The 288,358-nt window shown below is 43.0% G+C and overlaps 1 protein-coding gene and 1 long non-coding RNA gene across 2 annotated transcripts; one reads left to right on the top strand and one right to left on the bottom strand.

Moving 5' to 3' along the window:
• Nucleotides 1–89,649: 89,649 nt before the first annotated feature.
• NXN (nucleoredoxin) lies at nucleotides 89,650–264,830 on the top strand. The gene is made up of 8 exons (XM_075850402.1): nucleotides 89,650–90,158; nucleotides 198,516–198,633; nucleotides 207,233–207,366; nucleotides 207,952–208,052; nucleotides 222,862–222,968; nucleotides 229,471–229,650; nucleotides 243,936–244,060; nucleotides 264,022–264,830. Exons 1-8 carry the CDS (start codon nucleotides 89,829–89,831, stop codon nucleotides 264,202–264,204), a joined length of 1,278 nt encoding a protein of 425 aa, XP_075706517.1. The 5' UTR covers nucleotides 89,650–89,828; the 3' UTR covers nucleotides 264,205–264,830.
• A 13,329-nt stretch (nucleotides 264,831–278,159) lies between these two features.
• LOC142740996 (uncharacterized) lies at nucleotides 278,160–280,044 on the bottom strand. Its single transcript, XR_012880960.1, has 3 exons — nucleotides 279,851–280,044; nucleotides 278,336–278,542; nucleotides 278,160–278,229 (listed from the first exon to the last, which is right to left on the bottom strand). It is a non-coding gene; the product is annotated as an uncharacterized LOC142740996 (long non-coding RNA).
• Between the last annotated feature and the right edge of the window lie 8,314 nt (nucleotides 280,045–288,358).

The raw sequence follows: 288,358 nt of genomic DNA, 5'->3' as shown, positions 1-288,358 counted from the left end.
AAAGCTCACCTTTCCTTGTCGTCTCAGTCGCCAAATTAAGAACAAATCGGTGGAAACCCTTATGCAGCCTCCTGCTATTTAAAACCACCTGGGCCAAATAGGTGGAGTGTCTTGTACCAGATTAAAAAAAAAACAGAAAGACTATATATATTCACAAGGGGAGAAAAGAAAACCTGGACCGCACATCCACTTGCTATATTCAATCTATTTCGGCTCAGCAAATTAAAAAAATGTATGAACCTGAGGTTCTAAGTTTACATTTTGATCAAACTGTATAAGCCCACTTGCCACTTCACGGTGACCCCTTTTAAGTGGCACTAGTTGCCAATGCGATACTGCACTTGGTAGAATAGGGACCTATTCTACCAGGTGCCGTTATTATATGGCAACTAGTGCAGCTGCAACACAGTATCTGTAGAGGATTGTAGCTTCACACTGTGAGGGGGGATTTACACGAGCGTGTGCGTTTTGCGCACGCAAAAAACATGGCATTTTGCGTTAAGTAACAGCTCGGTGTGTCATCACATAGGATGTGCGGCTTTGTGATTTTCGCGCAGCCGCCATCATTATGACACTCTGCTTTTCTGTTTGCAAACATACTTTTGACAGCTGTTGCGCGAATAAGGCGCGTCCCACGGAAGTGCTTCCATGTGGTGCGCGTGATTTTCACGCACCCATTGACTTCGATGGGTGCGTGATGCGCGAAAAACGCAGAAATATAGGACATGTCGTGAGTTTTACGCAGCGGACTCACGCTGCGCAAAAATCACTGACAGTCTGCACGGCCCCATAGACTAACATAGGTCCGTGCGAGGCGCGTGAAAACCACGCGCCTTGCACGGACGTATTACATGTTCGTGTAAATCCGCCGTGAGGGTATGTGCACACGCTTACTAAAAAACGTCTCAAAATATGGAGCTGTTTTCAAGGGAAAACAGCTCCTGATTTTCAGTTGTTTTTTTAGCAACTCACGTTTTTCGCTGCTTTTTTTACGGCCGTTTTTGGAGCTGTTTTTCCTATAGAGTCAATGACATGCACTTCTTTTTCGCGGGCATTTTTCTACGCAGACGTTTTTAAAAACGGCCTCGTAAAAAACGCCCAGTCGGAACAGAACGCCGTATTTCCCATTGAAATCAATGGGCAGATGTATGGAGGCGTTCTGCTTACGATTTTACGGCCATTTTTCGGCCGTTTACGACCCAAAAAACGGCCGATAATAAGCTGTGTGCACAAACCCTGACACTGATCGCGCAAATCATTTTTGTCTATTAAGAAAGTTTGTAAATCTCCTAGATATTGACTTACATTTCATATCCATATTGCTTCAAACATCAGATGAAAATAAAATGAAGTGTAGATGAGATAACTCCATGCACTCAGTTATTTTCCTATTTTATGCCCTTAACAACTTGCGGACCGCCCATAGACTATAAAAGTCCGGGTGGTCCGCAATTAAGGGTATGTGCACACGACCAATTCTCGGGAGTAATGGAGGTGTTTTATGCCTCGAATCACGCCTGAAAAGACAGCTCCAATACGTCGGGAAACCTCTGCCCATTGCTTGCAATGGGTCTTACGATGTTCTGTGCAGACGAGCTGTCATTTTACGTATCGCTGTCAAAAGACGACGCGTAAAATTACGGCCGCGTCAAAGAAGTGCAGGACACTTCTTGGGACGTAATTGGAGACGTTTTTCATGGACTACAATGAAAACCAGCTCCAATTACGTCCGTAAAAGACGCCAGTGAAAAACGCGTGCACTTGTAAAAATGTCTGAAATTCAGGTGCTGTTTTCTCCTGAAAACAGCTCTGTAATTTCAGACGTATTTGGCGTTGTCGTGTGCACATACCCTAAGGCTGGGTTCACACACCCTATTTACGGACGTAATTCGGGCGTTTTAACCTCGAATTACGTCCGAAAATACGGCACCAAAGCGTCGGCAAACATCTGGCTATTCATTTGAATGGGCTTTACGATATTCTGTGCCGACGGTCACTTTTTTTACGCGCCGCTGTCAAAAGACGCCCGCGTCAAAGAAGTGCCTGTCACTTCTTGAGACGTAATTGGAGCCGTTTTCCATTGACACCATGGAAAAACAGCTCCAATTACGTCCGTAATGGACGCAGCGAAAAGCGCCTGCACTTGCCATTACGTCTGAAATGCCGGAGCTGTTTTCTTCTGAAAACAGCTCCATAATTTCAGCCGTAACGGAGGCTGCCGTGTGAACATACCCTAAGGGTATGTTCATATGCAGTGTTTTCAGGTGTATTTCGGGGCGTTTACCCCTCAAAAAACGCCAGAAAAAATGGAAGCAACCATCTGCCCATTGAAATCAATGTGAAAAACAGCATTTAGTTCATATGGGGCGTCTTTTTACGCCTCTGTTTTAAAAAACGGAGCGTAAAAAGACGCTCCGTAAAAAGAAGTAGCATGTCACTTCTTGAGGGTATGTTCACACGGCCTATTTATGGACGTAATTCGGGCGTTTTTGCCCCGAATTACGTCTGAAAATAGCACCTCAATAGCGTTGACAAACATCTGCCCATTGAAAGCAATGAAAGACGGCGCGTAAATAGACGCCCGCGTCAAAGAAGTGACCTGTCACTTCTTTGGCCGTAATTAGAGCCGTTATTCATTGACTCCAATGAATAGCAGCGCTAATTACGGCCGTAATGGACGCGGCGTTCAAGCGCCTGCACATGCCGTTACGGCTGAAATTACGGGGATGTTTTCAGGCTGAAACATCCCCGTAATTTCAGCCGTTACGGACGCCCTCGTGTGAACATACCCTGAGGCGTTTTTTTAAGCTGATTTTCCATTGAACACTATGAAAAACGCCTCAAAAAACGCCTAAAAAGAAGCCTCAAAAGAAGCTCCAAATTTCATTATCAGAGGCTGTTTTCTCTGAAATCATCTCCGGATTTTCAGAAGTTTTTTGTTAAGCGTGTGAACATACCCTAAGGGTATGTGCACACGATAGCTGCCTTTTACGTCTGAAATTACAGACTGTTTTCAGGAGAAAACAGCTCCGTCGTTTCAGACGTAATTGCTCCTCCTCGCATTATGCGAGGCGTCTTTGAATTCAATGAAAACGGCTCAAATTACGTCCAAAGAAGTGTCCAGTCAGCTGTCAAACGACGACGCGTAAATTACAGGTCGTCGGCACAGTACGTCGGCAAACCCATTCAAATGAATGGGCAGATGTTTGCCAACGTATTGTAGCCATATTTTCAGGCGTAAATCGAGGCATAATACGCCTCGTTTACGCCTGAAAATAGGTTGTGTGAACCCAGCCTTAGGGTATGTGCACACGATAACGTCAACTACGGTTGATATTACGGAGCTGTTTTCAGGAGAAATCAGCTCCTGAATTTCAGACGTAGTTGCTCGTACTCGCGTTTTGCGAGGCGTCAATTACGACCGTAATTTGGAGCTGTTCTTCATTGTAGTCAATGAAAAACGGCTCAAATTACGTCCCAAGAAGTGTCCTGCACTTCTTTTGACGAGGCTGTCATTTTACGCGCCGTCTTTTGACAGTGACGCGTAAAATGACAGGTCGTCGGCACAGTACATCGTAAAGCCCATTGAAAGTAATGGGCAGATGTTTGCCGACGTATTGGAGCCGTTTTTTCAGACATAATTCGAGGCGTAAGACGCCTCCATTACGTCTGAAAATAGGTCGTGTGAACTCAGCCTAAGGGTATGTTCACACGCTGAGCCAAAAACATCTGAAAATACGGAGCTGTTTTCAAGGGAAAACAGCACCTGATTTTCAGATGTTTTTTGAGCAACTCACGTTTTTCGCGGCGTTTTTCGCACCGTTTTCGCACCGTTTTTTCGGCCGTTTTTGGAGCTGTTTTCAATAGAGTCTATGAGAAAACGGCTCCAAAAACGTCCCAAGAAGTGTCCTGCACTTCTTTTGACGAGGCTGTAATTTTACGCGTCGTCTTTTGACAGCTGTCAAACGACGACGCGTAAATTACAGGTCGTCGGCACAGTATTTCGGCAAACCCATTGAAATGAATGGGCAGATGTTTGCCGACGTATTGTAGCCCTATTTTCAGACGTAAAACGAGGCATAATACGCCTCGTTTACGTCTGAAAATAGGTCGTGTGAACCCAGCGTCACTCTGCAAGGACGTTCCAGAGTTAGCAGATTTGCTACTCCACAGCAGCATTTAGCTGCGTGAGGGTATGTTCACACGACTTATTTACGGACGTAATTAGGGGGTTTTACGCCTCGATTTACGTCCGAAAATGCGCCTCGAAAGCGTTGGCAAACATCTGCCCATTCATTAGAATGGGTCTTACGATGTTCTGTGCACACAGTCATTTTTTTTACGCCCCGCTGTCAAAAGGCGGGGCGTAAAAAAGACGCCCGCGTCAAAGAAGTGCCTGTCACTTCTTCAGACGTAAATGGAGCCGTTTTCCATTGACTACATGGAAAAACAGCTCCATTTACGTCCGTAATGGACGCAGCGAAATAGCGCCTCAACATATCATGACGGCTGAAATTATGGAGCTGTTTTCTCCTGAAAACAGCCCCATAATTTCAGCCGTTACAGACGCTGCCGTGTGAACACACCCTGATACAGCTGCCTCTAGACATGTGCGTGGTCTCCAGTCATGTGATCGTTTTGACAGCCTGTCACAGTGATCAACAATTGTATTTTCTCACTCTCTGGCAGGCTGGCAGAGATGGAGAAGAATAATGTAATGTAAAAAAACAAAAAACACACACACACTTTTTTTTCAATAAAGATTTTTTGAATAAATAAATTTGTCTATCTGTTACACGGCAACTTTGGCCACGCGCGACACATGTCACCCAGCCAAAGATCGCTATGTGCCGTAGCCTACATTGCAAGTAATAAAAGTCAATGCGGTTGTGTCGCAACGCACAAGTTGCCGTGACATGACAGTTGCAAGAAATCCAAACTGTGATGTCGCAGTTACTTGCAGGTCACAAAGCGACCACATTGACTTGCGGTGTAGGCTATGGGATATAGCGATCTTTGGCCCGGCGCCATGGCCAAAGTCACCATGTGGTTCCAGCCTTAGGCTACATTCAAACGACAATGAAAAAAAATGGCCATTAACCCCTTAACGACGGCGTATATTGTTTTTACGTCGGCCGTTCAGCGTAGTTCTTCTGAAGTGTCGGCTTTTCACGTCGGCACTTCAGAAGACCTTTCCCCGCATCGTGCGGGGTGCTGCTGAAGACCGGGCTGCTGGTAACAGCCTCGGGCTCCAGGGCAACGATCAGAGACCTGTAAGGCTGGGTTCACACTACCTATTTTCAGGCGTAAACGAGGCGTATTATGCCTCGATTTATGCCTGAAAATACGGCTACAATACGTCGGCAAACATCTGCCCATTCATTTGAATGGGTTTGCCGACGTACTGTGCTGACGACCTGTCATTTACGCGTCGTCGTTTGACAGCTGTCAAACGACGACGCGCAAAATGACTGCCTCGTCAAAGAAGTGCAGGACACTTCTTTGGACGTAATTTGAGCTGTTTTTCATTGAATTCAATGAAGAACAGCTCAAATTTACGGCCGTCAAAGACGCCTCGCATAGTGCGAGGAGGAGCAATTACGTCTGAAAAGACGGAGCTGTTTTCTCCTGAAAACAGTCTGTAATTTCAGACGTAAAAGCCAGCTATCGTGTGCACATACGCTAAAGGATCTGCCAGACACAGCTTCTGTGTCGACGCCCGTGGTTAATCAGTCTGCACCTGCTCCTAAGTCTGATAGAGTGACTCGATCTGCTACCACTCAGGCTGGTAGGCTCAGGAGTGGGAGAACCTATCACAGCCTGGCCAGACGGTTCTAGCTCCCGCCCTCGGTCTATTTATACCTTCATTTCCTGCTTGTCTTTGCCTGTGATTCTCTCTTGTTTCCTGGCTCTGCTGCTCCTGCTATCATTATTGACCTTGCTTCATTTTGACCGTGGCTTTACTGACTATGCTCCTGCTCTGCGTTTGGTACCTCGTACACTCCTGGTTTGACTCGGCTCGTTCACTACTCTTGTTGCTCACGGTCTTGCCGTGGGCAACTGCCCCATTTCCCTTAGCTGCTATATACCTTGTCTGTTTGTCTGTCGTGCACATATTGAGCATAGGGACCGTCGCCCAGTTGTACGCCGTCGCCTAGGACTAGGCAGGGACTGAGTGGCGGGTAGATTAGGGCTCACCTGTCTGTCTCCCTACCCCGTCATTACAGACCACTAGCAGTGATCTCCGATCGTATTTAACCCCTCAGATGCGGCACTCAATAGCAAGTGCCGCATCTGAGTGGTTTGGGAGGAAGGGGACCGCATCAGAGCGGTTTTCGCGGCGATCTCCTGAAGTCTGGGCTGCTGGTAACAGCCTCGGGCTTCAGGGCAACGATCGGAGACCACTAGCAGTGGTCTCCGATCAGTTTTAACCCCTCAGATGCGGCGCGCAATAGCAAGTGCCACATCTGAGTGGTTTTGGAGGGAGGGGGCCGCATCGGAGTGGTTTTCCCGGTCATCGGGTAATCTGCCTCTGAAGCCAAGGCTGTTAGCAACAGCCTTGGCTTCAGAGTGATGATCGGAGACCAATAACAGTGGTCTCCGTTCATTTGATCCCTGTGGGAACCATTCACAGTGATCACAAAATGAAAAACAAAGTTTTTCTCCTACCTGTCTCTCTGTCTCTCCTCACACTTGTTACTCTGTATGAGGAGAGACAGAGAGAAAATTTTACTGTGACACCAAAGACACAAAATTACTAAAAATCTAATATATGAACTTTATATAAACTTCAATTGTATACCTAGGGTTATCCTTAGGGCACATTCACACGTGGCGGAGTTATTCCGCTGCAAATGTTGGTGCAGATTCGGGGCAATTACGCAACGAATCTGCAGCAACATTTGCACATTTGACAGGTAGTTCAGACGTTGCAGAAAAGACAGCGGACTTGCCACATATTTCAGTTTTTGCATTGTAAAGGCTGAAATACGCAGTGAAATTCCGCTTCTTCTCCGCAACAGACAGTGCATACTGCAGAGGGAAAATTCCGCACCGCAGCCTATGGTCCGCAGAGGAGTTTTCTGCAACGTCTGAACTAACTTCCCTAAAAATGTATAGAAACAAATGTAAAAAACGGCTGCTGCAGAATTCCACTGCGGACTGTCCGGCAGCAGAATTCCACAGCAATTCCGCCACGTGTGAACATGCCCTTAGGGTTAGTCTAGGGTTATTCTAGGTTCTATTCTAGAGTTAGTCTAGAGTTAGTCTAGAGTTAGTCTAGGGTTAGCCTAGGTTTAGTCTAGGGTTAGCCTAGGTTTAGTCTAGGTTTAGTCTAGGGTTTTTGTGTAGCGTACGTGTGTGACGTCTGTGTATTTTTTTTGTGCAAAAAAAAAAAAAAGTGAAAAAAATATATATGTAAAAAAAAGGTTTTATAGTCTACTAGTTTTTTGTGAAGCGTGCCTTTGTGACGTCCGTGTATTTTTGTCTGTAAAAAAAAAAAAGTACAGAAAAAATAATAACATTTGTCTGCGTGTGCGTCTGGTTACAGTCTTTGTTGTACGTGTGTGTAATTACAATGGCCCATAGAAGGTTCACGGTGGAAGAGGCATACGCCATGTTAATGTCTGGCTCTGATGAAAGCGATACAGAAACTGCGTCCGAGGTAGAAATGTTGTCTACCAGTGATAGCGACAACAGTGATACGTTTTCTGCAATTCAAGTGTCGCTGCAGAGTCCACAAGCACAAGGCATGTCGCAGAAGTACCACAAAACACGGCGCACTCTATTCCCCCAGAATATATTGAGTGGGTATCCACAGTCATTTTCCCCTAATATCCCAGAATTTATTGCCACACCAGGGATAAATATTAATGTGGAAAATTTTATAGCCCTCGATTTTTTTTTAAATATTCATTACAGATGAACTATTGGAGCTGGTTGTTAACCAAACCAATCTGTATGCTTGCCAATTCTTTGCTGAAAAGCCAACGTCCTCCTATGCAAAGCAGTGGCACCCCACAAATACTGGCAAACGTAAAAAAAAATTGGGGCTCATCCTCAACATGGGGTTAGTGAAAAAGCCCTCAATCCGGTCATATTGGGCAACAAGCCCTTCACATGCCACACCTGTTTTTCCAGCCATTATGACCAGAAGCAGATATGAAGTGCTAATGCGCTGCCTTCATTTTAACGACAATCACCAGGCCTCCCCCATAGTGATCCAGGCCGTGACCGCCTGTATAAAATAAGGCCCCTGATAAAAACTTTGGAGGAGTCATTTATGCCGGTGTACAACCCCGAAAAAAACCTAGTGGTGGATGAATCGCTGATGAGTTACAAAGGCAGGCTCTCATTCCGCCAGTACATCCCCTCAAAGAAAGCAAAATATGGGGTTAAAATAGACAAGCTCTGTGAGAGCGGTACAGGCTACACATCTGCCTTTAGAATTTATGAAGGCAAAGACTGTGATATTACCCACATTATTAACACATTTACTTTCACACTGTTTTTGTAGGGAGAACCAAAAGGGAGGGTTGCTTATTGGATAACGTTTCACTGTAAAGATGCAGCAATACTGTATTTTCTGGAAAAATCTATTTTTTATTTCTTTCCACCTATTAAAAATACTCACTATACCCCTAGATGAATATTAGCAGGACATTTATACTTATCAAAATGACCTGCAGTACCACGGCAAATATAGCGTGGTTCCCTAAAATCAGCTCTGGCGTAAAAAGGCCTCCAAAAGCCAAAATGGACTCCTTCTATGATATGCCCTATAACGGGTCCATATAATAGATTATACACACATATTTGGTATCACCGTACACGGGAGAAATAGCAGAATGTGGAAAGGTGTCACTTTTACCAGTATGTCATATGGTGTTTAGAAATGGCTTAAGAAAAGTGCCACTTTTGCACAAAAAAAAAATGCAATTTACATTTTTTTGGCCCAAGTTTGGACAAATTCTGTAAAAAGGGTGAAGGGTTAAAACAGAAATTGAACCGCTAGAAATAGACTTTAGAGTGTCTAGTTTGTAGAACACAATGTTTTTTTACAATTATTTATTGGACTTCAAGTCCATTACCCATACATTAATACCATGGTGTAAAAAACTAAATGAAGACATTTTAGTGCGCAATTGAAAAAAGGGGCACTTGTGTTTTATACTATATTTCTGGTAAAAAAAAATAAACTACACCTCCAAGTCAGGTGTCCTTATGATCAGGATAAATGAAAAACTATATTTCAATACATTTGTATGATACGATTACTTTTATTTTCAAACTGTTACATTTTAAATTATGAAAAAAATTTCTTTTTTTTCTGTCTTTCCACGGCTATAAAAAAAAGTAACAAAAATGTTACCTATACATATATACCACAAAAAGGAAGCACTAAATGTCCCAAGAAAACAGTGCAAAATTCACATCGATACATAAAACACATACAGAGTTATACTGCGTTACATCTGTGAATAGCAAAACTGTGAAAATTGCTCTGGTCACTAAGGTTTAAAACACCTTCGATATTAAGGGGTTAAAAACTAATCAACTGTCAGTTTTTCATGTCCATTTTGCATCAGTTTTTCTCCAAATTTTCATACATTTCCAGTCCATCTGGAAATGGCCGTTTGTCATCCATTTTTCATGGCCATTAAAAAAAAATAAAAAAAAAATAATGGATTTCATTTGTCAGGGTTTGTTTTGTCCCAACCCACTGAAAACACCACAGTGCCCATGTAGATAGTGTCGCAATGTCCCTATAGATAGTGCCACAGTGCCCACTGTAGATGTGCCCGCATAGTGCCACAGTGCCTTCATAGTGCACAGTGCCCACTGTAAATAGTGCCACAGTGCCCACACTTAAAGTAACATAGTGCCCACATATAAAGTGCCAGTGCCCTCATAGTGCCACACTGCCCACAGTAGATAATGCCACAGGGCTCACTGTAGATAGTGCCACAGTGCTCACATATAAAGTGGTATAGTTCCCACATAGAAAGTGCCAGAGCCCACATAGATAGTGCCACAGTGCCCATGTACAGTAGATAGCACCACAGAGTCCCCTGTAGATAGTGCCACATCCCCATTTAGTGCAACAGTGCCCATGTAGATAGCGCCACAACCCCATGTACATAGCACCCCCCTGAAGATTGCACCAACTCCCCTTTGTAGATAGCACCCTCCCTTAGATAGCCCCAACCCCCCTGTAGAAAGCATCAACCCACCCTGTAGATAGCACCCCCTTGTAGATAGCACCCCCTGTAGATAGCACCCCCCACTGTAGATAGCACCAACCCCCTGCTGTAGATAGCACCAACCCCCCGCTGTAGATAACATCCCCCCTGTAGATAGACCACCCCTCCTGTAGTAAGCACCTCCCCCGTAGATAGTGCCACTGTAGCTCCCTGTAGGAGCGGAATCCCTCTGGCCAAGAGCGGAATCCCCTGCCAGAGCGTTTTCGACACTCTGGCCAGGGGATTCCGCTGCTGGAGAAGCCCCTGGTTTCACTATCCATATATAGATAGTGATGCCAGGGGCTTCTCCAGTAGTGGAAACCCCTGTCCAGAGATTCCGCTCCTACAGGGAGCCTCATCGGCGCTATCTACGGGGGGGTGCAATCTACGGGGGGATCTATGGGGTGTTACATCTATAGGGGGTGCTGCTATCTACATGTGGGGGTGCTATCTACATGGGGCTGCTATCTACAGGGGGGTGTCAGAGGGAGCCCCTGACATCACTGTCCATATATGGACAGAGACATGAGGGGCTCCCTCTAGGAGTGGAATCCCCGGTCAGTGACATCAAGGGCTTTTCCATGACAGGAGTCCCGGGCCAGAGATCTTGCGATGCTCTGGCAGCGGACTCCATAGTTGAAAGTCCTCCCTGTCCATATATGAACAGTAATGTCAAGTGCTTCCCTGGGTTCAGCGTTCAAAGTAGCGTTATGTGCGGAGATTCCTCCACATAGGAAAAAAAATTTCCGGCCGTTACAAGGATTGATTTCCTGAAAAATGCACGTTAAAACTGATCCATTGACTTCTATGGGAGTCGTGGGGTCGTGAAAACAGCCATAAATGGGACATGTCCTATTTTTTGAGGGCCAGTATTCACGGGCCATTAAAAAAACGGCCGTGTGAATACAACCATAAAACTGCATTGTTATGAAAATGGCCGTGTGATGGTCGTTCAAAAAACGGCCGTCACACGGACGGTTTTCACTGTTGTGTGAATGTAGCATTAGGCCCTCTTCACACGGAGTATTTTTCAGGCAGAAAAAATCTGCCTCAGGAATTTTCAGGAAGATTCTGACCTGTCTGGACTTTTTTGTCACGTTTTTCGCTGCATTTTTCGCCAACAGCCATTGAGGACGGTGGGCGAAAAACACTGCAAAAAATGCTTTTACTGACACCTCTGCCTCTACAAGTGTGTCCACGATTCACAGTATGAGCAGTAATGGAAATGAAGGGGAAGCAGCACAAGTACGAGTGCTGCCCCTAAAACAGCTGATCCTTGGGTGTGCCGGGAGTCTGTTCCCGACCAATCAGATATTGATGGCCTATCTTGAGGATAGGTCATCAATTTTTGTGGACTGGAAACGTCACAACATCTGCAATGGTCAGATGGTGTCAGCAGCAAACCAGCTTTGGAAAATTGCTCTCCAAAAGCCAATTTGCATACCATTCAGGCCTTATTCACACGGACACGTCCGTTTTGCACGCGCAAAAAACGCTGCGTTTTGCGCGCGCAAAAGGTCTGTGTGGCATCAGCGTATGATGCGTGGCTGCGTGATTTTTCTTCAATTCTTTTTCCATTTTTCCTTGCATATTTTACACTGTGGAAAAAAAAAGCAGCAAAAACGTTATTAAATTGACCTGCGGTGCGCAATTTAAATACGCAGCCTGTCAATTTATGCTGCATTTTGATTGCTTTTCTGTTAAGGGTTTTCCCCATTTAATTCAATGGGAATGCAAATCCTGCAATAAATAGTCAAGTGTTGCGATTTTTGCGGCGGAATCGCAGCGAATCCACTGCAAAAAAAAACATTTATACTTACCCAACCGGTAAGTGACTGACAGCCGGGCTACCGCTGCAACGGCTGGGATTAGATAAACCTCCAATCTCAGCCATTTAATCCCTTAACCCCTTAAGGACGCAGCCTTGTTTTGGCCTTAAAGGGAATGTGTTGCCAGCAAAACATGTTTGTTTTTTTTAAATTAAACATTTAGTGTATAGGTGATTAAACATTGTTCAAATTTTTTTTATTTTTTTCACGAGTCAGGAAATATTATAAATTAGATTCTAATTTATAATATTTCCCATTGCTGGTCACTAGATGGAGCTATTCCCAAAATTGCAGCATTGCATGTGGTAAAGCAACCACATTGCTTTTTGCTGCAAAATTGGGAAAAAAGCACTCGCTCTAGTGAGCTCTGAGAATCCCCCCCTCCTTTATCCTGGCTAGTGCCGGGATAAACGAGGGGATTGAACGGTCTAACCTCCTACACTGTGTGTCGCCATTTTTTGAGCTAACACACCGTGTAGTAGGTTTACATACAGTAGTAAACACACACAAACACGAACATACATAGAAATCCCTTACCTGCTCCTGCCGCCGCCGCTCCCTCCGGCCCGTCCGCTCCGTCTGCTGCCGCTGGTCCAAGTGCACAAGTCCGGAAGCCGCGACCGGAAGTAGTAATCTTACTGTCCGGCCGCGACTTCCGGTCCACAGGAAAATGGCGCCGGACGGCGCGCATTTCAAATTGGACTGTGTGGGAGCGGCGCATGCGCAGTTCCCACACAGACGGCGTACACAGAAGTGGATGGGACGGGACCCGTTCCCAGTCCCTATGGGACTGTGGCTGCCGTATTCCATGTCTGTATGTGTCGTTAATCGACACATACAGAAATGGAAAAAAAAATGGCAGCCCCCATAGGGAAGAAAAAGTTAAAAAATAGAAAAAAGTAACACACAAACACACAAATAAATAAAAATGTTTTTAATAAAACACTAACATTAAACTGACATGAAAAAAATTTTGTGGTGACACTGTTCCTTTAAGGCTCAGAGCCCATTTTTCAAATCTGACATATTTCACTTTATGTGGTAATAACGTCGGATTGCTTAAACCTATCCAAGCCATTCTGAGAATGTTTTCTTGTGACACATTGGGCTTCATGTTCGTGGTAAAATTTGGTCGATATATTCAGTGTTTATTGGTGAGAAATTGCAAAATTTAGAGAAAATTTATAAAAAAGAGAATTTTTCTGAATTTAAATGCATCTGCTTGTAAAACAGATGGTTATACCACCCAAAATAGTTACTAGTTCACATTTCCCATATGTCTACTTTAGATTGGCATCGTTTTTTGAACATTCTTTTATTTTTCTTGGACGTTACAAGGCTTAGAACATAAACAGCAATTTCTCATATTTTTAAGAAAATTTCAAAAGCCTTTTTTTTTAAGGTACTTGTTCAGTTCTGAAGTGGCTTTGAGGGGCCTATGTATTAGAAACCCTGATAAAACACCCCATTTTAAAAACTAGACCCCTCAAAGTATTCAAAACAGAATTTAGAAAGTTTTTTAACCCTTCAGGCATTTAACAAGAATTAAAGCAAAGTGGAGGTGACATTTGCAAATTTCATTTTTCTTGCTGAATTTCAATTTTATTTTAAAAAAATTCTGTAACACAGAAGGTTTTACCAGAGAAATACTACTAAATATATATTGTCCAGATTCTGCAGTTTTTATAAATGTCCTACATGTGGCTCTAGTGCGCTTGTGGACTAAAACACAAGCCCCAGAAGCAAAGAAGCACCTAGTGGATTTTGAGGCCTCTTTTTTATTAGAATATATTTTAGGCAGCATGCCAGGTTTGAAGAGGTGTTGAGGTGACAAAAAACAGTAGGAATCCCCCAATAGTGACCCCATTTTGGAAACTGCACCCCTCAAGGAATTCATTTATGGTTGCTGTTGTTACCATTTTGACCGCACAGTTTTTTCACAGCACCTATTTGAATTGGGCTGTGAAATTAAAAAAATGTCATTTTTTCCAATAAGATGTCATTTGTGATCAAAATTTCTTATTTTCACAAGGAACAAAATACCCCATTTTGTTGCCCAATTTGTCCTGAGTGCGGCAATACCCCATTTGTGGTGATAAACTGCCGTTTGGGCCCACGGGAGGGCTCAGAAGAAAAAGAGCGCCATGTGTTTGTTGGTGTCCAGATTTTGCTGGATTGGTTTTCGGGTGCCATGTCGCATTTGCAGAGCCCCAGAGGTATCAAAGCAATGGAAACCCACCAGAAGTGACCCCATTTTGGAAACTACACCCCTCAAGGAATTCAAATATGGTTGTTGTTACAATTTTGACCACACAGTTTTTTCACAGCACCTATTTGAATTGGGCTGTGAAATGAAAAAAATTTCATTTTTTCCAATAAGATATCATTTTTTTATCAAAATTTCTTATTTTCACAGGGAACAAAATACCCCATTTTGTTGCCCAATTTCTCCTGAGTGCAGCAATACCCCATTTGTGGCGATAAACTGCCGTTTGGGCCCATGGGGGGGGGCTCAGAAGGGAAGGAGCGCTGTGTGTTCTTTGGAGTGCAGATTTTGCTGGTTTGGTTTTCGGGTGCCATGTCACATTTGCAGAGCCCCAGAGGTATCAAAGCAATGGAAACCCACCAGAAGTGTCCCCATTTTGGAAACTACACCACTCAAGGAATTCATTTATGGGTAATGTGATCATTTAGACACCATAGTTTCTTCACAGAACTTATTTGAATTGGGCTGGGAATTAAAAAAAATATATTTTTTTCCAATAACATGTAGTTTTAGCTCAAAAATTCTTAGTTTCACAAGAAATAAAATACTACATTTTGTTGCCCAATTTGTCCTGAGTGTGGTAATACCCCATTTGTGGTGATAAACTGCCGTTTGGGCCGATGGGAGGGCTCAGAATGAAAGGAGCGCTATTTGTTCTTTGGAGTCCAGATTTTGCTGGATTGGTTTTCGGGTGCCATGTCACATTTGCAGAGCCCCAGAGGTATCAAAGCAATGGAAACCCACCAGAAGTGACCACATTTTGGAAACCACACCCCTCAAGGAATTCATTTATGGGTGTTGTGACCATTTTGACCCAATAGCTTTTTCACAGAACTTATTTGAATTGGGCTGGGAATTAAAACAAAATTAATTTTTTCCAATAATATGTCGTTTTGGTTGAAAATTTCTTATTTTCACAAGAAATAAAATACCCCATTCTGTTGCGCAATTTGTCCAGAGTGCAGCAATGCCCCATTTGTGGTGATAAACTGCCTTTTGGGCCCATGGGAGGGCTCAGAACGAAAGGACCACCATTTGGCCTACTGAGGATTTTCTGGTGCGAAGTCATGTATGAAGAAGCCCCTGAGGTACCAGTACAGTTGAAACCCGCAAGAAGTGACCCCGTTTTAAGAACTACACCCTTGAGGCATTCATCTAGAGGTGTAGTGAGCATTTTGACCGGAAACATACACCCCATAAACTGTAATGTTGGTTCTCACGGGTACGGCAATACCCTCAATGTGGCTGTTATCAGCTGCCTGGGCACACAGCAGGGCTCAGAAGGGAAAGATGAGGGGGATGTGCGGAGTGCATCAGGGTAAGTAAAATTGGGGTAAATTATAAACCAAGGGATGTATGATCAATTTTAAAACACTCTTTCATACAGAGCTCTGGTTTTTCGGGAAACGCGTCACATTGATATATTGTGTCCTCCCTTATCCCCCTCTTATAGCAGACTTTGCACCTCTTTTGACTTTTTCCCTTCTTACCAGTTTGGGGAACTTCTACTGGAAAGCGTTGCCCTGGTACGATGTGTGTGGCCCCGCTTCCAGAAGTACTGGGTGCCCCCCCCCCCTTCCTGGTCCCTAAAGATTAGGTTCTTGATAACCACCTCTTGAAATTCCAGAAAAGTTCCCCTCTGGCCTGTACATCGACGTAGCACATACACATTGTACAATGCCATCTGTATGATGTGCACGGCCAGCTTCTTATACCACACCGCATGGCGCTGTAGGGCTTCAGGACTTGATCTGACAAGTCCACCCCTCCCATGAACCTATTGTAGTCCAGGATGCAGTCTGGTTTGGGGGACTCTGTACTGGTACCTCCTACTGGTACATGGGTACTGGTGTGGCATCTCTCTTGTCTTGTACTTGACACACAATATGTTGCTGCTAGAATGTGCCCTGCTCTCACCCCTTCTTGTTTGCCCAAGCAGAGTCTTAGGGAGGCCTCTCAGATTTCTTCTAGCAGTGCCGCGTGCCGAAGGACTTCTGGAAGCGAGGCAGTTGAAGAGTGGGACGCTGGTATAAAAATTACCCAGGTAGAGGTGGTAACCCTGGTCCAGCAGTGGGTGCACCAAATCCCACACAATTTTTGCATTAACTCCCAGTAAGGGGGGGGGCATTATGGGGGTTGACTACTGGTGCCCTTCCCTTTATATATCCTAAATTTGTAGGTATACCCTGATGCACTCTCACACAGCTTATACATCTTCACGCCATACCTAGCCTTCTTACCCGGCAGGTACTCGCGGAATTGAACCCTCCCTTTAAAATCTACCAAGGACTCATCAATAGAAATACACTTCTCGGGGGTGTATGCTTGGGAAAACCGCGCACTGAAACGGTCTAATAGGGGTCTCCGTTTATACAAACGGTCAAAACTGGGGTCATCTCGGGGTGGGCACGGCTCATTATCAGTATAACGTAAGAAGCGAAGTATTGCCTAATTTATTTATTTTTTTAGGCTCCAGTTCAGTTCTGAAGTTGCTTTGAGGGACCTATATATTAGAAACACCTATGAAACACCCCATTTTAGAAACTAGACCCCCTCAAAGTATTCACAACAGCATTTAGAAAGTTTATGAACCCTTTAGGTGTTTCACAGGAATTTAGAGCAAAGTAGAGGTGAAATTTACATTTTTTTTTTTGTCAGAAAATCCTCTTTATACCATTTTTTTTATAACACAAAAGGTTTTACCAGAGAAACGCAACTTAATACTTATTGCCCAGATTCTGCCGTTTTGCGAAATATCCCACATGTGGCCCTAGTGCGGTAATGGACTGAAGCACCGGCCTCCGAAGCAAAGGAGCACCTAGTGGATTTTGAGGCCTCCTTTTTATTAGGCACCATGTCCGGTTTGAAGAGGTCTTGTGGTGCCAAAACAGTGGAAACCCCCCAAAAGTGACAGCATTTTGGAAACTAGACCCCTTGAGGAATCCATTTTAGTTTTCCTGGGGTGCATGCGGCTTTTTGATCAGTTTTTATTCTATTTTTAAGTGGCTCGGTGACTAAAAACAGCAATTCTACTATTGTTTTTTTATTCTATTTTTTTTACAGCGTTCACCGTGCGCTATAAATGACATATTCACTTTATTCTGCGGGGCGATACGATTACGGCGATACCATATGTTTATAGTTTTTTTTTATGTCTTATGGCGTTTGCACAATAAAATACTTTTTGTAAAAAATCATTTACTTTTTGTGTTGCCTTATTCTAAGAGCCAGAACTTTTTTATTTTCCATCAAGAAAGCCGTGCGAGGACTTCTTTTTTGCGTAACGAACTGTAGTTTCGATCAGTACCATTTTTCGGTACATGCGACTTTTTGATCTCTTTTTATTCCATTTTTTGGGAGGTGAAGTGACCAAACAATTGTGATTGTTTATTATTATTTTCTTTAACGGCGTTCACTGCGCGGGATAAATAATGAAATAATTTTGTAGTTCAGGCCGTTACGGACGTGGCGATACCAATTATGTATAGTTTATTTGTTTGTTTATATATTTTTATTAATAATAAAGGACTGATAAGGGAAAAGGGGGGATTTTGACTTTTATTACTTATAAAACTTTTATTTTCTTACTTTTACACATCTTTTTTTTTACTTTTTTTTAACTTTATTACTTTCTCCCACTAGGGGACTTGAGGGCAGGAGGCCCTGATCGCTATTCTAATACTACATGCGTAGTGCAGTGTATTAGAGCTGTCAAATACTCACTGACAGCAAGCATATCGTGTAGCAGGCTGGCGATTGTAGCTTAACCCCTAAAAAGCTGTGATCGCTATTGAACACGGCTTTTAAAGGGTTAATAAGCGGGGACACAGCGATCGTTTTTTTTTTTTTTCTTCCAAATGGTGGAAAGTATTAAAAATTAAATAATAATTTGACATGTTTTCCTATGTTGGCCACCAGAGGGAGCACTTCTCAGAATTACAGCAAGGTGAATAAGGCAAAGCAACCTGACTCATAGGTGCCGTAAATGTGGGAGGCAATCTCACCCCATCCCTATTTTTGGCTACAAGCCAGGAAAAGGTGTTTTCAAATTGCTAAGCATTGTCCGGCTGTCATTTTGGGAGTGATTGTACAATGCAGCTGGCAGAAGCTATAGGACACACCAAAAGGCTAAGGGTATGTTCACACACTTACTAAAAAAACGTCTGAAAATACGGCGCTGTTTTCAAGGGAAAATAGCTCCTGATTTTCAGCCGTTTTTTAATCAAACTTGCGTTTTTCACTTTTTTTTTTACGGCCGTTTTTGGAGCTGTTTTTCTATAGAGTGAATGAAAAATGGCTCCAAAAATGTCTTTTTATGTGCCTTTTTTTGAAAATGAGGTGTAAAAAATGGCCCATCGGAATAGAACGCCGTATTTCCCATTGAAATCAATAGGCAGATGTCTGTAGGCATTCTGCTTTAGTTTTTTCAGCCATTTTTCGGGACGTTTACCGCCTGAAATACGGCTGAAAACACTACGTGTGCACATACCCTAAGGATAAGCAGAATGCCTCCAAACATCTGCCCATTGATTAAAATGGGAAATACGGCGTTCTGTTCCGACGTGGAGTTGCTAAAAAAAAAGTCTGAAAATCAGGAGCAGTTTTCCCTTGAAAACAGCTCCGTATTTTCAGATGTTTTTGATTTTGTGTGTGCAAATACCCGAAGAATGATGAAAGTGAAGTGAATGACTTTTCAGTTGACAGGTTCACACGGCGTGTATTTGACACGTTTTTTTTTTGCGTATTTTACGTGCCAAAAAACGCATTAAAAAACGCTTGATTACACTTTTCATTTACATAATTGGTAAAGTGCACTGCTAGTACATACAATGCGCTTTTTTACACACACGTTTTTAAAAAACGCTTTGTGTAAATAAAGACGTGTCGAGTCAATTCCTTTGTACGTAAAAGGCGCCAAATGTTCCCATAGTCAGTGGGAGTCCCAATTATGAGTCAAAAAGCGCACACAAAATGCGTAAAAAAACACGTGAAAATAGTGTCAAATTATTGATTAAGCTTCCCATTTAAATCAATGGGAAAGCGAGCCATTCGTTTTTTAAGCAAGCGTTTTTAAAACAGTGTGGTCGGGTTGTGTGTGGCGCAGTTGCATGTTTGGGGGGATTTGTGTGCGTGTGGGGGGTGTGCTCGCCGCTGATACTTCAAAACAGCTGATAAGCGGCTATGAAGGATCAGCGGCGCCCGTGCATACTCCGCTGCACAAAAAAAGGACACAGCTTTACTGCGCACACTACACACACACAGCTCTGCTGCGCGAGCACACACAGAGCTCTGCTGCGCGAGCACACACACACACAGCTCCACTGCGCCCGCACACACAGCTCCGCTACACGCGCACACACATCGCTGCTACACCTGCACACAGATCGCTGCTACATGCGCACACAGCGCTGCTACACGCGCACACACAGCGCTGATACTCGCGCACACACAGCTCTGCTACACACAGACACACACACAGTTACAGCAGGTGTGCGGGGGGGGGGCGTCACGAGAGGGGGGTCGCGAGGGGCATTGGGGGAGGTAGCAAGGGGGGGCCACGAGAGGGGGGCTGTGAGAGAGAGAGAGGGACAGACAGAGACGCACACCTTACCTGCAGTGCAGCCGGTCTTCATAAAGGCGCCTGCCATCTCTCTACAAACTGCTTCTCTGCTGGGTCGCTCTGAACTGCGTCTGCGCAGTACAGAGCCAGATGGCAGAGGCAATGGACGGGAGCCGTTCATTGTATCCTATGCACTGTGCTGCCGTATTCCATCTGTGTATGTGTCGTTAAGAGACACATACACCGATTAAATAAAACATGCCAGCCCCCAGTACAGTAAGAAAGAGTTAATAAAAAAAACATTGTATGTGAAAAAATAAATTGCAAAATGGAGTGATAGCCTTCCTTATTCAAAATCCCTTTTACCTTGTACAAATCTCCCACTTTACCAGCACCAAAGCAACCCCAGACCATCACATTACCTCCACCATGCTTGACAGATGGCGTCAGGCACTCTTCCATCATCTTTTCAGTTGTTCTGCGTCTCACAAATGTTCTTCTGTGTGATCCAAATACCTCAAACTTCGATTCGTCTGTCCATAACACTTTTTTCCAATCTTCCTCTGTCCAATGTCTGTGTGCTTTTGCCCACATTAATCTTTTCCTTTTATTAGCCAGTCTCAGATATGGCTTTTTCTTTGCCACTCTGCCCTGAAGGCCAGCATCCCGGAGTCGCCTCTTCACTGTAGACGTTGACACTGGCGTTTTGCGGGTACTATTTAACCCCTTCGCGACATCCGCCGTATATATACGGCGCACGCCGGGTGGGGGAATATGGAGCGGGCTCACGGGCTGAGTCCGCTCCATAGAGCAAGTGTGTCGGCTGTGTGTTACAGCCGACACCTCCGGGTTACAAGCGGGATCGCGCTTTAGCGCGATCCCGCTTGTTTAACCCGTCAAATGCCGCGTTCAATAGAGATCGCAGCATTTAAATTACTAAAAACAGGGGGGGCGACCCCCTGTAACGTCTCAACGGCCCCCCCGCGGCGAGATCGGGGAGAGCCGTTGGTTCACACGGCTGTCTGGGGGTCTGACGAAGTCCCCCAGGTCCGCCATCTTGGTACTCCTATGAAGCTCTGCCTCCGGCAGGGCTTCATGAGAGACTGTCAGAATCACGATATACTGCAATACATCTAACGATCGCTGGTTGAAGTCCCCTAGGGGGGACTAATAAAAAATGTAAAAATTAGTTAAATAAAGTTGTTTTTTTTGTGTAAAAAATAAATAAATATTAAAAGTTCAAAAAAAAAAACCTTTTCCCATTTTCCCCCTAGAGCATAGTAAAAAAGTAAATAAATAAACATAATTGGTATCGCCGCGTCCGTAAAAGTCTGTACTATCACAATATATCATTATTTAAACCGCATGGTGAACGCCGTAAAAAAAAAAAAATGTAAACGCCAGAATCTCTATTTTTTGGTCACCTAATCTCCCACAAAAGTGATCAAACCGTCACATTTACACCAAAATGGTATTATTAAAAACTACAGTTTATCCTGCAAAAAATAAGCCCTCGTACCACTTAATCGACGGAAAAATAAAGACGTTACGGCTCTCGGAATTTGGTGAAACAAAATAAATTTTCTTTTTTACACTTAGGTTTTTACTTGTAAAAGTAGTAAAATATAGAAAAACCTACACATATTTGGTATCGGCGAAATCGTATTGACCCATAGAATAAAATGAATATGTTATTTTAATTGTACAGTGAATTCCGTAAAAATGGCACGCAAAAAACCATGGCGGAATCGCAGTTTTTTTCATTTCTACCCCACAAATAATTTTTTTCCCGTTTCCTAGTACATTATACGGCAAAATAAATGGTTCTATGAAAAACTACAACTTGTCCCGCAAAAATCAAGCCCTCATAGGACTATATCGACGGAAAAATAAAGGCGTTATGGCCTTTGGAAGGTGGGGAGGGAAAAACGAAAATGAAAATCTGAAAAAGGGCTGCGGCGTGAAAGGGTTAATGAAGCTACCAGTTGAGGACCTGTGAGGCGTCTATTTCTCAAACTAGAGACTCTAATGTACTTGTCTTGTTGCTCAGTTGTGCAGCGGGGCCTCCCACTTCTCTTTCTACTCTGGTTAGAGCCTGTGTGTGCTGTCCTCTGAAGGGAGTAGTACACACGTGTAATGACAGGGATAGGGAAATAGACAAGTGAGCCCTAATCTACCCGCCACTCAGTCCCTGCCTACTTGCAACGACCCGCCCTAGGCGACGGGGTACAACTGGGCGACGGTCCCTACACTCAGTAAGTGCATGACAGACAACCAGCCAAGGACGGGGAGCAGCGTTTAAGGAGGGAGGCATGAAACACGTCGTGTACTCGAAAAGATGGGGGCAACTCCAGTCGGAAGGAGACAGGATTGAGGACTTCAATGACCTTGTACGGCCCTATAAACCGGGGAGCAAACTTCTTGCACGGGACCTTACGGCGCAAATTCTTTGACGATAGCCACACCAGAACCCCGACCATAAACAAGGGGTTAGCAGAACGTCTTCTATCTGCCTGAGTTTTTTGTATGCTCTGGGACGCCTCTAGGTTCTTCTGAACCTGGGCCCAGACTGTGCACAGTTCCCGATGAACGACCTCTACCTCGGGCTTGTTGGAACTACCAGGTGAAACGGAGGAGAACCATAGATTAAACCCAAAATTACAGAAAAAGGGGGAGACCCCTGACGAGTTACTGACCCGGTTATTAAGGGACAATTCGGCGAGGGGAATGAATGAGACCCAATCATATTGACAGTCAGAGATAAAACACCTTAAATATTGTTCTAGAGACTGATTAGTCCTCTCGGTTTGGCCATTAGTTTCAGGATGCAAGGCAGAGGAGAAGGACAGATCAATCTCCAACTTTTTACAGAAGGCTCTCCAAAACAAAGAAACAAATTGTACCCCTCTGTCAGAAACAATATTGACAGGGACCCCATGGAGACGCAGGATGTGTTTGACAAACAAGGTAGCTAACGTCTTAGCATTGGGTAGTTTTTTGAGGGGCACAAAGTGGCACATCTTACTGAAGCGGTCTACTACAACCCACACCACCGACTTGCCTTGAGATGGAGGCAAATCGGTGATAAAATCCATGGAGATATGGGTCCAAGGTCTCTGCGGAATGGGCAAAGAACGTAGTAAGCCCGCTGGTCGGGACCTGGGAGTCTTGGACCTAGCACAAACCTCACAAGTGGCGACGTAGGCCTTAACGTCTTTAGGCAACCCAGGCCACCAATAGTTCCTGGCAATGAGGTGCTTGGTACCCAGGATGCCTGGATGACCAGATAGTGCGGAGTCATGATTTTCCCTAAGTACCCTTAGCCGGAATTGCAGGGGAACAAACAGCTTGTTCTCAGGAAGGTTCCCGGGAGCTGAACCTTGATCAGCAGCAATTTCAGAGACTAAATCAGAATCAATAGAGGAAATGATTATACCTGGAGGCAAAATACAAGCAGGATCTTCCTCCGAAGGAGGGCTGGCCATGAAGCTACGCGACAGTGCATCAGCCTTAATATTTTTAGACCCAGCCCTATAGGTAACCAAAAAATTGAATCTGGTAAAAAATAACGCCCATCGAGCTTGTCTCGGGTTTAGCCTCCGGGCCGATTCTAGGAAAACCAGATTCTTGTGGTCGGTAAGGACCGTTACCTGGTGCTTAGCCCCCTCCAGGAAGTGGCGCCACTCTTCAAATGCCCATTTAATGGCTAAGAGTTTGCGGTTGCCAATATCATAGTTACTCTCAGTGGGCGAAAACTTCCTGGAGAAGTAGGCACAGGGACGGAGATGAGTGACGGACCTGGTACCCTTGGACAAGACAGCCCCCACTCCCACCTCGGACGCGTCAACCTCCACGATAAATGGCTCCATTTGGTTGGGCTGAACCAACACCGGGGCCGAGATAAAGCACTTCTTAAGGGCCTCAAAAGCCTGGACAGCCTTAGGAGGCCAGTGGAGGAGATCAGCACCCTTGCGAGTGAGGTCCGTAAGAGGCTTAGCGATGACCGAGAAGTTAGCAATAAATCTCCTATAATAATAAGCGAACCCCAAGAAGCACTGTAACGCCTTCAGGGAGGCAGGTTGGACCCATTCCGCCACAGCCTGGACCTTGGCGGGGTCCATGCGGAATTCATGAGGATTGAGGATTTGACCCAAAAATGGTATCTCCTGCACCCCAAACACACATTTTTCGGTCTTCGCAAACAGTTTGTTTTCCCGAAGGACTTGGAGCACCTTCCTGACATGCTCAATGTGGAAGGACCAGTCCTTGGAAAACACAACCCAAAGGGCATGACGAGGTATTCGAAATGACCTTCGGGCGTGTTAAACGCAGTCTTCCACTCATCCCCCTCTTTGATGCGGATAAGGTTATACGCCCCCGTAGATCAAACTTAGAGAACCATTGGGCCCCCTGAACCTGATTAAAGAGATCAGGAATCAAAGGAAGGGGATACTGGTTCCTTACAGTGACCTTATTCAAGTTACGGTAGTCAATGCATGGCCTAAGACCACCATCCTTCTTCCCTACGAAGAAGAAGCCAGCACCTACCGGAGAAGTAGAGGGGTGAATGTAACCCTTGGCCAGGCATTCCTGGATATACTCTCTCATGGCTTCACGTTCGGGACAAGAGAGATTAAATATCCTACCCTTAGGGAGCTTAGCTCCTGGTACCAAACCGATAGCGCAATCGTATTCTCTATGAGGAGGTAACACTTCGGAGGCCTCCTTAGAGAAAACATCAGCGAAGTCCTGAACAAACTCAGGTAGCGTGTTCACCTCCTCAGTGGGAGAAATAGAATTAACAGAAAAACATGACATCAAGCATTCATTACCCCATTTGATAAGATCCCCAGTATTCCAGTCAAACGTGGGATTATGCAACTGCAACCAGGGAAGGCCTAAAACCAAATCGGACGATAATCCCTGCATCAACAGTACAGAGGACTGCTCCAAATGCATGGAGCCAACAAGGAGTTCAATAACAGGGGTATGCTGTGTAAAATAACCATTAGCAAGAGGAGTGGAGTCGATACCCACTACCGGGACAGGTTTAGGCAAATCAATCAAAGGCATAGCTAGAGACATAGCAAATTCCACAGACATGATATTAGCAGACGACCCTGAATCCACGAAGGCACTGCCAGTAGCAGACCTACCACCAAAAGGGACCTGAAAGGGAAGCAAGATTTTATTACGTTTCATATTTACGGGAAATACCTGTGCGCCCAAGTGACCTCCCCGATGATCACTTAGGCGCGGAACTTTTCCGGCTGCTTATTCTTACGCCTAGGACAGGTGTTCACTTGATGCTTGTCATCCCCACAATAGAAGCAGAGACCATTCTTCCTGCGGAACTTTCTACGTTGTTGGGGGGACACGGAGGCCCCGAGTTGCATAGGTACCTCCGAGTCTTCCGTGGAAGAACGAAGCAACGGAACCTCGGGAGGCATCATGGGGGAGTCAGAGGAGAAAACACATAAACGTTCACGTTGTCGTTCCCTGAGACGTCGGTCAAGTCGTACCGCTAAAACCATAACCTGGTCTAGGGAGTCAGAAGAGGGATAGCTAACTAGCAGGTCTTTCAGGGCGTTCGACAGACCCAACCTAAACTGGCAACTTAAGGCAGGGTCATTCCACCGAGAAGCTACGTACCACTTCCTAAAATCAGAGAAATACTCCTCAACAGGTCTCTTACCCTGACGTAAGGTAACCAGCTGAATCTCGGCAAAGGCAGTCATGTCAGTCTCGTCATAAATGAGTCCGAGAGCAGAAAAGAAAAGATCAACGGAGGAAAGTTCATGGGCGTCAGGAGCCAAGGAGAAGGCCCATTCTTGGGGCCCTTCCTGGAGCCGGGACATAATTATACCCACCCGCTGGCTCTCAGAACCTGAGGAGTGGGGCTTTAAACGAAAATAGAGCCTACAACTCTATATCCACGCCCATAGGTGATCAGTCCGCACCTGCTTCTATGTCTGTGAGACTGACTCCATCTTCCACCACTCAGGATGGCAGGCTTAGGAGTGGGAGAGCCTATCACAGCCTAACCAGACGGAGCTAGCTCCCACCCTCTGTCTATTTATACCCGCCTTTCCTGTTCCTCCTTGCTTGTGATTCTTCTCTGTTGGTTTCCTGGCCCTGCTGCAGCTTCTTGAACTACTTGTCCCTGCTTCGTATTGACCCTGGCTTACTGACTACTCTTCTGCTCTGCGTTTGGTACCTCGTACACTCCTGGTTTGACTCGGCTTGTTCACTACTCTCCTGCTCTGCGTTTGGCACCCCGTACTGTCCTGGTTTGACTCGGCTCGTTTACTACTCTTGTTGCTCACGGTGTTGCCGTGGGCAACTGCCCCGCTTCCCTTTGTTCTGTGTTTCCTTGTCTGGTTGTCTGTCGTGCACTTACTGAGTGTAGGGACCGTCGCCCAGTTGTACCCCGTCGCCTAGGGCGGGTCGTTGCAAGTAGGCAGGGACTGAGTGGCGGGTAGATTAGGGCTCACTTGTCTGTTTCCCTATCCCTGTCATTACATAATCACAAGCCCATATACCTACTCTACCCTGGTCCCTCACACCACTATGGACCCCCTTGAGACCCTGGTTCAGCAAATGCAGGGTCTCTCCCTACAGGTCCAGGCCCTGGCTCAGAGGGTCAACCAGTTTTCTCTCCTTTCGGGAGAGTTGTAGGCTCTATTTTCGTTTAAAGCCCCACTCCTCAGGTTCTGAGAGCCAGCGGGTGGGTATAATTATGTCCCGGCTCCAGGAAGGGCCCCAAGAATGGGCCTTCTCCTTGGCTCCTGACGCCCCTGAACTTTCCTCCGTTGATCTTTTCTTTTCTGCTCTCGGACTCATTTATGACAAGACTGACAGGACTGCCTTTGCCGAGAGTCAGCTGGTGACCTTACGTCAGGGTAAGAGACCTGTTGAGGAGTATTGCTCTGACTTTAGGAAGTGGTGCGTAGCTTCTCGGTGGAATGACCCTGCCTTAAGTTGCCAGTTTAGGTTGGGTCTGTCGAATGCCCTGAAAGACCTGCTAGTTAGCTATCCCTCTTCTGACTCCCTAGACCAGGTTATGGCTTTAGCGGTACGACTTGACCGACGTCTCAGGGAACGACAACGTGAACATTTATGTGTTTTCTCCTCTGACTCCCCCATGATGCCTCCCGAGGTTCCGTTGCTTCGTTCTTCCACGGAAGACTCGGAGGTACCTATGCAACTCGGGGCCTCCGTGTCCCCCCAACAACGTAGAGAGTTCCGCAGGAAGAATGGTCTCTGCTTCTATTGTGGGGATGACAAGCATCAAGTGAACACCTGTCCTAGGCGTAAGAATAAGCAGCCGGAAAAGTTCCGCGCCTAAGTGATCATCGGGGAGGTCACTTGGGCGCACAGGTATTTCCCGTAAATATGAATCGTAATAAAATCTTGCTTCCCTTTCAGGTCTCTCTTGGTGGTAGGTCTGCTACCGGCAGTGCCTTCGTGGATTCAGGGTCGTCTGCTAATATCATGTCTGTGGAATTTGCTATGTCTCTAGCTATGCCTTTGATTGATTTGCCTAAACCTGTCCCGGTAGTGGGTATCGACTCCACTCCTCTTGCTAATGGTTATTTTACACAGCATACCCCTGTTTTTGAACTCCTTGTTGGCTCCATGCATTTGGAGCAGTGCTCTGTACTGTTGATGCAGGGATTATCGTCCGATTTGGTTTTAGGCCTTCCCTGGTTGCAGTTGCATAATCCCACGTTTGACTGGAATACTGGGGATCTTACCAAATGGGGTAATGAATGCTTGACGTCATGTTTTTCTGTTAATTCTATTTCTCCCCCTGAGGAGGTGAACACGCTACCTGAGTTTGTTCAGGACTTCGCTGATGTTTTCTCTAAGGAGGCCTCCGAAGTGTTACCTCCTCATAGAGAATACGATTGCGCTATCGATTTGGTACCAGGAGCTAAGCTCCCAAAGGGTAGGATATTTAATCTCTCTTGTCCCGAACATGAAGCCATGAGAGAGTATATCCAGGAATATCTGGCCAAGGGTTACATTCGCCCCTCTACTTCTCCGGTAGGTGCTGGCTTCTTCTTAGTAGGGAAGAAGGATGGTGGTCTTAGGCCATGCATTGACTACCGTAACTTGAATAAGGTCACTGTAAGGAACCAGTATCCCCTTCCTTTGATTCCTGATCTCTTTAATCAGGTTCAGGGGGCCCAATGGTTCTCTAAGTTTGATCTACGGGGGGTGTATAACCTTATCCGCATCAAAGAGGGGGATGAGTGGAAGACTGCGTTTAACACGCCCGAAGGTCATTTCGAATACCTCGTCATGCCCTTTGGGTTGTGTAATGCTCCCGCGGTCTTCCAGAATTTCATAAATGAGGTTTTAAGAGACTACCTGGGGGTATTTCTTGTAGTGTACCTTGATGACATACTTGTGTTTTCTAAGGACTGGTCCTCCCACATTGAGCATGTCAGGAAGGTGCTCCAGGCCCTTCGGGAAAACAAACTGTTTGCGAAGACCGAAAAATGTGTGTTTGGGGTGCAGGAGATACCATTTTTGGGTCAAATCCTCACTCCTCATGAATTCCGCATGGACCCCACCAAGGTCCAGGCTGTGGCGGAATGGGTCCAACCTGCCTCCCTGAAGGCGTTACAGTGCTTCTTGGGGTTCGCTAATTATTACAGGAGATTTATTGCTAACTTCTCGGTCATCACTAAGCCTCTTACGGACCTCACTCGCAAGGGTGCTGATCTCCTCCGCTGGCCTCCTGAGGCTGTCCAGGCTTTTGAGGTCCTTAAGAAGTGCTTTATCTCGGCCCCGGTGTTGGTTCAGCCCAACCAAATGGAGCCATTTATCGTGGAGGTTGACGCGTCCGAGGTGGGAGTGGGGGCTGTCTTGTCCCAGGGTACCAGATCCCTCACCCTTCTCCGTCCCTGTGCCTACTTCTCCAGGAAGTTTTCGCCCACTGAGAGTAACTATGATATTGGCAACCGCTAACTCTTAGCCATTAAATGGGCATTTGAAGAGTGGCGCCACTTCCTGGAGGGGGCTAGGCACCAGGTAACGGTCCTTACCGACCACAAGAATCTGGTTTTCCTAGAATCTGCCCGGAGGCTAAACCCGAGACAAGCTCGATGGGCGTTATTCTTTACCAGATTCAATTTTTTGGTTACCTATAGGTCTGGGTCTAAAAATATTAAGGCTGATGCACTGTCGCGTAGCTTCATGGCCAGCCCTCCTTCGGAGGAAGATCCTGCTTGTATTTTGCCTCCAGGTATAATCATTTCCTCTATTGATTCTGATTTAGTCTCCGAAATTGCGGCTGATCAAGGTTCAGCCCCCGGGAACCTTCCTGAGAACAAGCTGTTTGTTCCCCTGCAATTCCGGCTAAGGGTACTTAGGGAAAATCATGACTCCGCACTATCTGGTCATCCAGGCATCCTGGGTACCAAGCACCTCATTGCCAGAAACTATTGGTGGCCTGGGTTGCCGAAAGACGTTAAGGCCTACGTCGCCGCTTGTGAGGTTTGTGCTAGGTCCAAGACTCCCAGGTCCCGACCAACGGGCTTACTACGTTCTTTGCCCATTCCCCAGAGACCTTGGACCCATATCTCCATGGATTATCACCGATTTGCCTCCATCTCAAGGCAAGTCAGTGGTGTGGGTTGTAGTAGACCGCTTCAGTAAGATGTGCCACTTTGTGCCCCTCAAAAAACTACCCAATGCTAAGACGTTAGCTACCTTGTTTGTCAAATACATCCTGCGTCTCCATGGGGTCCCTGTCAATATTGTTTCTGACAGAGGGGTACAATTTGTTTCTTTGTTTTGGAGAGCCTTCTGTAAAAAGTTGGAGATTGATCTGTCCTTCTCCTCTGCCTTCCATCCTGAAACTAATGGCCAAACTGAGAGGACTAATCAGTCTCTAGAACAATATTTAAGGTGTTTTATCTCTGACTGTCAATATGATTGGGTCTCATTCATTCCCCTCGCCGAATTTTCCCTTAATAACCGGGTCAGTAACTCGTCAGGGGTCTCCCCCTTTTTCTGTAATTTTGGGTTTAATCCACGGTTCTCCTCCGTTTCACCTGGTAGTTCCAACAATCCCGAGGTAGAGGTCGTTCATCGGGAACTGTGCACAGTTTGGGCCCAGGTTCAGAAGAAACTAGAGGCGTCCCAGAGCATACAAAAAACTCAGGCAGATAGAAGACGTTCTGCTAACCCCTTGTTTATGGTCAGGGATCTGGTGTGGCTATCGTCTAAGAACTTGCGCCTTAAAGTCCCGTCCAAGAAGTTTGCTCCCCGGTTTATAGGGCCGTACAAGGTCATTGAAGTCCTCAATCCTGTCTCTTTCCGACTGGAGTTGCCCCCATCTTTTCGAGTACACGACGTGTTTCATGCCTCCCTCCTTAAACGCTGCTCCCCGTCCTTGGCTCCCTCGAGGAAACCTCCTGTCCCCGTTCTCACCCCTGAGGGGGTAGAATTCGAGGTGGCCAAGATTGTGGACAGCAAGATGGTCCAAGGCTCCCTCCAGTACCTGGTCCATTGGAGAGGATACGGGCCTGAGGAGTGGACTTGGGTATCCGCCCGGGATGTTCACGCTGGGGTATCTGTCAGGAGGTTCCACCTTCGTTTCCCCAATAAACCAGGTCCATCTAGAAAGGGTCCGGTGGCCCCTCATAAAAGGGGGGGGGGTACTGTTAAGGATCTGCCAGGCACAGCTTCTGTATCCACGCCCATAGGTAATCAGTCTGCACCTGCTTCTATGTCTGTGAGACTGACTCCATCTTCCACCACTCAGGATGGCAGGCTTAGGAGTGGGAGAGCCTATCGCAGCCTGGCCAGACTCAGCTAGCTCCCGCCCTCTGTCTATTTATATCTACCTTTCCTGTTCCTCCTTGCTTGTGATTCTTCTCTGTTGGTTTCCTGGCCCTGCTGTAGCTTCTTGAACTACTTGTCCCTGCTTCGTATTGACCCTGGCTTACTGACTACTCTTCTGCTCTGCGTTTGGTACCTCGTACACTCCTGGTTTGACTCGGCTTGTTCACTACTCTCCTGCTCTGCGTTTGGCACCTCGTACTCTCCTGGTTTGACTCGGCTCGTTTACTACTCTTGTTGCTCACGGTGTTGCCATGGGCAACTGCCCCGCTTCCCTTTGTTCTGTGTTTCCTTGTCTGGTTGTCTGTCGTGCACTTACTGAGTGTAGGGACCGTCGCCCAGTTGTACCCCGTCGCCTAGGGCGGGTCATTGCAAGCAGGCAGGGACTGAGTGGCGGGTAGATTAGGGCTCACTTGTCTGTTTCCCTATCCCTGTCATTACAGGAGTGATGGTTGCTGGAAATGGGCCTCTATACTCCTATGTAGATATTGCATTAAAAACCAGACGTTTGCAGCTAGAATAGTTTTTTAGCACATTAACAATGTATAGAGTGTATTTCTGATTAATTTAATGTTATCTTCATTGAAAAAACTGTGCTTTTCTTTCAAAAATAAGGAAATTTCTAAGTGACCCTAAACTTTTGAACGGTAGTGTGTATATATATATATATATATATATATATATATATATATATATATATATATATATATATATATATATATATATATAACAGCCTCTCTCTGCCATTCCAACGGCTAAAAAGTGGATTTATCAGCACCAGCACAAATTCCTCCCTCCCCCACCACGCATATATAAAATAATTATGAGAAAATGATGTGGTAGAATTATATTTTATTTCTTTGTATAAGGATGAAGATGCAGAAGAAGATGCTGAGGAAGGGGTAGGAGCCTCACTGTTACTATTACTAGATAGACATGACATATAATCAACCACAGCACAGAATAACATTTAACATCTCAAAGCCCAACATGAGGGTCTATAATTCTGCAGGATATTGTTCAGAAAGAGTTTTCCCATAGATAAATCTACATGCGGGATCATTCAGTACTGACAGCAGAGTGTGAGAAGGAATCGGAAATGGGTAAACATGTAAGGGGGTGATACTGCCCCTTTAACCCCTTCCCTCTTTAGCCACTTTTGACCTTCCTGACCGAGCCTCATTTTTCAAATCTGACATGTGTCACTTTATGTGGTAATAACTCCGGAATGCTTTCACCTATCCAAGCGATTCTGAGATTGTTTTCTCGTGACACATTGGACTTTAAGTTACTGGCAAAATTTGCTCGATATGTTCAGTATTTAATTGTGAAAAACACCAAAATTTAGCGAAAAATTTCAAAAATTAGCATTTTTCTCAATTTAAATGTATCTGCTTGTAAGACAGGCAGTTATACCACACAAAATTGTTGCTAATTAACATCCCCCATATGTCTACTTTAGATTGGCATCGTTTTTTGAACATCCTTTTATTTTTCTAGGACGTCACAAGGCTTAGAACTTTAGCAGCAATTTCTCACATTTTCAAGAAAATTTCAAAAGGCTATTTTTACAGGGGCCAGTTCAGTTGTAAAGTGGCTTTGAGGGCCTTATATATTAGAAACCGCCAAAAAGTCACCCCATTTTAAAAACTTCACCCCTCAAAGTATTCAAAACAGCATTTAGAAAATGTCTTAACCCTTTACACATGTCACAGGAATTAAAGCAAAGTAGAGGTGAAATTTACAAATTTCATATTTTTTTGCAGAAATAAATTTTTAGTACAATTTTTTTTATAACACAGAAGGTTTTACCAGAGAAATGCAACTCAATATTTGTTGCCCAGATTCTGCAGTTTTAGGAAATATCCCACATGTGGCCCTAGGCTGCTACTGGACTGAAGCACCGGCCTCAGAAGCAAAGGAGCACCTAGTGGATTTTGGGGCCTTATTTTTGTTAGAATAAATTTTAGGCACCATGTCAGGTTTGAAGGGCTCTTGCGGTGCCAAAACAGTCAAAATCCCCCAAAAGTGACCCCATCTGGGAAACTACACACCTCAAGGAAATTATCTAGGGGTACAGTGAGCATTTTGACCGCACAGGTTTTTTACAGAAATTATTGGAAGTAGGCCGTGAAAATTAAAATCAACATTTCTTCAAAGAAAATGTAGGTTTAGCTAATTTTTTCTAATTTCCACAAGGACTAAAGGAGAAAAAGCATCGTAAAATTTGTAAAGCAATTTCTCCCGAGTAAAACAATACCCCACATGTGGTAATAAATGGTTGTTTGGAGACACGGCAGGGCTGAGAAGGGAAAGAGCGCTATTTGGCTTTTGGAGCTCAAGTTTAGCAGGAATGGTTTGCGGAGGCCATGTCACATTTACAAAGCCCCTGAGGGGACAAAACAGTGGAAACCCCCACAAGTGACCCCATTTTGGAAACTACACCCATTGAGGAAATTATCTAGGGGTATAGTGAGCGTTTTGACCCAACAGGTTTTTTGCATAAATTATTGGAAATAGGCCCTGAAAATAAAAATCTACATTTTTTCAAAGAAAATGTAGGTTTAGCTTATTTTTTCTCATTTCCACAAGGACTGAAGGAGAAAAAGCACCACAAAATTTGTAAAGCAATTTCTTCCGAGTAAAACAATACCCCACATGTGGTAATAAACGGCTGTTTGGAGACACGGCTTGGCTTAGAAGGGAAAGAGCGCTATTTGGCTTTTGGAGATCACATTGAGCAGGAATGGTTTGCGGCGGCCATGTCAAATTTGCAAAGCCCCTGAGGGGAAAAAACAATGAAAACGCCCAAAAAGTTACACCATTTAGGAAACTACACCTCTTGAGGAATTCATCTAGGGGCGTAGTGAGCATTTTGACCCCACAGATGTTTCATAGAATTTATTAGAATTGGGCAGTGAAAATAAAAACAATCCTTTTTCTTCAATAAGACGTAGCTTTAGCGCAAATTTTTTTCATTTTCGCAACAAATAAAGGAAAAAAAAGAACCCAACATTTGTAAAGCAATTTCTACCGAGTACGGCAATACCCCATATGTGGTCATAAACTGCTGTTTGGGCACACGGCAGGGCTCAGAAGGGAAGGACCGCCATTTGGAGTGCAGATGTTGCTGGATTGGTTTCTGGGCGCCTGTGGGCCCAAAACAGTGGAAACCCCCCAGAAGTGACCCAATTTTGGAAACTACACCCCTCATTGCATTTACCTAGGGGTGTAGTGAGCATTTTAACCCTGCAGGTGTTTTGTAGAAATTAGTGTGAACTCGATGTTGCAGAGTGAAAATGGGATTTTTTCCACAGATATGTGGACAATATGTGGTGCCACCATAACAAGACAGCCCTCTAATTATTATGCTGGGTTTCCTGGTTTTAGAAACCCCCTACATGTGGCCCTAATCTCTTGCCTGGACAGTCGACCAGGCTCAGGAGTGAAAGCGTACCATGTAAAATTGAGGCCTAATTTGGCGATTTACAAAGTATTGGTTCACAACTGCAGAGGCTCAGATGTGAAATAATAAAAATAAACCCCTGGGAAGTGACCCCATTTGGAAACTGCACCCCTCAAGGCATTTATTAAGGGGTGTAGTGAGCATTTTCACCCCACAGGTCTTTTCCATAAATGAATGCGCTGTGGATGGTGCAAATTAAAAATTTATATTTTTCCCTAGATATGCCATTCAGGGGCAAATATGTCGTGCCCAGCTTGTGCCACTGGAGACACACCCCCCAAAAATTGCTAAAAGGGTTCTCCCGGGTATGACGGTGCCATATATGTGGAAGGAAACTGCTGTTTGGGGACGCTGTAGGGTTCAGATGGGAGGAAACGCCATTTGGCTTTTGGAGCGTGGATTTTGCTTGGTAGTAGTTTTGTTTGGAGTCTTACTGGTGTTTCCGTTTATAATGTAGGGCATATGTAAGCCGGGCGGAGTATATAAGGGGCATAGTCAGGTGGTATAATAATGGGGTAAAAAAAAACAATAAAATGATCCATAGATGTGTGTTACGCTGTGAAGCAATCCTTTCCGCACAGGCCGGTGTCGCACTGATAAATGGCGTCCTTTATTATCCCCCTTTTGGTCCACACTCCGCGCCTTTGTAGTTTGGGGAATTTTGCTAGGAAGTGTTGTCCTGGTATAATACGGGCACCGTCGTTTCCAGCGGATATGTTTGGGCCCTCCCTTTCCTGGTTCCCTAATTTTAGGTCCTTGATAAATCGCCTCTTCAAACAGAAGAAATGTTCCCCTCGGGCACAACTGCATATTTTTTTATTTCCTGACTTATTGGAGCCATAACTAATTTTATTTTTCATAGACGTAGCGGTATGAGGGCTGGTTTGTTGCGGGACGAGCTGTAGTTATTATTGGTACCATTTTGGGGTACATGCAACTTTTTGATCACCTTTTATCCTATTTTTTGGGATGCCAGGTAAACAAAAAAACGCAATTCTGGCACAGCTTTTTTCGGGTTTTTTTTATACAGCGTTCACCATGCGTTATAAACTACATGTTCACATTATTCTGCGGGTCAGTACGATTCTGGCGATACCTAATTTATAGCACTTTTTCATATTTTACAACTTTTTGCACAATAAAATTACTTTTGTAAAAATAATGTATTTTTTCTGTCGCCAAGTTGTGAGAACCATAACTTTTAAATTTTTTTGTCGACGGAGGTGTATGAGGGCTTGTTTTTTGCGGGACGAGCTATAGTTTTTATAGGTACCATTTTTGGATACGTGCGACTTTTTGATCACTTTTTATTCTAATATTTGTAGGGCAAAGTGACCAAAAAACAGAAACTCTGGTAAAGTTTTTTACGGTTTTTTTTTTACGCTGTTCACCGCGTGCAATAAATAATATAATATTTTGATACCTCAGGTCGTTACGGTCGCGGCGATACCAAATACATATGGTTTATTATTATTTTTCAATAATAAAGGACTTGATAAGAGTAAAAGGGGGATTGTGTTTTATTTGATTACTTGAAACTTTTACTGTTTTCAAACTTTTATTTTTTGCACTTTTTTTTACACTTTTTATACTTTTTTTACACTTTTTCTCAAGTCCCACTAGGGGACTTGAAGGTCCAACGGTCAGATTTATTTTTTTCTAATACATTGCACTACCTATGTAGTGCAATGTATTAGATCTGTCAGTCATTCACTGACAGCAAGCCGATTAGGCTTCGCCTCCCGGCGGGGCCTAAATCGGCTTCCGTAATGGCAGAGCAGGAGACCATTGTGTCTCCTGTTGCCATAACAGCAGTCGCCAGTCCTGATTGCCTGTCAGGGCTGGCGATCTGCTAGTAACCGCTACGATGCAGCAATCGCTTTCGATTGCTGCATCGAAGGGGTTAATGGCAGGGATCGGAGCTAGCTCCAGTTCCTGCCGTTACAGGTGGATGTCAGCTGTACAGTACAGCTGACTTCCACCGCTGATGACGCCGGATCAGTTCCTGACCCGGCGCCATCTTGCCGGCAGCTACGGAAGCCGATCAGGCTCCGCCGCCGGGCGGATCTTGACCGGCTTCGGTGCTAGGCAGACCGGGAGGCCAGTATTAGGCCTCCGGTTGCCATTGCAGCCACCGGAACCCCGGCAATTTCATTACTGGGGTTCCGATGAGCTGCAAACACCTTAAGTGCAGCAATCGCGTTTGAGCGCTGCACTTAAGGGGTTAATGGCGGGGATCGAAGCTAATTTCGGTCCCCGCCGTTACAGCCGGATGTCAGCTGTAAGATACAGCTGAGATCCGGTGATCATGGCACCGGCTCAGCTTCTGACCCGGTCCCAAACATTTGGCGTACATGTACGGCAAGATGCAGGAAGTCAATGCTTTCCATGACGTACATGTACGGCAAATGTCGGGAAGGGGTTAAGTTGCACTTGTCTTCCCTGTGCATCTTTCATGTTTAGTTGTACATTCATTCTGTGTTCCCTTTTGCCTGGAGTGATGACTGCTTGTTTTATCTGTACCTACTATATTTGTTATCTAGTGTATGCCTGCCATGTTATTAGCAGCCGCTAGGTGTCACTGCAGGACCAGTGACTGAAGAGACAGAGCTGTCTGACAGGAAGTGAAGGTCAGTGTTTGCCATGTGACAGGTGTGGAGAAAGAGAGAGGATGCATAGAGAAGCCAGGACACCAGAGGAGGTGCCAGAGGAAGAAGCTGTACTGGAAGAGAGATAAGTGCCCTGTATAACCTAATGCTCACACTGTTAATGGCGGTCTGTGTGAGATCTTAGGTTATGTTCACACGCAGTGACCAAAAACTTCTGAAATACGGAGCTGTTTTCAGGCGAAAACAGCTCATGATTTTCAGACGTTTTTGTAGCAACGCGTGTTTTTCGCGGCATATTTTACGGCCGTTTTTGGAGCTGTTTTTCATTGGAGTCAATGACAAGCGCCTCCAAAAACATCCCAAGAAGTGACATGCACTTCTTTTTCGCGGGCGTCTTTTTACGCGCCGTATTTTCACAGCGACGCGTAAAATTAAGGCTCGTGGGAACAGAACACTGTAAAATCCATTGAAAGCAATGGGCAGATGTTTGTAGGCGTATTAGGGGCGTTTTTTCAGGCGTAATTCGAGGCGTAAAACACCCGAATTATGTCTGAAAACACTGCATGTGAACATACCCTCATACTGCTGAGAATTACTTAAGAAGTCTGTGTTATCTGATTAATCTGTAAGGGTATGTTCACACGCACTATTTCCGGACGTAATTCAGGCGTTTTACGCCTGGAATTACGGCCGAAAATACTGCTTGAAAGCGCCGGCAAACATCTGCCCATTTATTTGAATGGGTTTTACGATGTACTGTGCAGACGGTCATTTTTTTAACGCGCCGCTGTCAAAAGACGGCGCGTAAAAAAGATGCCTGCGTCAAAGAAGTGCATGTCACTTCTTGGAACGTAATTGGAGCCGTTTTCCATTGACTCCATAGAAAAACAGCTCCAATTACGTCAGTAATGGACGCTGCGAAAAACGCCCGCACTTGCCATTACGTCTGAAATTCAGGAGCTGTTTTCGCCTGAAAACAGCTCCGTAATTTCAGCCGTAACGGACGTGCACGTGTGAACATACCCTTATAGTGCATCATTCTCTCACCGCTGCACCATAGTAGAAAAATTAAGGCAAACTGTAAAGGATCTGCCAGGCACAACTTCTGTGTATACGCCCATATGTAATCGGTCTGCACCTAAGTCTATGTCTCTGAGACTGACTCCATCTTCCACCACTCAGGATGGCAGGCTTAGGAGTGGGAGAGCCTATCGCAGCCTGGCCAGACGGAGCTAGCTCCCGCCCTATGTCTATTTATACCTGCCTTTCCTGTTCCTCCTTTGCTTGTGATTCTTCTCGTGTGGTTTCCTGGCCTTGCTGCAACTCCTAGCTATTTGACCTTGCTTCATACTGACCCCGGCTTACTGACTACTCTCCTTCTCTGCGTTTGGTACCTCGTACATTCCTGGTTTGACTCGGCTCGTTCACCTCTCTTGTTGCTCACGGTGTTGCCGTGGGCAACTGCCCCATTTCCCTTTGCTTGTGTCCCCTTGTCTGTTTGTCTGTCGTGCACCTACTGAGCGTAGGGACCGTCGCCCAGTTGTACCCCGTCGCCTAGGGCGGGTCGTTGCAAATTGGCAGGGACTGAGTGGTGGGTAGATTAGGGCTCACTGTCTGTTTCCCTACCCCCCTGCCATTACACAAACACATACCCTGAGCCATGATGGGGAGCGGAACCAGCAACCTAAGGAGATTGATGAATAAACGTCTCTACGCGCGTTTTGCCCTACAGACCGGCTACGTCAGGAGGCTACATTCAGTAAAACTCGAGTGGTTTAAATAGAGATAAAGAATGGTTACGCTCACCTGTGATGAGCGCAAATCGGCGCTCGGCACCCCCGCTGAGAGAGACATGCATCACAGGAAGCGCCGCACGTCAGGATAACAAGGCGATGCATGATAACCTCAGACATGAATCACCATGATAACGCCAGACGCTAAGCAGCACTCCCGGATGCGGGTCTCACAGCGCATGCGCGATCTAGCGTCTGTGCACACACCACAGTCAAGACAACCAAGATGAAAAAACACACGATGTGAGTATGGGAACTACAATAAATGGGACTGATATGGAATATGGGGGATGAGGAAAAGATGGTGATTGCCTTGAAAAGATATAAGTATGACTAAACATACATGAGCATGTATGTGAATGAGAAATCAAAAAGAAAGGAAACTAGTATATGCTAATGACATACAGCTCATACAATAAAAAAGTGAAATAGCTAAAAATGTTCGAAAGTGAAAAAATAGATAAATAAATAATAAATGAATAAAAAATAAAAAGTAATAAAAAATAATTAAAAAAATATATATATAAAAAATGATGTGAATAATAAAGTGAGTAATTCAAACGTGAATAAAGTGCACATACTAAATAAACAATAAAAATTAAAAAAGTGGCACAAAACCAAAAAACGTGCAAAAATAATATTACTCAAAAAGCATTTAATCGTGATAAAAAGTATATAGTCTAATAGATATGTAGTGATACATCAAAAAGAATATAATAATTTATATATTATATATGTGAAAATATAAATTACAAAATATCAAATTACACAATAATACATAATGAATACATGTAGATGTATAAAAATATATCAAACATACAAATATATCTATATGTAAAAAGCATTATAACAATATAACATATATAGACAAATATATTTTGTAATAAAGTGCATAAGTGAAATAACCGTATGGACCAGTATTAAATAAGTGAATAATAATATGATAAATGTCTCTAGATGACAAAACGTGGCAAATGCCATATTGCCCGACAGGAGATGAGTGTACATAAAATAGAACAACCATGTATATTTAGAAATAGGAGCAATCAGATGAATAATATACTCAATAAACCCTCATAAATAGAAGGAAAACAATGCTATAATGACATGATGTGAAGTATCCCCTACATATATGAGCATATGAAAAACTAAAAACTAAGACTATATGACACTAAACGTCCAAAAATAAAGATAATGGGCAGAAAGGCCTACAAAAATGTATTGCATTATCAAACAGACATCAAAGGAAAGAGTCTCAACTTCAATGCTGTAGTTTTTTTTTATTATTGTAATCGTCTGTTAAGTTTTAAGTTTCCCAAGTCAATGCCACAGTATTGAAGAACAATAGATATAACATAATGTGACACAATATCCCCCAAAAAAGAAAGGAGCAACAATACTCAAAATAAAAATAAAAAGCTAAACCACAATTGAGGGGTTACAGCAAGCAGAAAATGACATAACAATATATGCCAAATGTACAAAAGATACATATACAATATACAATAAATACATTATATACTGATTACAAATAGTCAATTCCAGTCCTTCATTAGTAGACCAGCTTGAATTGCAGCAACTTTCTTATTCTCCAATCAGATAGAATTCACATAAAGAAAGTCCCACTAGCTTGAATAAATAATCTGTAAAATAAAAAATATCAATAAAAAACAAGAAAAGAAACCCTAGAGGAATAAAATTCCACGCAAAGTTGTAAATTACAAAAAGGGCTTGAAACTAGTGGCCTCATTTAAACCAAACGGTGCCACAGTATTAAAGGGATCCTGTCATCACCATCTTACCTTATAAAACGTCCTGACCCTGTAGTGGCCGCAGCTGTCCATAGTTGATTGATGTGTTCTTCTCTCCTCACGTCCTCCTCTTGCCCGAAATATTATCATTTAAAGTTTTACCGCCATTTATGGTAATTCAATTTAGCTTAGTGATGCACGATCTTAACTCCGCCCACGTACGCCGCCTGTACAGCCCTAAATGCCGAAATCGCGTTTCAGATCTCGCGAATGCGTGCCTCACCACACTTCCCTGCTTCATTCATCCTGAAATATTTAACTGCGCATGCGCCACGCGGGTACACACCCCCTTTCGTCGTCGTATGTTATACAGCATAACTGTCTCAATGAGCAAGCGCGGGATTTCATGTGCAGTGCAGTGAGAGGAGCTGTCAATCAAAAACAAGGAGGCGGAGCCAGCTCTGAAGCACCGGAGGAATGAAAACCTGAATTTTCGAGTGAAGATATGACTCTTTTGTGCTCATTTGCATATGGCGCGGGACCACTGAAAACAGGAATACTGAAGGTACAGAGCAGACTTTTAACATATTTATAGGTTAGCTAACAATGATTTTTCACACACTTTTACAAGGTATTGATGGCTTGATACCGAAAACGCTGGTGACAGGTTCCCTTTAAGTAACGTGATCCATTTCATTGTAACATGTACTGTCAGGGGTAAGACAGTAGGCAGAAGGAATAGTGCATGGAGGCAGCCTCTACTGTTAGCAGCAACGGCGCCACCTCTACTGGGGTGGGGAGATGCGATCTGTGCAGCTACACACCCCTAAATCTAACCCTGCATATAGAGATGCACTAGCATCTCTACAGAAATAAACTATATTAGGACAACCAGGCATACATACCGGTTATTACTGTTTAGCTTCTACAATCATTACACATCGGGGGTGCAGTCTACAGACCATACAGACTTTAAAGTTACTCCATTTTGTTCACAGGAACCAGCAATGGAGATTACACCGGAAAGAAGCATTGGACCATCAGAAGAGGAGGAAACACCAAGCTGCGTCTGGCTCTGCATTCCGGGAGCCATCATCCTCAGAAGAGCAAGGGCCAAGATTGCCTCCTTCTTCAATAGAGGAGTAAGGGAATCTTCGGTCAGGGAGGGAGGGCATCTGGGGTCAAAGAGGGAAGGCATCTGGAGTCAGGTAACGGAATCTTGTTACAAGAAGGGAGGGAATCTGGGGTCAGGGAGGGACGGCAGGTATCTAAGGTTAGGGAGGAAGGGTGGACATCTGGGGTCAGGGAAGGGAATCTGGTAAAAAGTAGCTAGGGCATCTTGAGTCAGGGAGGGAGGACATCTGGGGTCAAGGAGAGAGGGCATCTCGGGTCAGAAAGGGAGGGCATCTGGGCTCAGGGATGGAGGAATTCTGGGGTTAGGGAGAGAGGGAGGGAATCTGTGGTCAGGGAGGGAGGGAATCGGGTCAGGAGAGAATCTGGGGTCAGGGAGGGAGCAAGGGAATCTGTGGTTAGAAAGGGCAGGCATCTAGGGTCAAAAAGAAAGGGCCGGTATCTGGGTCCGGGGTAGGAATTTTGGTTCAGGGAGGGCAGGCATCTGGGGTCAGGAAGGAAGGGCTTCTGGGGTCAATGCGGGAGGGAAACCGGGGTCAGATAGGGAGGGAATCTGGGGTCAGTGAGGGGGGAAATCTGGGGTCGGGAAGGGAAGAAATCGGGTCAAAGAGAGAGGGAATCTGGGTCAGGGAGGGAGCTAATCTGGGGTCAAGGAGGGAGGGAATCTGGGGTCAGGGAGGGAATCTAGGGTCTGAAATAGGGGGAATCTGTGGTCAGGGATGCCCTCTATTTCAGGGAGGGAGGGCATCTGGGGTAGGGGAGAGAGGGCATCTGGGGTCAGAAAGGGAGACCATCTGATGTCAGGGAGCGAGGATGGAATAGTGGGTTCAGGTAGGGAGGAAATCTAGGGTCAGGGAGGGAGGGAATCTGAGGTTAAGGAGGTCATCTAGGGTCAGGAAGAGGGCATCTAGGTTCAGGAAGGGAAGGCATATGGGGTTAGGGAGGGAGGGCATCTGAGGTCAGTTAGGCTGGGAATCAGGGTCAGAGAGGAAGGGAAGTAGTACATCTGGAGTCAGGGAGAGAGGGTATCTAGGGTCAGGGAGAAAAGGAATCTGGGGTCAGGGAGGAAGGGCATCTGAGGTCAGGGAGGGCATTTTGGGTCTGGGAGGGAGGGCATCTGATGTCAGGGAGGGAGGAAGAGTATCTGAGGTCAGGGAAAGTGGGCTAAAATCTGGGGTCAGGGAGGGTGGGTGGGAATCTGTGGTCAGGTAGGGTAAGAGTGAATCTGGGGTAAGGGAGAGAGGGCATCTGGGGTCAGGGAAGGAGGGAATCTGGGGTCAGGGAAGGAGGGAATCTGGGGTCAGGGAAGGAGGGAATCTGGGGTCAGGGAAGGAGGGAATCTAGGGTCAGGGAGGGAGGCTATCTGGGATCAGGGCAGAAGGACATCTGGGGTGAGAGAGGAAGGGCATCTAGAGACAGGGAGAGAGGGCATCTAGGGTCAGGGAGAGAGGGCATCTAGTGTCAGGGAGAGAGGGCATCTGGGATCAGGGAGGGAAAGTATCTGGTGTATGGGATGGAGTGAATCTGGGGATTAGAGAGTCAGGGAGGGTGGAATCTGGGGTCTGAGAGCGAGGGAGGAAATCTGGGGTCTGAGAAACGGGGAGACAAAATATAAAATAAATATTAGCAATAGGGCCCCATCCAGTATTATTACTGCAGTGAACCAGGGAATAGCCGATCGCCAGTACTTGGGGTCAGGAAGGAATTTTGTTTCGTCTTCCTCTGATTCACACCCTTTTTTTTTTTTTTGCAGTAAATCCTTTATATATTGTCCTGGATGGTTTAGGTAGGTAGTTATTATAGGTATTAATAAAAACTATTTTAATCAATTTATTGTGCCAGCGTCATCTTTTCTGTGTGATTGGTGTGAAATCCCCTGAACACTGATAGTAAATTTTCAATTCCTGCCTCCTGTTACTTATAAAAAAAAATAACATTAACATAAATATACTAAAATCCCTTCAGTCTGGTACAGAACTGTCCACAGAAGCTGATTATCTGAAATCTGAGAATAGCCAACATGAAGGAAGGGGCATAACAAGAACTTGGACCTGAGCCCCTTCTCACTTGTATCACACATTATGCATCTTACCCCTGGATAATAACCCCTCCTGAAATAAGGACCTGCCAACCCTCCTGATCAGAGGTGTATGTGGTACACTATCTGGTCTTACAGTTAGGTCCAGAATTATTTGGACAGTGACACAATCTTCATGATTCGGGCTCTGCCTGCCACCAAATGAAACAACTGAGATGCCTTTGAAGTGTAGGCTTTCAGGTTTAATTCAATGGGTTGTATAAAAATATCCTGTGAAACGTTTAGGAATTGCAACCATTTTTCTACACAGCCTCCTCATTTCAGGGGCTCAAAAGTAACTGGACAAATCAACATTACCATAAATAAAATGTTTTTTTTTAATACTTTGTAGAGAAATGGCTGCCTGAAGTCTGGAACCCATGGACATCACCAAATGCTGGGTTTCCTCTTTTGTGATGCTTTGCCGGGCCTTTACTGCGGCTGCCTTCAGTTGTTGCTTATTTGTAGGTCTTTCTGCCTTAAGTTTTGTCTTAAGCAAGTGAAATGCATTCTCGATCGGGTTGAGATCTGGTGGTTGACTTGGCCATTGCAGAATATTCCACTTCTTTGCCATAAAAAGCTCCTGGGTTGCTTTCGCAGTATGTTTTGGGTCATTGTCCATCTATACTGTCAAGCGACGTTCAATCAACCTTGCTGCATTTGGTTGAATCTGAGCAGAAAGTACACTACCGTTCAAACGTTTGGGGTCACCCAGACAATTTAGCTTTTTCCATGAAAACTCACACTTATATTTATCAAATGAGTTGCAAAATTACTAGAAAATATAGTCAAGACATTGACAAGGTTAGAAATAATGATTTTTATTTGAAATAATAATTTTCTCCTTCAAACTTTGCTTTCGTCAAAGAATGCTCCATTTGCAGCAATTACAGCATTGCAGACCTTTGGCATTCTAGCTGTTAATTTGCTGAGGTAATCGGGAGAAATTTCACCCCATGCTTCCAGAAGCCCCTCCCACAAGTTGGATTGGCTTGATAGGCACTTCTTTCGTACCATACGGTCAAGCTGCTCCCACAACAGCTCTATGGGGTTGAGATCTGGTGACTGCGCTGGCCACTCCATTACAGATAGAATACCAGCTGCCTGCTTCTTCCCTAAATAGTTCTTGCATAATTTGGAGGTGTGCTTTGGGTCATTGTCCTATTGTAGGATGAAATTGGCTCCAATCAAGCGCTGTCCACAGGGTATGGCATGGCGTTGCAAAATGGAGTGATAGCCTTCCTTATTCAAAATCCCTTTTACCTTGTACAAATCTCCCACTTTACCAGCACCAAAGCAACCCCAGACCATCACATTACCTCCACCATGCTTGACAGATGGCGTCAGGCACTCTTCCAGCATCTTTTCAGTTGTTCTGCGTCTCACAAATGTTCTTCTGTGTGATCCAAACACCTCAAACTTCGATTCGTCTGTCCATAACACTTTTTTCCAATCTTCCTCTGTCCAATGTCTGTGTGCTTTTGCCCATATTAATCTTTTCCTTTTATTAGCCAGTCTCAGATATGGCTTTTTCTTTGCTACTCTGCCCTGAAGGCCAGCATCCCGGAGTCGCCTCTTCACTGTAGACGTTGACACTGGCGTTTTGCGGGTACTATTTAATGAAGCTGCCAGTTGAGGACCTGTGAGGCATCTATTTCTCAAACTAGAGACTCTAATGTACTTGTCTTGATGCTCAGTTGTGCAGCGGGGCCTCCCACTTCTCTTTCTACTCTGGTTAGAGCCTGTTTGTGCTGTCCTCTGAAGGGAGTAGTACACACCGTTGTAGGAAATCTTCAGTTTCTTGGCAATTTCTCGCATGGAATAGCCTTCATTTCAAAGAACAAGAATAGATTGTCGAGTTTCACATGAAAGCTCTCTTTTTCTAGCCATTTTGAGAGTTTAATCGAACCCACAAATGTAATGCTCCAGATTCTCAACTAGCTCAAAGGAAGGTCAGTTTTATAGCTCCTCTAAACAGCAAAACTGTTTACAGCGGTGCTAACATAATTGCACAAGGGTTTTCAAGTGTTTTCTAATCATCCATTAGCCTTCTAACACAGTTAGCAAACACAATGTACCATTAGAACACTGTAGTGATGGTTGCTGGAAATGGGCCTCTATACACCTATGTAGATATTGCATTAAAAACCAGACTAGAATAGTCATTTAGCACATTAACAATGTATAGAGCAGGGGTCTCAAGCACGCGGCTCGCAGGACACAGAGCCGCTAGTATCGGCTCTGCTCCGAGACTCTGGAATTCCCTGACATCGCTGTCCACATATGGACAGCGATGTCTGGGGCTTCCCCAGAGCCGGAGTCCCGTGCTGAGTGCTTGTATCGGCTCTGCTCCGGGACTCTGTGGAATTCCCTGACATCGCTGTTAACATATGGACAGTGTGTCAGGGTCTTCCCTAGAGAGGAGTCCCAGGCAGAGCGCTAGTATCGGCTCTGCTCCGGGATTCTGTGGAATTCCCTGACATCGCTGTCCATATATGGACAGTGTGTCAGGGTCTTCCCCAGAGCGGAGCCCCGGGCAGAGCGCTAGTATCGGCTCTGCTTCGGAACTCTGTCCATATATGGGCAGCGATGTCAGGGAATTCCGCAGAGTCCCGGAGCAGAGCCGATTCTAGCGCTCTGCCCGGGACTCCGCTCTGGGGAAGACCCTGACACACTGTCCATATATGGGCAGCAATGTCAGGTAATTCCACAGTGTGTCAGGGTCTTCTCCAGAGCGGAGTCCCGGGCAGAGCGCTAGTATCGGCTCTGCTCCCGGACTCTGTGGAATTCCCTGACATCGCTGTCCATGTTTGGACACACGATGTCTGGGGCTTCCGCAGAGCCGGAGTCCCGTGCAGAGCGCTAGTATCGGCTTTGCTCCAGAACTCTGTGGAATTCCCTGACATCGCTGTCCATATATGGACAGTCTGTCAGGGTCTTCCCCAGAGCGGAGTCCCAGACAGAGCGCTAGTATAGGCTCTGCTCTGGGACTCTGGGGAAGCCTCTGACATCGCTGTCCATACATCGACAATGATGTCAGGGGCTTCCCCAGAGAAGGAGTCCCAGTGATGTCAGGAGCACAGCTGGAGTCCCAAGAAGAGCCTACTAGCGCTCTGCCCGGGACTCCAGCTCTGGGGTTGCCCCTGACATCCATGTCCATATATGGACAGTGATGTCAGGAGCAGAGCTGGAATTCCAGGCAGAGTGCTAGAAGCGGCTCTGCTCCGGGACTCCAGCTCTGGGCAAGCCCCTGACATCACTGTGGCAGCATCTGCGAAGGGCACTGAGGCAGCATCTGCAAAGGGCATTGTGGCAGCATCCGCGGAGGGCACTGTGGCAGCCTCCGCGGAGGGCACTGTGGCAGCATCCGCGGAGGGCACTGTGGCAGCATCCGCGGAGGGCACTGAGGCAGCATCTACGGAGGGCACAGCGGCAGCATCCACAGAGGGCACTGCAGCAGCATCCACAGAGGGCACTGCGGCAGCATCCACAGAGGGCACTGCGGCAGCTTCTGGATTGTTGAAATAAGCACGTGGAGAAATCTCTCAAATTTTAAACCTAGCGGTATTATTATAGTAATGTAGTATTATTATTATATTAATATAGTGTTATAGTAGTTCAAATAACTAATTGATTAGCAATCATTTTGTATTGTATCAAATTTGAAAGTAATGCGGCCCGTCAACTTCCCATTTTTTCTATATGCGGCCCACTTACCCGGCCGAGTTTGAGACCCCTGGTATAGAGTATATTTCTGATTAATTTAATGTTACCTTCATTGAAAAAAACTGTGCTTTTCTTTCAAAAATAAGGAAATTTCTAAGTGACCCTAAACTTTTGAACGGTAGTGTATATCCCTGAACACTTCAGAATTCATCCGGCTGCTTCTGTCTTCAGTCACATCATCAATAAACACTAGTGACCCAGTGGCATTGGCAGCAATGCATGCCCATGCCATCACACTGCCTCCACCATGTTTTACAGAGGATGTGGTGTGCTTTGGATCATGAGCTATTCCAAGCCTTCTCTATACTTTCTTCCTTCCATCATTCTGGTACAGGTTGATCTTAGTTTTATCTGTCCAAAGAATGCTGTTCCAGAACTGCGCTGGCTTCTTTACATATTTTTTGAATGAAGAAACTTGGGAAGAAAAATGCTCCTTACACCGGGCGCTCTGGTGTGAGTAGTTCACTGATTCCACTGAGTCATTTATATGGATTAAAAGGGTTTATTGAAGAATATGTTATAAAAACAATAAAAAGATTTGCTTCAACGCGTTTCAACCTTGCACCGAGGTCTTCGTCAGGCATCTAAAATTTAAAACAAGCATCATCTTAAATAACCATGTCATGTGGTTCACGCAAAGATCAAACTGTCAAGGTTAGAGTTCGTTGTGGGAGTTTCATTACAAGTACGTATGTATTGGTTTTTTTCTTCCCTTTTTATTGTGTTATGAAGTCTCTATGTTTAATACTTCATTTTATTTCGTTTAGTTTAGTTTTAAACGTTTGTTAATGCCGGTGATGGTGTTCAATTGGCAGTATTTGTTTAGATGAAAAATGCTTTTTTTAATAAAATGTATGTAAATACGGAAATGGCTAGATGTCTGCAAAAATGTGCATCTTTATTCTCGGTTGGTATCTCTCATTTTTATCATATGGTATTATGTGAGTTTATATTGTGTAATATCTGTACTTTGTGTTGCGATAGATTACATCTTTGTGTCGCTGTTGAGATCGCAACTGTCACTAATCTTGCTGGCTCACCTTTATAGGTTTTGGATCGCCAGAAACACAGCTCCAGCATTTGACTGCACGTCGAAAAAGGTATTTTTAATTGGAGATTCTGTATCTGGTTTCATAATTTGTCTCTACAGATTAGTTTAGTTGAATATACCCTCCTTTGAGGATATATTGGATGGATATTATTAAATGGATTTCTTTGAGAGACAGTATTTGTGTCACTGGTAGTTTGTGTATCAGTCTATAATTTTTGTTTTATTTTGAACAATTCGTAGGTTCAGATTGCTTTTGTTCTAATCTTCCATTGTTTGCAAAGCTTGAAGTTAATTTTCTTTATCTTACTATATTAATTTAAACTGAATCTATTTTCTCATTGAGTCCATTTGGACTCAGACATTCAAATTTAAAGATCCAAAAGGATTCACGTTTGTTCAAAGTAGAAATTCTATTATATATTTTTGAATTTATTTGTTCGACTGGAGAAATTTTTATGTTATTGAAATTAGATTTGTGGTTTTGTAGCAAATGTAGGAGTCTACTTCTCAGTGTCTGCGTAGTTCTCCCGATATATTGTAGCCCACATTCACATTCAAGCAATCTGAACCTACGAATTATTCAAAATAAAACAAAAATTATAGACTGATATACAAACTACCAGTGACACAAGTACCGTCTCTCAAAGAAAACCATTTAATAATACCCATCCAATATATCCTCAAAGGAGGGTATATTCAACTAAACTAATCTGTAGAGACAAATTATGAAACCAGATACAGAATCTCCAATTAAAAATACCTTTTTCGACGTGCAGTCAAATGCTGGAGCTGTGTTTCTGGCGATCCAAAACCTATGAAGGTGAACCAGCAAGATTAGTGACAGTTGCGATCTCAACAGCGACACAAAGATGTAATCTATCGAAACACAAAGTACAGATATTACACAATATAAACTCACATAATACCATATGATAAAAATGAGAGCTACCAACTGAGAATAAAGATGTACATTTTTGCAGACATCTAGCCATTTCCGTATTTACATACATTTGATAAAAAAAAGCATTTTTCATCTAAACAAATACTGCCAATTGAACACCATCACCGGCATTAACAGAAGTTTAAAACTAAAGTAAAAAAAATAAAATGAAGTATTAAACATAGAGACTCCATAACACAATAAAAAGGGGAAAAAAAAACAATACATACGTACTTGTAATGAAACTCCCACAACGAACTATAACTTTGACAGTTTGACCTGGGCGTGAACCACATGACATGGTTATTTAAGATGATGTTTGTTTTAAATTTTAGATGCCTGACGAAGACATCGGTGAGAGGTTGAAACGCGTTGCAGCAAATCTTTTTATTGTTTTTAGAACATATTCTCCAATAAACCCTTTTAATCCATACCAATGACTCAGTGGAATCAGGTAACTACTCACACTAGAGCGCCCGGTGTCAGGAGCATTTTTCTTCCCAAGTTTCTTCATCCAAAAAGACCACGAGAAAGTGGCTCCAGTGTCGGAGACACCTATCGTGGCTCAGCTCCAGAGGCCAGCACAGTGTGAACGAGACCAAAGGTGGAAAAGCACCTGACAAGCAACAAAGTTAAGTTGTGCTGATGATCTTGCACAACTTAATCAGGTGAGTCCTACCAAATCACCCCCTGACCAATTTATCCACTATACCTGTACATTAGCACCTTAGAGGAGCGCCGTCTCTCTCTTTTTTGTTTTTTTTATCAAACATTATAATGGCAAAACTTGTGTCACTGTCCAAATAATTCTGGACCTAACTGTAGGTGAGTGGTTGGTATGGTTTGATCATTGAAAAACACATCACCAGTGCTGGGCCATGGTTGACATCTCAAGCGGAGTAAAATACATGTTTCCTCTCTTACCACGGATTTCTTTACGATCGTATGTGTCATTCCTATAATAGATTACAATAGAATGAGTATGAGGGTTATTGCTTTCCAAATTTTTTAGGTGATGTCAAGGCCGGTCTTGAGTTATGCGGTGCCCTGTGGAGTAATACCCCCCCCCCCCCCTGCCACCAACTCAAAATGATGGAGATTGCTGGAAATCTCTGAGCACCATAGAAAGGGTGATATGTGTGAAAGACGGTACTTCAGAAGATAATTTTAGACAGAATTACCAACTCACCAACCACGATACCACAATTAATATGCACATTCAAAGTGCTGTCTGTTTTTTTTACAAGGTAATGAGTCAATCATTCATAGAGTACCTAAACTGCAGTACCATGAATTATTTTATTTTTTTTCAAAATCGAAATTTATTAGTTTCAATACAAATATACAATAAAAATACAATTGCATATAAAACAAATCACAGTTTAACTGAATCACATCAGTATAACACAGGTGAATACAATACAAATAGAGTACATATAATGTCAAAAAACAAAAACTTTACATTGGCAGATGAAGCATAGAATGAAAATGTAAAAGGGGATTGGAAAAGGAAGAGGTGAGCTCCACCAAAAACGCGTTAAAGGCCAAAGACATTCAGGTGTTATCTTCCAGCCAACGAGAAAATGCATCACTCTATGTAAACTGAATCCAACCCTTTCAGGTATTTAGGAATCTGTCATGCTTTCCATTATCCTGTGCCAGGAGACTCTCCATTCTCATGATATGATTCAATTCGGTTACCCATTCACGTAGAGAAGGGCGTTCTGTAGATTTCCAGTGTCTAGGAATCACACATCTGGCTGCTGTAAGAAAATGTCTGAAAATATTTTTTTTCAGAACTGTGACATTGCCTGGTAAAAGGGACAATAGTCCTATAGCTGGTTCAGTAGGCAATTGAGAGTCAAAAAGCTCTGTGTAGCAAGACCAGATAACGATACCATCGTGTAAGAATCTTAAAATTATTTTCCTGTGCATAGCAAGCTGTGGGCAGTTTATGCGTAAGCAAAAGTATTTTATGCCAATCCTCATCCTGTATATGAAACCCTAATTCACGATCCCATGCCTGTAAGTATCGAAGCTGCGAAAGATCAGGGAAAGAACGAAGTAATGCATGTAGAGTTGATAAAAGTTTAGAAGGCATAGAGGGTAGCAATAGAAAAGTTTCCAGTGCAGTTTTGTCTAAGGTGAGAGCCGCGCAATCTGAGAAAGATGAGATGTATGCTCTAAGCTGGAGATATTCCATCCAAGACAATCTTTTGTGAGGACAAGATACACTAAGAGACAAGAGAGCAGGAAGTTTGTGTGTAGTGGATAGGGTGGAAGAGAGTCTAACATTGTCCCGTCTACTCCAGGAAAGAAACACCTCCACTCCCACCGCTGGTGTGAGGTCAGGATTGTCAAATAAAGGAGTAAAATGTCCAGGACAATGTGTCAGGTTTGAAGACACTGTATCCCTATCCCAGGCCACCAAAAATTGTTGTCAACAATGGTAACATGAGTGTATTTCTGTGCTGTTTGTCAATCCACGGAAGAGATGTTAGACGCAAAAGTGAGATTTCAAATTCCAGTCTAACCCATTGTTTGTGAGTAAATGATCTAAACCAATCAGCGACTCTCATTAGAAGAGCCGTAGAATGATACTTTTTGAAATCAGGTAACCCCGCCCCTCTTTCCAACTTAGGCCTACAGAGCACTGTCATGCTTACCCGAGGTTTCTTAGCCAGAATCCGTACAGTTTGAAATATATGTAAAAATCTGGGTAAGATGTCCATTTTGACAACCTAAAAAAAACCTCACACCAAGAGATGGCGTATATTGGGGTCCCTTATTGCAAGTAGACAACCTAAAAACGAACCATGAAGGGACATAGCCCTTTAAAGAGATAGTATACTAAATAATATACAAAAGTACAAAAAATCTTTATTAAATATAATCATCAATAACATATAATGGAAAAAGAGATGGGATACATCATACACGGAGATATATACAGCAGGGTCAGATGGAATAGACCATAGACAAACAGAGTCAACCATCCAAAAATGACCAAACCACGCTCAGATAGTCCATATGACAAAATTATGAACCCATGGGTATAGGGTAATAAGGCCCACACAGAGTATAGTGCTATCAGCTAATTATAACAATATACAGAATCTACCATTGCCTACTATTGCCTACAAAGTATATAGTAATACATGAAAAAGTGAAACTAGAGGCGTCCAAAGAAAACATATAAGTTCAAATGGCCAGAAAGATATAACTGACAATAACTGGACACGATAGTACGATCATGTAGAGGCCAAAAAGCTAGCACATACCCTGGGACATGATGAGGAGCGCAGGAGATCAAAAAAAGCGGATGGATGAATGAACGCCTCGACACGCGTTTCGCCCTGTAGACCGGCTTCGTCAGGAGGCTACATTTAATAAAACTCTAGGGGTTTATATAGAAAATAAATAAAGTTAGACTCACCTGTGATGAATGAAAATCGGCGCTCCACACGCCCGCCGGGCGGCGCACACATCACAGGACGCGCCGCGCGTCAGATGACAGGCGTCACATAATTAAAACCATGACAACGCTAGACGCTAAGCGGCACTCCCGGATTCGGGCCCCACCACGCACGCGCGATCGAGCATCTGTGCAAACAACACAGGAGAGGCAACAAAAATAACTAAAACAAGATTAAAATAATAACAAAAACAGAGGTGGGAATTCCTATAGGGATAAGACCGGCTAAAAATAATTACACGGAGACAAAAAATAAAACAGATATGAAATATAAAAAATGGCAGCGCATATATTAGAAAGTGCAAAAGTGAGACATAAATAAACAACGTGCACTGTGAAAAACAGAGGACATACACCATTCTAGTGGCGATGAAGATAATATATAAAGTAGATATGAAATAAATATATAAAATAAATATATAAATAGTGTGACAAAAATATATAAAAATTAATAAATATAAATACATATATATATATATATATATATATATATATATATATATATATAATAAAGTGAAATAGTGATAAAAATACAATATATATAAGCCATGCAAAATATATAAGTGTACAAAAATACAAAGACATAAAAAAAATATATATAAAAAATATATATATATGAGCAAAACCGTTACATAATAATGAATTTATACAAAATCTCTCAAACGGAAGCCGAGAGTAGATAATATGATGTACAGTATAAAAAGCCAACATTGATCCGAATGTTAGATTTATTACCACCTTTAATCCTCATTGGACTAGAATTCGTGATATCCTACAGAAACATTGGAGTGTCCTTCTTACTGATCGCAATTTGGCAGGGATTTTACCTAGTTACCCCTCCATCACTTGGAGGCGTTCCAAAAATCTGAGGGATCTCCTGACAGCCAGTCATTATATTCCCAGTGCTCCCCCAAATCCGTTCGGTAGTAGGGGCCCTCCCTGAGGTTCATACAATTGTGGCAAATGTGCTGCATGTAAATATATTCCACGAGTCCTCAACTTCTATAGCTCTGATAGAGGCAAAGACTGTAAAATTGTTTATAACATCACATGTAACACAGCAGCGGTGGTATATTTTGCCACCTGCCCTTTTGACCTCATTTATGTTGGCATGACCAGCAGGCATTTGAAGGTACGGGTGTTGGAACATGTCAGTAAAATTAAGTCAGCTTCCAGTGCTATAGATTTGGATAAACTCCAGCCTGTTGCTCGACATTTTCGCGAGTTTCACTCTTGTAATCCAAAGGGTTTTGAGGTACGTGGAATAGATAGAGTTTCTCTGGGATGTAGAGGTGGTGATGTACGTTTGGCATTATTGAGAAAATAAATTAAATGGATTACGTTACTCAATACTGTGTCGCCATTTGGCCTAAATGAGGCCACCAGTTTTAGGCCCTTTCTGTAATTTTCAACTATGCGTGAATTTTATTTTCTCTAGGGTTTTTTTCTTGTTTTTTATATTGACTTTTTATGTTCTAGTGTGTTCCTCTCAGTGAGTGGGTTTACTTTCCTACATATTGGAGAAGACGGTCTTAATTTGAACTTAGGAGTGGAGAAGATAAAGATATCCATCTGTACTGATGTATTATGAGCTTCATATCCCTGCTCGTCATTGTATTAATTATATAATTGCTATTTTTTCTGAGAATTTGTTATCCGGAGTTCTATATAAACATTATAATTATATTGTATCTCAAGTCTATGTATTTGGCTTTTTATACTGTACATCATATTATCTACTCTCGGCTTCCGTTTGAGAGATTTTGTATAAATTCATTATTATATAACGGTTTTGCTCATATATATATATTTTTTATATATATATTTTTTATGTCTTTGTATTTTTGTACACTTATATATTTTGCATGGCTATTTCACTTTATTATATATTTATATATATATATGTATTTATATGTATTAATTTTTATATATTTTTGTCACACTATTTATGTATTTATTTTATATATGTAAAGGATCTGCCAGACACAACTTCTGTGTCGACGCCCATAGGTAATCAGTCTGCACCTGCTTCTATGTCTGTGAGACTAACTCCATCTTCCACCACCCAGGATGGCAGGCTTAGGAGTGGGAGAGCCTATCACAGCCTGGCCAGACGGAGCTAGCTCCTGCCCTCTGTCTATTTATACCTGCCTTTCCTGTTCCTCCTTTGCTTGTGATTCTTCTCTGTTGGTTTCCTGGCCCTGCTGCAGCTTCTTGAACTACTGATCCTCTGCTTGTGATTGACCTTGGCTTTACTGACCATTCTTCTGCTCTGCGTTTTTGTACCTCGCTCATCTCCTGGTTTGACTCGGCTCGTTCACCTCACTTGTTGCTCACAGTGTTCCCGTGGGCAACTTCCCCATTTCCCTGGCTTCTTTGTACCCTTGTCTGTTTGTCTGTCATGCACCTATTGAGTGTAGGGACCGTCGCCCAGTTGTACCCCGTCGCCTAGGGCGGATCGTTGCAAGTAGGCAGGGACGGAGTGGCGGGTAGATTAGGGCTCACTGGTCTGTTTCCCTACCCCGACATTACATAATCACAAGCCCATATACCTAGTCTACCCTGGCCCCTGACACTACTATGGACCCCCTTGAGACCCTGGCTCAGCAAATGCAGGGCCTCTCCCTACAGGTCCAGGCCCTGGCTCAGAGGGACAACCAGCCTGATGCTACCATGGTAGTGCCCCTCTCCTCACCTCTTGAACCCCACCTCAAGTTGCCTGACCGGTTCTCAGGGGACCGGAAGACTTTTTTCTCCTTTCGGGAGAGTTGTAGGCTCTATTTTCGCTTAAAGCCCCACTCCTCTGGTTCTGAGAGCCAGCGGGTGGGTATAATTATGCTCCAGTACGGGCCCCAAGAATGGGCCTTCTCCTTGGCTCCTGACGCCCCTGAACTTTCCTCCGTTGATCTTTTCTTTTCTGCTCTCGGGCTCATTTATGACGAGACTGACAAGACGGCCTTTGCCGAGAGTCAGCTGGTGACCTTACGTCAGGGTAAGAGACCTGTTGAGGAGTATTGTTCTGACTTTAGGAAGTGGTGCGTAGCTTCTCGGTGGAATGACCCTGCCTTAAGATGCCAGTTTAGATTGGGTCTGTCGAACGCCCTGAAAGACCTGCTAGTTAGCTATCCCACTTCTGACTCCCTAGATCAGGTTATGGCTTTAGCGGTACGACTTGACCGACGTCTCAGGGAACGACGACTTGAACGTGTTTGTGTTTTCTCCTCTGACTCCCCCATGATGCCTCCCGAGGTACCGTTGCTTCGTTCTTCCACGGAAGACTCGGAGGTACCTATGCAACTCGGGGCCTCCGTATCCCCCCAACAACGTAGAGAGTTCCGCAGGAAGAATGGTCTCTGCTACTACTGTGGGGATGACAAGCATCAAGTGAACAACTGTCCTAGGCGTAAGAATAAGCAGCCGGAAGAACTTCCGCGCCTAAAGTGACCATCGAGGAGGTCACTTGGGCGCACAGGTATTTCCCGTAAATATGAAACGTAATAAAATCTTGCTTCCCTTTCAGGTCTCTTTTGGTGGTAGGTCTGCTACCGGCAGTGCCTTCGTGGATTCAGGGTCTTCTGCTAATATTATGTCTGTGGAATTTGCTATGTCTCTAGCTATGCCATTGATTGATTTGCCTAAACCTGTCCCGGTAGTGGGTATCGACTCCACTCCTCTTGCTAATGGTTATTTTACACAGCATACCCCTGTTTTTGAACTCCTTGTGGGCTCCATGCATTTGGAGCAGTGCTCTGTACTGGCGATGCAGGGATTATCGTCTGATTTGGCTTTAGGCCTTCCCTGGTTGCGGTTGCATAATCCCACTTTTGACTGGAATACTGGGGATCTTACCAAATGGGGTAATGAATGCATGACGTCATGTTTTCCTGTTAATTCTATTTCTCTCCCTGAGGAGGTGAACACTCTACCTGAGTTTGTTCAGGACTTCGCTGATGTTTTCTCTAAAGAGGCCTCCAAAGTGTTACCACCTCATAGAGAATACGATTGCGCAATTGATTTGGTACCAGGAGCTAAGCTCCCTAAGGGTAGGATATTTAATCTCTCTTGTCCCGAACGTGAAGCCATGAGAGAGTATATCCAGGAATACCTGGCCAAGGGTTACATTCGCCCCTCTACTTCTCCGGTAGGTGCTGGCTTCTTCTTCGTAGGGAAGAAGGATGGTGGTCTTAGGCCATGCATTAACTACCGAAACTTGAACAAGGTCACTGTAAGGAACCAGTATCCCCTTCCTTTGATTCCTGATCTCTTCAATCAGGTTCAGGGGGCCCAATGGTTCTCTAAATTTGATCTACGGGGGGCTTATAACCTTATCCGCATCAAAGAGGGGGATGAGTGGAAGACTGCGTTTAACACGCCCGAAGGTCATTTTGAATACTTCGTCATGCCCTTTGGGTTGTGTAATGCTCCCGCGGTCTTCCAGAATTTCATAAATGAGGTTTTAAGAGACTACCTGGGGGTATTTCTTGTAGTGTACCTTGATGACATACTTGTGTTTTCTAAGGACTGGTCCTCCCACATTGAGCATGTCAGGAAGGTGCTCCAGGTCCTTCGGGAAAACAAACTGTTTGCTAAGACCGAAAAATGTGTGTTTGGGGTGCAGGAGATACCGTTTTTGGGTCAAATCCTCACTCCTCATGAATTCCTCATGGACCCCGCCAAGGTCCAGGCTGTGGCGGAATGGGTCCAACCTGCCTCCCTGAAGGCGTTACAGTGCTTCCTGGGGTTCGCTAATTATTACAGGAGATTTATTGATAACTTCTCGGTCATCGCTAAGCCTCTTACGGATCTCACTCGCAAAGGTGCTGATCTCCTCCACTGGCCTCCTGAGGCTGTCCAGGCTTTTGAGGTCCTTAAGAAGTGCTTTATCTTGGCCCCAGTGCTGGTTCAGCCCAACCAAATGGAGCCATTTATCGTGGAGGTTGACGCATCCGAGGTGGGAGTGGGGGCTGTCTTGTCCCAGGGTACCAGGTCCCTCACCCATCTCCGCCCCTGTGCCTACTTCTCCAGGAAGTTTTCGCCCACTGAGAGTAACTATGATATTGGCAACCGCAAACTCTTAGCCATTAAATGGGCATTTGAAGAGTGGCGCCACTTCCTGGAGGGGGCTAGGCACCAGGTAACGGTCCTTACCGACCACAAGAATCTGGTTTTCCTAGAATCTGCCCGGAGGCTAAACCCGAGACAAGCTCGATGGGCGTTATTTTTTACCAGATTCAACTTTTTGGTCACCTATAGGGCTGGGTCTAAAAATATTAAGGCTGATGCACTGTCGCGTAGCTTTATGGCCAGCCCTCCTTCGGAGGAAGATCCTGCAGGTATTTTGCCTCCAGGTATAATCATTTCCTCTATTGATTCTGATTTAGTCTCTGAAATTGCGGCTGATCAAGGTTCAGCTCCCGGGAACCTTCCTGAGAACAAGCTGTTTGTTCCCCTGCAATTCCGGCTAAGGGTACTTAGGGAAAATCATGACTCTGCACTATCTGGCCATCCAGGCATCCTGGGTACCAAGCACCTCATTGCCAGAAACTATTGGTGGCCTGGGTTGCTCAAAGACGTTAAGGCCTACGTCGCCGCTTGTGAAGTTTGTGCTAGGTCCAAGACTCCCAGGTCCCGACCAGCGGGCTTATTATGTTCTTTGCCCGTTCCCCAGAGACCTTGGACCCATATCTCCATGGATTTCATCACCGATTTGCCTCCATCTCGAGGCAAGTCGGTGGTGTGGGTTGTAGTAGACCGCTTCAGTAAGATGTGCCACTTTGTGCCCCTCAAGAAACTACCCAATGCTAAGACATTAGCTACCTTGTTTGTCAAACACATCCTGCGTCTCCATGGGGTTCCTGTCAATATTGTTTCTGACAGAGGGGTACAATTTGTTTCATTGTTTTGGAGAGCCTTCTGTAAAAAGTTGGAGATTGATCTGTCCTTCTCCTCTGCCTTCCATCCTGAAACTAATGGCCAAACTGAGAGGACTAATCAGTCTTATCTCTGACTGTCCATATGATTGGGTCTCATTCATTCCCCTCGCCGAATTTTCCCTTAATAACCGGGTCAGTAACTCGTCAGGGGTCTCCCCCTTTTTCTGTAATTTTGGGTTTAATCCACGGTTCTCCTCCGTTTCACCTGGTAGTTCCAACAATCCCGAGGTAGATGTCGTTCATCGGGAACTGGGCACAGTCTGGGCCCAGGTTCAGAAGAACCTAGAGGCGTCCCAGAGCATACAAAAGACTCAGGCAGATAGAAGACGTTCTGCTAACCCCTTGTTTGTGGTCGGGGATCTGGTGTGGCTATCGTCAAAAAATTTGCGCCTTAAAGTCCCGTCCAAAAAGTTTGCTACCCGGTTTATAGGGCCATACAAGGTCATTGAAGTCCTTAACCCGGTCTCCTTCCGACTGGAGTTGCCCCCGTCTTTTCGAGTACACGACGTGTTTCATGCCTCCCTCCTTAAACGCTGCTCCCCGTCCTTGGCTCCCTCGAGGAAACCTCCGGTCCCTGTTCTCACCCCTGAGGGGGTAGAATTCGAGGTGGCCAAGATTGTGGACAGCAGGATGGTCCCTCCAGTACCTGGTCCATTGGAGGGGATACGGGCCTGAGGAGAGGACTTGGGTACCCGCCCGGGATGTTCACGCTTGGGTATTGCTCAGGAGGTTCCACCTTCGTTTCCCCAATAAACCAGGTCCACCTAGAAAGGGTCCGGTGGCCCCTCATAAAAGGGGGGGTACTGTAAAGGATCTGCCAGACACAACTTCTGTGTCGACGCCCATAGGTAATCAGTCTGCACCTGCTTCTATGTCTGTGAGACTGACTCCATCTTCCACCACCCAGGATGGCAGGCTTAGGAGTGGGAGAGCCTATCACAGCCTGGCCAGACGAAGCTAGCTCCCGCCCTCTGTCTATTTATACCTGCCTTTCCTGTTCCTCCTTTGCTTCTCTGTTGGTTTCCTGGCCCTGCTGCAGCTTCTTGACCTACTGATCCTCTGCTTGTGATTGACCTTGGCTTTACTGACCATTCTTCTGCTCTGCGTTTTTGTACCTCGCTCATCTCCTGGTTTGACTCGGCTCGTTTACCTCGCTTGTTGCTCACGGTGTTCCCGTGGGCAACTTCCTCATTTCCCTGGCTTCTTTGTACCCATGTCTGTTTGTCTGTCGTGCACCTATTGAGTGTAGGGACCGTCGCCCAGTTGTACCCCGTCGCCTAGGGCGGGTCGTTGCAAGTAGGCAGGGACTGAGTGGCGGGTAGATTAGGGCTCACTTGTCTGTTTCCCTACCCCGACATTACAATATATTTATTTCATATCTACTTTATATAATATCTTCATTGCCACTAGAATGGTGTATGTCCTCTGTTTTTCACAGTGCACGTTGTTTATTTATGTCTCACTTTTGCACTTTCTAATATATGCGCTGCCATTTTTTATATTTCATATCTGTTTTATTTTTTGTCTCTGTGTAATTATTTTTAGTCGGTCTTATCCCTATAGGAATTCCCACCTCTGTTTTTGTTATTATTTTAATCTTGTCTTAGTTATTTTTGTTGCCTCTCCTGTGGTGTTTGCACAGACGCTCGATCGCGCGTGCGTGGTGGGGCTCGCATCCGGAAGTACCGCTTAGCGTCTAGCGTTGTCATTTTTTTCATCATGTGACGCCTGTCATCTGACGCGCGGCGCGTCCTGTGATGTGTGCGCCGCCCGGCAGGCGTGTGGAGCGCCGATTTTCATTCATCACAGGTGAGTGTAACTTTATTTATTTTCTATATAAACCCCTAGAGTTTTATTAAATGTATTCTCCTGACGAAGCCGGTCTACAGGGAGAAATGCGCGTCGAGGCGTTCATTCATCCATCCGCTTTTTTTGATCTCCTGCGCTCCTCATCATGTCCCAGGGTATGTGCTAGCTTTTTGGCCTCTACATGATCGTACTATCGTGTCCAGTTATTGTCAGTTATATCTTTCTGGCCATTTGAACCTATATGTTTTCTTTGGACGCCTCTAGTTTCACTTTTTCATGTATTGCTATATACTTTGTAGGCAATAGTAGGCAATGGTAGATTCTGTATATTGTTATAATTAGCTGATAGCACTATACTCTGTGAGGGCCTTATTACCCTATACCCATGGGTTCATAATTTTGTCATATGGACTATCGGAGCGTGGTTTGGTCATTTTTGGATGGTTGACTCTATGGTCTATCCCATCTGACCCTGTTGTATATATCTCCGTGTATGATGTATCCCATCTCTTTTTCCATTATATGTTATTGATGATTATATTAAATAAAGATTTTTTTGTACTTTTGTATATTATTTAGTATACTATCTCTTTAAAGGGCTATGTCCCTTCATGGTTCGTTTTTAGGTTGTCTAAGATGTCCATTTTGACAGCATTGATCCGGCCAAACCAAGAAAAGGTGAACCGAGGAATACTGCTCTAAATCTCTCAAAGTACGATGCAATAAAGAGATGTAGTTTAAACGGAACAGCGCCGTCAAATCCTGTGGTATATGGATCCCCAAATACTTTAGGGATTCCTGTTGCCATTTAAATGGAAAATTTTGTTTTAAGTGTTCGACTGAGTGAAGGCTGAGAGATACATTTAATACTTCAGTTTTAGAGTAGTTAACTTTAAAATTGCTAAGCTGACTGAAACGTTCAAATTCTTTAAAGAGACTCTGTCACCACATTATGAGTGCCCTATCTCCTACATAATCTGATCTGTGCTGTAATGTAGAGAACAGAAGTGGTTTTTATTTTGAAAAACGATAATTTTTGAGCAAGTTATGAGCAATTTTAGATTTATGCTAATTCGTTTCTTAATAGACAACTGGGCGTGTTTTTAATTTTTACCAACTGGGAGTTGTAAAGATAAGTGTATGACGCTGACCAATCAGTGACCAATCAGCCTCATACACTTCTCATTGTTCCAGCCCATCTTCTTTCACTGCACAATCACACTGTGCTGTGGATCATGCTGGGCTGGAACAATGAGAAGTGTATGACGCTGATTGGTCACTTATTGGTCAGCGTCATACACTCCTCTCTACAACGCCCAGTTGGTAAAAAGTAAAAACGCGCCCAGTTGGTCATTAAGAAACTCTAAAATTGCTCAGTACTTGTTCAAAAATGATAGTTTTTCAAAATAAAAACCACTGCTGTTATCTACATTACAGCACCGATCACATTATGTAGGAGATAGGGCACTTATAATCTGGTGACAGAGTCTCTTTAAGTAGAGATGGTAAAGTCACGATAGGTTCCGTTACATATAACAGGAGGTCATCCGCATATAATGCAAGTTTAGTATGAAGTGATCTCACAATTATTCCCTTTATGGATGGGTTATTAGGTATGGCATTAGCCAAATGTTCCATAGTAAGTACATATAGAATAGGGGATAACGGGCAACCCTGTCAAATACCATTTGAAATATGTAATGAATCCGACAGCAAACCGTTCACACGAACCAGAGCGGTAGGTTTTGTGTAAAGGGACATAATCCTCCAAAGCATATTTTGACCTAAACCAATTTGTGACAATGTCTTCTGGAGGAATTGCCAACTGACCCTGTCAAAAGCCTTCTCAGCGTCTACTGAGAGCAGACAGGCTGGGATACGTTTTCTTTGGGCATAGGACATGAGAAGTATGGTTTTATTCGTATTATCCCTTGCCTTAACAAATCCCACCTGATCATCATGAATGAGAGAGGGTAATATAGGGGAGATGCATGACGCAATGGTCTTTGCAAATAATTTTACATCCACATTGATCAGCGAGATAGGGCGTAAGTTAGGGCAAGACGTGGGGTCTTTCCCAGGTTTCGGCAATAACGTGATATGCGCCTCCAGCGACTGTTGTGTAAAACCACACGCCGAAGTGATGGAATTGAAGACCCGAGTCAAGAATGGAATTAGAAGGTCGTGAAATGTTTTGTAAAATTTATTATTAAAGCCATCAGGCCCGGGACTCTTTCCCAAGGGAAAATCTTTCAGAGCTTGTAGAACTTTATCAACAGTGAAGTCAGTTTCCAAGGTGTCAGATTCCGAATGAGAAAGAGTAGGAAGCGGAGTCTCAGTTAAATACATGTCAATTTTGGACTTCAAAGATTCGACTGGTATATTGTGTAAACTGCCTTTAATATTATACAGAGATGAATAGTATTGTTGGAAGCATGTGGCAATGTCCTTCGGATCAGAAACCACTTGACCCGAAGCAGTATGTAATTTAGGAATATAAGCAGCCTGGGACCTAGGATGCAGTGCCCTTGCAAGAGGTCGTCCACACTTGTCAGCAAATTCATAAAATAATTTACGGTTCCGGTCTCTATACCGAGTGTAAGATTGATTGAGAAGGGCCCTGAGTTGAGTTCTCGCAACATCAAGTTCCGAGAGTGTAGAGGAGAGTTGGGAATGTTTATGCTGAGTTTCAAGAACAGCAATCTTATACAACAGTCTCGTCATCCGTGCACCCTTCTCCCTCTTCAAGCAGGACCCATGATTAATGAGAACTCCTCTCAACACACACTTCAAAGCCTCCCATTGTACTGGTAAGGCTGTTGTATCAGCCATGTGGTTATGAAGGAAGGACTGAATGGAGTCTTTCAATGCTGTCATACAAACAGTGTCATTCAGAAGGTTGTCATTCAACTTCCAGTTCCTAAAATGAGTCGGTCTATCTGGAATGTCTAAAATTAGATACACCGTTGCATGATCTGACCAAATTATATTACCTATCAGTGTTGTGGGTCTCCACGTAAGGAGATGATGACTGAGAAGGAACATGTCAATCCTACTGTAAGATTTATGCAGCGCAGAGAAATAGGTATAGTCCTTTGTGTGCGGATGAAACATGTGCCAAACGTCAACCAACTGCATAGAATGTAGTGTGGAAGATAGAGCAGACATATGAGATCTAGGTACCGAACTTTTGCCTGAGGATGAATCAAGGTTTTTATCAAAAACAAGATTAAAATCAAACCCAATTACCAAGAGACCCTCCGTAAAGTCCTCCAACTTCCGCAACAACGACCTGCAAACCCACGCCTAATCTTGATTAGGTAAGTAAAAATTTGCCAACGTAAGCACCTTGCCATGCAAAGAAATTTTTACAAAAATATATCGGCTCTCCGCATCTGACATTGTCCCCAATACCTCCTGTAAGAGAGATTTATGAATGGCAATACTGACACCTTTACTTTTGGTCTCCGCATTCATGCTATGATACCACGTAGAATAGTAATTGGTATTGAGACGAGAAATATGAGCAGTTTTAAAATGGGTCTCTTGTAAAAACAAAAGTTGAACCCTTTCCTTATGCATATCATATAAGATCTGAGTGCGTTTTTCTGGCGTATTGAAACCCCTAACATCTTCAGCGAAGCCATCTCTCCACACAGAAAAGACGGAAAAAGATAGGTAAAAACAAAAAAGGAAAGGGAGATAAAATAAGAAAGAAATGGAGGAATTACCAACTCTGCTGACTAAATCAGAGAGATAATCACAGACAAAGTTACACTGGCGAACCAGTGATTCCCTAATTGGAAGAGTGACTAGTTAGAAACCAAGCGAACGCTAGACCACCACTCCAGCACAACTTATAAAGAAGAAAAATAATAAGGAAGAAATAAGAAAAATAGAAATAAGTGAGAAGAGAACAGCACAGTACAATAAGGACTGTAGAGAACAGTCCTTATTCCTCGGTTCACCTTTTCTTGGTTTAGGGCACTTATAATGTGGTGACAGAGCCTCTTTAAGCCGTATGAAGCCTTCCAACTAATTATAGAACTATAGAGAGAGGATATCAGTTTTTAACTGTGACTTTATTAAGCGCCCTATAGTCAATGCAGGGATGTTAGGTGTCATTTTTCTTCTCATCAAAGAACAAAAGGTGCTCCAGCAGGAAATGTAGACTGTCAGATAAAGCCTTTCTTTAAATTTTCAACCAAATATTCCTGTAAGGCTTTCAGTTCTGGCACAGAAAGAGAGCAGATACGACCAAAGGATGTTTTAGCTCCGGATTACTGTTATATTAGGCAATCAAATGAACCATGTTGAGGAAGCTTATCTGCATTCTTTTTATCACAGACATCTTGAAATTCTTCGTATTGTGACAGTAATGACACTTTAACAGAAAGTTCAGAAAATAATGTTATCTTAGTAAGTGAAGAAGCAGGTTTTATGAGACAATTTGGCTGACAATATTCAGTTGGAAAACGTATACATGGTGTTTTACCATTTGATTAATGGATTGTGAGTAGAAAGCCAAGGAATCCCCAAAATAATTTAAAGCTGCATAGTCTGACGATAGGGGTGACCAGCCAACTGTATCCATGTCTACTGGTGCTGACTTTCCTAACAATGCAATATTATTCCAATAAATGCAATATTTTGAACCAAAAATATGTTAGGGCAGCTACGTTCTAACTAGCGAATATCATATGGATCTTATTTGGGCAATAAATAGCATAGTGCCCTGAACCCCCGCAATAAAAGCAAAGATTTTATGTACATTGTCTCTATTTTTCAGCTGTATCAAGGAGTTTTTAAATAACATCAATTTGCATTTGTTCAGACATATATTCAGCATTTTGCTGGGTAGTTTAAGTTGGAAAGGGCAGGATTATTGCCAAATGCCCACAGTCTTACCCTTCTTCTTTCAGTAAGTCTCTGATTAATTTGAATGCATAATTAAATTAAGTCCTCCAAGTCATCTAGGGTTTCCACAGTGGAAAGCTCATCCTTCACTTGCTCTGAAAGCCCTCACTGAAATTGTCTCTTCTGGGCTGCTAGATTTCATGTGGTATCAGCTGCTCAGTGGCAAAATTCTTTATTTGCGGCATTGATTAAGGAAACCTCGGTAATGGCAACGATCACTACTGAACCTTCGTGGTAGTGGCACGCATGAATATGGATCTGCGACTCAACCAAAAGGGTTTTTTTTGCATTTCAATAATCTCTATTTGCTGATCTGGCATTAGATCTTGCAGATGAGAATTTTTTCTTGATAAATGCCACCAAAAGCTTGTAGTTCAGCAATTTGTTGCCTCATAACTGTCAAAGGACTTGTTCAAGCGGACTCCATATTGGGCCAAACTATTCTTTCTTGGTCTGTAGCAGATTCAGAGTTAAGTGGCTGAAACGATCAGGCAAGAGGGTGCTAATAGCAAGAGAAGTCATGTAATAGTCCAGGTTCAGTACACAGATAAGCGGCAACAGGTTGTAGTGTGAGGCAGAGGCGCGGTCACTCATATCATTGATTCACAAATTAACAGTGACTAAAAAGACAGCAACGAACTAGAGTACATGCAGGAAGCCCAATAGTTTGGCAAAAAGGATGTGCAAGTTCCAGACTATAGGCGCCAAAACTTTGAGACTAATTAGGCAATCAAGGTAATCCGCAAACAATTTCCGCAGGCAAAAATCAAGAGACCCTAGATTCAGAATTGGAGCTGCCCAGCAGCACCCATACCTCAACAAGTTTCTGGGTCAGAATCCTGACTCATAGATGATTTCCAAATGTGATAGATTTGTCTGCTCTGCTTTATTTTAGGAGTCTACCAGACATTCCTGCAGAATATTCAACTATGCACTAAACACTCGTACATACATTCCACATTATCATGTTGTTTTTTTTATTATCTAGAACAGGGGTCAACAACCTTCGGAACTCCAGCTGTTGTGAAACTACAAATCCCAGCATGCCCCAACAGCCATAGGCTTTAGTATTTCAACCAAAGGCTATTAGGGCATTCTTGGAATTGTAGTTTCACAACAGCTAGAGTGCCGAAGGTTGCTGACCCGTGATCTAGAAGATGTCTGTTGCTTGGTGGCATTTTATAATTAATACATGCTGAGATGAAATCTTGAAATCCTCCTAAACCTGATCATTTAATCCCATATTTTATATTCATGCATATATCTATTTGAGGTTCTGTATGCATTGTACATTTAAAAATCACATATCTAAAAGTACCAGTATATAAATGGTCTTACATCTACAAGTAACATCAAGGATAACAGTTTAACTCAGGCACCAGCTATCTCAGGCCAAATGGTTTATACAGTCTTAATGTCTCAAAAATTAGGCAGATACATAAGGCTATGTTCACACATGGTGGATATGCTGCAAGCACAAAATCTGGAATCTACAGATTTTTTTCTGTCTCATGTGAACGTACCATAACCGAAGATGACAAGTAGTGATCTTTGATGTGAGTGATTTTGTACATAATATGATCCTTGACAAAACTTTGTATTAGTGTTTGTATGTAGTTTGAAAATCATTGTATGTGATAACAAAATCTTCTAAGGGTTAGAGTCACTTATAATATCCCCAGCCAGAAGCTCTGCACAGTCCAATTCTTGCCCAATAGCTGCATTTTGCTATCAGGTTGGATTGGCAAAGAGTTGTGTTTGGTTATCCAGGAATAAGGTTAATACACAAATGAAAGGTAGGCACGGAGCATGGTTCAGTGCATCCTGGAGGCATAGCTTTGGTTGCTATGTATATTTTATTAGCAGTTGTGGCCATGTAAAATAACAACCATGTCTGTGTTTAAAATGAATGACAGTGTTTACGATGTTGTACACCACCAGATGTTGTCTAGCCATTTGGTCTTCTTACTTGTTTTGCAATGGTACAATGCAAATCTGCTATGTGTTAACCTATGACCATCCAACACCACTGTAGCGTGTTAAACATTTTGAGCAAACTGTAAAATAATGCCCTTAGCATTAAACTGTTAACGTTTTCCATATTAAAAAAGGCATAAATATATGTACATGTCAATCTAATTGTAAACTGAAGTTCTTTACTGAATGTAAATATATTTGTTTAACCCTTTAGCCTATTTTGATCCTTAATAACAAATCAATTTTTTCTGGGTTTTTTTCATCATCGCATTCAAAAAGCCCTAACTTTTTTTTTTTCTTTTTATGTCAACATACAGTGAAGGAAATAAGTATTTGATCCCTTGCTGATTTTGTAAGTTTGCCCACTGTCAAAGACATGAACAGTCTAGAATTTTTAGGCTAGGTTAATTTTACCAGTGAGAGATAGATTATATTTAAAAAAAAACAGAAAATCACATTGTCAAAATTATATATATTTATTTGCATTGTGCACAGAGAAATAAGTATTTAATCCCTTTGGCAAACAAAACGTAATACTTGGTGTCAAAACCCTTGTTGGCAAGCACAGCAGTCAGACGTTTTTTGTATTTGATGATGATGTTTGCACACATGTTAAATGGAATTTTGGCCCACTCCTCTTTGCAGATCATCTGTAAATCATTAAGATTTCGAGGCTGTCGCTTGGCAACTCGGATCTTCAGCTCCCTCCATAAGTTTTCGATGGGATTAAGGTCTGGAGACTGGCTAGGCCACTCCATGACCTTAATGTGCTTCTTTTTGAGCCACTCCTTTGTTGCCTTGGCTGTATGTTTCGGGTCATTGTCGTGCTGGAAGACCCAGCCACGAGCCATTTTTAATGTCCTGGTGGAGGGAAGGAGGTTGTCACTCAGGATTTGACGGTACATGGCTCCATCCATTCTCCCATTGATGCGGTGAAGTAGTCCTGTGCCCTTAGCAGAGAAACACCCCCAAAACATAATGTTTCCACCTCCATGCTTGACAGTGGGGACGGTGTTCTTTGGGTCATAGGCAGCATTTCTCTTCCTCCAAACACGGCGAGTTGAGTTAATGCCAAAGAGCTCAATTTTAGTCTCATCTGACCACAGCACCTTCTACCAATCACTCTCAGAATCATCCAGATGTTCATTTGCGAACTTCAGACGGGCGTGTACATGTGCCTTCTTGAGCAGGGGGACCTTGCGGGCACTGCAGGATTTTAATCCATTACGGCGTAATGTGTTACCAATGGTTTTCTTGGTGACTGTGGTCCCAGCTGCCTTGAGATCATTAACAAGTTCCCCCCATGTAGTTTTCGGCTGAGCTCTCACCTTCCTCAGGATAAAGGATACCCCACGAGGTGAGATTTTGCATGGAGCCCCAGATCGATGTCGATTGACAGTCATTTTGTATGTCTTCCATTTTCTTACTATTGCACCAACAGTTGTCTCCTTCTCACCCCGCGTCTTACTTATGGTTTTGTAGCCCATTCCAGCATTGTGCAGGTCTATGATCTTGTCCCTGACATCCTTAGAAAGCTCTTTGGTCTTGCCCATGTTTTAGAGGTTAGAGTCAGACTGATTAATTGAGTCTGTGGACAGGAGTCTTTTATACAGGCGACCAGTTAAGACAGCTGTCTTTAATGCAGGCACGAAGTTGATTTGGAGCGTGTAACTGGTCTGGAGGAGGCTGAACTCTTAATGGTTGGTAGGGGATCAAATACTTATTTCTCTGTGCACAATGCAAATAAATATATATAATTTTGACTATGTGATTTTCTTTTTTTTATATATATATATATATATATATATATATATATATATATATAATCTATCTCTCACTGGTAAAATTAACCTAGCCTAAAAATTCTAGACTGTTCATGACTTTGACAGTGGGCAAACTTACAAAATCAGCAAGGGATCAAATACTTATTTCCTTCACTGTAGTTGTATGAGGGCTTGTCTTTTGCAGGATGAGTTTGATTTTTTTTAATGGCACATTTTGAGGGAATTTAATAAAAATACAGGAATTCCGCCATTATTGTTTTTTGCGTTTTAAATTTCCCCTGTGCGGTGTAATTAACATATTACCTTTTCTCCAGTGGGGCCCTGAGTGTCAAAGCCGATGCCTGGTGCAGAATCGTTCGGCTCAGCCTTAGCTGCCTCGATCATTGGCGGGATTGCCGGGTCATTATGCTGCATTTTTGGACATCTTCAGCAAGAGGGAGATGGAGACATTGCCTCCACACCAGGCGTATGACTGCCTTATCGAGCTGACTCCTGGTGCATCCCTTCCCCTTGTTAGGGTATATTCTCTCTCCTTGCCAGAGACTCTGTCCATGTCCGCCTATGTGAAAGAGAACTTGGGCTTCATACGGAAGTCTTCCTCCCCGGCAGGAGCCGGGTTCTTCTTCGTCAAAAAGAAGGATGGTTCTCTTCTTCCGTGTATCGACTACCGAGGTCTCAACCAGAACACGGTGAAAAATAAATATCCGTTGCCACTGATCTCAGAAATGTTTGATCGTATACGTGGTGCCAAGATTTTTTCCAAACTAGACCTGCGTGGGGCTTACAACCTAGTTCGGATTCGCCAGGGTGATGAATGGAAGACTGCATTTAAATGGAAGGTGTCATGAATTATTTTATTTTTTTATCATATTGCTTTTAGTATGATAATAACATAAATGTTATTTATTTATATTCTTGTGTTCTACTTTTTTCTTATTTTTACTTCTCTATGGGGCTGCCATTTTTTTTTCATCTCTGCATGTGTCGATTAACGACACATACAGAGATGGAATACGGCACATACAACCCCATAGAGAATGCGAACGGGAGCCGTTCCATTCACTGCAGCGTACGCCGTCTGTTCGTTCCTGAACTTTGACCTGTGAGTACTCTGGACTATAATAGGGGTCCAGCCACCTAGTTCTATGCCTGAGCTTTTTTGTTGTATCCCTAGTCTGTCTTGCAAATGGCCCCCTAGTGTTTCCTGTCCCTGTTCCTGTATCCTTATCTAGTGCCGTAGCCATGCTGTGCTGTATTCTACGCCTGACCTGCTTCTCCACACCTGACGTTCCCCTGCTGCCAAGTTCCTGCCTAGCCTGCCTTGCTACTGTCCGAGTTGCCACAGGTACCCTATACGAACTATAGACTTTGACCTGCGTCCTGTTGGCCAGCTGCCATACCGCCAAGGCGGTACGGCCAAGTGGGTCCATGAACCCCTCGTGACATAAACTATAGACTCTGACCTGCACCCTGTTGGCCAGCTGCCATACCGGCAATGCGGTACGGCCCAGTGGGTCCACAAACCCTACGTGACACCCATTTAGTAATTCTGCCTTCTCTTGATCCCCTGTGACCAACTCCCCAATACCATTATGCTACATGTTCAGACCTTGGCTTTTTTGTATTATATATACTTGAAGAATTTTGGGGGATTTGTTTTACTATCCTTGGCCACTTGCCTTTCATTTTGTATTTTTGCTGATTTTATTACCTTTTTACAGATTTTATTAAGCTCTTTATAATTTACAAAGGCTACAGCTGTACCCTCAGATTTGTATTTTTTTGTCATGTATTGCCCTTTTTACAGGAGGTGTAAGCCATGTTGGGTTTAATTTTAGTCGTTTATACTTGTTACCTATAGGAATAAATTTTGCACTATACCCAAAGTAGATTTTAAAATCTCCCATTTACCATTTGTACCATTATTTGACATTAGTTCTTCCCAGTCTATATCCTGAATTGCAGCCCTCATCCTGGGGAAATTGGCCTTCTTAAAATTAAGTGTTTTTGCCCTCCCAGCCTGTGTTTGTTTTTTACAGTATAGGAAAAATATAACTATATTGTGATCACTGTTACCAAGGTTTTCACGAACATTGACATTCCCAACAAGCTCTGCATTATTAGAAACTACCAGATCAAACAGAGCTTCACCTCTAGTCGGCTCTTTCACAAACTGGCCCATAAAATTTTCCTGCAACAGGTTGAGGAAATGTCTCCCCTTTGCAGTTGAAGCCGAACCATGACCCCAATCAAAATCCCGGTAATTAAAATCTCCCATTATCACTACAGTACCAGCCTGTGTAGCCCGCTCCATTTATTTATATATTTGACATTCTATCTCTTCAGTTATATTGAGGGGTCTATAGATTACACCAAAAGTAATTTTTCCAGTGTTTACCTCCCTTTTGTAATTCCACCCACAAGGTTTCAACCTTCGCACAATTTTCACCCACTATTGTGTCTTTCACACTCGCCTTCATATTACTTCTCACATTCAGACATACACCACCGCCTCTCCTATTTGTCCTGTCTTTCCGAAACAGTGTAAAACCCTGTAGATTTACAGCCCAGTCATGTGAAGAATCTAGCCATGTTTCAGCAACACTAACTATATCTATATTTTCCTCCAGCACCAAGGCCTCCAGCTCCCCCATTTTGCTTGCTAGACTTCTGCCATTTGTGAACATACACTTTAACTTGCCTTTCAATTTTTCACTTTCTGTATCAGAAATGTGATTATTTGACATTATTTGGGCATTTTTATTTTCATTGCTGTTTTGTAACGAAAGGATCTCCTTATCTTGTTGCCTAGTCCTCTCCCCACAGTCTGTTTCTCCCCTCACCAATATAGTCTGACCCCTCTCTAACCTAACTACCCCTTTATTTTCTACATTGACCTCCCACCTCAGCCCTAGTTTAAATACTCCACCACTCTAGCTAGAATTCTCTCCCCCAGCACAGCGGACCCCCTTCCATTTAGGTGCAAATCATCTGCAGAATACAGTTTGTACCCCAATGAAAAGTCAGCCCAGTGCTCTAGGAACCCAAAGCCTTCTCCTCTACACCAAGACTTAAGCCATGCATTTAACTCCCTGAGCTCTCGCTCTCTTTCCTGTGATGTGCATGGCACAGGCAATATTCCTGAGAATACTACCTTGGAGGTCCTTCCCTTCAGCTTGTAGCCTAGTTCTTTAAAATTATTCTTAAGGCTCCTCCACCTACCATTTATTCTGTCGTTGGTACCCACATGGACCACAACAGCTGGATCATCACCAGCCCCTCCCAGCAATTTGTCCACCCGTTCCACCACATGCCGAACCCTGGCACCAGGGAGACAGCAAACCATTCGGTTGAGGCGGTCTTGGCGACAAATTATTCTATCCATCTTCCTGATTATAGAATCCCCTACAACTATCAATTGTCTTACCTTACCTGCATTACCATCCCGCCACCTACTAGCTGGGCTATTCTCCCGGCTGTTAGGGAGATCAGTATCCACTAGGTCTGCCATTTCGGAGACCGACACCCTCGCATCATCACCCAATTTGGCAATTTTTCTTGGAATATCAGAAACAGGATTGGCCTTCCTTTTCTTGAACCCCTTTCTACTGCCCCTAACTACATTAACCCAGCTACTTGCCTGATCCTACTGACCCATGTCTTCACCCTCCAGATTTACCCCACTAACCGCTTGTTCCATCAGCAGCATGCTCCGCTCAAGATTGTCTATCGTCCTCAGTGTGGCATTCTGCTCCTCCAGAACTCTAATGCGAGCTTCCCGGTGACCAACATGCTCACATCTGCCACAGAGGCATTCACCCTGGAACTCCGGCTCCAGTCGTGCATACATATGGCAAACTGTGCACTGAAGAATACCTCTAATCTTGCTATCCATTATCCCAGTTACAAAAAAACTGTGAACAATTGAAAAAGTAAAAGAAGAGTGCTTACAGGGGCTTTAACACCAGTTTTATAACTCCACTTATATCACAAGCCACTTATTTCAGCTAGCTCAGAACAGAGCAAGCTCAGAGTGAGTTCTGCAGGCTAATTTATATCACCTGAGAGCAATTAACCCCTCCCCCTAGTCAGCTGCTCAGCAGGAAGGAAGCGGCAAAGAAAAAAAGGTTTTTAAATTGTGTCTGTTTTTGCAAGTTTCTATTTTCAAGCACTCAATTAAGTTATTCAGTTATCTCGCACAGATTCTCACACAGAACACAATCTGGTTTTATAACTCCACTTATATCACAAGCCACTTAATTCAGCTAGTTCAGAACATGGCAGGGCTCAGAAGGGAAGGAGCGCCATTTGGCTTTTGAAGCACAGATTTTGATGGATTGGTGTTCGGGCACCATGTCGCATTTGTAGTGCTCCCTTAGGTACCAGAGTACAGTGGAAAGCCCCGGGAAGTGAACCCATTTATCATTTGCCCGGACATATGAAGGGGTCAGGAGTGAAAGAGCACCATGCGAATTTGCGGTCCATTTTGGTGATTTTTCACAGCATTGACCCACAATTGCAGGGCTCTGAGGTCAAATAGTAAAACAAATACCCAAGAAGTAACCCCTATTTTGGAAACTATACCCCTCAAGGCATTTATTAAGGGGTGCAGTGGGTATTTCGACCCCTATACTACTGAAGACAAATATCACTGAAGACAAATACCTCATAAACTGTTAAGCGGGTTCTCCCGGGTATGGGAATGGCATATATGTGGACATAAACTGATGTTTGGGCACGCTGTCGGACTCAGACTGGAGGGAGCGCCATTTGTCGCGCAGATTTTGCTGGATTGGTGTTCGCGCACCATGTCGCATTTGCAGAACTCGATTAGGTACCAAAGTACAGTTGAAAGCCACGAGAAGTGACCTCATTTTGGAAACTACACTCACAAGGCATTTATCATTTGCCTGGAAATATGACAGGGCTCAAGAGAGAAAGTCCACCATCTGCATTTGAGGTCTATTTTGGTGATTTTTCATAGCATTGGCATACAATTGCAGGGCTCTGAGGTCAACAAACCCCCGGGAAGTATACCCCTCAAGGCATTTATTAAGGGGTGCAATGAGTATTTTGACCCCTATACTACTGAAGACAAATACCTCATAAACCGTTAAGCGGGTTCTCCCAGGTATGGGAATGACATATATGTGGACGTAAACTGCTGTTTGGGCACGCTGTAGGGCTTAGAAGGGAGGGAGCGCCATTTAGCTTTTGAAGCACATATTTTTCTTTGTAATAGTTCTGTTTGGGGAATTACTGGTATTTCAGTTTATAATGTGGGGGCATGCGTAAGCTGTGCGGAGTACATCAAGGCATAATAAGAGGGCAAAATAATGGGGTAAATAAATAATAATCCGCAGATGTGTGGCCAATGTCGCAGTGATAAATGGTGCTCAATCTCATCCCCCTTTCGGAACACACTCTGCACATTTTGTGTCTCCATATTCTGAGAGCCATAATTTTATTTTTTTGCGACGGAGCGGTGTGAGGGTTTATTTTTTTTTTAAGAACAATGTGTATTTTTTATCGGTACTATTTTGGCGTGCATGCGACTTTCTTATCACTTTTTATTCTATTTTTTGAGAAATGTGGTGACCAAAAATTCTGCTTTTTTTATTTTTATTTTTACAGTGGTCCCCGTGCGCTATAAGTGACATATTTACTTCATTCTGTGGGTCTATACGATTACGGCAATAGTAAATGCATATCTTTGTTTATGTTTTACGGCGTTTGCACAATAATTAGAAAAAAAAAAAATCATTTCGTTGTTGTGTTGCCATATTCTAAGAGCCAAAACTTTTTTATTTTTACATAAAGAAAGCTGTGTGAGGGGGTGCGTGGCTAGCGAGCGATGTGAGCAGACGTGTTTGCTGCAGCTATCGCTCTGATCCGTCAAATTTATCCTGCTGTGCCTGCATAATACGCTGAAAACCGGGATATTGTTGCTCTGGACTTATCTGGTTAACCGAGGTATGCTCCGCTATGGTTGTTGTTTGTCGTCTTGCCGACATAATGAAGGGATGAGCGGGGAAAGCCGGTGACAAGGAGGCCCAAGATGGCGCCGGCCTTTTCACTCCTGCTAAATCCGGACATGCTGTGGAACCTCAGAAAGATGTGGTGACCAGGCTGAGCAGGTTTGCTCATAACACTCTTGCAGTAAGCTATATGGACGACCCTGGGCATCAACCAGGGGAGGAAGGAGATGGTGATCAGCCTGAGCCTGCTGAGGAAGGGCATGTGGAGTGTATGGAGAGCCTGGATCTGGGGTGGAACCCACGCTCGCTGACTTTATGTAAGCCATTACCAAATGCCATGTTGGTGGAGTGAAAGAGGACATTTCTATACTTAGACAGGATGTCAAAAAAATATCTAAGCGCACTACTGCTCTGGAGGATGCTGACTGCTAACTTCATGATTCTTGTTTGATCCATGAACTGTGGGTTCAATATGACTGGGTCCTGGGTAGTGTGAGTATGGCTGACATACTCGACTAATGGTTAAAATGCTGTAATTCTTTACCTGTTTCATAGCTATACACGTGTTTAGTTCCTTTTCAATACCTGCCCGGGTGTATTTGAATCACTATCCTTCTGGCACTTGAATGGTGGTACTGTTGTACCACTGGGGGAATGATTTTACTGTGTGTTTATCGTTTGCCTGTCAATATTCTATACTGTTCTTATATTCTGGCTGGCCCCTCAAAGGGAGAATAGCCTGCCCTGTGATATATAAAGATAGGAGGGGTTTTGTAGGACAAATACGTTGTAGCCCTGGTCCCTGATTCCGAGTTTTTGGGGAATCTGTAATGGGGCTTGTTCTACTTGTTCTGGGGGCTGTTGGAGGTTTAGGGAGGGCTGTGGGGGGATGGAGTGGGGTTTTTGGGGGGCTGCTCAAATGCTAGAAATTGGGAGGGTGGAGTTACTTGAAGTTTGGGCCTATTCTTCTGTGTGTAGAAGTGAGCTTGGGTCCCTAGTGATTTTCTATACGGGCCATGGCTGATACGATAAAGGTAATTTCCTGGAATGTGAGGGAATTAGCAGATGCTAACAAATGAAGAGCTATATATGACTTTGTGGAGGCTGCGCATCCAATGATTCTTTGCCTGCAGGAAACGCATATGACCCCTGATAGACTTTCACTCCTGGATAAACCTTGGGTGGGACAGAAATTCCATGCGACATATACTGCGCATTCCAGAGGAGTGAGTGTTATTTTTCATAGAAGTATCCCCTTTGAGTGTCTTGCTTCAGATATTGATTCTGAGGGTCGATATGAGTGTTTGTACGGGAGAGTGTTTACATCCCTTTGTATTTTAATGGCGGTGTATGTCCCTCCGCCATACTCGAGTGAGGTTCTTCAACGTGTAATGCAATTTACTAAGAATGGTCCTCAAGTGCTCTGGTTGTTCATAGGAGACTTTAATAATACTGTTGATAAATCCCTTGATCGGCTGGGGGGAGGATTAGGGTTGGTAGGTGGGGATTTGACCCCATTTGGAAAAGTTTTACGTGAGGTAGGCCTGTTGGATTTGTGGTGCATTAAGTATCCTAGAGTCAGACAATTCTCATGCCACTCCACTACCCACGGGACTCTTTTGCGCATTGATTTGGTTTTGGGTAACTCCCTTATTTTGCCGTTTGTGGAGGAGGTGACACACCTGCCACATGGTCTGTCTGACCATTCCCCGCTTCGAGTCTCTTTGAAATTTGTAGAGCCCTGGGATTATGGCGCTTTAACCCGTACTGGCTCCAGCTAATATCACCTAGAGTATCGATATCAGATCAGCTCCGTGAAATTTTTAACTCTAATGATGGATCGGCCTCGCCTTTGGTAGTATAGGATGCCATGAAAGCATTTCTGAGAGGGGCTCTTATTAGGGAAGTTAACAAAGTAAAGGCTATTTCTAGGGCTAAGGAGGCGGCTCTGAGACTGGATGTGCTGGAGGCAGAGGACGATCTTGTTGCTGATGATGGGGGGGGGGGTAGCGGGGAGAGGCTTTGTAGGGCACAGGATCTTCTTAATCAATATCTACTCACCAAGGCAGGATATAAATGTTTTTTTCAGAAACAGAAATACATTGAGGAGGGGGAAAAAAGATCTCTAGGGCTCAACAGGATAATTCGTATATTAGGGAACGCTACTCAAGTCAGGCCGTTTGCGTACGGGAAGGTGCCCGGGCTATTGAAAAATATAGAACATGTCCTATTTCAGGCCGTAATTACGGCACGGGCAGGCCCATAGAAGTCTATGGGGCTCCCGTAATTACAAGTGACTATGTGTGTGCACCCATAATTACGGGAGTGTTGCTAGGCGACGTCAAGGGATTTCAATTTTTGAATAAAGAGCAGAGAAAATGGCGTCTGAGCGATCATGTGACCCTTTCAAGGGGTTTGGACATGATTTTAACATCATTTCCAGCCCCTTTTTTTACAGGTCCGTAAGTACGGGTGGAATATGGATGACAATGGATCCGTACGGGCATAGGTCCGTAAATACGGGTTAAAAACGTGTGCATGGGGCCTTAGTGACAGAATTCTGGATTTTGAGTCCCTCAATATTGACCCGTTATTAAGTAAGCTCCAGAGTAAGACAAAAACATGGTGCAAACTTCTGCTTAGTGTGGTTGTTTCTAAAATTATATTTATGCCTCAGATATTATACTTATTGCATAACGCCCCGGTATGGCTTCCCCAAAGGATTTTTCATAAAATCATTGGTATATTTCGGGATCAGATATGGAAAAAAAGCATTTCAAGGATTCGTATGGAAACCCTGCAAAGGCCAAAGTTGGATGGGGGGCTAGCGAATGGCTGTATTATATTGCTGCTCAGTTGCAACATATTAGCGGGTGGGGAGCTGAAATACCATGTACTGCAGTGGAGAAGTTAATTAGTGTGGTGACTGGTGAGAAACAGTTATTATTGGTTCTGGAATATGGGCGATTGGGAGAAAGGAGGACGGACTTTCCTACATTAGCTATGATTTATAAGGTCTGGGATAGAGCGAAGGCTCTGGTGGGGATAGTGGAGTACACTCCTTACTCCCCTATTTGGAGAGATACTCTTTATAAAGAATTTGATCAGTAGGGTTTGAGGAGTGGCAGCGTAAAGGTATTAGAACCCTTCAGAGTCTTTTTTCGGATGGTGTGTTTCGTACATTTGAAGACCTTCAGGAGCAATTTGATCTGCCTCGATCTAGTTTTTATAAGTACTTGCAGCTTCGGCATGCTTATGATGTACAGAATAGACTTATCCCGATAGTCCAGTCCTCTCATACTTCTTTTATCATGGTTCTGGCGCAACCTGGAAACACTAAGGGTATAATCTCCTTGTTGTACGGGTTTCTACTAGAATCCACTCTTAAAACTCGGCCTCTTAATATAAAGGAAAGATGGGAAAGATCTCTCGGTCAGATTGTTGATGAGGTTTGGCGGGACATTCTAGAGTCTAGCACATCTGAGTGAAATGTATCGTCTCTCCCGGCTTTTCCTTTTGCATAGGGTATATAGGACCCCTCTTCCTCTTTATAAGATGGGATATAAAGGGGATTCCTGTTGTTATCGCTGTGGGGAACATGGTGCTGATCTTTTGCATGTTATGTGGAGTTGCTCGCGGCTTGGGGAGTTTTGGAGGAGGGTGGTGGGTCTTATAGGTCAGGTGTAGAATTGTACAATTGACTTGGATCCGATTATGTGTGTCCTGGGATACACTTCTGAATTGCCTGTGATGGAGGGGCAGAGACTGTAGGTTCTGAGACTATTGCATCAGGCTCATAAGCTAATAGCTGCACATTGGAAGGATACTGACGCCCCCCCCCCCCCCCCGAGCTTGTAGAGTTTAATTCCAGGGTCAATATTCTGCTGTGGCATGAAAAATTTGTGTATTTAAGGAGGGGCAAGTATAAGAGGTATGAGGACCTATGGGCTCCTTGGTTGGACACACCGGTTCTGGTCTCAGCTGAGTTGCTCCTAAACCGAATGCCTATATGATCAGATCTCTTGATTGGGGATACTGAGGGTATCTGCTAATCTCTGGCCCTCCTCTGATAATGATTTATATGATATGTGCTGACATTGTATATTATATTTGTCAGTCTTTTCCACTAACTAAAACATTGATGTGATGACGATAAGATATTGAATGATTATTATGATGGCTCTCTAGATGTTCCAGTAACAGATACATGTGCTAATTTGTGTTGTACACTTTTCTAAAAGCTGGTTCTAATTTTGAGCAGGGGGTGGGATAGGGTGGAGTGGGAGGGGGGAGGATGTTCAATGTTGTTTTCATGTATGTAAACTGTGAAAATGTTACAAAAAAATTATTTGATTAAAAAAAACAAAGCTGTGTGAGGGTTTGTTTTATGCGGAAAGAACTATAGTTTCTTTTTGTACCATTTTTGGGTACATAGGAAATTTTGGGAGTAGAAATGACCCAAAAAATAGCGATTCTGGTATTGTTTTTTATTTTTTACAGCGTTCACCGTGCCGTATAAATCACATTTTTATAGTTCAGGCCCAGGGGCGTAACTAGGAAAGACTGGGCCCCATAGCAGACTTTTGACTGGGGCCCCCCCTCGCCTGGGTGTCACACAACACCCCCTTGTAGATAGTGCCTTTTTTACAGCCCCCCTGTAGATAACGCCATACAGCCCCCCTGTAGATAACGCCATACAGCCCCCTCTGTAGATAGCGCCATACATCCCCCTGTAGATAATGCCACACAGCCCCATTTGTAGATTTCTACACAGGGGGCTGTATGGCGTTATCTACAGGGGGAACTCTGTATGGTGTTCTCTACAGTGGGGGCTGTATGGCGTTATCTACAGGAGGGCTGTATGGCGTTCTCTACAGGGGGCTGTATGGCGTTCTCTACAGGGGGGGCTGTATGGCGTTATCTACAGAGGGGGCTTTATGGCGTTATCTACAGAGGGGGCTGTATGGCGTTATCTACAGAGGGGGGGCTGTATGGCGTTATCTACAGAGGGGGGGCTGTATGGCGTTATCTACAGAGGGGGCTGTATGGTGTTATCTACAGAGGGGGCTGTATGGCGTTATCTACAGGGGGCTGTATGGCGTTATCTACAGTCGGGGCTGTATGGCGTTATCTACAGTCGGGGCTGTATGGCGTTATCTACAGTCGGGGCTGTATGGCGTTATCTACAGTCGGGGCTGTATGGCGTTCCCTACAGGGGGGCTGTATGGCGTTCCCTACAGGGGGGGCTGTATGGCATTATCTAAAGGGGGGCTGTATGGCGTTATCTACAGGGGGGCTGTATGGCTCTCTACAGGGGGGCTGTATGGCGTTATCTACAGAGGGGGCCATACAGCCCCCCTGTAGAGAACGCCATAGAGCCCCCCCCTGTAGAGAACGCCATACAGCCCCCCCTGTAGGGAACGCCTTACAGCCCCCCCTGTAGGGAACGCCATACAGCCCCCCTGTAGGGAACGCCATACAGCCCCCCCTGTAGGGCACGCCGTACAGCCCCCCCCTGTAGGGAACGCCATACAGCGTCCCCCCTCCCAAAAAAATGCGACCTACAGTGTGTCCTACAAAAGACATGTATCCCCTATCCACAGGATAGGGGATACATGTGTGATCGCTGGCAGCGATAGGGAGAACGGGGGACTGAAGTTCTCCATGACTAACCTCTGACTTCCGGCATCTGCGCAGCTCAATAAAAATGAAAGGAGCGCTGGTCACGCATGCGCACAAGCGCGACCAGCGCTCCATTCATTTCTACGGAGCTGCCGACACAGACCCCGGAAGTCCGAGGTTTGTGATGGAGAACTTCAGGGGACTTTCAATCCCCCGTTCTCCCTATCAATGCCAGCGATCACACATGTATCCCCTGTCCTGTGGATAGGGGATACATGTCTTTTGTTTAATGGCAGAGCGGGGAGATACCTCCCTGCTCTGCCGTAGTGTTCAGTGGCGTGCCGCTGTAGCAGCCATAGCGGCTGCTAGCGGAGCCTCCGGCCATGGTGGGGGCCTGTGCCGGCGGGTGACACGGGCCCCCTCATGCCGCGGGTCCCGTAGCAGGCGCTACGGTGGTAGTTACGCCACTGTTCAGGCCGTTGCGGACGTGGCGATACCAATATTATCCAACCAATGTATAGTTTCTTTTTTTTTTTTTATAATAATAATAAAAAGGAAGAGAAATAAGATAAGTAGGGCGATTTTTTTATTTTATTACTTGAAACTTTTACTTTTTTATTTTTGTACATTTTTTTTTAGTCCCACTAAGGGACTTGAAGGTCCAGCTGTCTGATCATTGTTGTAATGCACTGCAATACTTATGTATTGCAGTGTATTATACCTGTCCGTTTCACACGGACAGGCAGCCTATTCGGTCCTGCCTCTGGCAGGGCCTAGTAGGCTTCTGTAGATGGCAGACACAGAGGCCATTGTTATCCCTTCGGTTGCCATAGCAACCATCGACGCTGATGGTGTTGTTACCCCTTAGATGCGCTATTGACCTCCGCATTTAAGTGATTAATCTGCAGGGACCATGGCGATCGATCTCCGTTAAATGAGCGGTGATAACTGCTGTACGAGACAGCAGTTATCTCAACTCTTAAATGTGTCGGGGAGGGGGGTGGTGCGGGGTTAAACATGTGACGTACTATTACGAGCTCAGCACGACGTAATTGTACTGCGCAGAGTGGGAAGCGGTTAAAGAACAGGGATCTTTCCTTTATTTTCGCTGCTGATTGCCTGCTCCTTAAAAAGATTGTTTTTTGACTGTTTGGGCAAAACCCCACATACAGAGAAGCTCGATGTTTTGAGCTATATCTCTGGATCCCTACCCTCCTGATCTATGCAACTTTTTGGTTTGCTCGGTTAATGGATAGTTGGTCACCTTTATTCTTGCATAGGGATAGCAAACTGTCTTGGGGTGCGATTACTGGGGAGTAAAGCATTGATAGAACTGTCGTTATGTTTTTATTTCTTGTAATTGAATAATGTTTAATAAAAACATGTCACGACTGTGGGGTATGTGGACCCACTGGGTCGCTCCACCGTAGCGGAGTAGCAGCTGGCCAAAGGATAGTCAAAGATAGTCTTTAGGACAAGAGTACCTGGATAGAAGACTTGGCAGACACTTGACTTGACACACTTGACTTGGCAGACTCTTGACACAGAAGTAGCAGAGTCGTCTGGGCCCACAGGCCGGCACGTGCACAGATGGTGAACTCGACTCCGACACTAGACTCCGGACTGGAACTAAACATAATTACTGGATATAGGAAACAGGATACGGAAAAACAGGATACAGAATACAGGCGCACAACAACGCTCAGGCAAGCAGGAAGAGGGCAGTCTTTTTAAAGTCCAGGCTGCGTTGGGATTGAGTAGGGACAATTTTACTGGTGCGTGCACTGGCCCTTTAAGGCTGGGAACGAGCGCGCACACGCACCCTAGTGAAAGCAGTGGAGTGCTGGAGCCGTGTACCGGCGTCTCCGGGGAGGGAGACGCTTGCAAGCTCTGAGTGTCCTGCGGTCGTGGCTACCAGTGAGTAGGACATGCCGGCGGTCAGCGACCGCAGGAATAATATCTTAAGAGTTTGGACTCCACCAATCCCCAGTCAGACAGATTGTATACAAATGGAGGAAATTTAAGACTAGTATTACCCTCTCCAGGAGTGGTCGACAAACTAAGATCATGCCAAGAGCAAGGCGTATAATAATCTGCATGGCCAGAAAGGAACCCAAGGTAACCTGTAAGCAACTAAATGCCTTTCTTACATTAGCTAATGTTAATGTTCATGAGTCCACCATCAGGAGGACACTGAACAACAATGGTGTGCAAGGCAGGATTGCAAGGAGGAAGTCGCTGCTCTCCAGGGTTGCCAACCTCCAGTTCAGTAATTTTTGAGTGAGCTATAAATCACGGACAGACCAAAATTTTTACGGATACATTACAAAATCAAGAGTTAGTGATAATAAAGGGGGGATTCCACTTCAGAAGTTCCTAACGTCAAGGTGCCCATATATGGACACAGTGCAGTCAGGGACTTCTGCTGGAGCGGAATACACAATCCCTGGCCACAGCGTTGCCGAAGCTGTGGCCGGGGATTGGGGATTCTGCTCCTACCCTCCTCCTCCTCACATGCACTTCGCACTGTGAGGATGAGAAGGTGAGAGAGCAAGCGATGGAAGGCATGGCCATCACTTGGAGCACATTCAAGTGATGGCCGTGTATTACCTGGCCCCATAGACTTCTATGGGAGCCGGGCGGCCGGGAGAACGACTGAAAATAGGGCATGTCCCATCTTTTGACAGCCGGGTTTCCCGGGCCGTCAAAAAATCGGTTGTGTGAATAGCCCCATTTGGGGTCTACTGTTCCTACTGCAGTCGTGTGATGGCCGTCACACCGCCAGGAAACCCTGTCGTGTGCATAAGGGCTTAAACTGGGACCTTTCACAAGTGAGGTAAATGTGCTAACCACTTCACTACAGAGACAGTTATACTCAATGCTCCTTGACAGTGTTATATAAACTTTCCAACCAGTACAAGTTGGGCACTCACTCTAGTAGTCTCCCACCAGCTGGAGCCAGAGAGAGACAGTCAGACGCTTGCTCGGATGGTCAGTGACGGTGTTGGTTGGTAGGGGGTATCTCATCATCAATCAATTCAATTACGACGGGCACTGCCACTGTCTCAGACTCAGTCGTCTCTCCCGCCTGGCGAGATCTGTGTGCAGTCTGCTGCATGGTGGTAACTTGTCAGAGTTAGGCTGGCTGTCGCTACATGCAGTATGTACTAGGAGTGAGACTCATCAATCACAGCCCCGCTTGTAGCTTTCCCATGAGTCCGACACTCAATCCAACCCCACCCACCTGCCTGGTTGAGACGTCACGTGACATGAGGTCAGGACCAGGTTACTCACTGGTCCCGGCACTGACCCAATGATGGTCGGTCTCTGACTGAGGTAATCTCAGTCAGTCACAGACCGTCATACAATCCTCCTCTGCTTCAAGTCCACTCCACCTCACTGCAGGCTGCCGCGGACCCGCTTACCTTATTGTTTGCACTGCGTCTGCGAATGTAAATTTTGCCGCACGGGCAGTGCAAATTATCAGAAGGAACGGAAGAAACGCGGGACAATGTTTTTTTCTGCCGGACAGCAGAAAAAAAAGCACTGGGTTTTTGCGGACTGTCCATAAATTTACGGACGGTTGGCAACCCTGCTGCTCTCCAAATAAGAACATTGCTACCCGTCTGCAGTTTGCTATAGATCACCTGGACAAGCCACAAGGCTATTGGAACAATGTTTTGTGGACGGATGAGACCAAAATAGAGCTTTTTGGTTGAAAGGGGTTATTCGAGCACCAAAAATTGATTGGGATTTATTTTTTTATATGAAAAGAAGTCACTTAATAATGTACTTTCAGTTTTAATTCTGTTCTGAATTGTGCAGTTCAAACCCGGTGAAGTGGTGCCGGAAGCCCTGTAGTTTTCCTAATATTGACGACTGAGGGTCTACTTCTTGTGCAAACCCTCAGTTCATATATGGACAGTGACGTCGGCAGCAATTCTGGAGTCCCCGGGCACAGCGCTAGCTAATACCCTGCTCGGGGTCTCCAGCCTCTTGCGGTCATGCGCTTGATAACACGTCGACACGAACGGCACAAGAACCAAGCCCTCAGTCACATGGGGCTGCGTCGGCGCATTATCAACATTATGAAAACTACAGGACTTCCGCACCACTTCACCGGGTTTGAACTGCACAATTCAGTACACAATTAAATATGAAAGTAAGTGACTTCTCTTCACATAAAAATATAAACACCAAGCAATATTTAGTTCCCGAATAATCGTTGATATGAGAAGCGTTATGTTTGGAGAAATGAAAACACTGCATTCCAGCATAAAAACCTCATATCATCTATGAAACACGTGGTGGTTGTTTCATGGTTCGGGCCTGTTTTGCTGAATCTGGGCCAGGACGGCTTGCCATCATTGATGGAACAATGAATTCTGAATTATACCAGCAAATTCTAAAGGAAAATGTCAGGACATCTGTCTGTGAGCAGAATCTCAAGAGAACGTGGGTCATGCAACAAGACAACGACCCTAAGCACACAAGTCGTTCTACCAAAGAATGGTTAAAGAAGCATAAAGTAAAGTTTTGGAATGGCCAAGTCAAAGTCCTGACCTTAATCCAATAGAAGTGTTGTGGAAGGACTTGAAGCAAGCAGGTCATGGGAGGAAACCCGCCAACATAACAGAGTTGAAGCGGTTTTGTACGGAGGAATGGGCTAAAATTCCTCCAAGCCGATGTGCAGGATTAAGAAACAATTACCGGAAACGGTATGATGCAGTTATCTCTGCACAAGGGGGGGGGGGGGTCACACACGAGACTGAAAGCAAAGGTTCACATACTTTTGCCACTCACAGTTATGTGATATTGGATCAATTTCAACAATAAATAAATGACCAAGTCTAATATTTTCGACTTATTTGATTTGGTTCTCTTTATCTACTTTTAGAACATGTGTAGAAATCTGATGTCGTTTTATGACAAATTTATGCAGAAATATATACAAATCTGAAGGGTTCACAAACTTGCAAGCGCCACTGTATTCGGCATGAAAGGAAAGGGGGGTGGCCCCCTTGTTAAGCACAGTGCAACTGCTTTACTAACACTTGCGGACACTATTCTACAGTACAGTACCATACCTCCCAACCGTCCCGGATCCGGCGGGACAGTCCCGCTTTCTCACCGGGGTCCCGCTGTCCCGGTCGGTCTGCAAAATGTCACGCTGGGCGCTGCATCAAAACAGCTGATCGCTGCTAACAGGCGCCCTGCATGCCAGACGACTGCAGCAGCGATCAGAAGAAGCCAGGAGTCTTGCAGCGGCGTTCTCACTGGTGTCGATGCTGGCATGGGAGTGGACCAGTCCAGTCACCTGACCTGTCATCTGACCTCACCGGTCAGGTGACAGGTCAGGTGACTGGACTGGTCCACTCCCGGGCCGGCATCGACACCAGTGAGAACGCCGCTGCAAGACTCCTGCCTTCTTCTGACGGTGAGTGATGTCAAAGCAGAGCGGAGAGTGGCAGCAGTAGGCTACCTCTACCACTTTGGCGGCATTGTGGCACAAAGTATAAGGGGGTTGTATTGCACTACCTACAGGTGGGCTGTGTGTGGAGCTATGTACAGGGGGGGCTGTGTCTGGCGCTATCTACAGGGGGCTGTGTCTGGAACTATCTACAGGGGGGGCTGTGTGTGGACGTATCTACAGGGGGGCTGTGTGTGGACGTATCTACAGGGGGGCTGTGTCTGGAGCTATCTACAGGGGGGCTGTGTCTGGAGCTATCTACAGGGGGGCTGTGTCTGGAGCTATCTACAGGGGGGCTGTGTCTGGAGCTATCTACAGGGGGGCTGTGTCTGGAGCTATCTACAGGGGGGCTGTGTCTGGAGCTATCTACAGGGGGGCTGTGTCTGGAGCTATCTACAGGGGGGCTGTGTCTGGAGCTATCTACAGGGGGGCTGTGTCTGGAGCTATCTACAGGGAGGCTGTGTCTGGAGCTATCTACAGGGAGGCTGTGTCTGGAGCTATCTACAGGGGAGCTGTGTCTGGAGCTATCTACAGGGGAGCTGTGTCTGGAGCTATCTACAGGGGAGCTGTGTCTGGAGCTATCTACAGGGGGGCTGTGTCTGGAGCTATCTACAGGGGGGCTGTGTCTGGAGCTATCTACAGGGGGGCTGTGTCTGGAGCTATCTACAGGGGGGCTGTGTCTGGAGCTATCTACAGGGGGGCTGTGTCTGGAGCTATCTACAGGGGGGCTGTGTCTGGAGCTATCTACAGGGGGGCTGTGTCTGGAGCTATCTACAGGGGGGCTGTGTCTGGAGCTATCTACAGGGGGGCTGTGTCTGGAGCTATCTACAGGGGGGCTGTGTCTGGAGCTATCTACAGGGGGGCTGTGTCTGGAGCTATCTACAGGGGGGCTGTGTCTGGAGCTATCTACAGGGGGGCTGTGTCTGGAGCTATCTACAGGGGGGCTGTGTCTGGGGCTATCTACAGGGGGGCTGTGTCTGGAGCTATCTACAGGGGGGCTGTGTCTGGAGCTATCTACAGGGGGGCTGTGTCTGGAGCTATCTACAGGGGGGCTGTGTCTGGAGCTATCTACAGGGGGGCTGTGTCTGGGGCTATCTACAGGGGGCTGTGTCTGGAGCTATCTACAGGGGGGCTGTGTCTGGAGCTATCTACAGGGGGGCTGTGTCTGGAGCTATCTACAGGGGGGCTGTGTCTGGAGCTATCTACAGGGGGGCTGTGTCTGGAGCTATCTACAGGGGGGCTGTGTCTGGAGCTATCTACAGGGGGGCTGTGTCTGGAGCTATCTACAGGGGGGCTGTGTCTGGAGCTATCTACAGGGGGGCTGTGTCTGGAGCTATCTACAGGGGGGCTGTGTCTGGAGCTATCTACAGGGGGGCTGTGTCTGGAGCTATCTACAGGGGGGCTGTGTCTGGAGCTATCTACAGGGGGGCTGTGTCTGGAGCTATCTACAGGGGGGCTGTGTCTGGAGCTATCTACAGGGGGCCGTGTCTGGAGCTATCTACAGGGGGCCGTGTGTGGAGCTATCTACAGGGGGCCGTGTCTGGAGCTATCTACAGGGGGGCCGTGTCTGGAGCTATCTACAGGGGGGCCGTGTGTGGAGCTATCTACAGGGGGCCGTGTCTGGAGCTATCCACAGGGGGCCGTGTGTGGAGCTATCCACAGGGGGCCGTGTGTGGAGCTATCTACAGGGGGCCGTGTCTGGAGCTATCCACAGGGGGGCTGTGTGTGGAGCTATCCACAGGGGGGCTGTGTGTGGAGCTATCCACAGGGGGGCTGTGTGTGGAGCTATCTACAGGGGGGCTGTGTGTGGAGCTATCTAAAAGGGGGCTGTGTGTGGAGCAATCTAAAAGGGGGCTGTGTGTGGAGCAATCTACAGGGGGCTGTGTGTGGAGCAATCTACAGGGGGCTGTGTGTGGAGCAATCTACAGGGGGCTGTGTGTGGAGCAATCTACAGGGGGGCTGTGTACAGGAGACTGTATCTGGCGCTATGTACAGGGGGGCTGTATCTGGCGCTATGTACAGGGGGGCTGTATCTGGAGCTATCTACAGGGGGGCTGTGTGTGGAGCTATCTACAGGGGGGGCTGTGTGTGGAGCTATCTACAGGGGGGCTCTGGTGGATGATTTTTCCATTGACCGGTAGCAGAGTTACACAACTGGAAAAAAAAATCCCCATCGTGTAAGACTGGGTTCACACGAGCACATTAACGTCCGTAATGGACGGACGTATTTCGGCCGGAATTCCCGGACCGAACTCAGTGCAGGGAGCCGGGCTCCTAGCATCATAGTTATGTACGATGCTAGGAGTCCCTGCCTCTCTGCAGGACAACTGTCCCGTACTGTAATCATGTTTTCAGTACGGGACAGTAGTTCCACGGAGAGGCAGGGACTCCTAGCGTCGTACATAACTATGATGCTAGGAGCCCGGCTCCCTGCACTGAGTTCGGTCCGGGACTTCCGGCTGAAATACGTCCGTCCATTACGGACGTTAATGTGCTCGGGTGAACCCAGCCTAACTCTGCTACCTGTCAATTGAAAAGTCATCCACCACAGGGTCTCCCTCTTGACTTTCATTGTTCTCAGTCTTTTGTTTTGTCCTGCTGCCGCCGTGATGAGCAAATGTTATAATATCTGTGATATCCAGACAGTCTAGAGATCCACAGTGAGAATGTGCGCTTGTTATTTGCAGAAGGATCTGGCCATGATTTGATGTGTTTATGCGGGATATTGGGCGTGGTTAGGGGCGTGGCTTAAAAAATTCCCTCTTTTCTGAATTCAAAAGTTGGGAGGTATGCAGTACAGTGCCCTTTTGGGGGATGCAGTGCATGGCAGAACAGGTTTTTAAACTGGCTTCAGAAATGTGCCGCTTTCTTCATTCTGTATGCCATATTTATCAAGCCCTGCCACATTTTCCGACATTTAAAACATATATGTAATGGTCAGAAAAAAAAAGGAGCAAGGTGTTCAAGTGTGACGCATTTTCGTAGCTGTGCCTTGTTTCGTTTTGGTGACCATGGCTCAAAATACACAGTAATTGTATATTGGTTTGCCTCTCCATGGTACGGCGGGATTACTAAATGGCTCCAATGTTGAATCTAACAAAATTCTATTGCATATTAAAATAGTGGTGAGCAGTCCTGGCAGCAGCAGATCTATGCTGAATTTTACAGAGGTCATGTGGTGGCAAATGAAAAAAAAAAAAATAAGGCGGGAGGTAGGCTGCTTAGGCTAGGAACACATTAGCATTGACAATACCAAATTGTGGGGACAAATATAAAAAAATTGTGACTGGAAATGAACGGTTTCCCTCACACTGAAAACAGGGGAGAATGTCCATACATGGCACCCAGGTGGCACTCTCACACAGCAGCCCGGTCTCCACCCCCTCCCTCTCTCTGCCCCTGTGCAGCCGGCTCCTTTTGCCGCAGCCAATCGGCTCAGTGCAGCCCTGACTCCGGCGCAGCTCGTGTGGCGCACACGGCTCATCCCCTCCCGGCCGCCGGGGAGCGCGTCTCTGAAGCCCGAACCAGCAGAGCATACGACACGGGGCCCCAGGCCGAGCCGCAGCATGTCGAGCCCCGGACAGAAAGGGGAGAAGCGGGGGGAGGACACCGGGCTGCTGCTGGACCTGCTAGGGGAGAAGCTGGTGACGGCGGAGCGGGAGGAGGTAGACGTGCAGTCTCTGGGCTCCCGAGTGTCTCTCATCGGGCTGCTCTTCGGCTGCGGGATGAGCGCTCCCTGCTTGCAGCTGCTGCCCAGCCTCAGCGACTTCTACTGCAAGACCCGAGACCGCCTGGAGGTCGTATTCATCTCTTCGGACCCCGACCAGAAGAAATGGCAGCTCTTCCTCAAGGACATGCCCTGGCTGGCACTGCCGTACCAGGAGAAGCATAAGAAGGTGAGGGGGGAGGGCAATGTTGCCCTGTGTATTGTTACCTACGTAGGAGCGCAGACCCTGCCCGACCGTGTACACTTGTAGGTTGTAGCCATGGCAAACCGCAGTGTGCCACTGTGTGTGTATAGTGTGCGACTGTGTGTGTATAGTGTGCACTGTGCAGCTCTTCTCGGGCTGCCACCCTAATTAAGCCAATGGCCCTGGCATCGCATGCCTGTGAGTTATTGCAGTGACAGATCACTGATGGGTTGGTAAAGCGGTCTTTGCCATGCCTCATTATGTATTTCTATGCAGTGGTTGTGATGTGGACAGTATATACTAGTAGACGCCAGTGTCATGGAGTCCTGGTACCAATCCTTCAAGCATGTCATTCCAATGGTCACTTTTTCATCCATGACTTGATTGCATTGTACTGTTGCATGTGTTGTGCACCAACAATATTCTTATGGTTCAGCTGCTTATGTCACCCAGTGGCATAGCTGAAGGCATCGCAGTTGAGACTGAAGCCTGGGGAGCCCATGGCCCCCCGCATCGTGTCTGTCCACAGTTACTGTGGCCTATGTAGTACACGCCATGGGTCCTTGTTACTACAGCAACCGTATACATACCCTCCTCGCTGAGCCAAGCCATCTTTAGGAGCAGCGCTGAGGCATTGTACATGCGGCGTATACAACATTGTGACGCTGAATGGAGTCAGGATCCAGCGCTGCGCTTGAAGAGGATCCGATTAAGGATACTTCTTGGGCCTTGTATCTAAGCCTATCATGTGGTATACCATCTGCTGGGGCCATGTATCTAATCCTGTCATGTGTGATACGGTCTGCTGAGCCGCTGTATATATATATTATGTTTTTGGAGGCGAAACATATCAAGGGCACAAGCCCCAAGACATAATTTTTAGACCCTTGACTGCTAGTGTTGCTTCGATGGGTCACTTAAGAGACCCAGCAATGCAGCTCAAAGTTACGGGTGTGGGCGTTGGCCATGAAGAGAAATGGGGAGGGAGGTAAGAAGAACTTATTCACCGGGCCCATGAGCTTTTAGCTATACCCCTGATGTCAACACCTGCCCATGGAACAGTAAGTCCCCATGTACACAAACTTATTTTTGCGGCCGCAATTCACCTGCAAGTCTGTGGGTGAATTGCGGTCCCATTCATTTCTACGGTCCGCGCATTGCCCAGGAGCCTGGACTGCAAATAGATTACAGCCGTATTTTGCAGTCCAGGCTCCTAGAAATGAATGCACACGGCCATGTGCACGGCCTGCGATTTGCGGACGGCCCACGGGTGACACCCCGCCGCCATCCGAGCCGCAAATCACGGCCATGCACACCACTACGGTCGTGTGCATGAGGCCTAACGGTATAGAAACTGACTTCGGTGTCACCAGGCTTCTATGCTTGAGGTGCCACAAGAGAATAGTGAAAGTGTAAAGTGAGTGGTGTAGAGGTGTGATGGCATAGCAGACTGTTGTAATCTCTCTAGATGGACCTACTATTTATCACAGTGTCATATCATGATATACAGTGGCAGGTGGCATCACTGCTGATTAGTTGATGGCATCATGGCAATTTTTGGCACAAGGGCTGGTGATAGAGTGGTTGTCATGATTCTTAGAACATAATTATAAATAAACTTTCCACAAAAAAGCTAAATGTAGCTTATGTAGACTTATGTTTACAGTAACATTATGGTTTGTTTTTTTACATAAATATAATATACCATGATCTGTTTTGTTACCTAAAAACAGATCTCATTCACTTATAATGGGTCCGCCAAGTTAATACACACACACACACACACACACACACACTTAGATAATGGTGCGTATTTTGCTGTGTTTTTCACAATGCACGGAGATGTGACATCTCTGAAAAACGCAACAATTCTGTCCAAATTACGTACCGCAGGTCAATTTCTGTACAGAAATTTTATGCAGTGTGTGGATGACGTTTGATAAATCTCATCCACTATGCTGCTACTGTGTTCTGCTGCGTTTTTTCCGTCCACAATTCGGAACGGAAAAAACGCAGCAATTCCGCAGTTTGTGGACGAGCCCTAAGCCTGAGCGAGACACAACTAATGACGTTTTGTGCATAGGTCCGGAATCCATAGCTGGACAGAGAAATACTGCATGCAATGTTCTTCTGTTCGGCAAAGGTAGACATCTGACTTTAAACCGATGCAACTGATGCCACAAATAATTCCATAGGAAAGCGTGGGATCAGTTCTGGCATCAGTTTATGTACCACGCTGGATATATGGGAAAGGAGCCTAACAGAAGATGTGACAATTACCTTGCGTTCTCTGAATAAGGCGGTGTTCACATCACCGTTCGTTTCCGCTGAGGGGTTCAGTCGGAGAATGCCGTTGGGTTAACCCCTCAATGGAAAGGCAAACGGAAACCTTAGCTTCCATTTCCCTCACGATTGAACTCAATGGTGACGGAAACCCAGCTAATGGCTTCCGTTTGTCACCGTTGTGATAGCACAGTCAACTGCATTTTCTTCCTGGGCGGCTTTTAGCTGCTCGCAAGAAAAAAATGGGGCATGTCCTTTCTTACCGGGGTTTCACCTCTGACCTATTGAAATCGATGGGAGGCAGAAAAAACCCGCGGCACTATTTGCCGAGCGTTTTTCGTTGCATTCTTTGCCGGCGGTCCTCAATGGCCATGACACCATGAAAACTGCGGCAAAAAAAGCACAGGCCAAAATCTCTTTTAACCCCTTCCCGACATTTGACGTACATGTACGTCATGGAAAGCATTGACTTCCCGCAAAATGCCGTACATGTACGTCAAACGTTTGGCACCGGCTCAGAAGCTGAGTCGGTGCCATCATCGTCGGATCTCAGCTGTATCTTACAGCTGACATCCGACTGTAACGGCGGGGACCGAAATTAGCTTCGATCCCCGCCATTAACCCCTTAAGTGCAGCGCTCAAACGCGATCGCTGCACTTAAGGTGTTTGCAGCTCATCGGAGCCCCAGCAATGAAATTGCCGGGGTTCCGGTGGCTGCAATGGCAACCGGAGGCCTAATACTGGCCTCCCGGTCTGCCTAGCACCGAAGCCGGTCAGGATCCGCCCGGCGGCGGAGCCTGATCGGCTTCCGTAGCTGCCGGCAAGATGGCGCCGGGTCAGGAGCTGATCCGGCGTCATCAGCGGTGGAGGTCAGCTGTACTGTACAGCTGACATCCACCTGTAACGGCAGGAACCGGAGCTAGCTCCGATCCCTGCCATTAACCCCTTCGATGCAGCAATCGAAAGCGATTGCTGCATCGTAGCGGTTACTAGCAGATCGCCAGCCCTGACAGGCAATCGGGACTGGCGACTGCTGTTATGGCAACAGGAGACACAATGGTCTCCTGCTCTGCCATTACGGAAGCCGATTTAGGCCCCGCCGGGAGGCGAAGCCTAAACGGCTTGCTGTCAGTGAATGACTGACAGATCTAATACATTGCACTACATAGGTAGTGCAATGTATTAGAAAAAAAAAAATCTGACCGTTGGACCTTCAAGTCCCCTAGTGGGACTTGAGAAAAAGTGTAAAAAAAAGTGCAAAAAATAAAAGTTTGAAAACAGTAAAAGTTTCAAGTAATCAAATAAAACACATTCCCCCTTTTACTCTTATCAAGTCCTTTATTATTGAAAAATAATAATAAACCATATGTATTTGGTATCGCCACGACCGTAACGACTGGAGGTATCAAAATATTATATTATTTATTGCACGCGGTGAACAGCGTAAAAAAAACCCGTAAAAAACGTTACCAGAGTTTCTGTTTTTTGGTCACTTTGCCCTACAAATATTACAATAAAAAGTGATCAAAAAGTCGCACGTATCCAAAAATGGTACCTATAAAAACTATTGCTCGTCCCGCAAAAAACAAGCCCTCATACACGTCCGTCGACAAAAAAATTAAAAAGTTATGGTTCTCACAACTTGGCGACAGAAAATATACATTCTTTTTACAAAAGTAATTTTATTGTGCAAAAAGTTGTAAAACATAAAAAAGTCCTATAAATTAGGTATCGCCGGAATCGTACTGACCCGCAGAATAAAGTTAACATGTAGTTTATAATGCGTGGTGAACGCTGTATAAAAAAAACAAAAAAAGCTGTGCCAGAATTGCGTTTTTTTGTTTACCTGGCATCCCAAAAAATAGGATAAAAGGTGATCAAAAAGTACCAATGGTACCAATAATAACTACAGCTCGTCCCGCAACAAACCAGCCCTCATACCGCTACGTCTATGAAAAATAAAATTAGTTATGGCTCCAATAAGTCAGGAAATAAAAAAATATGCAGTTGTGCCCGAGGGGAACATTTCTTCTGTTTCAAGAGGCGATTTATCAAGGACCTAAAATTAGGGAACCACGAAGGGGAGGGCCCAAACATATCCGCTGGAAGCGACGGTGCCCGTATTATACCAGGACAACACTTCCCAGCAAAATTCCCCAAACTACAAAGGAGCGGGGTGCGGACCAAAAGGGGGATAAGAAATGACACCATTTATCAGTGTGACACCGGCCTGTGCAGAAAGGATTGCTTCACAGCTTAACACACATCTATGGATTATTTTTATTTTTTTATACCACCTGACTATGCCCCTTATATACTCCGCCCCGCTTACATGTACCCCCACATTATAAAACACCAGCAATACTCAAACAAATATAGTACCAAGCAAAATCCGCTCTCCAAAAGCCAAATGGTGCTCCCTCGGCCCTGAACCCTACAGCGTCCCCAAACAGCAGTTTCCTTCAACATATATGGCATCGTCATACCCGGGAGAACCCTTTTAACAATTTTTGGGGTGTGTGTCTCCAGCGTCATAAGCTGGGCATGACATATTTGCCACTGAATGGCATATCTAGGGAAAAATATAAATTTTTAATTTGCACCATCCGCAGCGCATTCATTTATGGAAAAGACCTGTGGGGTGAAAATGCTCACTACACCCCTTAATTAATGCCTTGAGGGGTGCAGTTCCATAGTGGGGGTCACTTATCGGGTTTCTTTTTATTATTTCACATCTGAGCCTCTGCAGTTGTGAACCAATACTTTGTAAATCGCCAAATTAGGCCTCCACTCCGCATGGTAATCTTCACTCCTGAGCCCTGTCATATTTCCAGACAAAAGATTAGGGTCACATGTAGGGTGTTTCTAAAACCGGGAAACACCGCATAATAATTAGAGAGCTGTCTTGTTATGGTGGCACAAGCCGGGCACCACATATTGGCATATCTATGGAAAAAAAAACCATTTTCACTCTGCAACATTGAGCGCACACTAATTTCTACAAAACACCTGCAGGGTTAAAATGCTTACTACACCCCTTGGTAAATGCATTGAGGGGTGTAGTTTCCAAAATGGGGTCACTTCTGGGGGGTTTCCACTGTTTTGGGCCCACAGGTGCCCAGAAACCAATCCAGCAACATCTGCACTCCAAATGGCGGTCCTTCCCATCTGAGCCCTGCGGTTTGCCCAAACAGCAGTTTATGACCACATATGGGGTATTGCCGTACTCGGGAGAAATAGCTTTACAAATGTTGGGTTCTTTTTTTCCTTTATTTGTTGAGAAAATGAAAAAATTTGCGCTAAAGCTACGTCTTATTGAAGAAAAAGGACTGTTTTTATTTTCACTGCCTAATTCTAATAAATTCTATGAAACATCTGTGGGGTCAAAATGCTCACTACACCCCTAGATGCATTCCTCAAGAGGTGTAGTTTCCTAAATGGAGTCCCTTTTTGGGCGTTTTCATTGTTTTTTCCCCTCAGGGGCTTTGCAAATGTGACCTGGCCTCCGCAAATCATTCCTGCTAAATGTGATCTCAAAAAGTCAAATAGTGCTCTTTCCCTTCTAAGCCCTGCCGTGTGTCCAAACAGCCGTTTATTACCACATGTGGGGTATTGTTTTACTCGGGAGAAATTGCTTTACAAATTTTGTGGTGCTTTTTCTCCTTCAGTCCTTCTGGAAATGAGAAAAAATTAGCTAAACCTACATTTTCTTTGAAAAAATGTAGATTATTATTTTCAGGGCCTACTTCCAATAATTTCTGCAAAAAAACTGTGGTGTCAAATCGCTCACTATACTCCTAGATAATTTCCTCAATGGGTGTAGTTTCCAAAATGGGGTCACTTGTGGGGGGTTTCCACTGTTTTATCCCCTCAGGGGCTTTGTAAATGTGACATGGCCTCTGCAAACCATTCCTGCTAAATTTGAGTTCCAAAAGCCAAATGGCGCTCTTTCCCTTCTCAGCCTCGCCGTGTGTCCAAACAGCTGTTTATTACCACATGTGGGGTATTGTTTTACTCGGGAGAAATTTCTTTACAAATTTTATGGTGCTTTTTCTCCTTTAGTCCTTGTGGAAATGAAAAAAAATTAGCTAAACCTACATTTTATTTGAAAAAATGTAGATTTTCATTTTCACAGCCTACTTGCAAAAATTTCTGCAAAAAACCTGTGGGGTCAAAATGCTCACTATACCCCTAGATAATTTCCTCAAGGGGTATAGTTTCCAAAATGGGGTCACTTGTTTGGGGTTTCCACTGTTTTGTCACCTCAGGGGCTTTGTAAATGCGACATGTCCTCCGCAAACCATTCCTGCTAAATGTGAACTCCAAAAGCCAAATAGCGCTCTTTCCCTTCTCAGCCACGCCGTGTCTCCAAACAACCGTTTATTACCACATGTGAGGTATTGTTTTACTCGGGAGAAATTGCTTTACAAATTTTGCGGTGCTTTTTCTCCTTTAGTCCTTGTGGAAATGAGAAAAAAAATCGCTAAACCTACATTTTCTTTGAAGAAATGTTGATTTTAATTTTCACGGCCTATAATTTCTGTAAAAAACCTGTGCGGTCAAAATGCTCACTACACCCCTAGATAATTTCCTTGAGGTGTCTAGTTTCCCAGATGGGGTCACTTTTGGGGGATTTTGACTGTTTTGGCACCGCAAGAGCCCTTCAAACCTGACATGGTGCCTAAAATATATTTTAACAAAAATAAGGCCCCAAAATCCACTAGGTGATCCTTTGCTTCTGAGGCCGGTGCTTCAGTCCAGTAGCACGCTACGGCCACATGTGGGATATTTCCTAAAACTGCAGAAACTGGGCAACAAATATTGAGTTGCATTTCTCTGGTAAAACCTTCTGTGTTATAAAAAAAATTGTATTAAAAATGTATTTCTGCAGAAAAATATGAAATTTGTAAATTTCACCTCTACTTTGCTTTAATTCCTGTGAAATGTGTAAAGGGTTAAGACATTTTCTAAATGCTGTTTTGAATACTTTGAGGGGTGAAGTTTTTAAAATGGGGTGACTTTTTTGGGGTTTCTAATATATAAGGCCCTCAAAACCACTTCACAACTGAACTGCCCCCTGTAAAAATGTCCTTTTGAAATTTTCTTGAAAATGTGAGAAATTGCTGCTAAAGTTCTAAGCCTTGTGAGGTCATAGAAAAATAAAAGGATGTTCAAAAAACGATGCCAATCTAAAGTAGACATATGGGTGATGTTAATTAGCAACAATTTTGTGTGGTATAACTGCCTGTCTTACAAGCAGATACATTTAAATTGAGAAAAATGCTAATTTTTGCAATTTTTCGCTAATTTTTGGTGTTTTTCACAATTAAATACTGAACATATCGAGCAAATTTTGCCAGTAACATAAAGTCCAATGTGTCACGAGAAAACAATCTCAGAATCGCTTGGATAGGTGAAAGCATTCCGGAGTTATTACCACATAAAGTGACACATGTCAGATTTGAAAAATGAGGCTCTGTCAGGAAGGTCAAAAGTGGCTAAAGAGGGAAGGGGTTAAAATTCCTAAAGGAATTTTGAGGCAGATTTTTTTTTGCCTGCAAAACACACTAGAACTTACAGAAATAAAAACGGCTAACCCCTTATCTAAAATGGCTAACACCAGCTTAGGCAGAACTCACACTGCGTTTGCAGGGTCCACAAGGCGTATGCGCAGGAAAGCTCCTGGCGCATATGCCAAATGTATCCATTTAGAGACATCCAACAAAAAACACATACCACACGGTAGGTATACTGCTCTCTAACATGTGTAATATAAGTCTGTACAGCTTGGCGGACAGTGGGATGTATGATTTTGCTTACAGAGTTTTTCCTTTCCCTGACAAATGGGAAGTTACTTTTCCTTATGTGTATTTAGCAGATCATCACTCCTCTCGAGACCTCACAACACGACGTATGAGGAATTTTCTTCTACATCCTCTAATAATTATTTTTTTCCCCCTCTGACATGTGAGGAATTGGTGATGTATTTTCTACATCGTTCCCCCCACAATACGGCTACATGATTTAGAATGGTGAGAAATCGGAATAGAATTGCAGTCTGAGGGAATAAAAACAAAACGTAATTTGCAGGGCAGTATAAATTGTGGTAATATTAATTGCCTATTTTGGTGTACTTAGAATTTAAAGTTAGTCCTTGGGGTCCGGCAGTGTTTGGAAGAAGAAGCATATGCATTTCAGGGCACGGTCACCACTGACAGTTACAATACGCAGGATGCTGAATAAGGCCTGTTTCCACATCTCATTTATGTCATCATCTGTATATTTGTCATATAGAACTTGAAAAAAATAGTTCATATCCTCGGGATCGCTAAGATCCCATGTGACGTTGGCTTCAATGTGGTTGAATATTTATACAGTCTGCTTTTTAATGGTGGGAGTTGGTAAATAACCAATTTAGTACTTATTCTGTGACTGAGCAAGGACGATCTAATCTTATTACTTCTAGAATTAGCAAATCAATTTTTAACTGATGTAAGTGAATGGGGGGGGGGGGTATTAAAACACTAGTATCATGCAATTTATTTATAAAGCAAGTCCTAAATTTTAGGTGAACGTATCGCTCCCTTTTCAGTTTTTACATACAGTGCTCTGAAAAAGTATTTGCCCCTCCCCTGATTTCTCCTATTTTTGCCTTTTTTTTTTTTTTTTTTGTGTGTCATATTTAGATGTTTGAGATCACCAAACAAATTTTAATATAAGATAAATACAACACAAGTAAATACAAAATACAGTTTTCACGTGATCATTCCTTTTAACCCCTTAATGACCAGGCCATTTTGCGCGTTAATGACCAAGGATTATTTTTTGTTTTTTCATGGTCGCATTCCAAGAGTCGTAACTTTTTTTTATTCCGTCGACATAGCCGTATAAGGGCTTTTTTTTGCAGGACGGGTTGTATTTTGTAATGGCACCATTTTTAGATGCTTATAATATATCGATTTAACTTTTATTAACTTTATTTTAGGTGAGAATTGAAAATAAGCAGCTATTCCAACATTAATTTTCACGTTCTAAATTTACGCCGTTTACTATGCAGCATAAATCACATGTTAATTTTATTCTATGGGTCGGCACGATTAAGGGGATACCAAATATGTAAAGGTTTTATATGTTTTCCTACGTTTGCACAATAAAAACCCTTTTAGAAAAAAAAAAATCTTGGTTTATGCATCGCAGCATTCCAAGTAGGGATGCACGATGCATCGAAACTTCGATACTGTTTCGATACTCTGCATCCCCAAACGGTTCGATACCGTTATTTCCTGTATTTCGATACTTACCTGCGCAGCCGCACAGCTAAGTATAGTAATACATGAATGTATGAGAGCGGGGCTGTGGCTGTGTAATTCAGCCATTGCCCCGCTCCTGAGTCCTGATAACATGTGCGCACTGTCAGGATGAAGTGATGCGACCGGCGCTGCACTAATGAGCGGCGGCACTGAAGACAGAACATGGCGGGCGCACTACAAAACACCCCCATGTTCTGTCTTCAGTGCCTGAACCGCCGCTCATTAGTGCAGCACCGGCCGAATCACCTCATGCTGACCGCGCACGCACTTCCTGTCAGGAGCGGGGCAATGGCTATATTACACAGCCGCAGCCCCGCTCTATAACGGCGGAGATCAGAGAAACCTCTCATCTCCGCCGCTATTCCCCTGAATGCTGCCATCAAAGCGGACTGCAGCATTCAGGAGAAAATGAGAAGGGGGGATGCCCATGGATCGCATCACAGGGAATTCCTGTGACGCGATCGAGGGCCATACCATATATGGGCGGACAGCTCAGGGTCTATTGACGGACCCCAGGACTGTCTTACCATATTTCCTGTTGTTAGGGCATACTGAGGTATGTCCTAACAACTGCCTTCGTACTATCCGTCCACAGGCTAATGTACTGGCATATATCTGATATATGTCAGTACATTAAAGTTTAAAAACAAAGTAATGTTAAATTAAAAAAAAAAAATACACATGCACCTTTTTACAATAAACATTAACCTCTTCCCGCGCCGCAATAGTACGTCCTGCAGAGGGGTTAGTTCCCGCATCCAGACGTACTATTGCGGAGTAGTTCCCGGCGCACACTGTCCGTCCGGGAACCGGGAGGTCAGCTGTCCCTGACAGCTGGCACTCCAGCCTTGCCGGTCAGCGGACCATCGCCGCTGATTTCGGCAATTAACCCCATAAATGCGGCGACGGATTGCCGTCGCCGCATTTAAGAGGTTTGAAGCACATAGGCAGCCTCCACGAAGTGATCGTGGGGGCTATCGATGCTTGTCGTGGCAATCGGAGGTCAGACAATGACCTCCGGGTTGCCATGTACGGAAGCCTCGGAGGAGCAGCCTCCGGCCGCTCCTCCGAGACTTCCTGTCAGTGTGACTGTCACGTCACAATGACAGTTGGAGTGCATTACACTACGTGTGTAGTGTAATGTATTCCAGCAGCGATCAAAGCTGCAAGACTAAGTGTCCCCTAGTGGGACAAGTGAAAAAAGTAAAAAAAAGAATAAAAATGTTTTAAAAAAAAGTGTAAAAATAAAAGTTATAAGTGATATAAACAAACACTTCATTTTTTTCCTATAATAAGTCTTTCATTATAGGAAAAAAATGAACACGTTAAAAAAAGTACACATATCTGGTATCACCGCGTTCGTAACGACCCCAGCTATAAAACTATGTTATTTTTCCCGCACGGTGAACACCGTGAAAAAAATCAATAAAAAACTACACCAGAATCGCTATTTTTTGGTCACCACCCCTCCCAAAATAGAGAATAAAAAGTGATCAAAAAGTCGCATGTACTCGAAAATAATACCGATAAAAACTACAACCCGTCCCGCAAAAAACAAGCCCTTACACCGCTTTTTTGACTGAAAAAAAAAAAGTTATGGCTCTCAGAATATGGTGACACAGAAAATAAATAATTTTATACAAAAGTGATTTTATTGCGCAAACGGTGCAAAACATAAAAAAAACCTATATACATATGGTATCGCCGTATTTGTACCGACCCGCAGAATAAAATATAATCGTCATTTATAGTGCACGGTGAACGCCGCAAAAAATAAACTAAAAAACATTGTCAGAATTGCTTGTTTTTGGTCACCCGGCTTGCAAAAAAATGTAATAAAAAGTGATCAAAAAAATCACATGTACCCCAAAATGGTACCAATGATATCTACAGATTGTCCCGCAACAAATAAGCCCTCACGCAGCTCCGGTGGTGAAAAAAATAAAGAAGTTCTGGCTCCCAGGAATATGGCGATGCAAAATGTGCAGAGCGTTCTAAAAGCGGATAAGATCGGGCATCATTTATCAGTGCAACACCGGCCACATATCTATGAATTATTATTTATTTACCGCATTTTTATACCCTCTTATTATCCCCTGATGTACTCCGCACAGATTACATATGCCCCCACATTATAAACTGAAATACCACCAAAACCCCAAACAGAACAACTACCAAGCAAAATCTGCGCTCCAAAGTCAAAATGGCGCTCCCTCCCTTCTGAGCCTTGCAGCGTGCCCAAGCAGCAGTTTGCACAAACTGGGCACAACATATTATGCACTAAAATGGCACATCAGTGCAAAATTTTAATATTCACACCATCCGCTGTGCATTAACCCCTTTGAGCACTATGACTTAATAGCACGTCATGGTGCGGGGGTGATGTATGGAGCCGGCTCACGTGCTGAGCCCGCTCCATACGCTGCGGGCATCGGCTGTGTATTAGAGCTGACACCCAGGACTAAGGGACAGGAACAGCGATCGTGCGGTTACAGAAGCCTGTAAAAATAACAATATACTTCAATACATTAGTATCGCAGCATATTGTACCCGCGATCCAATGATAGCTGGTACAAGTCCCCTAAGGGGACTAATAAAATGTGTAGAAGAATTCAAGTTATTAGTAGTGAGAAAGAAAAAAAAGTTACAAAAAAAAACCTTTTCCCATTTTTCTTCAAAAGTAATGTCAAAAAATAAACAGAATTGATATCGCTACGTCCGTAAAAGGCCGAACTATTACAATATGCCATTATGTAACTCGCACGGTGAACACCGTAAAAAACGTAAATAATTTAAACCGTCAAAATCGCTGTAGTTTTCGTTTTTACCGCACGGCGAAAGCTGTAAAAACTAAAACCCCAAAAAATGGAATCAGATTTTTTTCCCTATATTACTATATTTTCCTATTTTTTTTACAGTTTCCCAGTACTTTTTATTTCACTTTAAATGGTATCAATAGAAACTACAATTCCTGCCGCAAGAAATAAGCCGTCACATCACTCTACTGACGGAAAAAGAAAAAAGTTATGGCTCTTGGAAGGCGGGCAGTGAAAAACGAAAATAAGAAAGCAAAAAATAGATCAGTCCTGAAAGGGTTAATTCATTTCTAATGAAAAAAATGTATGACCCCATGTGGGGTATTTCCGAACTCGGGAGAAATTGCTTTATAAAAATTGGTTGGTTGTTTCTCCTTTATCCCTTGTGAAAATGAGAAAATGCAACATTTTAGTGGAAAAAAATTGTGATATTAATTTTCTCCGCCTAATTCTAATAAATTCTGCAAAAGACCCGTGGAGTCTATATTCTCACTATACCCCTAGAAAAATTCCTTGAGGGGTGTTTCCAAAATGGGGTAACTTGGGGGGCTTCCACTGTTTTGGTCCCTCCAGGGCGTTGCAAAGGCGGCACCGAAAAACAATCCAGCAAAATCCGTGCTCCAAAATCCAAATGGCGCTACTTCCCTTCTGAGCGCTGCCATGGGTCCAATCAGCAGTTTATGACCACATATGGGGTATTGCCGTAATCAGGAGAAAATGCTTTACAAATGTTGTGGTTCTTTTTTCCTTTATTCCTTGTAAAAATGTAAAATTTCTATGCTTTTTCAGAAAAAAAGTTGATTTTCATTTTCACTGCCTAATTCCACTAAATTCTGCAAAAAACCTGTGTGGTCAAAATGCTAACTATACCCCTAGATAAATTCCTTGAGAGGTGTCGTTTCCAAAATGGGGTCACTTTTGGAGGGTTTTCCCTGTTTTGGTCTCCCCAGGGCGTTGCAAACGCGACATGGCACCGAAAACCAATCCAGCAAAATCCGTGCTCCAAAATCCAAATGGCACTCCTTCCCTTCTGAGCCCTGCTGTGGGTCCAATTAGCAGTTTATTACCACATATGGGATATTGCTGTAATCAGGAGACATTGCTTTACAAATGTTGGGGTGATTTTCTTCATTATTCCTCGTAAATATTAAAAATTTCTATGTTTTTAGATAAATTCCTTGAGGGGTGTAGTTTCCAAAATGGGGTAACTTTTGGGGTGTTTCCACTGTTTTGGCACCACAAGACCTCTTCAAACCTGACATGGTGCCTAAATATATTCTAAAAAAAAGGAGGCCCAAAATCCACTAGGTGCTCCTTCTCTTCTGAGGCCGGTGTTTCAGTCCATTACCACACTAGAGCCACATGTGGGATATTTCTAAAAACTGCAGAACCTGGGCAATAAATATTGAGTTGCATTTCTCTGGTAAAACCTTCTGTGTTAAAAAAAAAAAAAATGTATTAGAAATTAATTTCTGCAAAAAAAATAAAATTTGTAAATTTCACCTCTACTTTGCTTTAATTCCTGTGAAACGCCTAAAGGGTTAAAACACTTTGTGAATGCTGATTCGAATACCTTGAGGGGTGCAGTTTTCAAAATGGGGTGACTTCTGGGGATCTTCTAATATATAAGGCCCTCAAAGCCGCTTCAGACTGAACTGGTCCCTGAAAAAATAGCCTTTTGAAATTTTCTTTAAAATATGAGAAATTGCTGCTAAAGTTATAAACCTTGTAACGTCCTAGAAAAATAAAAGGATGTTCAAAAAACGATGCAAACATAAAGTAGACATATGGGAAATGTTAACTAGAGACTATTTTGCGTGGTATTACGATCTATTTTACAAGCAGATACGTTTAAATTTAGAAAAATGCTAATTTTTGCTAATTTTTTCTAAATTGTGGTGTTTTTCAGAAATAAATACCAAAATTATCGACAAAATTTTTTCACTAACAAAGTACAACATGTCACGAGAAAACAATCTCAGACTCGCTTGGATAGGTAAAAGCATTCCAACGTTATTACCACATAAAGTAACACATCTCAGATTTGAAAAAATCGGCTGTACCACAAGGCCAAAACAGGCTGGGTCCTGAAGGGGTTAAAATAAGTCTCAATACATAAAACATACACATTCAGTATTGGCGCGGCTGTAATAACCTGCACAACAATTTTTTTGCATCATTTATGATGTGTACGCTGTAAAAAAATAAAATAAACATTGCCTTCTTTCACTTATTAATGTGAGGCGCGAGGTGCGATGAATTTAACCTCCATGTTCTTCACATTATTAGTAATTAACCCCATCATGTACCTCACACATTAACCCATTATGACTGAGAAACATGATGGGATTAATTACTATTAGGCCTGACTTACACGAGCGTGTGCGCTTTGCGCACGCAAAAAACGCAGCATTTTGCGTGCGCAAAAGGCACTTAACAGCTGCGTGTGTCATCAGTGTATGATGCGCGGCTGCGAGATTTTCTCGCAGCCGCCATCATTTTGACACTCCGTTTGGATGTTTGTAAACAGAAAAGCACGTGGTGCTTTTCTGTTTACATTCTGAGAATGACAGCTGTTGCGCGAACCACGCAGTTCGCACGGAAGTGCTTCCGTGCGACCTGCGTGGTTTTCACACACTCATTGACTTCAATGTTACGCTCGTCTAAATGATGCCTTAATGTGAGGCACATTCAAAATTCATCACACCTCGCACCTCACATCAGAAAACGGAAGAACTTTTTTTCTTATTACTGTTGGCAAAGTATCGAAATTGGTATCGTAATCGCAATACTAAACGAAGTATCGGTATCGAAGTCCAAATTTATTTTTTATGGGAGGAATGGGAGAAAAGAGAGCATTTTGCCGTTGTTTTTTGCGCGTTTTTTTGGACGCCGTTCATCCAGCGGTATAATTAATGTGTTCATTTTATTGTTCAAGTCGTTACGATCGCGGGGATACCATATATGTGTATGTGTGATTTGTTTTGACACTTTTACTAAATAAAACCACAGTTTTATTTTATTTTGACTGTAAAAATCAAATTTTATTTAACTGCTTTACTTTTTTTTTTTTTGTCCCACCAGGGGACTTCACTATCCGATCTGCTGATCACATATATAATGCTTTGGTATACTTAGTATACCACAGCATTATTGCCTGTCAGTGTAAAACTGACAGGCAATCTATTAGGCCATGCCTCTGGCCTAACAGGCATTTACTGAAGACAGACCTGGGGGCCTTTGTTAGGCCCCCGGCTGCGATGGAAACCCGACGGCGCCCCGCGTTTTCTTTGCGGGGCGCCAATGTGGTGACAGAGGGAGCTCCCTCCCTCTGTCAAATAAATTAGACACCGCTGTCGCTATTGACAGCGGCATTTAATGGGTTCAGCTGCCAGAATCGGAGAGCACTTCGATTCCGGCAGTTGCGGCAGTGGCCAGGCTGTGTATAACAGCCGTGCTCCTGCCGCTGATCGCGTGTGTACACTGTCAGTACCCGCGCGATCAGAGGACGTATATATCCGTCGTCCTGTGCGAACTTGCAGCTGCAGAGGACGGATATATCCGTCCTCTGGCGTTAAGAGGTTAAAGGACATTTGGGAGTTGTCCTTTCACACTGAAGAATTTTTTGTGACCGTGCTGCTGTTTTCCTGAATATATCCTGTGTCCTTCAATGGAAAACCCCTTTAAAGTGGTGTAGCTAAACGTTTGACAAACTTCTGACATTACTGAAAGCCGATGTATCGGAGTACGGGCTCGTAGACTTTCTATTGAGTCCGTACACCTATACATTTATTTATGGAAAAAGACGAACAGATACGAAGCGGCTGAGTTTTCACACGAGCACTTCAGCTGCCTCGTTCTAGCGATTGGTGGGGGTCTCCGTGCTCGGACCCCCACCAATCCAAACGTTTGTGAAACGTTTAGCTACCCTTTAAGGATGAAGATTTATTCAAAACCCAGATCGCCTATGTTAAAAAGTAATTGCCCCCTTAACAACTTTTGCGATAGCTTGCAATGAGTTTTTTACATTGTTGTGGAGGAATTTTGGCCCACTCGTCTTTGCAGTTGTTTTAGAGGCTATGTAAACCTTAAAAATCTTTTTATTTTATTTATTTATTTTTTTATTTATTTTTTTATCAGTGTGATTGTTACAACTTTCAAATTACTTTTTATGAAAAATAATTTTTACTTTTTCACATACAGCTGCTTTGTATTCTGTACAGCACTGAAGGCTGTATCTGTCAGGTCAGTGGGACTGATGGGTTCAGTGTTAGCAGGTCATGCATGTCTCTGACGCGCAGGATCGAGCTGTTATCGATCACATCTAAGTTCATTACTTAGATGTGATTGATAACAGGTGTGATTTGATTAATAACAGGTGAATCCTGCATGGACCCGTTGTCACTGAACTCGCCAGTGCTTCTGGCCTGACGGATTTAGGTCTCAGCACTAGATCCAGCTCCTCTGTACACTAAAAGAGAGATTCTCCATAGAGAGAGAGATTTTTCTCTTTGAAAGGTGTACATAGCTCTTAAGGAAAGCTTACTCCTATGTTAATAATTCCTACAACGCTTTGCTTTTCTGACCTATCCTTTACTATTATATCACTAAAGTTGGTGTTAACTGCCTACAAATCGCTAAATGTGAAATTGTAGGCAAACTATAGTTATTCTTTATCTTTCAGCAGTGCACAATTCATATTGCTGGGTTCCGCTCAGTCTGTGCATGTATACTGAAAAGTATCCAAACCACAATGTGTCAGCAATTGCCTTATGACTGCCAACACTTTTTCAGGTATATCTGCTTTGTATTCTGTATACAGAGCAGCTGTATTGTGCGCTAAGACCTGAACCTGTCAGCTCCGCAAGACTGACGTATTCAGTGAAAACAGGTCCTGCGTGTAATCTATCATATCTAAGTTATGAACTTAGATGTGATCGATAGTAGCACGATTCACACGGGACTTGCTTACACTGGACCAGTCAGTGGCGCGGACCTGACAGACACAGGATTCAGCGCACAATACAGGTGCTCTGTATACAGAATACAAAGCAGCTGTATCTCAAAAAGTAAAAATTATTTTTAATAAAGAATTTTGAAAGTTGCACAAAACAAACTGATACATTTTTATAAAAAAAAATATATATATATATTTATTTAGATGATTGAGATTACCAAACTAATTTTAATATAAGATAAATACAACACAAGTAAACACAAAATGCAGTTTTCACATGATCATTCCTTTTATAGAGGTTTTTATAGATTTATTTCAAAGGTGTACACGGCCTTTAATTCAGCTACATTGGAGGGTGTTCCAGCATAACCTGCCTGTTTAAAGGCTACGTACACCTTTGAAAATGTTTTTTTTTGTATAAAAATGGCTATTCGTGTGTTAGGTGCAAAGTTCAAACTAGTTTTTATTATGTTTTTTTACTTTTTGCGATACAGCTGCTTTGTATTCTGTATACAGAGCAGCTGTATCTAGCGCTGAAACCTGTATCTGTCAGGTCAGTGGGACTGACGGACGGGTGCAGTGTTAGCGGGTCCTGCGTGTCTCTCACATGCAGGATCGAGCTGTTACCGATCACATCTAAAGCTTCGTTCACATCTGCGCTAGGGCTCCGTTCCGTCTGCGCTTTCCGTCGGAACGGAGCCCTGACTGACAAACGGAAGTCTATTACGCCATTGATTCCGTTCAAACGACGGAACCCTTGTATAACTGAGACAAACGGACACCATAGGGACCGGATCCGTCACCATTGAAATCAATGGTGATGGAAACGAAAACCTTTGGTTTCCGTTTGTGTCAGCCAGGGTCCCGTTCCGATGTAAAATCGGAATGGGACCTTGAAGCAGATGTGAACGAAGTCTAAGTTCATAACTTAGATGTGATTGATAGCAGGTGAATCCTGTGTATAAGAGACACGCAGCAGCCTCTGTCACTGAACCGTCAGTGCCGCTGACCTGACGGATTCAAGTCTCAGCGCACGACACAGCTTCTCTGTATACAGAACACAAAGCAGCTGTATCTCAAAAAGTTAAAATAATTTTTAATAAAAAGCAATTCGAAAGTTGTACCAAACACACTGATAGATATTTTTATTAAAAAACAAAAAACTTTTTCAAAGGTGTACATAGCGTTTATGGTCTTTCAGGACTTTGACTTTGCCACTCCATAACCTTTATTTATTTATTTATTCATTCAGAGGTGGACTTTCATGTGTGCTTTGGAACATAACCCAACTGCTTTAGGTCATGAACTGACGGGCAGACATTTTCCTTCAGGATTTTCTGATAGAGAGCAGAATTCATGGTTCCATCAATTTTGACAAGTCTTCCAGGTCATGCAGAAGCAAAGCAGCCGTAGACCATCACATTATTACCACCATGTTTGACTGTTGGTGTGATGTTCTTAAGGTGCAAAGCGTCGTTATCTTTGCGCCAGATGTAACGAGACAGACGTCTTCCAAAACGTTCCACCTCTGACTACTAGTCCACAGAATATTATCCCAAAAGTCTTGGGTGTCATCTAGATTTTGGCAGATGCAAGACGCGCCCTGTGATCTTTTTTTTGTCAGCAGTGATTTATGCCTTGCAACTCTCCCATGAATGCCATTTTTTGCCCAGTGTCTTTCTTATTGAGTAATCGTGTACATTGACCCTAAGGCCGGGTTCCCACGGGTCAGATACGCTGGGAAAAAGAAAGCGCAAGCGTATCAGACCTCGAACCCGCAACACAGTTTTTTTTAAATAAAACAACTTGTTAGAGGATTTAGAACTTTTTAAGTCTTTGTTTTTATTAAAATATTTTTTCACTTACGAGATACAGCTTCTATGTATCCCAGATACATAGAAGCTGTATCTCACTCTAAAACCCGAATCTGTCAGGACAGCGGGACTGGCAGCTTTGGTGACAGCGGGTCGGATCCATAGCTGTTATCGATCACATCTAAGCTTATAATTTCAGCATGCTTTTTTTTTTTATTTTTTTTATTTTTTTTTTTTCATGCTAAATATCCTGTTAATTTAATTCTTCAGGTTATTATGGTCTTGTAGATACTTAATATGCATAGGATTTCTGATTTTATGTAATTTATGGGCAATAAAGTGTATTTTATGCGAAATCATTTTATTTATTTTTTTAATCCCATGAGGGGATAACTTTTTTATTTTATTTATAACTTTGTTTTACTTGTAATGTATTAGCATACTTCTGTATGCCAATATGTTATACTGTTTCACCATGAGGGTCCTTTCACACGTTGCGTAAATACGGTGGTTTTCGGAACGGAATTCTTTGCGGGAAAATCCGCAGCAAATACATTCGCAGCAAAGTAGATGGGATAAAACAAATTTCATCCACACGCTCAGAAATTGACCTGCGGTGCAGAATTTTATCCCGCAGCATGTCAATAGCATTTGTGTAAATCCTGCTTATTTGTTGCGGGTTTTCCCCCATTGAATTAAATGGGGAGGTAAATCCTTCAACAAATAGCAGTTGTTGCGTTTTTTTGCGGCGGGTTCGCATATCTCATACTTACCCAGAAGTCTGTGTTCCTCCGCCAAGCGCGCCCTCCTGGGATGACGTTTCGTCCCATGTGACCCCTGCAGCCAGTCACAGGCTGTAGCGGCGATCACATATGATGAAACATCATCCCAGGTGGCCGGCCTGGATGACGTCAGAGGGCTGGCCCCCTGGGATGATGATTCATCCCATGTGACTGCTGCTGCAGCCAATCACAGGCTGCAGCGGTCTCCTGGGATGAAATGTCATGCTAGTAGGCCTGCTAAGTGCTGCAGTTTTTCGCAACAGACATTCCAGCCCCAAAAAAATTCACCACTTGGCGAGGTTTTACGCCCGGAATTCCCTGCAGCACACAGGGCAGATAGGGTGCGTGGTTTTATGCATCATATCCGCCCCGTGTTAATTCAGCCTGACACAGGCTGCTGTTAGGGCAGCGCATAGTGTGCCCTATCAGCAGGCTAGAATTACAGACAGCACTAGGGTTTTTTCTAGCTGACTGCAGAGGGTCCGCGTAGTTTGCAATCGCATCACGTTTTCCGGTTACGTGATTGAAGAGGAAAGTACCATTTGATCATGCCGCGGTCACGGACTGAGGCGATCAAAGGGTTAAGCAGCTGGGATCTGGGTTTTTCCTACCTTCACTGTATACAGGAGGCTGCTCTAAGTACAGGAGCTGTTAGTTACAGATCCTTCTTAGAGGATGAGCGCTCAAGAGCCTATTCTACAGTGATTCCAAATGTCCTCGCTGTAGCCTAAGGACCTGCACCGCCCGCCGTGAATACCAATTATGTTTAGCTTTTTTATTTTATTTTCATTGTATCATAAACCATTTTTGTGGGGCCAAAAAAGTGGGTTTTTAGGGGTATTTTTTAACTTGGAATTTTTTATTTATAAGCGTGTACTTTTTTTTTTTTTTTTAGTCCAACTATAGGACTATGCGATTGTTTAAACGCTTTTATCATAGACCGCAAGACTCAGGCGTAATACAGGTCAGTATAAAACTCAGACATTATATTAGAGACTTCACTGATATACTGATGTCTAGGTTCAATGTCCACTATTATTGCATAAATTCGCTGAAGGACATCTGTTAGAAATAGAGGTTAAAACTCACTTATAGGCCTCATGCAGACGACCGTATTTTTTCCCACCCGTAAATACTGGCGTAAATACGGGTCCGGTGTCACACGTATTCCACCCGTTTTGCACCAGTATTTACGAACCCGTGCCCGTAAATATGGGTCCGGTGTCACCCGTATTCCACCCGTATTTACGGGCACGTTTTTGGCGGCAAAATAGCACTGCACTAATCGGCAGCCCCTTCTCTCTATCAGTGCAGGATAGAGAGAAGGGACAGCCTTTTCTGTAATAAAAGTTAAAGAAATTCATACTTACCCGGCCGTTGTCTTGGTGACGCGTCCCTCTCTTCACATCCAGCCCGACATCCCTGGATGACGAGGCAGTCCATGTGACCGCTGCAGCCTGTGATTGGCTGCAGTGGTCACATGGCCTGAAACGTCATCCAGGACGTCGGGCCGGATGTCGAGAGGGACGCGTCACCAAGGCAACGGGCGGGAGACCGGACTGGAGGAAGCAGGAAGTTGTCGGTAAGTATGAAAGTCTTTTATTTTTATTTTTTACAGGTTTATACTGATCGGTAGTCACTGTCCAGGGTGCTGAAAGAGTTACTGCCGATCAGTTAACTCTTTCAGCTCCCTGGACAGTGACTATTTACTGACGTCGCTTAGCAACGCTGCCGTAATGACGGGTGCACACATGTAGCCACCCGTCATTACGAGAGCTCCATAGACTTCTATGGACTGTCCGTGCCGTTATTACGGCCTGAAATAGGACATGTTCTATCTTTTTCAACGGCACGGGCACCTTCCCGTGAGAAAACGGGAAGGCACCCGTCGCCAATAGAAGTCTATGAGCCAGTTATTACGGGTCGTAATTACGACCCGTAATAACGGGAGTTTTTACGGTCGTGTGCATGAGGCCTAAATTGTATTTTTTAAAAGCTATAGTCCCAGCTATGTTATAAATAAGAATTTGCCAACCTGTGAGCCTCTCTAGGGATATCTTTAGTAAAGAATTAGTGCTTCTAGGAGCACTGCTATCAGTCAGCCTGTATAATAGCCCTCACTGTCTTGTGTTCAGAGGCATAAGCCAATGCTAACTGCAGACCCTAATCATTTCCCCTATTGACTCAGCGTTGGCGAATAGACCAGGGTCTTATAGGCATTGGCTGAAGGCAGACCTGGGGGCCTTTGCAAGAGCCCCCGGCTGCCATAAAACCATTAGCACCACGTGATCACATTGCGGGTTTGTTGATGGGGTGACAGAGGGAGCCCCCTCCATCTAAAAACACTAAGATGCCGTGGTCGCTATTGACCGTGGTATCTAAGAGGTTAAATTACGTATATAAAAGCTGGTTGAGAACAAAAAGGCGCTACATAAGGTGAGCACGTCAGTTTAGCAATGGCTTTCTCTGGGGGTTGTGCATGGATAGGCATAACCCTATTGCAGAGCCAGTTGGTTAGGAAGGATGCTGCCGGTGCCGTAATCCATGGAGCGTCAGGTGCCAACCTCGCCAGGGAGTAAATGCAGGTAGGTAAAAGCAATGGTTAACAGGTGGGATCCACTGGTAAAAAGAGACACCATCCAGGCGCGATACTTCCACGAGTCCAACACGTTTTTGAAAAAAGAGAGCGGGTCTCTTGAAGTACCTCAAGAGACCCTCTCTCTTTTTTTTTTTTACATACATTTTATTATGATCTATTGTTTTAGACAATAATTTTATTTTTTTTTCAAAAACGTGTTGGACTCGTGGAAGTATTGCGCCTGGATGGTGTTTTAAGACAGCCCAACACCCGCTCTAGCCGTCACAGGACATCCATTCTGGGCTTTTCTTACAGCGCCGCCTTTTTACGGCACTGTGGCATAAGTACCCATAATGACCGCAGTGGAAAGCCGTATGGCCGGTCATTAAGTGGTTAAAGATGAAAACCAATAGTTAAGGTGAATTTACATAAAAACGATTTAGTTCCAGAAATTTCTGCGACTAAAAATCTGTTTCATTGATCTGAATGGGATGTTTCTGCCACAAGCACTATATGGGGAATGCATGAACCTATGCCATTTTTCTTGCGTAGAAAAGTTGCAAAAGGACCCAAAAGTTTTGGCCTTTTTGCACTGCCTATTTTGTGGAAAAGGTGTGTGGCTACAGTAGCCTGACAAATTTATTATAATTTACGCCGGTGGGGCGTAGCAAGGTAGAGGCACGTGCTAGGCCCCGTATCTTGCCCCCCGATTGGACTACCCTACCCCTCTTTGGACAGTTAAATAATGAAAAAAAAATGAATGCTCACCTTAATGCTCCTATTCTCCCCCCCTGGTCCCCTCCAGGCCCCCTCAGCTTGCAGCGGCTCACACAAAGTTCCTGACGTCAGGCAGCACTGATGACGTTGAGTGCTGGTCATTAATGACCCTGTTCTGCGTCAGGACCTCGTATGAACTGCCGCATGCTAAAGGAGCGGTAAGGGGAGTTTACTTTTTTTTTTATTGGGGAATTGTGGCACACGGCCAGCGGGAAGATGTGACAGATTTATTAAGAATGTGAAGTGTGCTGCTCTCCGCTGTAACCTCTTCCCAACACCACCACTCTGCTCGAGTAACGGCTCATGCCGCTAAGGACCTGTAGAGAGCCGTCACTCAAGAGAAGAGGGGAGATACCGGACACTTCACATTCATTAGAATACGGCACTTGACGTTCAAAAGTTTATTTACCTATTGTGGCTTGCAGCATTGTCGCCGACATAGGTTTGATTGAACATGTCTCCTCTACCCTTATCTAGTGGTGGCAGACTCCCTTTTTAAATTAGTCTAGCTTGTCTATATAAACTAATGACTGTGTCTGAAAAAAAAAATTGCAGTCTGTACGGGCAATATATTTTGTTTAAAAAGAGCGCAAGGTGCAGACTTTCTTTCCTCTCAACTTGCTATATGAAGAAAAATAAACCATACATTAGGATTAACTCCTGTATTAACTTTTCTGCACTAAAATTCCATGTTCACATATTCTGTCGCATATTTGGAATTTCTTTCATGTCTAGTAGGGCCTCCCCAATGTAAACAAAGGCAGAGTACACTAGTCATGTTGAAACCTTTCCCAATGCTATAGCTGCACTGAAATCTATTGTTATCTACACTGTACATCACAGTACTGCAGTTGTTTTTGTTCAATACAGCCGTCACCGTGAGGTCTAAACGACATGTTAGCTTTATTCTGCAGGTTGATACAATTACAGCCTTACCAATTTTCTACAGTTTAAAAAAAAAAATAAAAAAAAATCTACTAATTTACAGAATAACGCTTTTTTTTTCTAAAAATAAATAGTTTTAGGCTCTGTTTGCATTGTGTTTTTAGTTTTTCTGAATGGGAGGTGGAATTTTGCGGCGGATTCCGCCTGCAAAGTTCCGCCATGTGGACATACCCTTGCAGCGTCACTATCACATCTGACAAGTTCAGAATAAATATTTAGGTGGAATATTTTTTCTCTATTTGTCATTGTGTATTCCGATGCTGTTCCCCGCAATCATCTTTTTACACTATTATACATGTTATGGGATGGAGAGGGCTGTAGGTGATCGCATATAGGGACTATTTTCTTGACTGTCAGTGGAGGGAGACTACGTAATATGACGTGCTGCTTCCCACCCGCTGGCAACCAATTGAGAAAAGGGATAAGGGGACCCAAACAGAAGAAAAAAAAGTTAAACAATTGTTATTTAGGCCTCATGCACACTTCCGTTGGCCGTTGTACGGCCGCTATTGACGGATCCGTGAAACGGACCGCACGGATGGCTTGCGTGTGCAGTCTGTTTCAACGGACCAAATGAATGAAAAGGCCGGGACTGTGCCATCAAAAATGGCCAGGATTAGGACCTGTCCTATTTTTGTCGGAACGGCCACACCGTTCTGTTAAAACAACGGCCCCATAGAAATGAATGTGTCAGGGTGCTATCGGTTAAAACAATGGATAACACCCTCAAGAAAATAACTGAGGTGGGCATGAGGCCTTATATGGGGATTCAGACACTATTGACCTTCGTGTGATTGTCTGGTGTTTCAGGGGTACAAGGGTTTGTGTGATAATCGTTTTTAATTATTTATATATTGTTAGAAATTATAACCACATATCGCATATGGGTGATAGATCTGGTAAGATAGGCCTGTTTCTGACAGTCACTACATTTTGTCATGAATAGATGGATTTTGGCGCTGAACTATCGCTTTGTGAGTATGGTAGCTTTGACAAATGCTCAGTCAGAATTTAAGATGCTGGGATTGGTAAGCCAGAGATTGGGTTTCGTCCTGTTGGCAAACTGTGTTTCTGCTAATACCAGCGATAAGGAATAAGGGAGCGCTGATTGATTGAATGATTTATTTACCTCAAGTGGGAACGGTGCTAGAAAGTTGAGAAGTATGAAGAATAATTTAGAAAGCCTTAGGTCCTGTTCACATCTGCGTTTGATTTCCTTCCATCGTTTCCGATCAACCTTTCCGTCGGTAATGCTTCCGTTGCAGTTGGTTTCCGTTACGTAAAGTTTCCGACTCGACTATGCTATTGATTCCGTGAAAAAAAAAATATGGAGACTTTACGGAACGGAAACCAACTGCAATGGAAATATTACCATTTAAATCGTTGGTAATTCTATGGTTTCCGTTCAACCGTTCCTCCGACGAAAGGTTGAACGGAAACCAAACGCTGACGTAAACAGGGCCTTATCCTTCTCCCCTCTGTGTCATCTACTCCTGTATTTTCTATAAAAAAATAAAGGAAGGCAAAGAGTCACTAAAACAGTATATGCAAAAAATAATTTATTTTTAAACTTTAATGTACTGGCATATATCTATATGCCAGTACATTAGCTTGTGCACTGATAGGTATGTCCGAACAGCTGCCTGTATACTAAGTATGCCCTACAACAGGAAGTATGGTAAGACAGCCCTGGGGTCCTTCAATGGACCCTGGGCTGTCTGCCCATATATGGTAAGTCCCTCAAGGGGCATCCCCCCCCTTCTCATTTTCCTCTTGAATTCTGTGGTCAGCTTTGATCGCAGCATTCAGGGGAATAACGGCGGAGATGAGCGGTTTCTCTGATCTCCGCCGTTATAGAGCGGGGCTGCAGCTGTGTAATACAGCCATTGCCCCGCTCCTGACAATAAGTGCGCGTGCAGTTAGCATGAGGTGATGCGGGTGGCACTTCACTATTGAGCAGCAGCGCAAGCACTGAAGACAGAACATGGGGGTGTTTTGCCGCACAGCTTAGTATCGAAATACATGAAATAACGGTATCGAACCGTTTGGGGGTGCACAGTATCGAAGTTTCGATGCATCATGCATCCCTAGTTCATATACTATGGTACCACCTTCTAGCGGTTTAACCATTAAAGGGAATGTGCCGCTAGAAATTTTTTTACATTTTTTTTTTAGTTAAACTTTTATTTGAGTGATTACACATTTGTTTTCATTTTTTTACATTTTTTCACAAGTCAGGAAATATTATAAATTTAGATTCTAATTTATAACATTTCCATGTGCTGGGCACTAGAGGGAGCAGTTCCCAAAATTGCAGCATGGTCAATGTGGTAAAGCAACCTCATTGCTTTATGCTGCAAATTTGGGGTAGACACACTCGCTCTAGTGTCCTCACACAATCCCCCCTCCCTTATTCTGGCTAGTGCCAGGAGATGGAGGGGTTTGACTCTTCAAACCTCCTACACTGTGTGCCGCTATTTTCTGAGCGACTGCACAGTGTAGGAGGATTAGATACAGGGCTCAGCAGACAGTATCACACGAACATAATACACACATCACAAACATAAATTACCTGCTCCTGCCGCCTCCGCTCCTATGCCTTGCGCCTTTTTACTTCCTTGAACATATGGCCGGAAGCCGCGGCCGGAAGTCGTCCTCTTACTGTCCGGCAGTGGCTTTCGGTCCACATGAAAATGGCGCCAGATTTCGCTCTGCGAACGAGCTGTAGTTTTGGTCTGTGTGGGAGCGGCGCATGCGCCGTTCCCACACAGACGGTGTACGCTGCAGAGAATGGAACGGCTCCCGTTCGCATTCTCTATGGGGTTGTATGTGCCGTATTCCATCTCTGTATGTGTCGTTAATCGACACACATACAGAGATGAAAAAAAAAATGGCAGCCCCCATAGAGAAGTAAAAGTAAGTAAAACGTAGAACACAAATAAATAAAATGTATTTTAATATCATACTAAAAGCAATATGATAAAAAAAATTAAAAAATTCATGACACCTTCCCTTTAAAGAAACATTGTCACAGTGCCTCTTAGATGACAAAGTGATTATCAAGGAAATAGCTAACAGACTACTTTATTCTCCTGCTAGATAGCTATACTACTACTCTGTGCAGGATACTTGCTTGCTCTATTGGCCCCCTGCACACGCTACGAAAACTCTGTGGATATTCAGTGCAAAAAAATCTGCAAATTAGTCCAAGCCATGTGAATGGGATTTGAACAAATCTCATCCACATGCTGCAAAACATTTTCCACACGTAAATCGGCGCACACGCTGCTTATTTTGCTGCAGAGAGAGCCACAACAAATCTGCCGTGTGTGGGTACCCTTGGGGTATGTTCACGCGGGTCGGATTTGCTGTGGATAATTCCACCACCAATCCGACACTCGTTCCGCGTGAAACTTTGGCTGAAAGCCTGCACCAAATGTATATTTTATATATTTATATCCTACTCCCCTCCCCTGGTTTCCCATAGCGATGACTTACTGCTCCGCCGGCCGGCCTCCTGATATGATGGTTCGTCCCATGTGACTATTGAAACCTGTGATTGGCTGCAGCAGTCAGATGAGATGTCATACCAGCCGGGAGAGCAGTGAGGCATCGCTACAGTGGACCATGGAATGTGAGTATAATATTTTTTGTTATTTTAAACTGGAAATAGCGTCTCATCTACTTTACAGCTACTGCAATACGCTTCAATTTTTCTATCCACAAATCCAGATGGAAAATCCACAGCAATTCTGCTGTGTGTAAATGTAGCCTTAGTAGTCTGGAAGGTCTCCTGTGATTCCTGGAGTTATCTACTCCAATATAATTTATCTGAGAGAATGGTAAATGTGCATTTTCAAATGATTGCTTTTCCTTTTCAAATGTCTAGGCGCAAATAGAGCTACATCCAACTCATGTCACATTTAGTCATTAACTCCACAGTATAAAGTATGGGGTCGTCCGATGAAAAGTCTTTAAGCAGTAGCATTAAAAAAAAAACAGTCCTTGAAGTCCTAAAAGCGAATCTCCTACAGCAACATTTCAAAATTAATAATTTCATTTAGTTCCAAATATTACTACTTGAAATAATAACATGTTATGCTACTCCACAAGTGGCTTGTATGTTCTTTCTGATGTAAAATGAAGAGTAAATGGCTGCAATTTGTTCTTGTGGTTGAAATAAAAATATATTTATGTGCAAATTTCAGATTCCTGGGAATCTAAAAAGAGCTCGTCTTTTTTTTTTTTTTTTTCATTTTACTTAAAATAACCTCTTGTTTTCTGAGACAAATGACTGAGGTGCATTTTAAAAGCATTACCAGCAATAGGAAAGTATGTAAAAATGTCAGGGGAACACAACCCACTTGTAAGGTAATGGCTGAGAAACTCCTCGTGGCTGGTATAACGTACACATAGATCATTGCTTTTTTCTTTTTTTAAATCTGTTTTTATTAAAATTTTCTATTTTTTCAGGAAGGGAAAAGTGTAGGGGGGGGTGGGGGGATGATACAAATACAGTAATATATTGCAAAATGTCCATTTCCATAGTATAATGTTCAGAGTTATTTTGTATATTTTTCTGTGGCATGCAATCAAATATCTAGTCTGGTGGCACACAACTTTGCCATGGACATTATAGATCAGCATATTATCAATACTGGGGGAGGAGGGAAAAACATTGGTGGGACATCCGGGCCCGTTCATGGTCTAAAGTGTTGGGTCATCGCCCCAAGTATATTGATTCCATCATATCCTAATCGGTGGGGAACCCAAGAGAGTTTGCTCTAAGTACCAAGTAGTAGGACCAAAGCAGGTTTTTAATTTCAGTTTGATCCGATCGGGAAGAAGGGTTATACATTTGTTCCAGATTTGGAAGAAGCGTTTAACTTTTTTTTCCTCTAGACAAGGAGGCTTCTATCCAGTCCATACTAAAGAGGTATGATAACTTCTCAAGGAAGAGTCTAATAGTAGGCGAGGAGGGTGAGATCCAGCAGTGAAGTATAGCTTTACGTGCTGCTGCTGAAATAAATAGTAAGAGCTTTTTCTCATGTTGTATGTTCTGTTTAGGTGGGACAATACCAAATAAGCTCCACACATCTGCATTTGGACAAGTATGTAGCCGGTTATTAGTGACAAAAGAGTGAATTTGTTTCCAGAATATTCGTATTTAGATAATTTATTTTAACTGTAGTTCTATGAGGGGACAAAATTATGCAATAAAACACGTTTACTGTATGTGTAAATTAATTTGGGGAAAAAAAGTAACTTTTTTACTAAAGAATATTAATATGTCAAGTAAGTTGAAAATTAAAAATGCTATTGGAACCCAGGGGGGCAACTTGGTCTGTGAGAAGTGATACATGAATGCCAAAGTGGTCTGATTATTGCCTTCTTTTTTTGTGCGGATGCACTTATGCTGAAGTCTTAACCCCTTCCCGCTCCTGGACGTACTATTAGGTCATGGTAGCTGTATCGTTCGCGCTCCATGACCTAATAGTACGTCACGGGAGTAACGGCCATTTTGTCCGTCTTCCCGACACATGCAGGAGTTGTGACAGCTGCTGTCTCGTACAGTAGTTGCCGCAGTTCCTATAGCGGGGACCGATCGCTGTGTCCCCGCTGATTAACTCCTTAAAAGCCGCGTTGTATCGATCGCGGCTTTTTAGGGGTTAAGCTACCATTGCCGGCCTGCTAAACGATAGCGGCCGGCGATGGTGACTATATGGCAACTGAACACCTAACAATGGCGTCCGGCTATGCCATCGACGGAAGCCTAGTGGGTCCTGACAAAGTCAGTGAGTAGCTGATGGCTCCAATACACTGCACTACGCATGTAGTGCAGTGTATTAGAATTGCGATCAGGGCCTCCTGCCCTCAAGTCCCCTAGTGGGACAAAGTAATAAAATAAAAAAAAGTGTAAAAATAAAAGTTTTAAAAGTGATAAAAGTAAAAATCTCCCTTTTTCCCTTATCAGTCCTTTGTTTATATATTTTTATTAATAATAAACAAACTATACATAATTGGTATCGCCGCGTCCGTAACGGCCTGAACTATAAAATTATTTCGTTATTTATCCCGCGCGGTGAAAGCCGTAAAAGAAAATAATAATAAACCATACCAGAATCACAATTGTTTGGTCACTTCACCTCCCAAAAAATGGAATAAAAAGAGATCAAAGAGTCGCATGTACCTAAAAATGGTACTGATCGAAACTACAGTTCGTTACGCAAAAAACAAGTCCTCGCACGGCTTTCTTGATGGAAAAATAAAAAAGTTCTGGCTCTTAGAATAAGGTAAGGCCTCTTTCACACGACAGTGAAAAACGGCCATGTGATGGCCGTCCTTTTAACGGCTTTCACATGGCCGTTTTCAGAACAATGATGTTCTATGGGTGCATTCACACGGCCGTTTTTTTAACGGCCCGTGAATAATGGCCGTCAAAAAATAGGACATGTCCTATTTTTGGCCGTTTTAACGGCCTGACGGCCCCCATAGAAGTCAATGGATCCGTTTTTAACGGCTGTCAATACATGTAACAACCGTTAAAAACGGATCTGTTACATGGGGACTGGCAAGGGAACTACTAGTTCCCTTGCTGGCTATCGTTGGCATACTCACGTTTGCGGCGCTTCTTCAGGTGTGGTCACTCGTCTGTGGTCACTCGGGTTTGAAGGCGCCTCGATGACGTCACCGCCCCGTCGCACTGCCTTGCCAGATCCCGTGCAGACGAGTGACCACAAGTGAAGAAGAGGAGAGACGGCGCTGCTCTCGTGAGTATGTGGCACGATCTATAGGCAGGCTGGTGTGGCATCTACAGGCAGGCTGGTGTGGCATCTACAGGCAGGCTGGTGTGGCATCTACAGGCAGGCTGGTGTGGCATCATTTACAGGGAGGCTGGTGTGGCATCTACAGGGAGGCTGGTGTGGCATCTACAGGGAGGCTGGTGTGGCATCTACAGGGAGGCTGGTGTGGCATCTACAAGGAGGCTGGTGTGGCATCTACAAGGAGGCTGGTGTGGCATCTACAGGGAGGCTGGTGTGGCATCTACAGGGAGGCTGGTGTAGCATCTACAGGGAGGCTGGTGTGGCACGATCTACAGGGAGGCTGGTGTGGCACGATCTACAGGGAGGCGTGTGGCATCATCTACAGGGAGGCGTGTGGCATCATCTACAGGGAGGCGTGTGGCATCATCTACAGGGAGGCGTGTGGCATCATCTACAGGGAGGCGTGTGGCATCATCTACAGGGAGGCGTGTGGCATCATCTACAGGGGGCGTGTGGCATCTACAGGGAGGCGTGTGGCATCATCTACAGGGAGGCGTGTGGCATCATCTACAGGGAGGCGTGTGGCATCATAAACAGGGAGGCGTGTGGCATCGTATACAGGGAGGCGTGTGGCATCGTATACAGGGAGGCGTGTGGCATCGTATACAGGGAGGCGCGTGACATTATATACAGGGAGGCATGTGGCATCATATACAGGGAGGCGTGTGGCATCATATACAGGGAGGCGTGTGGCATCATATACAGGGAGGCGTGTGGCATCATATACAGGGAGGCGTGTGGCATCATATACAGGGAGGCGTGTGGCATATACAAGAAGGCTGTGTGGCATCATATACAGGGAGGTGTGTGGCATCATATACAGGGAGGTGTGTGGCATCATATACAGGGAGGCGTGTGGCATCATATACAGGGAGGCTGTAAATAGTGTCTAGGTGAACATGTGACCTTCCTTTGGTTGTTTTCAGGGGGTTGGGACAAAAAAAGCCTGACCAATGAAATTCATCAGTTTTTTTAACGGCCATGAAAAACTGATGCAAAATGGATGTCAAACGGCCATTAAAAACGGACAGATGGACTTGAAATGGATGAAAATTTAGAGACAAACTGATGCAAAATGGCCATGAAAAACTGACAGTTGATCAGTTTTAAATGGACATTTTTTTTCACTGTCGTGTGAATAAGGCCTAACACAAAAAGTAAATGATTTTTTACAAAACTTATTTTATTGTGCAAACGCCATAAGACATATATAGCCCTGTATATAGTGTTTCACAGATAGCCCACCCCTTTTATATAGCCCCCCTGTACATATAGTCCACCCCTGTATATAGTGCTCCACAGATAGCCCACCCCTGTATACAGGGGTGGACTATATGTACAGGGGGGCTATATACAGGGGTGGGCTTTCTGTGGAGCACTATAGGGGGAGCTATTTGTGGGATACTATCTACAGGGGTGGGCTATATACTACATAGTCCCCCTGTATATGGTGCTCCATAGATAGCCCACCCCAGTATATAGCCCCCCCCCCCCCGCGTGTATCGAATGTCCCCCCGCGCGTAGATACAGCCACACTGTCATTACAATTTAAAAAAAAAACTATTCAAACTCCCCTTAATCCCGCTCCCACGCCGTCCGGCAGCCATGGAGACCTGCTCTCTTCTTCGCAGGTCTCCTGGTGGTTGAACGCAGCGTCTATGAAAGGCTCTGATTGGCTGGGCAGGATGACTTTCCCTGTCAGCGCCTTTCATCGACGGAAGCGTCACTGGTACAAAAGGTACCAGTTGCTTCACTGGTGGAAAGGCGCTGAATCATTCATTGATTCTAATTGTACCTGTGTCCTATAGACACAGGTACAATTATAGTGCAGGAGGAGGTGGCGCTGGTGCCTCCCTCTAAGCTGCGCCCCGGGCACATGCCCAGCCTGCCCCCCCCCCCTAGCTACGCCCCTGCATTACCGCAGTAGGGCCACATGTGGGATATTTCTCAAAACTGCAGAATCTGGGCAATAAATATTGAGTTGCGTTTCTCTGGTAAAACTTTTTGTGTTATAGAAAAAAATGGTATAAAAAGGATTTTCTGGCAAAAAAAAATAAATATAAATTTCACCTCTACTTTGCTCTAAAATTGTGTGGGATTTGGTGCACCCACTGCTGGACTAGGGTTACCAACTCTACCTGGATAATTTTTATACCAGCGCCCCACTCTTCAAGTGCCTCGCTTCCAGAAGTACTGCGCCATGCGGCACTGCTCGAAGAAATCTGAGAGACCTCCCTAAGACTCTGCTTGGGCAAACACTCAGAAGGGGTGAGAGCAGGGCACAATCTAGCAGCAATATATTGTGTGTCAAGGACAAGAGAGATGTCCTTGTATTGACAACAATACATGGCCACACCAGTACCTATGTACCTGTACGAGGTACCTGTACAGAGACCCCCAAACCAGACTGCATCCTGGACTACAATAGGTAAATTGGAGGGGTGGACTTGTCAGATCAAGTCCTGAAGCTCTACAGCGCCATGCGGTGTGGTATAAGAAGCTGGCCGTGCTCATCGTTATCAAGAACCTAATCTTTAGGGACCAAGAAGGGGACACCCAGTACTTCTGGAAGCGAGGCCACACGCATCATACCAGGGCAACACTTTCCAGAAGAAGTTCCCCGAACTGGCAAGAAGGGAAAAAGTCGAAAGAGGTGCAAAGTCTGCTATAAGAGGGCGATAAGGGAGGACACAATATATCAATGTGACACGTGTCCCGAAAAACCAGGGCTCTGTATGAAAGTGTTTTAAAATTTACCATACATCCCTTTAGATTTTTAATCTACCCTGACGCACTCCGTACAGCTTATCCCCCTCATCTTTCCCTTCTGAGCCCTGCTGTGTGCCCAGGCAGCTGATAACAGCCAGATGTAGGGTTTTGCCGTACCCGGGAGAACCCACATTACAGTTTATGGGGTGTATATCTCCAGTGGCACATGCTGGGCACAATATATCAAACACTGACATGGCATATATATAGAAAAAATTGCAAATCTCACTCTGCACCATCTGCTGTGCATTATCTTTTACACAGTACCTGTGGGGTCAAAATTCTCACTACACCTCTAGATGAATGTCTTAAGGGGTGTAGTTTTTAAAATGGGGTCACTTCTCAGGGGTTTCAACTGTACTGATACCTCAGGGGCTTCTGCATACATGACTTGGCACCAGAAAAGCGCCAGTAGGCCAAATGGTGGTCCTTTCCTTCTGAGCCCTCCCATGGGCCCAAACGGCAGTTTATCACCAAAAATAGGGTATTGCCGCACTTAGGACAAATTGGGCAACAAAATTGGGTATTTTGTTCCTTGTGAAAATAAGAAATTTTGATCAAAAATGACATCTTATTGGAAAAAAAAATCATTTTTTTAAATTTCACAGCCCAATTCAAATACGTGCTGTGAAAAAACTGTGCAGTCAAAATGGTAACAACCACCATACATGAATTCCTTGAGGGGTGTAGTTTCCAAAATGGGGTCACTTTTGGGGGATTCCTACTGTTTTGGCACCTCAACACCTCTTCAAACCTGGCATGCTGCCTAAAATATATTCTAATAAAAAAGAGGCCCCAAAATGCACTAGGTGCTTCTTTGCTTCTGGGGCTTGTGTTTTAGTCCACGAGCACACTAGAGCCACATGTGGGACATTTCTAAAAACTGCAGAATCTGGACAATACATATTTAGTAGTGTTTCTCTGGTAAAATCTTCTCTGGTACAGAAAAAAACTGGAAGAAAATTGAAGATCAGCAAGAAAAATGAAATTTGCAAATTTCACCTCCACGTTGCTTGAATTCCTGTGAAATTCCTAAAGGGTTAAAAAACTTTCTAAATGCTGTTTTGAATACGTTGAGGGATCTAGTTTTTAAAATGGGGTGTTTTATCAGGGTTTCTAATACATAGGCCCCTCAAAGCCACTTCAAAACTGAACAGGTACCTTAAAAAAAAAAGGCTTTTGAAATTTTCTTAAAAATATGAGAAATTGCTGGTTATGTTCTAAGTCTTGTAACGTCCAAGAAAAAATTTTTTTTTTTCAAAAAACGATGCCAATATAAAGTAGACATATGGGAAATGTGAACTAGTAACTATTTTGGGTGGTATAACCATCTGTTTTACAAGCAGATGCATTTAAATTCAGAAAAATTCTATTTTTCAAAATTTTCTCAAAATGTTGCACTTTTTCCACAAATAAACACTGAATATATGGAAAATTTTTTACCACTAACCTAAAGCCCAATGTCTCACGAGAAAACATTCTTAGAATCTCTTGGATAAGTTTAACCCCTTCCCGACATTTGCCGTACATGTACGTCATGGAAAGCATTGACTTCCCGCATCTTGCCGTACATGTACGCCGAATGTTTGGGACCGGCTCAGAAGCTGAGCCGGTGCCATCACCGGATCTCAGCTGTATCTTACAGCTGACATCCGGCTGTAACGGCGGGGACCGAAATTAGCTTCGATCCCCGCCATTAACCCCTTAAGTGCAGCGCTCAAACGCGATCGCTGCACTTAAGGTGTTTGCAGCTCATCGGAACCCCAGTAATGAAATTGCCGGGGTTCCGGTGGCTGCAATGGCAACCGGAGGCCTAATACTGGCCTCCCGGTCTGCCTAGCACCGAAGCCGGTCAAGATCCGCCCGGCGGCGGAGCCTGATCGGCTGCCGGCAAGATGGCGCCGGGTCAGGAGCTGATCCGGCGTCATCAGCGGTGGAAGTCAGCTGTACTGTACAGCTGACATCCACCTGTAACGGCAGGAACCGGAGCTAGCTCCGATCCCTGCCATTAACCCCTTCGATGCAGCAATCGAAAGCGATTGCTAATCGTAGCGGTTACTAGCAGATCGCCAGCCCTGACAGGCAATCAGGACTGGCGACTGCTGTTATGGCAACAGGAGACACAATGGTCTCCTGCTCTGCCATTATGGAAGCCGATTTAGGCCCCGCCGGGAGGCGAAGCCTAATCGGCTTGCTGTCAGTGAATGACTGACAGATCTAATACATTGCACTACATAGGTAGTGCAATGTATTAGAAAAAAAAAAAACTGACCGTTGGACCTTCAAGTCCCCTAGTGGGACTTGAGAAAAAGTGTAAAAAAAAGTGCAAATAATAAAAGTTTGAAAACAATAAAAGTTTCAAGTAATCAAATAAAACACAATCCCCCTTTTACTCTTATCAAGTCCTTTATTATTGAAAAATAATAATAAACCATATGTATTTGGTATCGCCGCGACCGTAACGACCTGAGGTATCAAAATATTATATTATTTATTGCACGCGGTGAACAGCGTAAAAAAAAACGTAAAAAACGTTACCAGAGTTTCTGTTTTTTAGTCACTTTGCCCTACAAATGTTAGAATAAAAAGTGATCAAAAAGTCGCACGTATCCAAAAATGGTACCTATAAAAACTATAGCTCGTCCCGCAAAAAACAAGCCCTCATACACCTCCGTCGACAAAAAAATTAAAAAGTTATGGTTCTCACAACTTGGCGACAGAAAAAAAATACATTCTTTTTACAAAAGTAATTTTATTGTGCAAAAAGTTGTAAAACATAAAGTGCTATAAATTAGGTATCGCCGGAATCGTACTGACCCACAGAATAAAGTTAACATGTAGTTTATAATGCGTGGTGAACGCTGTATAAAAAAAAACCGAAAAAAGCTGTGCCAGAATTGCGTTTTTTTGTTTACCTGGCATCCTAAAAAATAGGATAAAAGGTGATCAAAAAGTCGCATGTACCCCAAAATGGTACCAATAATAACTACAGCTCATCCCGCAACAAACCAGCCCTCATACCGCTACGTCTATGAAAAATAAAATTAGTTATGGCTCCAATAAGTCAGGAAATAAAAAAATATGCAGTTGTGCCGGCCCGAGGGGAACATTTCTTCTGTTTGAAGAGGCGATTTATCAAGGACCTAAAATTAGGGAACCAGGAAAGGGAGGGCCCAAACATATCTGCTGGAAGCGACGGTGCCCGTATTATACCAGGACAACACTTCCTAGCAAAATTCCCCAAACTACAAAGGTGCGGAGTGTGGATCAAAAGGGGGATAATAAAGGACGCCATATATCAGTGCGACACCGGCCTGTGCAGAAATGATTGTGTCACAGCGTAACACACATCTATGGATTATTTTATTGTTTTTTTTTACCCCATTATTATACCACCTGACTATGCCCCCGATGTACTCTGCCCGGCTTACATATGCCCTACATTATAAACGGAAACACCAGTAAGACTCCAAACAAAACTACTACCAAGCAAAATCCACGCTCCAAAAGCCAAATGCCATTTCCTCCCATCTGAACCCTACAGTGTGCCCAAACAGCAGTTTCCTTCCACATATATGGCATCGCCATACCCGGGAGAACCCTTTTAGCAATTTTTGGGGTGTGTGTCTCCAGGGGCATAAGCTGGGCACGACATATTTGCCACTGAATGGCATATCTAGCGAAAAATAGAAATTTTAAATTTGCACCATCCACAGCGCATTCATTTATGGAAAAGACCTGTGGGGTGAAAATGCTCACTACACCCCTTAATAAATGCCTTGAGGGGTGCAGTTTCCATAATGGGGTCACTTCTCAGGGGTTTCTTTTTATTATTTCACATCTGAGCCTCTGCAGTTGTGAACCAATACTTTGTAAATCGCCAAATTAGGCCTCAATTTTACATGGTACGCTTTCACTCCTGAGCCTGGTCGACTGTCCAGGCAAGAGATTAGGGCCACATGTAGGGTGTTTCTAAAACCAGGAAACCCAGCATAATAATTAGAGAGCTGTCTTGTTATGGTGGCACAAGCCGGGCACCACATATTGTCCACATACCTGTGGAAAAAATCCCATTTTCACTCTGCAACATCGAGTTCACACTAATTTCTACAAAACACATGCAGGGTTAACATGCTCACTACACCCCTAGGTAAATGCATTGAGGGGTGTAGTTTCCAAAATTGGGTCACTTCTGGGGGGTTTCCACTGTTTTGGGCCCACAGGCGCCCAGAAACCAATCCAGCAACATCTGCACTCCAAATGGCTGTCCTTCCCTTCTGAGCACTGCCGTGTGCCCAAACAGCAGTTTATGACCACATATGGGGTATTGCCGTACTCGGGAGAAATTGCTTTACAAATGTTGCGTTCTTTTTTTTCCTTTATTTGTTGCGAAAATGAAAAAATTTGCGCTAAAGCTACGTCTTATTGAAGAAAAAGGATTGTTTTTATTTTCACTGCCCAATTCTAATAAATTCTATGAAACATCTGTGGGGTCAAAATGCTCACTACACCCCTAGATGGATTCCTCAAGAGGTGTAGTTTCCTAAATGGAGTCACTTTTTGGGCGTTTTCATTGTTTTTTCCCCTCAGGGGCTTTGCAAATGTGACATGGCCGCCGCAAACCATTCCTGCTCAATGTGATCTCCAAAAGCCAAATAGCGCTCTTTCCCTTCTAAGCCAAGCCGTGTCTCCAAACAGCCGTTTATTACCACATGTGGGGCATTGTTTTACTCGGGAGAAATTGCTTTACAAATTTTGTGGTGCTTTTTCTCCTTCAGTCCTTGTGGAAATGAGAAAAAATTAGCTAAACCTACATTTTCTTTGAAAAAATTTAGATTGTCATTTTCAGGGCCTACTTCCAATAATTTCTGCAAAAAACCTGTGGGGTCAAATCGCTCACTATACCCCTAGATAATTTCCTCAATGGGTGTAGTCTCCAAAATGGGGTCACTTGTGGGGGGTTTCCACTGTTTTGTCTCCTCAGGGACTTCGTAAATGTGACATGGCCTCCGCAAACCATTCCTGCTAAACTTGAGCTCCAAAAGCCAAATAGCGCTCTTTCCCTTCTCAGCCCTGCCGTGTCTCCAAACAACCGTTTATTACCACATGTGGGGTATTGTTTTACTCGGGAGAGATTGCTTTACAAATTTTACGGTGCTTTTTCTAACTAAACCTACATTTTCTTTGAAAAAATGTTGATTTTAATTTTCACGGCCTACTTCCTATAATTTCTGTAAAAAACCTGTGCGGTCAAAATGCTCACTGTACCCCTAGATAATTTCCTTGAGGTGTGTAGTTTCCCAGATGGGGTCACTTATGGGGGATTTTGACTGTTTTGGCACCGCAAGAGCCCTTCAAACCTGACATGGTGCCTAAAATATATTCTAACAAAACTAAGGCCCCAAAATCCACTAGCTGTTCCTTTGCTTCTGAGGCCGGTGCTTCAGTCCAGTAGCACGCTACGGCCACATGTGGGATATTTCCTAAAACTGCAGAAACTGGGCAACCAATATTGAGTTGCATTTCTCTGGTAAAACCTTCTGTATTATAAAAAAAAATTGTACTAAAAATTTATTTCTGCAAAAAAATATGAAATTTGTAAATTTCACCTCTACTTTGCTTTAATTCCTGTGAAATGTGTAAAGGGTTAAGACATTTTCTAGATGCTGTTTTGAATACTTTGAGGGGTGAAGTTTTTAAAATGGGGTGACTTTTTGGGGGTTTCTAATATATAAGGCCCTCAAAGCCACTTCACAACTGAACTGGCCCCTGTAAAAATGGCCTTTTGAAATTTTCTTGAAAATGTGAGAAATTGCTGCTAAAGTTCAAAGCCTTGTGAGGTCATAGAAAATAAAAGGATGTTCAAAAAACGATGCCAATCTAATGTAGACATATGGGGGATGTTAATTAGCAACAATGTTGTGTGTTATAACTGCCTGTCTTACAAGCAGATACATTTAAATTGAGAAAAATGCTAATTTTTGCAATTTTTCGCTAAATTTTGGTGTTTTTCACAATTAAATACTGAACATATCGAGCAAATTTTGGCAGTAACTTAAAGTCCAATGTGTCACGAGAAAACAATCTCAGAATCGCTTGGATAGGTGAAAGCATTCCGGAGTTATTACCACATAAAGTGACACGTCAGATTTGAAAAATGAGGCTCGGTCAGGAAGGTCAAAAGTGGCTAAAGAGGGAAGGGGTTAAGCATTCCGAAGTTATTACCACATAAAGTGAAATATGTCTGATTTCAAAAATGGGCTCTGAGCCTTAAGGCCAAAACAAGGCTACGTCCCTAAGGGGTTAAGAAGCGCGTCGCTTTATTGCCGCAGATGTCCTTCTATTGATTTTTCTCCTTTGTAACAGGTTTTGGTGCCTCCATCATTACCTCATTGTGAACAATGCCTTCATATTTCATGAGCAGGAATGTATTTCTTGTAATGCATTGATCACCAAGAACTCCATGCACTCTTCCTTCCCGTTGACTTGAAGATGACCCATTCCATCATTCTATGACCTCTCTAAAGGCAGCTGCTTGATCTGGAACTTTTGGCTCAGGCAGTTGACTTCATTTTCTTTTCAGTTTAGAGAACAACAGATGGCTTAGTTGCAAAAACCTGGTGCCCAGCAAAAACCAGCCATATGTTTTATAATACATCATGTTGTGTGTAGTCACCAAAAATAGAAATGTAAATGACTTGTAAACCAGAGAAGTTTTTATTCCTAAGCATACTAATAGTGCTCAGCCCAGTAACATAGTTATAATGGTGCACTTGTGGATTTTGTCCTATTAATTTTATGTGAGATAAATGATGGGCGTCTTCAGTGGTTTTCTCCTAACTTCTTCAGACAGACAAAAAGCAGATGCTATCTTTAACATAACCAGCCTGTACTCCTACAAAATCTCTTGTAGAGAATTCAAAGTACTGCCTGCTGCATGTAAGTCCTGTGTTAATACAGACGGATATTCTGTTAATACTTCTGTTACCTTTGTGTTTCTTAATTTGTGCTTGGATTGTTTTTTTTACCAAAACAGCTTCTTTTTTTTTTTTTTTAGCGGATTTGACTGCAGCATCTAAACTGTTAGAAAGAGGAGAGTGGCCCCTTCTGACCGACCCTTGCCTCTCCCGCGATGCGATTACTGGGTGCCGATGATTGTCATGGCAGCCTGAGGCCCTGTTTTAAACTAATATAAGTTTTTTGCAGGCAGAAAATTCTGCCTCAAAATTCCGTCTGGAATTTTGCGGCAGATTTTGATCTACCTACACTCCGCGTTTTTTGGCCGTGGCCATTGAGCGCCGCAGGCAAAACCGCAACGAAACACGCTTTCTCTGCCTCCTATTGAGGTCAATGGGAGATCGGAGACGTAAACGCCCGAAGAGAGGGCATGTCGGTTCCTTTTCGCAGGAAAAAAAACGCCTCCGCCTTCCATTGAAAACATGTTTAAGTCCCCTAAAAAAAGAGAGAAAAAAGTTTTCTATACATTTTCTCTATAATAATAAAAGTAAAAAATAAAGTTAGCATGCAGTTTTTAATGCACGGTGAGTATTGTAAAAACAAAACAATGGAGAAATCAAGTTTTTTTCCATTCCAACCCACAAATAATTTTTTTCTCAGCTGCCCAGTACATTTTATGGTACGATAAATGGTGTCATGAAAAACTACAACTCACCCTACAAAAAAACAAGCTCTCCTATAGCTATATGGATGTAAAAATTAAAAAAGTTCAAACTTTTGGAAGGTGGAGAGGAAAAAACTAAAATAAAAAAAAAACATTTGTGCTTGAGACTAGACCAGTGCTTCCCAAATTCTGAGGCGACCCCAAGTTGTTGAGGTGCAGCTGGGGAGGCAGTTTTCCCAGAAATGCCATAAGGTGCACAGATCTGCAGTAATCTCTGGTCTAGCAACATAATTGTTTTACAGTAATACAGGGGTCCGGAGAAAGATAAATTGAGCAATAATTCTCATTTTGACCAATGGTGACGCCCAGACATTGCTGTGTTCTGGCTGGTGAGCCCCTAGGAGAATACATTTGAGAAGCCCTGGACTAGAGTGCGGCCTCTGTCAGTCTTATATTGGTGCGTTTGTGTAATAATGTGGTCTACTTACAATGATGGTATTTATCTCAGGAGAGAGAGGCTACCGATGTGTCTCTAATTCTCCCATGAAACTGATCATAGTTTTTCTTATGACTAATCGACATACAGTATGTCCACGGATAAATATTAAAAAATGTTTTCCATTAAACTTAACCTGACACCTCTATTTGTTGTGTTATTGTAAACCATGGCCAACAGAATGCCTATTAAGCATGGATACTAAAATAGAAAGAACCCCTTTATCATGCCCTATTCTTCAACTGATCCCATAATTTTGCCCTGAGAGGAGATCTTACTGTGAAAATCCTCTCTAACCACAGCCTTGTTGCAGGGGTCTGGAATTCGAGACCACAGAAAAAATGTCGGACAGTGTTAACAAATGGAATGCATGGTTGTTAACCCCTTAAGGACACAGCCTGTTTTGGCCTTCAGGACACAGCCGATTTTTGCAAATCTGACATGTTTCACTTTATGTGGTAATAACTCCGGAATGCTTTTACCTATCCAAGCGATTCTGAGATTGTTTTCTCGTGACACATTGGACTTTATGTTACTGGCAAAATTTGCTCGATACATTAAGTATTTAATTGTGAAAAACACCAAAATGTAGCGAAAAATTGCAAAAATTTGCATTTTTCTAAATTTATATGTATCAGCTTGTAAGACAGATGGTAATACCACACAAAATTGTTGCTAATTAACATCACCCATATGTCTACTTTAGATTGGCATTGTTTTTTGAACATCCTTTTATTTTTCTATGACATCACAAGGCTTAGAACTTTAGCAGCAATTTCTCACATTTTCAAGAAAATTTCAAAAGGCTATTTTTACAGGGGCCAGTTCAGATGTGAAGTGGATTTTAGGGCCTTATATATTAGAAACCCTCGATAAGTCACCCCATTTTAAAAACGTCACCCCTCAAAGTATTCAAAACAGCATTTAGAAAGTTTCTTAACCCTTTAGATGTTTCACAGGAATTAAGGCAAACTAGATGTGAAATGTTCAAATAAATTTTTTTTTTTTGCAGAAATTCATTTTTCATCTATTTTTTTTGTAACACAGAAAGTTTTACCAGAGAAACGCAACTCAATATCTATTGCCCAGATTCTGCAGTTTTTAGAAATACCCCACATGTGGCCCTAGTGCGGTAATGGACTGAAGCACCGGCCTCAGAAGCAAAGGAGCACCTAGAGGATTTTGGGGCCTCCTTTTTATTAGAAAATATTTTAGGCTCCATGTCGGATCTGAAAGGCTCTTGCGGCACCAAAACAGTGGAAATCCCCCAAAAGTGACCCCATTTTGCAAACTACACCCCTTGAGGAAATTATCTAGGGGTATAGTGAGCATTTTGACCCTGCAGGTTTTTTGCAGAAATTATTGGAAGTAGGCCGTGAAAATGAAAATCTACATTCTTTCAAAGAAAATGTAGGTTTAGCTAATTTTTTCTAATTTCCACAAGGACTAAAAGGAGAAAATGCACCACTACTTTTGTAAAGCAATTTCTCCCGAGTAAAACAATACCCCGCATGTGGTCATAAACGGCTTTTTGGACACACGGCGGAGCTTAGAAGGGAAAGAGCGCCATTTGGCTTTTGGAGCTCAAATTTAGCAGGAATGGTTTGCGGAGACCACGTCGCATTTGCAAAGCCCCTAAGGGACCAAAACAGTGAAAACACCAAAAAAGTGACTCCATTTAGGAAACTACACCCCTTGAAGAATTCATCTAGGGGTGTAGTGAGCATTTTGAACCCACAGGGGTTTCATAGATTTTATTAGAATTGGGCAGTGAAGATAAAAAAAATCCTTTTTTTCCAATAAGACGTAGCTTTAGCTCCAAATTTTTCATTTTCTCAACAAATAAAGGAATAAAAGAACCCCAACATTTGTAAAGCAACTTCTCTGGAGTACGGCAATACCCCATTTGTGGTCATAAACTGCTGTTTGGGCACACGGCAAGGATCAGAAGAGAAGGAGTGCCATTTGGCTTTTGGAGCACAGATTTTGCTGGATTGGTTTCTTGACACCATGTCACTTTTGCAAAGCTCCTAAGGTGTCAGTACAGTGGAAACTCCCCAAAAGTGATTCCATTCACAAAACTACACCCCTTGAGGAGTTCATCTAGGGGTGTAGTGAGCATTTTGACCCCACAGGTGTTTCATAGATTTTATTAGAATTGGGTAGTGAAAATAAAAAAAATCCTTTTTCTTCAATAAGACGTAGTTTTAGCTGAAAATGTTTCATATTCTCAACAAATAAATGTAAAAGAGCACCACAACACTTGTAAAGCAACTTCTCCTGTGTATGACAATACCACATATGTGGTCATAAACTGCTGTTTAGGCACAGAGTAGGGCACAGAAGGGAAGGAGCGCCATTTGGCTTTTGGAGTACAGATTTTGCTGGATTGGTTTCTGGGCGCTATGTCGCATTTGCAAAGTCCCTGTGGGACCAAAACAGTGGATCCCCCCCAGAAGTGACCCCATTTTGGAAACTACACCCCTCAAGGTATTCACCTAGGGGTGTAGTGAGCATATTAACCCCACAGGTGATTGGCAGAAATTGGTGTGCACGTGATGTTGCAGAGTGAAAATGGTTTTTCAATAGATATGCCAATATCCAGCTTGTGCCACTGGAGACACACACCCCAAAAATTATTAAAAGGGTTCTCCCGGGTATGGCGATGCCATATATGTGGAAGTAAACTGCTGTTTGGGCACACTGTAGGGCTCAGAAGGGAGGTAGAGCCATTTGGATTTTGGAGCGTGGATTTTGCTTGTAGTAGTTTTTGTTTGGAGTCTTACTGGTGTTTCCGTTTATAATGTGGGGGTACATGTAAGGCGGGCGGAGTATATAAGAGGCATAGTCAGGTGGTATAGTGGAGTAAAAAAAAACAATAAAATAATCCATAGATGTGTGTTATGCTGTGACACAATCCTTTCTGCACAGGCCGGTGTCGCACTAATAAATGGTCTTTACTTATCCCCCTTTTGGTCCGCACTCGGCACCTTTGAAGTTTGGGGAATTTTGCTGGGAAGTGTTGTCCTGGTATAATACGGGCACCCTCACTTCCAGCAGATATGTTTGGGCCCTCCCCTTCCTGGATCCCTAATTTTAGGGGCCTTGATAATTCGCCACTTGAAACAGAAGAAATGTTCCCCTCGGGCTGCACAACTGCATATTTTTATTTCCTGGCTTATTGGTGCCTTGACTAATTTTATTTTTTCATAGACGTAGTGGTATGAGGGCTGTTTTTTTTTTGCGGGACGAGCTGTAGTTTTTATTGGTACCATTTTGGGGTACACGCGACTTTTTGATCACTTGTTATCCTTTTTTTTTTGGGAGGCAAGGTGACCAAAAAACAGCAATTCTGGCATATTTTTTTAGTTCTTTTTATACAGCGTTCGCCACGTGTTATAAATTACATGTTACTTTTATTCTGCGGGTCAGTCCGATTCCGGTGATACCTAATTTATAGCACTTTTTATGTTTTACAACTTTTTGCACAATAAAATAACTTTTGTAAAGAGAATGGATTTTTTTCTGTCGCCAAGTTGTGAGAGCCATAACGGTTTTAAATTTTTCGTCGGCGGAGCTGTATGAGGGCTTGTTTTTAGCGAGACGAGTTATAGTTTTTATAGGTACCATTTTTAGGTACATGCGACTTTTTGATCACTTTTCATTTCAATTTTTGGAAGACAAAGTGACCAAAAAATAGCAATTAAGTCAGTATTTTTTAGTTATTTTTTTTACGGCGTTCACTGTGCGGAATAAATAAAATAATATTTTTATAGTTCAGGTCGTTACGGTCGCAGCGATACCAAATATGTATGGCTTTATTATTTTTTTCAATAATAAATGACTTGATAAGGGAAAAAGGGCGATTGTGTTTTGTGTTATTATTTGAAACTTTTATTGTATGTTTTCCAACTTTTATTTTTACTTTTTTGACACTTTTTTTGACACTTTTCTTTAGTCCCACTAGGGGACTTGAAGGTCCAACGGTTTGTTTGATGTTCTAATACATTGCACTACCTATGTAGTGCAATGTATTAGAACTGTCAGTTGTTCACTGACAGCAAGCCGATCAGGCTCCGCCTCTGGGCGGGGCCTAATCAGCTTACGTAATGGCAGACAGGAGTCCATTGTTAGGGCTCCTGTTGCCATGGTAGCAGTCGCCAGCCTTGCCATCGCGTGGCAAGGCTGCCGATTTGCTACAAACCTCTAGGATGCAGCGATCACAATGGATCGCTGCATCGAAGGGGTTAATGCCAGGAATCGGAGCTAGCTCCGGTTCCTGGCGATAGATCGGGGTGTCCGCTGTAACATACAGCGGACACCCACTGCTGATGACGCCGGCTCAGCTTCTGAGCCGGCGCCATCTTGCCGATGGTACCGGAAGCCTCCTGGGCCCCGCCGACGACGGGGCATAGGAGGATTCCGTTGCTAGCGGACCGGGAGGTAAGCATTAGCCCTCCGATCGCCTTTGCAGCCACCGGCAACCCAGCGATCATGTTGCTGGGGCGCCGGTGGCTATAAACTCCTCACATGCTGCGATCGCTATTCAACGCAGCATGTGAGGGGTTAATCGGTCGGATCGGAGGCTAGCTCCGGTCCTGGCCGATACCTCAGGGTGCCAGCTGTAACATACAGCTGTCACCCGGCGGTGATGTCGCTGGCTCGGCTCCTGAGCCAGCTTCATCTCCATGACGTACAGTTACGTCAAGATGCGGGAACAGTCCATCTCCCATGACGTAACTGTACGTGATTTTGCGGGAAGGGGTTAATATAGGGTACATTTGCTTAGCTGGTTTTTGTCATCACAGTTAAACGTATCTATAGTTTTGATGTTTATGAAGTATTGATCAAGATTCAAGAGTTAAAAAGTCCTTTTGTGTCCAATGGTCCAGCCATCTTTTATAAAAATAGGTTAGTACACATAAAACTACATGAGCTAGTCACCCAGCCACTGTGTATGACAGACATAAAGGTCCTTAAGGGGCAAGTAGTGTGGGATGTACCGCTGAATGAACGGGTCTGGTTCTGGGAAAGTGTAGCGGGGGGGGGGGGGGAGAGATAAAGCAAATAAGTCCAATTAGGGAATGTAATCGGCCTGTCTAAAAAGATGTGTTGTGGAGCACACAAATGTGAATTTTGGGAAATAATCTGATTGTCTAGGGTAGTGCGTTCCAGAGAACTGGTGAGTATGAGAAAATCTTGGAGATGGGAGTGGGAGGTTCGGATTATGGCGGATGTTAATCTTAGATCGTTGGCGAACGTAGAGCATGAGTATGGTGGTAGACCTGATCTTTCTAGTGTATCTATCTTTTGCTCAGATTTTGTGGTTTATTGTCTGTACTATCATTATAAAATCCTCCTTTTAAATGTGTTTTATATGCTCTGTTTTGTTATGCCAAGGCATTTATATCTAGATAGATGTTTGTGCGTTAGTAAGATGGCTACTGTGCTTAATAGGGTAGCGGTAGTTGCTCTAAGACGGTGTTCAAATATAATTGTCATTATGAAACAGCCCAACATGTGATTTTGTCACAATGCTGCTGCTTTTTTCCCTGCCGGAACAAATCTTCATATTCATTTTGGGCTGAACATTGCAGGTGTACAATAGAATTCAAGCTCCAAAAATTAATAGAACACTATCCATTGAAGACTATTCAATGTCATTCAGGGCCAATGTGCAGACAGTTGTTTTACTTCATTGGAACGTTGTTTTAGGATATCCTAGTCATTCCAAAATCAAGATTTGTATCCCGCGATCTTGGCTTGCTCCTTTGGGCTAACTAGTTTTTTGTGATTTTTCTTTTTGTTGTAGTTTTTGGTTTTTCTATAACTTCCAAATATTTTATAGTTCAATTGTCAGTATATGATGAAGCAAACACATAAGAGCATACTATTTTATTCTAAAGTAATAAAACCTAGACGAACTTAAGCTGTGTGGTAAATTTGCTAAGAAGATTTTATACTGTATAAGGCCTCATGCACACGAACGTGCTTTTGCGCCCGCAATTCCCCCGAAAATCCCCGGGAGAATTGCGGCCTCATTAATTTCAATGGGCCCATGCACACGACCGTGGTTTCCACAGTCCGTGCATGGCCCAGGAGCCAGGCTTATACAAAATAATGCACGCAGCCATGTGCACAGCCTGTGATTTGCGGGTGGCGCGCGGGTGAAACTCCGCGGCCGGCCGACCCGAATATCACGGCCATGCACATGGCTACGGTCGTGTGCATGAGGCCTAAGGGTAAGTTCACACGTAGCATAAATATTGCAGATTTTCCGCAACTAATTTTGTCGCGGAAAATCTGTAGCGTAATACAGTAGGAGCAGAGTGGATGAGAGTTGAACAAATCTCATCCACACGCTGCATAAATGAGTGGAAAAATCGCTCAGAAATTCATCTGCAGCATGTCAATTGTATTTGTCTAATCGCTGCTTTTGTGTAAAACCCGCATCAAATAGCAGATGTTGCATTTTTTGTGATAGAAAAGCTGCGATTCCACTCCATAAAACGCTGCTAAAAAAATCTTATACTTACCCAGAATTGTGTGCTTCTTCGTCTAGGCCAGCCTCCTGAGATGACGTTTCATCCCGTGTGACCCCTTCAGACATTCAGATGCTGCAGCGGTCACATGGGATTAAACATCATCCCTGGAGGCCGGTCTGCAGGACGTTAGAAAGTAAGTATGTGTTTTTGTTTTTTTTAAATGTGCAGTTTTCCGCAGCGGAAATTTGGTGCGGTTTTTAGGCGGGAATTCCCTGCAAGGGCGGATACGCTGTGTACCTTTTATGTATTGTATCCACCTTGTATGAACGTAGCCTAAATTTTGCCCCCTTGTTCCAACGCTTTTCTGTGTCTGTCAAACAAACGAATTTGTCATTTGCGTATCTACTGTGACTATATTTTCACTAACTGAAAACCTAGAGATGCACTTTTTTTATGTACTACTTTGTGGTAGGTAATTTTAGCATACATCACTTAAAGTGTAGCGAAACGTTTGACAAACTTCTGACATGTCATAGTGATCCTTTGGCGGAATCAATAGCGTAGTCGCCTTTGGAACGGAGACACTGTCCATATATGGACACAGTGACGTCAGGGACTTCTGAAGCGGAATCCCCGACCCTGTTTCTGGTGTTCCCGCTCCAGGAGAAGTCCCTGACTTCACTGTCCACATATGGACATGGAAGTCAGGGACTTCTCCTGGAACGGGGGGCGGGGGTGCTATGTAAATGTTTTTTTTGTAGAACTACCTACAGGGGGGCTGTGTGACCTTACCTACAGGGGGGCTGTGTGGCCTTACCTACAGGGGGGGCTGTGTGGCCTTACCTACAGGGGGGCTGTGTGGCCTTACCTACAGGGGGGCTGTGTGGCCTTACCTACAGGGGGGCTGTGTGGCACTACCTACAGGGGGGCTGTGTGGCACTACCTACAGGGGGGCTGTGTGGCACTACCTACAGGGGGGCTGTGTGGCATTGCTTACCGGGGGCATTACCTGACGTCACTGTGTCCATATATGGACAGTGAAGGCAGGGACTTCTCCTGGAGCGGAATCCCCAGCCACATCGCCGGGGATTCCGCTTTAGAAGTCCCTGGCGTCACTGTGTCCATATATGGACACAGTGATGTCAGGGACTTCTGGAGCGGAATCCCCAATACCCTCCTCCTCACATGCACTTCGCACTGTGGGGAGAAGGAGGAAGCGACGGAAGACACGGCCGTCATTTAAAGCACATTCGGGTATCCACGCCGTCAAAAAATCGGTCGTGTGAATAGCCCCATTTGGGGTCTATTGTTCCTACTGTGGCCGTGCGACGAACGTTTTTTGAACGGGAAACCCTGTCGTGTGCATAAGGCCTAAGCTTTAATTTTCACAACTTATATGAAGGCACACAGACTCCCTGCAGCTCTGTACTACAGAGCTGTAGTCACTTAGAGGGCTTTCATACGACAGTGTTACAGAGAAATTCTAGGGAATATCTTTGTAATACGGCATTCGATAAAGCATGCCACAATTTTCTTTTCTGTCTGATTGATACTGGATGAACACGGAGGTATAGTAGGACCCTATACATGTCTATGGATTGGTGTATTATAGTTCCATACAACTCAGAGGTTTAGATAGCTGTAATACGGCCATGTGCTGAGGCTTTAGGCAAATTTTAATAATAGTTTTTTTTATGTTTAAAAAATAGTAGTCCGGATAGGTGATGAGTTTTTTTTTTATTGTGCTTTTAGTCCTTATATGTTTTGATGCTGGCAGACCATCTCAATGAAAAGCTATATCCTTAACACATGCAATACCAGAAACTTGGAGGCAGCAAGTAACAATTATATGATCGAACGGAAATCATTATATTGTATGGAATAGAAAAGGAAGCTGAAATAATGGAAAGTTACAATTTTTGCATGAGGCATTTTCAATTTCCTCAGCCTACGGGGACCTGACTTGGTATTCTGCCTGAAAACATTTCTTAAATTGCTGTGTATTCTACAAGCCAGTGTAACGATAATGAGCCCTATAAAGGGAAATGGACTACTCGAACATCCAGCAGCTCCCTATGAGCACCTGACTAATGGAATGATGCTGACCAATTACTGCATTCTTGGAAGGCCTGACTACATCTGCTGCTTCTGCCTTAGGCATAGTTGAGCGGTATACACAAACACTACAGGTAAATATGTCTAAAGATTTTAGGTCACCATTTTGCAGTATGTGAGAAATAATTATCAAAATATGGAGGGGGGATAAGCATTTCTTGAACTCCTAGACTTGAGCTGAAACAGGTATTGGTTATGGCATTGAATGTAGCTGGCTGGGAGACTTATGTTTGCAGTACGTACTGAAAGGTTGTTACTTTTGGCTACTATTACTATTGTCAATCCTGTACCAGCAGATACATTTCCTTTGTGGATATGGCTGTAGCTGGAGAGCCTCAGTTTTCTGTATTAATATGTATAGCAGTTTATTAAAAAAAAAGGCTGGCTTAAAGGGGTTTTCCGAGTTAAAACGTGTATGTGTTAATGCTTTTAACTTATGAATGTAAATGTATTTGTAATGTACTTACAGTTTCCAAATTGGCCCCGTTTCGAGATGCTACTGTGGGGCACATGACTGGTGACGTCACTCTCTGGCCGCTGTATTTATCATCAATTTTATTCCGGGTATACGACACGCCACTAGTCACGTGCCGTGTATGGGATGTTCTGTTATACAGCCAGTAAAGAGCATGCGCGGTCCCTGCTGTTCTCGAGAGTGCAGGGACCGCACATTCGCTTTACTGGCTGTATAACAGAACAGCCCATGTCACTATTAAAGAGGCTCTGTCACCAGATTATAAGTGCCCTGTCTCCTACATAAGGAGATCGGCGCTATAATGTAGGTGACGGCAGTGCTTTTTATTTAAAAAAAACTGTTTTCACCACTTTATTAGCGATTTTAGAGTTATGCTAATGAATTGCTTAATGCCCAAGTGGGCGTGTTTTTACTTTAGACCAAGTGGGCGTTGCACAGAGGAGTGTATGACGCTGACCAATCAGCGTCATGCACTCCTCTCCATTCATTTAGGCAGCGCATAGGGATCCTTTTAGATCACTATGTGCTGTCTTATACTAACACATTAACGATACTGAAGTGTTTAGACAGTGAATAGACATTCCACGGGATGTCTATTCACAATCTCTGCACTTTGTTACTGTTTCTGTGGTAGTTACAGCAGAGGAAGCATAATCTCGCGAGATTACGCTGTAGACAGGTTACAATGAGATTACACTTCCTCTGCTGTAACTACCAGAGACAGAGTAACGAAGTGCAGAGATTGTGAATAGACATCCCGTGGAATGTCTATTCACTATCTAACCACTTCAGTATTGTTAATGTGTTAGTATAAGACAGCACATAAGGATCTAGCAGGATCCCTATGCGCTGAGTAAATGAATGGAGAGGAGTGCATGATGCTGATTGGTCAGCGTCACACACTCCTCTGTACAATGCCCACTTGGTCTAAAGTAAAAACACGCCCACTTGGGCATTAAGCAATTCATTAGCTTAACTCTAAAATCGCTAATAAAGTGGTGAAAACAGATCGTTTTTTTTAAATAAAAAGCACTGCTGTCACCTATAGCGCCGATCTCCTTATGTAAGAGATAGGGCACTTATAATGTGGTGACAGAGCCTCTTTAAGAAAATTAATGATCACAGCGGCCAGAGAGTGACGTCACCAGTCGTGCCCCACGGCAGCATCTGGAAACTGGGCCAATTTGGAAACTGTAAGTACATTACAAATGTATTTACATCTGTAAGTTAAAAGCATTAATACATTCACGTTTTAACTCGGAAAACCCCTTTAACCCCTTCCCGTCATTTTACGTATCCATATATCATAGCCGGGTAGGGGAAGTATGGAACGGGCTCATGGAGTGAACCCGCTCCATACGATGCGGGTGTCGGCTCTGTTACAGCCGACTCATCACAGTAACTAGCGGGATCGCTCGTTTAACATGTTAAATGCTGCTGTTAATAGCGACCGCGGCATTTAAAACGTTAGAAAGAGGGGGGCGACCACCTCTAGCAGCTCATCGCGCCCCCCGCAATGAAATCGCGGGGTGGCGAGGATTGCTATGGCAGCCTGGGGGCCTAATGAAGGCCCCCAGGTCTGCCATCTCTATGCTCCTATTAAGCCCTGCCTCTGGCTGTCAGAATGATGATATACTAAAATACATTAGTATTGCAGTATATAGTGCAAGCGATCGCTGGTTGAAGTCCCCTTGGTGGACTAGTAAAAATGAGTAAAAGTTTTGGTTTTTTTTAATCTAAAAAAAGTAACAAAAAAAACCCTTTTCCCATTTTCTACCTAGAGCATTGCAAATAAATAAACATAATTGGTATTGCTGCATCCGTAAATGTCTGAACTATTACAATATATCCCTATGTAACCCGCAAGGTGTATACCGTAAAACAATAAATACAATGTAAACGCCAGAATCTCTATTATTTGGTCACCTCCTCTCCCACAAAAAAATGGAATAAAAAGTTATCAAAACGTTGCATGTAGCCCAAAATGGTATAATTAAAAACGTCAGCTTATCTTGCAAAAAATTAGCCCTCATGCACACGACCGTAGCCGTGTGCACGGCCGTGATTTTCGGGTCGGCCGGCTGCGAACTGTCAGCCGCGGGCCGCCCGCAAATCGTAGGACATGCACATGGCCGCCGTCATTGTTTTCAATGAGCCCGGACCGCAGAAGACGGCCGTAATAGGACATGCCCGTTCTTTCTGCGGTGCGGGTTCCCGGGCCGTGAAAAGACCGCAAAAACTACGGTCGTGTGCATGGCCCCATAGAAATGAATGGGGCCGCAATTCTCCCGTGGATTTTCGGGGAAATTGCAGCGGCAAAAACACGTTCGCGTGATTGTGGCCTTAATCGTCAGAAAAATAAAAAAGTTATGGCTCTCAGAATTTGGCGATTCAAAATAAATAATTTTTTTTACACTTCGTTATTTACTTGTAAAAGTAGTAAATGCACAAACCCTGTGGCACTTTAAAAAAAAAAATTCTGCCTCCCTCCGTTATTTAGATATCGGTGCCGTTATATTTGGCGCCAGATATTTAAATAACCCCTGAACTGTCAACTGGGCGTGTACTGGCAAGGGGGCGTGTTACTATGGCTGTGACACTGTCCAATCAGATATGGACAGTTCTGGGGGTTTATTTAAATATCTGGCGCCAAATATAACGGCACCAATATCTAAATAACGGAGGGAGGTATAAAAAAAATGTAAAGTGCCCCAGGGTCTGTTCAGCCCTCCCCATTACATGATGCACTCAGCTGCACATATATGGGGAGTTGAAAGGTTCTCTTTAACATGTTGTTTTAATTGCATAGTGAATTCCGTAAAAACAAAGCGCAAAAAACTACGAGGAATCGCTTTTTTTTTTTTTTCATTTTCTACCCCACAAATATGTTTTTCCCCGTTTCCTAGTACATTATAAACTACAACTCGTCCCGCAAAAATCAAGCCCTCATAGGACTATATCGATGGGAAAATAAAAAAGTTTTTGGAAGGTGGGAAGGTAACAAATGAAATTGAAATTCTGAAAAATGGCTGCGGCGGGAAGGGGTTAAGGTTCATCAGATAAAATGTTTGTGAAAACATTTCGCTGTGTACAGTGTTGTCATACGACGTGTTGTAAAATAATGGCTAATACAGTAAGGCGGGATTCACACGACCGGATCCCGCCCGAACCCGAGTGTCGGCCGGTAAAATCGGCCATTTTGCCCGGCCGGTTTGCATAAAGTTTTGCATCCGGGCCGGGCAGATCTGGACAGTGACATCAGCGGCAACTCCTGAAGGGGAATCCCCATGTGTTCGGGGATTCCGCTTCAGGAGTTTCCCCTGATGTCACTGCCCAGATATGGACAGAGACATCAAGCGCTCTGTCCAGGAGCGGAATCCCCGAAAACACGGGGATTCCGCTCCTTCAAGGAGCTAAAGTTCGGCTAGCACATAGCAGAGCAGGGAGATACCTCCCCGCTCTGCTATTAGTGGCGTCGCTACAGTAGTAGCAGCCGCAGCAGCCTCTGCTAGCGGCGCCATCGAAGGTGTCGCCGGGCCAGGGCGCTTTTAAAACAAGCAGGGGAAGGGAGCCAGCGCAGCGCTCCCTTCCACCTGCTGTACACCCCGGCCCTGCCACACAGTGTACAGCGTACAGCCATTCGTCCGAATGGCATAAACTCCTCCTCCTCCTCACATGCACTCTGCGCTGTGAGGAGGAGGAGATAGAGCTCAAGCGACGGAAAACCCGGCCATCACTTGGGACACATCCCGGTGATGGCCGTGTATTACCCGGCCCCATAGACTTCTATGGGAGCCGGGCGGCCGGGTACCCGGGCGAAGATAGAGCATGTCCTATTTTCCAAAAAAATCGGTCGTGTGAATAGCCCCATTAGGGGTCTATTATTCCTAACACAGAAAAAGGCCATACTTGCAAATGGACACAGCCAGGTCAGAAAATGCTGATGAAGGAGTGAGCAGGTGCTTTAAATAATAATAGCCACTCCCACTGGTCTTGAGGGGAGTGGTGTGTGGTGCATGGGATGTGTAGTAAGAAATAATAAATGAATAGTGTGTGTGTGCAAGTGTAATACTATGAGTGAAATATAGGGGGCAGTAATGAGTAAAGTGCCTCAATAGAAATAAAATGGATAATGGGGTGCAAGTGTGTGAAGCATGGAGGGATAGTGTGTACGTCATGAGGCACAACGTGTATAGCCAGGTAGAAGCCTATTTGTGACGCCTTGATAGTTCATAGAGCGGGCTACCCTGCTTGCTATGCCAAACAACAACACACCATGCTCTCCCAGCATCAAAGACCCAGCTGTGTCCAAGAGAAGCGAATATATGTAGTAATGAAAAATACCTGGGGTATTAGTAATCATTTTGGCCAAAAGGACGCAAGCTCGCAATCCACGACAAGGATCCCCAGACTTGCGAGTCCCTAACTCCTTAAATGGAACAGAACGTTCCTGATGTACAAACAGAACCGATAAAAACAAGGGGACATATATGAAAACACAGAAAAAGGCCATACTTGCAAATGGACACAGCCAGGTCAGAAAATGCTGATGAAGGAGTGAGCAGGTGCTTTAAATAATAATAGCCACTCCCACTGGTCTTGAGGGGAGTGGTGTGTGGTGCATGGGATGTGTAGTAAGAAATAATAAATGAATAGTGTGTGTGTGCAAGTGTAATACTATGAGTGAAATATAGGGGGCAGTAATGAGTAAAGTGCCTCAATAGAAATAAAATGGATAATGGGGTGCAAGTGTGTGAAGCATGGAGGGATAGTGTGTACGTCATGAGGCACAACGTGTATAGCCAGGTAGAAGCCTATTTGTGACGCCTTGATAGTTCATAGAGCGGGCTACCCTGCTTGCTATGCCAAACAACAACACACCATGCTCTCCCAGCATCAAAGACCCAGCTGTGTCCAAGAGAAGCGAATATATGTAGTAATGAAAAATACCTGGGGTATTAGTAATCATTTTGGCCAAAAGGACGCAAGCTCGCAATCCACGACAAGGATCCCCAGACTTGCGAGTCCCTAACTCCTTAAATGGAACAGAACGTTCCTGATGTACAAACAGAACCGATAAAAACAAGGGGACATATATGAAAACACAGAAAAAGGCCATACTTGCAAATGGACACAGCCAGGTCAGAAAATGCTGATGAAGGAGTGAGCAGGTGCTTTAAATAATAATAGCCACTCCCACTGGTCTTGAGGGGAGTGGTGTGTGGTGCATGGGATGTGTAGTAAGAAATAATAAATGAATAGTGTGTGTGTGCAAGTGTAATACTATGAGTGAAATATAGGGGGCAGTAATGAGTAAAGTGCCTCAATAGAAATAAAATGGATAATGGGGTGCAAGTGTGTGAAGCATGGAGGGATAGTGTGTACGTCATGAGGCACAACGTGTATAGCCAGGTAGAAGCCTATTTGTGACGCCTTGATAGTTCATAGAGCGGGCTACCCTGCTTGCTATGCCAAACAACAACACACCATGCTCTCCCAGCATCAAAGACCCAGCTGTGTCCAAGAGAAGCGAATATATGTAGTAATGAAAAATACCTGGGGTATTAGTAATCATTTTGGCCAAAAGGACGCAAGCTCGCAATCCACGACAAGGATCCCCAGACTTGCGAGTCCCTAACTCCTTAAATGGAACAGAACGTTCCTGATGTACAAACAGAACCGATAAAAACAAGGGGACATATATGAAAACACAGAAAAAGGCCATACTTGCAAATGGACACAGCCAGGTCAGAAAATGCTGATGAAGGAGTGAGCAGGTGCTTTAAATAATAATAGCCACTCCCAATGGTCTTGAGGGGAGTGGTGTGTGGTGCATGGGATGTGTAGTAAGAAATAATAAATGAATAGTGTGTGTGTGCAAGTGTAATACTATGAGTGAAATATAGGGGGCAGTAATGAGTAAAGTGCCTCAATAGAAATAAAATGGATAATGGGGTGCAAGTGTGTGAAGCATGGAGGGATAGTGTGTACGTCATGAGGCACAACGTGTATAGCCAGGTAGAAGCCTATTTGTGACGCCTTGATAGTTCATAGAGCGGGCTACCCTGCTTGCTATGCCAAACAACAACACACCATGCTCTCCCAGCATCAAAGACCCAGCTGTGTCCAAGAGAAGCGAATATATGTAGTAATGAAAAATACCTGGGGTATTAGTAATCATTTTGGCCAAAAGGACGCAAGCTCGCAATCCACGACAAGGATCCCCAGACTTGCGAGTCCCTAACTCCTTAAATGGAACAGAACGTTCCTGATGTACAAACAGAACCGATAAAAACAAGGGGACATATATGAAAACACAGAAAAAGGCCATACTTGCAAATGGACACAGCCAGGTCAGAAAATGCTGATGAAGGAGTGAGCAGGTGCTTTAAATAATAATAGCCACTCCCACTGGTCTTGAGGGGAGTGGTGTGTGGTGCATGGGATGTGTAGTAAGAAATAATAAATGAATAGTGTGTGTGTGCAAGTGTAATACTATGAGTGAAATATAGGGGGCAGTAATGAGTAAAGTGCCTCAATAGAAATAAAATGGATAATGGGGTGCAAGTGTGTGAAGCATGGAGGGATAGTGTGTACGTCATGAGGCACAACGTGTATAGCCAGGTAGAAGCCTATTTGTGACGCCTTGATAGTTCATAGAGCGGGCTACCCTGCTTGCTATGCCAAACAACAACACACCATGCTCTCCCAGCATCAAAGACCCAGCTGTGTCCAAGAGAAGCGAATATATGTAGTAATGAAAAATACCTGGGGTATTAGTAATCATTTTGGCCAAAAGGACGCAAGCTCGCAATCCACGACAAGGATCCCCAGACTTGCGAGTCCCTAACTCCTTAAATGGAACAGAACGTTCCTGATGTACAAACAGAACCGATAAAAACAAGGGGACATATATGAAAACACAGAAAAAGGCCATACTTGCAAATGGACACAGCCAGGTCAGAAAATGCTGATGAAGGAGTGAGCAGGTGCTTTAAATAATAATAGCCACTCCCACTGGTCTTGAGGGGAGTGGTGTGTGGTGCATGGGATGTGTAGTAAGAAATAATAAATGAATAGTGTGTGTGTGCAAGTGTAATACTATGAGTGAAATATAGGGGGCAGTAATGAGTAAAGTGCCTCAATAGAAATAAAATGGATAATGGGGTGCAAGTGTGTGAAGCATGGAGGGATAGTGTGTACGTCATGAGGCACAACGTGTATAGCCAGGTAGAAGCCTATTTGTGACGCCTTGATAGTTCATAGAGCGGGCTACCCTGCTTGCTATGCCAAACAACAACACACCATGCTCTCCCAGCATCAAAGACCCAGCTGTGTCCAAGAGAAGCGAATATATGTAGTAATGAAAAATACCTGGGGTATTAGTAATCATTTTGGCCAAAAGGACGCAAGCTCGCAATCCACGACAAGGATCCCCAGACTTGCGAGTCCCTAACTCCTTCTATGAACTATCAAGGCGTCACAAATAGGCTTCTACCTGGCTATACACGTTGTGCCTCATGACTTACACACTATCCCTCCATGCTTCACACACTTGCACCCCATTATCCATTTTATTTCTATTGAGGCACTTTACTCATTACTGCCCCCTATATTTCACTCATAGTATTACACTTGCACACACACACTATTCATTTATTATTTCTTACTACACATCCCATGCACCACACACCACTCCCCTCAAGACCAGTGGGAGTGGCTATTATTATTTAAAGCACCTGCTCACTCCTTCATCAGCATTTTCTGACCTGGCTGTGTCCATTTGCAAGTATGGCCTTTTTCTGTGTTTTCATATATGTCCCCTTGTTTTTATCGGTTCTGTTTGTACATCAGGAACGTTCTGTTCCATTTAAGGAGTTAGGGACTCGCAAGTCTGGGGATCCTTGTCGTGGATTGCGAGCTTGCGTCCTTTTGGCCAAAATGATTACTAATACCCCAGGTATTTTTCATTACTACATATATTCGCTTCTCTTGGACACAGCTGGGTCTTTGATGCTGGGAGAGCATGGTGTGTTGTTGTTTGGCATAGCAAGCAGGGTAGCCCGCTCTATGAACTATCAAGGCGTCACAAATAGGCTTCTACCTGGCTATACACGTTGTGCCTCATGACGTACACACTATCCCTCCATGCTTCACACACTTGCACCCCATTATCCATTTTATTTCTATTGAGGCACTTTACTCATTACTGCCCCCTATATTTCACTCATAGTATTACACTTGCACACACACACTATTCATTTATTATTTCTTACTACACATCCCATGCACCACACACCACTCCCCTCAAGACCAGTGGGAGTGGCTATTATTATTTAAAGCACCTGCTCACTCCTTCATCAGCATTTTCTGACCTGGCTGTGTCCATTTGCAAGTATGGCCTTTTTCTGTGTTTTCATATATGTCCCCTTGTTTTTATCGGTTCTGTTTGTACATCAGGAACGTTCTGTTCCATTTAAGGAGTTAGGGACTCGCAAGTCTGGGGATCCTTGTCGTGGATTGCGAGCTTGCGTCCTTTTGGCCAAAATGATTACTAATACCCCAGGTATTTTTCATTACTACATATATTCGCTTCTCTTGGACACAGCTGGGTCTTTGATGCTGGGAGAGCATGGTGTGTTGTTGTTTGGCATAGCAAGCAGGGTAGCCCGCTCTATGAACTATCAAGGCGTCACAAATAGGCTTCTACCTGGCTATACACGTTGTGCCTCATGACGTACACACTATCCCTCCATGCTTCACACACTTGCACCCCATTATCCATTTTATTTCTATTGAGGCACTTTACTCATTACTGCCCCCTATATTTCACTCATAGTATTACACTTGCACACACACACTATTCATTTATTATTTCTTACTACACATCCCATGCACCACACACCACTCCCCTCAAGACCAGTGGGAGTGGCTATTATTATTTAAAGCACCTGCTCACTCCTTCATCAGCATTTTCTGACCTGGCTGTGTCCATTTGCAAGTATGGCCTTTTTCTGTGTTTTCATATATGTCCCCTTGTTTTTATCGGTTCTGTTTGTACATCAGGAACGTTCTGTTCCATTTAAGGAGTTAGGGACTCGCAAGTCTGGGGATCCTTGTCGTGGATTGCGAGCTTGCGTCCTTTTGGCCAAAATGATTACTAATACCCCAGGTATTTTTCATTACTACATATATTCGCTTCTCTTGGACACAGCTGGGTCTTTGATGCTGGGAGAGCATGGTGTGTTGTTGTTTGGCATAGCAAGCAGGGTAGCCCGCTCTATGAACTATCAAGGCGTCACAAATAGGCTTCTACCTGGCTATACACGTTGTGCCTCATGACGTACACACTATCCCTCCATGCTTCACACACTTGCACCCCATTATCCATTTTATTTCTATTGAGGCACTTTACTCATTACTGCCCCCTATATTTCACTCATAGTATTACACTTGCACACACACACTATTCATTTATTATTTCTTACTACACATCCCATGCACCACACACCACTCCCCTCAAGACCAGTGGGAGTGGCTATTATTATTTAAAGCACCTGCTCACTCCTTCATCAGCATTTTCTGACCTGGCTGTGTCCATTTGCAAGTATGGCCTTTTTCTGTGTTTTCATATATGTCCCCTTGTTTTTATCGGTTCTGTTTGTACATCAGGAACGTTCTGTTCCATTTAAGGAGTTAGGGACTCGCAAGTCTGGGGATCCTTGTCGTGGATTGCGAGCTTGCGTCCTTTTGGCCAAAATGATTACTAATACCCCAGGTATTTTTCATTACTACATATATTCGCTTCTCTTGGACACAGCTGGGTCTTTGATGCTGGGAGAGCATGGTGTGTTGTTGTTTGGCATAGCAAGCAGGGTAGCCCGCTCTATGAACTATCAAGGCGTCACAAATAGGCTTCTACCTGGCTATACACGTTGTGCCTCATGACGTACACACTATCCCTCCATGCTTCACACACTTGCACCCCATTATCCATTTTATTTCTATTGAGGCACTTTACTCATTACTGCCCCCTATATTTCACTCATAGTATTACACTTGCACACACACACTATTCATTTATTATTTCTTACTACACATCCCATGCACCACACACCACTCCCCTCAAGACCAGTGGGAGTGGCTATTATTATTTAAAGCACCTGCTCACTCCTTCATCAGCATTTTCTGACCTGGCTGTGTCCATTTGCAAGTATGGCCTTTTTCTGTGTTTTCATATATGTCCCCTTGTTTTTATCGGTTCTGTTTGTACATCAGGAACGTTCTGTTCCATTTAAGGAGTTAGGGACTCGCAAGTCTGGGGATCCTTGTCGTGGATTGCGAGCTTGCGTCCTTTTGGCCAAAATGATTACTAATACCCCAGGTATTTTTCATTACTACATATATTCGCTTCTCTTGGACACAGCTGGGTCTTTGATGCTGGGAGAGCATGGTGTGTTGTTGTTTGGCATAGCAAGCAGGGTAGCCCGCTCTATGAACTATCAAGGCGTCACAAATAGGCTTCTACCTGGCTATACACGTTGTGCCTCATGACGTACACACTATCCCTCCATGCTTCACACACTTGCACCCCATTATCCATTTTATTTCTATTGAGGCACTTTACTCATTACTGCCCCCTATATTTCACTCATAGTATTACACTTGCACACACACACTATTCATTTATTATTTCTTACTACACATCCCATGCACCACACACCACTCCCCTCAAGACCAGTGGGAGTGGCTATTATTATTTAAAGCACCTGCTCACTCCTTCATCAGCATTTTCTGACCTGGCTGTGTCCATTTGCAAGTATGGCCTTTTTCTGTGTTTTCATATATGTCCCCTTGTTTTTATCGGTTCTGTTTGTACATCAGGAACGTTCTGTTCCATTTAAGGAGTTAGGGACTCGCAAGTCTGGGGATCCTTGTCGTGGATTGCGAGCTTGCGTCCTTTTGGCCAAAATGATTACTAATAATCATTGTTTTTATCGGTTCTGTTGGTCTATTATTCCTAATGCAGCCGGGTGCCGGCCGATTTATGAACGGCCGGCACCCGGCCGGGAAAACCTGTCGTGTGAATGAGGCCTGAGTTTTTATTAGATGAACCACATCCACTTGCAAAGAAAACAATCCAAATATGAAGCAGCACATCTTTGGGAAGAAAAAATTGGTCACATATTTTACTATAATTCCTCCAATGTCCACTTTCATGTACTTGTATATTCAGCCTTTTCTTCTATATTCACCTCTGATTTACTAGTGTTCTGGTGCTTACAAACCTATTATTCTGTACGCTTGCTCACTGACATTACTATAGAGTAGTCCGTTCAGGCTCTGTTCACACTGCCCTTGCAGTGAACACCCGTTGTATACTGAGGGAAAATCACCGAACATATGGCCTGGACCTATGCAACTGTATGCTGTAAAGTTGTATACGTCACCCGTTGACTACGATTGCAATTAAACCTATACGCGGGCTTTTATTTTTGCGGTATCCCCTTATATTGAAAAGCGTAGTCGACTACACTTTTCAGTACAGTTAAAATTTAAGTGTTCATAGAAGTCTATTGAAATGCTGAACGTACGGTACAGTCTTAGTATGCAAACATACCGTCTAACAATTTTGTATTATATCAATTTAAACATTTATGCAGTATATATACTATATATTGGTATAGCATTTTATAAACTGTGCTTATATTCTTTACATTATGAAAAACAGAAAATGCACAGAAAATGGTGTGTTGTGTAGAATAGATTTACTTTGTTTTCTAGTATAGACCGTGCTCATAAGGGACTTGCCTGACAGCAATTCCCCCCAGAGAGCAAATGACAAATGGCTATTGTGTTTTGTCTACCAGCTAACGGTTGGCTGTGGAACAAGCTCCAATATCTTTGAAGATTGCACAGCCAACCAGTTATTTTCCTCAGCACAAATAATTTTAGGACTAAAAATCCTTTTTGAACGAAACGGTTACAATCCTATTGCAGAAAATGCCTATTGTTAATCTCTGGTTTTACAGAGGCTTAGTACAAGATCTTAGCTCTGCCTTTGGCAGCAAAGGAGTTAAGCTCCAGGAAATCTTTCCTCTTCTATATTTTATTTTCTTAAATAAAAATATCTTGTTCTGACATGTAACATTTATGGTTTTAATTAGGTGGCTGCAGCTGTTTGCTTTTAGCCTTGTGGAAGGAAAACCGGGAGATTCTGCCTTTATACATCTATAACTGCATGATCATGAAGGGAGTTTGTAGTAGAAAACAAAGCGAAAACTCCAGGGCTGGTAATGATATAATAAAAAAGAAAGGGAAAGCTTGCAACCGATAAAAAAAGATAGGAATTTGTGAGCTTGAATATAAAGACCTACATTTTGGATACAGGATAAATTGGCTGTATTTCAGAGTTATGCTCAACTGTAAAAATCTTAATTTCTCCTTAATTTAGTGGTTTCTGTACCTTTTTTATATATTTTTTAAATTACCAGGAACAGGTACCTACTATTTCTCTTCCCAGCTATATGAGCAATATATACAATATCCATGCTCTAGACCTCTTACTTTCATGCGCCCGCACCTATCTCTAAAAACGGGGTCCCTAAACCCCGTTCTACCTTTTTCTGCTCCCTCTGCCTCCCTGGCCACTTCCTGGTTATATGGTCAGGAGTTACGAAAACAGCGTAGCTCACTGAGTTGCGCTGTTTCAGTAACTCCCATAGTAGTGAATGGCAGTTAGGGAAGCAGCGTTGCATGCGAGCTACGCTGTTTCCATAACTACCATTCAGTTCTATGGGACGTACGGAAACAGCGTAGCTCAGCGAGTTTCCCAATTCATAGTCGGAATTGACCTGCTTCTGCCGCAGCACAGATCGGCAGAACGGAGTTTAGGAGGCCCCGTTCTAGAGATAGGTGCGGGTCCCAGCGTTGGGACCCGCATCTATCTGACATTTATGGTATGTCCTGTGGGCATTTCATAAATATGTCTCAAGGCAAAACCCCTTTAAGACCCTATAAGACGGAGCGATTATCGTACTATTTTTCTATATAATCGTGTAAAGATGTAAGAGATCATTGCCATGTGTAATGGCATGCAGCAATCGAATGATGGACAAGAAAATCGTTGGGTTTCCGCAGATTGGCCACGTCTACCTGGGTGAAAGGTTCTCGTTCGTCGCTGCCACATCTAATCAGATCTCTTCCAATAGTAAGCAGATCGGTTTTTTACACTCCACCTAAAAGCTCAATAATCTGTGTGTAATTGCTGTTTGGGCCATTGCAGTAACAACTGACCGTCTTTCGAGTGCAAATGACACTCTAAATCATCACTCGTCGCTAGTTCATGAAAGACTCTGCCTGTCTAATAGGAACTTTAAGGCTCATGCACGTATTACATCCTTTCTACAGCTATTTCTATATGTGTAGTCCCCCGAATCTGCTTAAAGGGTAACTAAACGTTCGACAAACTTCTGACATGTCATAGTGACGTGTTAGAAGTTTTGATTGGTGGGGGTCCGAGCACTGAGACCCCCACCAATAGCTAAAACGAAGCAGCAGAAGCACTCGTGTGAGCGCTCAGCCGCTTCGTCTCTGTTCAGCTTTTTCCGGACAGCCGATGTATCAGAGTACAGGCTCATAGACTTTCTATTGAGCCCGTACTCCAATACATTGATTTCCGTTAACCGTAAGGTCTCTGTTCTACCATTCACTTTGTATTGCCATATGCTCGTGGAATGGCGCAGACAGGCGCGAGACAGTGATGTTATTGTGCCTGTCTACACCAATTATGGTTTTTTTCCATGGTTACATGCACCATATATTTTTTTTTCAGGACGCGGCCGGGTCTTCTAATGCTCTCCCACATTGTGTGCTGTTATCTGGTATAGCAAGCAGGACAGCCCGCTCTATGTAGTAACATGGCGTTACACATAGGATGCTATTCGGCTATATATGCTGCGCATCACTTACACCTTATCCACTACTCACAGTCCTGACTCCTATGCACCATACTGCCCCCTATATTTCACACATTTTATTACCACTTGTATATTATGCACTATTTATTTACTACACATCCATACCCATGCACCACACGCCACTTCCCTCAAGACTAGCAGGAGTGGCTATTATTATTTAATGCACCTGATCACTCTCCTTCAGCAGCATTTCTGACCTGTCCGTGTCCTGTTGGGAACGGGTTTTTACCTGCCCATTATGTAAGTATGGCCTTTTCTGTGTGTTTTTGTGTGTCTACACCAATCCACGCAGAGCGGAGGAGCAAATGGATCTCCTCCACTCGTAGTTGGAACGGGGTTAGGAGAGTATGTATTTTATTAGGTACTATTGGGGCTGTGTTGGACTCCTATGGGGGCATTAGACTCTGTAGGGGCAGCTGTGGGGCATTATACAGTGTGGGTGCAGCTATGGGGGACTTTATACTGTGGAGGGCAGCTGTAGTGGCCATTATACTGTGTGGAGGGCAGATATAGGAGCATTATACAGTGTGGAGGGCAGTTATTGGGGCACTATACTGTGTAGAGGCAGCTATGGTGGCATTATACTGTGTGGAGGGACGCTGTAGGGGACATAATACTGTGGAGGGCAGATATAGGAGCATTATACACTGTGGAGGGCAGTTATGGGGGCACTATACTGTGTAGAGGCAGCTATGGGGGCATTATACTTTGTGGAGGGCAGCCGTAGGGGCCATTATACTCTGTAGAAGGCAGCTGTATGGACATTATACTGTGTGGAGGGCAGTTATAGGGGCACTATACTGTGTAGAGGCAGCTATGGGGGCATTATACTGTGTGGAGGGCAGCTATAGGGGCGTTATACTGTGTGGTGGCAGCTATAAGGGCGTTATACAGTGTGACGGCAGCTATGGGGGCATTATACTGTGTGGAGGGCTGCTGTAGGGGCCATTATACTGCGTGGAGGGCAGTTATAGAGGCACTATACTGTGTAGAGGCAGCTTTGGGGGGCATTATACTGTGTGGAGGGCAATATACTGTGGAGGGTAGCTATAGGGGGGTTATATTGTGTGGAGGTAGATATAGGGGCGTTATACTGTGTGGCGACAGCTATAAGGGTGCTATACTGTGTGACGGCAGCTATGGGGGCATTATACTGTGTGGAGCACTATGGGGCAATACTGTGTGGGGGCAGCTCTAGGGTCATTATACTGTGTGGGGGCAGTGTCGGGGTATATTATATACAGTAGTATATAGCCGGCTCAGGGGATAAATGTGAATTCAATGCCTTAGCATGCTAAAAGGGGTGTGGCCTAAATAATCATCCATTAATCGTAATCGGGGTCACATGTTCAATTAATTGTGATTTTGATTTCGGTCATAATTGCCCTGCCCTACTGTAGGCTTTCATCTTATTATGTTTATACATTATTTGAGTGTACAGAACAAGCTCACGTTTTTCTTATTCATATTATAGAAATGTGTTCAACACTCACCCCCCCCCCCCCACACACACACACACACACACACACACACACACACACGCACACGCGCACACACACGGTTTAATCTGAATTCCTTTGTTCTCTGCCTCTGAACAGCGCAGGTCAGCTCCGTGCATTTTAAATTATTTAAAGGGGATGTTCCTTGGGGAGTACAATTCCTCAAGGAAGGAAGAGGGGGCTGTGGGAATTTTAACTTGAGTTTGGGTTCTGGTCCATTTGACCTAATATCCTATGTTTTAACCCTTAAATATATAATTTCATTCAGCTCTAAAAAAAATAATAATAATTGTGTACTCTTAGTATTTACTTTGTGTTTTCAACCACGAATGCTCTAATTTTTATACGGTTACAGCTGGGACTCTAGGGAGTCATTATGTTTGATAAGGTAATTCTCATACTCTCATCATATGTAAGGAGTTATAGATGTTGACCATGTTTTCCTGGAATGGAATCTAGACTGGTCCTATTAACCAGCCCATCCCCCTCCTGCTAAATAATGCTCCAATTGAAGTAGGTATAATGTGCAAACTTCCTGATCTTTGTATATATATATCGCAAATCATTGCCGTCTTTTACAATGAGTGTCTTAGTCCTAAGCGGTTTAGCTGTAAAAATCTGCAATTAAAACCGTATGGTTTCTGTGGGGTCTTCCTGGTGGTACAGTATGTAGCATGGTAATATTATCTTAGCAGCGATAATGCAGCCATGCTGCACTATCCCTGGAGATGACTTTTATTGTCCATAATATAGGTTGACATTTACTTCCTGCGTCCACATTACTTGCTTTGCCTCTGGACACTAATAAATAACTGTCCTGTAAAGATATTTATGTAATGACTAGCAATTTGCACCTAGAAGAGTAGCATTCTTTCCTACTGGCGCTTTTCTTGCTGCTCTTATTAAGGCTAAGTTCACATCTCGTTTTGTGCACACGTTTGCGGTATACGTTTTTAAAGTTACAAAGATGTATGCATTTGTAACATTAAAAAAAACTTTGTATACATTTGTGTCCGTTCTTCTAAAAACGTATACTTTTCTTGTTCTTGAGCTAAATCAAGTACTGGAAAGCGTAGCAGACTATGCTTTTCAGTACATGGGAAAAATAAATGATAGAACGTAAGCACACAAAATGTATGAACAAACTACACCATTAGGGCATCCGTCATGTCCATAGAAATCAATGTACACGCTGTGGTAGACGTTTTGACACTGTTTTTTTTATGTCAATGTGCACGTCCGACGTACATTAAAAACGAGGCGTGAACTTAGCCTAACAAACAATTGCAAGAGGAGCAGCATCTATTCGTTGAGAAGCAGCAGTCCTACCACATTGGTGTCCATTACAAATGAAAACATTTTATGAAAAATGTACTATGTTGGTCCAGAAAGTGACTGTTTGGTTTCTGACTACACTAGCCATCATGTTGTATATTATCATTATTTATATTTGGTTATAAGCTTGTATATTCAGCTAACTTTTTATCGCAGTCAACATGACGATCAACTGATCTCCTCAAGTCTGGCTGTACCTTCTGACAACTGATGACCTATCCACCGGATAGGTCATCATTATATCATCCGTGCGGGTCCGACACCTGGACCCAGCACCGATAAGCCACTCCGGTGGCCTGCGGGCATCGGATGTTCTAGCACGTAATGCTATGTTCGGAGCCTGGAAGCAATTGGCTCCTTACATAGGATAGTGGCTGTGCTGCAGAGCTGCAATACTGCAGCTCGGCCGCTATTCCGTGGCCGGAGCTAAGTGCTTGCGGCATGTACCTCCGGTGCACGGAGGCACCGGTCCAGCTGATCTGTTCGGAGCTCGGGTGTCGGACCCCCTCACATCATGTACTGATGACCTATCCGGTGGATGCCCTATAGATGCCCTTACGAAAGGGTGCTCTGTCTGGTAACCGATGCCATTTAGCTAAACATGTTCTCACTTAGTAATATAGAATAAAAATAAATAATATTGCAGCCGGATAGTGTCTGTCTTGGACTAAATCGGCTGTGCACCCCAGTTAGGAAGTTAACATTTCCTTTATTAGATGGTTTTTGAATAGCTGTATTTTAACCACAGTTAGGAAACCCCTATTTTCTAAAAATGTAGGTTAAATGGCCAGAAAGCTTTCTTACTACTTTTACCCAAGAAGAAATAAAAGGCTTTGGATGTGTTTTATGTAGTCTTGTAACAGTTTGCTTTAGTACTCTCATTTGACATCTGATCAAATGAATTTGTTGAACACGTGTTCTGGCTCTATTGCTGTATTTTAACTACAGCTTAGAGAGTTATTTTAAATACTTGCTTGACCTAGTCATGGCAGGGAAAAAAAATTGTTGAATCATTGCGTTCATACCATTTTTGGACAGAAGTTTTTACATTGTGCTTTTTATGATCTATTTTAGTTATGTGAATTTTTAGAGATTCTCTTTCTTTGTCAAGAATGGTGGCCTTTTCTATTTTTTGGAGCTGCTTCATTTATTAATACGTTCTTAAATGGTTCTTACTTTTCAAACAACTTATGCTAATTTAATAGTATACCGCATATAGATCAAGTGTGTAGTTTACTTACTGTTAAAATTTATCCGTGCAAATTCCATGTGAAGTTGGTGCTACAACTCCTGTTGTCAAGCAAAATCCATTCCTGGTTACAAATCAGAGGAGACTGACTGCATAAAGCGGGGAGGAGGGGGGGTTTCCTCACTGCCTGGCAATAGAAGTCTATGGTGAGGGGAGAGTGGAGCGGGAACTGAGGGGAGACGCAGATGCTGCTGCCCATAGATGTCTATGGAGAGAGGAGGGGGAGATAGAGTGAGACACACACAAAGACGCACTACCCATAGAAGTCTGTGGAGAGGTGAGGGCGAAAGAGGAGACACAGGCTGCTGGTAAGCGTTATGTCACTCCATTACTGGGTTCTCAGCTGCACTGCTCATTACTGCTGCATAATGTCCTCCATGCGGCTGCAGCTTCTGTATATATGAGATAGGAGACCAGGATTTCCTCTTCTATGTGTGCATTATATGGATTATATGATAGCAGTTATGTGTATGTATAAAAGATAGTTACAGTCGACTACGCTATTGCTTCCGGCAAAACTATGGGTCCGGTGGACAACAGACACAAACTGACATCATGAGCACCGGATCTGTCACCATTGAAATCAATGGTGATGGAAATGCAAACCTCCTGGTTTCCGTTCGTGTCAGTTCGTGTCTGTTCAGGGTCCTGTTCTGACTGAAAGCTCCGGCGGAACATCAGAACGGGACCCCACCGCAGATGTGAACGAAGCCTAATATGTTCTTGTTGATCATCTACATTTAATATGAAAATTGTGCCCCCACATTGCCATGCGTTTGTCATATAGTATTTATCACCTTTTAAAACCAAACTGATTTTCTTTCATGTGAATTTGCGATTAGATGACAATTTTGATATAAAACCGACTACTACTTCCTGTCTATATTTCTATATATTAAACAGAAATGGAAAGACCAAAAATATGCAAGTAGGCACATATGTGTTAATTTTAGTTAGGAATGTTAATGCAACCTTTTGTAGGTTGAGAGGCACTTTGATATGATAGATGGTGAAGTTTAAAAGGGAAAAAGCCTATTAAATATTCAACTAATAGATATGACTTTTACCCTGTTAGCTACCAGTGATATGTTATTTACTGCTGCTTTGTTTAATCTGGATTTGTGTATGGTATGTATGTATGTATATGTGTGTTTCTAATATATAACTGACCTCATCCAGCAGTTTTACTACCATATTACCAGTAGTAATGCATGAAGTGTTGTGTTTCTGATACAGAAAAAAAATAATAATATATATATATATATATATATATATATATATATATATATATATATATATAAAAAGAAAATAGTAAGGGGGAGTTCACACAGAGTTTTTTTTACGTGGATCCGCGTCGAAAAACGGCCGAAAATGCCTCCCAATGGGAGGCGGAGGTGGTTTTTTCCCGTGAGCAGAAAAACAGTCTCACGACAAAAAGGGACACGCCCTATCTTCGGGCGTTTACGCCTCTGACCTCCCATTGACATCAATGGGAGGCAGAGAAAGCGTAATTCGCTGCGTATTTTGCCTGCGGCGTTCAATGACCGCAGGCGAAAAATGCCACAAAAATCGGCGTGCAGGCAGAGAAAAATTCCAAACGCAACTTTGAGGCAGATTTTCCTCCTGCAAAAAACTCAGTGTGAACCCAGCCTTAGGCTATGTTCACACGGAGTATTTTGGGGGAGGAATATCTGCCTCAAAGCTCCAAACGGAATTTTGAGGCAGATATTCCTCCCCCAAAATACTCCGTGTGAATAGCAATGATCGCGCCGTTTTTCGCCCGCGGCCATTGAGCGCCGCGGGCAGAAAACACGCTTTCTCCTGCCTCCCATTGAAGTCAATGGGAGGTCGGAGGCGGAAGCGCCCGAAGATAGGGCATGTCGCTTCTTTTTCCCGCGAGGCAGTTTTACTGCTCGCGGGAAAAAGACGCCGACGCCTCCCATTGAAATCAATGGGAGGCGTTCTCGGGCCGTTTCTGCCGAGTTTTGCGACGCGGTTTCCGCGTCAAAAAACTCGGCAAAAGACCCCGTGTGAACATAGCCTAAAGCAGCACAGCTTCAGTGGTGGGTGCAACTCCTCCTAGGCTCAGGCCCTTGGAAATACAGCAGACAAAAAAAAAAAAGAGAATAGATAATTCGTGGTGTAGTGTATCCCCCACCTGGATTATTGTGAATTCACTTCTCCGTAGTATCGAAAATAAAGAAAGAATAGATCCGGAGTACTAAAATATAACTTTTACTGATGTAGGTAAAAAATGAACAAACATGTAAAACAACATGAGGATCCTATCTGCCAATACTGCATGCAAATATATATTTGATTTCCATCAAAATATTGTCAAGATTTCCTGTTGACAGCAATGAACAGCAATAAATCAGTCCACCTTTTGTATGGTTTCCTAGTGTGAATGGTGCTTGATTCTTGGATCACATGTGGAAAGAGTGTAAAAAAACAACAATGGGGCAATTGCCCTCCTACCCCGTGTCTGGTTGGTAGTCTTCCACGTGAATGTGTCCAGAGTAAAATATTAAATCCTCTCTTTGGAAGGTGAAAAACGACAGGTAATTCTCCCAACGCGTTTCCTGCTGACCAGGCAATTCCTCAGGGGAGATAGGTCGCTGAAGCAGTGATGTCCAAAGTCAGGGCTTGCTGCTTAAAATGTAGCTGTCAATCTTGATAGAGAGGAATGCTCAATAACTTAGAGCATGTTAAATCAGAGCAGCAGTTATTTTCAATGTGCTGCTCAGCTGTCATTTCTTGCACAGGGAAAAGCTCGATTAGAGCAAGTTTGCAGTGGCAAAAGGAATCCTTTAGATCAATCTTGCAGTGGCAACGATTATATCCTTCCTGGTAGGAGGTAAACAAAGAACGCCTGTCCCTGGCGTGTGCCGTCAATGTACTGAGGGATTCCCTGCTTTTTATGCTCGATTATTTCCCCTAGCCCATCCCACCTATCACACCCCCTTGTGACGTATCGAGGGAGGTGTGTGTTAGAGGTGACAGATCTCTCCTCCCCGCGGCTGAAACGCACGCCGGGCATGATAATCATGCCACGGCTGTGTGAGCAGTCGCGCCGAGAATGAGTGCCACTTAGAACCCCCGGCAAACTTATCCAGATTAGTATACTGCAGATATAACTGCATATCCTGTCTGCGAATAAGTGCAGACAGGATATGCATTAAGGTGACGTCCCTTATGGTGACGTAGCGGCCAATGATTGGCTGTGACGTATCCAATGTATTTCTCGTGCATCAGGTCCGTGTGCCGATACAGGCATCACGGGTCTGTGTTAGAGAAAGTAACATGGAAGATATCCATGCTTGGTGATAAGGAGCGTGGTCAGGGAATAACTGGTGGGATGATGAATAGGGAAGTGTCAGAACGGAACAAATGCTGTGTGCAAGGGACAGTGATGCCGACATAAAAAAAAAAGAGACCGCACTCCAAAGTAGTAGATCACCGTTTTCATCCATTATGGAGTTCTGTCAATTTTTTGGTCTGATATATATATATATATATATATATATATATATATATATATATATATATATATATATATATATATATTTATTTATCTGCTGCCCTGTATCGAGTAGCCTGTATTTTAATGGTTGATTTGCTGGACATTAACAGGGAATTTGAAATCCTACATCACCATGCAAGCTTGTGAAGGCGGCAAATCCAAAATTGGGTATTGCTGTTTGAGTATTGGTTCACCGAAAGCATATAACAATCCTCTGCATGCCTAAATTTGACTAAGCGTAGCGCTTTTACATTCTCAATTGTTCATTTGTCCGAAATTCTGGAACCATATATTCTTGCTGTGTGATAATTTTCAACATCACTTGTCTGTATTTTTTTAAGGAATGCCCTTACATTTGAGCTGTATATTTTATCTACCGTTTCTCTTTTAGTACAAACATACCCTGGAGGTTGATGAAAGAGAGCTAGACTGTGTATATCTGATTGGCTGTAATGCACTGGATTTTGGGCATTAAAGTCTTAAATTGTTCAACCACAGCCAAGGAAAGAAAACGCAGGGACATTTAGTTAATAGACCAGATCGGTTTATACTAAATTAGACCAATGCTTTTTAAATCGAAGACCGCATTTCTCTTCTATTTCTCTTTTATTTGATATTTTTTTTTTTTATGTCCACATATTTTGAATGTTTATTGAAAATTACAGATAAAGAATAAGAACAGAAGGTATTTTGTATATATTTAAGTATTCCATTTTCCTATGGATGAAAAAAAAAAAATGAGGTTTAAATGTAGGATATGTAACTCTTTACCAGTAAAGACTTATTGTACAAACCGTTTTTTAGGATAAATATATAATTACAATGGAAAGGAATGACTGAGGAAGGGATATTCCAATGGATTAGGCCCTCATGCACATGAACGTATTTTTTTCCTCCCGTAAATACTGGCGTAAATACGGGTCCTTGGTCACACGTATTCGACCCGTATTGCACCAGTATTTACGGGCACGTTTTCGCTGCAAAATTGCACTGCACTAATCGGCAGCCCCTTCTCTCTATCAGTGCAGGATAGAGAGAAGGGGCAGCCCTTTCCATAGTAAAAGTAAAAGAAATTCATACTTACCCGGCCACTGTCTTGGTGACGCGTCCCTCTTTCGACATCCAGCCCGACCTCCCTGGATAACGCGGCAGTCCATGTGACCGCTGCAGCCTGTGATTGGCTGCAGCGGTCACATGGGCTGAAACATCATCCCAGGAGGCCGGACTGGAGGAAGAAGCAGGGAGTTCTGGGTAAGTATGAACTTCTATATTTTTTTACACGTTGATCTATATTGTGATCGGTAGTCACTGTCCAGGGTGCTGAAAGAGTTACTGCCGATTTGTTTAACTCTTTCAGCACCCTGGACAGTGACTATCCCCTGACGTCGCCTAGCAACGCTCCCGTAATTACGGGTACACACACGTAGACACCCGTAATTACCGGAGCCCCATAGACTTCTATGGGCCTGCCCGTGCCGTTATTACGGCCTGAAATAGGACATGTTCTATATTTTTCAACGGCACGGGCACCTTCCCGTAAGCATACTGGGAGGTACCCGTGGCCAATAGAAGTCTATGGGGCCGTAATTACGGGCATTTTTACATTCGTGTTCATGAGGCCTAACTACCAGATTTACCAAATTGCTAATTTAAATGAATACGTTTAAATAAATAATTTAGACTGGTAATATAACATAATTTAGACCTTCCAACGTTGTGAACTGCCTCTCCCAAGTTTTATATGATCCAGAGAGAATGTCCACCTGACCTTGGAATGTCTATTTTAATAGTGACATGGATAGTTGACTACCACTTATCTCATGGAGAAACAAAGGGAATAATCCAATCGGTTTGCCTCTGCCTTTGTGAGCCAATGAGCATTCACCATAGACATAACATTGTTATAATCAATCTCAAAACTTTGGTCACCTTAACTTTAAGTTTGGATCTTGTAAATAATCTAGTGCATATGGGAGCGGCTGACAGTCCTCTGACTTTTGCAGTCAGGGGAAACAAGGATTGGACATTTGGGGTTACAACATGCCCAATCTTTTGATCACTCGGGAGGTAAGCACTGGCAGAGGCTAACCTCCCTCTCACTATGACAGTCAGTCAGCAGCTATTTTGTTAGCATGGCCAGGTTAATCGACAACATTATAAAACACGTCTATGTAGAGCTGGACGATTAATCAAATTAATTTGATTTAATTCACCCTTTCAGTGAAGCATGTTTCTGATTTTTTTCCCCGTGCGTGCGTGCGCGCGTGTGTGTGTGTGTGTGTATATTACAGTCCTTGGCTATTACTATGGGCTTCCCTGCCACATCGGGTACCCAGCATAAAAGATCCTAACACTAACGGCAGGATATTGTGTGCAGCGTCTCCTGTGACGCCTGATCTAACCAATCTCACTGTCCCGAAGCTGATGAGCCGCGTGTGTTTCATTTATTTGTGCTGTCAAGGTGCTTCAGATTAGTATAGTAGCCAGCTTCCAGCTTTCTCTATATTCTGCCTCTATTAAGGGGCTCCCAGAGTAATGATGATCTGACCGTCTTCTGCGATCTTCCATTTGGCATGACAGCTCTTGTGGATCAAGCCTCCTTCCCTCACACTGCAGGTGCTCCAGCTCCAGTAAGGGCCCATGCACACGGCTGTGCCCGTAATCACAGCCCGCAATTTCGAGCATGGCCGGCCATCGGCAGCCGCCTGCATCTATGGGCCGTGCTCCCATAAAAAGTGTGGGAGCACGGCCCGTAAAACACGAAAAATGGACATGCTCCATAATTCCTGGCGCAGCTTTACAGCACCAACACTTATCCGTAGCAATACGGAAAGGTGACCGAGGGCCAATAGAACTGAATGGGTCCGTAATTACGGCCGGATTTACAGTCATGTGCCTAAGACCTTCGTGAGGAGAATCCCCCTAAGTGCAGGAATCTGCTGGTCTCTTCCCCTCAAAAGGGTAAGACCTTTCAGATCCTCTGTTTTATGCTCCATAAGGGTATTTCTTTCTTTCTTTCTTGTATAGCGCCAACATATTCCACAGCACTGTACCTAAGTTATCACTTACTGTCCCCAGATAAGATTTTTCTTGGTCGGATTTGAATCCAGGACCCAGGTGCTGCAAGGCAACAGTTTTAACCACCCAGTAAAGGGGTTTTCCCATGAGAGACATTTATGACACATCCACAGGATACAGCAGAAAAAGAAATGGCGACCGCAAACTGCGAACACGAACGCCACCTAAGCCACTAAATATAAATAAATATGCATTACTGCTAAATCTACTTACAAATAGGGAGGTTCTTAGCGCACATTTTGATCAAAAAGTATTTGCCCACCTGCCACGACAAGGCGCCCTCTATAGGTGGGGACCTACCCTGCACATACACCCAGAACTGGGACTAAGCCTACATATATACCTGGGGATGGTAGGAACCAGCATTAAACTAATTAAAATCACCCAGGGCAGAATGGGAGGAGTGCAAGAACAACAAGTGGAGGCAGTCACTAACCCCACATATATGGATCACATAAACACCACAATAGTTTGAACAGCACATTCCAACAAAATGATACAAAACGTGTATGTAGGTGCAAGAACACCTGTGACTGCAAATATCCACAGGATACGTCATAAATGTCAGATAGATGCGGGTCCCACCTCTGGGACCCGCACCTATATCCAGAACGGGGCCCCCTAAACCCTGTTCAGCCGCTCTGTGTTGCGGCTGAATGAGGTAAATTCCGACCATGAAAAAGGTTATATGGTCGTGAGTTACGTAAACAGCGTAACTCGCGGAGCTACGCTGCTTCTGTAACTCCAATAGTAGTGAATGGCAGTTACACAAACAGCGTAGCTCAGCGAGTTATGCTGTTTACGTAACCCCCGACCATATAACATTTTTCATGGTCGGAATTTACCTCATTCACCTGCAAAACACAGCGGCTGAACAGGGTTTAGGGGGCCCCGTTCTAGAGATAGGTGCAGGTTCCAGAGGTGGGACCCGCATCTGTGACATTTATTACATATCCTGTGGATATTACATACAAAAAGAGTTGGTCCTCCTAAAACATGAAAATAGATATGCAGGTGCTAATCTGCCGTGACTTGTTACTGATATCCTGTGGATATGTCATAAATGTCTCTCATGGCAAAACCCATTTAAGGGTATTTTCAGACATACATTTAGGTCCAGAATTATTTGGACAGTGACACAATCTTCATGATTTGCGCTCTGCATGCCACCACATTGGATTTGAAATGAAACAACTGAGATGCCTTTGAAGTATAGATTTTCAGGTTTAATTCAAGGGGTTGAACAAAAATATCCTGTGAAACGTTTAGGAATTGCAGCCATTTTTCTACACAGCCTCCTCATTTCAGGGGCTCAAAAGTAATTGGACAAATTAACATTACCATAAATAAAATGTTTTCTTTTTTAATACTTTGTAGAGAATCCTTTACAGGCAATGACTGCCTGAACTCTGGAACGCATGGACATCACCAAACGCTGGGTTTCCTCTTTTGTGATGCTTTGCCAGGCCTTTACTGCAGCGGTCTTCAGTTATTGCTTTTTTGTGGGTCTTTCTGGCTTAAGTTTTGTCTTAAGCAAGTGAAATGCAGCTCGATTGGGTTGAGATCTGGTTAATGACTTGGCCATCGCAGAATATTCCACTTCTTTGCCTTAAAAAACTCCTGGGTTGCTTTCGCAGTAAGTTTTGGATCATTGTCCATCTGTACTGTGAAGCGACGTCCAATCAACCTTGCTGCATTTGGTTGAATCTGAGCAGGAAGTATATTCCTGGACTCTTCAGAATTCATCCGGCTGCTTCTGTCTTCAGTCACATCATCAATAAACACTAGTGACCCAGTGCCTTTGGCAGCCATGCATGCCCATGCCATCACACTGTCTCCACCATGTTTTACAGAGGATGTGGTGTGCTTTGGATCATGAGCCGTTCCAAGCCTTCTCTATACTTTCTTCCTCCCATCATTCTGGTACAGGTTGATCTTAGTTTCACCTGTCTAAAGAATGCTGTTCCAGAACTGGGTGGCTTCTTCAGATGTTGTTTGGCAAAGTCTAATCTGGCCTTTCTATTTTTGAGGCTGATTAATGGTTTGCACCTTGTGGTGAACCCTCTGTATTTGCTCTCATGAAGTCTTCTCTTTATGGTAGACTTAGATACTTATACACCTACTTCCAGGAGAGTGTTCTTCACTTGGGTAGATGTTTTGATGGGTATTTCTTCACCATGGAAAGGATTCTGCGATCATCCACCAATCGCTTTAGAGATAATTGTCCAATTACCTTTAGTCCCTTTTAAAAAGAGGCAGCTACATATTAAAGAGCTGTAATTCCTAAACCCTTCCTTAAATTAGGATGTGAATACCCTCAAATTAAAGTCTGCACTTTAAGCCCATATTGGTTATATAATTGTATATGCAATATGTTTTGGTAAACAGCTAAAATGCCAGAAGTTATGTTACTGTCCAAATAATTCTGGACCTAACTGTAGCGGTCATATTGTGGTTTATTGCCATGGCTACCTCCAAACGATATCCCCACAAAACCGCTGCATTTTGCTGTAACTTTTCTGTAGTCACGGGGGAAAAAAAGCAACACGACGTTGCATCTGAATATACCCTAAGGCTGGCCGTTTATCCCATGGTTAAAGTAATTTATAGCATTAAACAAGTAAACCTGCCATACACTCAAAGATAACCTGGATCCCAAAAACAATTCTAGGGCTGCGTCTTATACCAGCCAATCAGATCGGAGCTTTTATTTTTCTAAAGCAGGTTAGAAACTGAAAGAAGCAATCTGAGTGGTTGCTGTGGGCAACTTCTACACATTTTGTGTGCTTTGATTTCTGCAGGAAGTCTCATTTCAAGGCTTGAGCAAGACTAGAGTGGGGGCCCAGCAACTCCTAGTTATGCTTCTGGGCAGGTGCTCTGACTAGGGAGGGACTCATTAGGGCAATAATAGGGCATTTTGATTTTGATTTTTTATTTTTTTTACGATGTGCCTATTTATTAAAAGGCGTTATCCCACCACATCAACTTATCACCTATCCACAGGATAGTTAAGTGTTTCATCGCTGGCGGTCCGATCAAAAAAACGGTGGTGCCGAGTCCCTTGAATGAACGGATTGAGGGTCATGCATGTGCGCTTCCACTGCATTCATTCTATATGGGACTGCTGGAGAGAGCAGAGTACAGCGTTGGTACCCCCAGCAATCAAACCCTTATCACCTATCGTGGTGGGATAACCCCTTTAAGTATTAACATATCTATTTATGGTCAACATTCTGTGACTCCCTTTTATTTAGAAAAAAAAGTGTCTCTGTATTTTTTAAGCTTCTTTAGCAATAAGAAAATGGCAAGAAAATCAAGAATCATCCTAAATGTTAAAAAATATATCTATATTTTAATTTCTGGTCATATTGCCCAGCCCTACTTCAAAGCAAGGCAGCTCATAGACCTTCAATTTATGTCACTGGTATTCAAGAAGATGTAGATTCGACAGATTGTTGAGTGCGAATAGCCCTAGGTCGGCAATCATTCAGCCAACAGCTATTCAATTGCTATTGCTTTTATACACTGCTAAGACAGGTAGTCAATTCTGGAATCTACTGTATAACATGCTGGTACTTTTTAAGGAGACTAGTTTGATGCCATTTCTGACATTGCCTTTGGACCTTCTTTGGTGAATCCATATCATTCAAAAGGAGGGAGCTCTTCTTTCCATAGCTCATAAGGAATGATTAATCTACAAAAACTGTGGACCATTTTAGGCAAATTCTATGTTAGCACTTCAGAGCAAGGACTATTTTATCCTGTGGTCTTAATTGTAGATTTTATATAAACCACATTGATGAACAAAAGGTGGTGACTAAGTGAAAGGTTTCCTTGCGAAGAACAATGTGTTTTTTTGCTAGGGATATCTCTATCAAATTAGACCAGGACTGAGAGTGGATGGAGGCAGAATGCCTAACTTGTTGGCAGTCATAAGGCAATTGCTGACACATTGTGGTTTGGATACTTTTCAGTATACATGCACAGACTGAGCGGAACCCAGCAATATGAATTGTGCACTGCTGAAAGATAAAGAATAACTATAGTTTGCCTACAATTTCACATTTACTGATTTGTATTTTGTAGGCTGTTAACACCAACTTTAGTGATATAACAGTAACTGCAGTATTAACAAACCCTTAAAGGGATCCTGTCATCAAAATCTTACCTCTCAAACTAGCCTGACCCCTCAATGGCCGCAGCTGTCCAGAGTTCGTTCCTGTCGGTCTTCTTTCCTGAAGTCCTCCTCTGTCTGTAAATAGTCGTTTAAACTTTTCCCGCCTTTTATGGTAATTAGTTTTCCCTCTGGGACTCAGCTTGTTTTTTTTTTGTTTTTTTTTAAATTCTTTTATTTGTCATTTTGTGTTTTTTTTTAAAATTACAAATCGTACAGAATATGCATAACACAGTGCGAAGAAAGGCAATGAAAAACAGTCAACTTTTCACAGGTCAGTTATCTGCCCCGCCTATGTACATGGGGTCACCTGATAGTACCATGTCGCTAAATACAGTTAATTAAGGAATCTCCGATATGCACCCTGAAGGGACTCAGCTTCTTAACCCCGCCCACCATCGGCACCTGCCCGGCCCTGACTGGCTAAGGAGCTGTCAATCAAAAAGAAGGAGGTGGAGTCCACTCTGAGATGCTAGAGGAATGAAAATCTGACTCTTTTAAGATGAAGATTTGACTCTCTTCTGCTCATTTGCATACGGCGTGGGATCACTGAAAAACGGAATACTAAAGCTACAGAGCTTACTTAGAACATATTTATAGCTTAGATGACAATGATTTTTCACCCACTTTCACCAGGTATTGCTGGCTTTATAGCTAAAATGCTGGTGACAGGTTCCCTTTAATGACCGGGCCTGAAAAGACCTTAATGACCAGCTCAATTTTTCTGTTTTTGCCTCTCTGCGTTTCAGCAGCCATAACTTTTTTTATTTTTTCACTGACGTGGCGATATGAGGCCTTGTTTTATGCGAGAGAAATAGTATTTTTTTTTTCCCCCATAGTTTGGGGGTAAAAAAAAAATTTTTTTACGCCGTGAATATAGGAAAAAGCGATTCTCGGAATAGTTTTTTTTTGTTTCTTTTTTATCCCGTTCACGTTTCACGCTAAATAACCCATTAGATTAATTCTTCAGGTTATTACGGTCGTGTAGATACCTAATATGCATAGGTTTTTTGTTTTTATTTAGTGTAGGGGCAATAAAGTGTATTTAATGCAAAATAAAGACTCTTTTTGGGACCTTTTTTATTTATTTATTTGTTTTGTTACTTTTTTTTTTAAATCCCATCAAGGGGTAACTTTATTTGTAACTTTATTTTTTACTTGTAATGTATTAGCATACTCCTGTACGCTAATACATTACACTGTGTCACTATGACACAGGCTGCTGATCGGGCAGCACATAGTGTGCCCAGACAGCCCTGGGGTCCTTTGTAGGTCCCCAGGGCTGACTGCAGAGGGATTCCCCAGTGTTTGATCGCATCACTGGAATCCCGGTGATGCAATCAAAGAGGGGAATTCCCTTTGATCATGCCGCGGTCACGGACCGCGGTAATCAAAGGGTTAAACAGCTGGGGTCCGAATGTTTACCGACCCCAACTGTGTTCAGGAGGCTGCTCTAAGATCAGGAGCTGTTAGTTACAGCTCCTGCTTAGAGGACTAGCGCTCACAGGAGCGCTCATCAGCCTCATCTGCAGCGACGCCAAAAGACGTCTCTGTAGACTAAGCACCCGCACCGCCTGACGTCAAAAGACAGTGGGCGGTCGGGAAGGAGTTACAGTCAAGCAAAGCATTGTAGAAATGATTTACATAGAAGTAAGCTTTTCTTAAGGGCTATTTGAAAACTTTTATGTAAAAAAAATTGTATCAGCGTGATTGGTGCAACTTTGTAATTCTATTTTGTTAAAAATTATTTTACCTTTTTGAGATACAGCTGCTTTGCATCCTGTATACAGAGCAGCTGTGTCTTGCGCCGAGACCTGTATCAGTCAGGTCTGCAGCATTGATGGGTTCAGTGACAGCGGGTCCTGCGTGTCTCTGGCACACGAGATTCAGCTGTTATCAATCACAGTTATGAACTTAGATGTGAACGATAACCGCTCGATCCTGCGTGTCGGAGACACACAGGACCCGCTGACACTGAACACGTCAGCCCCGCTGAACTGATGGGTACAGGTTTTAGCGCTAGATACTGCTGCTCTGTATACAGAATACGTTTTTAGGTGCGTTTTTATTCTGCGTATTTTGGTGAATTTTTCTTTAAATCTAGATAGATACAATCCGCAAGTGGAAACACAAGATAATTTGACATGCTGCGGATTTTAAAATACGCACCACATGTCAATTTACATGCAGAAAATAATCTGCACCGTGTAGATGAGATTTGTCGAAATCTCATTTATTTTGCTGGTACTGTATTACTCTGCGGATTTGCCGCATGAAAATACGCGCTGCAAATCCGCACGTAATCCGCAACGTGTACATTCAGCCTAAATATTCAGAGCAGAAATTGACCTTCGGTGCGTATTTTTCGGACTGCAGCATGTCAATTCCTGCTGCGGAAAGTGGACAGAATTGCTGCGTTTTTCATAGGATATGTCCCCATCTTCTAGCATTGTGGGAAACGCAGCAAAATCCGCACCATTTTCTACAGTCAAAAAAGCAGGAAATGGTGCGTTTTTGCTGCAGTGGAAAGTCTGCTATTTGCAACGGAATTGCTGCAGAAATTTTCTGCAGCAATTCCGTTACATGTGGACAAGTACTTAAGGTGACCATTTTTTGTAAAAAATAAAAATCTATAAAGTACTTACTGCAGGTTCACTTGGCAGGAGGTAGTGTTGAAGGAGCAACCATGTAATTAGAACAGATACCTGAGTTCTGCAATATTTAACATGTCTAATCATAGAACCTGCAGCTGTCAGCCTGATCTAGTGAAGGAAATGTTATGGGGTTTGGATTGCTATTAGTATGTTTAGCTATAGCCACATTAAGTTTAGACCACCTTGAAAAGACTATGTATGATCATGTAGATCATTTTAGCTGGTTTACGCTCTGGCACATTTTTTATCTTGTATAGAAAAATTACTACAGTTTCTTGCTACTATAAAGTATTATATATTTTTGATGGTGCGTGAACCAGAATATTATACCAATTATGATTTCTTTTTTTTGTAATAATGTCCAACCTCACAATTTTATTATTATTCTTTTTTATTATTCGAAATGTATTATTATTTTGCCTCATTGTATCTAAAATAAGATGAAGCTACTTTGCTAAATGGGATATTTTTAATTATGACTTCAGTTGATTAATTTGTTTTGTTTCACATGCACTGGAGCATTTAAAAAAATATTGCCTTTAACCCCCTACAGTCCAAGCCATTTTTATTTTTTTTAAAGTTTTTACTCTCCGTTTTCTATGAGCCATAACTTTTTTTTATTTTTTTCCGTCAATGGAGCGGTGTGAAGGCTTATTTTTTGTTGGAGGAGTTGTAGTTTCTGTTGGCACCATTTAAAGTACCATATAATGTACTGGGAAACTAAAAAATAATTCTATGTGGGGAGGAATTGGAAAAGACTGTGATTCCATCATTTTCTTTTGCGTTTTTGTTTTTACGTCTTTCACCGTGCGGTAAAAATGACAAATTTACTTTATTCTGCTGGTCAATGCGATGATGGCGATACCAAATTTATATAGGTTTTTAAATGTTTTACTACTTTTACAAAGAAAAAAACAATTTGTTAGAAAAAAAATTTGTATTTTTTTTCACTTATGGCTTTCAGAATAACTTCTTTATTTTTCCGTCGATTGTGTGGTGCGAGGGGTTATTTTTTGCGGCACGAGCTGTGGTTTTTATTGGTGCCGTGTTTTAGTACATACGACTTTTTGATCACTTTTTATTACATTTTCTTTTTTCAATTCAAAGTAGACCAAAAAACTGCGATTCTAGCGTTTTATCGTTTTTATTTTTACGGTGTTCACCATGCGCATTAAATAATGCTATATTGTAATAGTTTGGACTTTTATGGACGCAGCAATAACAAATTTTCAGAGGAAAAATGGGAAAAGGGGTTTTTTTTTAACTTAATTTTTTTAATGTTTTTTTTCCCACTACTAAAAACTTTATTTAACTTTTTTTTTTTTACACAATCTATTAGTCCCCCTAGGGGACTTGAACCAGCGATCGCTGGTACAATACACTGCAATACTAATGTATTGCCGTGTATAGTCCTTTTTACAGGCTTCTGTTAAAGGGGTTGTCCACCTTCTGACAACTGATGACCTATCCACCGGATAGGTCATCAGTATGTCATCGGCGCGGGTTCGACACACTGACCCCGCACTGATGAGCCGCTCTGGTGGCCTGCGGGCACTGGATGTTGTGGCACATAATGCTATGTACAGAGCTCGGAAGCAGTTGGCTCCATAAATTTCATAGCGGCTGAGCTGCAGGTCTGCTCCTATTCATTTGAATAGGAGCAGAGCTGCAGTACTGAAGCTCGGCCGCTATTCCATTTCCGGAGCTAACTGCTTCCGGCATGTACGTCTGGTGCACGGAGGCACTGGACCAGCTGATCTGTGTGGGGCCCGGGTGTCGGACCCCCACAGATCATGTACCGATGACCTATCCGGTGGATAGGTCATCAGTTGTCAGAAGCTGGAATAGCCCTTTAAAGTGTCTCTGTCACCAATTCATAACTTCCCTATCTCCTACCTAATCGAATAGGCGCTTTGATGTAGATAACTACTGTTTTTGTTTTTCTTTTAAAACGTTTATTATTGACCTAGTTATGAACATTTTTCGATTTATGCGAATTTTTTCTAAATGCCCAACTGGGCGTCTTTTTTTTTTTTTCCATTCACCAAGTGGGCGTTGCATAGGAAAGTGTTTGACACTGACCAATCAGCGTCATACACTTCTCTTCATTCCAGCCCAGCTTGATTCACTTCACAGCGTAATCGCGAGATCACGCTGTGACGTGACTTCCTCCCGTAGGTCCTTTCACCGGAACGATGGAAGACTGAACAGACATTGCCTCCAGCCGCTGCAGATTCGGATAAACGTCCTGGCACATCTTGAGGCGATGTCTGTTCAGCCTTTCGTCACTCCGTGAAGGACCGAAAAATGTTCATAACTTGATCAATAATAAATGTTTCATTTTTTTAAAAAAACAAAACAATCCGTTATCTACATAAAGCGCCTAATAGATTAGGTAGGGGATAGGGAAGTTATAAACTGATGTCAGAGTCTCTTTAAGCCCTGCCACAGACTGGTTCCCACGAGACGGATACGCTCGTAAAAATCATGCAGCCTGTCCGAACTGGAATCCGCAGGACATTCCGTCTGAAAAATCACGATTTTTTCTGACTTAAATTCCGCAGCGGAAGAAAGCTGTTCATACTTGACCCCTCCCTCCTCTGACGTCGGCTCTAGCCTCCCTGGATTACGTTGCAGGTCATGTGACACTTCAGCCAGTGATTGGCTGGCTGTAGCAGTCACATGGGATGCAGCGTCATTTCAGGAAGGAGGTGGGTGTCTTGGGTAAGCATGACTTTTTTTTTTCTTCCGGCGTTGCAATTTTTGCTTGGCTTTTCTTAAAATTAACAAAAACGCAGCATATGCTGCGTAATTAAATTCTGCACCGCAGGTCAAGTTAACGTTTATGCTGCGTTTTTTTTCTGCAGCGTGTGCATGAGATTTATTAATAAGTCTCACCTGCTTTTCTTCACACAATTCCGTTGCGGAAATTCTGCAGCGTTTACACTGTGGGAACTCAGCCTAACAGGCAGAGTAAAAGCAGTCCTGGGGCCTTCATTAGGCCCCTGGGCTGCCATGACAACCATCGGCACCCCACTATCACGTTGTGGGGGTGCCGCGGATGAGCTGTCAGAGGGGGGCCGCCCCCCTCTCTATAAAGTCTCAGATGCTGCTGACCGCAGTATTTGAGGGGTTAAACGGTCAGGAACAGCGCTATCGCTGTTCCTGCCAGTTAGTGCCGGGTGTCAGCTGTAATACACAGCTGACACCCCCAGCATATGGAGCGCGCTGCATACTTCTCCCCCTGCACCGTGACGTGCACTTACGTCATGGTGCGTTAAGGAGTTTAAAGGTACATTAAATCTAGAAATTAATTAATTAGCTTGACCACAGTGTTTGTCAGTCTGCCGGATTTTCTACATGTTCCTGAAACAAATAGTCTTGTACAAATCCTGCAGAGAACATGGGTTCATTTTCTGCTGATCTCTACAAATTTCAGCAGGGCTGTGGAGTAAGGCTGGGCTCACACGACCTATTTTCAGACGTAATGGAGGCGTTTTTACTCCTCGAATTACGTCTGAAAAAATGGCTCCAATACGTCGGCAAACATCTGCCCATTACTTTCAATGGGCTTTACGATGTACTGTGCCGACGACCTGTAATTTTACGCGTCGCTGTCAAAAGACGGCTCGTAAAATTACAGCCTCGTCAAAAGAAGTGCAGGACACTTCTTGGGACGTTTTTGGAGCCGTTTTCTCATAGACTCCAATGAAAACAGCTCCAAAAACGGCCGTAAAAAACGCCGCGAAATACGCGAGTTGCTCAAAAAAACGTCTGAAAATCAGAGGCTGTTTTCCCTTGAAAACAGCTCTGTATTTTCAGACGTTTTTTGTTAAGCGTGTGAATATACCCGAAGAGTTTGTTTTGGGTGTAGTCACAGTCGGTAGAAATGTACCGGCTCCAAATCTGGCTCCAAAATAAAAATATATATTAATATTGTATAATGATTTAATGCATAGCTTTTTTAAAAAAAAATGTATGTTTACTTTTATAGGAATTTTAGAAGTTTAGACATTTGAATCATCTAAATATATGTTATGTTTGATCAATCTAAGGGCAGATTCAGACGAACGTTGCGTTTTTTCGCGCGCAAACAATGCTGCGTTTTGCGCGCGCAAAAAACATTTGACAGCTGCGTGTGTCATCCGTGTATAATGCGCGGCTGCGTAATTTTCGCGCAGCCGCCATCATAGAGATGAGGCTAGTCGACGCCCGTCACTGTCCAAGGTGCTGAAAGAGCTAACTGATCGGCAGTAACTCTTTCAGCACCCTCGACAGTGAAGGCCGATCACAATATACAGCAACCTGTTAAAAAAAAAAAAGAAAAAGTTCGTACTTACCGAGAACTTCTCTCCCGGCCGTTGCCTTGGTGACGCGTCCTTGGTGACGCGCCTCTTGACATCTGGCCCCACCTCCCTGGATGATGCGGCAGTCCATGTGGACCGCTGCAGCCTGTGCTTGTCCTGTGATTGGCTGGAGCTGTCACTTGGACTGAATTGTCATCCCGGGAGGTCAGACTGGAGGAAGAAGCCGGGAGTTATCGGTAAGTCAGAACTTCGTTTTTTTTTACAGGTTCATGTTTATTGGGATCGGTAGTCACTGTCCATAGTGCTGAAACAGTTTAACTCTTTCAGCACCCTGGACAGTGACTATCTCCTGACGTCGCGTACCGGATTTTTTTTTGCCGGGTTCGGCCAAAACTAGTTAGGCCGAACCCGGTGAAGTTCGGTTCGATTGTCCGGGTTCGCTCATCTCAAAGACACTCCATTTGGATGTTTGGAAACAGAAAAGCACGTGGTGCTTTTCTGTTTACATTCATCCTTTTGACAGCTGGTGCGCTGTTTCAGTCGGTTCGCACGCACCCATTGACTTCAATGGGTGCGTGATGCGCGAAATACGCGCAGATATTGAACCTGTCGCGTTTTGTACGCAGCGAACAAACGCTGCGCACAAATCACGCACTGTTTGAACTGCCCCATTGACTTCTATAGGGCTGTGCGTGGCGCGCGAAAAATACGCGGCCTGCACGCACGAAAATCACGCTCGTGTGAATCCCCCCTAAGGCTCCTATTTATAAAAACAAAACAAAAACGGTGATAAAATGTGATGCTCCAGCTACGATAAAAAAATCAGTTCCCCATTTCTTTTGATCTTTCCTCTTGGCTAAGTATCTTCATGCTGCTGTAGACCTTTAGTTAAAATGTCCAAATCTGTGCTGCCCTTGCTCAGCAGTGAAGTTCCTGCTCTGAAGACCAGAGGAGGAAGTTCACTACTGGGTGTACTGCTGTTTTAACATTTTGGTGGGCTCAGTACTCAAGTTTCATGAGTGCTAAGGTTTAGGCCCCGTTCACACTGAGTTTTTTTGTAGGTGGAAATATTTTTTTTCATTGCGTGCCGCTGGCAAAAACTGCTGATGCGATCTCTGCCTCCCATTGATGTTAGGTCAGAGACTGAAACGCCTGAAGAAAGGGCATGCCTCTTCTTTTTCCCACGAGCGGTTTTTACCGCTCATGGAAGAAAAACGCCTCCCAATGAAATCAATGGGAGGCAATTTCGGGCGTTATTTGGCGCGGTTTCTGACGCGGGTTCCACTCTGTGTGGGCTGTGAGTACCAGGGCTATACTGTAGTGTCCTGTTCATATTATGGGCATGCCTGAAGTAATTTCAGAACTGAGCGAGAACAGGTAGACCATATTAAGGCAAGTATTTAATACAGCAGATACTCTTTTTTAATGTTTTTTATTCCCATTCAGACTTGCACCTGATTTCCAGGACACATACAAATATTGCTGCGTAAGTTGAGTGTGCTCGGTTCTCTCTTTTCTTACAATATTACAATTTACACACTGAGCAGACAACCGGGTCTATTATACATGAGCCATTTATAAAGTCTGAGTTGGACAATGAAAAAATAGTCAGTCGGAAATTTGACTTCAGAGCGTGGATTTTTGGCCTCTGAAAGGCTGAGGAGGAGGGCTTAGCAGAGCGGGCAAGGGTTTAACGATCTATCTGTCCTACTGCAGACATGGTAGAGGGGGAGGCTCCTGCTGCAGCCAGTTGTCTTCCAGCCTTACACAAGACGGTGAGAAGGGGAGTTTTCTGGCCAATCAAGCACAGTGATACTATGGTTATTAAACCAGGTATTGGTACTTTTGGCAGTGTGGGCAGGTGCCAAGTCCTGCTGGAAAATAAAATCCGCATCTCCATAAAGCTGGTCAGCAGAGGGAAGCATGAAGTTCTCTAAAAATTTTTGGTAGACGGCTGCGTTGACTCTGGACTTGATAATATACAGCGGACCAACACCAGCAGATGACATGGCTCCCCAAACCCTCACTGACTGGAAACTTCACACTGGACCACAAGCAACTTGGATTAAGTGCCTCTCCACTCTTCCTCCAGACTCTGGGACCTTAATTTCCAAATGAAATGCAAAATTTACTTTCATCTGAAATCGGGACTTTGGACCACGGAGCAACATACCAGTCCTTTTTCTCCTTAGCACAGGTAAGACGCTTCTGACATTGTCTCTGGGTCATGAGTGGCTTGATGCAAGGAATGTGACCGTTGTAGCCCATGTCCTGGATACGTCTGTGTGTGGTGGCTCTTGAAGCACTGACTCCAGTCTCCGTCCACTCCTTGTGTATCTCCCCCAGAGTCTTGAATGGCCTTTTCGTGATCATCCTTTTAAGGCTGCGGTTATCCCTGTTGCTTGTGCACCTTTTTCTACCTCACTTTTTCCTTCCTCTCAACTTTCCATTAATATGCTTTGGATACAGCACTGTGAACAGCCAGCTTCTTTGGCAATGTCCTTTTGTGACTTGCCCTCCTTATGGAGGGTGCTAATGACTGTCTTCTGGACAGCTCTCAAGTTAGCAGTCTTCCCAATGATTGTGTAGTCTACTGAACCAGACTGTTGGACCATTTAACTGCTTCCTGAAATTTGACCTATGGCTACGTCATAGCTGGGTAGGGGGAAGTATGGAGCGGGCTCACAGAGGGAGCCCTCTCCATACAATGCGGGTGTCCGCTGTATGTTACAGCCGACACTTCTTAGTAACGAGCGGGGTTGCGCTAGTTTAACCCGTTAAATGGCGCGCTCCATAGCGACCGCCGCATTTAAATCGTTAGAAAGAGGGGGCGACCCCCCTAGCAGCTCTTTGCGCCTCCCGCAATGCAATCACGGGGTGACGATGGTTGCTATAGCAGCCTGGGGGCCTAAAGAAGGCCCCCAGGTCTGCAATATTTGTGCTACTGTTAAGCCATGCCTCTGCCTGTCAGAAAGACAATATATACTGCAATACATTAGTATTGCAGTATATAGTGCAAGCGATCCAGCTTGGATCGCTGGTTGAAGTCCCGTAGGGGGACTAATAAAAAAAATTTTTTTTAAAAAGTTCAAATTAGTAAAATAAAGTTTTTGTTTTTTTATGTTAAAAAAAAATTAAACATTCAATGAACTCCTTTTCACATTTCCCCCTAAAGCATTGTAAAAAAATAAACATAATTGGTATCGCCGCATTCGTAAAAGTCTTAACTATTAAAATATATCATTATTTAACCCGTACAGAATACACCGTAGAAAACTAAAAATAAAATGTAAACGCCAGAATCGCTTTTTTTTGGTCACCTCATCTCCCAAAAAATGGAATAAAAAGTGATCAAAACGTCGCATGTACCCCAAAATGGTAGCATTAAAAACTACAGCTTATCCCGCAAAAAATAAGCCCTCATACCACTTAATCGACGGAAAAATAAAGTTATGGGTCTCAGAATTTGGCGACACAATACATTTTATTTTTACTTCGTTTTTTCCTTGTAAAAGTACTAAAACATATAAAAAAAAAAAAAAATATATATATATATATATATATATATGTGTATATATATATATATATATATTTATTTGGTATAGCCGTAATCGTATTGCCCACAGAATAAAGTTAACATGTTGTTTTAATTGCACTGTGAATTCCGTAAAAACCAAGCGCAAAAAAACAATGGAGGAAGCGCTGTTTTTTTTTCATTTTCTACCCCGCCAATCATTTTTCTCCTGTTTCTTAGTACATTATATGGCACAATAAATGGTGCTATGAATAACTACAACTCGTCCCGCAAAAATCAAGCCCTCATAGGACTAGATCGACGGAAAAATTTCAATGTTATGGCTTTTGGAAGGTGGGGAGGAAAAAACGAAAATAAAAATCTGAAAATAGTTTACGACAGGAAGGGGTTAAAGGCTTAGGAAACCTTTGCAGGTGTTTTGTGTTGGTTAGCTGATTAGAGTGCGTCACCATGAGTCTACAATCGTCAACTTTTACCCAATATTCTAATTTTCTGAGATACTAAATTGTTGTTTTTCATTAAATGTAAGCCATAATCATCAACATTAAAATAAAAAATGCTGGAAATAGATCACTCTGTGTGTAATGAATCTTTATCATTATGAGTTTCACTTTTTGAATTGAATTACTGAAATTAACTTTTTGATGATATTCTAATTCATTGAGAAGGACCTGTATATTGGCTTTGAAAACAGCACTTGTATGTCGCCAGCACGCTAGGAAAGTGGTCGGGCACGCAGTATATTTTGAAATGTGCAATACAGAAAGTGTTCTGAATCCATGTGTGATCAGGTTTACATGAATCCTCTGTATGGAATAAGGTGACCAAATTACTGTAAAATATAAGGAGTCTCTTAAATAATATGTATATTTTTATACCTTGTAATTGGCAAAGTTCATGGTTTCTTTGACATGTCAAGCGCTTTTGAGGTTAATCTGCCAGGCAGATTGTAGTTTCATGTCTCTGAGGGGAACGTAAAGCCCAGCTTGAGGATCGTCTAATAGATTCTACATCTGTGTTAGCTTTGGCTGATGGGGAAGATTTGAAACAGCTGCTCAGAAGACGTGCGCTTCAGTAAATGAGACAACAGTCGACGAAATCGATCTTATGCATTCTTTTAGCAGCAATGACGTAAAATGTTTCCTTATTACCCTGTGAAGTCAAATGTTCCTTAGGCCATACAATGTGTCTATGCATTAAAGGGTTATTCCCATCTGATGTCAGATAGATGCGGGCCCCAGCTCTTGGACCCGCACCTTTATAGGGGTCGTGTGACCCCTGACCTCTATATAGATGCGGATCCCAGACCCGTATCTATGTGACATTTATGGCATATCCAGGTATGGGAAACCCTTTAACCCCTTAACGCTTTGTGCAGTACTATTCAGTCAAGCTGAGCCCATCGTTTAACCCAGCGCTATTTCGCTAATTTTTAGCAATTCGCAAAATGCAAAGTGAATGAACAGAAGAGAAATCTGAAGCAAATCAATATATTGTATGACCACTCTTTTCGTTCAAAACAGCATCAATTCTTCTAGGTGCACTTGCACACAATTTTTGAAGGAACTCGACAGGGAGCTTGTTCCAAACATCTTGGAGAACTAAGCACAGATCTTCTGTGGATGTAGGCTTCCTCAAATACTTCTGTCTTTTCATGTAATCCCAGACAAACTCAATGATGCTGTGATCAGGGCTCGGTGGGGGCCATGTCATCACTTCTATTGCTCATTGTTCTTCTTTAAGCAGAAGATAGTTCTTAACCCCTTACCGCACCAGGACGCACCGGTACGTCCTGTATTGCAGTGCTTTAAGGCATCGGGACGTACTGGTGCGTCCTGGCTAAAAACTGTCACCCTGTCAAAGGACAGGGTGACAGAGCTGTGCCGTCAACTGTTTATGACAGTTGATCGACACAGTAAGACAGCAGGGGACCAATCACAGCGGTCCCCGGCCGGCGATTGCGGTGATTGGTCAGTCACAGTAGACTGACCAATCACAGCTCCATGAGAAGGTGTATGTGATGGCGCTGGCTCAGAAGCTGAGCCAGCGCCATCACCGCCGGTTATCGGCTGTCCAACACCCCGCTGTAACGGCCAGGACCGGACCTGGGCTCCGATCCGGCCGATTAACTCCTTAGATGCAGCGATCGCTGCATCGAAGTGTCTTCTAGCCTGTCGGCAACCATGATGGATGCCACGGGCGCGAGTGTCACCTGTTTATCACAGCTGACATCGTGCTTTAAAGAGGCTCTGTCACCAGATTTTGCAACCCCTATCTGCTATTGCAGCAGATAGGCGCTGCAATGTAGATTACAGTAACGTTTTTATTTTTAAAAAATGAGCATTTTTGGCCAAGTTATGACCATTTTCGTATTTATGCAAATGAGGCTTGCAAAAGTACAACTGGGCGTGTTGAAAAGTAAAAGTACAACTGGGCATGTATTATGTGCGTACATCGGGGCGTGTTTACTACTTTTACTAGCTGGGCGTTCTGATGAGAAGTATCATCCACTTCTCTTCAGAACGCCCAGCTTCTGGCAGTGCAGATCTGTGACGTCACTCACAGGTCCTGCATCGTGTCGGCACCAGAGGCTACAGTTGATTCTGCAGCAGCATCAGCAGGTAAGTAGCTACATCGACTTACCTGCAAACGCCGATGCTGCTGCAGAATCATCTGTAGCCTCTGGTGCCGATGTGTCCTCGCTCGTCTGACACGATGCAGGACCTGTGAGTGACGTCACAGCGTGATCTCTGGAGAACACGGCTGTGTCTGCACTGCCAGAAGCTGGGCGTTGTGAAGAGAAGTGGATGATACTTCTCGTCAGAAAGCCCAGCTAGTAAGAGTAGTAAACACGCCCCGATGTACGCACATAATACACGCCCAGTTGTACTTTTACTTTTCAACATGCCCAGTTGTACTTTTGCAAGCCTCATTTGCATAAATACGAAAATGGTCATAACTTGGCCAAAAATGCTCGTTTTTAAAAAATAAAAACGTTACTGTAATCTACATTGCAGCGCCTATCTGCTGCAATAGCAGATAGGGGTTGCAAAATCTGGTGACAGAGCCTCTTTAATGGCCAGGACCGGAGCTAGGCTCCGATCCGGCCGATTAACCCCTTAGATGCAGCTATTGCTGCATCTAAGTGATTAGATCGCACCCTATGGTTGCTAATCGCAACCATCGGCACCCGCGGGGGTTCCAATGGTTGCTATGACAACCGTAGACTAACAATAGCTTCCCAGTACGGAACCTATTAGGCCCCGCCGGGAGGCGAAGCCTAATAGGCTTGCTGCCAGTGAATAGCTGACAGCTCTAATACACTCCACTATGTAGGTAGTGCAGTGTATTAGAATAGCGATCAGGGCGTCATGCCTTCAAGTCCCCTAGTGGGACAAAAAAAAAGTTAAAACAAGTTCATAAAAATGTTGTAAAAAAGTAAAAAAAAAATAAGTTTCATGTTAAAAAACACTTAACGGCCTTTTTTCCCATAATAAGTCTTTTATTATAGGGAAAAACGGAAAACATTAAAAAAAAGTACACATCTGTTGTATCGCCGCGTCCGTAACGACCCGAACTATAATAATATCACGCTATTTTACCCACCCGATGAACACCGTAAAAAAATAATATACAAAACTATTCCAGAATCGCTGTTTGTTAGTCACAAAACAGAATAAAAAAAGGGATCTAAAAGTTGCATGTACTCCAAAATTATACCATTAAATTCTGCAGCCCGGCCCGCAAAAACCAAGCCCTCCCACAGCTTTTTTGATGGAAAAATAAAAAAGTTATGGCTCTCAGAATATGGTGACACAAAAAATAAATAATTTGAAACAAAAGTGATTTTATTGTGCAGACGCTGCAAAACATAAGAAAAACGATATACATATGGTATCGCCGTAATCGTACCGACCCGCAGAATAAACATAAGAATTGCTGGTTTTTGGTCACCTTGCTTGCCAAAAACTGAAATAAAAAGTGATCAAAAAATCGCATGTACCCCAAAATGGTACCAATGAAATCTACAGATTGTCCCGCAACAAATAAGCCCTCACACAGCTCAGGTGAAGAAAAAATAAAGAAGTTCTGGCTCTCAGAATATGGCGACGCAAAATGTGCAGTGTCCAAAAGTGGATAACATCTGGCACCATTTATCAGTGCGACACCGGCCACATATCTATGAAATATTATTTATTTACCCCATTATTATACCCTCTTATTATGCCCTGATGTACTCCTGACAGCTTACATACGCCCCCACATCATAAACTGAAACACCAGCAAAACCCTAAACAAAACTACCACTAAGCAAAATCTGCGCTCCAAAAGCCAAATGGCTCTCCCTCCGTTCTGAACCCTGCAGCGTGCCCAAACAGCAGTTTACGTCCACATATATGGCATCGCCATACCCGGGAGAACCCGCTTAACAGTTTGACGTATTTGTCTTCAGTGGCCCGAACTGGGCACAGAATATTGTAAAATGCACATACCTGTGGAAATTTGCAATTTTCACTTTGCACCATCCACTGAGCATTCATTTCTAATAAAAAAAAAAAAAACCTGTGTGGTCAAAATGCCTTCAGGGGTGCAGTTTCCAAAATTGGGGTCACTACTTGGGGTTTGTTTTACTATTTGACCTCAGAACCCTGCCATTGTGGGCTAATGCTGCGAAAATCACCAAAATAGGCCTCACATGCGCCTTTCACTCCTAAGCCCTGTCATCTGTCAGGACAAATGATAAATGCCTTGAGGGGTGTAGTTTACAAAATGGGGTCACTTCTCAGGAGTTTCTACTGTACTGGTACCTCAGGGGCTCTACAAATGTGACATGGCGCCCGTACACCAGTCTAGCAAAATCTGCGCTCTAAAAGCCAAATGGTGCTCCTTCCATTTTGAGCTCTGCCTTGTGCCCAAACAGCAGTTTAGGGCCACACATGGGGTATTGCCGTACTCGGGAGAAATTGGGTAACAAATTGTGTGTTGTTTCTCCTATTACCCCTTGTGGAAAAAAAAATTGGGTGCAAAACTAAATTTTTTTTGGGAAAAAAAAATAATTTTTCCTTTTCACTGCCTCATTCTAACACAATCTATGAAACACCTGAGGGATCAAAATGCTCGCTACACCTCTAGATGATTACCCTGAGGGGTATAGTTTCCAAAATGGAGTCACTTCTCAGGGGTTTCTACTGTACTGGTACCTCAGGGGCACTGCAAATGCGACATGGCGTCCAAAAAACAACCAACCAAAATCTACATGCCAAGTAGTACTCCTGCCATTCTGAGCGCTGCCGTGTGTCCAAGCAGCAGTTTATTACCACATATGGGGTATTGCCGTACTTGGGAGAAATTGCTTTACAATTGTTGGGGCGCCTTTTCTCCTTTTATTCCTTGTGAAAATGAAAAAAATTCAACATTTTAGTGGAAAGAATTTAGATTTTAATTTTCACTGCCTAATTCCAATAAATTCAGAAAAAAAACAGTGGGGTCAAAATGCTCACTATAGCGCTAGATAAATTCCACGAGGGGTGTAGTTTCCCAAATGGGGTCACATTTGCGGGGTTTGCACTATTTTGGCCCCTCAGTGGCTTTGCAAATGTGACATGGCGCCGCAAACCATTCCAGCAAAACTTGAGCTTCAAAAGTCAAATGGCGCTCTGTCCTTTCTAAGCTCCGCAGTGTGTCCAAACAGCAGTTTATTACCACATATGGGGTATTGCTGTGCTCAGAAGAGTTTGCTTTACAACTGTTGCGGTGCTTTTTCTCCCTTTATCTATTGTAAAAATGAAAAAAAATCGGAGTTAAAATGACATTTTATTAGAAAAAAAATTTAGATTTTCAATTTCACTGCATAATTCCCATAAATTCTGCAAAAAACCGTGTGGGGTCAAAATGCTAACTATACCCCTAGAAATATTCTGTGTGTCTGTGAACTGCCAGAAGCTGGGTGGTAACGAAGAGAAGTGGATGATGCTGATTCGTCAGCATCATACACTTCCATTCACAACGCCCAGCTAGTAAAACAAGTAAAAACGACCAGATGTAACGAACACAATACATGCCCAGTTGGACATAACTTTAAACACGCCCAGTTGTACATAAGAAAGGCTCATTTGCATAAATATAAAAATGGTCATAACTTGGCCAAAAATGCTAGTTTTTGAAAAAAAACACGTTACTGTTATCTACATTGCAGCGCCGATCTGCTGCAATAGGAGATAGGGATTTGAAAATCTGGTGACAGAGCCTCTTTAACCCCTTAAGGACGCAGCCTAGTTTTGGCCTTAAGGCTCAGAGCCCATTTTTCAAATCTGACATATTTCACTTTATGTGGTAATAACGTCGGAATGCTTAAACCTACCCAAGCGATTCTGAGATTGTTTTCTCGTGACACATTGGGCTTCATGTTCGTGGTAAAATTTGGTCGATATATTCAGTGTTTATTGGTGAAAAATTGCCAAATTTAGAGACAATTTTGAAAAAATTGCATTTTTCAGAATTTAAATGCATCTGCTTGTAAAACAGACGGTTATACCACCCAAAATAGTTACTAGTTCACATTTCCCATATGTCTACTTTAGATTGGCATCGTTTTTTGAACATTCTTTTATTTTTCTTGGACGTTACAAGGCTTAGAACATAAACCGCAATTTCTCATATTTTTAAGAAAATTTCAAAAGCCTTTTTTTTAAGGTACCTCTTGAGTTCTGAAGTGGCTTTGTGGGGCCTATGTATTAGAAACCCTGATAAAACACCCCATTTTAAAAACTAGACCCCTCAAAGTATTCACAACAGCAGTTATAAAGTTTTTTAACCCTTCAGGCATTTCACAGGAATTAAAGCAAAGTGGAGGTGAAATTTGCAAATTTCATTTTTCTTGCTGAATTTCAATTTTATTCATTTTTTTTTCTGTAACACAGAAGGTTTTACCAGAGAAACACTACTAAATATGTATTGTCCAGATTCTGCAGTTTTTAGAAATGTCCCACATGTGGCCCTACTGCGCTCGTGGACTAAAACACAAGCCCTAGAAGCAAAGAAGCACCTAGTGCATATTGAGTCCTCTTTTTTATTAGAATATATTTTAGGCAGCATGCCAGGTTTGAAGAGGTGTTGAGGTGTCAAAACAGTAGGAATCCCCCAATAGTGACCCCATTTTGGAAACTACACCCCTCAAGGAATTCATTTAGGGTTGTTGTTACCATTTTGACCGCACAGTTTTTTCACAGCACGTATTTGAATTGGGCTCTGAAATGAAAAAAATGTCATTTTTTCCAATAAAATGTCATTTGTGATCAAAATTTATTATTTTCACAGGGAACAAAATACCCCATTTTGTTGCCCAATTTGTCCTTAGTGTGGCAATACGCCATTTGTGGTGATAAACTGCCGTTTGGGCCTATGGGAGGGCTCAGAAGGAAAGGAGCGCTATATGTTTGTTGGAGTCCAGATTTTGTTGGATTGGTTTTCGGGTGCCATGTCGCATTTGCAGAGCCTCAGAGGTATCAAAGCAATGGAAACCCACCAAAAGTTACCTCATTTTGGAAACTACACCCCTCAAGGAATTCATTTATGGTTGTTGTTAGCATTTTGACCACACAGTTTTTTCACAGCACCTATTTCAATTGGGCTATGACATTAAAAAAATGACATTTTTTCCAATAAGATGTAATTTTTTACCAAAATTTCTTATTTTCACAGGGAACAAAATACTCAATTTTGTTGCCCAATTTCTCCTGAGTGCATCAATACCCCATTTGTGGCAATAAACTGCCGTTTGGGCCCATGGGAGGGCTCAGAAGGAAAGGAGCGCTGTGTGTTCTTTGGAGTACAGATTTAGCTGGATTGGTTTTCGGGTGCCATGTCGCATTTGCAGAGCCCCAGAGGTATCAAAGCAATAGAAACCCACCACAAATGACCCCATTTTGGAAACTACACCCCTCAAGGAATTCATTTATGGGTGTTGTGACCATTTTGACCCCATAGTTTTTTCACAGAACTTATTTGAATTGGGCTGGGAATGAAAACAAAATTATTTTTGTCCAATAATATGTAGTTTTGGCTGAAAATTTCTTATTTTCACAAGAAACAAAATACCCCATTCTGTTGCGCAATTTGTTCTGAGTGCCGCAATACCCCATTTGTTGTGATAAACTGCCGTTTGGGCCCATGGGAGGGCTCAGAAGGAAAGGACCACCATTTGGCCTACTCGGGATTTTCTAGTGCGAAGTCATGTATGCAGAAGCCCCTGAGGTACCAGTACAGTTGAAACCCGCAAGAAGTGACCCCGTTTTAAAAACTACACCCTTAAGGCATTCATCTAGAGGTGTAGTGAGCATTTTGACCGGAGACCTACACCCCATAAACTGTAATGTGGGTTCTCCCGGGTATGGCAATACCCTACATGTGGCTGTTATCAGCTGCCTGGACACACAGCAGGGCCCAGAGGGGAAAGACGAGGGGGGATAAGCTGTGCTGAGTGCATCAGGGTAAGTAAAATTGGGGTAAATTATAAACCAAGGGATGTATGATAAATTTTAAAACACTTTCATACAGAGCTCTGGTTATTCGGGACACGTGTCACATTGATATATTGTGTCCTCCCTTATCCCCCTCTTATAGCAGACTTTGCACCTCTTTTGACTTTTTCCCTTCTTGCCAGTTTGGGGAACTTCTCCTGGAAAGTGTTGCCCTGGTACGATGCGTGTGGGCTCGCTTCCAGAAGTACTGGGTGCCCCCCCTTCTTGGTCCCTAAAGATTAGGTTCTTGATAATCACCTCTTGAAATTCCAGGAAAGTTCCCGTCTGGCCTGCACATCGACGTAGCATGTACGCATTGTACAATGCCATCTGTATGATGTGCCCGGCCAGCTTCTTATACCACACCGCATGGCGCTGTAGGGCTTCAGGGCTTGATCTTACAAGTCCATCCCTCCCATGTACCTATTGTAGTCCAGGATGCAGTCTGGTTTGGGGGTGGCCTTTCCTTCATATATCCTAAACCTGTAGGTATACCCTGATGCACTCTCACAGCTTATACATCTTCACGCCATACCTTGCCCTCTTACCCGGCAGGTACTCGCGGAATTGAACCCTCCCTTTAAAATGTACCAGGGACTCATCAATAGAAATACACTTCTCGGGGGTGTATGCTTGGGAAAACCGGGCACTGGAACGGTCTAATAGGGGTCTCAGTTTATACAAACGGTCAAAACTGGGGTCATCTTGGGGTGGGCACTGCTCATTATCAGTATAATGTAAGAAGCGAAGTATTGCCTCATTTATTTATTTTTTTAGGTTCCAGTTCAGTTCTGAAGTTGCTTTGAGGGGCCCATATATTAGAAACCCCTATGAAATACCCCATTTTAGAAACTAGACCCCTCAAAGTATTCACAACAGCATTTAGAAAGTTTATGAACCCTTTAGGTGTTTCACAAAAATTTAGAGCAAAGTAGAGGTGAAATTTACATTTTTTTTTGGTCAGAAAATCCTCTTTATACCATTTTTTTTATAACACAAAAGGATTTATCAGAGAAACGCAACTTAATACGTATTGGCCAGATTCTGCAGTTTTGAGAAATATCCCACATGTGGCCCTAGTGCGGTAATGGACTGAAGCACCGGCCTCCGAAGCAAAGGAGCACCTAGTGGATTTTGAGGCCTCTTTTTATTAGGCACCATGTCCGGTTTGAAGAGGTCTTGTGGTGCCAAAACATTGGGAACCCCCCAAAAGTGACCCCAATTTGGAAACTAGACCCCTTGAGGAATCCATTGTAGTTTTCTTGGGGTGCATGCAGCTTTTTGATCAGTTTTTATTCTATTTTTAGGTGGCGTGGTGACTAAAAAACAGCAATTGTACTACTGTTTTTTTTTTCGTTTTTTATTACAGCGTTCACCATGCGCTATAAATGACATTCACTTTATTCTGCGGGGCGATACCCTATGTTTATAGTTTTTTTTTATGTCTTATAGCGTTTGCACAATAAAATACGTTTTGTAAACAATCATTCACTTTTTGTGTTACCTTATTCTAAGATTCAGAACGTTTTTATTTTTCAATCAATAAAGCCGTGCGAGGACTTATTTTTTGCGTAACGAACTGTAGTTTCGATCCGTACGATTTTTAGGTACATGCGACTTTTTGATCTCTTTTTATTCCATTTTTTGGGAGGTGAAGTGACCAAAGAATTGTGATTGTGGTTCGGTTTATTATTATTTTATTTTACGGCGTTCACCGTGCGGGATAAATAATGAAATAATTTTGTAGTTCAGGCCGTTACGGACGCGGCGATACCAATTATGTATAGTTTATTTGTTTGTTTATATATTTGTATTAATAATAAAGGACTGATAAGGTAAAAGGGGGATTTTTACTTTTATTACTTTTAAATCTTTTATTTTCTTATTTTTACACATCTTTTTTTAACACTTTTTTTACTTTATTACTTTGTCCCACTAGGGGACATGAGGGCAGGAGGCTCTGATCGCTATTCTAATACACTGCACTACATGCGTAGGACCCACTAGGCTTCCGTCTATGGCATAGCCGGACGCCATTGTTTGGTGTCCGGTTGCCATAGTCACCATCGCCGGTCGCTATCGCGTAGCAGGCCGGCGATGGCAGCTTAACCCCTAAAAAGCCGCGATCTCTATAGAACGCGGCTTTTAAGGGGTTAATCAGCGGGACACAGCGATCGGTCCCCGCTGTAGGAGCTGTGACAGCTGCTGAACGAGACAGCAGCTGTCACAGCTCCTGCATGTGTCGGGAGGACGGCCGAAACGGCCGTTACGCCCGAGACGTACTATTACGGCATGGAGCGCGAACGATACAGCTGCCATGACGTAATAGTACGTCAAGGAGCGGGAAGGGGTTAAGGAGTTTGGATCTCTTTCCCTATACAAAATTAATGAGCATAAATCCCAAATCTTGCCTTTTAATATCCAGGCGGAAGCACTGGCTAAGCTAAAATCTAAATTCCCGATGGATTGGCAGTCACAACATGTGAGGTATCTTGGTATAGAAGTCACTACCTCGGTACAGGATTTATATAAATATAATTACATCCCTTTGTTGAAAACTATAGAACAGGATATGCAATTGTATAATAAATCTGAAATCCGTATAGCAGCCTTCAAAATGTTAATTCTGCCCAAAATTTTGTATATCTTCAGAACCGTCCCTATTCGTCTACCAGCCTCCTTCTTTAATAAAATACAGAAACTGTTAAACAACTTCATTTGGAAACCGGGCAAACCTAGAATTGCCTCTTCAATCCTTAACAGAGATAAAAAGTTTGGCGGTTTGAGCTTGCCTAACATTCCAGATTATTATTACGCAACTCAAGTATCGTTATTAAGGAATTGGTGGATTGGGGATGTGTCTCAACACTGGATACATATAGAGACCTTTTTAGCTCCGGGTCAAAACTTGAGGGCTTTACTGATAGCGGCTTTGACTACAATAGCCTAACCGGCCCGTCTTCCCTATTTTTTGTCTACTTCTCTGTTTTACTGGAAAACTTTTTTTTTCACTCTGGTAGCATACCTTCCCAAATTTCCTTACAGCATGTAACGCCTATTGAGATATTTCACATTGCTCTTCTAGACATGAAACTGGATTCTTGGAAAGAAAGAGGCATAGTATACTTAACGGACATATTGGATGGTGGGAAGTTAGCCCCATATTCGGAACTGACCCATAAATACGGTATTACACATAGAGATTTTTATAAATATTTAAGAATTAGACATCTCTTATCCACTATGGATCTGAGCGTATTTTCAGCCAATGCGGACGTGTTTCAATTATGGTCAGCCCCATCAGATACCCCAGTCCGTCTTAAACCACTTTATTCTGTACTAGGCTCTAAATCCTCGTTTGTTAAAACCTCCCCCTTCCTTGTTTGGGAGAGAGACCTAGGCCAGACTTTTGCTGTATCCCAATGGACATACTCCTTGAAATTCCTTGCTTCTGCTTTTAAATGCGTATCTCATTATGAAGCCGCTATCAAAACAGCTCTCATATTATACACCCGATAAATTGAGCCGTATGTACCCGGGTTCCTCTGATCTTTGCTGGAGGGGTTGTGGGCACAGAGGTACTCTCATACATATACTATGGTCTTGCACTTGTCTCGCTCCTCTGTGGTCATCGATTTTTTTTTTCAACTGCTCTCCAGGCTGTGCAACAGGGTCATTCAGCTGTCTCCATCTTTAGCACTTCTTTTTCTCTGAATAAATGAGATGCCTATGGAAAATAGGGTACTTGTGGCACATATCCTCTTGGCTACCAAGTTGGGGATAACTAGGTATTGGAAGAGTGTGAACCTTCCCTCTGTTGGCGAAATATGACATGTTAAATACTACATGTGCCTACGAAAAAATGATGGCATATAAAGATCACAGATACCCGCAGTATGTGAAGACCTGGAAGAATTGGCATCTCTTTCCTCAGAATTGTATATCCCCGTAATGCATGTTTGAAACCGATGTATTTAAACCTGAAACTCTCTATTTTTGGTTTTCTGTATATATGTTTTTTGCCCTATTTTCACGGCTTTTCTGTGTGTGTTGACCACATGCAAAATGTTTTAATGTATTTTCTCTCTCCGCATGGTTAGTACTTTGTATAAAGGTGGGGGTGCTTAGAATGATTCTGAGTTGCCCATTTATGACACTATGCCAGTTCTATGTACTGCGTATATTATGTGCTATACTGCGTTTTTGTACAACCATGTGTCTGTGGTTATTGTGTATTATATTTGTTATCTTGAAAAAATTTTCAATAAAAACATTGATGGTTAAAAGTAACGTGAATTTTATAGGTACACATTAAAAGCCAAATACAAATCGTATAAAAAATACACCATACAAATCAAATAAAAGCCAATGGTATACAAGGCATAAAATAGGGTCGCAAAAAAGAAGGGAAAGAAATTTTCCCAAACCACCAGACAACTTTAATGACAGAAATAACTGAAATCATCAAATCAAGATAAGTGAAGAAGTAAATTTGCATATGGTATTGGATACAGGGTAAATAACCTGGAATTCTTGAATGAATAAAAAGGGATAAACCAAAGTTAGAGGCAATGGGAGTGTCTCGGATGGGAAAACCCCTTTAAAAGCATATTAGCGTATTTCTAGCCGAAATGTAAACTTGCCCCCTAAACCTCGTTCTACCTCTCTGTTACGGTTGAAGTGTGTGATTCCCGACCATGAAGAAGAAAACAGCGTAGCTTGCTCTTCTACACGGTTTCCGTAAGTTTAATAGAACTGAATGGTAGTTAAGGAAACTGCGTAGCTCACATGCAACGCTGCTTCTGTAACGGCCATTCACTACCAATCACACGATTCAGCCGCAATACAGCAGTAGAACAGGGTTTATGGGGCCCCTTTCTAGAGATAGGTGGGACCCGCATCTATCTGACATTTATGACATATCCTGTGGATATGTCATATATGTCCCTGATGGGAAAGCCTCTTTAAGGTCAATGTACACAACTTCACAATAAGAAAGACACTGGGAAAAAAAATATAATCCATGGGAGAGTTGCAAGGTGCAAACCACTACTGACCAGAATAAACACACAGCCTCGTCTCGCGTTTGCCAAAAAAAGAAAGTTTCGATTACCACCAATACTTTTGGGATAATGTTCTGTGGACTTATCAGTCAAAGGTGGAACTTTTTGGAAGACGTCTGTCTCGTTACATCTGGCGTAAAGCTAACGCTGGATTCCATCATAAGAACATCACAGCAACAGTGAAACGTGGTGGTAGAAAATCCTGTAAATGTAGAATGTCCGCCCGTCAGTCCGTGACCTAAAGCTCAAGTGCAGTTGGTTTATGCGGCAGGACAATGTTCAGAAACAGACAAGCAGGTTCACCTCTAAATTGCTCAAAGAAACAGAATGAAGGTTCTGGAGTGGCCGAGTCAAAGTCCATCTCAATCCCATCGGGATGCTGTGGTGAGACATTAAACGGACCGTTCATGCTGGAAAACCCCCAATGCAGCTGAAGTCCAACAATTCTGCAAAGAAGAGTCGGCCAAAATTCCTCCACAGCGATGTAAACCCTCATCTCAAGTTATCGCAGATGTTTCATTGCACGTCTTACTGCCAAGGGTGGCACGACCAGTTATTAGGTGTAGGGGGCTATTACTTTTTCACATGGGTGATATGGGTTTAAAATAAATCTTTATCCTTATTGAATGGAATGATCAAATAAAAGCTGCATTTTGTGTTTACTCGTGTTATCTTTATATCTTTATAAAAGTGGTTGGATGATCTGAAACCTTTAAATGCGACTAATTAGCAAAAGTAGAAGAAATCCGGAAACCCTTTTTTACAGGACTTTCTAAGGTATTTTTGTCTATTTAAAAATTTGTTCAGCTTTGCAAATCTTAATCCCGGAGTATTCCCAGATTTAAAAGGAAATGCATTGAGTTATGGAGGCGCAAGCAACTATTTTCTTTGATTTTCTTGCGGCCACAGAGGTCGTGTGCGCTAGATTTTCCACTACAGCTTGCTCTATCCTTCTTATGTGTGTATAAAATTCCCAGCTGTGTTGCTTTGCTGGAGAACCTGTCAGCCACCTGCTTATGTCTGCTTCAATGCTTTCTTTCCATGGCAGAGATACATTGGTTTGACGGAGACATGCAGTATACATACTTCTCACTTTTACTAGTTCTTTATTGAGGTATTCCTTCCAACAATTACTTGTTTCAATAAGCAGTTCATAGGCATGGTACATTAACATGGACTCGTTACAGAAATGACCTAGTCATTGCATGGAGCAAATACCATAGCACCTGTTTGCCTATGTGTGTGGTCATTTTCTGTGGAATCTTAGGTCCCCTGTACACGTGGCGTAAATGCTGGGAAATTTCCATCTGGAAATAACGTAGCATTTTCGTAAGATAAATTGACATGCTGCAAATCCGCACCTTATGTCAAATCTGCACATGATTTTTGCGCCTTTTCCAATCTTATCCACTTTGCTTCTACTGTAATACGCAGCGGAATTTGCGCACAGAAATTCTGCAGCATTGATGCTACATGTGCAGGGAGCCTAATAAGTCCCATTCACACGGAGATGTGATCATGTGAGGCCAAATAGAACATTATTCTGATGATACTTAAAGGGGTTTTCCCACAAAACACATGTATCCCCTATCCACAGTATTGGGGATACATGTATGATTGCTTGCTTGGGGTCAGACTGCTGGGACCAACAGCGATGAGGAGAACGGGGGACCGAAATTTCCCCGACGTATCCCATGTGAATGGAACGCTGGTGGCATTTCTATGGGATTTCTGCAACCACTGTCTCCGGCTACTCCAAGGAAATGAATGGAGAGCTGGTCGAGCTTGGGCACCAGTGCTCTATTTTCATGGAGCAATTTGAGAGACTTTTGGTCCCCGTTCTCGTCATTGCTGGGGTTCCAGTGGTCGGACCCACAGAGATCACACATGTATCCCCTATCCTGTGTTTTTGACACGTTTTATATGTCGGTTTGTTTTAGCGCCGTGTGAACAAGGCCTAACGAAATTGAATTGTGACGTTTGAGATACATTTGCATAGCCTTTAGCATGGCTTAAAGAGGCTCTGTCACCAGATTTTGCAACCCCTATCTGCTATTGCAGCAGATCGGCGCTGCAATGTAGATTACAGTAACGTTTTTATTTTTAAAAAACGAGCATTTTTGGCCAAGTTATGACCATTTTTGTATTTATGCAAATGAGGCTTGCAAAAGTACAACTGGGCGTGTTGAAAAGTAAAAGTCCAAGTGGGCGTGTATTATGTGCGTACATCGGGGCGTGTTTACTACTTTTACTAGCTGGGCGTTCTGACGAGAAGTATCATCCACTTCTCTTCAGAACGCCCAGCTTCTGGCAGTGCAGATCTGTGACGTCACTCACAGGTCCTGCATCGTGACGGCCACATCGGCACCAGAGGCTACAGCTGATTCTGCAGCAGCATCAGCAGGTAAGTAGCTACATCGATTTACCTGCAAACGCCGATGCTGCTGCAGAATCATCTGTAGCCTCTGGTGCCGATGTGTCCTCGCTCGTCTGACACGATGCAGGACCTGTGAGTGACGACACAGCGAGATCTCTCGAGAACACGGCTGTGTCTGCACTGCCAGAAGCTGGGCGTTCTGAAGAGAAGTGGATGATACTTCTCATCAGAACGCCCAGCTAGTAAAAGTATTAAAAACGCCCCGATGTACGCACATAATACACGCCCAGTTGTACTTTTACTTTTCAACACGCCCAGTTGTACTTTTGCAAGCCTCATTTGCATAAAAACAAAAATGGTCATAACTTGGCCAAAAATGCTCGTTTTTTAAAAATAAAAACGTTACTGTAATCTACATTGCAGCAGATAGGCGCTGCAATGTAGATTACAGTAATAGCAGATAGGGGCTGCAAAATCTGGTGACAGAGCCTCTTTAAATACGTAAACTTCACTGTTTTTTCTGGTAAATGAGAGCATTTTGTAGCAAGAGTTTGGCTGCAGATTGCTGCCACGTGTTATTAAAGCGTTGTTCACGGAATGAAGCAAACATTCAGTACTTACATTCTTGGTATTAAATACTTAAAATGGCTAAGTGTTCGTAACGGGATGGTTTCTTGATAAAATGAGCAGGAAGCATCAAGTAAGGAAATAGGATTAAACACTGATGCTCGAGGTGAAGTCATTGGCAGTTGCAGAGATTGGTATTACAGATGCCAGCGCTGCCCAATATTATTTAAAAGTGTATTGATTAAATACCACTTTTGGCTCATTTAATATGTAAGTTAGTGTTACTTACATATAGAGGGTTGCTACGGGGGTCAGACACGCCGGTCCCCCAGTTTTTACTGCCAGTCACCTGATCACGTCATGGCCTCTTAACATGCCCCCAGTGGTCGGCGAGTCATCCGTATTCACCCCCTGCTTAGAGTCCTCCACTTTTGCCTCTGCACATTTCCTGCATATACGTAGTGAATTGCAGTTGTATTACGCCGCCGCCTCGGAGATTCACAATTTCTTGTTGTTATACTGCTGTGATGCTGTATAAGATGATAATAGTGGACACCGTATTCTCACTTATATTATTGAAGACGGAACATTGTGTCTGCTAATATGTTACAGAGTCATGGCACACTAGAGGAGAGGCGTAGAGGGAGGAGTTTAGGTGGCATAATGGAGTGGAGGAGAGGGAGGGTTTCGAGCTGGGTGTGACTTACATGGCGCCCATTTCATTATCCTCTCAAAGAATAACGGACTTACCAGTGGAACGATTCATCCTGCCTCGGGATCGTCCCTCTATATGTTAGTAATGTTAATTTACATATTAAAAGAGCCTAAAGGTGTAATTGCCTGGAAAACCCGTTCAAATGAATAGTGTAAAAAAAAAATAAATATATATTTTTCCAAAGGAGCACATACATAATATACTGTGGCATGTAATAGATAGATATATAATGTGTAAGGCAAAGCTAGACGGTCATTATTCCTCTGTCTGGTCTAACTATGGTTGCCGTTACACATTTTGATAATGCGTGCGATTCATCAATTTTGATGTGCCATTTTTTGAATTGTTCGACTATCGCCTCTATTTGTAGAGGAATCATACAATGTGTCTCTTTATATGTAGTGATTTTTCAGTATTGTGATGAAGTTAGACCATAGTCACATGGTAAAGAGGCATGGGGAAAAGTACATTTGGTGCCAGCTACTATAAGGTTTTGCATGGCAACACCCTTTTTACTTGCAAGACCATCAAGAGATTTGCTGATCTTGTGATAAAAATCGCATTATTGAAGCATGTTAATCCAGAGGTGTCTAGCAGCAGCTTACTCCCATCTCCCTGTATGTAAGCTCCGCATGTTCGGCCGACAGCTATCTCATTTTCAATCACCTTTTAATTGTATATATATCGAGTTTCTATCTTTTTTTTTTTTTTGTATTTACAGTTGAAACTTTGGAACAAGTACAGAATTTCCAACATTCCCTCACTCATCTTTATTGAAGTGTCCACAGGGAAGATTGTGTGTAGAAATGGCCTCTTATTAATAAGAGATGACCCAGAAGGTCAGTATAACACTTACTTTTATTTATATGTATACACTAGATCTTCTCTCTCCATTAAAAAAAAATTATATGTTTGTGCTCATTTGTGACTACTTAAAATAATCTTGTATGTAACCCCTGCACATTTTTCCGTATAAAGCTGGCCATACACTTAGGCCTTGTTCACACGGCGTGTATTCAACGTGTTTTTGAAGCATTTTACGTCATGAAAATTGACATCAATGGGAAGACGCATTGTAGTGTATACGACAATGGGTTGTTTTTTTACGCTCGCGTGTTTAAAAAAATGCGTCGTGTAAAAAAAAAAAAAATCAGGTAAATTCTTGACATGTAAAATGCGTCGAAAACGCGCCGAATTCGCATAGTTAGTGGAAGTTCTGATTATGTGCCAAAAAAAAGTGACAAAAATTCGTCCAAAAACTCCTGTACTTTAAAAAGCGCTTTGCAAAAACTGTAGCGTTTTTGACGCGTTTAAATGTTGTTGTTTTTTAGCGCCATATGAACAAGGCCTTAAGATAAAACCAGCCAATATTGTTTGTGGGTGCCTGATGACATACCACCAATGGCAGAGGTCAGGGGGAAACTAATTGGGCATGTTGGACTTCAACATGCCCGATCCTTTGTCACCCCGGTAGAGAAACCTCTGACATAGGTGTCTGGCTGTGGCTTATTCTGCTTTCCTGATTTAAATAATCATGCATGCTCGGCCGAGTGCACATTTTTAAGCTGCCGTCAGATGATCGCTATCTTAAAGCGTAACTAAACGTTCGATCAACTTTTTATTTTCTAGCAGCATGTGTAATATAAATATATTTTGTAACATACTTTATTAATGAATTTGGGCTCCTTTTTGTCTTATATGTGTTTTAAATGGCCACTCGAACACTTTTCTACCACATTTTATTTCTTGTATTTCTCCTGTTGCTAGCAGAAATCCGTACACTGTGTGAATGTATCCGTGTACGAATTCTGCTGCCTGTGAGTACGGGTGGGTGGTGGCCCCATCCTGACATCAGATGCGCATGCCCCAATCATGACGTCAGGAAGGTCAGGAAGGTCTCTCTGCCTTTATGTACTATACAGCTCATGGAAGAGACTGTGTGCACTGGTCTCTGAATCTCCCCCTATCTCAGGACACTAATCTGAGCTGCTAATTAGCATCAGATAAGACTAGGACTGCTCTGTCCGTCCCCCCCTCCCCTCCAAGCACCCTGCCGTCCTGTCTTATCTTCCCTGCACTTGCCAGGGAAAGTGAATAACTCTGATTTCTTTCCTCTGGAGTGTGCAGAGATATTCACATCTCTGTATATAATGTGTTCTGCTGTGCATAGCTCAGTGCACACTCACAGTACTGTAGTTATACCTCAGAGTTAACTGCCCATGAAAGATACTGTCTGTTTTACTGTGTGTGATCGTAACATCACATACAGTAAAACACGCCCCTAGACACGCCCCTAGGAACCCTCCAGAATCAGGAAGTGTGAGAAAATAGATGTGGACGCGGTTTCACAAGAAAAAAAGGTACTTTGAAGTGGAAAAAATTGCTAGGGGTAATGTATTCACATAGAGGGACATAATAGCAGTTTAAATATTTATTTTTTTTGCGAAAGTTTAGCTACACTTTAAGTATACGGCTGGCTTAATTCTTTATCTCTAACATGTGACATGATGGTTGGTGATTTTCAGTGTGGAATCCTAAACAAATTACAGTACAATGCATGTGGAAACCTATCACGTTCAATACACAAAAAAAATCTTGTACCACATGAACATTTTGCATCGGATTTCAGCAGTTTATATTTCTGCTGTAGATGAACGTGTCCTATGAAGTAACAGTATTTCTGGTACAGTACATGTGGTGTGTGTGTTTGAGAGGAAATTATTTAGAGGGTTAAAGTTTAACCCCTTCCCGCTCCTTGACGTACTATTACGTCATAGCAGCTGTATCGTTCGCGCTCCATGCCGTAATAGTACGTCTCGGGAGTAACGGCCGCTTCGGCCGTCCTCCCGACACATACAGGAGCTGTGACGCTGCTGTCTTGTTCAGCAGCTGTCACAGCTCCTACAGCGGGGACCGATCGCTGTGTCCCCGCTGATTAACCCCTTAAAAGCCGCGTTCTATAGAGATCGCGGCTTTTTAGGGGTTAAGCTGCCATCGCCGGCCTGCTACGCGATAGCGGCCGGCGATGGTGACTATGGCAACCGGACACCAAACAATGGCGTCCGGCTATGCCATAGACGGAAGCCTAGTGGGTCCTGACAACGTCAGGACCCACTATGCTTGCTGTCACTGAGTAGCTGACAGTTCTAATACTCTGCACTACGCATGTAGTGCAGTGTATTAGAATAGCTATCAGGGCCTCCTGTCCTCAAGTCCCCTAGTGGGACAAAGTAATAAAGTAAAAAAAAAGTTAAAAAAAGATGTGTAAAAATAAGAAAATAAAAGATTTAAAAGTAAAAATCCCCCCTTTTTCCCTCATCAGTCCTTTATTATTAATAAAAATATATAAACAAACAAATAAACTATACATAATTGGTATCGCCGCGTCCGTAACGGCCTGAACTACAAAATTATTTCATTATTTATCCCGCACGGTGAACGCCGTAAAATAAAATAATAATAAACCGTACCACAATCACAATTCTTTGGTCACTTCACCTCCCAAAAAATGGAATAAAAAGAGATCAAAAAGTCGCATGTACCTAAAAATGGTACTGATCGAAACTACAGTTCGTTACGCAAAAAATAAGTCCTCGCACGGCTTTATTGATTGAAAAATAAAAACGTTCTGGCTCTTAGAATAAGGTAACACAAAAAGGGAATGATTTTTTACAAAACGTATTTTATTGTGCAAACGCCATAAGACATAAAAAAAACTATAAACATCTGGTATCGCCGTAATCGTATCGCCCCGCAGAATAAAGTGAATATGTCATTTATAGCGCACGGTGAACGCTGTAAAAAAAAAAAAGAATAGTAGAATTGCTGTTTTTTAGTCACCACTCCACCTAAAAATAGAATAAAAACTGATCAAAAAGCCGCATGCACCCCAAGAAAACTACAATGGATTCCTCAAGGGGTCTAGTTTCCAAATTGGGGTCACTTTTGGGGGGTTCCCAATGTTTTGGCACCACAAGACCTCTTCAAACCGGACATGGTGCCTAATAAAAAGGAGGGCTCAAAATCCACTAGGTGCTTCGGAGGCCGCTCCTTCAGTCCATTACCGCCCGAGGGCCACATGTGGGATATTTCTAAAAACTGCAGAATCTGGGCAATACGTATTAAGTTGCGTTTCACTGATAAATCCTTTTGTGTTATAAAAAAAATGGTATAAAGAGGATTTTCTGACAACAAAAAAAAATGTAAATTTCACCTCTACTTTGCTCTAAATTTCTGTGAAACACCTAAAGGGTTCATAAACTTTCTAAATGATGTTGTGAATACTTTGAGGGGTCTAGTTTCTAAAATGGGGTATTTCATAGGGGTTTCTAATATATGGGCCCCTCAAAGCAACTTCTGAACTGAACTGCAACCTAAAAAAATAAATAAATGAGGCAATACTTCGCTTCTTACATTATATTGATAAGGAGCCGTGCCCACCCCGAGATTACCCCAGTTTTGACCGTTTATATAAATGGAGACCCCTATTAGACCGTTTCAGTGCCCGGTTTTCCCAAGCATACACCCCCGAGAAGTGTATTTCTATTGATGAGTCCCTGGTACATTCTAAAGGGAGGGTTCAATTCCGCGAGTACCTGCCGGGTAAGAGGGCAAGATATGGCGTGAAGATGTCTAAGCTGTGCGAGAGTGCATCAGGGTATACCTACAGGTTTAGGATATATGAAGGAAAGGCCACCCCCAAACCAGACTGCATCCTGGACTACAATAGGTACATGGGAGGGATGGACTTGTCAGATCAAATCCTGAAGCCCTACAGTGCCATGCGGTGTGGTATAAGAAGCTGGCCGGGCACATCATACAGATGGCTTTGTACAATGCGTACGTGCTACGTCGATGTGCAGGCCAGACGGGAACTTTCCTGGAATTTCAAGAGGTGATTATCAAGAACCTAATCTTTAGGGACCAAGAAGGGGGGGCACCCAGTACTTCTAGAAGTGGGGCCACACGCATCGTACCAGGGCGGCAACACTTTCCAGGGGAAGTTCCCCAAACTGGCAAGAAGGGAAAAAGTCAAAAGAGGTGCAAAGTCTGCTATAAGAGGGCGATAAGGGATGACACAATATATCAATGTGACGCGTGTCCCGAATAACCAGAGCTCTGTATGAAAGAGTGTTTTAAAATTTATCATACATCCTTTGGTTTATAATTTTCCCCAATTTTACTTACCCTGATGCCCTTCGCACAGCTTATCCCCCCTCGTCTTTCCCCTCTGAGCCCTGCTGTGTGCCCAGGCAGCTGATAACAGCCACATGTAGGGTATTGCCATACCCGGGAGAACCCACATTACAGTTTATGGGGTGTAGGTCTCCGGTCAAAATGCTCACTACACCTCTAGATGAATGCCTTAAGGGTGTAGTTTTTAAAACGGGGTCACTTGCGGGTTTCAACTGTACTGGTACCTCAGGGGCTTCTGCATACATGACTTCGCACTAGAAAATCCCCAGTAGGCCAAATGGTGGTCCTTTCCTTCTGAGCCCTCCCATGGGCCCAAACGGCAGTTTATCACAACAAATGGGGTATTGCGGCTCTCAGAACAAATTGCGCAACAGAATGGGGTATTTTGTTTCTTGTGAAAATAAGAATTTTTGAGCTAAAATGACATATTATTGGAAAAAATATATATTTATTTAATTCCCAGCCCATTTCAAATAAGTTCTGTGAAGAAACTATGGGGTCTAAATGGTCACATTACCCATAAATGAATTCCTTGAGGGGTGTAGTTTCCAAAATGGGGTCACTTTTGGTGAGTTTCCATTGCTTTGATACCCCTGAGGCTCTGCAAATGCGACATGGCACCCGAAAACCAATCCAGCAAAATCTGGACTCCAACAAACATATAGCGCTCCTTTCCTTCTGAGCCCTCCCATGGGCCCAAACGGCAGTTTATCACCACAAATGGGGTATTGCCACACTAAGGACAAATTGGGCAACCAAATGGGGTATTTTGTTCCCTGTGATCACAAATGACATTTTATTGGAAAAAATGACATTTTTTTCATTTCACATCCCAATTCAAATACGTGCTGTGAAAAAACTGTGCGGTCAAAATGGTAACAACAACCATAAATGAATTCCTTGAGGGGTGTAGTTTCCAAAATGGGGTCACTATTGGGGGATTCCTACTGTTTTGGCACCTCAACACCTCTTCAAACCTGGCATGCTGCCTAAAATATATTCTAATAAAAAAGAGGCCTCAAAATGCACTAGGTGCTTCTTTGCTTCTGGGGCTTGTGTTTTAGTCCACGAGCGCAGTAGGGCCACATGTGGGACATTTCTAAAAACTGCAGAATCTGGACAATACATATTTAGTAGTGTTTCTCTGGTAAAACCTTCTATGTTACAGAAAAAAAAATGAATAAAATTGAAATTCCGCAAGAAAAATGAAATTTGCAAAGTTCACCTCCACTTTGCTTTAATTCCTGTGAAATGCCTGAAGGGTTAAAAAAACTTTCTAAATGCTGTTTTGAATACTTTGAGGGGTCTAGTTTTTAAAATGGGGTGTTTTATCAGGGTTTCTAATACATAGGCCCCTCAAAGCCACTTCAGAACTGAACAGGTACCTTAAATAAAAGGCATTTGACATTTTCTTAAAAATATGAGAAATTGCTGTTTATGTTCTAAGCCTTGTAACGTCCAAGAAAAATAAAATAATGTTCAAAAAACGATGCCAATCTAAAGTAGACATATGGGAAATGTGAACTAGTGACTATTGTGGGTGGTATAACCGTCTGTTTTACAAGCAGATGCATTTAAATTCTGAAAAATGCAATTTTTTCAAAATTTTCTCTAAATTTTGAAATTTTTCACCAATAAACACTGAATATATCGACCAAATTTTACCACGAACATGAAGCCCAATGTGTCACGAGAAAACAATCTCAGAATCGCTTGGGTAGGTTTAAGCATTCCGACGTTATTACCACATAAAGTGAAATATGTCAGATTTGAAAAATGGGTTCTGAGCCTTAAGGCCAAAACTAGGCTGCGTCCTTAAGGGGTTAAAGAAATCTCCGCTGGTTGCTCTGGAGCAACCAATTTCTTGTCTGTGCTTTTCTGTCTCCCTTTGCGGACTATCCTTAAAGTATATCTATGCTTTAAAAAAAACAACTTTTGGCCTGTCATAGTGACTTCAGCGATCGCTAAAACAAAGCGGCGGAAGCGCTGAGGTGAGAGCTGTGACGCTTCGTTTCTTGTCGGCTTTCCTCATAAAGCCGAACGAGCAGTGTATGGGCTCAATAGAAAGTCTGAGTATGTACAGCTGCTTGCTCGGCTTTCCAAGGAAATCCTAGCAGAAACGAAGCGGCACAGACCTCACCTGAGCCCTTCTCACACTTTAGTTTAGCGATCAGTGGGGGTCTCAGTGCTCGCACCCCCACTGATCAAAACTTCACTATGACGTGTAAAGTTTTTTAAGAGTATAGGTACACTCTTTAAGGCCGTTCAAACTGTTTTATTTTTTTTCAAAACCATTAATAAGGGATCCCTGACTACCATAGTCATTAAAGTGGTGATTTCAACAAGATTAAGGTCTTTTTAAAAGGTAGCCAGCATGGGGGAAGGTGGGTATGGCCACTCATCTCCCCTGCAGTGGCCACGGCATGGAAAATGTAGCATTACATGTATGGCTGGGCGATTATGACCTAAATCAAAATCCCGATTAATTGAACATGTAACCTCAATTCTGAATAATGAACGATTTTTTAGACCACATCCCTTTTTGCATGCCACACCCATGAATGCTATGCCATTGAATTCATATTTATCCCTTGAGCCTGCTGTATACTACTGTATATAATATACCCCTGACACGGCCCAACACAGTATATTGCCCCTATAGTTCTCCCCACACAGTATAATGCCCCTATAGCAGCCCCCACACATCGTAATGCCCCAATAGCAGCCCCCACACATCGTAATGCCCCCATAGTTGCCCACACACACACACACACTATAATGCCCCCATAGCTGCCCCCACACACTATAATGCTCCCCATAGCTGCCCCCACACATTATAATGCCCCCATTGCTGCCCTCCACACAGTGTAATACCCCTGTAGCTGCCGTCCACACAGTATAATGCCCCTATAGCTGGCCCCACACAGTATAATGCCCCTATAGCTGGCCCCACACAGTATAATGCCCTGATAGCTGCCCCCACATTGTGTAACGCCCCCATAACTGCCCTCTGCATATTATGCTGCTCCCACACACAGTTTATTCCCCCCATAACTGCCCTCTGCTCAGTATAATGGCCCCCATAGCTGCCCTCACTCAGTATAAAGTTCCCCACAGCAGCCGCCTCACTTTATTATACCCCGGATCTACCATTTGATTCAACGGTCTGCGTCCTAAAAAGGTACATAGAGTTTAAGTCCCTTTGCACATGACCGTAAAATATCTCCGTAATACGGTCCGCAATTACGTAAGCGTTTGCTTCTATTGGGCGCAGACACCTTTCAGTATCACTACGGATAGGTGTCTCCGTGCCGTAGAACCGTGTCGGGAATTATGGCGCATGTCCTACTTTTCGTATTGTACATGTCGCGCTCCCATATTTATGGGCTCCCATGATTACGGGCACGGCCGTGTGAATGAGGCCTAAAACGGGGGGAAAAATATAATTGAAAAAACCTAAATGTGCAAGATGACGTCTATTTAATTGCGCTGAATTTCGGTTTTGTTTTTTCTCTGATTAATTGCTCAGCACTAATTACATGCCACCCACTCAAATTAAAAACCGATCTATGGAATGCATGAATTGGTCAAGTCAGCCAGAGCAGTAATCACTCTTAGGGTATGTTCACACGCTTAGCAAAAAACGTCTGAAAAGGAGCGGTTTTCCCTTGATAATCGCTTTGTATTCTCAGACGTTTTTTAAGCCTCTCGCGATTATCGCTGCGCTTTTTACGGGCGTTTTTGTAGCTGTTTTTCTATAGAGTCTATGAAAAATGGCTCCAAAAACATCCCAAGTAGTGACATGCACTTCTTTTTCGCGGGCGTCTTTTTACGTGCCGTTTTTGGAGAATGAGGCGTAAAAAAACACCCTGTCGGAACAGAACGCCGTATTTCCCATTGAAGTCAATGGGCAGATGTTGTGCTTCTGATTTTTCAGGCGTTTTTTGACTACGTAAACTCCGCTAAATATGCCTGAAAACACTCCTTTGAACATACCCTAACAGAGCAGCTCTCCGTTCTGGCCCATAGTGGGGGAATTCCTCTTTGTGACATCCACATGCCTTAATAGAGCATATGGACAGGGGGTGTCGGACCTATTTTAAATACAAATTTGATCATACAAAAAAAAAATTATAGGGCTCGACCCCCCAAAATAACGATTTTTCTTAAATTAATTACAGAATACTGTTGCTATTTATAAGCATTCATTATGAATAATACAAATGTGATTATTTTACACAGGTCTAGAGTTCCCTTGGGGTCCAAAGCCCTTCAGTGAAGTTATTGCAGGTCCGTTGCTCAGAAACAATGGCCAGTCCCAGGATAGTAGTACTCTAGAAGGCTCTTATGTTGGTGTATATTTCTCTGCACATTGGGTGAGTAAATGCACATGAAATGTATCAAGCGTTTGATAAGAAATTAAAGAAATGCTCATTCCTTTGGAGATGCATTGTATACTGAAAAGAGTACATGGATTTTTAGGCGGTTTTGTGGCACAGGGTCTATATTCTGAATTAACAAATTGATCCATGTAAAGGCCCATTTAAATGTAGACGTTGTTCTAAGTGTTTGGAATGATAGCTGTTCAATGTAAATTAACAAATCCATAAACAATAAAAGTATAATTTATTGTTGGTGAGAATTGATCATCCATAGTCTTGTACTATTGCACAATATTACTAATTCGATTTGAAAATGCATGCAGTTTAGTTTGGTGTAAAGATCCATAACCATTTTGAAGCTGAGCTCTGTAATATATAAGTTTATGGTACATTATTTCTGAGTAGACCTGTCAGTGAGTCCCGCTTACCCCGCCCACACACAGTGATTGACAGCTTTCCCTGTGGGTACAGAGAAGCCCTTCAATCACCTGACAGGTTCTCTTTAAGAAAGTTGCAATTTCGTTGACATCCCTCCCTGTAAGTAAAAGTGATACGTGTATTTATTTGTTTAAAATTCAGTGTCCTCCATGTCGAAGCTTGACAAGAGTGCTGGTGGAAACTTACCGAAAAATTAAAGAGTTGGGGCAAAAGTTTGAAATTGTTCTAGTTAGTGCTGACAGGTAAGGTTCTTGTTTTAAACTTTTTATTTATTTAACTCTGCCATGGGTTGCACTGCCGTGGATGTAAGTAATATGGCATGACTTTAAATCCTTGTCACAACTAGACTATAAGGGCTAAGTCTTGGTATCATATTAAAGGCCAGAAGCTTAGCTTCTAAATACCAGAATCTAAGCTCTAGATGCACTTTTTTTTAAGTCAGGGAGCAGGATGAGAAGTTTTATTTCTTGATTCTGTGTCTCTGTAAGGCCGTGTTTACATGGCATATGCATACCTCCCAACCGTCCCGGATCCGGCGTGACAGTCCCGGTTTCTCACCGCCGTCCCGGGCAGTCTGCAGAATGGGACACTTGGGACAATGGGAAAACAGCTGATCGCTGCTGACAGGCGCCCTGCATGCCAGACGTCTGCAGCAGCGATCAAAAGAAGGCAGGAGTCTTGCGGCGGTGTGCTCACTGGGATCGATGCCGGCACGGGAGTGGACCAGTCCAGTCACCTGACCTGTCATCTGACCTCACCGGTCAGGTGACTGGTCAGGTGACTGAACTGGTCCACTCCCGGGCTTGCATCGACACCAGTGAGAACGCCGCCGCAAGACTCCTGCCTTCTTGTGACGGTGAGTGAAAGCAGAGCGGAGAGTGGCAGCAGTAGGGCCGGCTACCTCTTATAAGGGGGTTATGTTGCGCTACCTACAGGGAGCTATCTACAGGGGGGCTGTGTCTGGCGCTATGTACAGGGGGGCTGTGTGGAGCTATCTACAGGGGGACTGTATCTGGAGCTATCTACAGGGGGGTTATGTGTGGAGCTATCCGCAGGGGGGCTGTATCTGGCGCTATGTACAGGGAGGCTGTATCTGGCGCTATGTACAGGGGGGCTGTGTCTGGAGCTATCTACTGGGGGGCTGTGTGGAGCAATCTACAGTGGGGCTATGTGTGGAGCTATCTACAGGTGGGGCTGTGTGTGGCGCTATGTACAGGGGGGCTGTGTGGAGCTATGTACAGGGGGGCTGTGTGTGGAGCTATGTACAGGGGGGCTGTGTGTGGAGCTATGTACAGGGGGCTGTGTGTGGCGCTATCTACAGGGGGCTGTGTGTGGCGCAATCTACAGGGGGGACTGTGTGGCGCGATCTACAGGGGGCTGTGTGTGGCGCTATCTACAGGGGGGGCTGTGTGTGGCGCTATCTACAGGGGGGGCTATATGTGGCGCTATCTACAGGGGGGCTGTGTGTGGCGCTATCTACAGGGGGGCTGTGTGTGGCGCTATCTACAGGGGGGCTGTGTGTGGCGCTATCTACAGGGGGGCTGTGTGTGGCGCTATCTACAGGGGGGCTTTGTGTGGCGCTATCTACAGGGGGGGCTATGTGTGGCGCTATCTACAGGGGGGCTGTGTGTGGCGCTATGTACAGGGGGGGCTGTGTGTGGCGCTATGTACAGGGGGGGCTGTGTGTGGCGCTATGTACAGGGGGGCTGTGTGTGGAGCTATGTACAGGGGGGGCTGTGTGTGGCGCTATCTACAGGGGGCTGTGTGTGGCGCTATCTACAGGGGGGCTGTGTGTGCCGCTATCTACAGGGGGGGCTGTGTGTGCCGCTATCTACAGGGGGGGCTGTGTGTGGCGCTATCTACAGGGGGGCTCTGCTACCTGTCATTTGAAAAGTCATCAACCACAGGGTCTCCCTCTTGACTTTCATTGTTCTCAGTCTTTTGTTTTGTCCTGCTGCTGCTGCCGCCGTGATGAGCAAATGTTATACCCATGATAGGAAAAGTAACATAAAGACGACATAACCGGATCCATAATATCTGTGATATCCAGACAGTCTAGAGATCCGCAGTGAGAATGTGTGCTTATTATTTGAAGAAGGATCTGGCCGTGATTTGATGTGTTTATGTGGGATATTGGGCGTGGTTAGGGGCGTGGCTTAAAATGACCCTCTTTTCCGAATTCAAAAGTTGGGAGGTATGACTATGCTCTGGTGGAAGAATTGTAGGCTGAATTCAAGAGAAAACAGTCTGATGTTCAGGCTCTTTTGGAGCAGATTTTAACGGTGTTTTTTGCGTATTTTGAGGCTTTTTCTTTTAAGCGTATGGGAAATTCAGCTTGTAAACTTTTCTTCAAAGCATATGTTGTGCTTGGGTCAGACTTTTAGCCACATACATAAACGTGTTCGCATTTTATTTATGTATTTTTTTTACACAATGTCACACTTTGATGCAAATTAGCATGAACAGATTGTAAAGTGCTAGGTGGCACTTTTACAATGTGCCAAGTGTCTACTTTCATAAAATCTATTGGTATTAGATATGGCCCCATGCACACGAACGTGCTTTTGCGCCCGAAATTCCGCCGAGAATCCACGGGAGAATTGCAGTCCCATTAATTCCTAAGGGGCCATGCACACGACCGTGGTTTTCACGGTCCGTGCATGGCCGGGGAGCCTTGACCGCAGGAAGAACGGGCATGTCTTATTACGGCCGTGTTCTGCGGTCCAGGCTCATTGAAAATAATGGCCACGGCCATGTGCAAGGCCTGTGATTTGCTCACGGCTGACAGTCCGGTTCCGGCCGACCCGAAAATCACGGCCGTGCACATGGCTACGGTCGTGTGCATGAGGCTTAAACATGATTTTTTTTTATTCTGGGTATGTCCTGGCAGTGAAAAGGTTAACCTATTCACTGCTGTGAGAATTTTCAGTTTCACCTAATCTTGTCTGTCAGATTTACGTTGCATCGTGATGGTCAGAATAGCGTACCATGCGGTATACTATCCAGTTAAAAAAAAAAAAAAAAACAAATACCAGCCTATTATAAGTGAATCTGCCATGGATTCTGTAAATATGGGAGCCATAATGTCAGTGTAAACAGAGCCTTCTAAAACTTAGTGAAGCACCTCTTGCAGGCAGCTCTGCCATTGAATAGGCAAAGGCATACAGAAAGGCAAAACGGTCAGCACGAGCCAATGCTACTGTTGGCTCCTTCCGTCAGTAAATCCTGGTTAGAGCTGGCAGAAGAGACGGAAGCAATCATTGGCTGCTTGCTCCATGTCTAGTACCTTTTATTTACATAAAAAACATTTACTTAATGCTTACTTGATGCCCATCTCTTGGTAAGATAAAGCAGCAGCAACAATTAACACTTAGGCCTCGTGCACACTTCCGACACATTTTTCACGGCCGTTTGTGACGGATCCGTGTGGCCGTTTTAGCGGCCGTGTGCACTCCGTGTTTTCGTGTCTGTGTGCCGAGCATGGTACTGTCCAGGGTGCTGAAAGAGTTAATGGGCTGCACTGATCGGCGGTAACTCTTTCAGCACCCTGGACAGTACCATGCTCGGCGCTCGGAAAATACAATTTTAATGTAATAAAAAAAAAAAATCATACTTACTTTCCTCCTGTCCGGCCTCCAGCGATGACGTTGCCGCTGCAGCCAATCACAGGCTGTAGTGGCGGTCACGCACGCCAGGATGACGTCAGAAGGCCGGCCTCCAGGGATGACGCTTCATCCCACGTGACCGCCTCTGCAGCCAATCACAGGCTGCAGCGGCCTCTGCAGCCAATCACAGGCTGCAGCGGCCTCTGTAGCCAATCACAGGCTGCAGTGGCCTCTGCAGCCAATCACAGGCTGCCGCGTCATTCTGGAAGGTCGGACTGGAGGAAGAAGAGGGACTCGTCACCAAGACAACGACCGGGTACGTATGAACTGATTTTTATTTTATTTTGAATCAGCAGCCTCTTTTCTCTATCAGTGATTGATAGAGACAAGTGGCTACCGATTAGTGTAATATCTCTGTTATGTTTTTCTGCCCGCCCGGCCGTTTCTAGGCAACGGCTCCGTCACACACGGACGGCACACGGCTTCCGTGTGCCTTCAGTTTTTTTGACGGCCCCATTGACTTGCATGGGCCTCACGGTCATGGAATCTCGGACCAAAGTAGGACATGCTCTACTTTGGACCGGAACGGAGCAACGGGACCATCAAAAAAACTAAAGTGTGCATGGCCCCATTGAAATGAATGGGTCAGGGCTGAAACGGCTAGCACCCTGAAGAAAAAGACTGAAGTGGGCATGGGGCCTTAATAGAGTCTCATTTACATGTACAAATCATTCCATTAATGGTTACGTCTTGCAGCGATCATAATGTAAATGCAGAAAAATTATTGTAGAATTTATCATTTGTCATGTAAATGGTGTTTTTATTTTAACTTTTCCAATAAGATTTGCATTTACAAATGTCCTCCTACGTATGATAGTTGTAATGATGTTTAACTACGTGCAGGCGTTTCTTTGTCAGGAGTTTAATAAAATTATATGTAAGCTGCCTCTATTTGTGTAACCCTTTAGATCCTACAGTCGAACATGCATATGGTACCGACACGTCTGACATTGTAGACTAATTATAGTAACTACCTAGTGTGCCATCATTTACCATCTAGCTAGCATGCTGTATGTGTAGTCAAAGTATATTTGTACAAAAAATATGTGGGATATATTATTTTATTTTTGTTGCAAGTTTCTTTATTACTGGAACATTAGCAGATGGCCCATGGGAGTTGTATTACACAATAATTCAAGTCTCCCTGGTTTGGCACTGCAGGATTGTAATGGTGACATCACTGGTCTTGTATGTTTTGGCTCTGTTCTCAGCTGTTTTCTTAGAGTTCAGAAAATTCTTTATTACATTGTAAAATGCTGTAATTGTGCAGTGATGCAAGTATCAACTCAATCGGAAAGTAGGTTTTTAATCCGTGGAAGCTAGGATTGTCACAATACCAGAATTTTGACTTCAATACCGATATTTAGTATAGTATCACGATTCTCAATACTAAAACGATACTTTGCCAACAATAAAAAAAAGTCCTTCCTTTTTCTGATGTAAGGCACATGGTGTTATCAATTTTGAACCTCCATGTGACTCACTTTAAAGGCTATGTACACCTCTGAAATCGATTTTATTTATTAAAAAAAAAAAAGTCAATCAGTGTAAATTCACTTTTATTAAAAATAATTTCTAATTTTTGATATACAGCTGCTCTGTTTTCTGTATACAGAGCAGCTGTATTTAGCGCTAAGACGTGAATCCCTCAGGTCTGCAGTACGGACAGGTTCAGTGTCAGTGGGTCGACACCCAGGATCCACTTCATGTGCTCGACTACAGGTGGATGGACCTACTGACGCTGAACCCATCAGTCCCGCGGCCAGACGGATTCAGGTCTTAGCGCACGATACAGCTGCTCTGTATACAGGACACAAAGCGGCTGTATCTCAAAAAGTTAAAAGAAGTTTTAATAAAAAATAATTCTAAAGTTGCACAAAACTGATGGACCTTTTTCATAAAAATAAATAAACTGCTTTCGAAGATGTACATAGCCTTTAATAGTTTTTAACCCGATCATGTACCTCACACATTAACCCAATGTTGCCATTATGACTGTGAGGTACTTGTGGTCACCTACCATAATCATTATAGTTCAATTACAGTTGTAATATGCAACATGGTGTTAATGTGTGAGGTGCAAGATGGTTAATTACTATTAATGAGAGGTTCAAAATAGATAACACCATGTGTCCTGTATATAGTCCCACACACAGTGCCCCCTGTTGATAGTGCCACTTACAGTGCCCCTTGGAGATGGTGTTCCTGTGAGATAGTGCCAACTAAATAAAATAAAAGTTACATACTCACCTCCCACCGTTCCCACGCTGTCTTCCAGCGATGCAGGCCTGGTCTCTTCTAACCAGGCCTTCTCAAGCAGAATGACGTAGGAGGCGCGATGTAATCACGCCGCCTTCATCTCTGGTAAAGCGCCGAAAGGCAGGAATCGGAGACTAGCCAGAGCAAGTCCTTTCTCAATTGTATCCGCAGATCCCCAGTTCCGACCCGGCTGTTGTTATCCCAGCCCTGCCTGCTGCTAAGCTGAACGGTTGCACACCTTCGTATTGAAACACGTAAATTTATGGTATAGACCCGTTTGCCCCTGCCCATTATCGAAAATGCAATTCATCGTGCAACTGCTTGTAAAGGTTTTTACTAATCTGTACATATAAGTTAATTTTTTTCCCCATCCAACTGATGTGTCCTATCTATCAGATTGTAGATTATGCAAATCACACATGCAGAACGGGCATGATGTGCCCTGCAACACATACATAAGGCTTCTGAAGTATTAACAGACAAAACAGAATAGACACCATTGTACATTATATGTGCACATGCCAGGGAGTTATACTGTATTTAGAAGTATAGAAAAATCAGGCTGTCTGTCTCAGAATGAATGTACGTGGAGATTTCCATATTATTCAATGGACAGTCACTGAGCATGTGAGGTCACCTTTCCACTAAGAATGGGGATTGGGAGCCCCTCTTTCCAGGATTAGTAGGCACATCACACTACTACATTTTTATCTGATTGTAATTCTCATTAGCTTGTTTGTTTATTGTTCTGATGTGAATGATTGAATCTGAAGTTTGTATGTGGTGGGTGAGCCTATGAATATTATGAGAGGAGTAACGGGACAAGTTAATAAGCAGGCTCGCGGGCTGAAAAGGTGTCAGAAGCCAATGGCAACAGTTCCAATAAAATTGATGTCTCTTACCTTTTTGAGTTACTATTGATAAATATCTTCTCCCATGGCTCTTTTATTAATCCTTATCTAGGTTTTGCTCTCTAATATTGTTTTCTGCATTACTGCCACTAGCACTTGGCAGGTCTGCACAACAGCAGTGAATCTGATAAGTGAAAAGGAGAATTGTTGATCGTTTTAGGCGATGTTCACACGGGGGAAACACTGCGTAAAAGTACACCGTGTACCCGTCATGTAACCTGCAGGGAATTCCAGCCAAAAAACGGCACCAAATTGTGGTACAGTTTTTCGGGCAGAATTTCAACTGCGGAAAACAGTGGTTGAGGAAGAAAAAATAAAAGGTTCAAACTAACCCCGGTCTCTGTTGTCTTAGCGAAGCTTTCGTCTGTTTTTGTCCAAGCCGGCCTCCTGGAATGCCGCTGTAGCCCATGTGACCTCTGCAGAAGTCACATGGGCTTCAGCGTGATCCCTGGAGGCCGGCCTGAACGAAAACAGACGAAAGCGTCGCTATGACACCGGCTGGGTTGTAAGTATTAGGCCCTGTTCACGCTGAGTTTTTTGCAGGCAGAAAATTCTGCCTCAAAATTTGGATCTGCCTTCACGTCGTTTGCCGCGTTTTTCACCCACGGCCATTGAGCGCCGCTGGCAAAAACGCCAAGAAAAACGCTTTCTCTGCTTTCCACTGATGTCAATGGGAGGTCAGAGATGCAAACGCCTGAAGATAGGGCATGTTGCTTCTTTTTCCCGCAAGCCAGTTTTACCGCTCGCAGGAATAAAACGCCTCCACCTCCCATTGTAATCAATTCATTTCTGGTAGTTCAGCCTCTCCTCCATAAAATATCTGCACCGCTATCTTCCTCTTGCTAATTGACGTCCTCAGAGCTAGGATAATAACCCTCCATATGTTCTACTTGTTGCTCCTTTTTGATAATTGGCCAACAATCCTGTTTATAGATTTTTGTATAATAATTTTATGTGTTCCCTTGATTGTAATGTGTAGATTGCTTGTTTATTGTTTCATGGTCTATACTGCATCTGTACTCTTGTTTGTACCTCCGTAATAAAAGGAGTTTGAAAAAAAAATCAAATAAAAATGAGCGCTTCTGCTGGCTAAATACTCGATGATCCAGTGAGAAGCACGGAATAGAACCTTTCACAATTTATTTCGTATATCAGGGGACGGTAAACTTAATCGTGGTAGGCAATGTTTCTTGGCAATAGCTGAATAGTGTTGGAATGAATAGGCGGTGAGCTGGCTGGCTGGAAACTTTTCTTCTAAGCGAGATGCATTTCAGTAAAAAGTATTATGGTTGTTGTCCATGGAAATAAACCATCAATACATGTAACAATTTCTTATATTATAACTGTTCATCATTGTCGAGGCTGCATTTTGGTGACTCATATAACAGAATAAGATCTCATCCACAGATTAGCAGAACTACGTAGCAGGGTAACCAGGCTCTCTTGGATTGGTTTACCATTAAAGGAGCATTCACAACGCTCACATTTATGATATACACAGGATATGCCATAAATGTGTAAACGGTGTGGGTCCCACCTGAGAATAAATGGGGAGATGGCCACTCATGTGCCGATCTTGCTTACCCATCTATGTCTGAAACACCCATAAAACTGAATGGAGAGCGCTGCGCACACGCGCAACCACCTCTACATTCATTCACCACGTAGATGTGTTGGTCAGTCGCTGGCGAGTTGGAAATACCCCTGAAAGGTTTGATGTGCCACTTCTTAATAAACTGCATCTTTGTAAATGACGAGGTAATCATTGCCCATTGTGACCAGCTCTTATATATTGGTCTGAGAAAGTGATGTCAAATATGTTACATGTAATGGTGTATTCACATGTGCAGGTTTTGATCAGCTTCTTTTTATGCAGTTTTTGAAGCCAAGACCCGTAGTGGATCAAATAGGAGGAGGAGTATCTGTCCTTTATACTTTCTGTCCTTTTATGATGCATCTCTGGTTTTGGCTTCAAAAACTGCATTAAATAAAACCTGCACATGTGAATACACCATTAAATATGTGTACAGCTTTGGAAGAGTGTTGTGATTATTAAAATGACTAAATCCAATTAATAATACCTAGTTCACACAGCGTTATTTGACGCTGTTTTTGATGCAGACACCGTGCCAAAAAAAATCTGAAAACGCCTCCCATCAATTTCAGTGGGATGCGGAGGCGTTTTCCAGTGAGCGTTTTTTTAGCGCAAAGCTTTTTAGGTGTTTCCATCTTTGACGAAAAACGCTCTGAGCGTTTTTTGCTGCATTCAAAAACTTGGCAAAGAAATTGCAGGCAGGTCAAAATCTGCCAAAAAACACAGCAAAGAGAGTGCATGTAGGTCAAAATCTGCCTCAAAATTGAATTTTGACGCAGATTTTCATCTGCCTGCACTCTTTGCCGTGTTTTTTGGCCGCGGACATTGAATGCCGTGGGCGAAAAACCCAGCGAAAACCGCTTTCTCTGCCTCCCATTGATGTCAATAGGAGGTCAGAGACGGAAACGCTTGAAGAAAGAGCATGTCACTTTTTTTCCCTGCGAGCCTTTTTTTTTTTCCTTCGCACCTCCGCCTCCCATTGATTTCGGCTGATTTCCGTCGCGGTTTCCGCGTCAAAAACCGTGCCAAAAAACTCTGTGAAGGGAGCACCACAGGAAAAACTGATGCACTGTGGGAAGATTTACTAATACTGTGTTAAATTCAGATAGCTTAGAATTAGATGAGAGACGCCCAGTTTATCAAAGTTGCTTATGCTAGATGATAAATTTGGCGCATCTTTAGACACTTCTGTTTTAACTTTCATACCACCTCTTACTTTGCTTATTTTAGTCCACATTTTTTGCACCTAAAATTTGGCGTATCTTGAGCTATGCCCCCTTTCACTGTAAAACACACCCCCTTGTCGACTGCACCACAAATCTCATTTCTTTTGCTTCATACCATTAATAATATTGTCTAAAAGGATTTGCGCCAAAAGAAAGTGCAACTTAGGCCACAATGCTGGTGCAACACTAAGGGCTTGTCCACGTGTAGCGGACTTACTGCGTATTTTCCGTCCGGAAATGCGGACGGAAAATACGCAGCAGAATGTACTAGCAGCAAAGTGGATGAGATTTAACAAATCTCATCCACACGCTGTGTTAAGTTTCTGACCAGAAATTTACATGCGGTGCGTATCTTTCGTACCGCAGCATGTCAATTCCTGCTGCGGAATGTGGACTGAATTGCTGCGTTTTTCAGAGGATGTGTCACCATCTCCTAACATTGAGAGAAACGCAGCAAAAGCACGACACGTCTTTTCTGCAGTAAAAAACTCAGGAAATTGAGTGGTTTTTCCGCAGCGGAACTCCTGCTAGTTTCTGCGGAATTGCTGCAGAAATTTTATGCAGCAATTCTGTTACGTGTGGACAAGCCCTAATAGTAAGTTTGATGTTGATTGAATGGCCCTGCACTGTCAGTTCTTTTCCATATCAATGTGTCCATACTACCCAGAATTACAGTGCTACCACTTAGGGCCTGTCCACACGTAGCAGAATAGCTGCCTTTTTTCCATCCGGAATTATGGACAGAAAAAACGCAGCATAATACAGTAGCAGCAAAGTGGATGAGATCGAATAAATACTGAGCGGGAAAAACGAATTCCAGATGTTGCAATTTTTGCTGTTGAAAAGCTGCGCATGTTCAGCAAAAATCAAGGGAAAAAATAACATTTCTGTTTTACAGTAAAAAAATAAAACATTCTAACCGAAAATTCGCACCAAATCATGTTTAATTTGGTGTCGATTTTCGTCCGGATTTGCCACTGTGGAAACAGAATTATCGGCAGCAAATACAACCTGTGTGAACATGATGAGACCAGGCGACATGAAGTGTTTTACCCCAGCAGCAGTCTGGTGTACTGTAACAGAGGCCCGCATTTTACTAAATTCTATTTAGACTAAGGCTGGGTTCACACGACCTATTTTCAGGCGTAAATGAGGCGTATTATGCCTCGATTTACGTCTGAAAATAGGGCTACAATACGTCGGCAAACATCTGCCCATTCATTTGAATGGGTTTGCCGACGGATTGTGCAGACGACCTGTCATTTACGCGTCGTCGTTTGACAGCTGTCAAACGACGACGCGTAAATTGACTGCCTCGCCAAAGAAGTGCAGGACACTTCTTTGCAACGTAATTTGAGCCGTTCTTCATTGAAGTCAATGAAGAGCAGCTCAAGATTACAGGCGTCAAAGACGCCTCGCATAATGCGAGGAGGAGCTTTTACGTCTGAAACGAGGCAGCTGTTTTATCCTGAAAACAGTCTGTCATTTCAGCCGTAAAAGCCTGCTAGCGTGTGAACATACCCTAAGTAAGAAAACCACACCAGACCCTAAAATGTATGTGGTTCTGTGCCAAACGACAGCACACCCCATTTCTGGTATTTTTGTATTTTTTTCATGTGGGAATAAAGATGGCAGTAAACTGCGTGTAGAAATACACTACGGGATATTTTATAAGTGGTAATGTGATTTCCCATAGAAGCAGTAAAGAGTGTCGCTGATCGCAGCACCATAAGGGTTAAGAATAAAGCTCTGTATATCTATAAGACTTCAAGCTGATAATAGAATATGATATACAAAATGACAGAACTTCCAACTTTTCGATTTCGATGATAACTGACATAGAATACGAAGTTCGAAGAATGGTAAACTTTAGTTTACTTTAATGTGGATATGTCACATTTTACGCTACTCTGTTCAAGGGCAGCATAAAGAAGTAAGACCCGCTGATTTATGCGTCACTTATTAGTTAATGTGCCATAGTTTCGGAGTATTTTCGTAGTTTTACTTGCGGCGTGCCTCCAGTGCTGCAACAAGCTGGAGTCCAAGTAGATTCATATATTCACACTCTCAAGCTGATTGCCATTTTTCTTGATATTGGGGTGTAGTCACAGGCAGCAGACTAAAATTCAGCTCCATTCATCTGGATGGAACTTGCAAAAATCTATGCTGCTGCAGAAACAAACCCATTCAGATAAATGGAATGGATTTTCAGTCGCATAAAATTTCTGCCAAAAAATCTGCCACTTGTGACTGCACCCTTACTGTGAATAAAAGAATAGTCAGTAAGCGCCTGGAGGACCGGGTGGAGGAGGGGGCAGCGTGAATATATAAATATAGTTCGGACTCAAACTTGCAGTGCCGGATACTCCCCGCAAGTATAACTACTAAATACTCAGAAACTACGACGTATTAACTAATAAGTAACAGAATGCTGAAATCAAACTTCCCGTATGAGGGTAGCAGAAATACACGAGATCCGCTTTAATTTCAATTTTATTTTTCATATTGTTTCAGTTGTGTGAGTGAGTCGCCAATAGAATAGAAGGGAGAGAAGAATTTGTTTAATAAGCAAAGATATGACTAGTATATAAGCATAAACCACCACATTAAGGCCGTGTTCACACAGGGCGGATACGCAGCCCAAAATCACGCAGTATATCTGCCCTGTGCACTGCAGGGAATTCCGGGCGAAAAAACGCACTAAACTGGTGGTTTTTCACCCTCTGAATGTCCGCTGCGGAAAACTGCTGCATTACCCAGTCTGCTAGCAGGCCAGCCTCCTGAGATGACGTTTCATCCATGTGACTGCCACTACAGCATGTGATTAGCTGCAGCGGCGGGCACACGGAATGAAGCGACATCCCTGGAGGCCGGCTTGGAGGAAGAAACCGATTCCTAGGTAAGTATAATGGGGTTTTTTTTATTCAGAGTTGCATTTTTTGCGGCAGAATCTCTACGAACCCGCCGCAAAAAAACGCAACAACTTCTTCTATTTGTTGCAGGTTTTACCTCCCCATTGAATTCAATGGGGAAAACACACAGCAAATACAATTGACATGCTGTGGAATAAAATTCTACACCGCAGAATAAAGATAAAGATCATGCATGTATCTGCCCAATGAGCAACATTACATAGTTACATAGTTACATAGTTAGTACGGCTGAAAAAAGACACATGTCCATCAAGTTCAACCAAGGGAAGGGAAAAGGGAAGGAAAAATTTCTACACATAGGAGCTAATATTTTTTTGTTCTAGGAAATTATCTAACCCTTTTTTAAAGCCATCTACTGTCCCTGCTGTGACCAGCTCCTGCGGTAGGCTATTCCATAAATTCACAGTTCTCACTGTAAAGAAGCCTTGTCGCCTCTGCAGCTTGAACCTTTTTTTCTCCAGACGGAGGGAGTGCCCCCTTGTTTTTTGAGGGGGTTTTACAAGGAACAGGATTTCACCATATTTTTTGTATGTGCCATTAATATATTTATATAAGTTAATCATGTCCCCCCTTAGTCGTCTTTTTTCAAGGCTAAATAGGTTTAATTCTTTCAATCTTTCCTCATAACTTAAATTCTCCATGCCCCTTATTAGCTTCGTTGCTCTTCTTTGTATTTTTTCCAACTCCAGGGCATCCTTTCTATGAACTGGAGCCCAGAACTGAACTGCATATTCTAGATGAGGCCTCACTAATGCTTTGTAAAGTGGCATTATTACATCCCTGTCCCGCGAGTCCATGCCTCTTTTAATACACGACAATATCCTGCTGGCCTTTGAAGCAGCTGATTGACACTGCATGCTGTTATTGAGTTTATGATTTACAAGTACACCCAGATCCTTCTCAACAAGTGAATCCGCCAGTGTAGCGCCCCCTAGGACATATGATGCATGCAGGTTGTTGGTACCAAGATGCATAACTTTACATTTATCTACATTAAACTTCATTTGCCAAGTGGACGCCCAAACACTTAGTTTGTTTAAATCTGCCTGTAATTCATGAACATCTTCCATAGTCTGAACTATATTACATAGCTTGGTGTCATCTGCAAAAATAGAAATAGTGCTATTAATCCCTTCCTCTATATCATTAATAAATAAGTTGAATAATAGTGGTCCCAGCACTGAACCCTGGGGTACACCACTTATAACCGGGGACCATTCAGAGAAGGAATCATTGACCACAACCCTCTGGATACGGTCCTTGAGCCAATTCTCAATCCAATTACAAACTATATTTTCTAAACCTATAGTCCTTAATTTACCCATTAGGCGTCTATGGGGGACAGTGTCAAATGCCTTTGCAAAGTCCAAAAACACTAAATCCACAGCGGCCCCTCTGTCTAGGGGGTTCTTTCACTGCAATTGACTGCCAAGGAGAGCATGGGGGTATGCTTTGGTTTACCACGTGACGTAAAAAGTAAATCCATGTCTGACAATCTCCACTGTCCGGGTATGTCCACACGGATTAGCAAAATACGTCTGAAAATACGGAGCTGTTTTCAGGCGAAGACCGATCCTGATTTTCAGACTTTTTTGTGGCGTATTTTACGGACGTTATAGGAGCTGTTTTTCAATGGAGTCAATGAAAAACGTACCAAGAAGTGACATGCACTTTCGCGGGCGTCTTTTTACGCGCCGTATTTTGACCGACGCGTAAAATAACATCTCGTGGGAACAGAACCCCGTAAAACCCATTGAAAGCAATGGGCAGATGTTTGTAGGTGTAATGGAGCAGTTTTTTTCACGTGTAATTCGAGGCGTTAAACGCTCAGTTTACGTCTGAAAACAGTGCGTGTGAACATACCCTCAGACAGCTACTTCCCAGGCCGAGATTAAAGGAGAAAGACTTCACATAAGGATTCAGGAGCATCAGAAGCTTTTATTTCTGACCTAGAGGTACACATTTTGCCAGAATAAAGTGGCATTTTTAGTGGGAACGTCTAATGATTTGATGTATAAGGCCTTGTTAACACAGTGCAGTTTTGCATGTATTTTTTCAGCCAGAACTGGGGAAAAAAGCACTATAAGTATTTCCTTTATACTTCTGTTTAGGATCCGATCCTGGTTTTGGCACTGTGTGAACAAGGCCTATAGGGGGCTGGCAGACACCCTTGAAACATCCAGTCTCAAGAGAGGTTGTGAACAATTAATGACAGGTTTGGTTTTCCTTTCTTTTATTGTGCTCCGAGTTCAGCAACTTTCGAGGCACCTGGCGGTCACTTCCTACTTTTTCATCCACCGTGAATTCTATACATATTTAGCCTCATTTTCTGCCATAGTATAAAACATCCATCTGCAGGATCCAGAACTTCTGCTACTGATTTTACGGTTGGCATTATTCAAAGGTTTGTAGAATTTTCTTACAACAAATGTATTAACACAATAGTGTGTTTCTCTTCCCCAGATCTGAAGAATCCTTTAAACAGTATTTCAGTGAAATGCCTTGGCTGGCTGTTCCATATAGTGATGAGGCAAGAAGGTCAAGGCTGAACCGCTTATATGGAATACAAGGTGAGCGCACTGCTTATTGTGTACCTGGTGGGGATCAAGATGACCCCTGTTCAGAATGTTACATTCACTTCTGTACAATTTCAATGTATTCAAGAGGAAAAAAACGTAGTTTGTGCTCTCTGAACAACACCTTTCCATATACCCTATTTAATCATTTGGACATCGTAGTGGGCAGGTCCCCTGCTTGGACAACCTCTAACACCTTGGTGCCACAGTAGTTTTTGTTTTCCACTCTCTCCCCCCCCCCCCCCCCATTCCAAGATCAATGATTTTTATTATTTTTCAGTCAATAGAATAGTGTGAAGGCTTATCTTTTGCGTGAGGAGTTGTAGTTTCTATTGCTACTATTTAATGTACCATATAATGTACTGGGAAACGTAAAATTTAGTTGTTTTTTTAAGTTTTACTACTTTTATAAAGGAAAAGCTATTTGTTAAAAACAATATTTGTTTTGTTTCACCATATTCTGAGAGCCATAACTTTTTTACATTTTCCGTCGTTTGAGTGGTGTGAGGGCTTATTTTTTGTAGACGAGCTGTAGTTTTTATTTGTTGCATTTAAATAATGTTGTAATAGTTTGGACTTTTATAGATGCAGCGATTTCAATTCTATTTATTTTAAAGAAAAACATTACATATACACAACTATGGAGGAAAAATCAAAAAAAATGTTTACCTTTTTTTGTACACTAATAAATACTTTTTTTTTACATTTTTTTATTAGTCCCCCTAGGGGGTTTTAACTAGCGATTGTCAGATCGCTGGTACAATACACTGAAATACTAATGTATTGCTGTGCGTTGTCATTTTTATCGGCTCCAAGAGGCAGGGCTTCACAGGAGCAGAAAGAAGGCGGACCTGGGGGGCCTTCATTAGGGGGAAATGGGTTGTCTGAGGGGGCTGCCTTCCTCTTTTTAACAGCTTAGATGTCGCGGTCGCTAATGTTTGAGAGTTCGCTTTATACTTTAACTCACATACAATGATGTACAGTGTCAAGGGTTAAAGCAAGCATTGAGGTATTGGGGATATAATTTAGGGACACAAAAAAACCGCAATAAAAGAAAATCAATTTCTAAGCACACAAACAGACTTTGTAGCATTGTAAAATAAAGTGCCTATAAAAGGTATCTACCCCTTGAATGTTTTTATATTTTATTGTGTAATAAAATTAAACAGTAGAGCTAGCGGTATTACCAACTCAGACATTTATTCCACAGGATATGCCATCAATTTCTGATAGGTGCAAGTTGGGACCTGCACCTATCTCCAGAATGAGGATCACGTGACCGCCATGCCGCCTAGTGAGGCAGCCTCCAGGGGAAGAATGAATATGTGGCCGCACAAATGTGTGCATCCATATCTATACATTTCTAAGGGGGCTACGGAAACAGCCATGCCTGTTCTTTCGCTCTCCACCGTGACGCGGTTCCTGCTTCACCAGGAGCGATGGAGGTTGGTTGACCCCCGTTCTGGAGATAGATGCAGGTCCCAGCTCTGGGTACCGCACCCATCAGACATTTATGGCATATCCTGTATTATGGCTCTATGGTGTACAGACCAATAATAGGGCAGTCATAGAGGTCCATGAGGCATTTACTGTTCCTCTGTATGCCTCCCTAGTACATACGAAGGCATACGGTGGTTTTTTTTTTTCTGCCGGATTCCATAAGAAACCATTGTAAAAAAAAATCATAGCATGTTCCAGGCGCCGTATAGATATTCTCCCCTAGAAGCATTGCTACAAGGGGAGAGCATCTTCATACATACTGAATCCGATGGAGGCTGGATTGCTGTCGTACAGGCTCCGTGCACTGGGCGCTGCCTACAGACAAAAGCTCTTACATTAGTGTTCTACATTCATTATAAATGATAAACACAAAATAATTGGATTCACAACAATTCACTCCTGTTTCTATGACACACTTTTATCTCCACTGGCCTGGCTCACCTCCTCATGTCCAGCCTCACTACGTAACTGAAGAAGCCGATCAAAGCTGGTCTCGCACAGGTTGGTTTCTGAGGATATGTTGATGTCCAGGCAGTTTTTTAAGGCCATCATGCAAAAAGTTATAAAAAAAAAAAGAAAAAAGGCAGCAACTCCGGCAGCATTTCATAACGGAGTGGCAGTTGAGAGAAGATGCTGTGCAGTGCAAAATAAATCCGTGGCATGGACTGTAGAATCTGACCGAATCTAAATTAAAAACCGCTTTGTAAAAAAGTAGTGACATGTCACTTCCTAAAGCGTTATTTCAAGCTGGATTTTCCCGTTTCCCATAAACACTTAAAAAACACTTTGAAAATATGCCTCAAAGTACGCTTCATAAAAACACCTGGATTTCTGAGGTTATTTTCTGTAAGTGTTGTCACTCTACAACACCAGTATATCTTCACAAATGTACGGCACTATAAACGTTTTATTTTAGTACAGATAAAATACATATATATTAAAAGCGACCCATTTAAAATTAATTCATAGAAACAATTTAATACAGGGATTTGTTAAACGGCTACGTCATGAGCTTTTTAATGGCTATTCATGACTTATCTGTTAAATAGATGACATTATAGGCTATGGGTGATGAATGCATTAAACAGATGCCTAACAGTGGGATATTCACCTATAGGCTATGATGGTATCCGTTTAACGGATACGTCATGAAAAAGGCCACGAGAGTTCATGACGTATCTGGAATACTAGGAAAATGGTAAGGTCTTCGTGTTTAACAGACTCTGGCTTCAGCAATAAGGCCTGCTGTAGTCCCTGCTATAGGCAGATCATTTACCTCTCTTGGTAGCTGGCTCCCTACAGGGCCCACTTTTATAGTGCTGCAGCCTCTGCAGCATTACAATCTTACATGTTCCATCTCCCCTATTATAATGTTTGCTATAACTATAGTGTGTTTATACCATGGTATGTAATTATAAAAAAAATTCTGGATTTTTATATCTGAATGCATTCTAATAAATTGTAAGACCAAATGTTGACCACGTGCTATCTTTTGTTTACTTTTATATGTAGTACTGTTCTTTTGGACAGAGCAGTGACCCGCAGATGAGCAGTTGCCCAGGATTGAAAATAACTCTCATAGGCGCTCAACTCCACCTTCAAGACTGGACTTCCTGTCTTGGGCCGTGTGCTTGGTTGTGCATACACTACGTATATTTCTTTCTGGGCATGTGCTACCTGCCCTTAACCTGTTAGTGACCGCCAATACGCCTTTTCACGGCGGCCAATAATGGGGTTTATTCTGATGCATACGCCTTTTCACGGCGGCCACTAATGGGCTTTATTCTGATGCATACGCCTTTTCACGGTGCTGCATCAGAATAAATTAACAGAGCAGGTAGCCGTTCGTTCTACCTGTTCTCAGCTACCAGAGATAACTGGGGGCATCCCTGCTCGAATGGGCAAGATCGGTATCGATCTCACCCGTATAACCCCTCAGATGCGGCGCTCAAGTTGTTATTGCAGTGTATTATAAAAGCAATCGGATGATCGCCTATTAAAGTCCCCAAGTGGGACTAGTAAAAAAAAAGTTTAATAAAGTTAATAAAAAAATTTGAAAAGAAAAAACATGAAAAACCCACTTTTTCCCCTTACAAAATGCTTTACTATTCAAAAAAAATAAAGTAAAAAAGTTACACATATTTGGTATTGCCGCGTCCGTAACGACCCCAACTATAAAGGTATTACATAATTTAATCCGCATGGGGAACGCCGTAAAAAATAAAATAAAAAACAATGAAAAAATTGCTGTTTTCTGTGAGTCCTGCCTTAAAACAAATGTGATAAAAAGTCGCATCTACTCCAAAATGGTACCAATAAAAACTACAAGTCGCCCCGCAAAAAAAAAAAAAGCCCTCACACAACTGCATTGGCGGAAAAATAAATAAGTTACGGCTCTTCAAATATCGAGACGCAAAAACAAATAATTTTGAAAAAAAAGCGTTTTTACTGTGTAAAAGTAGTAAAACATACAAAATCTATACAAATTTGGTATCGTTGCAATCGCGACAACCCGCTGAATAAAGTTATTGTGTTATTTATACCACACGGTAAACAGCGTAGACTTAGGACGCAAAAAAGAGTGGCGAAATTTGGAGGGTTTTTTCTCCCCCCCCCCCCCAAATAAAAGTTAATCAATAAATTATATGTACCCCAAAATAGTTCTATTAAAAAATACAACTTGTCCCGCAAAAAACAAGACCTTATACAGCTATGTCGACGCAAAAATAAAAAGGTTATAGCTCTTGGAATGCAACGATAGAAAAACTTAAAAAATAGCTTGGTCATTAAGGTTTAAAGTAGGCTGGTCACTAGGGGGTTAAGGGAACAGTATACACAGGACACATTGCTCCCTACCAGGAGAATGGTGGTCTGTAGGTGTACAATTTTTTTTGCCTCCATATATCCTGTTGTCCAGTTTTAATACATTGCATTACTGCAGGTCCCCAGAAAAAAAATTACATGACTTATATAGATCCGAATAAAGATGGTCGATTATTTTGAAAGAACATTAAAAAAATATGATGCATTTTTTTTTTTTTTTGTAGTGGAAAGGTTTGGTTGTTGGTCCTTTTTGAATGAGAAGTCTTACAGGCAATTGTGCAATGGAAGTACAAGAGCGCTCTGAGCAAGCAGTATACTTTTGTTTGCTTAGTGGTTAACTACAATGTTTTATGTATGTAAGGTTTATTTCATGGGGATTAGAAACGGTTTCTAAAAGCACAGATTAGATGTAGTAGCATTACATGAGATCACACGCCAGTATTAAAGAAGTCTCTGAGATCCTTCTGGAAGCACGTTGCCTGACATGCTTGAACACAGACTCGTCTGCTCTGAATCAACCCTGTGTTAACACATTTTCAGTTGTTTATGTGGGTTTACATGTGTTTACATTCAGACCAAGCTTTTGTGGCATTCCAAAACATTATGTAAACCTTTTTCTTTGCATTCAGAGATGTGAGGCCTCATGCACACGACTGTAAAAAAATCTTGGTCCACAATTACAGACCCATTCAGTTCTATTGGCCGCGGACACCTTCTGTATCGCTACGGATAGGTGTCTGTGCCAGGATTTATAGAGCATGTCCTATTTTACGGCCCGTGCTCTCATACTTTGGGAGAACAGGTTGAAAATGCAGGCTGCGGCCGGCCGTTCCCGCAATTGTGGGCCGTGATTATGGGCACGGCCATGTGCATGAGGCCTTACTAAACACTGCATCCAGATATCTGTGTAGAGTCCCTTTTGTTTCTCCAAAACCAACGTCTTGTACTCCTATTTTATATACTTTCTGAATTTGTTGCATTGATGCCCAACTCAGTAGTGAGCGTATTGCGTATTATGAGTGTATTGTGTATCTATCCTAGAAAAGCTTGATGTTTGCCATGCTCTGACTCTTATTATACTCTTTATTATGTATTTTCAAAATTCCATATTTAACATTTAGTACATGTGCTCCTAGAGGGGAGCTGCACCTTGACTTTATTGCAATATTAATAAAACTAGAGAATGTTGATACTTGTTTTCTATACCAAATTGTTGCACACTTCCTGACCGTATAAGCTAATAAGTGTTAGGCCTCATTCACATGACAGGGTTTCCCGGCCGGGTGCCGGCCGTTCATAAATCGGCCGGCACCCGGCTGTATTAGGAATAATAGACCCCTAATGGGGCTATTCACACGACCGATTTTTTGACGGCCGGGAAAACCAGCCGTCAAAAAATGGGACATGCTCTATTTTCGGCCGGGTACCTGGCCGCCCGGCTCCCATAGAAGTCTATGGGGCCGGGTAATACACGGCAATCACCGGAATGTGTCCCGAGTGATGGCCGGGTTTTCCGTCGCTTTCGCTCTATCTCCTCCTCACAGCGCAGAGTGCATGTGAGGAGGAGGAGTTTATGCCATTCGGACGAATGGCTGTACGCTGTACACTGTGTGGCAGGGCCGGGGTGTACAGCAGGTGGAAGGGAGCGCTGCGCTGGCTCCCTTCCCCTGCTTGTTTTAAAAGCGCCCTGGCCCGGCGACACCTTCCATGGCGCCGCTAGCAGCTGCTGCGGCTGCTACTACTGTAGCGACGCCACTATAGCAGAGCAGGGAGGTATCTCCCTGCTCTGCGCTAGCCCCACTTTAGCTCCTTGAAGGAGCGGAATCCCCGTGTTTTCGGGGATTCTGCTCCTGGACAGAGTGCTTGATGTCTCTGTCCATATCTGGGCAGTGACATCCGGGGAAACTCCTGAAGCGGAATCCCCGAACACATGGGGATTCCCCTTCAGGAGTTGCCGCTGATGTGACTGTCCAGATCTGCCCGGCCCGGAACGGATGCAAAACTTTATGCAAACCGGCCGGGCAAAATGGCCGATTTTACCGGTCGACACTCGGGCTCGGGCGGGACCCTGTCGTGTGAACCCAGCCTTACACTGTGTGTATGAAGCATGATTTGTTTACAATTTATTTTTCAGGTGTTTTTTTTATAATGAACACTGTCATTATTTTTGCAGGCATTCCAAATGTCATTATACTGGATCCAAAAGGAGAGGTCATAACACGACAAGGGAGAGTGGAAGTTCTTCGTGATATTGACTGCAAAGAGTTCCCATGGCACCCCAAACCTGTTGTAGAACTAACAGAATTAAATGCTGTTCAGCTGAACGAGGGTCCCTGCCTTGTTCTTTTTGTAGGTATGGAAATCAAATAGTGGTCATATTACAATATTAAATTGGATAACATATTACACCGTACAGAAAGTTAGCATCATGATTGGTTTCCATTGATTCATACAAAGATATGTGACTCGGGGGCAAATGTATTTAATTTAATGACAAATCATTTTACAATTAGTCATTACTCTTCAGTTATGTGTGCCCCCTGTTTTAGATAATATCTATGAGAAGGTAATTCTTACCGTAGTAAATCTTAATTAACCTTCTATGCTCAATTGTTTAGTTACAGCTGACAGATCCTCCTGGTCTCTAGAACACTAATCTTCACAGATCTGCTCTGCCTTCTTAAGCTGGCCGTTTTCTGAATGACTTGTCGTTCATGGTTGGTTTGTGAAGCTTGTGGCTCTAGATGACAAGGCAATAAGTTAAAAGAAATCGCTGATCGATACCTGTCTTGATCAGTGGCCTAGTTTGGTATTTTATTTATGGGATACTGATCTGTTTGGTATGAATGACTTTACAAGACTGCACCAACAATGATTTTAAAAAAATCCGAAATTGCAGATCAATTTTTCCACAGATTTCTGTCAACATCTGTCACGCTTGTACGTGTTGTGAAAAGGTGCCGACGATCGGCAGATAATGGTCTAAACCATTGCTTAACCAAATTCTCTAGTATATGGCCTGCTTTAGGTTTTATTCACTCTGTGGGCTTCTCTAAGTTTGTGACACCTTATGATACTAATAGTTTTGCTTTTTGTAAATACAGCTTACTGTGAATAAGGAAACTAAGTGAATTCTTTTGAAGAGTTACACAAAGTGCAGCCGGGGGAGCATGAGGATCAGCAACTGTAGCAGTAATGTAAAATAGGAGGTACATTCTATAGTCATTGGTAATGAGCGAAATTTCAATAAAAGGACTATTTTCCCCATTATAGACAATAGACACTAAAATACAGATCTGTATTTTACCCTGAATCTATCTATCTATCTATCTATCTATCTAAATTTCTGTTGCATGTTCTGAAGGCACGGCCAAATTACTGGACCAATCTGCAACAAATTTGGCACATGTGTATCTCACACTTCTGAAGGTTTAGACTGGGTTTCAGCTCTCTAGGACCTACCGTTCTCTAAATATATTCACAAAAGCAAATATGACAACACTGGCTTCAACATCAAGGACCTCCCTCCATATCACATGACCTGTATTACCCAATAGAAGCTCACAGGTCCTTCATTCTTAGCCTCACTCACATACACACAGTTTGACCAGGTTTCCATAACAACCAAGCTATTTTTCTTTACTCGACATGTTACTTGCTGTAAACGAACTGTACCTATACTGGATTGGAGCGGTCTCATTGATTGAAACCCTTTCATACCAGTCATGCCTCCAAATAGGGACCTTGCACTTAGACAAAAGACTCCTGTGGGAAAGCGCATGGCTGCTGCCCGAGCTGCTGAAATCTCTCAACAGAACCAAGCCTGTGGATTTCAGCATTCTCATAAATTGAACCCCTTTCAGACCAGTCATGCCTCCAAAAAGGAACCCTGCACTTGGACTTTATCGGATATGTTGGCTTCATATCAGTAGGAAATTAAGCTTTTAACCCCTAGGCGGACCATGAGGCAACTGTACGTCCTGGTGGCCAGTGTCTTAGTGCACGAGGACGTACAGTTACTGCGCGGTTCCTGGTGCACACGGTCAACGACAGTGCGCACCGGGAACCGGGAGGCCAGCTGTCCCTGACACTCCACTGTTGCCGATCAGCGGCTAATTTCCGCTGATTCCGGCAATTAACCCCTTAAATTCGGCAGCGTAATGTATTCTAGGTAGTGTAATGTATTCTAGCAGTGATCAGAGCTGCAGGTAAAAAAAGAAAGTGTAAAAAGTAACAAAAAAATGTAAAAAAAAGTTAAAAAATGTTTTACAAAAGTGTAAAATGAAAAGATTTTTTTTCCCTATAATAAGTCTCTTATTATAGGAAAAAAATTAAAACGTTAAACAGTACACATATCTGCTATCACCGCGTTCGTAACGACCCAAACTATAATTATATTTTTCCCGCACGGTGAACACCGCAAAAAAAATAAACGAAAAACAATGCCAGAATCACTATTTTTTGGTCACCAACCCTCCCAAAATATAGAATAAAAAGTGATCAAAAAGTCACATGTACACCAAAATAGTATCAATAAAAGCTACAACCCATCCCGCAAAAAACAAGCCCTTACACCAAAAATTATGGCTCTCAGAATATGATGACTCAGAGAATTAATTATTTTATAAGCAAGTGATATTATTGTGCAAACGTTGCAAAACATAAAAAAAACTATATACATATGGTATTGCCGTAATCATACCGACCCGCAGAATAAAGTAAAACTGTAATTTTTAGCGCATAATGAACGCTGTAAGAAATAAAGAATTTAAAATGCCCAAATCCCTGTTTTTTGGTCACCTTAGCTCTAAATAAAATGTAATAAAAAGTGATCAAAAAGTTGTATGTACCAATAAAAACTACAGCTCGTCCCGCCAAAAATAAGCCCTCACACCGCTCAATCGGCCAAAAAATAAAAAAATTATGGCTCTCAGAATGTGTGGATACAAACATTTATATTTTTTTAACAAATAGTTTTTTCTTTGTTAAAGTAGTAAAATATAAAAGAAACTATATTAATTTAGTATCGCCGTAATCGTATTGACCTTCAGAATAAAGTTAAGTTGTCATTTTTACCGTACAGTGAAAGGGGTAATAACGAAATCCAAAAAACAATGGAGGAATCTGTTTTTTCCAATTTCACCCTGCAAAGAATTTTAGTTTCAGTTTCCCAGTACATTATATGGTACTTTAAATGGTGTCAATAGAAACTACAACTCTTCCCTCAAAAAATAAGCCCTCACACCGCTCTATTGATGGAAAAATAAAAACGTTATGGCGTTTGTAAGGCGGAGAGTGAAAAACTAAAATGAAAAAGCAAAAAGATCAGTCCTGCAAAGGTTAATTTCTTTAAAAAAATAAAAAACAATTATTACGACGTGGGGTATTGTCATACTCGGGAGAGATTGCGTTACAAATTTAGGGTGACTTTTTCTCCTTTATCCCTTGTGAAAATGAAAAAATGCAACATTTTAGTGGACAAAAATTTTGATATTAATTTTTACAGCCTAATTCCACTAAATTCTGCAAAAAATCTGTGTGGTCTAAATGCTCACTATACCCCTAGAAAAATTCATTGAGGGGTGTAGATTCCCAAATGGGGTAACTTTTGGGGTGTTTCCACTGTTTTGTTCCCTCCAGGGTGTTGCAAACGAGACTTTGCACTGAAAACCAATCCATCAAAAATATGCGCTCCAAAATCCAAATGGCGCTCCTTCACTTCTGAGCCCTGCTGTGGGTCCATACAGCAGTTTATTACCACATATGGGATATTTCCGTCATCGGGAGAAGATGCTTTATAAATGGTGGGGTGCATTTTCTTCTTTATTCCTTGTAAATATTGTAAATTTCTATGTTTTTTTCAGAGAAAAAAGTAGATTTTTATTTTCACAGACTAACTCCAATAAATCTAGCAAAATGCCTGTGAGGTCAACTAACTATACACCCCTCAAGGAATTTATCTAGGGATAGTTTCCAAAATGGGGTCACTTTTGGGGAGTTTCCACTGTTTTGGCACCACAAGACCTCTTCAAATCAGACATGGTGCCTAAAATATAATGTAAAAAAAAAAAGCAGACCCCAAAATCCTGTAGGTGCTTTTTTGCTTTCTGAGGCCGGTGTTTCGATCCATTAAGACACTAGGGCCACATGTGGGATATTTCTAAAAACTGCAGAATCTGGGCAATAAATAGAGACGGTTTTACCAGAGAAATGCAATCAATGTTACAGGAAAAAAATTATTACAAATGAATTTCGGCAAAAAAAAAATAGCATTTGTAAATCTCCCCTCTACTTTGCTTTTTTTCCTGTGAAACTCCTAAAGGGTTAAGAAACTTTCTGAATGCTGTTTTGAATACTTTGAGGGGTGCAGTTTTTAAAATGGGGTTGTTTATAGGGGGATTCTAATATATAAGGCCCTCAAAACCACTTCAGAACTGAACTGGCCCCTGTAAATATAGCCTTTTGAAATTCTCTTGAAAATGTGAGAAATTGCTGCTAAAGTTCTAAGCCTTGTAACGTCCAAGAAAAATAAAAGGATGTTCAATAAACTATGCCAATCTAATGAAGACATATGGGGGATGGTAACTAGTGACTATTTTGTGTGGTATTACTATCTGTTTTACAAGGAGATACATTTAAATTTAGAAAAATGCTAATTTTTGCAAATTTTTTCTACATTTTGGTATTTTTCACTAATAAATATTGAATTTATCGACCACATTTTTCCAGTATCGTAAAGTACAATATGTCACGAGAAAACAATCTTAGAATCGCTTGGATAGGTAAAAGCATTCCCAAGTTATTACCACATAAAGTGACACATCAGATTTGAAAAAATCACCTGCGTCCACAAGGCCAAAACAGGCTCAGTCCTGAAGGGGTTAACCACACGCACAAACAACAAACAAATGGACCAGTGTGAAGCCGGGTAACTGACTTTTATAATATAGAATATCAATGTCTGTCTGTCCTCTATAGGCATCCAAACACCTCAACTATTTGACCCCAAATTTGGCACATGGGTACATCGAGTGTTACGGAAGGTTTTCGTGAAGGTACCGACCTTTCTGTTCTCTGTTATCAGCCATTATCACATCATGTTTTTATCCGGCAGTAGCAGGTAGTGCACTTTACAAGATAATCCTAGATGGGAAGGTACAGGGGAGCAGTTACCCATAGCAACCAATCAGATTACTGATGGCCAGGACCTGTTTAGCTGTTAGGTATTTAGGAAGTTAAAATTGAAATAAACAGAGTGTAACTTCCGGTGTATATACTACTAGCGATTTCCCCGTAAACCCAAGAAAATACGAGGGCATGGATTGGGCACCCTTGACAAGTACAGAATTTACAAAAGTATTAATTGCTACAATTTATGTTCTTCCTTAGAGATCAACACTTTTTTTTTTTTTCTAAATATACTCGTTATACAGGCATGTAATGAAATCAAACAAATAATATGAGCAGGATTACTTGACTGACCATGACTGCTTACACTTTGGAAGAAGAGTTCATTAGTCAGAGGGAATATTTATATCACACTCTGGCTACTGAGTGACCTTAATAGATGTAAACAGATATTCATCGCACTGTGTTATGTGCTGTTTGCAAATTATTATATGTAGTCTTCGCTGTTCCTGCAATGATTGGATTATTAACTGTGTATGAAATATTTTATGGGTACATCTGCAAAATATCCTTTCTCACAATTAATAATCGTTTTTTTAAAAAAAAACTTATTACCAATCGAAACAGAGCCAGAATAATTTCCTTGTGTTACAGCATCTGTGCAAAAGATATTCCAGGATTAGATAAAAGGTGTTTTCCAGAAACAGCATCACGTCTGTCCATGGGCTTTATCTGGTACTGCAGCTCAGCCCATAGACAGATTTGGTGCTGTTTCTGGAAAGAAAAATAGTTTCCAATCCTGGACTCCTTTCAACTAGTTGCTTAGAAGGTTTTTGGACATTTTGCACCAGGACAATAATCAAACTGTACAAAAATAACCTATATGATCAAATAAATCTCATTAAACTCCCATATTCATATATAAACCTACAGAAAAATCAAATGCTACAAAGCCGTGCATATATATATATAAATTGACAACTTTATTGAAGTTATACATTTAAAACATTATTTAAAAACTGAAGGAAACTCCACATGTGGAACAAACCGACACAGCAGTTGGTAATATATATATATTACCCAGCCCGGCCTCTTAGTGACAATAGTCACTATAAGAGGGCTGATTTCCCCTGTAACTGCGGCTGCTGTGCATAGACTATTTACAGTGTGGTTTTTTGCTTGCTGCCCGAGCGACCCTGTGACTGCCAGGGACCCTAAGGAGACGATAGAATCAGGTTTCGCTGCTTCTATCTTCTTTGATCTCTTTTACACAGCGCTCAGGCCGCTGCCTCTATTGGTCCCGGTGATCATGTGACTGGTCACATCATCGCCGGGTGCTGTTAGTGGCAGACTGCTGCTGGGTCTTACTAGACAATAGTCACTACAAGAGGGCTGATTTCCCCTGTGCAGCCCCAGTTACAGTGGAAAAACATGGTGGAAAAGAAGAAAGAAAAAAAAAAAATAGTCCCCCAAAAGGTCTTTTCTGACCTTTTGAGGGACAGACCATAGTAATAAAAAAATAAAAGTAAAATAAAGTGCAAAAAAATGAATACTAAATACACATAAAATACCCAACCCAAAAAAAAAAACATCTGTCCCCCCCCCCGCCAATCATTGTCGTAACGTTAGCCCTAAGCCAATTACCCTAAAATAGACATGTAATATATTAAAGTTTATGGTATACAATGACTATCACAAATAAAAAAAATCTATTTTAGGGTAAAACTATGTTATTACCAGAAAAAAATAACTAAAATGTAAAAAAAACTAATTTTTTTACTATTATTTTCACAATTTAAGCCTAAAAATTCTAAAATTGCAAAAAGGATGTGTATAAAAATGATAAAAAAAAAGAAACCTGCATTGTCTACAGAAAAAAACAATGCAAAAATCACATCGCTAGCCTAGAAAAAGGGCTAAACGGTGTCTGGTACTGAAGGATCAAGATGGAGCCCAGTCCTGAACCAGTTAAATAAAATGCGAATCCAGTTAATGAAAGCAGTACCACAAACCGTAGTCTTTCAGAACAGCAAGTAGAAAGGACCATTCCACACGGTTGAAGACTTTTGTTGCATTGATGACAGCAGTTCCTGTTATCACCATTATCAGATTTCAATTGGATATTTAAAATTGACCACTTTTTATATTAATAGAAGTTGTTTTGTTAGGCATAAATCCTGATTGGTCTGGATTCACAATTTCTTCAATTACCGATGATGAACAATTGTCAATTATTTTTTACGAGATTATAATATCCGAGTTCAACAATGCAATTACCGTATTTTCCGGACTATAAGGCGCACCGGATTATAAGGCGCACTTTCTATGAGCGCCTTATAAGCAATCATGTTTCATATATAAGGCGCACTGGATTATAAGGCGCAGCACATTACCGTTAAATAAACCATTGCTCAGACTGCAAGTCAAAATTTATTACACTTTTTAACAATAACTTGCAACTGGTTCAGCTGTAATTGCAAATCAAAACGTTTAGGGTATGTGCACACACACTAATTACGTCCGTAATTGACGGACGTATTTCGGCCGCAAGTCCCGGACCGAACACAGTGCAAGGAGCCGGGCTCCTAGCATCATACTTATGTACGACGCTAGGAGTCCCTGCCTTGCTGCAGGACAACTGTCCCGTAGTATAATCATGTTTACAGTACGGGACAGTTGTCCTGCAGCGAGGCAGGGACTTCTAGCATCTAGCAGGGACTTCTAGCATCGTACATAAGTATGATGCTAGGAGCCCGGCTCCTTGCACTGTTCGGTCCGGGACTTGCGGCCGAAATACGTCCGTCAATTACGGACGTAATTAGTGTGTGTGCACATACCCTTACCGTACTAATAAATTCATAGGCGCACGGGGGGGAGGAGCATGGTGTGTGCTGTGGTATGCCGCCGCTGACCCCTGCCGCCCACGATAGAGGTAAAGGATCCTGTATGAACCCCTCTCTTTACTGTCGGGTTCATATATAAGGCGCACCGGATTATAAGGCGCACTTTCTATTTCTGAGAAATTCTCAGCATTTTATGTGCGCCTTATAGTCCGGAAAATACGGTAGTCTATAAGAGTTCATGGTCATCGCAGTCTTCCCTGGTTTCTGAATTAGACTTAGAATAGATTCAGACATTCATCTAGTTGACTGCTGCAAATCAAATTCAGAATTAAACACAGATAACTGAGGCAACAGTATACTTTTATATTTATCATAGATTTCAATAGGAATCACGTTAGTTCCTGTTGCTTTAGTCTTCGTAAAAGTTAAACCAGCTATCTCTACTTTTTTTTTAAATAATTCTAAGAAGAGAAGGGTGACTAGATGAGCTACAGTATGCTCTGATAAGGGGTGGGGGCAGGTAATAACATGAACAAAAGTTATCCCTGCCCCTGCTGTGATCTGAAGCTATAGAGGAAGTGGAGAGTAGGATCACAGATCCTCTTCCTGTACGCTGCCAGCACGTCCCCTGCTAGTCCCTTCTCTGCTTTTCACAAAGGCTGAAGTGAGCGCTGCAAGTATATGCAGCTTTAACTAAGATTCTTGGCTTTAAAACAGACAGGATTGCAGCTCTAGTCGCGATCTAGCCTTAGCTGGAGCTTTTAGTAGCAAGGTCGTATCTGGCACATCCTTGGCTCCTGGAGGGCTTCCCTGCCAGGACGTATGAGATACATCCTCTGCAGGGAAATGGTTAAAGTGGAAACTTATTAATACAGTGAAACCTCTACAAAAGTTAGCTTCTTTGAGAAGAGAAACCCCCATCCAGACTATATTTTCAGTAAAATGTTTTCAATTTTATGTTTTGTGTATATTGGCTTCTTTTATTTATTTATTTTTATTTTTTTTGAGGACCACTGCCCTATAAAAGCCCATTTTTACTGCAATTATAGTTGTCAATCTCAAAAGGTTTACTGTACTTACACATGTATGTAGTATCTTCTCACATTTTATATAATATCTTTACTGGTTATGACCTAATCAGATCAAATTTACTTAACATTACAGAAAAAGGCCATACTTACAGATACAAGGGCAGGTTAAAACACTAGTTCCCAGCAGGATGCAGACAAGCCACAATGCTATATTGGGAGGTGGCACAGGTGCAAAATACTGATGAACAGCCACTAACACATCTACTATTAATGAGGGGTGGATGCTCTGTATTATAACTGCACACAGATAAGGCTTCTATAAGGGTGCCAGTGACACGGTTGCATGTAGCGCACCATGCTGCTGACTTACAGCCTATTAGTTCGACCAATATTATTAGATCAGACGGGCTGCCCAGCACCTTCTAAGTATACTACACAAATAACTGACATCCCATTATCCCCCAACATTACAAAGCCAGGCGGCATCCTGCAAAAATAATAAACGTGAGGTATTAGTTGATATTTTGGCCAGAAAATACAAGCTTTCAACCCGCGTCATATTTCAAACAAATCACAGAAAAATAGTATCAGATTTACTTAAAATCACAGAAAAGGCCATACTTACTGATACAAAGTCGGGTTAAACATCAGTTCCCTTCAGGATGCAGACAAGCCCACAATGTTATATCAGAAGGTGACACAGGTGCAAAATACTGATGAACAACCATTCACACACCTATGATTCTTGAGGAGGCTGCTTAGTATGATAATTGTGAAAAAAAAATATATGGGATGCACACCTATGTTGACGGTGTGGTGCAAAGGGGTTGGGATGAACACTGGCTAGTCTGGCAGACGTCCATATACGATTCTTTACTGCATTACTTTAGCGACAGTGATAAAGACCATGGATTGTCCGAAACGTCATTATTAAGTCGCTTCAACTCATGTATTCATATAAAAACGCTGATTACATATGAAATAATATATGATATACGGCTTTGTGAAAAAATAAATCTATTCAACTTGCAATATATTTTCTTGTTGAGTGCTGGGGTATTCGTGACAAGTATGATAATTGTGACATGCTGAGTATAAAAACATATGCTTTAAAAATTTTACTGGTACCTCTTGTATTGCACGATACGTTATGATACAGCAATATTTTGGTGATGTAGTCTCAAATCTATTTAAGAACATTGGGTGTACATTCTACTAAAGTGAAGGCCTACCTGCAGCAGTCTTCTGGTTTCTTTGTTGATGTCTATGCTGTCCTGAAGCGGTCCATAACACCAAGCTAATGCAACATATAAGCAGGGCCGCCATCAGGAATTTCAGGGCCCCATACAGCTAAATTTTCTGTGCCCCCTTTTACTGCTCGCGGGAAAAAGATGCCGACGCCTCCCATTGAAATCAATGGGAGGCATTTTCGGGCCGTTTTTGACGAGTTTTGCGACGCGGTTTCCGCGTCAAAAAACTAGTTAAAATACTCCGTGTGAACATAGTCTTACACGTATAAATTCCCTGCGAGTGGTGCAGCACCCCAGCCTACTGTATAATGACATTCTGCAGCTTTCTGTCTTCCTGCTTCAGTTCCTCATGATTTTCAAGGTCTCTGCCTGCTGTCTGTGAATGAGAACATTAAAACCAGTCCTGGCTTATTACTTTCACAGCTTTTGGTCTTGTTACAATGTATCAGTGTAGATAAGAGCCATCATCTTGAGTCCAGTACAGGAGAGGGGTTTGTGCTGTTGCTGTGTTTAGCTCACAGATGATTGACTGATACATTGTAACAAACTTTCTTATATACAACTTTAACGCCATACTGTCCCCCTTGTAGAGAACACCATACTGCCCCCCTTGTAGAGAACGCCATACTGCCCCCCTTGTAGAGAACGCCATACTGCCCCCCTTGTAGAGAACGCCATACTGCCCCCCTGTAGAGAACGCCATACTGCCCCCTTGTAGAGAACGCCATACTGCCCCCCTTGTAGAGAACGCCATACTGCCCCCCTTGTAGAGAACGCCATACTGCCCCCTTGTAGAGAACGCCATACTGCCCCCTTGTAGAGAACGCCATACTGCCCCCCTTGTAGAGAACGCCATACTGCCCCCCTTGTAGATAATGCCATACAGCCCCCTCTGTAGATAGCGCCATATAGCCCCCCTGTAGATAACGCCATATAGCCCCCTTTGTAGATAACGCCATACAGCCCCCTCTGTAGATATCTACAAAGGGGGCTGTATGGCGTTCTCTACAGAGGGGGCTGTATGGCGTTCTCTACAGAGGGGGCTGTATGGCGTTCTCTACAGAGGGGGCTGTATGGCGTTCTCTACAGAGGGGGCTGTATGGCGTTCTCTACAGAGGGGGCTGTATGGCGTTCTCTACAGAGGGGGCTGTATTGCGTTCTCTACAGAGGGGGCTGTATGGCGTTCTCTACAGAGGGGGCTGTATGGCGTTCTCTACAGAGGGGGCTGTATGGCGTTCTCTACAGAGGGGGCTGTATGGCGTTCTCTACAGAGGGGGCTGTATGGCGTTCGCTACAGAGGGGGCTGTATGGTGTTGGCTACAGGGGGGCTGTATAGCGTTACCCACAGGGGGGCTATATGGCGTTATCTACAATGGGGGCTGTATGGCGTTATCTACAGGGGGGACTCTGTATGGCATTCTCTACAGTGGGGGCTGTATGGCGTTATCTACAGAGGGGGCTGTAGGTAACGCTATACAGCCCCCCCTGTAGGTAACGCTATACAGCCCCCCTGTAGGTAACGCTATACAGCCCCCCCTGTAGGTAACGCTATACAGCCCCCCCTGTAGGTAACGCTATGCAGCCCCCTGTAGGTAACGCTATACAGCCCCCCCTGTAGGTAACGCTATGCAGCCCCCTGTAGGTAACGCCATGCAGCCCCAACCCCCCCCCCCCCAAAAAAAAATCTGACCTACAGTGTGTCCTACAAAAGACATGTATCCCCTATCCACAGGATAGGGGATACATGTGTGATCGCTAGCAGCGATAGGGAGAACAGTGGGCTGAAAGTCCCCCGAAGTTCTCCATGACTAACCTCTGATTTCCGGCGTCTGCGCAGCTCAATAAAAATGAAAGGAGCGCTGGTCACGCATGCGCACAAGCGCGACCGGCGCTCCATTCATTTCTACGGAGCTGCCGACACAGACCCCGGAAGTCCGAGGTTTGTGATGGAGAACTTCAGGGGACTTTCAGTCCCCCGTTCTCCCTATCAATGCCAGCGATCACACATGTATCCCCTATCCTGTGGATAGGGGATACATGTCTTTTGTTTAATGGCAGAGCGGGGAGATACCTCCCTGCTCTGCCGTAGTGTTCAGTGGCGTTCCGCTGTTACACCCATAGCGGCTGCTAGCGGAGCCTCCGGCCATGGTGGGGGCCCGTGCCGGCGGGCGACACGGGCCCCCTCATGCCGCGGGCCACTGGCCGGGCCCCTTACAGAAGTACCCCTAATACTCCCCTGATGGCGGCCCAGGATATAAGGCTAGCCCCCGAGGGAAAACACTTTGTGACTGATCTGAGTCAGGATCTCACTGGATCACAACTTATGGTAGACGGCTTCTAGAGAGGATATATAAGTATTGCCTGCAAGCAACTTCAGTATAAACTTCCCACATAACTTTTTATTCTCAAAGGCTTTTTATAGTGATATTTGTTCTCTAAAATAATTTCCATGATGTCATTTAATCTTAGTGGACTTAAATATTATAAATATATATTAAAGAGGCTCTGTCACCAGATTATAAATTCCCTATCTCCTACATAATCTGATTGGCGCTGTAATGTAGATAACAGCAGTGGTTTTTATTTTGAAAAACGATCATTTTTGAGCAAGTTATGAGCTAGTTTAGATTTATGCTAATTAGTTACTCAATGGACAACTGGGCGTGTTTTTACTTTTTACCAACTGGGTGTTGTACAGAGGAGTGTATGACTCTGACCAATCAGTGTCATACACTTCTCATTGTTCCAGCCCAGCATGATCCACAGCACAGTGTGATTGTGCAGTGAAAGAAGCTGGGCTGGAACAATGAGAAGTGTAGGACACTGATTAGTCACTGATTGGTCAGCCTCAAACACTCCTCTGTACAACACCCAGTTGGTAAAAAGTAAAAACACGCCCAGTTGTCCATTGAGATCTCATTCGCATAAAGCTAAACTAGCTCATAACTTGCTCAAAAATGATGGTTTTTCAGAATAAAAACCACTGCTGTTATCTACATTACAGCGCCAATCAGATTATGTAGGAGATAGGGAACTTATAATCTGGTGACAGAGCCTCTTTAAATAGCAGATTTTAAATATACAGGTTCTGTACCAGCAGTGCTTCTGAATAAGTCTCGTCCTAGAAATTGTTGACATGGACATTTTCAGCTGCTTGAACTTCTGCTCTGAACTCTGAAGAAGCAGAAACATATAGCGGAACAATAATTCTCTCACTGAAGAACATGTGAGAACTGGGACACAAAGGCTTTACATGAAGGGGAATGGCAGGACAAGTTGTGAACTAGCAGAATCCTGTGTGACATTAATCTGGGTGAGGAAATGGACACACGGAATTCAACCTGTAAACCTCCGTTACTGGCAGAGACTGTGACCATGTCCTTTGTACAGACCGCTTCCTTTGCTATGAATTTGTCTCTTATTGTTGCTAGTTTCCATCGTTACAAAGTGTTTTTTCATACTGAACAGGGCAAGGGGAGTCGCATTTTTTTTTCTTTGTATGTCAGTTATTAATTCATGGAAGGCAATGGGTGTTTTGCCTGGGAAGGGAAATGATTCCCTTGTTTCCTGTTTCCCTGCTGCGTGCAAGACCCAACACTATAAAGTATTGTCTGTACAACAGTAACAATCTTTGGCCTGGTTAGCACTAAAATTGTGCCTGCAGCTATGCGTATAATCCTGAAACAAAGCCATCTGTGCATAATTCATGTTAGTGATGAGATCTTTGAATTAGAATATTGATTTCTGCAAACTACGTGTCCGTGAATTCCTCCACTTTCCTGATTGTGGTCTTGTGACATTAGGTCCTTCTGTTCGTACTTGTAACATTATCACCTTCTTTGCACCTTACTCCTTATGAGACCCACACCCACTGCCTTCTTTAAAAGTTGTGCGCTTTAGACAATCCCTACTTGTTAGGCTTCGTTCACATCTGGGTCAGGGCTCCGTTCAGGCGTTCCGTCGGAGCTTCCTGTTGGAACGGAACCCTGACTGAAACAAACGGAAACCGTAGGCTTCCGTTTGCATCACCTTTGATTTCAATGGTGACGGATCCGGTGCAAATGGTTTCCGTTTGTCTCCGTTGTGCAAGGGTTCCGTTGTTTTGACGCAAGCAATAGCGCAGTCGACTACGGTATTGCTTCCGTCAAAACGACTGAACCCTTGCACAACTGAGACAACTTTTAATTCTACAAAAAAATATTAATTTGCTTGCTGAAACCGAACAACCCCTTTAATACAATGCTTAGAACCCCTGGCCCGCCATTCTGGCCACAAATTTTCTCAACAACTGTTATAGCGAATCATAAGTCCAATACTTGTTTGTATGGAGATTGCGTTATTGTACTTGTTAAAAGTTAATAATCATTCACCCATTATCTCTTTTAGACTCTGAGGATGAAGGCGAGTCAGAAGCAGCAAAACAGCTTGTTCAACCCATAGCAGAGAAAATTATAGCCAAATATAAAGCCAAAGATGAGGAAGCACCACTACTGTTCTTTGTGGCCAGTGAGGTGAGTACAGGGATAAAAAGCCATGTTTAGGATTTCTCTTCAGTAATCCTTCCTTATTCTGTGCTGCTTGAGCTGTAAAGCTCTCAATGGCTAAGTAGAATGTCGAGTAAAAAGAAATAAAACAAATTTTCACAAAAATGTATTTCTTGTAAGCAAAGTGCTATATGAGGATAGGCCATCAATTTTTAGGGACTGGAAAACCCCTTCCCTATGATTGAATACAAACCACTTTTAACATACGTAATTCTGTTTTATATCAACTGTAAGCCATTAACCCCTTCCCGACATTTGACGTATCCATACGCCAAAGTCGAGTAGGGCAAGTATGGAGCTCCATATGATGCTGGTGACGGCTGTTTGTTACAGCCAACACTTTAGAGTAACGAGCGGCATCGCTCTCGAGCGCGATCCCGCTCATTTAACTCGTTAAATGCTGCGGTCAATAGTGACCGCAGCATTTAAATCGTTAGAAAGAGGGGGGCGCCCCCCCCCCCCCCGCAATGCAAATCGCTGGTTGAAGTCCCCTAGGGGGAATAATAAAAAAGGTAAAAATTAGTTAAAGTTGTTGTTTTTTGTGTAAAAATAAAATAAAAGATTAAAAGTTCAAAAAACCCCCCTTTTCCCATTTTCCCCCTAGAGTATAGTAAAAAAAAAATATATAAAATAAGCATAATTGGTATCGCCGTGTCCGTAAAAGTCTGAACTATTACAATATTTCATTATTTAACCCGCACGTTGAACGCCGTAAAAAAAAAATTGTAAACGCCAGAATCTCTATTTTTTAGTCACCTCATCTCCCACAAAAAATGGGATAAAAAGTGATCAAACCGTTGCATGTACCCCAAAATGGTATTATTAAAAACTACAGCTTATCCCGCAAAAAATAAGCCCTCATACCACTTAATCGACAGAAAAATAAAAAAGTTATGGGTCTCGGAATTCGGCGACACAAAATACATTTTCTTTTTTACACTTAGGTTTTTACTTGTAAAAGTAGTAAAATATAGAAATAACTATATATATTTGGTATCGCCGTAATCGTATTGACCCACAGAATAAAGTTAACATGTTGTTTTAATTGCACATTGAATTCTGTAAAAACTGCGCGCAAAAAAACATGGAGAAATCGCTGTTTTTTTTTCATTTTCTACCCCACAAATAATTTTTTACCGTTTCTTAGTACATTGTATAGCAAAATAAATGGTGCTACTAAAAACTACAACTCGTCCCGCAAAGTACAATATCGACGGAAAAATAAAGACGTTATGGCTTTTGGAAGGTGGGGAGAAAAAACGAAAATGAAAATCTGAAAAAGGGCTGCGGCGGGAAGGGGTTAAACCAATCTCTTTCTCAATCAAAACAAATAAACAACCATTCTTTGTGATGACAGGTAGAATTTTTACAAGTGTTAACAATTGTACCTTAAAGGGAATGTGTTGCCAGAAAAACATGTTTTGTTTTTTTTAATTAAACATTTAGTGTGTAGGTGATTAAACATTGTTCACATTTTTTTTATTTTTTTCACGAGTCAGGAAATATTATAAATTAATTCTAATTTATAATATTTCCCATTGCTGGTCACTAGATGGAGCGATTCCCAAAATTGCAGCATTGCAAAATTGGGTAAAAAGCCCTCGCTCTAGTGAGCTCTCAGCATCCCCCCTCCTTTATCCTGGCTAGTGCCGGGATAAACGAGGGGTTTGAACGGTCTAACCTCCTACACTGTGTGTCGCCATTTTTTGAGCTAACACACAGTGTAGTAGGTTTACATACAGTAGTAAACGTACACAAACACGAACATACATTGAAATCTCTTACCTGCTCCTGCCGCCGCGGCTCCCTCCGGCCCGTCTGCTGCCGCTGGTCCAAGTGCACAAGTCCGGAAGCCGCGACCGGAAGTAGTAATATTACTGTCCGGCCGCGACTTCCGGTCCACAGGAAAATGGCGCCGGACGGCGCCAATTTCAAGTTGGACTGTGTGGGAGCGGCGCATGCGCAGTTCCCACACAGACGGCGTACACAGAAGTGGATGGGACGGGACCCGTTCGCAGTCTCTATGGGACTGTGGCTGTCGTATTCCATGTTAATCGACACATACAGAAATGGAACAAAAAATGGCAGCCCCCATAGAGAAGAAAAAGTGTAAAAATAAGAAAAAGTAAAACACAAACACACAAATATAAACGTTTTTAATAAAGCACTAACATCTTTAACATATTAAAAAAAAAATTGTGATGACACTGTTCCTTTAAAGGTGGGGTCGGGGATAGAATAATAAGTGTGTTGACTTGAGGAATGAAGTCTTTTTTTTTTCTCATAAAGATAGTAAATCCCAGATTCTTCCTGCTCTAATCAATTGTTCTTGAAGCAACCATAGGAATAGATCCAGTGCCTTGGCACCTCTTCTCCAATATTGGCATTAGATGCTACAAGTATAGAGACCAACCATGGGAGTCACAACATGATGCCAGGCCCCCAACTCACACCTTGCTTGGTTTGACTAGATGGGAGAATGACATTTTCCTAGAGACCATTTGAATGCAGAAACGGGAAGATTTAAGTGATCTTTTTTGTTTAGCGGAGTAATCTAGAAATAAAAAACCTAGAAAGTTATTCTAATGCAGTCTCCACTCATATAACGTCTAGAATGTTTTGTAGCAAATGTAATTTTTATTTGCCCATGTTACTCAGCTCAGAAGAAATGGTATCAATGACCAATAACAACAGGAAAATATATGTGGATTTGTTGTAGTAAGCATACCTACACAGATGCAGCAGAACCGTGGCATCAATTCCGCAGTTCAACCGCAATTTGTGAATACTTCCTGAATGTAATCCGCAACTACAGGACCCTTGTGATGCCCCATAAATCCATCTCCTGTATAATCTCATAATATGAGTGATAAGGGGAAATTTATCAAAACAGGTGCAAAGGAAAAGTGGAGTAGTTGTCAATAGAAAGTAATCAGGCTTCTCCTAAGGGCCTAAGCACAATAAAAGTAGGATCTGATTGGTCGTTCTGGGCAACTTCTCCACTTTTGGCTTGCAGTAGTTTTGATAAATCTCCCCCATAGCGTCTGTTTTCAAACATGTATCATAGATGACAATGTGCTGAATTTCTGCAGTGCAGTCACAGATATCCCTAAAGATATAGAAAAGAGGCCTTGTAACTTGAATGTTTCAGAGCCAGGCTTTCCTAAAACTATGTATAACTGATATTATTTTATATAATGTCCAGAAAAATCCAAATTTTTTTTTTTGCAGTTTAACTGGACACTTGCAGATGCCAAGTTAGTGAAGCAATACAATAATACTTAGGCGATGAAGAAAACCTTGTGAGCATTCACATCTCTTGTATAAAACCTTGTGAGCATTCACATCTCTTGTATAAAACCTTGTGATGTTCTGTCCAAAATAACATCAGTCATTTATGCTTGGGAAAGAGACAAATGGGGTTTAGTGGTTTCAGGTTCTGGGTGTGGAAGTGCAAGCACAGCACATCTGCAGGGAGTCGGGCCAGGCTGGGTGATCACACCTCATTTTACAAGAGAATAGAAAATTCCTCGTACTCATTGGTCTGGCTGTGCTGCATAGAAATCATGCAGCCAAAACAAAAAGTGTTTAGGCTGTGTTCACACTACATGTTTTGAGAATTATTATGCGGCGATATACACTCAAAATACGCCTAGAAACAGCTTCACATTGATTTAAATTGGAAATACGCTGTGTTGTTCATTCGATGCGTATTTTTATGCCTCTAAATTAAAAACGCTATTTAAAAAGATGTTGCATCTTGAAGCATTCTATGAGGTGATTTTTGAAGTCAATGGGAGGGTAGAAAATATACAGGTTCTCTATTTGTATTTTTATATTGCGTATTTTGCAGGTATTTACGCGGCTAATTAGTCTGCTGAAAAAAGTTATGCCTCAAGAATGTTGGTAGGAGTTTTTCTACTGATGTAGAGTAGTACGACCTCCAGTGGACTGTATTCTGAAAAAAAAACCCTCTAAAAATATGCCCCAAAATATGCTTTCTATGGGAGCGCCAGAGATAGCCGAGCGCAGTGTTCGGCTTTTTCTGGCGCTGCCATAGAGAATGAATGGAGCGGCAGTGGGCATGAGCGACCTGCTGCTCGGTTCAATCTTGGAGTTCGGGCCACTTCGGGCTCCCCATTCTCGTAAACTGTGGGCATCCGAGCTGTCGGACACCCACCGATCAGCAAGTTACCCCTTACTCTATGGATAGGGGGTAACTTGTTGTAACCAGAATACCCCTTTAAACTATTTTTTACTTTTTATAAAAAAAAATAATCCCACTAGGGGACTATACACTATGCCATCATTTTAACTCTTTTATAATACACTGCAATACTTCGGTATTGTAGTGTATTGTGCCTGTCAGTGTAAAACTGACAGGCATCTGTTAGGCCATGCCTCTGGTATGGACTAACAGGCATTCACTAAAGGCCGCAAACAACTCAGTATCACAGCACCAGATGTAAAATAGTATGGGTGCAAGCCTCAACAGGACCTGATCCAAAGTCCCTTGGTGTAATCCAGAAAAAGAGAAACGAGGCAGCACATCCAAAAAGTAAAGGGAATTTATTCACCCAAATATGCATAGTTTCAGTCCAACAGGACCTTTTTCAAGCCCCGGCGGCCTTTGTTAGGCCCCCCTGGCAGCCATTAAAACCATCGGCACCGCGCGATCGCATCGCGGGGTGCCGATGTTGTTAGAGAGGGAGTCCCCACACTCTAAAACCATTCAGATGCAGCGGTTGCTATTGACTGCCACATCTGAGGGGTTGAACGGGCTCACATGACCGGAGACAACTGCTATTGGTCTCTGATCATTGCCCTGAAGCCCGAGGCTGTTCGCAACAGCCCGGGCTTCAGAAGTTGTTAAACTTGAATTTTTTATTGTATTTTGTACCATGGGCGTTCGTACCTAGCATTTACAAGTGCGAAAAAAAAACTAAAGCTGTAGAATGTTTCATTCCCCAATAATGGATGTCATTTTGTTCTATTCAAAGAGATTCTGCACCCTCTCACACAAACAGACTATAAAATAAGCCCTACCTCTTAGATGTGCAGTGTAAATTATTGTTTCTACAGTTAGTTTTTTTTTATGTAGTGTTATATTTTATATTTAAGAAAATTTCTTTTATTTAATGTATTTTTCAAAGTTTACCAAGCAGAGCCAGGTCTCTACAATCCGTAAAGCAGATGTACATCCTTATGGTCATTTATCTATGCAGACTTTGCTTTGTCTTGACAGATCTCTGTTCTGCCCATAAGGCTAAGTCAGGAGCCGAAGGAGCCATTTACAATTTGCTAGATTTAAATCGTATTTATTGTTTCTGTATTTTTTTATTTTTTTTTTCCATTTTAATACATGGAATTCCTGTCTGACAGACTGTTACTACATTTTCAGGCTTTCCATTCAACCTTTTTAATTTTCTGCAACCTTGGCCGATCATATCATATGTGTTAAAGAAACACTTCAGCTAAATGTATACAGTGTGTTATGTCTGGTGCATGTCACAGGGGTTCACATAACACTAAAGAGAGATTCCCTGTTTCATGCCCTGCCCTACGACAGGTATAACACGGTGTATCCGGTCTGCATGGTGTGTTCCTGTAATATTCATCCTTTGTGCCATGCTTTTTGCAGTCAGGCTACAAACTGATGTAAATAGGCCTATATCCCACTGACACGACTGGAAATCCAGAAAAGGTTTGTTGAGCAGCGCCGCTGACATTATAGCACTGGTGCTCGTCGCTTCATGGGCATTTGGTCAGTTAGCACACAAGAACAAATAGTATAAGAAAACTTGTCTTCACTTAATATAGACTATATATAAGCCTTCTGCATGCTTGAAAAAGGATTGTATAGCCGAAACGTTGCATTTGTATTTCGCAGGAAATCACCTCTGCCGCTAGATAGAGCTGCTATGGTAATAAGACTATTTAAGAATTGTTCTAATACCTTCTGTACTGTTGCCGAATAAGTGGCTTAATGGATAACTAAACTTTCAGAAAACTTCTGACATTTCATAGTTACATGTCAGAAGTTTTGATCAGGTGAGCGCTGAGCCACTTAGTTTCTGAGCAGTTGATGTACTGGCACATAGACTTTCTATTGAGCCCATACACCGTTACATCGGCTTTCCAAGAAAAGCTAATCAGAAACCAAGCGGCTCAGCGCTTCTTCCGCCTTGTTTTAACGATCAGTGGGGGTCTCCGTGTTCGGACCCCCACCAATCAAATCTTCTGACGTCAGAAGTTTTCTGAAAGTTTTTAGTTAACCTTTAAGTTACTGTATCACTTCTAGCATCATTGCAGAATTCCTGTAGTTTAGTAGATAAGGGACAACATGCAGGCTGTGAGTGTTTATGGAGCACTGGGGTCACTTTTGTGGCTACAAATTCGGGAACATTAGGTAATTTTCATGCAGGTAATATGATGGAAATCTTTTTGTGCAATAAGTGTTGCTTTGTCAGTTATTAGGTACTTCCCAACACATTGATATTTCAGAATGCCCACTTGTCAGCTGATTACAAAGAACCTGTGTATACATTAGGCAGTTGTTATTTGCACCAAAATGAGCAGATCTTAATCCATCCAAGTTCATGGTCAGACTGGAAAATGATCGTTCCTCACAATTCGTTGCATTTTGGCAGATGAAATCTCTTAATTTACACTTCTCAATCCTCACTGCACCATATGCAATACTTGAATACGTGCGTTTTGATAGAAGCGGGCTAAACCTGCTTCTTTTCTAAAATGAAAATGATGATTTTATAAAATAATGATATTTTGCAGACAAGTAGTGGTGTGAATAGAACTGGATGAGCTGTAAACCTGCTCTGCTTAGTAGAACTTCTCTATTTTCAGTGTCTGGGATCTATCACATTATTCAGTCAGCATAGGAATGATTTTCTATTGGTGTTCACATCTGGTTCTCCTCAGCAGTACAGTCAAACTGTAGAGGAATTCATTTTAGAAATAGGAGGAGCACATTATATGTCATTTCAGGACTACACAGTCCTGCTGCTTTCTGCTAGACCATAATGTAACCAACAGGGGGCCACTCCTCATCATCCGTGTCCTCACTTCATCTCCATCCAACCTAGAGCTCTCGCTCGTCATCAGTCATTTCTTATCTGTGCTTCTGCGAAGTTACTAAACCTAAAGAATCAAATTAAAGGAGACCTATCAGAGGTAATAAAAAAAATCTTAAGGACTTGAAGTTACAGGCCTGAAGCCTGAGGCTGCTGTACTCCAGTAATCAAATTCCTTGTTCTGATGTCTTTAAAATTCAGTGTTGTTATGATGACATGTGACGTGAAGGCTGCCGCCTGCAACCAGTTTGTTGCTTCCATTTTCCAAAGGACCTTAGAAAAATTAGGTGGAATGTGCTTTGGTGGCATCGGCATTTTCTCTATTTTTTGCACTAGTTTTGATAAATTGAATCTATCTGTTGCATAGATCAATATCACCATTTACACAAATGTTTACATGCAAAGTGGTTTGAAAAGTTGCAAAGTAAATGTGGATATGGATAATAAATTGGATGTACACAAAATGGTATGCATTGTGCCTAATTTATCAAAATAGCATGAAAAATTTGCCGCACATTTCTTCTGTATGCTACCTCATGGCTGCCATACATGTACATTTTGCGCCAAACAATGCGCACATTTATAATTGAGCGATTGTACAACAGAATTCTGGCACGTTTTCCATTGTAGATCTTCCCTTGTTGTTTCTGTTTGACCCTATTCCAAATAGGAATTGCCCAGAAACGTCAAGCTTCACAGTTGTACAAGTAACTCATCATAGACTGAGCTATTAAAATAGCTTTCACATAATTTAATGTACGTTATCTTTTTTTTCTGCTACTGAAAGTCTGTTTTACGAAGTATCACAAAGATATTCAGTCAACTATTCCTTTCTGTTATCTTCGCTTTAACAGATCATCGAAAACCTTTATTCTTCTTGCCAACTTTGTCTTTGGCCTATTGGCTTGTCAAAGCCACAGCATTCAGTTATGAGTAAAGTATAGTTATTCCGCACTGTGAAATGTTACTTGTATTCCCCCTGAAAGCAGTTATAAATTGGATCTGCTAGAGAAGAGCACTTCTTGTCTGCAGAGAACAATGTAGGCTTGTCGCAATAGCAATACTATGATTCAGTGGGAAAAGGTCGATGACTTCTCCCGAAGACAGAATCACAGCCAGGGCTATTTTTTTTGGGCCATGTATTAAAATCTCTTTAGCCGTATTCTATATTTAACTTTTTTCTTTACATTCATATCGGTTTTCACAATTTTGCTGTTTGCCATTGGAATCTGTTTATCTAAACTCCACAGACTGTTATGTAACCTAAGTTGTAAGGCTGCTTTCAAGTAAGCGTGTTTATCATCAGTATGGCGATAATTTTTTTTACCTTAATACGGCCAAATTTGGGCCCTTCATATGGCCACATAAAATACTTGCATATTTAAAACGCGCAGCACTACTAGCAGTGCTACGTTCATCCCAATGATGTCTATGGAGAGTGTTCAAAATATGAAAGCATCCATATGTCCACCTGTATTGCATGGAGGGGGCTGTCTTATGTACTTTAATTATTTTCCCTAAAAAAAAGACAGCCCTTTCATATTATGGATCTGTAATACTGATGACCTAGTGAGGCAGTAAGTAATATTTTCGTATTGCAGATCCATATTGCATGTTTACAAATAATGTGAAACTGGCCTTACGGTGTACCTATTGGCTGAGCTCCCACAATGCACTGCTATATGGTGAAAGGAAACCAGTGACATTTTTCTGCATTTAAATCTAAAGTTAAATCCAGATAATTGACGTTGTTTAAACTGCCCGAGTGTTATGCAAACAAATTCATTTTTATATAGATTTATATATTTTAAAGATTTTAAAAATATCCGAAGTGCTCTTTTCCTTTAAATTGTAATTGTAGGGTCACTGGTACATAATATCAATATTAGACATAAGCAAAGTGGCCTAGATAATGTGAATATTACATGACAAAATGCAGCCGGTGAACAAGGACTATGAGATAAGGGCAGAGACACCATGATGGCTGAATGGTTTTCACACGTGCTACAAGTGGTTGTGTCCACTGTTTAAAGTGCTGCAATTGTGATTGTCATAAAGTGAATGCAATCACTTATGAATTAAAACTTAGTGGTTGTCCATAATGGTTTTTTTTTTCTAAAAAAAGGGTTTTTATTGGGCAAAAGTAGAACAACGTAGAAAAAAACCGATGTACATTTGGTATCGCCTTAATCCTAACGACCCACAGAATAAAGTTATTATTTCATTTCTACCAAATGGTGAGCTCTGTAAAAGCAAAACCCAAAAAACAATGGCGGATTTGCTGTTTGTTTCCTACCTCCCATGAAAAACAAGATATTATATGGCTACTTTGATGGAAAAGTAAAGTTATGGCCTTCAGAACTGTGAGTTTAAAAAGCAAAAAAAATCACTGCGTTCTTTGGCTCATAATAGGCCACGTTAAAAAAAAATATCTCTACCTGCAGCGTCCGCAGAACTGAGCGTGGCTGCATGTGAACATTACAGGGACTCTTCCTGTACAAGGTCTCCCAGCTTGTACAGTATATGAACCCATTCTCTGCTGCAGCAGTGTCACCTACTAACACAGCCACAGGAAAAAAAAAATCCTGTCTGCTGTAAGGTCCCTCACCTTGAGTTCTAAAAGTAAAAAAAAAGACAGTTCTGTAATAATGAAAATTTTTCCTCAAAATGTGTTTTTAGTTGTGTTTCCATAAAATCATGTTATGATAGTTATCATCCATACACTATATGGACAAAAGTATTGGGACACCTACACATTTACATCTATAGGAGCTTTTATGACATCCCATTCTAAATCCATAGGCATTAATATGGAGTTGGTCCCCCAGCTTCCACTGTTCTGGAAAGGCTTTCTATAAGATTTTGGAGTGTGTCTGTGGGTATTTTTGCCAATTCTGGAGAGTGCGGTCAGACACCGATATTGTACGAGAGAGGGCCTGGCTTCGCAATCTCTGTTCTAGTTCATCCCAAAGGTGTTCGATGGGGTTGAAATCAGGGCTCTGTACGGGCCAGTCCACACCAAACTCACCCAACTATGCCTTTATGGACCTTGCTTTGTGCACTGGGGCACAGTCATGCTGGAACAGAAAAGTGCCTTCCCCAAACTGTTCCCACAAAGTTGGAAGCATACAATTGTCTAAGATGTCTTGTATGCTGAAGCATTAAGATTTCCAGTCACTGGAACTAAAGAACCTAGGCCTAACCCCTGAAAAACAGCCTCATAGCTTTATCCCTCCTACACCAAACTTTACAGCTGGCACAATGCATTCAGGCAGATAACGTTGTCCTGGCATTCGCCAAACTCCGACTGTCAGATAGAGAAGCGTGATTTGTCACTCCACAGAACACTTTACCACTGCTCCAGAGTCCAGTGGTGGCGTGCTTTGCACCACTCCATCTGACGCTTGGCATTGTGCTTGCTGATTTAAGGCTTGCATGCAGCTGCTCGGTCATGGAAACTCGTTAACATAAAGCTCCCAAAACATAGGTTTTGTGTAGATGTCAATGCCAGAGGTGGTTTGGAGCTCCGCAGTTATTGAGTGTTGGCGACTTTTATGCACTATGCAACTCAGCACTTGGCGACCATGCTCTATAACCTTACATGGTCTGCCACTTTGGGGCTGAGTTGCTGTGATTCCTAAACACTTCCACTTTTGCAAAAATACGTTGGAATTCAGTGAGCTCTTTAGAAAGACCCATTCTTTCCACAAAATGTTAGTAAAGGCAGACTGCATGGCTAGGTGCTGAATTGTATATACCTGTGGCAATGGGACTACATGAAACACCTAAATTCAGTGATTAAGAGGTTTGTCTCAATACGTGTGTGTGTGTGTGTGTGTGTGTGTGTGTGTGTGTGTGTGTGTGTGTGTATATGTATATATAATATGTATGTGTATATGTTACATAGTACGGTTGAAAAAAGACACATGTCCATCAAGTTCGACCAAGGGATGGGAAAAGGGAAGGTAAAAATGTCTACACATAGGAGCTAATATTTTTTTGTTCTAGGAAATTATCTAAGCCTTTTTTAAAGCCATCTACTGTCCCTGCTGTGACCAGCTCCTGCGGTAGACTATTCCATAAATTCACGGTTCTCAAGACGGAGGGAGTGCCTCCTTGTTTTCTGAGGGGGTTTTTACATGGAACAGGATTTCACCATATTTTTTGTATGTGCCATTAATATATTTCTATAAGTTAATCATGTCCCCTTTAGTCGTCTTTTTTTCAAGGCTAAATAGGTTTAATTCTTTTAATCTTTCCTCATAACTTAGATTCTCCATCCCCCTTATTAGCTTCGTTGCTTTTCTTTGTATTTTTTTCTAACTCCAGGGCATCCTTTCTATGAACTGGAGCCCAGAACTGAACTGCATATTCTAGATGAGGCCTCACTAATGCTTTTGTAAAGTGGTAATATTACATCCCTGTCCCGCGAGCCCATGCCTCTTTTAATACACGACAATATCTTGCTGGCCTTTGAAGCAGCTGATTGACATTGCATGCTGTTGTTTAGTTTATGATTTACAAGTAAACCCAGATCCTTCTCAACAAGTGAATCCGCCAGTGTAGCTCCCCCTAGGACATATGATGCATGCAGGTTGTTGGTACCCAGATGCATAACTTTACATTTATCTACATTAAACTTCATTTGCCAACTGGATGCCCAAACACTTTGTTTAAATCCGCTGGCAATTCACGAACATCTTCCATAGACTTAACTATATTACATAGCTTGGTGTCATATGCAAAAATAGAAATAGTGCTATGAATCCCATCCTCTATATCATTAATAAATAAGTTGAATAATAGTGGTCCCAGCACTGAACCCTGGGGTACACCACTTAACAGGGGACCATTCAGAGTAGGAATCATTGATCACAACTCTCTGGATACGGTGCTTGAGCCAATTCTCAATCCAATTACAAACTATACTATCTAAACCTATATATATGTATGCGTGTGTGTGTGTATGTATGCGTGTGTGTATATATGTATGCGTGTGTGTGTGTATATGTGTGTGTGTGTGTGTGTGTGTGTGTGTGTGTGTGTGTGTGTGTATATATATGTGTGTATGTGTGTGTGTATGTGTATATGTGTGTGTGTGTGTGTGTGTATATATGTGTGTGTGTATATATGTGTATGTGTGTGTGTATATGTGTGTGTGTATATGTGTGTGTGTATATGTGTGTGTGTGTGTGTGTGTATATGTGTGTGTGTGTGTATATGTGTGTGTGTGTATGTATTTGTGTGTGTATTTGTGTGTGTGTGTGTGTATATATGTGTGTGTGTATATATGTGTGTGTGTATATGTGTGTGTGTGTGTATATATGTGTGTGTGTGTGTGTGTGTGTGTATATGTGTGTGTGTATATATGTGTGTGTGTGTGTGTGTGTATATATGTGTGTGTGTGTGTATTTGTGTGTGTGTGTGTGTGTATATGTGTGTGTGTATATGTGTGTATGTGTGTGTATATATGTGTGTGTGTGTGTGTGTGTATATATGTATGTGTGTGTATATATGTGTGTGTGTGTGTGTGTGTGTGTGTGTGTGTGTGTAACGAAAATTCACGCACCAAAATTTCCTGGAGTCCGTAGGCAGCACAACACATATGGGTTTTAGTCCCCTAGGTACACTCAAGCCGAGACAGGTTAATTAGCAATAAGCGTTCAGCAATAATAAAACAATTAAGGACTTCCACTATATGTATGTACCGGAAACCGGGCCCCAGCGTATTTTTACGAAGCAATAGTCATAAGTCCTGCCAGGGGGGGAAGCTTGTGCTGCCTACGGACTCCAGGCAGCACAACACATATTGGACTTGCCAAGCAATAGCTATATGGGCGGGATAGCAGACGCCATTTCAAGCACTCTTTTGCCAAATAGAGAACCCTCTGATGCCAGTGCGTCGAGCCTGTAGTGCTTGACAAAGGTTGATGCAGATGCCCACGTAGGCGCTCTGCAGAATTGATCCAGGGGGATATGCCCGACTTCTGCCCATGAGGTAGCTGTAGAGCGTGTGGAATGTGCCCTGATCTGCAGATGAGATTGAAGGTCACTGAGATGATCGCATTTTTCAATAGTTGATCTAATCCACCTTGCTAGGGTGGCTTTACTTGCTTTTTGTCCCTTATTAGGACCGGCATGTTGAAGGAACAGATTTTATGATTTCCTAAAAGCCTTTGTCCTTTTAATATAGGTGAGAGCTGCTCTTCTCACATCCAGTGTATGCCAATTTTCCTGATCTTCACCTTGGGGATGAGGGAAGAGAACTGGCAATAATATCTCTTGATTTATATTCCTAAAGGAAGGAACTTTAGGCAAGAAACCAGGCATGGTACGTAGTAGAAGAGAATCTCCCAGGTCCCTCAAATATGGTTCTTTGAAGGAAAGGGCCTGCAGCTCGCTTATGCGAAGGAGAGAAATCTGATGGATGACTCTTGCATGGGTTCAAACGGTGGCTTTGTTAGAGCCGACACCACTATTGAAAGGTCCCAGGAAGGAGAGGGTACCTGAGAGACTGGGCTAAGGTTTCTTAAAGCCTTGAAGAAGGTCCTCACCAACTGCTGGCTGGAGAAACGATTTTGTAATTGGGCATTAATTGCCGTGAACTGCACCTTAAGGGTATTTAGCTTCAAACCTTTATTGAAGCCCTCCTGAAGAAATTGTAGGATAGTTTTCAGAGAAACGGTTTGCTGAATTTTTACAACACCAGGAAGTAAACAGGGTCCAAACTCTGTTTGTATACTTTGACCGTTGAAGGTCGTCTAGCTGACAGATTCTCCCGGTCAGTCTCCAGGCCGTGAGATGTATGTAGACTGCCAGGGTTCGGGTGATACACCCCTTTCTGGGACAGTTGGTCCGGTGATACTGGTAGTTTCAGGAACCTGTCCGAGAGAGAGACCATGCTAGGGAGAAGCAAGCCCTGCGGGGCCAAAATGGCAGGATTGCAATATCTTCCGCTTTCTCGTCCCAAACTTTTTTCAATACTTTGGGTATTAAGGGGAGGGAATGTAGAATCATTTTCCTCCCCAACTGACAGAAAGGCCATCTAATGCTACTGCATGGCTGGTGTGGTACAGAGAACAGAAGCTGAGGACTTTGTTGTTCCGTTCTGATGCCATCACATCCACATCTGGCATTCCCCACATGGCAGCTAAGCTGCTGAAAACCTGAGGTTTGAGACTCCACTCTCCCGGATGAAGGATATTGCGGCTGAGGAAATCTGCAGTGTGGTTCAAGGAGCCCTTGATGTGAACTGCTGAAATTCCCAATGAATGTTGTTCTGCACAACTCATAAGTCGTCTGCACTCGGTTGACATTGAGGCACTCCTCGTTCCTCCCTGTTTGTTTACATAGAACACAGTTGCAAGGTTGTCTAACTGGATCAGGATTTGGGTATTTCCCAGATGGGATTGAAAGGACATTCGCGACAATCTCACTGCTCTGAGTTCCTTCATGTTGGAGGATAGTGACACTTCCCTCTGACTCCATCTGTTCTGAACCCATAGGTGATCTACATGGGCACCCCAGCCCCAGGAGGAGGCATCCGTTGTGAGGACTTTTTGTGGTGGGGGAACCTGAGACTTGCCGAATCGGAGAGTGTCCGGGATTAACCACAAGCTGAGGTCTTGAAGGGTGAAGTTGGAGATTTTGAAGAGGGCTTCTAGATTTCTGACATTTTTGTCCCAGGCTCTGAGGATGTCGAGCTGCAATGATCTCACGTGGGCTTTGGCCCAGGGGACCACATCTATGGATGAGGTAATTAAACCTAGGATTGTCATAACTCCTCGAACCGATATATTCGGATGGCAAATAAGGAGTTCTATTGAACCCCGGATTGCAGCAATCCTCCCTGGAGACAACTTGACTGTCATCGACTGGGAATTCACCATGAACCCTAAAAATGTCAGATTCTGTGATGGTGAGAGCTATGATTTTCTGTAGTTCACCAGGAACCCGTGAAAGTGAAGAAACTCCAATGTGGTTTGGAGATGTTCTTGTAGAAGGGACTCTGATGATGCTTTTATTAGCCAGTCGTCCACGTAAGGGACCACACATATCCCTTTCAGCCTCAGTGCTGCTGTTAGGACCAGCACGATTTTCATGAACACACGGGGTGCCGACGAAATCCCGAAGGGTAGGCCGGTAAATTGGAAGTGCTGTACTCCGCCCTGCATCTGGACCACCAATCGGAGGAACCTTTTGTGCGCGGCCAGATTCGGAATATGCAAGTATGCGTCCGTGAGGTCGATTGTTGCCAACAAGTCGTTCCTTTCCAGAAGGTTCATCACTGACAGGATAGTCTCCATCTTGAAGGTTTCCATCACCAGATATTGATTGAGGAAAGTCAGGTCTATCACCAGCCTCCAACTGCCGTCTGATTTGGGCACAGGCAACACTCTGGAGTAAACTCCTTGCCCTTTTTCTGACACTGGGACATCTTCCAGGGCTGCTTTCTGAAGAAAGACCTGCAGAAGCTGATGGACTATCGGATTCTGATGCCTGTTGAGGAAAAAGTGGTCTGGGGGGAGAGTTCTTAACTCCAAAGAGTATCCTCTCCTGATGGTTGCCATCACCCAGTCGTCGGATGATGTCACCGACCACCCAGAGGAGAATCTCTGAAGCCTTGCTCCTACTTGTAGGATTGGCTGGGCTTCATAAACTGTTTGGATTTTGAGCAGGGTTTTTCTTCCGAAAGTAGGAAGGGTTTTCCCGCTTCGTCTTAAACATGCGCTGACAGTCTGGAAACCATCTTTTGAACTTCGGGGATTTTCTTCTCTGATCCCGAAAGTAACGCCTGGTATTCTTCCTTTTAGGTTCAGGAAACCTAGCCCCTTTTCCTTCCCCTAAGGAATTCAAAATATCCGTTAGTTGGGGACCAAACAGAGATTCTGGCTGAAAAGGGAGGCTGCAAAAATTATTTTTGGAGAGATTATCCCCAGACCATAACTTAAGCCAATGAGCCCTTCTGTACGCATTCGATGGGAACAAGGCCGTGGATGCATGCTTGATGTTATCCAGCTGGGAGTCACAGAGGAACTCCGAAGCTGACTTCATTACTGGGAGGGACTGGAGAATTTCTGCCCTTGGGACTCCATCTTCTAGATCCCTTGACAGGTGGCTTAGCCAGACCCGGAGTGCTCTAGCCACCGGTACTGAAGACAAGGAGGCTTTGCACGAGCCCACTGCTGAAGTATACACCTTCTTCAGAAGGGAATCCACTTTGCGTTCCATGTGGTCTTTCAGCAGGGCTGATTCATCAGGTGGAAAAACGTCTTTCTTTGCCAATTTAACCACTGGCAAGTCCAGTTTTGGTACATTCTCCCACTCTTTGGAGCCAGTTTTATCCAGTCGCTAGAGGTTTTTGAACCGAGAACCCAGTTCTGACTTCCTCTCCGGCTTATCCCAATCCCGTTTCATCCATTCCGTTAGGACAGGATCGCTGGGAAAATGTTTCCCCTTGGTAATGTGAAAATAGAACAGTCTGTCCTTTTTAGGCTTATGCTCAACCTCCTTCCCCGTCTCCAATGTATCCTTCACCGCTCTGAGGAGATCATGGAGCTTATCCTTACTTAGGATATAACAGTCTTCAGGGTCGTCAGAGTCTGGGGAGTCAGAGACCACCTCTGAATCTGAACCTCCTGCAGAGGAGGAATCCTCCTGGTATTGAGGAGGTGAAGAGGAAGAGCGCCTGGCCTTTTTAGCATGGTGTGATGATTTTACATCCTTAAAAACGACAGATAACTGTTGTTTGAACCATTGCATGAATCCCCTAGAATCTTCCCTGGGAGGGGAGGTGACTGGGGTGGAGCATGAGATACACAGATCTGACACAATGTCATCAGGCAGAGGCTGGAGGCATTCCCTGCAAAGCCTGTGCCTGGATTTGTGTGTCCTTTTCCTACCTTCTCTTCTGGCAGACATCTAGAGAAGAGGCAGAAAGAAATGCATGGTAGGAAAATGTGCATAGCCATCAGCATCAAGATACATCAGGACCCATCAATGTAAACCGCCTTACTAACCTTAGCAAGCAGAGGGCTGTCCAGAGGCAGAGCGCGCCAGGTTTCAAACAGGACGTTAGTATTATGAACCTGCTGCGTCAGCGCGTCACATCTGGGGGGGGGGGGCAACGATGACATCACTTCCGCCCCCATCCATGCCTCTGTAACGTCGAGCAGCACTTCCGTGTACCGGAAGAGCGCGGGTGCTCGGTCTGGAAATCCATCTCGGACCTAGACGAACGGGGAATGCTCCAACAGGGGGTCCTTCTCCCCTGCTACCGTTACCAGGATCAGGTAAGGTGCCCCGTCACCGTGTACCAAGACATTGACCGCCATCTTGGTACACCTGCGCGGCTGAGGGACAGAGGCGCAGCCCTGTATGCAGCCCGGAATAATCTTTTCCTCTGTTAGAAGGATAGGGTCCTGTCTCCGTACTGACCTTAGAGAGAGAGAAAATACGCTGGGGCCCGGTTTCCGGTACATACTTATAGGGGAAGTCCTTAATTGTTTAATTGCTTAATGCTTATTGCTAATCAACCTGTCTCTGCTTGATTGTACCTAGGGGACTAAAACCCATATGTGTTGTGCTGCCAAGGACGATCAGGAAATTATATATATATATATATATATATGTGTGTGTATATGTATGTATATATATATATCCCAAAAGAAAATCCAGCAGCACTCCGATAATCAAGGTGAAAAAAAAGTGACGTTTATTGTGCCAACATGGCAAGTGCATGCTTGAAAAAGGTCCCAAGGTGGGACAGAAATGTTGCACTTGCCATGTTGGCACAATAAACGTCACTTTTTTTTTCACCTTGATTATCGGAGTGCTGCTGGATTTTCTTTTGGGATATCTGTATGGTCTTTGGATTGGGACTATCAGCTGGCACCCTTTACTTTATATATATATATATATATATATATATATATATATATATATATATATATATATATACAGTGTGTGTGTGTGTATGTTCTATGTAATGTCCTAATAACAGAAAAAAATCCAGGCTCTAGTGAGATCTGATAATCCCCCGGCACTGACGTAATCTAACTAGAGCAGCAGAGTTTTCTAGAATAGCAGCATTGTTGGCCCTGTTGCTATGCCCCTGATAATGCAGATGCCACTGAGCTGTGTATTCAGTCATTGTTTACACCACACAGTAAACAAATCTCACGCTTCTCACAGTTTTCTGCTGGTAAAATACATTGCTACACAAAGGTTTTGGTTTACTATTATCCTCTAACCAATGTGCTGATGCTCAGAAAGTTGTACATCCATCTTTTTTTTTTTAAGGGCAGACTGTACAAGTTGTGCACTTTATTCTAAGCAATCCTCATTGAAATATGGCATTTGAACTGGCACAAAGCCCATTACATCCCCCATAGAGGTGTTGTCTGTATATCTACGTACTTTATCCTGGAATTTCCTGTTCTCTGTCTCTCACCATGTTCTCGGCTTTCAGAGTACTGTCCTGGCACTGCCCCTTGTCTAGTCAGAGAAAAGTGGCTGCTGATACCCTCTAGTGAAAAGAAGTATGATTGCAAGTTCGGCATTATAAATATTTTCTGGATATAGTCAGCATTTCCAGAGACTGATTCAAGATGCAGGGAATGTAGTACGAATGGGTTCTGAGGACACCAGATGTCATGTCATGCCAATAATAAGCGTACATTGACACTTACTAAGACTGCCACATCAGACTCTTCACCATATAGTTTGGTGGACCCCTTACAGCCTTCTAATGATTAAAGAGTTTTTTCAAGCCATTTTTAGACTATGTACTGTTTGTCCCGATTACAATATTCTGGGCTCATAGCTCTAGGTATTTGTTGGATTTTTTTTTTTTATTCAAAATGACGGAACCCTTGCACAACGGAGACAAACGTAAACCATTGGCAATCAATGGTGATGGAAACTGAAACCTATGGTTTCCGTTTGTGTCTGTAAGGGCTCCATTCTGATCTACATCGGGGCTGTGTGGCATCATCTACAGGGGGGCTGTGTGGCATTATCTACAGAGGGGCTGTGTGGCATTATCTACAGAGGGGCTGTGTGGCATTATCTACAGAGGGGCTGTGTGGCATTATCTACAGAGGGGCTGTGTGGCATTATCTACAGAGGGGCTGTGTGGCATTATCTACAGAGGGGCTGTGGCATTATCTACAGAGGGGCTGTGTGGCATTATCTACAGAGGGGCTGTGTGGCATTATCTACAGAGGGGCTGTGGCATTATCTACAGAGGGGCTGTGTGGCATTATCTACAGAGGGGCTGTGTGGCATCTACAGGGGGCTGTAAATAGTGTCTAGGTGAACATGTGACCTTCTTTTGGGTGTTTTTAGGGGGCTGGGACAAAAAAAAAGCCTGACAAAAGAATTTCAACAGGTTTTTTTTAACGCCCATGAAAAACGGATGTCAAATGGCTATTAAAAATGGACAGACGGACAGGAAATGGAAGAAAATTTGGAGACACCTCTTCTTTTTTTCTTAGGTGGTATTAATTGTGTGGGGGAGGGAATATACAAGTTGGATACACATTTGTAACTCTGTTTTTTATTTGTTAAATTGAAAATAAAAAAAAACGTATTTAAAAAAAAGAACGGCCGTATGAATACACCCATAGAACATCATTGTTCTGAAAACGGCCGTCACATGGCCGTTTATCACTGTCGTGTGAATAAGGCCTTAACCTGCGATATTTAGTGAGACAGAGTTTATGCATCGGGAAGTGGAGAGTGTAAGGGGTGTCCATGTAATGTATTCAAGCAATACACAACTGTCAGAAAAAAACGATCCTGACTGAGATATAATTATGATCTTTACGCTTTCAGGATGACATGACGGACTCCCTGCGGGATTTCACTAACCTCCCAGAAGCTGCACCTCTGCTGACCATACTGGACATGTCTGCCCGAGCAAAGTATGTCATGGATGTGGAGGAGATAACGCCGGATATTGTGGAGAATTTTGTCAACGACTTCCTAGCAGAAAAACTGAAACCAGAGCCTATTTAACAAGATCTTGATCAGTATTCATGCCTTGCATAAAGAGTTATTATTTAAGAACACAACTGCTTACCCTCTTGCCATAAGGATTTTAATATTGTATCTCTTCAGAGAACACCTTATTAAGGTGCCTTTTTGTGTCTTGGTTTTAAAAACTGATCCTCTACCAGAACTGTCTGTTGCCAAATGCCTCTTCAGAAAGCATCGCCATGTACAGCGTCGTCATCACTTTGTATTCCGAGCCTGGATTTGTATCTGCCACTTTAGTCATCAGCAGTAGACCCTAAGGCTGGGTTCACATGGTGCATTTTTGTTGCATTTTTAGCATGTAGTTTTTAGTTGTGATTGATTGAACTTCCATTGAGAGACATGGAGCTACCAAACCAAAAAAACGCATGCTAAGACGCAATAAAACGCACCATGTGAACCCAGCCTAAACTTTTGTCATTGAGAATTCCCTCCACTTGGGTTTATGATAATTGGATTTGTAGTAAATGTATCTTTTAGAATTGGATTTCATACCTTTCCTACTAGTTTTGTATTTCACATGCATTTTATTACAGCATCCGTTTCCTTTGCTGGATAGATTATTTTTTTTTAATATAAATATATATATATATATATATATATATATAGCAGAAGAAAATTTGCAGCACTCCAACATGAAAAAAATGGTGGTTTATTCAATCCAAACTAACAGCAACGTTTCAATCCTACAATAGGATCTTTATCAAGCTTTATCAGGCTTGATAAAGATCCTATTGTAGGATTGAAACGTTGCTGTTAGTTTGGATTGAATAAACCACCATTTTTTTCATGTTGGAGTGCTGCAAATTTTCTTCTGCTATATATTATTATACGTCCGAGGATCGGGACGTTTTTGCCTGGCACCTGGTCGATTATTCCTATGTGAGTGCTGCTGTCTTCTTGTGTGCTATATATATATATATATATATATATATGTGTCCTGGAGCCTCGTGTATCGTGAACAGGGATTCACTATCAATATTCAGTTTTAGCAGTGCTGTGCACATGACTTGTTGCTAGGCTTTCAATCCTCCTACCAATTTATCACCGGCTTGGCGTATCCTTTACTTGTGAGGTCACTCTTTGTTCCAAGTATTCACCTTTTCCTGTAAAGCACAAACCTGATAATCATTGGGCGTAACTTATATTTTGTGTGTTTGTATTTCGCTTTTACCGCAATTTCAGCTTCTGTAAATCCGAGGTAAATCTTCTGTCTATGAAAAAACTAGAGATGTGGAACATTTGCAGAGTTCATTAAAGTCCACTTATCATAAACTTTACACAAATTCCCTGGGATGTTATTCAGAACTTCTGCCCAAGCGACGCAAACATACAATACTCCTTAACCACGGATCGGCATTGTTTTTTCTTGTACCTTGCATTGAACAAGGTGGGCAAGTGAATGTAACGTGGTGAGTGGAAAGATTTCTGACAAGTCTAGTCTGCTGTTTTGTAGTGATTTTCTTCCCACCAAAAAAATAATGCTCAAAATTGTGTTGTGACACTGGTAGAAATGATATGCCTGGCATTCGACCAGTCTACCGCACCATTTAGAATAGAATGAGGATTCCAGGTATTGGTTACTGTGTTACCTAGACGAACAGATAAAGTGGTTTCAATAAAGTGGTTTTATGTGTAATTCTTTCCATGCATCTTTCGATTACATCTGAAATGTGCGGCTCCAGCATTGTTCATGTTGCTGCAAGTAATACTAGAATATAGGTGTCAGGATTTGGTTTTCCAACTTCAAAGAATGAATGAATGGGAAGGCATACATCAAAGTACACACATACTTAACACAAGTGCATACATATTAAAACAGAAACAGAAAAAAACTGAAAATGCACTTTTCAACTTGCAGGGACTTCTGCAAGCTGAATATAAACTTCATGATATTAGAAATTTGTCTTTCAGATATCTAGCAGAGAAACAATGATTTTTCATCACCTGGTTGTCTAAGACAGTGGCACTGTTAACCCCTTAACAACCGCCTTATAGTGTTTTTATTGCGGCTGTAGTTCTTCTGAAATGCCGCCTTTTCATGTCTGCACTTCAGAAGATGTTTTCCCGCATCGGGTGGGGTGCTCCTGGAGCCCAGGCTGTTGCTCTGATGATCGAGCTGCCCTGTTTACACAGGACAATTATCCGCAACAAGCATTCTATGAACGCTCGTCTGCCCGATAATAGCCCAGTGTAAAACTACCTTAAGGCCATGCGTGAGGCCATGGCCGAACAGATACCTGTCAGTTTTAGGGCTCATTTAGACGAACGTGATATACGTCCGTGCAACGCGCGTGATTTTCACGCGCCTCGCACGGACCCATGTTAGTCTATGGGGCTGTGCAGTCTGTACGTGAGTTTCACGCAGCGTGTGTCCGCTGCGTAAAACTCACGACATGTCGGTTATGTGTGCGTTGTTCGCGCATCACGCACCCAATGAAGTCAATGGGTGCGTAAAAATCACGCGCAGCACACGGAAGCACTTCCGTGTGACGCGCATGATTCGCGCAACAGCAGTAAAAAGTATGAATGAAAACAGAAAAGCGCCACGTGCTTTTCTGTTTACAAACATACAAACAGTGTCATAATGATGGCGGCTGCGCGAAAATCACGCAGCCGCGCATCATATGGTGATGACACACGGAGCAGTTAAGTAAAAGGCACACGCTCGTGTAAATCCGGCCTTACACTGACAGGCTATAATACACTGCAATACAGAAGTATTACAGTGTATTATAAAAGCAATCAAAAGAGTGCATAGTAAAGTCTCCTAGTGGCACACAAAAAAAGTTAAGAAAAATGTAATAAAAAATATAATAAATAAATAAAACTCCCAAGTAAAAAAAATATTAAAAACCCACTTTTCCCTATCTAAAATACATAATGCAAAAAAAAAAAATGATTTCGTATAAAACGATTGCATTATTTAACCTGCACGGTGAACACCGTAAAAAAATTAAAAACCAATCCCAGAATTGCTGTTTTCTGTTAATCCTGCATTCAAAAAAGTCATGTACTCCAAAATGATACCAAAAAAACCCTACAAGTCGTCCCACAAAAAAAAAAAAGCTCCATACAGCTATGTCAGCAGAAAAATAAAAAAGTTATGGCTCTTAAAATATGGCGGCACAAAAACAAATAATTTAGGAAAAAAGGATTTTTACGGTGTAAAAGTAGTATTATTTTATTTATAACACATGGTAAACGGTGTAAATTTAAGACACAAAAAAAGAGTGGCAAAATTTCAGGTTAGTTTTTTTCCCTATTACCCCACCAAAAATGTACCCAAAAATGGTGCTATTAGAAAATACTTGTCCTGAAAAAACAAGTCCTTACACAGCTATGTCGACTGAAAAATAAAAAAGTTATAGCTCTTTGAATGCGTCAATGGAAAAACGTAAAAAATTTCTCAGTCATTAAGGTTTAAAATACCTTCTGGTATTAAGGGGTTAAAGGGGGTTTTCCAGCCCCTAAAAATTGATGGCCTGTCCTCCGTATAGGCCATCACTATGTGATCGGTCGGTGTCAGACTCCCGACACCCCCTCGATCAGCTGTTTTGAATGGGCCGCAGCGCTCGTACGAGCACGTCTTCCCCTTTATTTCTTCTTACTCACTGTGAATCAACTACACTTTTAATGACGGTCCATAGTAAGGGCTTGCCCACACGTAGCGGATTTGCTGCGTATTTTCCATCCGGAATTGCGGACGGGAAATACGCAGCAGAATGCAGTAGCAGCAAAGTGGGTGAGATTTAATGAATTTCATCCACACGCTGAGTAAAATTTCAGACTACAAATTTACCTGCGGTGCGTATTTTTCATACCGGAGCATGTAAGTTCCTGCAGCAGAAAGTGGACTGAATTGCTGTGTTTTTCAGAGGAGATGTCACCATCTCCTAACATTGAGAAAAACACAGCACCGTTTTCTGCAGTAAAAAAAAAACTCAGCAAATGGTGTGGTTTTTCTGCAGCGGAAATCCTGATAGTTTCTGCAGAAATTTTCTGCAGCAATTCCGTTACGTGTGGGCAAGCCTTATTTCAATACAATACTGTGAACCGCTGCTACAAGTGTGTCGACAACCCTTAAAAACAGCTGATCGGTGGGGGGGCGGGGGCGGGAGCGGGAGTTTGACCCCAACCGATCACATATTGATGGCCTATCTTGAGCATAGGCCATCAATTATTAGGAATTGGAAAGTACTACTGGTATATTTTGTTATTTAGTGTTCGCTTTTCTAGCCTTAAAGTAACTGACCACCAATATGACTGCTCTTGCAGCTCCAATGGGACCATCTCTCTAATATGGGGCTTCTATTACTTACAAGATCAGGTGTTTAACAAAACACTGATTGTTTCACAGATTGTCACTGTTTTGGCAGTAGTCTGTATGAACCAAAAGTAGAGGGGTGGGTGGTTAGGCCTGCAGTAACTGAGTTTTCTGGTCAACGGATGTGTTTTTGTGAAATGTTAATACTAAGTGATAGGAAAAAAGTTGTTATTTGAGAGATTACATTACGCTACTGGAATCTGCTTCAGGTGGATGAATTTATTAAGATGATAATAATAAGCACAGTTAATAAATATAGTTCAAATGATACAAACAGTAAATATACACCGTTCACACAATAATAGGCGGATGGTTTTAATGTTGTGTAGGTCCCCCTTGTGTCACCAAAACAGCTCTGACCTATCAAGGCATGGATTCCACCAGACCTCTGAATGTCTCCTGTGGTGTCTGGCACCACGATGTTAGACGCAGATCCTTTATATCCTGTAAGTTGCATGGTGGGGCCTCCATGCATCACACATGTTTTTCCAGCACATCCTACAGATGCTCGATCAGATTGAGATCTGAGGAATTTGGAGGCAAAGTCAACACCTTGAACTCTGTCATGTTCCTCAAATCATTCCTGAACAAGTATTGCAGTGTAGCAGGGCGCATTATTCTGCTGAAAGAGACCACGGTTATACTTGGTCTGCAAAAATGTTTGGGTGGTACGTGTCAAAGTAGTATTCACATGAATGTCAGGACTAACTGTTTCCTAGCAGAACGTTGCCCACAGCTTCACACTGCCTCTGCTGGCTTGCCTTCTTCCTATAGTGCATCCTGGTGCCATCTCTTCCCCAGGTAAGCGCCGCACGTGTACCTGGCTGCCCACATGATGTAGACGTAAATATGATTCGTCAGACCGGACCACCCTTTTCACTTGCTCCATGGTCCAGTTCTGATGCTTACATGCCCATGGTAGGCATGTTCGTCAGTGGACAGGCGTCAGAATGGGTGCTCTGGGACCTGCACCTACGATGCATTCGTAAAGTCTTCAGACCCTTTAAATTTTTTCACATTTTGTTAAGGTTAGGCCTTGAGCTAAGATATGAAAAATTAACTCTCCCCCCCCCCCTCCCACACCCATCATTCTGCACTTAACCCCTTCGCGCCATTTCACGTACAGTTACGTGATGGGAGATGGCCTTTTCGCGCATCTCCACGTAACTGTACGTGATGGAGATGAAGCTGGCTCAGGAGCTGAGCCAGCGACATCACCGCCGGGTGACAGCTGTATGTTACAGCTGGCACCCTGAGGTATCGGCCAGGACCGGAGCTAGCCTCCGATCCGACCGATTAACCCCTCACATGCTGCGTTCAATAGAGATCGCAGCATGTGAGGAGTTTATAGCCACCGGCGCCCCAGCAACGTGATCGCTGGGTTGCCGGTGGCTGCAAAGGCGATCGGAGGGCTAATGCTTACCTCCCGATTAGCCTGTAACGGAATCCTCCTATGCCCCGTCGTCGGCGGGGCCCAGAAGGCTTCCGGTACCATCGGCAAGATGGCGCCGGCTCAGCTTCCGGCTCAGAAGCTGAGCCGGCGTCATCAGCAGTGGGTGTCCGCTGTATGTTACAGCGGACACCCCGATCTATCGGCAGGAACCGGAGCTAGCTCCGATTCCTGCCATTAACACCTTCAATGCAGCGATTCAATGCAATCGCTGCATCAAAGTGGTTTGTATGCAATCGGCAGCCTTGCCATGCGATGGCAAGGCTGGCGACTGCTACTATGGCAACAGGATGCCTAACAATGGCTTCCTATCTGCCATTACGTTAGCCGATTAGGCCCCGCCCGGAGGCGGAGCCTGATCGGCTTGCTGTCAGTGAACAACTGACAGTTCTAATACATTGCACTACATAGGTAGTGCAATGTATTAGAACATCAAACAAACAGTTGGACCTTCAAGTCCCCTAGTGGGACTAAAGAAAAGTGTAAAAAAAAGTGTAAAAAAAGTAAAAATAAAAGTTGTAAAACATACAATAAAAGTTTCAAATAATAACACAAAACACAATCGCCCTTTTTCCTTTATCAAGTCATTTATTATTGAAAAAAATAATAAAGCCATACATATTTGGAATCGCTGCGACCGTAACGACCTGAACTATAAAAATATTATGTTATTTATTCCGCACAGTGAACGCCGTAAAAAATACTGACATAATTGCTATTTTTTGGTCACTTTGTCTTCCAAAAATTTTAATAAAAAGTGATCAAAAAGTCGCATGTACCTAAAAATGGTGCCTATAAAAACTATAACTCGTCTCGCTAAAAATAAGCCCTCATACAGCTCCGTCAAAGAAAAATTAAAACCATTATGGCTCTCACAACATGGCGACAGAAAAAATCCATTCTCTTTACAAAAGTTATTTTATTGTGCAAAAAGTTGTAAAACATAAAAAGTGCTATAAATTAGGTATCACCGGAATCGGACTGACCTGCAGAATAAAAGTAACATGTAATTTATAATGTGTGGTGAACGCTGTATAAAAAAAACTAAAAAAATATGCCAGAATTGCTGTTTTTTGGTCACCTGGCCTCCCAAAAAAAAAGGATAACAGGTGATCAAAATGTCGCATGTACCCCAAAATGGTACCAATAAAAACTACAGCCCGTCCCGCAACAAACCAGCCGTCATACCACTACGTCTATGAAAAAATAAAATTAGTCAAGGCACCAATAAATCAGGAAAGAAAAATATGTAGTTGTGCCGGCTCGAGGGGAACATTTCTTCTGTTTCAAGTGGCGAATTATCAAGGCCCCTAAAATTAGGGAACCAGGAAGGGGTGGGCCCAAACATATCTGCTGGAAGTGAGGGCGCCCGTATTATACTAGGACAACACTTTCCCAGCAAAATTCCCCAAACTTCAAAGGTGCCGAGTGTGGACCAAAAGGGGAATAAGTAAAGACCATTTATTAGTACGACACCGGCCTGTGCAGAAAGGATTGTGTCACAGCATAACACACATCTATGGATTATTTTATTGGTTTTTTTTTACCCCACTATACCACCTGACTATGCCCCTTATATACTCCGCCCGCCTTACATGTACCCCGACATTATAAACGGAAACACCAGTAAGACTCAAAACAAAACTACTACAAGCAAAATCCACGCTCCAAAAGCCAAATGGCGCTACCTCCCTTCTGAGCCCTACAGTGTGCCCAAACAGCAGTTTACTTCCACATATATGGCATCGCCATACCCGGGAGAACCCTTTTAACAATTTTTGGGGTGTGTATCTCCAGTGGCACAAGCTGGGCGCCACATATTGGCATATCTATTGAAAAAACATTTTCACTCTGCAATATCGAGTGCACACCAATTTCTGCCAATCACCTGTGGGGTTAATATGCTCACTACAGCCCTAGGTGAATACCTTGAGGGGTGTAGTTTCCAAAATGGGGTCACTTCTGGGGGGTTTCCACTGTTTTGGTCCCACAGGGACTTTGCAAATGCGACATAGCGCCCAGAAACCAATCCAGCAAAATCTGTTCTCCAAAAGCCAAATGGCGCTCCTTCCCTTCTGAGCCCTACTCTGTGCCCAAACAGCAGTTTATGACCACATATGTGGTATTGCCGTACACAGGAGAAGTTGCTTTACAAGTGTTGGGGTGCTTTTTTTCATTTATTTGTTGAGAATATGAAACATTTTCAGCTAAAACTACGTCTTATTGAAGAAAAAGGATTTTTTTTATTTTCACTGCCCAATTCTAATAAAATCTATGAAACACCTGTGGGGTCAAAATGCTCACTGCACCCCTAGATGAATTCCTCAAGGGGTGTAGTTTCGTGAATCGAGTCACTTTTGGGGAGTTTCCACTGTACTGGTACCTTAGGAGCTTTGCAAAAGTGACATGGTGTCAAGAAACCAATCCAGCAAAATCTGTGCTCCAAAAGCCAAATGGCACTCCTTCTCTTCTGATCCTTGCCGTATGCCCAAACAGCAGTTTATGACCACAAATTGGGTATTGCCGTACTCCAGAGAAGTTGCTTTACAAATGTTGGGGTTCTTTTATTCCTTTATTTGTTGAGAAAATGAAAAATTTTGAGCTAAAGCTACGTCTTATTGGAAAAAAATGTTTTTTTTTTATCTTCACTGCCCAATTCTAATAAAATCTATGAAACCCCTGTGGGTTCAAAATGCTCACTATACCCCTAGATGGATTCTTCAAGGGGTGTAGTTTCCTAAATGGAGTCACTTTTTTGGTGTTTTCACTGTTTTGGTCCCTTAGGGGCTTTGCAAATGTGACGTGGTCTCCGCAAACCATTCCTGCTAAATTTGATCTCCAAAAGACAAATGGCACTCTTTCCCTTCTAAGCTCCGTCGTGTGTCCAAACAGCCGTTTATGACCACATGCGGGGTATTGTTTTACTCGGGAGAAATTGCTTTACAAAAGTAGTGGTGCATTTTCTCCTTTTAGTCCTTGTGGAAATTAGAAAAAATTAGCTAAACCTACATTTTCTTTGAAAGAATGTAGATTTTCATTTTCACGGCCTACTTCCAATAATTTCTGCAATAAACCTGCGGGGTCAAAATGCTAACTATACCCCTAGATAATTTCCTCAAGGGGTGTAGTTTCCAAAATGGGGTCACTTTTGGGGGATTTCCACTGTTTTGGCGCCGCAAGAGCCTTTCAGACCCGACATGGTGCCTAAAATATTTTCTAATAAAAAGGAGGCCCCAAAATCCTCTAGGTGCTCCTTTGTTTCTGAGGCCGGTGCTTCAGTCAATAAGTGCACTAGGGCCACATGTGGGGTATTTCTAAAAACTGCAGAATCTGGGCAATAGATATTGAGTTGCATTTCTCTGGTAAAACTTTCTGTGTTACCAAAAAAATAGATGAAAAATGAATTTCTGCAAAAAAAAAAAGAAATTTGAACATTTCACATCTACTTTGCCTTAATTCCTGTGAAACATCTAAAGGGTTAATAAACTTTTTAAATGCTGTTTTTAATACTTTGAGGGTGAAGTTTTTAAAATGGGGTGACTTATCGAGGGTTTCTAATATATAAGGCCCTAAAATCCACTTCACAACTGAACTGGCCCCTGTAAAAATAGCCTTTTGACATTTTCTTGAAAATGTGAGAAATTGCTACTAAAGTTCTAAGCCTTGTGAGGTCATAGAAAAATAAAAGGATGTTCAAAAAACGATGCCAATCTAAAGTAGACATATGGGTGATGTTAATTAGCAACAATTTTGTGTGGTATTACTATCTGTCTTACAAGCCGATACATATAAATTTAGAAAAATGCTAATTTTTGCAATTTTTCGCTACATTTTTATGTTTTTCACAATAAAATACTTAATGTATCGAGCAAATTTTGCCAGTAACATAAAGTCCAATGTGTCACGAGAAAACAATCTCAGAATCGCTTGGATAGGTTAAAGCATTCCGGAGTTATTACCACATAAAGTGACATGTCAGATTTGAAAAAATAGGCTGTGTCCTTAAGGCCAAAACAGGCTCAGTCCTTAAGGGGTTAATATCCCATAATGACAAAGTGAAAACAGAATGTTCGTAATCTTGGGTAATTTATTGAAAAGGAAATACTAAAATATTGCATTGACATAAGTATTCAGACGCTTTACTCGGTAGAAGCACCTTTGGCAGTGATAACAGCCTCCAGTCTTCTTGGGTAGGTTTGCACACCTGGATTTGGGTATTTTCTGCCATTCTTCTCAAGCTCTGGTTGGATGGGGTCTGTCAGTGGACAGCCCTTTTCAGGTGTCTCCAGAGATTTACGATTGGGTTCAAGTTAGAGCTCTGGCTGGGCCATTCAAGGACATTCATAGAGTTGTCTCTAAGCCACTCCTGTGTTGTCTTTGCTGTGGGCCTAGGGTCATTGTCTTGCTGGAAGGTGAGCCTTTGGCCTAGTCTAATGTCCAGAGCACCTGGATAAGGTTTTCATTAAGAATATCTCTGTACTTTGCTCCATTCATTTTTCCCCCAACTGACCAGTCTCCCTGTCTCAGTCGCTGAAAAATACCCCCACAGCATGATGATGCTGCTGCCACCACCATGCTTCACTGTAAGGGTAGTATTGGGTAGGTGATGAGCAGTGTCTGGATTCCTTCAGACATGACACTTAGGGTATGTTCACACGACAGCGTCCGTAACGGCTGAAATTACGGGGATGTTTCCGCCTGAAAACATCCCCGTAATTTCAGCCATAACGGCATGTGCAGGCAATTGAACGCCGCGTCCATTACGGACGTAATTGGCGCTGCTATTCATTGGAGTCAATGAATAACGGCTCCAATTACGCCCAAAGAAGTGACAGGTCACTTCTTTGACGCGGGCGTCTATTTACGTGCCGTCATTTGACAGCGGCGCGTAAATATACGCCTCGTGTGAACAGACAAACGTCTGCCTATTGCTTTCAATGGGCAGATGTTTGTCAACGCTATTGAGGCGCTATTTTCGGACGTAATTCGGGGCAAAAACGCCCGAATTACATCCGTAATTAGTGCATGTGAACATACCCTTAGAATTGAGGCCAAACAGTTCAATCTTGGTTTCATCAGACCACAGAATCTTGTTGATCACAGTCCGAGTCCTTTATTGCAAACTTCAGGTGGGCTTTCGTGTGTCTTTTACTGAGGAGAAGCTTCTTTCTGGCCACTCTGCCATAAATCAAAGATTGGTTAAGTGCTGCAGTGATGGTTGACCTTCTGGAAGTTTCTTCGATCTGCACACGGGATCTTTGGAGCTCAGCCTGAGTGACCATTGGGTGCTTGGTCCTCTCTTACCAAAGCCGTTCTCCCCCGATGACTTAGTTTGGTGGGACGGCAAGCTCTAGGAAGAGTTCTGGTTGTTCCAGACTCCCTCCATTTAAAAATTATGGAGGCTACTGCTCTTGGGAACTTTCAGTGCACCAGAATTAATTTTGTACCCTTCTCCAAATCTGTGCCTCCACACAATCCTGTCTCTGAGCTCTACAGGCAGCTCTTTACTCATCATGGCTTGGTTTTTGCTCTGATATGCATTGTCAGCTGTGAGACCTTATATAAACAGGGGTGTGTCTTTCCAAATCCTATCCAATCAAATGAATTTGCTGCAGGTGGACGCCAATCAAGGTGTAGAAACATTTCAAAGATGATCTAGAGAAATGGGGGAACCCCAGAGCTACATTTCAAGTGTCCTAGCAAAGGGTCTGAATACATATGTCCATGTGAAATGAGTTTTTAATTTTTAATAAATTTGCAAAAATTTCTAATATTCTGTTTTCCTTTTTCATTATGGGGTATTGAGTGCAGATTGAAGGGGGGAAACTTTATTTTTTTTATCTTAGCACAAGGCCTCAACATAACAAAATGTAAAAAAAAGTGAAAGGGTCTGAAGATGTTTCGAATGCACTGTATATTGAGAAAGGGGGTCTTCCAACCCCCACCCATCCAGGTAAAGGGGCTGCTGCCCAACAAATCTAAGCAAGGACTAAGTGGATAGGTGGCCACAGGTGGGTCCTATATTTATCAGACATTTATGGCATATCCTGTAGAAACAACCCTTTAAATATTTATTGTATATCCACGAGACTCCCATTCTGAAGATAGAGGCGGGTCCGTGCTATTAGACATTTATGGTATAGCCTGTGGATATGCGATAAATATTTATGTTAAGAATACTCCTTTATCCTTTTTAGTAATTTGTGCTACATTTGTTCTGTTGGACTAGACAGGCTAGCCTTCGCTCCCCATGTGCATTGAATCTTGGGTGCTCGTAACCGGTCAATGGTTTACCAGTTGTCCTTCCTTGGACTACTTTTGGTGGGTGCTAACTACTGCATACCAGGACAACTGCCTATACAAACTGGCCTTGTGGGGTACAAGATCTGCCGGTTTGGAGATGGTATGACACAGTCGTGTAGTCATGACAATTTGGCCCTTGTCAAAATTGCTGAGATCTTTTACGCTTGCCCATTTTTCCTGCTTCCGACACATCAACTTCAAGAACCGACTGTTCACTTGCTACCTAACATACATCAGGTCTTGACAGGTGCCATTGTAATGAGATAATCATTGGTATTAACTTCATCTGTCAGTGGCTTTAATGTTACGACTGAATTGTTCAATCTGGTTTTGTCCCATTAATGCCAGATTAACGCAAACATTTTGGACTTTGACAATTAGAAACCGTAAAATCGAAAAATTATTGAGGAAATAAAGCCAGGCCGGGTCATGCTTCTGAAGTTACATCCAGATATATATTTTCCCTGCAGCAGCTGCAAAGAAAATTTGGTATAACAAAGCAGCCATTCAAATGAACGGCTATCTGGGCGAGATCTGCCAGAGCAGACTGTTCACACTGCCTTTGGGGCATACGTTCGTTGGGCACATTTTTGAATGTGCTTCCGAACGTGTGCGTTAAGACACAACTGTATGCCAATGTTGCATATGTCTGCTATTGACTTCCATTGTTAAGAAAAAAACATTATCACGCACTACGTTTTCTTGCAGGAATTAACTTATTAAAAATCCTAGTAAAAAAAAAAAAAAGGATATATAACTTCTTATATGACCATATATTTTAATAGCCAAAAGTGTGACTATCATGCATAATAGATGTGTTCTGAGCACAGTCTTTTCAGTTCTTCATCCTGGTTCATGAAAGGGAGTCCCAAGCGTGAGATCCCCTCTGTGTGTCCATAATGTCTTAGGCTTCATGCCCACTTCAGTCTTTTTCTTCAGGGTGCTAGCCGTTTTTCTGACGGCTAGCACCCTGACCCATTCATTTCAATGGGGCCATGCACACTTCAGTTTTTTTGACGGTCCCGTTGCTCTGTACCAACAAAAGTAGACGCTTTGTGATTGGCTGCAGAGGCGGTCACGTGGGATGAAGCGTCATCCCAGGAGTCCGGCCTTCTGACGTCATCCAGTCCGGCGTGACTGCCACTATAGCCTGTGATTGGCTGCAGTGGTGACATGGGATGAAACGTCATCCCAGGAGGCCGGACAGGAGGAAAATGCAGGGAGTTCTGGGTAAGTATGAACTGATTTTTTAATTTCATTAAAATTGTATTTTGCGAGCGTCAAGCATGGTCATTCTTCAGCGCTAGTCAATGTCCAGGGTGCTGAAAGAGTTACCGCCGATCAGTGCAGCCCATTAACTCTTTCAGCACCCTGTACAGTGACTAGCGCTAAACAACACTGCTCTTTCAGCACCCTGGACAGTACCATGCTCGGAAACAGAGTGCACACGGAAACCACACGGACAACAAAACATGCACACGGATCCGTCAAAAATGGACGCTAAACCGGTGAAGGAAGTGTGCACGAGGCTTTAATGAGACAATCCCTTTAAACATTGAGGATCTTGTTCATTTTTTACTACACTAATTGTTTTGTCAAATCTTTTCTGGGTCTTGTTAAATCCACTCCTGTTCTTTCTGGAGCTTCTTATGGTCGGCGCTACCAGTGCTGTTAATGGGTTTTAGGTGCTTGATTGTACTTCCTTGATGGCTGTTCTAAAGAGAGCTAATACTATACATGTGCCATATAGTGGATAGTAGTTGTAATTGCATAATTAAAAGTACTATTAACAAGATTACTCCACCCAATATCCACCCACCAGTTTACAGATAAGCTCAAGAAAATACATGCATTTCATGGTTTTCCAACATGTTTTATTTTTCTGCTCATTCTTGCCACTGCACCCATATTCCCATGCCTCCAATACCTAAGAAAATTAGAGATTCTTTTTATTATAACATGTTAATGCTTGTATCCATGAACACATCAAATTGCATGAAAATGCTTCCATGGAAACGCGCACAACAACTTACTGTAGTGTTTGTATGTCTGTTAGATTTTACACAATTCTGGCTGTGCACCTCGCCCTGCGGTCTGGAATTGGGTTAGATAATTACTTTCAGAATTTATATCCAGCCTTTGAACTACTTCTATTCATTTTTTTTTCTTCTTCTGTGCTTATTCCCTTTGAAATGGTAAATTACATATTTTCTCCTTCTGATGTCTACAGCGGTCTGATTCTGGTTGTGATACAATAAAGAAAAAGGTTGAATTATCATGTCACCTTGCAGTAAACAAATTCCAGACGTGATTTCACTCATTGCAGGGAAACCGACCAAAACTACAGCTGTTTGAATGTGCCCTAAGGGTGTATTCACATGATGCAGTTGAGGTGTGATTGAAACCACATCCCATAGCTGCATGCCATTTTACCGTAATTTGATGGCGGGTTTTTATGCGGTTGCAGTATAAAAAAAAAACACAACCATACTTCAATCGCAACGTCTGACTAGAACACCCTAAGGCCATATTCACACACCGCATTTAAATGCAGTTTTTGACAGCTTTTGTTAATGTTTTTAGAAACTCTATCACTGCAGCCAGATCTTTGCAGTTATTTTTTAGGAACATATGAGTATCTCCACACACAGCATTTTGAGTTGTGCCATTTTTGCAGTCAGTGGGCTACTTTTTTTCCCCAAAAATGTAGCACGCTGTAGATGGTGTTTTTCTCTATGGACTTCAATAGGATTCTTAACCATTTCCCGCTAATCTGAACAAATATTCAGAAAACATTGTTGGAAAAAGTCCGCCAGAAAGAATAGGCCCATACTCACCTTTCTGAGCACTGCCATAGAAACGTGTCCACGCGGTCTCTTATGATGTTTCATCACATGTAATTGGCTGACGGTTTACATGTGATGAAACGTCATAACAGGAGACCGTTTGTATACAGAGCACCCGGGAGAGCAGGAACACATTGCTATGGCAGTGTGACAAGAGGAGAGTACCGGCTTTATTTTTTCTTTAACCGTCAGAAATTTCAGCCAATATGCAGCAAGTTTTTCAAACAAAAGCATTTGAAATTTTGCAGCAAATTCACAGCATAAATGGACATGCAGGTTTACAATGTGCACCGCAGGTCAATTTATGAACGTACTCTGTGCCAAATTTTTCCCAGGCGTATGGATGGGATTTGGTAAAATCCCATCCACTTTTCTGCTTCTTTAATATTCTGCGGATTCTCCACCCCAAAATCTTCATAGTATGCACTGTGTGAATATACCCAAAAGGAGCCCTGCACACCTAGGGTAGTTGCTGCAGATTTTATATCTGGATTTGCAGAAAGAAAATCAACAGCGTATTACAGTATCAGCAAAGTGGATGGGATTTGACCTGTAGTGTGGATTTTTGATACCAGTATTTATGCTGTGGAATAGTGGGAAGTGAAATTCTGTAACAAATAGCAAACCTTGCAATTTTTGCTGCAGAAAAGCTGCAAATTTACAGCAAATATCAATATAATCAGACCGCCAGACTATACTCACTGCTCCTGGCCTTCGCTGACTCTTCATCGTCTGGTCTGAGTGCTGCCGGCCTCCTTGGATGACGTTTCATCCCTTGTGACCTCTGCAGCCAATCAAATGTAGATCGCAAGTGGGGGGGGGGGAGCAACAGTTCATACTGCGCTACCCTGGCATTTCCATAGCGACATGTCTCTCCTCCCCCGTCTGGTCTTCATGCTGCTGGCCCTTAAGGATGACGTTTCACAATCACAGGCTGCAACAGTCACATGGGAGAAACTGTCCTCCACGGAGGCCGGCAGCACTGACACCAGCCCTGGGAGGAGTGATCTTGTCGCTATAGGAGACCAGGGGGGCCTGTGCAGACTTTTGGCTTTATTTCCCTGTGCAGGTCTGCCACGTGTATGTGCGTAATAGGCCCTGCCCTTAAAGGGGCTATTATACCTTAAAAAAAAAAATTATTATGTGCAGAGCCTGCATTCAAAAGAAAAAGGTCAGAGTACTGTGGAGAATCAAATTGGCAAAAACAATTTCCGAATATAATTTTGCACCTATTAGTATTGAGAACACGGCCACTATAAATTGCAGGTTTGCAAAATGAGAGTGCCGCACAAGTTCAGCTGCCTCTCTACTGATTTCCATGTCAAAATCAGCACTAAAGACGGCTTTGAATCAGTAAACTAGTATCACAAGATCTCCTGTATTGTAAAGTCCCAGAGGTGGGACCTTAATAATCAAACATTGCATATCCGGTTGGTATTCCATAAATACTCTGGATTGGAATACTTTTTTTTTTTTTGCTTTTAAACACATGTAATATATAATATAAAACGAGATTATATATATATATATATATACATATATATATATATATACACTACCATTCAAAAGTTTGGGGTCACGCAGACAATTTTGTGTTTTCCATGAAAACTCACACTTATATTTATCAAATGAGTTGCAAAATGACTAGAAAATATAGTCAAGGCATTGACAAGGTTAGAAATAATGATTTTTATTTGAAATAATAATTTTCTCCTTCAAACTTTGCTTTCGTCAAAGAATGCTCCATTTGGACAGCAATTACAGCATTGCAGACCTTTGGCATTCTAGCTGTTAATTTGCTGAGGTAATCTGGAGAAATTTCACCCCATGCTTCCAGAAGGCCCTCCAACAAGTTGGAATGGCTTCATGGGCACTTCTTGCGTACCATACGGTCAAGCTGTCCCACAACAGCTCTATGGGGTTGAGATCTGGTGACTGCGCTGGCCACTCCATTACAGATAGAATACCAGCTGCCTGCTTCTTCCCTAAATAGCTCTTGCATAATTTGGAGGTGTGTTTTGGGTCATTGTCCTGTTGTAGGATGAAATTGGCTCCAATCAAGCGCTGTCCACAGGGTATGGTATGGCATGGCGTTGCAAAATGGAGTGATAGCCTTCCTTATTCAAAATCCCTTTTACCTTGTACAAATCTCCCACTTTACCAGCACCAAAGCAACCCCAGACCATCACATTACCTCCACCATACTTGACAGATGGCGTCAGGCACTTTTCCAGCATCTTTTCAGTTGTTCTGCGTCTCACAAATGTTCTTCTGTGTGATCCAAACACCTCAAACTTAGATTTGTCTGTCCATAACACTTTTTTCCAATCTTCCTCTGTCCAATGTCTGTGTGCTTTTGCCCATATTAATCTTTTCCTTTTATTAGCCAGTCTCAGATATGGCTTTTTCTTTGCCACTCTGCCCTGAAGGCCAGCATTCCGGAGTCGCCACTTCACTGTAGACGTTGACACTGGCGTTTTGCGGGTACTATTTAATGAAGCTGCCAGTTGAGGACCTGTGAGGCGTCTATTTCTCAAACTAGAGACTCTTATGTACTTGTCTTGTTGCTCAGTTGTGCAGCGGGGCCTACCACTTCTCTTTCTACTCTGGTTAGAGCCTGTGTGTGCTGTCCTCTGAAGGGAGTAGTACACACCGTTGTAGGAAATCTTCAGTTTCTTGGCAATTTCTCGCATGGAATAGCCTTCATTTCTAAGAACAAGAATAGACTGTCGAGTTTCACATGACAGCTCTCTTTTTCTAGCCATTTTGAGAGTTTAATCGAACCCACAAATGTAATGCTCCAGATTCTCAACTAGCTCAAAGGAAGGTCAGTTGTATAGCTCCTCTAAACAGCAAAACTGTTCACAGCGGTGCTAACATAATTGCACAAGGGTTTTCAAGTGTTTTCTAATCATCCATTAGCCTTCTAACACAGTTAGCAAACACAATGTACCATTAGAACACTGGAGTGATAGTTGCTGGAAATGGGCCTCTATACACCTATGTAGATATTGCATTAAAAACCAGACGTTTGCAGCTAGAATAGTCATTTAGCACATTAACAATGTATAGAGTGTATTTCTGATTAATTTAATGTTATCTTCATTGAAAAAAACTGTGCTTTTCTTTCAAAAATAAGGAAATTTGTAAGTGACCCTAAACTTTTGAACGGTAGTGTATATATATATAATATATATATATATATATACAGTGAAGAAAATAAGTATTTGATCCCTTGCTGATTTTGTAAGTTTGCCCACTGTCAAAGACATGAACAGTCTAGAATTTTAAGGCTAGGTAAATATTACCAGTGAGAGATAGATTATATTAACAGGTTCCCGACCGCTGGCCGTAAATATACGGCCAGCGGCCAGGGTCTCTAAAGTCCGGCGTATAGTATATATACGGCCGCACTTCAGAGACTGTGCACGCGCGATCGCGTGCACACAGCTCTATGCCCTGGCTGTTGCTAACAGCCATGGGCACTGGGCAGAATGTCAGGGGTCAATCTTTTGGCCCCTGAACATGTGATCGCTGTGACAACCAATCACAGCGATCACATGCATTTCTGCATAGAAAACAGTGTGCACGCGATCGCGTGCACACAGCCCTGTGCCCTCGCTGTTACCAACAGCTCTGGGCACTGGGCAGAGTATCAGGGACCAATCTGATGGTCCCTGATCATGTGGTCGCTGTGAAAACCTATCACAGCGACCACATTTGTTTTATTTTGACTTTTCTGGCAGTAAATCTCCTGCCTCTTTTCTTCTCCTCAAACATTGTTTCAGTTTGAGGAGAAGAAGAGACTCGGGAGAATTGCTGCCAGAAGAATACAGTGAAAAAAAATACAGTTACACTAAAACATTCTCTGTATAGATAGATTTCTATCTATCTATACAATCTATCTATCCATCTATCTTTTTTTCTATATATCTACCTTTCTATCTTTTATTCTATTAGAATAGGCAGGTAGGGAGTATATAATTATATATATATCCACATATATATATAATATATATAGCAATAGCGGTTTATTTTTTTGTTAGCGGTAGTGTAGATATATATAGCAGTTAGTTTGTGTGTTTTATAAAAAAAAAAAAAAAAAAAAAAAAAATTTGTTTAGTTAGTGTTAGTGTTAGTTACGTTATGGCGAGGAAGTTGTTTAGCGCCGAGGAGGCATACGCCATGCTGTGGTCTGAGTCGGAGACCGCATCAGAGATGGCGTCCGAGATGGAACCTGTTTTAGGTAGTGACGATGACAGCGTCACTTCAGGTTCATCTTCAGGGGACGTTGTCCCTGATGCAGTCGAAACTGCAGAACATGAAAGCGCAGGGCCAAGTAGCGCTGTAGCACGGGACAGCCTGGTCCCTCCAGTCCAGGCTCTTGTATGGGCACCTGCCCCATCTTTTGGGCCTAGAATCCACGGATTTACGGCCACTCCTGGCATAACCGTGGACAATACAAATTTTGTCCAAATGGATTACTTCCATTTATTTATAACGGACGACATCCTAAATCAGATTGTCCACGAAACAAATTTATATGCCACGCAATATATAAGGCAGAAACCTTCATCCACCCATGCCAGAGATTGGACGCCCACCAATTTGCAGGAATTAAAAATTTTTTTGGGGCTCACCCTAAATATGGGTATTGTCAAAAAGCCCTCCATTAGGTCTTACTGGTCAACAAGACCCGCCCAAGCCACCCCAGTATATTCTGCAGTAATGCCCAGGTCTCGTTATGAGACAATAATGAGGTTCCTCCACTTCAATGACAACGCACAGGCCCCCCCAAGTACCGATGCAAACCGGGATCGGTTGTTCAAAATAAGACCGCTAATAAATTCCCTGAATAATTTATTTCTGCAACTCTACACTCCTGAGCAGAATGTAAGTGTGGACGAATCCCTCCTCAACTTCCATGGCAGACTTAGCTTTCGCCAATATCTACCTTCCAAAAGGGCAAGATATGGCGTTAAGCTTTACAAATTGTGTGAAAGCGGGTCAGGATATACCACCGCCTTCAGGATTTATGAAGGGCGGGACCGCACAATAAATGTTCCTGGATGCCCCCCTGATCTTTCCACCAGCAGTAAGATTGTGTGGGAGATAATGCAGCCTCTGCTTCACAAGGGGTACCACCTGTACTGTGATAATTTTTATTCCAGTGTGCCCCTGTTTAGGCATTTGCATGCTGCAAGGACTGGGGCATGTGGTACCATGCGCAAAAACAGAATTGGTTTTCCACAGCAATTAGTGGGGAAGCGCATGGTAAAGGGGGACTCCTGTGCTTATGCATCTGAGGAATTGCTGGCGGTCAAGTTCAGGGATCGCAAAGATGTGTATGTGCTAAGCACGATTCATACCGCAGGAACAGTGGCAGTGAGGGAAAGAGGGGCAACATCGGACAAGCACAAACCAGTGAGCGTGTCCGAATATAACAAGTACATGGGGGGGGTGGATTTAAGCGACCAGGTTTTACAGCCCTATTTAGTAAAACGCAAAACTAAAACCTGGTACAAAAAGGTGGCCATTTATTTGTTACAGGTGGCCATCCACAACTCATTTGTGCTCTATAAAAAAAACAGAGGCAGAGACACATACCTGGATTTCCAGGAGAAAATTATTGAAGGCCTCATTTTTGATGTTCAGGACACCCGAGAATGCCCCCAGTCTGAGGATGTCACGCGACTGACTGAAAGACACTTCGTCAGTCGGATTCCCCCAACAGCAACCAGAAGCAACCCCCAGAAAAAGTGCCGCGTCTGCAGAAAAGATGGGCACCGCAAAGATTCCCGATATTTCTGTCCCTCATGTCCCTCGCAACCAGGCCTGTGCATTGAGCCATGTTTTAAAAAATACCACACTGTTCTGAATTATTAGATTTTAGTTAATTTGTTGAAAATATATTTGCCCTACATTACGTTTTTATTTTTCCCCTGATTTTACTCCAAGGGTGAGGGAGGGAATGGGTGGGGGGTGGATGTCATGTTTGATGTTTTCTAAAGTTCATCTGCTGGAGAGCTCCATTTGCATTAACCTGAAATTTCTTATTTTAGAAAACCCCAAAAAATAAATTCCCATTATACCCCTAGATGAATATTTTGGGATTTCTGCTTCAAGAGCAGATATTTTGGAAGTGTTATAGAAACTCTGTTGAGTTTTGTAAAACCAGCTTTGAAAAAAAGCGATTTGTGAAATAATCTCCTTCTATCCTCCGCCCTCCTACATCTCTATGTGATAAATAAGGCCACATATTTGGTATCCCCGTGCACGGGAGAAGTGGCAGAATGTGAACGGAGATTAATTTTGTCCGTGGTCTATACCGTGTGTGAAAAATGCTGGTATAAACTGACGCATTTGCTAAAAAATTGCTAATTTTATTTTGATCCATCTTATTCAAGAAACTTTCAGAAGAAAACTGGACTGTCTAAAAATATGATAAACCCCTTGAAGGAAACCTTGTGGGGTCTACTTGTGTGAATGAAGTAGTTTATGGGGTGATTCTAATGTTTCAGCAGCATTAGGCCCCCCAGAAAACAGTATGCGGCTATAAAGTCAAGTGCAGAATTCCTGGACCGAAAAGGCCAAAAAGCCTCCTTTTATGCCAAGCCCTGGCACATGCCCGTGAATAAAGCACACATATTTGGTATCCCCATGCACGGGAGAAGTGGAAGAATGTGAAATGCGATGAATTTTGTCCGTGGTCCATTTTGTGTGTGAAAAAGCTAGCATAAACTGGCGCAATTGTTAAAAAAAAAAGGTAATTTTATTTTGTTCCATCTTATTCAAGAAACTTTCAGAAGAAAACTGGACTGTCTAAAAATATGATAAACCCCTTGAAGGAAACCTTGTGGGGTCTACTTGTGTGAATGAAGTCATTTATGGGGTGATTCTAATGTTTCAGCAGCATTACACCCCCCAGAAAACAGTATGCGGCTATAAAATCAAATGCAAAATTCCTGGACCAAAAAGCCTCCTTTTATGCCAAGCCCTGGCACATGCCCGCACAGCGAATAAGGCACACATATTTGGTATCCCCATGCACGGGAGAAGTGGAAGAACGTGAAAGGAGATGAATTTTGGCCGTGGTCTATACCGTGTGTGAAAAATACTAGCCTAAACTGACGCATTTGCTAAAAAAGTGCTGATTTTATTTTGTTCCATCTTATTCAAGAAACTTTCAGAAGAAAACTGGACTTGCTAAAAATATGATAAACCCCTTGAAGGAAACCTTGTGGGGTCTACTTGTGTGAATGAAGTCATTTATGGGGTGATTCTAATGTTTCAGCAGCATTAGGCCCCCCAGAAAACAGTATGCGGCTCTAAAATCAAATGCAAAATTCCTGGACCGAAAATGCCAAAAAGCCTCCTTTTATGCCAAGCCCTGGCACATGCCCGCACAGCGAATAAGGCACACATATTTGGTATCCCCATGCACGGGAGAAGTGGAAGAACGTGAAAGGAGATGAATTTTGGCCGTGGTCTATACCGTGTGTGAAAAATACTAGCCTAAACTGACGCATTTGCTAAAAAAGTGCTGATTTTATTTTGTTCCATCTTATTCAAGAAACTTTCAGAAGAAAACTGGACTTGCTAAAAATATGATAAACCCCTTGAAGGAAACCTTGTGGGGTCTACTTGTGTGAATGAAGTCATTTATGGGGTGTTTCTAATGTTTCAGCAGCATTAGGCCCCCCAGAAAACAGTATGCTGCTATAAAATCAAATGCAAAATTCCTGGACCGAAAAGGCCAAAAAGCCTCCTTTTATGCCAAGCCCTGGCACATGCCCGCACAGTGAATAAGGCACACATATTTGGTATCCCCATGCACGGGAGAAGTGGAAGAACGTGAAAGGAGATGAATTTTGTCCGTGGTCTATACCGTGTGTGAAAAATACTAGCCTAAACTGACGCATTTGCTAAAAAAGTGCTGATTTTATTTTGTTCCATCTTATTCAAGAAACTTTCAGAAGATAACTGGACTTGCTAAAAATATGATAAACCCCTTGAAGGAAACCTTGTGGGGTCTACTTGTGTGAATGAAGTCATTTATGGGGTGTTTCTAATGTTTCAGCAGCATTAGGCCCCCCAGAAAACAGTATGCGGCTCTAAAATCAAATGCAAAATTCCTGGACCGAAAAGGCCAAAAAGCCTCCTTTTATGCCAAGCCCTGGCACATGCCCGCACAGTGAATAAGGCACACATATTTGGTATCCCCATGCACGGGAGAAGTGGAAGAACGTGAAAGGAGATGAATTTTGGCCGTGGTCTATACCGTGTGTGAAAAATACTAGCCTAAACTGACGCATTTGCTAAAAAAGTGCTGATTTTATTTTGTTCCATCTTATTCAAGAAACTTTCAGAAGATAACTGGACTTGCTAAAAATATGATAAACCCCTTGAAGGAAACCTTGTGGGGTCTACTTGTGTGAATGAAGTCATTTATGGGGTGTTTCTAATGTTTCAGCAGCATTAGGCCCCCCAGAAAACAGTATGCGGCTATAAAATCAAGTGCAGAATTCCTGGACCGAAAAGGCCAAAAAGCCTCCTTTTATGCCAAGCCCTGGCACATGCCCGCACAGTGAATAAGGCTCACATATTTGGTATCCCCATGCACGGGAGAAGTGGAAGAATGTGAAAGGAGATTAATTTTGGCCGTGGTTCATACCGTGTGTGAAAAATGCTAGCATAAACCGACGCAATTGTTAAATTCTTGCATTTTTTTCCAATTTTGCCCACTTTAGTGAAAAAAAAAAAAATGATATATACTGACAAATGCCACTAAAACAAAGCCCTATCTGTCCTTTAAAAAGAGTGTAAAATTCAAAGATGAACTTTATTCACCTGCTGAGTTATAGTCATGTAAAGAAGCGCATAGCAAAATTGTGAAATTTGCTCTGGTCATTTAGCTGTAAAACAGCCTAGTCCTTAACCGGTTAAAAAAAAAAAAGAAAATCACATTGTCAAAATTATATATATTTATTTGCATTGTGCACAGAGAAATAAGTATTTGATCCCTTTGGCAAACAAGACTTAATACTTGGCGGCAAAACCCTTGTTGGCAAGCACAGCAGTCAGACGTTTTTTGTAGTTGATGATGAGGTTTGCACACATGTTAGATGGAATTTTGGTCCACTCCTCTTTGCAGATCATCTGTAAATCATTAAGATTTCGAGGCTGTCGCTTGGCAACTCGGATCTTCAG

The sequence above is a fragment of the Rhinoderma darwinii genome, chromosome 2 (assembly GCF_050947455.1).
Source record: "Rhinoderma darwinii isolate aRhiDar2 chromosome 2, aRhiDar2.hap1, whole genome shotgun sequence".
NCBI lineage: Eukaryota > Metazoa > Chordata > Amphibia > Anura > Rhinodermatidae > Rhinoderma > Rhinoderma darwinii.
This window is presented reverse-complemented; position numbering and strand designations above follow the sequence as displayed.

Bases quoted from the DNA above. Each gene is read 5' to 3' on its own strand.
- NXN (XM_075850402.1), top strand. From the start codon at position 89,829: ATGTCGAGCCCCGGACAGAAAGGGGAGAAGCGGGGGGAGGACACCGGG. The intron at 222,969-229,470 runs GTGAGCGCACTG...TTATTTTTGCAG, and splicing joins CCGCTTATATGGAATACAAG to GCATTCCAAATGTCATTATA. The intron at 229,651-243,935 runs GTATGGAAATCA...TATCTCTTTTAG, and splicing joins CTGCCTTGTTCTTTTTGTAG to ACTCTGAGGATGAAGGCGAG.